At 42.4% G+C, this 288,358-nt stretch overlaps 5 protein-coding genes across 9 annotated transcripts; 4 read left to right on the forward strand and 1 right to left on the reverse strand.

Annotated features, from left to right (window-relative positions):
• Window positions 1–69,152: 69,152 nt before the first annotated feature.
• DEK (DEK proto-oncogene) lies at window positions 69,153–97,127 on the forward strand (the record flags this gene model as incomplete). Its single annotated transcript, XM_084259530.1, has 10 exons — window positions 69,153–69,263; window positions 69,578–69,736; window positions 72,974–73,075; window positions 73,288–73,397; window positions 74,360–74,454; window positions 75,245–75,365; window positions 82,630–82,818; window positions 94,005–94,140; window positions 94,451–94,599; window positions 97,032–97,127. The coding sequence occupies exons 2-10, from the start codon at window positions 69,586–69,588 to the stop codon at window positions 97,125–97,127; spliced, it is 1,149 nt and encodes a 382-aa protein (XP_084115656.1). The 5' UTR covers window positions 69,153–69,263; window positions 69,578–69,585.
• A 4,373-nt stretch (window positions 97,128–101,500) lies between these two features.
• On the reverse strand, window positions 101,501–154,910 carry KDM1B (lysine demethylase 1B; the record flags this gene model as incomplete). 4 transcript variants are annotated; one of them, XM_084228930.1, is made up of 20 exons in its annotated part: window positions 154,457–154,910; window positions 153,481–153,608; window positions 152,331–152,420; window positions 151,752–151,863; window positions 148,841–148,957; window positions 139,570–139,608; window positions 135,199–135,403; window positions 132,306–132,490; window positions 128,135–128,311; window positions 127,712–127,786; window positions 124,220–124,357; window positions 123,108–123,279; window positions 120,241–120,368; window positions 118,681–118,812; window positions 117,684–117,758; window positions 114,419–114,535; window positions 113,037–113,162; window positions 112,127–112,243; window positions 110,160–110,312; window positions 101,501–101,584 (listed from the first exon to the last, which is right to left on the reverse strand). In XM_084228930.1, exons 1-20 carry the CDS (start codon window positions 154,541–154,543, stop codon window positions 101,501–101,503), a joined length of 2,457 nt encoding a protein of 818 aa, XP_084085056.1. In that variant the 5' UTR covers window positions 154,544–154,910. The 4 variants fall into 4 exon arrangements, with proteins under 4 accessions (XP_084085056.1, XP_084085055.1, XP_084085054.1 ...); XM_084228929.1 differs by having other exon boundaries at window positions 112,127–112,246; XM_084228928.1 differs by having other exon boundaries at window positions 112,127–112,249.
• A 9,810-nt stretch (window positions 154,911–164,720) lies between these two features.
• Window positions 164,721–181,449, forward strand: TPMT (thiopurine S-methyltransferase; the record flags this gene model as incomplete). Of its 2 annotated transcripts, XM_084256917.1 has the most annotated exons (8): window positions 164,721–164,860; window positions 166,448–166,540; window positions 171,473–171,605; window positions 175,381–175,433; window positions 175,938–176,012; window positions 179,809–179,894; window positions 180,869–180,913; window positions 181,337–181,449. In XM_084256917.1, 8 exons carry the CDS (start codon window positions 164,721–164,723, stop codon window positions 181,447–181,449), a joined length of 738 nt encoding a protein of 245 aa, XP_084113043.1. The 2 variants fall into 2 exon arrangements, with proteins under 2 accessions (XP_084113043.1, XP_084113044.1); XM_084256918.1 differs by lacking the exon at window positions 180,869–180,913.
• Window positions 181,450–188,246: 6,797 nt separating this feature from the next.
• On the forward strand, window positions 188,247–189,848 carry NHLRC1 (NHL repeat containing E3 ubiquitin protein ligase 1; the record flags this gene model as incomplete). Its single annotated transcript, XM_084259531.1, has 1 exon — window positions 188,247–189,848. The coding sequence occupies one exon, from the start codon at window positions 188,247–188,249 to the stop codon at window positions 189,756–189,758; it is 1,512 nt and encodes a 503-aa protein (XP_084115657.1). The 3' UTR covers window positions 189,759–189,848.
• Window positions 189,849–214,690: 24,842 nt separating this feature from the next.
• LOC311167124 (cytochrome c oxidase assembly factor 5) lies at window positions 214,691–215,551 on the forward strand (the record flags this gene model as incomplete). The annotated part of the gene is made up of 1 exon (XM_084227940.1): window positions 214,691–215,551. The coding sequence occupies one exon, from the start codon at window positions 214,691–214,693 to the stop codon at window positions 214,913–214,915; it is 225 nt and encodes a 74-aa protein (XP_084084066.1). The 3' UTR covers window positions 214,916–215,551.
• Between the last annotated feature and the right edge of the window lie 72,807 nt (window positions 215,552–288,358).

Here is a 288,358-nt window from a genome sequence, read left to right on the forward strand (position 1 = left end):
CACAAACTCCTCTGGCTCTCCATTTGCCCAGGCCATACTTCCCCCACTTTTCTCATTTTACAAATAAATCCTAATTTCCCAAAATTTTAGTCAGGATATATCTTATCTTGACCTTCTTCCAACTTCTCCCCCATATGGTATCTGGCCTCCTTCAGTCTTCTTCCCTCAAGGTAACACTCTCACACCCTCTGACTGCACACCTTCATTCAGTAAAATATTTATTAAGGGCCTCCCCTGGTGGCACAGCGGTTGAGCGCTGGGCTGCGAAGCTGCCTGCAGCCTCTGCAGCACTGGTTCGATCCCCAGCCACCTGATGAAGGTCCCACATGGCACACAGACCTCTCCTGCCACCCGCTGCTCCCCTCAGCAGTGTGCTTAAGTCCTTCTGCCTGCTCTGCTCCCCGCTCTGGCTCTGGTGAATTCTCTCACCCTCCCGTGCTTCTGACTGTACCCAGTGCTTGTACAGATAAATAAATAAATCTTTTTAAAAATATTTATTAAGCTCTAATTATCTACCAGGCTTTTTATTGGGTTCTGGGAATACAGGAATAAATACAGCAAGAGGCAGAGGAAAAGACAGCATGTAAACCAGTCAGAGCAGTGCCATCTGCCACCTGGGAGCAGGAAGTCAGCTTCGTGAGCTTAGCCCCACAATTTTATGGCTAGAAGTGTGGGAAAGCAACAGGGAGAGACTGGCCTGAAGGAATTGCATGAAAAAATAGAGAGCTAGATCCCAGGTGAGCTTAGTAGAGGTCAGAAAAAATTTCTCCAGCCAACACATTTGATTTAAAAAAAAATTAATTACTTTACAAAACTTTTCAAGCTAGTATACTAAAGTAAAAATAATCATAGAAAACCATCTTTAAGTTTATTCCCAGTTTACACTGAGAGTTATCCTGGGTTTCCCAATTTAAGCCCAGCAAGTCTCATCAGTAATAAGTTAAAACTTTCAAATGTTTTTGAAAGGCAAAAGGGCTATCGTATGACTGTTCTAATAAATATTAGTGAACAAATAAAATAGTTCAGTCATGTGAGATATTAACATCGAAACTGAGAACTAGGAGGAGAAAACTCAATCATGTCCCCAAGAATGGAAGAGAACAAATCAAAACAAATGATAAAGACTTTGGTATCAAGTTAATAGACCATTCTCATGGGGTGAAGTGTCCCTTATCCAGCAGGTCTTCCTCTTTTTGACCTAATGCATAAACACAGCCTGAACACACCCCCTTCAATGATGATGTAATTATAAATCATATTCTCTTTTTTATTATTTATGCGTGGAAGAACTGGGGTGTAGGCAAGAAGTGCAGGGGGTGAGAGGATTCACCAGAGACAGAGTGGGGAACAGAACAGGCAGACTGACTGAAGTATACTGCTGAAGGGAACAGCTGGGAGACAGGAGAGGTCTGCTGCGCCATATGTGGGTTAGCTCCCTAGCCAGGATGGAACTCAGGCCATAGGGGTGATAGTTCTGAGACTTAATCCCTAGGCCTCCAGAGACACCCCCAAATCCTCTTTTGATAGAAGCAATCCATGAGCTCACCAACAGAGACAAAACTTTTCAGAGTGACCAGTGTTATTACATATTGTTTCTTAAATTCTAGGGGATAAAATGCCAATCTTTTCTACCTGCAATTTTTGCACATACTTTTACAGGACCTTGGACTCACATCAGTGTGAGTGCTTCTTACAGAAAGGAGGGTAACAATAAATGTCAAATGAGCAGGATGGAGGGTTGGTGTTCATGCACATCCCTGATCTACCTATGCATTATTTTATACAGCATTCAAAGAGCCAAATGGAGGTTGGAATGACAAGGCAGTGGACATGGTTATTGTTACCCCTTTTCTGAAAGGATTAAATAAAGAGCATTAAGCACAACACTGTAGATTTAGAGTAAGTAAATCTCAAATCAGATTATTCCTTCCTTGCTCATTATATACTATTTTTCTATAGTTGAAGGGTAGTTCTCACCTTTGAAAAGCACCAAACTTATGTTCTTGAAGCAAGGTCACCCCATCTTCATACTTTTGCAAACATCATCTATCTCATTGAATACTCACAACAGCCTTTCAGTTGAAATGTTGTCATTCCCATTTTACAGTTCAGGAAACTAAGCAGGAAATGCATGAGCTGACTTTCCTGGGGTCAAACCAGCAGTTACTAATACAACATGGACTAGGAACTAATAATTAAGTCAAGTACCTTTCTGCGAGAGCAAACTTGCTCCCTGAAATAAAGTCCTAGGTGAAATCAAGCTTTCCTTATTCTCTTATCAAGACCTTTTTTGGAGAGAGGACAAAATTAGAAGGTTGATGCAAAATATTTAATTCCATTTTTAAACATCTACTTAGGGCAAAAGGCCAGATGTTACACCAAAACAAATTAGAACATAGTTCTATCTTAGCAAAAGCCCAATTTGACCAAGAAGAGAAATATAAAACATGCACCAGGAAGAGAGTCCAGTGACTCTGAGTGCATTAATTCTTAGCCTTCTGAACGAAGGGGCAAGTTTCCTGGAAGAGTGAGCAGTCAAAGAGTATGACTCAATGACTATTTCAGTACAAAGTCTTGTTTCAACCTTGTTGTCCATCTGTTTGTTGAGAATGTAAAGTTGTCTGGGGCCATGTCAGAAAAAGGGATGAAATCATGTGCTAAAGACACACATGCGGGCCTCCCTGGTGGTGCAAGGGGTTAAGTGTCAGCACTATGAAGCAATCTGCAGCTACTGTAGCATGAGTTCCTTCCCCAGCCATGCAGCTGACCCACATGGCGCAGCAGACCTCTCCTGTCTTGCCCGCTGCTCCCCTCAGCATTGTATTTCAGTCAGTCTGCCTGTTCTGCTCCCCACTCTGTCTCTGGTGAATCCTCAAACCTCACCCCCTCACACTTCTGGACTGTACCCCAGTTCTTGTGTACATAAATAAATATATCTTTAAAAAAAATAAAGCCAAACATGCAATAGTCCCACAAAAGTTATGCTGTGGTCACACACCATCCCCGAGTAATTATAGGCCAGTGCACAGCTTCCCATTACCTGGCTGGACACCTGTTCAGTCATGATGCCTCATTCCAGGGAGGTGAGTTCAGGGATTTGGCTAAACCAATGGGGATATGCTGTCAAACTCATTATTACTCTACTATGATTTAATTCATGGGAAAGAACTCAAAGAATTCCATATCAGAAAAATTGGTTAATAACTATTTTACGTATAGACATTGACTAGTATCAGTATCTACTCAAAAATTGCAACCAAATCTTCTTTACTCCCTGTTCCTCCTCCCAATTTCCCATCTCTTCCCTATGGGAGTCACTAAGTACATCAAACTCACTACTTTTTTTTTTTTTTTTTAATAAATGAACTGGGGTGAAGGCCAGAGGTGAGGGGTGGGTGGGGTGAGATGATTCACCATAGACAGAGTGGAGAGCAGGAGGATCTAGATCTACTGAAATACACTGCTGAGGGTAGCAGCAAGGGAGACAGGAGAGGTCTGCTGCTGCCATGTGGGTAACTCCCTGGCCTAGGATTGAGCTCAGAGGTGATAATACCGTAGAGGTGATAATACCGAGACTTAACCCCTGGGCCACTGGGAGGCCCCAAACTCACTACTTTCTACTCTCCCTACTCTCCTCTTGGTTGCATCTAATATCCCCTCATCCTTCAGTACCTGGAGTCCATACCCATTATCCACCTCCACACCTCCCTGGTGTCTCCCAATTTCATCCTTTCTGGAGAGAAATGATGGAGTTTCCAGGGAATATGAAACTCTAGGGAAGTTAGGGGAACTCATTTTCAGGAAACTGATGAATTCAGAATTTTTGACGTGGAAGTGTTCAGACTCCAATTTTAAGGACAAGGAAAAATTTCAAGATCATAATTACCATTGCAGCTATGTTGTAGACCGAATGATCTTTTATAGTTTGGCTAGAAACCTCCACCATTACTGTTTCCATAGTAGAATGAATTCTGAATTCTAAACAACTAAACTGTGACCAAACTTTTGGAACACTTAATATTCCTAAATTGGGATCACCAACCAAAAAAATGTAACAAGTTTTTCCCCTTGAGTTTCATTCTCTTTACAGCTGCAGGAGAAAATAGAAAATGTGCATGTATATTACTGGGTGTTGAGATTTTACCTCCACCCTTCGAAGCTGCTTTAAATGAGAAAGAACTGCAGACCACATTTGTTCCTATGACACCTGTGAGAATTTATTCTTCCCACTATATTCAAGGAGAGTAACTGGACTCACTTCTGGACAAGTAGTGACTATTGGGAAAAAGAGTCTCAACATGATCATAAGGGCAGTGGGCTTGGGGAGAGTCTTTTTCATTCTGTATTGGCAGAGAGTCAGGAAGAGCTTTGCTACTAGAGCCCAAGTTAAAAGCAGATCAAAGGAGGCAGATGAGGTCTCCTCTGAGTGATAGTATAATTGTTATTGCAATGAGACAAAGAGAGAGAGAGAATAATTGAGCTATCAGAAACAAGACTGGGACATAGTGACGGCCAATTCAAAAGGGAAATATTGACAAGACAACATATTGACTGAATTCTGTCCTAGTTTTATTTTTGCTTCAAAGAACTACAATCGTGGGTCAAACCTGGAGGGGCATTATTAGACTTCTCATGAAACAACTAGAGGGGGGCCTCCCTGGTGGTGCAAGGGGTTAAGATGCAGCACTGTGAAGCTGCCTGCAGGGAGTTTGATCCCTGGTTGGGAGGTGACCCACAAGGGTCAGCAGACCTCTCCTGAACTCACCCACTGCTCCCCTCAGCAGTGTATTTAGGTCAATCTGCCTTTCTTGTTCCCCACTCTGTCTCTGGTGAATCCTCTCACCCCCCACACCTCTGGCCTGTACCCCAGTTCTTGTATGCATAAATGAATGAATCTTTTCAAAAAAATTTTTTAAAAAGGAAAAAGAAACAATTAGAGGGCTCAGAATAGGCTGTCATCAAAACAGATGAGGGAGCCTCCCTGGTGGCGCAGGGGTTGAGTGCTGGGTTGCGAAGCTGCCCGCGGCCTCTGCAGCACCAGTTCGATCCCTGGCTGCTCCCAGGCCACCAGAGGAGGGTCCCACATGGCGCGCAGACCTCTCCTGCCGCCCGCTGCTCCCCTCAGCAGTGTACTTCGGTCCTTCTGCCTGCTCTGCTCCCCGCTCTGGCTCTGGTGAATTCTCTCACCCTCCCGTGCCTCTGACTGTAGCCCAGTTCTTGTATAAATAAATAAATCTTTAAAAAAAATGCAGATAGTAACTGCCACATTGTGAAAATCAGAAAAACCTATTCAGAGCCCATGGCACACAGTAAGCATGAATTTATAGCAGAATAGTGGTGACAATAGGGCCTCCCTGATGGCGCAGTGTTAAGTTGCAGCCTATGAAGCTATCCACAACCACTGCAGCACAAATTTGAACCCCAGTCAGGGAGTAACTCACATGGCTCAGCAGACCTCTCCTGTCTCCCCCGCTGCTCCCCTCAGCAGTGTATTTCAGTCAGTCTGCCTGTTCTGCTCCCCGCTCTGTATCTGGTGAATCCTCTCACCCTCCGCACCTCTGGCCTGTACCCCAGTTTGTGTATGCATAAAAAAAAAAAACAACAGTGGTGCCAACAGAGTGGTATTGGAAATCCAATAGGGTCATCAGCTAAACCCAGAACTTATGATGCAGGAAGTTGATCTTAAATTCTTCCCCTTAGGAGATGATTCAAACCAGCTTTCTTTACTGAGTTACTCCAGCATATGCCAAATATAGCTTGATTTTTAAAATACTTTTCAATGTATTATCTCAGATTATTTCAGTATTTGTGAAAAAGTCCTAGGGAAATTCCAGTAGCAACTCTTAACCGCAAGATCACTTCTCTGTCGGTTCATTTTCCCCCTCCTGATGGAGGGGGGGATCTTATCCACCATACCAGTGGTTCTAATCATTGTGGATATCATAGACCCTTTTGAGAATACGATAAAATGATGAGCTCTCCCTTCAAAAGATCCAAAAAAGTCCTGAGAAATGTCCTGGAAAAGACCAATTCACCAGCTATTCAGTGACAGCCCCTTGGTGAGCTCACATTTGCCCAAGGTCGGCTCTCCACCTAACAGGTTCAGCAACACCTTCATCAATATCTTGAAATTAATCAAACTCATGAAAGTTGACTCACTGTGAGAAAATATCAGTGAGTATGAGATAGGAAAACAGAAAGCCACATTGTCAGTCAAACCCAACAGGCCGGTTTTGGAAGGGTGGGGTCTGAGAGTCTACACTTCCAACAAGTTCCCAGGTGATGCCCAAACTGCTGATCCATAGGCCTTGCTGTCATGAGCAAGGGTCTACACTGGCTGCCAAAGTCTCAAGTTTCTCAGTGAGCCAAATATGCGTTAGGTCACAGGAGAGACTGGCCACTTATGTTTCATGCCATCAGACTGGTTGCCAGATGCTCCCATTTCCCCAATAGCAATAAACCCAGTCCTGGCACTCAGGTTGCATTACCCTTGGCAGGTCACCCTTAGCTCTGGATTGGGTTGGCATGGATCTCACTGTCAGTGAGATCCAGAGACTCTTCTTATCTATGCTGCCACACACAATCTCCTCTCCTCCCACCCCCAGTGGGAGTAACAGATTCTTTATACATGCAAATCAAATGTCTCCATTAGCTTCTAAGTTAGTTTTGCTGACCTGGAGTCATTCCCTCCAAGTGGAACCCATAAATCTCCACACTGACCTAAGTGTATAAATTTCGTGCATGAGTCACCCAAAGAAATTATCCCCCTTTGGGCCTCCCCGGTGGCACAGCAGTTGAGCACTGGGCTGCAAAGCTGCCCGCAGCCTCTGCAGCGGCGGTTCAATCCCCAGCAGCCGGCGAGGGTCCCGCATGGCACGCAGACCTCTCCTGCCGTGCCCACTGCTCCCCTCAGCAGTGTATTTCGTCAGTCTGCCGGTTCTGTTCCCCGCTCTGGCTCTGGTGAATTCCCTCAACCCCCCCATGCTTCTGACTGCACCCAGTGCTTGTATAAATAAATAAATAAATCTTTAAAAAAAAAGAAAAGAAAAGAAATCCCCCTTAGTCTTACTGGAAAAGGGGAAACACTACATTTACATTGTTGCCACAGTAGAAAGTATTCTTATTCCTAAATATTATGGAGACCGCTGTGTGCTTTAACAGTTGGTGGACACTGGGGACACAGCAGTGAGTAAGCAAAACAGAGGCAACTCCAGCCCTCAGGCAAAGTGGCCATCTGAGAAAAGCAGCACACTTTGATTTTAGTACAACACAAAACATTTAATCTTATAAATGTCTACATTCTGCTTTTAGTGAAGCTCCACTTCATCAGACCCTTGGTTGCTGAGAACACAACAGCAGGAACTGCTGCACCTGTTTAAAAATCTTTTTAAAGATTCACTTTATTTATTTATGCATACAAGAGCTGGGGTGCACCCCATGGTGCAGCATTATTTACAATAGGTAGCTATGACAACAACTCAAATACCCAAAAATAGATGAGTGGATCAAGAAGATGTGGTACATATATACACAATGGAATATTACTCAGCAATCAAAAAGATAAACTCATGCCATTCTCAACAACATGGATGGAGCTGAAAGGGATCATGCTCAGTGAAACAAGCCAGAAAGAAAAAAAAATACCAGATGGTTTCAGTTATAGGAGGAATGTAGAGGATCCAAATAAGAGATTAGGGGGAAAAAAGTAATTATAATAAAGTGAAAATCAAAATCAACAAGCAACTATAAACCAGAGACATTCTGCAGGGGGCAGGGGAAAAAGGAGTAGGATCAAAACAGGGGTGGGAAGAGCACAAGCAAGTATGGTGATGGTACACGGGTGAATTGGTGGTGGGAATTTCACGGGGACTCTAACTGAGATAAGAAAGCATACATTGTAAAATATATATGTATAAATAATAATAATGAAGAGCTGAGTACAGGCCAGAGGTGGGAGGGGAGCGAGAGGATTTACCAGAGACAGAGTGGGGAGCAGAACAGGCAGATCTACTGAAATACACTGCTGAGGGGAGCAGTGGGCGAGACAGGAGAGGTCTGCTGCACCATGTAGGTCAGCTCCCTGGCCAGGGATCGAACTTGTGCCATGCTGCAGTGGCTGTGGATAGCTTCACAATGCTGCGTCTTAACCCCTTGCGCCACCAGGGAGGCCCCCAGTTGACAACATTTTATATCTTTCCCCTGATTCTATTACCGAATTATTACATTCATGCAGCCAAGCAAAACTCCAAAATAACTCCCAAAGTTCTACCAGATCAAATCACAGCATATTAAAATTCACACAAGTATCTCAAGACCCTTTACTAATCAAAGGAGAGGAATTAATGGATGTACCTACAGTATATATAAGTATGTTCTAACAGACTGTTTGGCAGGATAGAAAATTCCATTTCATTCATTCAGTTACTTCCATGCATACCTACTAAGAAAAAACTCTATTCAGTGGGTTGTTCTCAAGATCCAGTGTATAGAAGGATCATCTGGAAAGTCTGTTTAGAATGTACATGGCCAGAATCGCATTTCCTCTTCACCCCCATCCTTATCCCATCCTCCATTACCAGAGTTGGACTCAACAGATTGAGAACGAGGCTCATAAATCTGTATTTTGAACACGCCTCCTAAATGGTTCTAAGAAATACTGACTTAATTCTGATTCTCACTCTCTGTTTTAGAGATTTTCAATGCTGACTCACATTAAAAATGGGTGAAGATTTTGTGTCTGTACATCACATCAGAATGTGCAGTGCATGAGACCCCCCCATATCAGGATTTTTGTCAAGCTTCCCGGGCAAGTACATGTTTAGAGTTTCCAGGTGCTACTATTTTCTGGGTTGTTAGACATCACATTCCAGGGCCCTCCCTGAAGCTTCTGATTCAGTCCTCTACAGCCTCCAGAGTCTGCAAGTCTAATAAGCGCCCTGGGCAATTCTTAGGATGGGCTTTGAGAAAAGTGCTTGTCTTACTTGGCTGAGTCAGAAACTCTACCTCAGGCAAGGCTACACCAATGGACCTTTTGACCCCAGATCTGGAGCCACCATTGTAAGCATTCAGCTCCAAGCTGACATGGGTTTTCCCAAAAAAAGCCTCACTGCTGTACAGCCATGAAAGTCCATTGCTATACAAAGCAGTGATCTCCTGGGTCCTTCTTGGTGGCACAAGGGGTTAAGTCACAGCACTATGAAGCAATGCTCAGCCCCTGCAGCAGGAGTTCGATCCCAGGCCAGGGAGCTGACTCACATGGGCATAGCAGACCTCTCCTTTCTCGCCCGCTGCTCCCCGCAGCAGTGTATTTCAGTCAGTCTGCCTGTTCTGCTCCCTGCTCTATCGCTGGTGTATCCTCTCGCCACCCCCCACCTCTGGCCTACACCCCAGCTCTTATACGCATAAAGAAATCTTATAAAAAAACAAAGCAGTGATCTCTTGCAGTCCCACCTTTATTATCAATGCACCAGGAAATTTCTCCCACATATTCAGCATTTATCAGACACATGGTCTTATAAGCACCTAATACATGAATTCAATCTGCACAGCAATGTTATTAGTAGGAACTGTTCTTAGTACTAACTGTAGAAAACCGAAGTACAGAGGCTAAGTAAATTGCCAAAATCACCTAGCAGAGGAATTTGAACCCACAAGTAGGCAACCAAGGCCCACTCTTGCTCAGAAGGTTATAATGCTGTTCACCAAAGAGAAATTGAAGAGGCTGCCAACATATCACTTACTGCCAGCAGAAAACATAGAAAAGGTCAAGGGAACTAATGTTTATTGCCTCTCTACCACCAACTGCCAGGCTTAGGGCTTTATTTGACCTTACCCAAGAGTCAAATGTAAGTAATTCCTATTGTCGTGGACACATAGTTTTACTCAGTGATGGGAAGAGTTAACATTTTTAAAGCATTATGCAAAAATAATAATAATAATAACAATAATAATAATAATAATAATAAAGCAGTCAAAGAAACTGTCCAAGTAGATTTGGCAGGCTGGAAGCTGACAAAAAGAACCAGCTGTGGGGATGCGAGTTGGGGGAAGAGGAGGCTAAGCAGACAGAAGGGATCTCGGGGTGGAAGGATGCCCAAATGGGGTGGAGTCACAGAGATACTTGACTCAGAGGAAGGACAGGGCTCAGAAGGGATAAGATCTTCATTCAGACATGCTGGTGCACAGGGCAAATCTTAACAAGTTGGGGCAAATGGTGGCAGTTCAGTGACTTTGAGCAATAGCATGACATGACTCTTCCTTGACAAAAAAAAAAGCACTGGTGTCTCCAACTCAAGCAGAGAAACACAACAGCAATCCCTTCTGTCCTGCCTTTGGCTTTTCCCTAAGCAGTGGATATAAGAGGGTGACCAGAGTTGCAAATCCAATGCCTTCAACTCCAAGGATTTCCAGCAAGTGGCAAGAAAGACAGTGATTACTAAAGGCCACCATTTCCCTAGATCTGTCTGTTTTGAAATACCCACAAGGAATCTGCCTGGCCCCCACTGTTCCAGAGATCCAATGTTACTTGCCAGATCACAGGTATCAATTGAAGCCTTAGCAGTACTGGAACAATCTGGGGACTAGACACACAGATAAATTACAGAGAGGTTGAAAAGGCAAGGTGTCTAGGTGGGCCGCCCCAGCAGCAAAAACATTGAGGAGTTACTGCCCAGATCCTAGAATGTGAGCTCTTCAGTCTCCTGCTGTGAGCACTGGGTGGTTCTCACTAAAATCACCAACAAGAATTGAACAGTAAGTGATCTCTGCTTGTAAATCCCACTGAAAGGGAAGTAGGGATGGAGGGACCTCCCTGGAGGCCTAGGGGTTAAGTTTCAGTACCCTCACTGCTATGGCCTGGGTTTGATCCCCAGCCAGGGAGCTGAACCACATGGCGCAGCAGACCTCTCCTGTCTCACCCACTGCTCCCCTCAGCAGTGTATTTCAGTAGAGTCACCTGTTCTGCTCTCCACTCTGTTTCTGGTGAATCCTCTCAGCCCCCTCCCTGCACCTCTGGCCTACACCCCAGTTCTTCTACACACACACACACACACACACACACACACATTAAACTACGAATGGAAATGCTAGGATTTCTATGAGCGGTATGTTCCCATACAAGACCAAGAATAGGTGAGTTAGTTATGTGAGAGAGACATAATCAGCATAGATAAGTGAGAACAGATAGGTGTAATAAAATCTAAAATAAAGTCTAATAAACAAAAGAACACACACAATGGTTTTCCCTGAAGGCAATAAATAATATATATTTTAAATCATTCTGTGCCTTATTCTCTTTGTATTCAGCTCCTACCATGATTTATCAGCAAATTTGAAAAAAAATACATATATAGATATATATATAAATATCTCCATATACACATTTTATATATCATATATATGGAGATCTATATATACATATATATTACCTACCTACAAAAAGGAAAAAAAAACAAAGCTTGATTGAAGAGTTTATTATTTTTGAAATCTTCCCCACTATGTGGTATATTTCTCCTGGGTATTTAGGGCTGAGCAGACCATAAATATCAAGCAAGCCAGAATTAATGATTCAAGGATTTTCTTACTTCCTCTATCCTAGAAATAATAGCTGTCAGCATTTATAATTTAACATTGTTTCAAGGCAGACTGCCCTCATATTTCCTACTTTTAACATGTGGGAAAAAGCTACTGGGGATGAGACTGGTGCTAAGTTGAAGGAGCTGATGGATGTGAACCACCAATTCCCAAATTTGTTTAAAATTCAGACTTTCAATGGTGACAAATAAAAAGTCTTATTTGTGATGTTTTAATAAAAATAAAATAAAACCCATACCTACCGCTTTCCCTTTGTGCATTATAAGTCATCAACTCCTTCAGGTGCTGCTCTGATAAGGATCTCTCTGTTGGCAAACAAGGCAATACCTGCTCGCAACAGTTCTGGACCTTCAAAGTGAGACACCAGCAAATGTCTAGTATGTTCTCAGTTGTGCCACATGAAAAACAAACCTATTGTTCTTAATTATTTGATGTAGGTCCATAAGCAACAAACTGGGTAAATTCTCAAAATAGAAAATATTTTTGAAAACACCTACTGACTTAAGCTAAGTTGAGTTTTCCCAAATTAGATAAAACCCTGTAAGAGGGCCTTGCAGGTGGTGCATGGGGTTGAGCACAGCACTGTGAAGCGATCTGCAGCCAATGGAGATCTATCCCGGGCCAGCCAGGGAGCTACCCACATGGCACAGTAGACCTCTCCTGTCTCACCCAATGCTCCCCTCAGCAGTGTATTTCAGTAGATCTGCCTGTTCTGTTCTCTACTCTGTCTCTGGTGAATCCTCTCACCCCCTGCACCTCTGGCCTACACCCCAGTTTTTGTATGCACAAATAAATCTTTGGAAAAATAAAAACCTATGAGAGCAAGTAGCACTGGTATTTTAGAGATCTCTTTGTCCACATTTCTTATTTAATTGTAAACATACAGGAACATGGCTTTGTCCAGTGATTTTACTCAGTGTACTTAGTGGGCTACATGGTACAAATAAATATGCAATAAATGCTGATGAAAAGAATGGGAATTGCCTGGGGTCAGAATGAAACTTTTCTGAATTGTCTTTGGCTAACACCATAGACAAATAAAAGATAGGAATGTGATTAGGTCTCAAGTAAACACCTACATGTCTGTCTACATTTATATTCATCTGACATTTACACAACTTATTTACTTGAAGAGCAGGCACATAAGTGAACCATCTCACCTAATGACACACATCTACAAAATTCTGGAGGTGGTATTAGAATTCCGAGTAGTGCTGTGCCTTCACCTATTAGCCATTGTGTCCTAGGAAAGTTCTTGACCTTTCTGAGACTCATTTTTCTGATATGTATAATGGGGTGACTTTAAAAGCCTCCTATGAGAATGAAATATGAGGAGTATAGCCCAGTTTTATTGAACACATATTACCTGATAGAAACTGCATATTACCTGATAGAAACACGTATTATCTGATAGAATATGTGATATCTGATGCATTCTTTCAATGCATATATTTATTATTATTTATGTATTTGTTACAGGTTTCCCCCACTATCCAAAGGTAGGGCTTTCCAATGAAAGCTTTTGCAAGCCTAAATTGCATAAAGCAAAGAAGCTCAATGCTATTTCCCCTACTACAACCCTTTTTTTCTCTTTCTCCATGTCTCTCCCCACCTGACGACACCCTATATATTGTACTTATTTGTTTTATTATCTAGCGCCTCCACCCTTATAGTATCAGTTCCAAGAAGCCTGGATTTTGTCTCTCTATTCACTACAGATTTCCCAGCCCTAAGAAGAGCAGACCCTCATTTAGTTATTAAGTGCGTTAATTGACTGTGGCCTATGGAACCCTCCTAAATTGACAATTTTGAAAATCTTCAGTTTAAATATTTAGGACCTATTTAGGACCTCCCTTGTGGCATAGGGGTTAAGTCTCAGCACTATCATGCTATCACCACTGAGGCCTGAGTTTGATCCCCCCACCAGGGAGGTAACCCACATACAGTACAGCAGACCTATCCTGTCTCCCCCACTGCTCCCCTCAGTAGTGTATTTCAGTAGGTCTGCCTGTCCTACTCCCTTCTCTCTCCCTGATAAATCCTCTCAGCCACCCCCACCCCGCACCTCTGGCCTACACCCCAGTTGTTGCATGCATAAATAAATTAAAAAATAAATATTTAATATGTATCCTATTTATCTTACAAGGCCAGATTTAGGAAAGGTATCACAGATTTGTCCAAGGTATCACAATAAGTAAGTCTAAATTTACAAATTCACTCTTTAGGTTGCTCTTCCAAAAACCATTTCAACCGCAAATTATCTCCAGCAAAATACAATAATCCTGAGACATCACTCTGGAAAACTCAACAGAAACAAGCATTTATTTAACTTCAATGAAGAAGCATGACTAAGAGAAAAAAAAAAAATGAGTGCAACTATCTATAATAGCTAAGATACAGAAATGACCTAAATGCTCCAAAACAGACAAATGTATTGAGATACACAAAGGAATACTACTGAGTCATCAAAAAGGATAAACTCATACCCTTTGCAGCAACATGGATTGAAGTGGAAGGGATTATGCTCAGTGAAATAAGTCAGAAGGAAAAAGAAAAATATTGGATGGTCTCACTTATAGGGAAATATAGGGCAACTGAGCAAAGGGTCAGGAAAAAAACAAAATTTACAGGCAAACCATAGATGTGAGGCATCAAGCAGGAGATGGGCAGGAAGAGGGGTCAAAACAGGGAAGCGGGGGGACCTCTCTGGTGGTGCAAGGGTTTGGGATGCAATCTATGAAGCTCACCACAGCCACCACAGCACAAGTTCGATCCCCAACCAGGGAGGTGACCCACATGGCAGAGCAGACCTCTCCTGACTCGCCCACTGCTCCCCTCAGCAGTGTATTTCAGTCAACCTGCCTGTTCTGTTCCCTGCTCCCTCTGGTGAATCCTTTCACCCACCCCAAAACTCTGGCCTGTACCCCAGTTCTTGTATATATAAATAAATCTTTAAAAAAAAAGGGAAGGCAAGCACACAAGAGACTATGGTGATGGATCACAGGTTCAATGGTGGTGGGAGAATTATGGGCACTAAACCTGAGGGGAGAAATCAAATATAGCACAAAAATGAACAACAATGTAAAAAAAAAAGTAATTTTTTTAAATGAGAACAAAATTAAAATTCTCATTGCCATTTTTTCCCGTTAGTACAAGCTTAAATGACTTCTTCCTTTGGAATACTGAAAATACACAATATTCTAATGGTCAGTCAACTTCATTTAAAGGACATGGAGTGACCAAGATGCTCCAGTCATCTTACCCTTTTGATTTGTATTACAAATCAGAGCATGTGAGGACAGAGCAGGTCTCAGTGCCAACTCCTTCATTTCATAAAGAAACCGACACAAGAGCAAATTAATGGCTTTTTCTGGTCTCATATTTATTCATTAAAAAAAAATAGACACCAGCGTCTAAGTGTTTCATTTGATTGGAAGTTACTGAAGGAAAAAATAATTTTCTTTCTTAGCTCAAAGAAATTAAATATCCTGAATTAATGAGTTGAGTCAGTAACCCAGACTTCCTTCCTAGGGCCTTGTGTTGGCAGCTTCCAAAGCTCCTAAATATTTCAATTAGGATTTTTCATTTAAGGGAAAATAACAGTCTGTTTTTGCCTCTGAAGTTAAAAATCCTAAAACTCGTCATTTTAACCTATATGCAAATTATAATTGAATGGCTCTCTTAAAGTAGTCACTACACCCTCTATAGGTAAATGTCCGAGACTCATCCAAAATATTTTCTTACCTTTATTGTGACCATATATAAAATCATCCCTATACTTAAGAGGCAAACTTTGATGCTCTTTTGGAGAGAAGCTCCTGCCTCTAACCAAAGGCATCATCCTTTTAACCTTCTAATTATTCACTGGCCACCATCACATATACTGCAAGAGAAGCCAATAAATTCAAAGGGGGGTGATTTAAAAATAATAAAACAACCTACATGAAGCAATGATGAAATACTCACATGAATTATTCCCACGTGTTTGGGTACCATTTCAATTAACTCCAAGGAAAACCAGTGCTTTATATCAGTTATCTGGGCAGAAACTCACACTTAGGACGAGGCTTCAAAGGAGCTTAAAATGACCCTAAACATGACACTTATGCCCCCAATTAATAGCACTAATAAGCATTCTACTATTTTCCTTCCTAATCCAAATAAAAATCTTGCCAATTAGAATTATGATCTGTTTTTCAAATGAGAAAACTAAATCTTTAAAAAGGTCAGTCTTTGTCCAAGATCCCCACTTAACAGATTAAGGAGCCAGGATTTATACCCTGATCTTTCTAATTAATGCTGAAGCCAGAATTCTTTCTTTAGAAGTACCATGTGACTTTTCGCCTTTGGCCTGAAATTCACACCATTGTTTGGTCTCCTTAAATACCATGAGAAAAAGTCTTTGCTTTATCTGAAATATGACTCCCTCTCTGGTTAATGCATCTACACAGATGAGCTTATCTGACCAACAATCACGATTATTCCAGAACAGCAAGTAAATCCTGTAGAAGAGGTCAAAGGTCTGGGAGGTTTGGCCTGAACAGAACTGAGGAGGGCCAGGGAGGCTGGCTGACCTCTGGCAGTCTGACTTTCTCACTGAATGACCATCACCCCCTCACAAGTTTCTTTCAAATTTCAAGCTACTAGAATGAATTACAGAGAAGTTCTACCCAAATCATTCTATTGAAAGAGTTCTTCTGAAAATACATTTGAGGAAATTCACCAAGTCTGTCGTGCATATGAAGAGACTCCAAGAACTTGATTATGCTACTCCTTGAGAATACTTAAGAGAGTCCTCCCTGGTGGCACAAGGGGTTAAAGCACCACACTATGAAGCAATCTGCAGCCTCTGCAGCACAAGTTCGATCCCCGGCCGGCCAGGGAGCTACCCACATGGCGCAGCAGACCTCTCCTGTCTCCCCTGCTGCTCCCGTCAGCAGTGTACTTCGGTCAATCTACCTGTTCTGTTCCCCACTCTGTCTCTGGTGAATCCTCTCACCCCCCGCATCCTGACCTGTACCCCAACTCTTGCATGCATAAATAAATAAATTTTTTTAAAAAAAGAATACTTAAGGGACATTCACAAATTCTTGGTTGATTTTTAAGATTAAGTGAGGTGTCATGCATTGAACCAAAATATTCAAACACATATCTCCTGCCTGTTCCCAGGCCACATCAGGGCAACCAGAAATGCATTCATCTTCAGCCTCAATGGTTTATGGACAGTCTGTGGCAGGGAACTTTTTACTGTGTTGGCTCTAATTGAGTAACAAGCTGGCCTATGAGCTGAGAACTGTGAGAAGCAGTGTCTTTAGGGCAAGTGAAGAGCCATGAGCTTGGGACATAGTTGCTTTGGGTTGAAAGGAATATGCTTCTCTTAATCAGAGCAAGGAGTATTATAGGGCAAGAAAAGGGGCATCCCAGAACCCCCAAACCTGCCCATTCTAAATAGGTTCTGCCATCTGCCACATCAACACAAAACATACAAGATCTCTAATGGAAAGGAACTTTAATAAAATTAGAATGCAACAAAGAAAAGACAAAGAATACAGTTTCCAAATCAAGCACCCACAGTTACCCACCCCCTTGTGGGTAAACGCCCAGCCACACAGGGTTGGCCCAAAACAGGGCCTCTGAGGCTCAAAAGCCTGCCACGAGTCTAAGGCACCTCCTGGTGGGGACCCATAGAAAAGGGTCAGAAACAGCCAGAAAAGTCTAGAAGGGAGAGCAAAATCAAAATCAAGATACAAGCTGCCATTGTTAACCTCTCCACGGGTCTCTCATCCACGTCTGTTTCAACCAGTCCAGGACCAAGAAGCAAGTGCAGCTTCTTCACATGTCTCTCTGCTCCATGTGGCTCCTCCAGGTCTCCTTCTGGCTCCATCCTGCTTCCTTCCCTCCCAGTCTCCCCTCCAGCTTCTTCTCTTCCCTGCTCAGCCTCACCTTCCCTTGGGTGGGGAAGGAAATCTGGAACCCCCTCCCCCTTTCCTGGGGACCACCTTGTTACAGGAGGAGGGTAGGTAGGATAACACCTAATAATACTCTGCTGAGAACACAGGATCTCCCTTTATTAGCACTTCCTGCTTCTCTTTTAAAAGTAAAAAGGCAAAAAGGGCATATGGGGTATAAGCATGCTGAAAAGAAAGTAGATAAATTGTACGTTCAGAAACCATATATAAATGTTTTCCTGATTACACACAGGTTTCTCAAGAATATATCATTTTATCAAAGCAGGATATGCTTACTGGAGCAAGCATGGAGTACAAGGAAAGTTATCAGATGGGTCAAAGTTTACATGGAAAATTACCTCAGAAGCAAGACTACCCAGCAAATTTGACCTGCAGCAAATCAACTAACACCATCCTTCTCTATAAGACAAAACTATTTTAGTTATAATTTTAAAAAGAAAACAAATAGCTGGGCCTCCCCTGGTGGCGCAGCAGTTGAGCACTGTGCCGCGAAGCTGCCTGTAGCCTGTGCAGGGCCAGTTCGATCCCCAGCCACTGGTGAGGGTCCCACATGGCGCGCAGACCTCTCCTGCCACCTGCTGCTCCCCTCAGCAGTGTATTTCGCGAGTCTGCCTGTTCTGCTCTCTGCTCTGTCTCTGGTGAATCCTCTCACCCTCCCGTGCTTCTGACTGTACCCAGTGCTTGTGTAAATAAATAAATAAAACTTAAAAAAAAAAAAAAAAGAAAACAAATAGCTGCAATGGCCAGAAAAAGAAGTATAAGTAGGGGCGATTCTATTATAATGAACTCAACATATAAAACCATGCCAATAAAAAAATAAAAAATAAATTAAAATAAATAAATATTAGCATTCCAAGGGGTGGAGGGGAGAGATGGAGCAACACTGTTGATTACTTTAATGTATGTTGGAAATGCAGAGGCAAAACATACCTATATATTGGCCTCTCTTTATATATGAATAATGAATATGAATTAATCTATGTGTAATGGATAGTATTACACTAATGAGCTAATTTCAATGATAACAGAATCTCTGAAAAAAGCTATAATTTAAGTACTAAATATTACTGATTGATACTGTATTTTATTGTTCTTTTTTAGTTTGAAAACCAACAAGAATTTAAAAAAAATTTTAAATGTTATTCAAATTTGGGCCTCCGCGGTGGCGCAGCGGTTGAGCGCTGGGTTGCGAAGCTGCCGGCGACCTCTGTGGCGCCGGTTCGATCCCCAGCTGCTCCCCGGCCACCGGAGGAGGGTCCCGCATGGCGCGCAGACCTCTCCTGCCGCCCGCTGCTCCCCTCAGCAGTGTACTTCGGTCCTTCTGCCTGCTCTGCTCCCCGCTCTGGCTCTGGTGAATTCTCTCACCCTCCCGCGCTTCTGACTGTACCCAGTGCTTGTATAAACAAAACAAACAAACAAACAAACAAACAAATAAATAAATAAAAACATGCCTCTATAAATACAAAAAAAAAATAAAAAAAATGTTATTCAAATTTAATAAAATGACATGTGTTTACCAAAATTTTCCATTAGATATAAAATTGTACCCCTTGCAATTTGCACTCTTTCAATTTTTTTTTTTTTTGAGGTAAGATTGGTTTACCCCACTGTATCTGATATAGGAGGACAGGCTCACACCTCTTCAAATGTGTTACCACACCACACCCACCACCAAAGTCCTAAGAACCTTCTACCACATTTCATTGGTGCCCCACTACCTTTTATTCCCAACTGTTCCCTCTGGTAACCTCAGTTCTGCTGTGGTAGCACACAGGTTTCTTTTAGTTTTGCCTATTCATTTGCTTTGTTTCTTTATATTTCACATGAGGGAAATCATCCAGTATTTGTTTTTCTCCTTCTGACTTATTTCATTTAGAGTAATCCTCTCAAGTTCCATCCTTGCTGTCATAAATGGAAAGATTTTTTTTTAAATAACTGAGTATATCCCATTGTGTATATATACCTCATCTTTTTGTGTGTGTGTGTGTGTGTGTGTGTGTGTGTGTATATATATATATATATAATATATATATATTTTACATCATTCTTTTACAATGTATGCTTTCTTCTCTCAGGTGTGGTCCCCATGAAATTCCTACCACCATTTCACCCACCCATGTCCCATCACCATAGTCCCTGGTGCTCTTCCCATCCCTGTTTTGATCCTTCTCCCTCCTCTTCCCCTGCAGAATGTCTGATTTATAGCTGTTTGTTGATTTTATTTATTATAATTACTTTATTATAATTACTTCCTCCCTCCATCCCTTATTTGCTTACTTGACATTCCTCCTATAAGTGAAACCATCCAATATTTTTCTTTTTCTTTCTGGCTTATTTCGCTGAGCATAATCCCTTCCAGCTCCATCCATGTTGCTGTGAATGACATGAGTTTATCCTTTTTGATTGCTGAGTAATATTCCATTGTGTATATGTACCGCATCTTCTTGATCCAGTCATCTATTTGGGGGCACCTGGGTTGTTCCCATAGCTTACCTATTGTAAAATGTGCTGCAATAAACATAGGGGTGCAGGTGTCTTTTTTAATTAATGTTTTTGTGTCCTTTGGGTAGTTTCCTAGGAGTGGAATTGCTGGATCATATGGAAACTCCATTTTTAGTTGTTTGAGGAAACTCCACACACAGCTTTCCATAGTGGTTGGATTAGTTTGCATTCCCACCAGCAGTTACACCACATCTTTTTGATCCATTCAACTGTCAATGGACACTTAGGTTATTGCCAGCTCTTGACCTTTGTAATTACTGCTGCAATAAACACAAGTGTAAATATATCTTTTTGCATCAGTGTTTTCATGTTCTTAGAATAAATACTTACAAGTAGAATTGCTGGATTACATCACTGAGAGTTTTCTGAGGAACTTCCATACTGCTTTCCATAGAGGCTATGCTAATTTACATGCCCACCCACAGTAGATGAGGGTTCATTTTTCTCCACACCTTCACCAACATCTGTTGTTTCTAGTCTGTTTGATATAGGCATTTTCACAGGTGTGAGGTGATACCTCATCTTGGTTTTGATTTGCATCTCCCTAATAACTAATGTGGAGCATTTTTTCATGTTCCTATTAGCCAATTGGTAAAATGACTATTCAGTTCTTCTGCCCATTTTTTTTTATTGGTTTAATTGTTGAGTTACATGAATTCTTCACAAATCATGGATGTTAACCTCTTGTCAGATATATGATGTACAAATACTTTCTCCTTTCAGTAGGTTGCCTTTTCATTGTTTGTTGGAGTTTTTTTTGCTGTTTCAAACACAAATAAAATCTCCAAATGGGGCCTCCCTGGTGGCCTAGGGGTTAAGTCCCAGCACTATCACTGCTATGGCCTGAGGTCCATGCCCAGCCAAGGAGCTGACCCACAAATGGAGCAGCAGACCTCTCCTGTCCTGCCTGCTGCTCCCCCCTCCGCAGTGTATTTCATTCAGTCAATCCACCTGTTCTGCTCCCCACTCTGTCTCTGGTGAATTTTCTCACCACCACCCCTCCACCTCTGGCCTACACCCCAGTTCTTCTATGCATAAATAAATAAATCTAAAAAAAAATTTTTAAATGGTTAAACCATACATAGTTTTCATAGTTAAAGCTATAACTACTAGCGTTTTTTTTTTCTTGTGTAGAAGAACTAGGTTCACCCCAAAGAACAGCCGATCCTTTGTAAATTCTCAGAAACCTGACATCTGCTGGCAGCTGAATCACTACCCCACACTGTCTGGAATCACCATTGCAGTCCCATGTGGCATCAAATGTGATGTGTAAGCTGGTGCTCAGCCAAGATTAGGGTCCTGGAGTCAAAAAGAAGTCTGTCAACTGAGAGACACCTTGCAGACTTAGCCAGCAATTTTATGAGCCCCAAATATTTTCCATAGTCATGTTTTCTATACAGGTATTTGTGATTAAAATGCCTTCATTTCAACTCAAATAAGAGCTACCTCTGTCCGTCTGAGGTCTGGATAGTGGAATGCAGAAGAGGTGGGGAAAAGAAGTAAAACAATCCCTGTTGGTGGTGGGCCTCATGGTCCACATTGCCTCCAAGGAGTAAAAGCCCCTGAATCCTCACCCCAGGGAGGGCACAAGAGGAAAAGTCACCCCCAGCTGCTGAGGAGTCCTTCCTCCATTCATCCACACCCAAACACTCCTGAGCTGTCACAGTTCCCCCCGAGTCCCCAAGGAGAAAGAGAAGAGTTTAGGGAGCTCCACCTTATCGTGTATATCAATAAGATATATTGTATGCAGCCAAAAAAGGAAAAACAATCCGTTTCCAAGGTTCGCAAGTCAAAAGGGGAGACTACAGGGATCCTGAGATAGGGTAACAAAATAGTGGCTTTGGTGCAAAGGAAACACAGAGGTTAAGAATGATCACTACCTGGAGAAAGCTAGGTCCACCCCGAAATCACATACAGTGTTCCAAACCACTGTGACCTCAATATAAAAAATGGAATAAATAAAAATAAGCACTTAAAAAAATAAAACAAAAGGTATAAGTACAATTACAACTATTACTTTTTTCTGTTCTTGCACTGTAACATATATACACACACATACGTATATATGGCATCATTATGTAGGAGATCAATAAAAGAAAAGTTTTGCTCTCAAAAAAAGAAAGGTGCAAGGGATTAAGACACAATCTATGGGCCTCCCCGGTGGCGCAGAGGTTGAGCGCTGGGTTGCGAAGCTGCCTGCAGCCTCTGCAGCCGGTTCGATCCCCGGCTGCTCCCCAGCCACCGCAGGAGGGTCCCACATGGCGCGCAGACCTCTCCTGCCGCCCGCTGCTCCCCTCAGCAGTGTACTTCGGTCCTTCTGCCTGCTCTGCTCCCCGCTATGGCTCTGGTGAATTCTCTCACCCTCCCATGCTTCTGACTGTACCCAGTGCTTGTATAAACAAAACAAACAAATAATAAATAAATAAATAAATAAATAAGACATGCCTCTAGAAAATTTAAAAAAAAAAAAAAAAAGACACAATCTATGAAGCTATCTGCAGCCAAGGCAGCATGAGTTCAATCCCTGGCCAGGGAGTTACCCACATGGCACAGCAGACTTCTCCTGTCTCACCCACTGCTCCCCTCAGCAATGTGTTTCAGTAGACCCCCCGGTCCTGCTCCCTACTCTCTGTCTCTGGTGAATCCTTTCACCTCCCTGCACCTCTGGCCTACACCCCAGTCCTCCTTTGAAAAAAATAAAAACCTTCAAATTACCCTATCCATGAGTCCATTGAATAATGAAGACAATAACTATCTATCATATTTCAATCACAAATCTGTGAGGTCCATTTCTTTGTACACACATGACTGAATATTTATGGGTTACTTATTTACTGAAGACTCACCTTTGTTATGCTACATATTACAGTAAGTATGTTCTATATTATTCCCTAAATATCATAGATTATTATCTTTATGGATCACAGATTATTATCTTTATGGGTCAAAAGCCCTTAGATAAATCATGGTTATCTAGCTAGTCAGTGGCTATATCACATTATGGACCAGCTATATCTAAGGCCAATGGTTCTAGTCTTAATTCCACACCCAATTTCCTGTTTATAAATTATCTACGCATCAAAACCAATCCCTTGTTTCTCTATTTAGTATAAGTCTTCATGTTGACATAGTGATAGTCTCCATTTGTAATACTGTACAGCTAGATCTAAGTTTCCATTGCACACTTGCTTAACCCAGACGCCCCTTTCAGTATTTACCAAACCATAAACAAATGTCCGAGCAACACCGAGAAGCGGAAAGATGTTTGGTTTGCTGGACTTTGGGATACAGTGGAACTTTTGTGGCCAGAGATTCCCTGCTTCTGAAGTCCCTGATTTTCCAAGTAGCAAAAGGAAGAGAAACTGCAACTGAAATGACTCAAGAAGGAACTTGAGAAATGCTAATACTTGTGCTTTTTCTATCTTACTTAAGGTTCTTCTGGTAGATACAGTATGAAAACACAACAGAGCTAAATTGACCCAATGGAGTGAACCCGAAGAAAATGTCTTTCCAGAGCTCAGAGGACATCTATTTCCAAATTAAAAAAAAAAAAATTTGTAATAGCACATGGTGGTCCACTTAATTTCTCCCCATCATTAGAAACAGCCTCCAAACAACTCAATCTGGGACCTTAGAATGTCGCACAATTTTCTTGCTTTTTAATGAAATTATACCAAATTGTGGTTGGGGAAAAAACTGGCTAGGCATTCTTTTAAAAGTTCAGAACAGTCTAAATTATGGGTCTGGACACACAAGAAGAAAGTTTTGTTTGTCTTAATCTGATTTTAAAGTCAATCAGTCAAGGCTGCTACAAAGCTGAACTATGCAATTAGAGCAATCTCCTTGGTGAATACAGCTACACTAAAGGACTATTCAGTGTTAGGAGCAGAAGCCTACAAACCTTAGAAGCAGGAAAAGAAAACACAAATCTTAGAAGCAGGAAAAGAAAACACATAAATATTCCAGGGGCATATTTCATGGGCCAAAAATACCTCACGTGAAATAATTTTTAATTATACTTCTTACAAAATGTACATATGATTGTTTCTTGTCAAATAAATGTATCCTTTTTATGGAGGAAGATGAATTCTTCCTTAAAGACTTGCTAAACACACTGTTTATATTTAGCTTAGTTTGCACACACGTAAATCCATCAATCACTACTGGAGAAAAAGGAACTCCCATTCTCTGTTGGTGGGAATGAGATTTGGTGGAGCCTCTAGGAAAACAATATGGAGGTTTCTTGAAAAAATAAAAAGGGAAATCCCATATGCTCCAGCAATACCTGTGCTAGGTATTTTCCCAAAGAATATGAAAACTCTAATATGAAAAGACTTATGCACCCCCATGTTCATAGTAGCATTGACCCCAAATACCAAGTCACGGAACCACCCCCAGTGCCCAGCCATAGACAGCTAGATAAAAAACTGTAGAATAGGGCCTTCCTGGTGGCCGAAGGGGTTAAGACACAACCTATGAAGCTATCAGCAGCCACTGCAGCACGAGTTGGATCCCTAGCCAGTCAGGGAGCTACCCACATGGCACAGCAGACCTCTCCTGTCTGGCCTGCTGCTCCCCTCAGCAGTGTATTTCAGTCAGTCTGCCTGTTCTGCTCCCCACTCTGTCTCTGGTGAATCCTCTCACCCCCGCACCTCTTGTCTGTACCCCAGCTCTTGTCTGCATAAATAAATAATAAATCTTTTCAAAAAAAACTGCAGAACAGATACTCAGTGGAATACTACTCAGTCATTAAAAAAATTAATGAAATTAGTACCTTTTGGAACAAAATGGATGGATCTTTAGGTGATTATGCTAAGTGAAATAAGGAGAAAATAAGCGAGTGAAAGAGGTATTAGATGGTTTCACTTGTCTGTGAAATATAAATAACAAAAAAATATATACTGGCAAAAGACATCAAAAAGAAATCTTAGGCTTAGTGAAAAATGTCGTGGTTATCAGAGGAAAGGGTCAGGGCAGAGGAGGGGATTCAGGTAGGAGGGGACAGGACGTTGGCACAGAAGGTGTGGTGAAGGGTAAGTGAAGTGAAATGTACACATATGAAGAGGTAAAACCATAACCCCAAAGTTCTATGTAAAATTAAAAATAAGTAAATAAAATCATGCTCACAACATATGTAAAGGCAAAGGATGGATACTGCCATAAAAATCATTCCTTTTGGAATGCCCTGACTTTTCCAATGTTTTAGCAATAATGCCTTGCTTATTAACGTTTTGAAAAAGCCATGCTTAATAAAATTTCTACCCTCACTTAAATTTTAGGAGTGAAAAGAATCTCAAAGCTCACCAAAAAGCAGGGAGAGGTCACAAAAATCAAATTCATACAAGACAAAAGAGTCTTTTTATTATATCATTCCAGCAGAAATTGGGCATAATTGAGCAAGTTTTAGAAACAAACAAAAAACCGTGATGCCAGTAAGTTTCAACTCAAACTTAGAACATCTTTCGAGAGCTCAACCCTACATCAAAACAACACAAGTATTATAATTTCAAAATACCAAAAGAACATATATTCTTTAATGTGATTTGCTTTAATGTTTTCATTGAAATCGGACCCGAAAAGCAATGCCAGTCAACACACAGTGAACATAACCTTAGGAAACAAATAACTAACTTCTCCGACAAGAAACCAGTTTTCAGACTCAGTGAAAGAAGCCAGATGTAGTGACACATATTTAATCACTCAGAGAAGGTGATTAAAGTCAAAAGCCTCCATGGATACATTAAATATTAAAATGCAGCACCAAGAACACAGCTCCTTGAAAGCCTTGACAATAAATATGAACTTATTCCTTACACAAATTAGGTGTAAGACCTGGGTGGTTATAAAACCACAGCAGTGCTGCTCCTCAAATAATCAGCAGGCCGTACTGCTCCTGCTGGGTTAAAAGAGTGAGAACCAGCTCAAGAAGGGAATTTTCAAGTGCATATAAAATGTAGTAAAAGGAACTGAAAGGTGGGACATGGAAAAATTGAAAATATTGAAGGTAATTCACTTACCAGGAAATGATATAAAAATAATCAGCGCATTCAATGAAAACATAATACAGAATTAGGTCAATAAGACACACCTAGAAACCTCCTTCCTGTTTCCCGACTCTACACGTACTTCAGTCAAGGCAACTACCTTTTCACCAACCAATCCTCTGTCCATAAGCCAAGAAAGAACAACAATCAGGTGAAAGGCAGCCCCTCCTACTGCTGTCAAAGCCGCCAGCCTGCGCAGAAGCCTTTTCAGAGTCACAGCCACGGGAGCTCAGAACTGGACATGAACGTGTCAGTACAGTGAACAGAGCATAAACTGTCTCCACAAAGAGCTCCTGTTTTGCATTGCTTGACTCAGAGCCAGTCCTGGAAACTTCTTCCATGCCTCTATCACCGGAAAATCTGCAAAGGAGGAAGGGAAGGAGCTGCAAAATCCTGCTCTCCTCACCCCCTTACAGACTCTACTGCTTCACAGGACAGTGGGTGGAAGGACCAGGACCCATCTGGTCCTGGTTCCTCCTGGGAACCCTTGTTTGGGAACCCTTCAAAGACATCTGGCATTACCTCCTCAGTCAGGCTGGAACTCCTGGGGCTTCCATGGCACCGCTCAGGATAAATATTATGGTTGATTTCTATGTCAGCTTTATCATTAATCCTTAAAATGCTTGAGGGAAGAAACTTCCACATTCATTTCACACATCATAGCACCTGGCACAAACTATCTATAGATCTTCAGTACAGGACTGATGAATGGGTGGGTTGAGGTTTCTTGACACTGATTCCCTGTCACTTTGACTTGGGGTGACCTATAGACTTGACCTATAGACTGGCCCAAGTCCTCTGGAGCAAGACCATCAGGACCCCTGTCCTTTGGCTGAGATTCTACGACCTTCTCTCCCCTCCCCTTCCGTCTCTGCTTGTTACTCCCAAGACTCGGTTCAGACATTATGAGTCACGAAGAAAGTATCAAAAGATGAAAGTTCCCTTCAGGGTCTCTTTAATTTTGATTTCACCATCACAGATAGAGAATTATGAAGTGCGGAGAAACTTTCAAAAACAAAAACAAGTTCATCTTCCAGAAGTTACTAATTGTAGATGACTGTATGCTTAAAGCATGACACATAGAGACACACCTACAGACAGAAGACAGGCAAACACAGAGAGGGACATCCAAGATGTGCAAAAGATCGCTGAAAATCGTACAAGATTAGAGCTGTGCTAAGAATCACTCTTTTATGGGACAGTAGTTATACATCTCCCCCAACCTAATTATTTTCCTTTCAACAGAGATGAATGCTTCTAACATATCACTTCCCCATGCAAAAAGTTAGCCATTCAACATATTTATATAGAAGTAGAAATTAGTGAAAAACGTCAGAATAGGGTCTCCCGCGTGGCACAGCGGGTTGAGCGCTGCACTGTGAAGCTGTCCAAAGCGTCTGCAGCGCAGGTTCGATTCCCAGCCGACCAGGGAGAGACCCAAATGGCATGGTAGACCTCTCCTGTCTCGCCCCCTCCGTCCCTCAGCAGTGTGTTTCAGTCAATCTGTCTGTTCTGTTCCCCGCTCTATCTCTGGTGAGTCCTCTCACCTCGCACACCTCTGGCCTGTACCCCAGTTCTTGCATAAATAAATAAATCTTTAAAAAAAAAAAAAAAGAAAGAAATGGGCAGAAGAACTTAAAAGAGGAAATGCAAATGGCCAACAGGTATATGAAAAAATGTTCAACAGGGCCTCCCCAGTGGCACAGCGGTTGAACACTGGGCTGCGAAGCTGCCCGCAGCCTCTGCAGCGCCGGTTCGATCCCTGGCCGCTGGCGAGGGTCCCACATGATGCGCAGACTTCTCCTGCCGCGCCCGCTGCTCCCCTCAGCAGTGTATTTAGTCGATCTGCCTGTTCTGTTCCCCGCTCTGGCTTTGGTGAATTCTCTCACCCTCCTGTGCTTCTGACTGTACCCAGTGCTTGTATAAATAAATAAATGAATCTTTAAAAAAAAAAAAGTTCAACATCCCTTATCATCAGGGAAATACAAATTAAAACCACATTGAGATACAACCTTACACCAGTGAGAATGACACTTATAAACAAAACAAGCAACAACAAATGTTGGTGAGGATGTGGTGAAAAAGGAACTCTCCTGCATTGCTGGTGGAAGTGCAAACTGGTCCAACCACTATGGAAAGCTGAGTGGAGGTTCCTCAGTCTATTAAAAATGGAGCTACCATATGACCTGGCAATGCCACTCCTAGGGATCTACCCAAATGACACAAAAACATTGATTCAAAAGGCCACCTGTACCCCTATGTTTACTGCAGCACTATTTACAATAGGTAAAATCTGGAAACAACTCAAATGCCCAAAAACAGATGACTGGATCAAGAAGATGTGGTACAGGGCCTCCCCGGTGGCGCAGCGGTTGAGCACTGGGTTGCAAAGCTGCCCAAAGCCTCCACAGCACCGGTTCGATCCCCGGCTGCTCCCCGGCCGCCAGAGGAGGGTCCCACATGGCGCGCAGACCTCTCCTGCCGCCCGCTGTTCCCCTCAGCAGTGTACTTTGGTCCTTCTGCCTGCTCTGCTCCCTGCTCTGGTGAATTCTCTCACCCTCCCGCGCTTCTGACTGTACCCAGTGCTAGTATAAATAAATAAATAAATCTTTTTTTAAAAAAAAAAAGATGTGGTACATATACACAAAGGAATATTACTCAGCAATCAAAAAAAATGAACTCATGCCATTCACAGCAACGTGGATGGAGCTAGAAGGAATTATGCTCAGTGAAATAAGCCAGAAGGAAAAAGAAAAATATGGGATGGTTTCACTTATAACAGGAATATAGGGGAACCAAATAAGACATCAGCGTAAAAAAATAATAATAACAGTACAAAACAAAACAAAACAAAAACAATTATAAACCAGAGACATCCTGCAGGGGAGCAGGAGGGAGAGGGATCAGAGGCGGGGGTGGGGGGGGAGGGGCACAGGGGACTGAGGTGATGGTGCACGGGTGCCTTGGGGAAGGAAACTCTATGGGGACTACACCTGAGGGGGGGGAAGCAAATATTGTTTAAAAATGAACAATGATGTAAAAAATCAAAAAATTAATATAAAAAATAAAATAATCTGCTGTCCTATCAAAAAAAAAGGGGGGTGTTGGAGAAACTGGACAGCCATGTGCAAAATAGTACTAGACCAGTATCTGACACCAAACACAAAAATAAACTAAAAATGCATTAAAGATGTGAATATGAGATATGAAACCATAAAATACATGGAAGAAAACACGGGCTGCATACAAACTCCTCAACAATGGCCTTAGTGAAGTCTGTGGATTCAACCACAGCAACAAGGGAAATGAGAAAAAATAAGGGAATAAATCAAACTAAAAGGCTACTACTGCACAGCAAGAGAAGCCATCATCAAATCTAAAAAACAACCTCCTGGATGCAAAATATTCACAAGTTATTCATGTGACAGAGGGTTAATACCCAAATTATCTAAAACTCAACATACAATTCAACAACTCTAAAATATATATGTATAAATACCCAAAACATATAAAATTCATACAACCCAACAACAAAACAACCTGATTAAAAAAGAGGGCAGTGTGCCTCACTGGTGGTGCAAGGAGTTAAGTCTCAGCACTATGAAGCTATCAGCAGTCACTGCAGCACAAGTTTGATCCCAGCCATGGAGCTACCCACATGGTGTTGCAGACCTCTGCTGACTTGCCTGCTGCTCCCCTCAGCAGTGTATTTCAGTCACTCTGCCTGTTCTGCTCCCCACTCTGTCTCTGGTGAATCCTCTGACCCCCGAACCTCTGGCCTACATGCCAGTTCTTCTATGCAAAAATAAAATAAATAAATAAATTTAAGAAAAAACAAAACCCCAATTAGTAAAGGCAGACTGCAATTCAATCTTTATATAACCCGAAGACATTCCTGAAGATTAATTTCAACAACAAAAAATTCTTAAATAAAAACAGAATTATCATGGGCCTCCCCGGTGGCGCAGCGGTTGAGCGCTGGGTTATGAAGCTGCCCGCGGCCTCTGCGGTGCCGGTTCGATCCCCGGCTGCTCCCCGGCCACCAGAGGAGGGTCCCACATGGCGCGCAGACCTCTCCTGCCGCCCGCTGCTCCCCTCAGCAGTGTCCTTCGGTCCTTCTGCCTGCTCTGCTCCCCGCTCTGGCTCTGGTGAATTCTCTCACCCTCCCGCGCTTCTGACTGTACCCAGTGCATGTGTAAACAGAACAAACAAACAGAACAAATAAATAAATAAACATGCCTCTATAAAAAAAAAAAATTTTTAAAAATTAAAAAAAAAAAAAACAGAATTATCATGACTTCCAACATGGGGGAAGTAAAGGAAAACACCAACACATTTGTGGTGAAATTGTTCATCTTTATGGACTATCAAAACCATCTCATACGGATTTATCTAAGTGTTTTTAAAAAAACATTCATGAGGGCCTCCCCGGTGGCGCAGCGGTTGAGCTCTGGGTTGCGAAGCTCCCCGCGGCCTCTGCGGCGCCGGTTCGATCCCCGGCTGCTCCCCGGCCACCGGAGGAGGGTCCCACATGGCGCGCAGACCTCTCCTGCCGCCCGCTGCTCCCCTCAGCAGTGTACTTCGGTCCTTCTGCCTGCTCTGCTCCCCGCTCTGGCTCTGGTGAATTCTCTCACCCTCCCGCGCTTCTGACTGTACCCAGTGCTTGTATAAACAAACAAACAAACAAATAAACAAACAAATAAATAAATAATACATGCCTCTTTAAGAAATAAATAAATTAAAAAAAAAAATTCATGAGTGTAATGCATAAAATCAACCAAATGTACTGATACTGGGCCTCCCTGGTGGTACAGGCGGTTGAGTGCAGCATTGTGAAGCTGTCCACAACCTCTGCAGTGCCAGTTCAATCCCTGCTGGCCACAGAGATACCCACATGGCACGGCAGACCTCTCCTGTCTCACACGCTGCTCCCCTCAGCAGTGTATTTCATCAGTCTGCCTGTTCTGCTCCCCACTCTGTCTCTGGTGAATCCTATCACCCTCTGGCACATCTCGTCTGTACCCCCATTCTTATATAAATAAATAAATCTTTTAAAAAAACAAAACAAAACAAAACAAATGTACTGGTACTTCTCCCTGCATAATTAAAGCAGGATTCTTGATTACAGTCTAAAGCGCCCTCTAGGGCTTCTATGTGAAAATTTCTTTTAAGATGGTGACTTTTACATGTTAATAATGGCTTGAGTTCCTTTTTGGCTTGGACAGTCCTGGTTTAGGCCTATTATCCTGCTATCCTGTTTGATTCAACAGTGCTTGTATAAATATAAATCAATCTTTAAAAAAAAAAATTAGTAGATATCTTGAGAACTCTATACTGTAGTTTATCACAGGCAGCTGTAGAAGGTACTTACATAACAGTTAGATCCAGTGATTATTCTAAATTGACTTTGCCATATTTGTATTTCACGTTGTTTTATGTTTGAGTACAACAATTGAAGCAAAAGCTATGATCTAGCTGTGGTCATAAAAGCAGTATGTTATGAACAGTTCAATGTTTCCATTTTAAATCAGTATTACCAAGACATCACCCAGAAAGATCAATTAATTCTGATGATGGTTTTGTAACAGGGTGGTCCCCAGGAAAGGGGGAGGTTCCCTGCCCCACCCAAGAGAGGGTGGAGCTGAGCAGGAAGAGGAGAAGCTGCAGAAGAGACTGAGGAAGGAAGCAGGATGGAGCCAGGAGACCTGGAGGAGGCTCATGGAGCCTAGAGACACGTGAAGAAACTGCACTTGCCTTCTGGTCATGGACTGGGGGACACAGATGTGGGTGAGACCCATGGGGAGGTGACAATGGCAGCTTTTATCTTGATGTTGATTTTGCTCTTTTCCTTCCAGGCTTGTCTGGTTGTTTCTGGCCCTTTGCTGTGGGTCCCCACTGGAAGATGCTTTAGACTTGTGGCCGGCTTTGGGGCCTTGCTCTGGGCCAATCTGGCCGACCAGGGAGCAACCCACATGACGCAGCAGACCTCTCCTGTCTCGCCCACTGCTCCCCTCAGCAGTGTATTTCAGTCAGTCTGCCTGTTCTGTTCCCACTCTGTCTCTGGTGGATCCTCTCGTCCCCCCCAATATCCCCCCACCCCCACATCTCTGGCCTGTATCCCAGCTCTTGTATGCATAAATAAATAAATCTTTAAAAATAAAAAAATAAATACATAAATTTAAGATATGGACGTCCCAGGATACATGGTACCCCTCCCTCATCCTGTCTGCTAATAGTACTACCAAGCTGAGCTTTTTTATTTAGTTCAACATTAATTTTATAATAAAAATATTTTGATTATTTGGCATATTCAAAATTTGGAAATTTTGACAAATCAGCTTCTGTTTCAGTTGGTATAAAAATGTAACTTCTTTGGCTGAAATTGTGAATTCCATTTACTCTGTAGCCAATTCCAATTTTATCTGCTAGACTAGGGGCAGTTTCCCCTCAAAAATTTACAATGTGTTTATAATTGTTTACCCTGTGATCACAAGGCTGACTAGTTGCTGCCACCACATCAAGAAAGGGCATGGAGAAGTGCATAGCAAGAAAGGATAGGCTGGGCAAAGAGGAGAATTCAATGTCAGTTTCTACGAGTGTATATTGCTTTACCACCATCATAAAGTCCAAAACCCTCAATTCAAACAGTTATAAGTGAGGAACCATCTACCTTTACCAGGCAATTAACCAAATGTGCTACCAGATAGTGAAAATATGCAAAGTAGGTATTAAGTTGCTGTAACACAGTGGTCCCCAGTAAAAGGGGGTATTCCAGGTTCCCTGACTGGCAGGGATTCGAACCGGCGCTGCAGAGGCAGCTTCACAGTGCTGCGCTCAACCCTCTGCGCCACCAGGGAGGCCTGAAATGTTTTCCTTTTTAATGGAAAAAATTGAGGTTTTTTTTCATTTGGATTTTTGGTTGGCTGGTTGGTCATCTGCGTGCATGCATGTGTGTGTGTGGGGGGGGGGTATGGCAGAAGAGTGATAAGTGTCTGCTCATTTGGTTTTGATTGTGAAATACACTGAGGGGCCTCCCAGGTGGCGCAAGGGGTTAAGTCTTAGCACTATGAAGCTAGATGCAGCCACTACAGCATGAGTTCCATCCCCAGCCAGGGAGCTACCCACATGCCACAGTAGATCTCTCCTGTCTCACCCGCTGCTCCCCTCAGCATTGTATTTCAGTCAGTCTGCCTGTTCTTCTCCCCACTCTGACTCTGGTGAATCCTCTCACCCCCAGCACCTCTGGCCTACACCCCAGGTCTTGTATGCATAAATAAATACATCTTTTTTAAAAAGAACACACTGAGAATATTACTCAAAGGAGTATGGTTTCCTCTAGTTAGCAGATGACAAGCCTACAGTCCAGAGAAGAATTTCTCACCTAGTGTTCACCTCTGTAAATCACTCCCCAATTTTACATCCATCCCCACCTCCTTAAAAAAATGACAAGCATTCCCACTGTCACATCCTGGGTGGATCTCAAAGGGTATTGGAAATAGCGCGTGCAGCTGTTGGCTCCAAAAACAATATCCAAAGCACTTCAGTGCCCCGTCTGCAATGCAGGCAGTGAAAGACAAGAATAACCCTTTTTTTAACCAAAGAGTCTGCCTGCAAAAGGCAGGATCAGCCCAACTTACAAGTGGAGAAGAGTAGCTCCAATGTCAAGGGGAGGAAAAGGTTTCTGGGAAGTTTGTACAGCCTTAAGTAGATACTATTAACATGCTAGCTCTGGTTTTCTCTGGGTTCGAGCGAGTTTCAGTTTCTTCCTTACATATTTATTATTTCATTTTTTTTAAGATTTGTTTATTTATGCGTACAAGAGCTGAGGTGTAGGCCAGAGGTGCAGGGGCTTGAGAGGATTCACCAGACAAGAGTGAGGAGCAGAACAGGCAGATCTACAGAAATATACTGCTGAGGGGAGCAGCAGGCAAGACAGGATAGGTCTGCTGTGCCATGTGGGTTAACTCCATGGCCAGGGATCAAACTTGCGCTGCAGTGGCTGCCTATAGTTTCATAGTACTGACACTTAACCCCTTGCGCCACCAGGGAGACCCCACTTATTTAATTTTTTGACATGGATCTGTATTCTATAATCAGGGGGAAAAAATCATATAAGCTGTATTGATTTTTGAAAAACTGAGGGAAAGACAAAATAACTAGGAATAGAAAAGATAAAAGGGAAGAAAGAATGTGAACTCGGTGCTCACTTAGTCATTCAATCATTTAACAATTCTTTGGTCAGATACCATGCCAGGTACAATAATTAAATGGTGGTGGTTGTGGTAAGGAAACCAAGGCCTGCGACTGGGGCAAGCAAGCCTGTCCACAGCAATTCTTAAGCCAACCTCTTGCAGAATCAGTGCTAACCCTATGAAGAACTGTAAGGAAACAGCATATGCTAAAGCCCTGATGCAGGAAAGCCTTGTGACTGACTTCAAACTGACCTGTGTGAAGAAATGGAGGTGGGAGGTGGAGGTGAGAGCAGGAGGCAGATTTGAGAAAAGAGCAGAGCAAATTCTCTCAGGCACCTGAAAGCCAAGGGGGAAAAAATTTTAATCCCAATACAATGAAAGCCATTAAAGGATTTTAAGCAGGGGAGAGAAGTTAGCTGATTGACATTTTGCATTGATCTCTCTCACTACCTGGTGGCTTGGAGGGGGAGACAGGTAAGGCGAGTGTGGTTGTCACAGCAGCAGGAACACACCTACACTCTTCCTGCCTTGCCACCAAAATTGCTGCAGCCTCAGCCATCTGGCAACATTACCCCCAAAAGTCTGATAATCATGTTGGACTCACTCAGGCCTCCCTGGAGGTGCAGGGGTTAAAATCTCAGCACTATCAAGCTATCCCCAGCCACTGCAACATGAGTTTGATCCCTGGCCAGGGATCCCTGGCTAACTCACATGGAGCAACAGACCTCTCCTGTCTCACCTGCTACTCCCCTCAGAAGTGTGTATCAGTAGATCTACCTGTTCTGCTCCCCACTCTGTCTCTGGTGAATCCTCTCACCTCCTGCACCTCTGCCCTATACCCCATTTCTTGTATGCATAAATAAATAAAATAAATCTTTAAAAAATCATTGTTTGACTCAGCTCTAAGACATCCCTTGTAACCTTCACCCCAAACCTGTAAACATATCCAGCTCACACCCCCACTTTCTCAGGGCCCTGCCACCCAGACCCTTAGCTACTTCTTGCGCTATAGCTTCCATCTGCACTGGTCTATGACTCCCCCATAATCACTATAGGGGAGAAAGGAAATTTCTCCCTACTCCCCTGCTCTCTTCTCTGGTTGGTTGAGCAATCATGTTAATATCAGGCAAACTAACAGAGGGGAAAAAATGTAATTACAAATGTATTGTGTGGGGAAATTCACAGACATGATTTCAAAGTTAGCGAGGCAAAATAGGGGGTATATATCCTGAGCTAGGGAATGACATAGGGGTCAGGGCTTCGAGGCATGAGGAGGAGGACTCATAAGGGGAAGATCAGATGCTCTGTAATCAGATAGATGTTGGTCCTGCCATATAGCTATATGTTTCTCTAATGAATAGGTTATTTCCTGTAAAAACCATAATTAGGTAGTTAAAAGACTAGTAAAAAGTTCTCATGAGGGCCTCCCTGGTGGCGCAAGGGGTTAAGTGTCAGCACTATGAAGCTATCAGCAGCCACCAAAGCACGAGTTCGATCCCCGGCCAGGGAGATAATCCACATGGTACAGCGGACTTCTGTCTCGCCCGCTGCTCCCCTCAGCAGTATATTTCAGTAAATCTGCTTGTTCTGCTCCTCACACTGTTTCTGGTGAATCCTCTCGTTCTCTGTAGCTCTGGCCTGCACCTTAGCTCTTGAATGAATAAATAAAATAAATCTTCAAAAAAAATTTTTTTTAAAGTTCTCATGATCCTGCAGGATCTCAATTGATTTCAGCTTGAGATAATCCACAGTGGCATCTTTGGGGAAGCCTACATGAACATTTTGGGGAGCCCTGTCCATCATCACCCTTTTTCCTTTTCTCCTTACCTTCTATTTCAAACTTATGCCACCTCTGTGCTCCTAGTAACAGGTATCATAGTATTTCTTTGTAAATAGTTCTATTTCTTGGAATTGTAAAACACCTGGGTTTAAGACAACTTCAGAAAGATTCTGGATCAACTTGCAGATTTTTATGAAAAGGAAACAGACTTGGTATGGTTAGAGGACTTTTGCAAAGTCTTGAAGGTTAGGACTACTGGCTTCCTATTTAGAGTTCTTTACATGATTCCAAAACAACTTTTGCAAAGTGCTTCTTGTTACATAAAACATGTCTACACATACTACCTCATAGAATCACTGCAGCCCCCAAGTAATGGATATAAATGGAAGTGGAGAAAGTTGGAGTTCTGAGAGAGTGACTGAATCAAGCTTGGAGCCAGATCTTGTGGTTCTAAGCAGGAAAAAAATAAGAAAAAACATCCCAGTTGTTAGATGAAGTTAGTCCACAGGCATTGAAGTTAGAGGTTTCCTATTTCTACTCATTATTTTTGGTTAATATCACAATGCTTCTGTGTGTATTAACTTTACATTCCTTCTGAAGATCAAATTTTTTTACTGTGATGAAAAACGGACTTAGTCCAAGCTGGGTGTTCACTAGAAGGAGGGTGAAGCCTTTGGAAGGGAGAAAAAAATTAAAGCACAAAGAAAATAAAGACAAGAGTAACCAGTTTTACTGAATTGATGATCAGGCTTAGGGTCAGAAGTCATTATGGCAAATGCCATTGTCAGAAGACACTCTAAAACTGGTGTTCTTATTTTAGGCAAAAGTTAATTCAGCACAACTCCAAGCACACAAGAATGTGGATGGTGTGTACAGTTCATTACTAAAAGATTTGAGCTATATAAAAGTTGGATCATTTGAACTATGGGTTTTTTTTTTTTAGCACATTTCAGATTTAGAGTTTGAAATCCAGTGTCAGAATTATTCTAAGTGATGAAAAATATGTCCTTCATTCCATTGCAGGATGTGGAAGAGATTACTGTTTCAGCATAAATATATTTTGGGATGCATTGCATCTTGATGCTACAATTTGTTCTATTCTTGTTCTGCAAGTGGAAAGGGGTCAGGGGCCCCACATAACTGACACTCAGCAACAGCAGCTGATTGAAGCAAGGCACCCAACAACATTCACCCGGGAGAAGAGGCTGGATCCTCTGAGTCCAGCCGAGACAGGTTAACAGAACATATATGCGAGGATTATTGCTTCTTTGCAATTACCTTGCTTTTCCTTTAATGAGCTCAAACATTCTTTTCCCAAACATCAAACTTATTATTTTCAACATACCCTTAGGCTTTGCCAGGTACAGTTACTTAAGTGTGCAATAGAGCTTCCCAAGTGTGAATGAAATAAATCTGCACTTACCTCAAATGCTAAGTATTGTAAAAATATAGCTCATTCCCTGAGCAAAGAGAGATCTGAGTGTCTTAATTGAAAGACCAAAGGAATTATTAAGACTTTTTTTTAAGATTTTTTAAAACATTTATTTATTTATGTATGTAAGAACTGGGGTACAGGCCAGAGGTGTGGAGGGGGGTGAGAGGATTCACCAGAGACAGAGTGGGGAGCAGAACAGGCAGACTGACTGAAACACACTGCTGAGGGGAGTAGCGGAAGAGTCAGGAGAGTTCTGCTGCGCCATGTGGGTAGCTCCCTGGGCCGGGGATTGAACTAGTGCTACAGAGGCTGCATCTAGCTTCATAGTGCTGATGCTTAACCCCTTGCACCACCAGGGGGTCCTTTTTTAAAGATTTTATTTATTTATTTTTGCACAGAAGAACTGGGGTGGAGGACAGAGGGGGTAATGGTGAAGGATTCATCAGAGACAGAGTGGGGAACAGGACAGACAGGCGGAGCTGCTGAAATATACTGCTGAGGGGAGCAGTGGGTGAAGACAAGAGAGGTCTGCTGCGCCATGTATGGGTTTCCTCCTTAGTGGGGGATTGAACTCAGATAGTAGGGGTGATAGAGTTGAGAATTAACCCCTAGGCCATCAGGGAAGCCCAGAACTTTCTTAATATTATCCTTTAGACTTGGAGAAATGGCTGTGATAACAAAGCAAGCAAACAACACTGTTGGTTTTTAGAAGGCTAAGCAAGAATGTCTAAATCAGCAAGGGTTCTGCTGAAAATGATCATACAAAATGCACATATCAATCTGACCATATTTCAGGACATCTCCTATGTTACTGCATTCCGTTTAGTTCACACTCCTTCCCAGCTCAGCCACCCAAGTTGTAACAAGGGGGTTCTGGTTTAGCTCAGTGGAGCACTGCAAGTCTGGTGGCATAGAGGAGTCTGTAAAATACCTCACTCTGCATACTTCTCATACCTATCAAGAGACTCCGGGATTGTGGTTCACAAGTATACAGGAAGTTTGCAATGCATTACCTTGGCCTTGGGGGCTTATGCATTCCTCAGAGTCAACTGAAATCTGGAGGCACTAAATCACCTTTTCTAACACTGGAATCTCCTGTAACAAACCAGTGTTTAAGATCAGGTAGGCTGTCTAGTCAAAGATGACGAGATTATACCTTGAACATCAGTGTTTCCAGCTTTTTAAAGCACTGAATGCTGCTTCTGTACATAGAACCTAAATCTCAATAAGAATTCTTGCAACTAAGTACTGTTTGTATTCCTGCTATTTTTATTTCTTTGGGTAAATGCACTGAAACTGTCTTTCTATTTAAGATTCAGATGAAAGCAAAAAATGAAAATAATGTTTTAGGAACGCAAAATAGGGAACACTAGTCAAAATGTCACATCTCTGCTTTCTTAAAGATTGAACTTTACATAAACAGCATTTTATTTGCCACTGAATTTAAAAAAGCTAATGGGGACTTGGTGCAATTGAATAGGCTTCTATTTTCAGGCAGTTTCTGGTTCTTAGAAGTATATTTTATGAACAAGAATGAGTGTCATGAGCCTCCCTGGTGGAGCAAGGGGTTAAATGTCAGCACTGTGAAGCTATCCCCCGCCTCTATAGCACGAGTTCAATCCCCAGCCAGGGAGCTACCCACATGGCACAGCAGATCTCTCCCGACTCACCCGCTGCTCCCCTCAGCAGTGTATTTCAGTCAGTCTGCCTGTTCTGTTGCCCACTCTGTCTCTGGTGGGTCCTCTCACCCCCCACATCTCTGGCCTGTACACCAATTCTTGTATAAAAATAAATAAATCTTTAATAAATAAATAGATAAATCTTTTTAAAAATTTAGATGAGAAAATGTATATGAAATTTACTTAATGTGCATTAAGTATGCAAACATAAAGGTCACTGTATAGTAACTCTAAACAAATTTTTACTGGACTTCTCAAAAGGGACCAATCTGACTTTCCTTCACCCTCATTTTCTTGTCTCATCCCCATATGAAAAGGAAGAAGGAAAAAAACATCATGAAGGTATTTTTACTTTGTGACTAGGTTGATGTGTGATCATAATATCATATATGTGTTCCAACCTTAAAACTGAATATATGGGGCCTCCTTGGTGGTGCAGTGTTCAAATCTCTGTGCTATCAAGCTATTGCCAGCCACTGCAGCATGAGTTTGATCCCCGGCCAGGGAGCTGACCCACATAGCGCAGCAGACCTCTCCTGTCTCACCTGCTGCTCCCTTCAGCAGTGGATTTCAGTAGCTTCACCTGTTCTGCTGCCCACTCTGTCACTGGTGACTCTTCTTAATCCCCGCACCTCTGGCCTACACCCCAGTTCTTGTGTGCATAAATAAAAAATACCTTCCCAAAAAACCCCTGAATATATGCTATTTGTCTTTCATATATGCATTTCATTTTAGTAAATCACATACTGAGACGTTTTTATATCCCTCAAACTCCCAAACATACCTTAAAATTAGTAATGTGGGGCCTCCCTGGTGATGCAAGGAGTTAAGCACAGCACTATGAAGCTATCCTCAGCCTCTTCAGCACAAGTTTGATCCCCAGCCATCCAGGGAGCTACCCACGTGGTGAGGCAGACCTCTCCTGTCTCACCTGCTGCTCCCCTCAGCAGTGTTTCAGTCTGCCTGTTCTGCTCCCTGCTCTGTCTCTAATGAATCCTCTCACTGTCCACCTCACATCTCTAGCCTGCACTCCCATTCTTGTATGCATAAATAAATAAAAAACTCTTTTTAAAAAATCTTTAAAAAAAATTTTTTAAAAATCTTTTAAAAAAATTAGTAATGTGGAATTATGTTTAGATATTCATATTTGAGACTTCCTATTTTAAATGTTTCCAATAATTTGCAATGAAGAAAAATAAATAGCAAAGTTATGCTCTGTTCCTAAAATAGACAAACTTTAATATAGGGTGCTACTTCCCTATGTTTATAGCAGCACTATTTACAATAGCTAAGCTTTGGAAACAACCCAAATGCCCAAAAATAGATGACTGGATCAAGAAGATGTGGTACATGTACACCATGGAATATTACTCAGCAATCAAAAAAGATAAACACATGCAATTTGCAGCAACATGGATGGTGCTGGAAGGGATCATACTCAATGAAATAAGCCAGAAAGAAAAAGAAAAATACCGGATGGTCTCACTCATAGCAGGAATCTAGAAAACTTAAATAAGAGACCAGGAAAAATAATAACTATAAGAAAGTAAAAATCAAAATCAACAAATAACTATGAACCAGAGACCCTCTATGGGGGGTGGGGAGTGGGGAAAGGAGGAATTGGGGTCAAAATAAGGGGGTTGGAATTGTATGGGGAAAATAAAAATAAAATTTAAATTAAAAAAAAGAAGTGTAAAAAATATATATATATAGGGTGATACTTAAGCATGTCAGACCACTAATGATTACATGGAGAATACTGTAATGCAGAGATCGCTAATATATCTTTTTAAAGATTTATTTTATTTATTTATGCATACAAGAACTGGGGTGTAGGCCAGAGGTGCTGGGGGGACGGGGGTGAGAGGATTCACCAGAGACAGAGTGGGGAGCAGAACAGGCAGATCTACTGAAATACACTGTTGAGGGGAGCAGCAGGAGAGACAGGAGAGGTCTGCTGTGCCATATGTGGATTAGCTCCCTGGGAAACTCAGGCCGTAGCTGTGATAACGCTGAAACTAAACCCCTATGACACCAGAGAGGCCCCCCCTTTAATATATTTTAAGATTTGCCCTTTAGGTATGGCTGATTTGGGGAAGCCTCCTGAGATTCCTATATCACCTGAAATATAAAGTCATACATCTGCTTTTTAATTTAAAAGATAATGTATGTTCACAATAATTTTGCAAAATTCTTTAAATCTGAGTGTGCATGAAACTAAGGTTACAGTAATTACACTGCCAACAGAGGGTGTGGCCCTAGTTTCCACTGACACCACAACAGGGCTTGTTCAGGAACCTGGCGTTTCTGTTGTGTCTGAGTTGACACATATCCTAGCAATGAAGATCAGCAGCTGACCGGCTGTTACCTTAAACTGAGCTTGCCAGTCTGGCAACAGAACTAGCCTCCACAAGTTTCTTCTTTCCACCAATGAGTTTACAAATCCTGATTCTAGCATGCATCAAGTAACAAAATCTTACCTATTCATTTAGTCATTTAGTTGACTGGTCTGTTAGTAGTTTATATTTTTAGTTATGTTTCCAAAAGTTTTACCTATGTGCATTTGGGAAATTTTGATAATGCATGTTTTAAGTTTCTGAAGTACAGTATAGTAAGACTAAACTCCTATGTGAAAGTACTGAACAGCTAGATTATTCCACTAAATGTGTCACTTATATTCACTAAGAAATTGAGTTAACTTCTGCACTGTTGGTGGGAGTGCAAACTGGTCCAACCACTGTGGAAAGCTGTGTGGAGATTTCTGGACCTACTAAACATAGAGCTTCCATAGGATCCAGCAATTCCACTCCTAGGTATTTACCCAAAGGACACAGAAACATCAATTCCAAAGAACACCTGCACCCCTATGTTTATAGCAGCAGTATTTACAATAGCTAAGCTTTGGAAACAACCCAAATGCCCAAAAATAGATGACTGGATCAAGAAGATGTGGTACATATACACCATGGAATATTACTCAGCCTTCAAAAAAGATAAACACATGCAATTTGCAGCAACATGGATGGCGCTGGAAGGGATCATGCTCAGCGAAATAAGCCAGAAAGAAAAAGAAAAATACCGGATGGTCTCACTCATAGCAGGAATCTAGAAAACTTAAATAAGGGACCAGGAAAATGAATAACTATAAGAAAGTGAAAATCAAAATCAACAAAAAACTATGAACCAGAGACACTTTTAGGGGGGTGGGGGCGGGAGGGGAGGGATTGGGGTCAGAATGGGGGGGGCTGCAATTGTATGGGGAATATAACAATAAAATTTATTATCTAAAAAAAAAAAAGAAATTGAGTTAAGTAATAGTAATTCAACAGTTCAACCAAATTTAACAATGATTAGGGTCTCCCTGGTGGCTCAAGGAGTTAGGTCTCAGCACTATAAAGCTAATGCCAGCCTAATGCCACTGTAGCACAAATTCAATCCCCAGCCAGGGAGCTACCCACATGGCACAGCAGACCTCTCCTGTCTCGCCCACTGCTCCCCTCAGCAGTGTATTCCAATAGATCTGCCTATTCTGCTCCCCACTCTGTCTCGGGTGAATACCACCTCCCCCCATCCCAATCCCACACCTCTGGCATAGACCCCAGTTCTTGTATGCATAAATAAATAAAAATAAATCTTAAAAAAAAATTAAACAATGATTAAATAATTTGCTCACGGTTATTTATCAAGTCAGGGATAATGCCTAGGAATAAAGTTTAAAATCTAGAACTAAATTTACCAATAAATTACAATATCTAATTTTTAATGATTTTTTTTTTTAAGATTTATTTATGCAAGTACTGGGTACAGTCAGAAGCGCGGGAGGGTGAGAGAATTCACCAGAGACAGAGCGGGGAACAGAACAGGCAGACTGATGAAATACACTGCTGAGGGGAGCAGAGGGAAACTTACCCCATTCCACACCCTTCTCTGCTAACACATATAAACTCTGGATAAACACAACAAATTGTTTTTAAGGGCATAATTGTGCAGAAAGTGAGAAATCTCCCAGAAATAAAAAAAAATCAAAACCCACAATGGTGATTAGGAATTAAAGACCTTGAAGGAATACGAGGATAGGCGTGTGGGGTTTAAGGGGGAATTAAGCACCTGGCATAAAGTCAGGGGGGCAGAAAGGACTAGAAAAATTTCAGCCTGGCGGAAGGCAAGTAGTACACAAGGCCGTCACTGGCCTTGGACTAAAGATGGGAACAAAGTCACCCATGAGAAATTAGAGATTTAAGCCTGTCAAAGGCATACGGAAGCACTTCAAATGCACTCCACCTGCTCAGGTGGGAACCCACACCCCAAACTGAGGAAACACGCAGGTCTGGAAACAAATGAGGTACAGAACTGCCTCGCAGAAACTTCGCCACTCAGGATGCACGAAACCCCTATATTGAACTTACAAAGTTGATAAGGCACATAAACAAGGAAACCACCACGAAGAAGAAGGAATCCATTAATAAATGAAAAAGAATTTACTCCAACAAAAATAAAGATAATAGAGAGCTCTAAGAATTTTAATGTTTTTAAAATTTATGACAAGATAGAGGATAGACTAAAGAAATAAGTCATGAATAATTCATTCTGGGGGCCTCCCTGGCAGCTTAGAGGTTAAGTGTCAATGCTATCACCAGGAGGGTCCGAGTTCGATCCCCAGCCAGGGAGCTGACCCACATGGCGCAGCAGACCTCTCCTGTCTCGCCTGCTGCTCCCCTCAGCAGTGTATGTCAGTCAGTCTGCCTGTTCTGCTCCCCACTCTGTCTCTGGTGAATCCTCTCAACCCCCCCCCACCTCTGGCCTACACCCCAGTTCTTCTATGCAAAAGCTAAAAAAAGGAAATATTTAGATAAATAAATAATACAATATGTCATTAGTGGGAGAGAAAGGAGACCACTATAATATTTTGAACACTTCTTCAAATTTTTTCTCATCTTCCTCTGGGAGAGTTAGTTCCTTTTTTTTAGAGATTTATTTACTTATGCATACAAGAACTGCAGTACAGGCCAGGGGTCCAGGGGGTGGGAGGGTGAGAGGATTCACCAGAGACACAGCGGGGAGCAGAACAGGCAGATCTACTGAAATACACTGCTGAGGGGAGTAGCGGGCGAGACAGGAGAGGTCTGCTGCTCCATGTGGCTGGGGATCGAACTCATACAGGGGATGGAACTCATGCTACAGTGGCTGGTGATAGCTTGATAGTGCTGAGAATTGACCCCATGCACCACCAGGGAGGCCCAAATAGATATTTTTTATTTTCCTGGTAAACAAGACCGAAAAGGAAGCATCATAGTTTCCGGAGTTTGCTTGAGATAATGTAAAAGAAACATGTGTGGTCAGTCAGGAAAAAATAAAATAGTATTCTTAGAATTTTGCCTACCACAGAGAAAAGCAGTATTACAAGATATAATATGCCCCAGGTTACACCACATCTAACGTATTTGCTCTTACCAACTTAGCTGAGCTCTAGAGTAAACAGGGCACAGCCCCAGAATCCTAAGGTCACGAGCGGGATTTCCTCTGGGGCCATAGAAGACCTGACTCATGGCCCCATGCCAAGATATCACCTTTCCTACAACTTTTCAGGTCAATCTAATATCCTACCTCTGGGTCCAAAATTCCACTTCTGCAGCAGGCCCGAGGCACTCTGTCAATGTGACTATTTGACGTGTTATGTGTATTCTTCGAGCTGTCTTTTCAGCTTTTTTTTTTTGAGATTTACTTATTTATGCATACAAGAACTGGGGTGTAAGCCAGAGGTGTGAGGGGTGAGAAGATTCACCAGAGACAGTGGGGAGCAGAACAGGCCGATTGACTGAAATACACTGCTGAGGGGAGCAGTGGGCGAGGCAGGAGAGGTCTGCTGTGCCATGTGGGTAGCTCCCTGGCCAGCAGGGGATCCAACTCATGCTGCAGAGGCTGCGGACAGCTTCCTAAGTTGTGTCTTAACCCCTTGCGCCACCAGGAAAGCTCTCTTTTCAGCTTTTAGGAGCACATTGACAGAAACGTGATTTAGATTGCCCTCTTGTCATTCCTTTACCATTGATTGAAAAGATGGAAAATTCTGGGAAGACAATGTAAAGGCTAATAGTTTAAAGCCTTTTTAAAATTCCCAAAGGCTGAAAAGAGAAATCCATTAGATTCCTGTTTATTCTAGAGTTTATTGGCTTCTGGGCATTGTCTTTTATTGTTTTGCAGGAACATGTATTTTTTTTTAAATTGATCAATGACAGAATACAAATGGCAAATGATTCATCTTAGCTGTTTATTGCTTCTGTGAGTCTCTGGAAACAGAAGGGGGAAATGTCTTATGTGGTTATTACACAAAGACAATCTCTTAGATCATTTCCCCAGCTGTGAAACAGATTGTAAACTTCCTTTTAAAATTACCTAATGTATAGTTTAATTGATTAATTAAAATTCTCCTAGCATCATTTTAAGAAAGGAAAATAGTTATTTTGACATATCTGTGCATAAATTTAATGCCTATTATATCCACCTCTGTCCTACCCTTCTAGTCTCTTGTCAATTATGTGTCAATGAAAAATCCATAGATGCTTTTGTGTGTATGGTCCTTACAATAAATAAGCAATTGGGGGCCTCCCTGGTGGCACAAGGGGTTAAGCACCGCATTATGAAGCAATCTGCAGCCTCTGCAGCACAAGTTTGATCCCAGGCCGGCCAGGGAGCTACCCACATGGTGCAGCAGACCTCTCTTGTCTCACCGGCTGCTCCCCTCAGCAGTGTATTTTCAGTCAATCTGCCTGTTCTGCTCCCCACTCTGTCTCTGGTGAATCCTCTCCCCACGCACCCCGCCCTCTGGCCTGTACCCCAGCTGTTGTATGCATAAATAAATAAATCTTTAAAAAAAATAAGCAGCGCTCATGGGATATAATCAAAAAATTATGTTTCCCCCATTGCCTCAACTTTATTATATGGGGCTGGTTCTTCCGCGGTCCATGGATGAAATTCAGGATGATTGTCATGACTTTGTAGTCACTCTTAAATAATGAAGACACCAAGTCATACTAAACCCCAAAATCAATCAATCTGTGATTAATGCGTCTGGTCTAACAGAACACTCAAGCTCATACAACTTCCCCCAGAGTTATACTTTTCCCTTCCTGAAACTATAACTGAACGCTGGCCATGGGAACTGAAATAAGAGAACAGGGTAAGCTTCTGTCTTCAGCCAGACTTCTAATTTAGGCTACCCAACCTACTGATGGAAAAGTAGGGGTGACATAGGGGGAAGAAGTTCAGAGGTAGCCATCTCAAGTTGGTGATTTATGAATGTGGTGGACATTGAAAGCTTACTTTTTCTCTTGAACCAAGGCTATGAGGGTGGTGAGTGGCTGGAGTCGGAGGGGCAGGTTGCTTCCCTGCCAGCCCCATCACTGGGGGCCTTCCACCTCCAGATTACTTTCTGCTGATGCCTACTGATGGGCCCTTTCCTCACTTTACCCAGCTGGGGTTCAGGTTACACACATGATCTAAGATGACCCTGATTGGTTTGTTCTCCAGCATCATCTTCCTTCTGATTTGGGGGGCAATCCTAACACTGTAGTCTATCAAACTATGGGACAATGCAGCTATATCTCCTTTCTCCTGCCCTCAGAGAAGCCAGCCCACCGGGTTTAGATTTTCAAGCATGAATCTCTGACCCACTCTGCCTTTCAATCCTTCCATTAAACACTCCAAGTGGCCTGCATAAAACTTCTTTCTCTAGTTCAAGGGGTAAGTAATGCACATACCCCTCTCACTTGGTGGCCAGGAGGGGGCACTCAAGAGGTTAGAAATTCCTTTTTTTTTTTTCTGCATAGAAGAACTGAGGTGTAGGCCAGATGTGCAGGGGGTGAGAGGATTCACCAGAGACAGAGTGGGGAGCAGAACAGGGAGGTCCATTGAAATACACTGCTGAGGGGAGCAGTGGGCCAGACTGGAGAGGTCTGTGGGTCACCTCCCTGGCCAGGGATCAAACATGTGCTGCTGAGGCAGTGGATAGCTTCATAGTGCTGCGTCTTAACCCCCTCCCCACCAGGGAGGCCCTGTACACACACTTCTATCAACTGGTTCTCTGTAATTTTTTCTGTGTAATCTGTAGCATCACAAACTCCTACAAGAAGGGTTTAAAGCTCCAAGATTCCAGTAAATTGCAAAAAATGAGGTTTCGGCACCAACCAGTGGTGATGAACAACAATGGCTGAGGTGGGGTGTCCAGGTGAGGGAGGTCTAGGCAGAAGCACCTAAGAGCGGGAGTCAAAGACACAGCGTTCCCTGCCTCTCTGCCCCACTGCGCACTGGACCAAGCCCATCACCCTGTACTCCACCAGCCCCTCTCCTCCATGACAGCACCACGCTGCTCTGTCTCCCTGGAAGTTCTCTTAGATTCTTCCCTCTCTCTCACCTGCCATATCCAATCAGTCACCAAGTCCTATTAATGCTATTTATAAAACATTCCTCCTCTATAGTCTCACCTCCCATGACCTCTGCCACTGTTTTCACTTAGGTACTCATTACCTCTTACCTATATATATTTTTTAAGATAGGAGATTGGATCCACAGCTACCGTCGTGGCACAATTTCAAGCCTGGCCAGGGAGCTACCCACATGGCACAGCAGACCTCTCCTGTCTCACCTGCTGCTCCCCTCAGCAGTGTATTTCAGTCAGTCTGCCTGTTCTGTTCCCTACTCTGTCTCTGGTGAATCCTCTCACCCCCACACCTCTGGCCTGTACCCCAGTTGTTGTATGTGTAAATAAAGAAATCTTTTTTAAAAAAAGAAAAGAACAGAACAGAACAGCAATTTGTGAAGTTTCCATTATTAGCATTAGGAATGCATTCAACCAACCACCTTCAGAATCCAAAGGTCATGGCCCTTTGACCCTAAAGCAATTGTTTAAGGGAAAAAAGATAAAGGTGATGAAAATTGAAGCGCAAGTTTCAATTTTAATAATGTTTGGGCATTGTATAAAAAAGGAAATTTTGTAAAAAGCCGAAGTTCCTGTTTTTAATTCCATTTGTCTCTGGTTGTCTCCCTTCTGAGGTGGTGAAGTTAATCGCCTTCCATTTCAGCTTTTCCCTTCTCTCATAGGTCATGGAGCCAGCCAGAGGCCATACCATAGGTACAGGACCTGTCTCGACTCCTGATTCTAGACTAATAGAGATGACTTCTCCAGCTAAAGCAAGCATATATAATATATATAATACATATATTACATATGTGCACAAACACACACACACGTAAAATACAAGACAAATGAAAACACCATATTTCAAAAGGGCATTCTTCTCAGTAAAAATACCATAAAATGGTGTCTACTGAAATAAAGTATACAGTAGAAACTTTTATAGAGTTTCTATTTAGTGGATTTAGTAAGAACAAAAGGACATTATGGTTACAAAGTCACAGTGGATAATCAAAATGCAGAAAGGATCTGAAATTAAGAAAGGCAACTTCAATACCCAAAACATCAGTGCCAAATTAAAATTTACAATGGAGGTAGAGAAATGATGAAAATCTAATCAAATTAGTGATAAGCTTGAGAAATTCTGCCAATATTCAGAGAAAAGGCAAACCAAGATTAAAAGTATTAAATAAAAGATGAAATATATTAGATGAACACAGAAATGTGTGCATGATTCTAAAAATAAATATACAAAAGAAAAAAATCAGGAAAAAATAATACTGAATTATTTTTAAAAAGATTTAAGACTTCAAATCAGAACTGGACTTAAAGAGTACCAGGAAAAATTAATAAAGCAAATTATCACTGTGACATAGGGGAGTAAAATTTTTTTTTAGTATTAGAGAAAAGACTACAATGTTTTAAACATTCAGACAGAAAACAGATGACCTACAAAAGGACAGCAATCAGACCTCAGACTTCTCTTCCACAGCCGTAGTGGCTAGAATTCCTTGAAGCAATATCTAAAGAGCATTAGAGTAAAGACTGTAACCCAAGCATTTTACAAAAAGCAAAAAACATTCTTTCACTTATACAAGGTTTCCCAAAAACCAATTTCTTAAAGACAATCTCGTTATACATAGCATCCTATATATACTTATGAATAATTTATACTCGAAATCCTCTTACCTCTGTCTACTCACAAGGTTTCCCAGAAAACATTTAAATAGTAATAAAGTGGGGCCTCTCTGGTGGCACAGGGCTTAAAGACACAGAGCTATCAAGATATTGCCAGCCACTGTGGCATGAGTTCAATCCCCAGCAGGGAGCTGACCCACATGACACATCAGACCTCTCCTGTCTCACCTGCTGCTCCCCTCAGCAGTGTATTTCAGTCAGTCTGCCTGTTCTGTACCCCACTCTGTCTTTGGTGAATCCTCTCACTCCCCACAGCTCTGGCTTACACCCCAGTTCTTGTGTGCATAAGTAAATAAATCTTTAAAAAAAGACAGTTTAATATTAAGCAAAATGAGTAACAGAAGCCAGAGAAACTGGTTAAAATGTGTACGTTCATAAAACTACAGGTAAAACTTTTTAACTGCTAGACAAGTGAACATGTATAATACTCTTTAAGAAATATTCCTTATAGGGCAATGATTTTCAACCTTAGACTATGCCCATTTTCTAAACAAATACTTTGTAAGTTATCCCTTTATTATGTTGAATTGAAATTCATACAAGATATAGTCTAGTTACAGACACACTTTCAAAACCAAATAAATATAATATCCTAACTGCAATATGAAGGAGAAAGAAAAAAAAGTAATTTTAATAAAGTATATACATTCAAATTTCTAAGTGTACTGGCAGGACAATACTAGAAGATAGAATTTAAAAAAAAAGATTTATTTTATTTATGCATCCAGGTATTGAGGGGGAGGTGTGTGACAGGATTCAGAGACAGAGTGGGAAGCAGAACAGGTAGATCTACTGAAATACACTGCTGAGGGGAGCAGTGGGAGAGACAGGAGAGGTCTGCTGCTCCATGTGGTTTGCTTCCTGGCCAGCAGGGGATCCAACTCCTGTGCTCCAGTTAGCTTCATTGTGCTGAGACTTAACCCCTTGCTCCACCAGGGAGGCCACTAGAAGATAGAATTTCTTAAGTATTAAAGGACATGGTAGCATATAATAGAATGTCACTTGGTAGAGAAGAATAGGAGAGAAAGTGGCAAAATAGTCATTTTGTGGATGTCTTGTGAATCAACACACAATTTCATGAGATTACAATAAAGAAAATTTATTTTTAAAGGCATCCTCTTAAGAGGACCTGCCCAGTGGTGTATGGGCTAAGTCTCAGTGCTATCACCAGTGTGGCCTGAGTTCAATCCCTGCCCAGGGAACTAATCCACACAGGGAAGCAGACATCTCCCCCACTGCTCCCCTCAGCAGTGTATTTCAGTAGATCCACCTGTTCTGCTCCCCACTTATCTCTGGTGAATCCTCTCACCACCACCACCTCTACTGGGCCTACAGCCCAGTTTTTCTATGCATAAGTAAATAATCTTTAAAAAAAAAAAAAAAGACATCCTGTTGAGGATTAGTTGGAGGGTTCTGAAGGATCTGCTGACTTAGGTCATTTTGATAATGACTTATAACATTTTGTTCATTTGTCCCACCACCTTCTCTTCTCACCTTACACTCCTCTTCCTCCAAGTATTCCTTTTCAGTTAGTTGAAGTAGTCACCACCGGCTGGAATGAAAAAACTAGGCTAGTAGTTTAGCAGGACAGTTACAGCCTCTGTAAAAGACCTTCATTGCTCTTAATGTCACATTTTATGTTTCATTAGAAATCTACTTGAGATTTGCAACTGGCTTTACTGCCTTTCCTACATTATTGAACTCCAGTATAAATCCATTTCAAATGAGTAAAATCCTCATGACCACAAGAACTGAAAAGGATATAAAATGTAATGTCTATTGTCAAAGTTTGGATTATGGTTATGAGTACTGCAATATTCATCTGTAGAAAGAAATAATTAGAATCTAGATGACTTCTAAAGTGCTTTCCAATTTTAATACTCTATGACTATTATTTCTACATAGTTGAATCATTGGGAAATGAACATAGCATGATGAAATAAGGCAATGTATGATCTCTGCTACAATAAAGCTACTCTCTTTGCGGCTCAAGGTTTCTTAGAAGACTGAGCTAAAAATGTAACTGCATTCTGCAACCAATGCAAACTTGTTCTAATTGATGGGAGGAGAAAAATTCACTCCAGAGTGCCAGCAATTCCTCTGTGAGCTGGTGTGGCAGGGAGACTGTGGGGTCAGTGAAGCATCAAGTTACAGACCAAATTAAAGGTCTGGAGAGGAGTGGCAGGGTCTAATCATCCACTGCTGAGGCTGCCAGCATTGGCTCTACCAGCGTTATTCACTCACAAAAGACTTCTCCACAGAGGCAAAGCAGACAGACCCAGGGCTTCAAACATCTTTTATTTTAAAAGCCTTTAGTCCTAAATAGATCTTTATGGAATTATTTCCTTGAAGTTTTTAGTTCTGTCATATTAAAATTTCCATGAAAAAGTAATCAAAACCTAATGCTTACAGTGTTCTGCCACAAAGAAAAATATTGTGGGTTTGTGTTCCTATTAAAAACATGTGTTACACATATATACATAATTATGTAAGTCCCAAACTCAGTGTACACACACACACATTCACAAAAACCTTAGGAAAATAATCATAGTTTCACCTAACAACAAAATTCGTAACAAAATATTGTTCTCTGTCCATGAAGCCCTTCATTAAGCCAGTGCTTGAAAAGGTCGGTAAGTAATGACTATTTCTTCATAGCCTGCAAACACTAAATCTATAGGGATGAGTTAAGGTCACCTATATTTCACACACAGTACTTTCTGGACTTGGTTGGCTGAATCATGAGCATCTGCACTATTTTTCCTACAGAAAAGTTAATTTTAGAACACAGAAGAAGTTTGCCAGGAAAACAATCACATTGTCTCAATACCTAGACAGTGACTCTTTTCTTAAAAATTCAGAATGCTTTCCAGTCTCCTTCTTACCCTTTATATCCTTGAAAGCAGGTCCAAATAGCACCCCTATTTCATAAGGAGAATCTTATTACATAAAGCTTTGGTTCATTTAGTAGTATATCTTCTCTATGGTGTTTTAAAAAATCGGTCCTTCACCTCAATTTTCCAAAAGACAGACCATAAAAATCTTTATTTTCCCTGTTAGTAACACCCTGACAGTTTGTTAGAGTACTTAGAAGAGTTCAGGTGCATATGTAGACACAGAAGAAAAGCAGAAAATGTGCATCTGGAACAAAACGAAAGATGGAGAAATATCTGTGGTATTTGCGTACTTGTGCAAATTAAAATACAGTTGATTGTGTAAATTAAAATACTCTTAACCAACTCAGGGTGGACGAGCTTGGTTCAAATAATTAGGAGTGTAAACAGGATCTAAATTAATGTCTAGGATAATTTCTCCTTCTAGTTCCTAGAGATAATAGTCCATTTGGGTCTTTGGCCTTAAAGAGAACAAGTAGTAAAAACGCCAGTAGTCGCTGGCAGACAGTCAATCATTGCAGACACAGTGAAGGAAGATGTTCTGATTCCCTAGATAACAGGCCTCAGTTCTTTGTAAATCGCCAGAGGATCTGTGAAGGAATTCTTATATTTTAAAAATCGACATTTAAAAACTCTTTAAGATGGGCTTTTAAAAGTAGGGTACTTGTGTCCATTCTGTCTCAGCGGTGCCAATGAACCCTAATCCTTCCATCCCCAAATCGCCATCTCAGAGCCAATGACATGGCACCAAATTCATCAACTTGCTGGGAACCAGTTTTCACTCTGTTCAGTTTTCTTCTCTGTTCATATTAATATTTCCAGGTGCAGCTTCCTAACAGCCGGCTGCCCCCTCGCCCTCCTATGTGGATTTACCTTCAAACGATTATGCAAGAGAGGTTTCACTAGCACCTAGAGGGCTTTTTTTTTTTTTTAAAGATTTATTTATTTATGCATACAAAAACTGGGGTACAGGCCAGAGGTGTGGAGGGTGAGAGAATTCACCAGAGACAGAGTGGGGAGCAGAACAGGCAGACTGATGAAATACACTGCTGAGGGGAGCAGCGGGAGAGTTAGGAGAGGTCTGCCGCGCCATGTGGGTAGCTCCCTGACTGGGGGCTTGAACTCGTGCAGCAGTGGCTGCGGGATAGCGTCATAGGTTGCGTCCTAACCCCTTGAGCCACCAGGGAGGTCCTGGAGAGCTTTTTTATAAATAGGGAAGGGAAGCATGAGCGCAAACACACGCGCGCGTGCACACACACACACACACACACACACAGTGGACATCTGAATCAGGATCTGAGTCTCCGAGCAGGAGCCGTTGCTTTAAGCTGTAACAAAGTGCCAGCATCGTAGTCACCCAGAAAACCGTGTCAACTTATCACAGCGTTTCATTTTTGGTAAAAGGAAACCCCCCAAAACCTCAACCTCTGTTCTGCGGTGCAGATGCACAAGATTAAGTCGGCGCTGGCGCACCTCCCTTGCCCTCAGTCCATCTCCTATCCAAAGTTAGGACGGTGAGGCATGGCGGGGCCGGGGGCCGGCTGAGAAGGTATGTGTTGTGTTATTTCAGCCTGGAAATCATTGCGCTCTCCAGGGGGGAGCCGTGCGTCTGCCTTTGCGCCGCACACCTGGAGACAGTGGACGCCGTCCTGTCCACCCCCCCCCAAAAAAAAAACCCGGGGCGTGGAGTTTCGGGAGCTGCCCGGGGCGAGCAGAAAGTGCGGGCTGAGGATGGAAAGCAGACAGCCCCTGCGCTCGGCGTTGGAGAAGAGGGGATGGCGCAGGGTGGGAGCCCCAGGGGCCCGCCGGCGCGGGAGATCCGGGGTGGGTTCAGGGTGAGAGATGAAGGTGACAGCCTGAAGAGGACGAAGCGGCCCCCGCGCGCCTCCTTACCTGGACCCCGGGGTGGGAGTGGGGAGCCGGGGCTCCGGCCACTGCGTGCGCGCGCGCGGGGGCCGCGATCAGCTCCTCCTGGCAGCCGCTGCAGGGACAGAGGCAGGCGGGTCTCCTCGCTGGCTGCCCCTCGGCGCGTCCGGGCGCTCCTGCTCCGGCCCTAGCCCTGCAGCCTGCCTGCTCATCCCCTCCTGGGCCCTCTGCTGCGCTCCTGTTCTCCCCCTGCTGTTTACTCCGGAGAGCGGTGCCCCCTCTCCAAGCCTTCCCTGCCCCCGCGCGAGCACGCACACACCTCCCGGAGAAATGCGCTCTTCTTGCAAGCAGGCAGCGAGCGTGGTCCTTGAAATTCCGGGGCTGGGGGATCTCAGCAAGCCCTTTAAAAATCTGTGATCTGCCCCAGTGAGCTTGGGTCCTCAGCCACAACATCACTTAACACTTGATAGGCATGCAGATTGCGCCCTGAGACTCCTCTGCCAGTCAGTTTAATTTTTCCAAAAAGAACTCCTTCCATTTTATTGTTTTGGGAATGCAGACGTCCTCGCTATTTAAACTCAGATGGCCAGGACGTTAGATGGGCCTCAGAAGGATTTGTGCAGATGTGCAAGACGGGGCGAGTCTCTTTTGCCAGCTTTGTCAATACCTGCCACCTGTCAGGGTCCCAAGTCAGAGCAAGAGCAGTTAATTGCAGCTTGGGTTGGGGTGCTGGCATGCCCCAGGCTCGGTCCTCATGAAGGAGGGTGCAGCTCTGAAGGCAAAGGTTTGGGAAGGAGGAAGTGGACATAATTAAGGAGAGTTTTAAGAGCAAGGCAACTAGCAATGCGCAGGGCAAAAGGTAAGAACAAACGGGAAGGGTGCAGTGCAAACACTGCTTAACACTAACATGCTGTAGCTGGGAGTGACATAATCCTTGCAGGGAATGTAGAAAGTGAGTTGTTAGATGACACTCCATGTAGTGATTCCTTCCTTTACCCATCGATATAATAGATATTTATGTAGTGGGTTAGAGACAGTGTAGCATAATGCATCCTCTCATCAATTGAAAGATGCTTGGAATTAACTTGAGAAGCCACCAGTTTATAAAAGAGCCCTTGTACGTGCAAATTCTACTAAAGAGACTCCATATTCATCCCTATTTTTTTCTAAATTTGCCCACAACTTTCTAACCTGAGGGCTCAGGAAAAGAAAAATGAATACTTACTAGAATTGTCAGGGTTCTTTCCTGCGTAGGTGGGTCTAGAAAGATCAACTCATAAATAAGCTTTTGCATCTGAAAGGACCAGCTGGGTGACATAGGGAGATGCAGGTGGGGCGCGCATTCTTATTTGTTCACCCCTTAGGGGGAACTGCTGGGTAGTAGAATAAGAGTTAACAAGGTGAGTAACTTGCTGTTACTCACCAAGCTGAGCTGGGGGAATAAACAAGTAAACAGCGTGTTTGCAAACAGAGGGTGTAGGCAAGCCGAGAGGAAGTGGCTTTTAAACTGAAACCTGAAGAGCGAGTGTCCTTTGCTCAAGGACAGGACAGTAGGTGCAGAATGAGTTTTCGAGCTGGAGGGGAAATCATGGAGAGAAAGGCAGAGGTAAAAAAGAGCAGGATTTCGGAGAATTTAAAGCAACTCCTTACGACTTGGGAATCCTTCTTGGGGATGGCATTGGGAGTGGTTGCAGAAAAATTTGAGAAACAAGGTGAAAGAGGTAAGCAAAGGTCAGCTCATTTAGAATCTTCTGGGTCGTGTTGTAAAGAGCATATTCTATGCCCCAAAATGCTATGTATGATCAGGTCAGATTTTTGCTTTGATAGAAACTTGTAGTGTTAAGCAGAGAACAGAGGAGGTATGGAAGGTATGGATGAGAGGGAATAATAGAATCAGAGGCACATGGTCAGTGAATAGCAGCTTATAGATCCCCATGCCTTTGTGGAATCTAAGTTCAGTCCCATGACAAGTCCCTAGAGAGATAAACCTTCCCAGAAGGGAAGTGAGTCGGTGGTGATAAACAACCAAGAAACAAAAAAGGTAAACAGAAATTAGAGATGAAGAGAAAATGGTTGCTTTGGGGGTGTTCTTAAATATTCTCTACAAAATATTTTATACAGCACCTCTACTCCATATAATGCAATAAGAAAAAGATTGATTTGTAACCAAGTAAAGGAATAAATTAAAAGGAAATTTTAACTTACAGGGATCACTTTGATATATATTCCCAATTAATTACCATGTAACAGCAAACCAGCTTCCTCCCACCCTAGCCCCCCACTTCTTTTTTGAGTTATTCCATTCTTTTTTTTTAAAGATTTATTTATACATCTAAGAACTGGGGTACAGGCCAGAGGTGTGGGGGGTGAGAGGATCCACCTGAGACAGAGTGGGGAGCAGAGCAGGCAGAGCTACCGAAATATACTGCTGAGGGGAGCAGCGGGGAGACAGGAGAAGTCTGCTGAGCCATGTGGGTAGCTCCCTGGCCAGGGATCGAACTCGTGCTGCAGAGGCTGCAAATAGCTTTTTTAAGGTCATTTGCTGTCTTCTTCCTCCCTCCTTCCTTTCCTCTCTGTCTCTGTCTCTCTTGTTTTAGTAGTAGCCTCTTCAATTTTTTTCCATTTCTATTTCTGCTATCATTTTATTTTAACCATCTCTTTATGTTTAACCATCTCTTTAACCATCTCTTCCTTCCTTGATTCCTTTCACAAATATTTTTTTACTTAGTATGTATGTACTTAAATCTACACATTACTGTCTACTATGTTACTAGGGTAAATGCTGCCTATACAAAGATGATCAAAGCAGTGGCTATATCAGTTAAGACTCTATGGTTGCAAGTAAAAGAAATATAATTGAGGGGCTTCCTTGGTGGTGCAAGGGGTTAAGTCTCAGCACTATGAAGCTATCTGCAACTTTTGCAGATTGAGTTCAATCCTGGGCCAGGGAGCTACCCACATGGCACAGCAGACCTCTCCTGCCTCACCCGCTGCTCCCCTCAGCAGTGTATTTCAGTCAGTCTGCCTGTTCTGCTCCCCACTCTGTCTCCCCTCTCACCGCCCCGCCCCCTCGCAACTCTGGCCTAAACTCAAGCTCTTGTATGCATAAATAAATAAATTTTTTTTTAAAAGGAAATGCAGTCAAGATAACCTAAAAGGGAAAAATGGAAATTGTTTAGACAATGACAAGACTGACACCTGGAAACCAAAGGTTTGGATACAGTCTTCTTTGACAATCTGGGAACTGAATATAAACACGAATCTCTGTTCTTTCCTTATCCTCTCATTCACCTTCATTTTCTCTCTCAATTCCAGATTTCCTGGACAAGGATTATCTGGCCTCACTTGAGTTAGAAATGAGAACAGGGTGTCAGTTTCATGGTATAAGAATATGCCTACAAGTGTTCTTCATGTAGCCATGCGCATGGTGGCTCGCACGGACTGGGGGTGAGGATAGAAGGGCATTTGAGCAGGTAAAAGACAGCTCTTCAGAAAGGGTAGTCTGGGTAAATAATTCAGTCAGTGCTTACTATAAAAGCAGACGTGTAAATGAGTAATCATAATATCATTGCATAAATACTGTGATAAAGATAAAAGCAGATTCTAAGGGAACATGAGGCAGGGAGGAGGGGGGAGCAGTCTACTTCAGAGACATGAGGGATGCTTCCTAGAGAAGACAATGTTTTGAGTCTTAAAACCTTAATTTCTGTTTGCCAGAAAAACCAATCTGTAGGACTTGCACAATTATGTCTTGATTGGTGAACTAGTTTTTTGATAAGGAAAGGCTTAGGGGAGAGACCAGTAACTATTACAACAGTTAAGGAGAGAGTTGATATCATCAAAAAAAAAAAGGAGGGAGCAGAGTATGAGAGACATGTAGTGGTTCTAAATCTTTTATATAGGGGAATCCAAGGGAGATGAGGAGACAAAAATGTCTTCAAATACTCAAACTTGTGCAACAAGTTGGACAACAAAGAGATTTAAAAAGTCAGTAAAAAGGGGAGAGATTTGCTCAAATGAATGAGTTCTTCCTATTTATTTATTTTTAAGATTTAATTTATTTATGCATACAAGAGCTGGGGTACAGGCCAGAGGTGCAGGGGTGAGAGGATTCACCAGAGACAGAGTAGGGAACAGAACAGGCAGATTGACTGAAGTACACTGCTGAGGGGAGCAGCGGGTAAGACTGGAGAGGTCTGCTGCACCATGTGGGTAGCTCTCTGGCCAGCTGGGGATTGAATTCATGCTGCAGACGTTGTGGATAGCTTCATAGGTTGCATCTTAACCCCTTGTGCCACCAGGGAGACCCTGAGTTCCTTTTATTATGTTGAATTTCAGACATTGATAGGATGTGGAGTAAGAAATCTAAGAGGTCATTGATAACAGTAGGATGTTCAAGGAGGAAGTTACTAGCTAAATAAATTGATTTGGACTTTATTCATCTAGAGGTCATCAGTACCATGGGTGTGAAGATAATTTCCAGGAAATCATGTGTATGGAGAGAAGTAAGGGCCTGTGTGTTTCCCTGAATAACATCAGCATTTGACAGGTCAAAGGATGCAGGATAGCAGCAAAAGAGGAAAGCCAAGACAAAACAAAGTCACTCAAGAGAAAAACTGTTTGAAAGAAGTGCATGGTCAATAGTGCCAATTGCGGCAGAGAAACTAAGCAACAAGAAGTACTTAAAAGAAGCCTTTCTGGGCCTCTGTGGTGGCACAGGGGTTAAATCTCAGGCCTATCACCTCTGCAGCCTGAGATCCGAGGCCAGGGAGGTGACCAAATGGCCCAGCAGATCTCTCCAGTCTCACCCACTGTTCCCCTTAGCAGTGTGTTTCAGTCAGTCTTCCTGTTCTGCTCCCCACTCTGTCTCTGGTGAATCCTCTCATCCCCTGCACCTCTGGCCTACACCCCAGTTGTTCTATGCATAAATAAATCTGAAAAAAAAAGAAAGAAAAAGAAACCTTTCCATTGCCTATTTAGAAATCATCGGTAGTCTTTTATGAGAATAGTTTTAATGGAGTGCTAGGAAAAGGGAGCATATTGTATTACATGAGGGCTTGTGAATCTCAGCCCTATTGGTGTTTTGAACCAGGTAGTAATTCTTTGCTGTAGCAGCTGTCCTATGCGTTATAACTCATTCAGCAGCAGCCCCACCTTTACCCACTAGATGTCAGTAGTTTCTCTCCCAGTTGTGACATTGAAAAATGTCTCCAGACCTTGTCGACTGTCCACTGGGGGGCAAAATTCCCCCTCTCCACTTGAGAACAACTGATACTACTACTAAGATGTAGATGAGAGAAAGAACAAATATTTTTTTCCCAAAAATATAATTACTAAGGAGTAGTACTACCTTTTAAAAGTCTTTTTCTTTCCCTAATTTGCAGACATTTATTTACCTTAATTTTTTTTAAGATTTATTTATTTATGCATACAAGAACTAGGGTACAGGCCAGAGGTGTAGGGGGTGAGAGGATACACCAGAGACAGAGTGGGGAGCAGAACAGGCAGAGTGACTGAAATACACTGCTGAGGGGAGCAGCGGGCGAGGCAGGAATGGTCTGCTGCACCATGTGGTTTACCTCCCTGACAGGGGGTAGAACTCATGGTGCAATGGCCATGGACAGCCTCACCTTAACCCCTTGCTGCATCTTAACCCCTTGCACCACCAGGGAGGCCTCTAAATTTAATTTTTAAGCCCAAGCTACCTATGCGACAGAAACCCAATCAAATCTTCTCTAGTTCCTTAAATGAAGAATAAATTATTTTTAAAAATATATTATGTATAAAAGTCTAGATTCCAAGTAAGGTTTATAGGAATATTTCAACAAATCTCTTTTTGTCCTCCATACCAGTGGCAGAAAAGATATCAGCCAGTATCCAGAGGTGGAGATTGGAGAGATCAAATGGGCAGGAAATCAAAAAAGAGTACGAAAAACTCTTGGAGGTGATGGGTATATTCCTTATCTTAGTTGTGGTCATGGTTCTATGTTAAACATATATGTCAAAACTTATCAGGTGGTCTATTTTCATTATATGAGGTTTATTTCATGATAATTATAACTCAATAATTGAGGAAGGGGGAAGATGGAATATTTATGAATAGTAAGAAAGAGCAGGTGCTGAAGCTAAGCTAGGGCTCAGATTATCATCCAATTTGTTGCAGGTTTGATTTCTGTCCTGTGTATGTTAGGAGCCAATTGAGAATGAGAAGATGTGTATGATCAAGACATACCACTTTTTTATTTATTTTTTTAAAGATTTATTTATCTATGCATACAAGAGCTGGGGCACAGGCCAGCAGTGTGGAGGGATGAGAGGATTCACCAGAGACAGAGTAGGAAACAGAACAGGCAGACTGACTGAAATACACTGCTGAGGGGAGCAGCAGGCGAGGCAGGAGAGGTCTGCTGCGCCATGTGGGTAGCTCCCTGGCTGGCTGGGGATCGAACTCGTGCTGCAGAGGCTGCGGATTGCTTCATATTGTGGTGCTTAACTCCTTGCGCCACCAGGGAGGCCCCATACCACTTTAAAAAAAATACTTTTCTCTTGGGGTGGCCTAGGGGTTAAGTCTCAATGCTATCACCACTACAACCTGAGTATCATCCCGGCCAGGGAGCTAACCCATATATGGCACAGCAGACCTCTCCTGTTTCACCTGCTGCTCCCCTCAGCAGTGTATTTCAGTAGATCCACCTGTTCTGCTCCCCAATCTGTCTCTGGAGAATCCTTTCACCCCCACACCTCTGGCCTACACCCCAGCTCTTGTATGCATAAATAAATAAATCTTTAAAAAAAAAAAAAAAGCTTTGTGCTTATCTCTTTGGTTTTGTTCCATGGGACAATTGAAAACAACACGTTCCAAAAAAAAAAAAAAAAAAAAACTTGGTAAATTTAGAGCAAAATTAGGTACTATGGTCAAAATTTGGTAACCACTTCTCCTTTGTTCTCCAACTTTTACAAGTCTCACCACCGTTTCCCTCATCCTTTTCCTTCTGCTTAACTTGAATAGCCTTCCCTGGCCATTGTTAGGCCTAGAATATCTAGATTATCAGTCAGCCAGATATTGACGTATTCACATAATTTCAAACCTAATCTCAAATGACTAAACTGTGTACTTTGGCTAGCTCGACCAAAATAGAGTGTGGTGTCTTGTTTTTAGAAGAACTTAGTGTGTTACTATATTTATATTTATATTTATATTTATGACCAGGTTAAAATAGGAATCTACTCATCAGTTTATTCAAGCCATGCTAATCTCTTGAGTTGATATTGCTGGAAGATCTTTAAATAGCATCCTGACAACAGACTTTTGCCACTGTGTAAGAACCAAAAGGGGATGCATTTCAATTAAACAAATATTTCTTAAGTATTTAATGTGTGTTAGGCACTGTGCCAAATAGTAGGAGAGAATAATAAATAGCCTGGATATGGTCTCTGCCCATGCAGCTTACAGTCTGGGAGAGATAGATATGTCTGTGTTAGAGCTAGATATGTGCATGAGAAAGATAGAAATATGTGTGCAGTGTATATAAAAAGTCCTCAAGGCAAAGTGAAAAAAAAAAAATACAGGATTTTAGTATCTCCAAAATAGAACTACCAGATATTTTCAGGTATATCCCCTGTTCGTGGCAACTGCACCTTAACTGGTTGCTATTATCTTCTGTGCACAGATAGTGATGCTTGCCAATTCTTCCATATGGGAGCCCACATTGCTAGATTCTCCGCAGTTAGATGGGGGTCATATAACTGATGCAGCAATTGGCTTCTAAGCAGAGTCATGAAAAGCAGGCGTGAGTTTCTGTCTTGTTCTCTTCCCCCTACCTCCTTAATCACTGGAAGACTTGTGCTGAAATGGTGGAACTACAAGATTAAAATAGTCTAGAAGAACAAATAAACCAATAGAATGCAGGGGACTGCCTGGTGGAGCAAGGGGTTAAGCACAACATTGTGAAGCTATCCGCAGCCTCTGCAGCAAGCCCTGACCAGGCCAGGGAGCTGACCCACATGGCACAGGAGACCTCTCCTGTCTCACCAGCTGCTCCCCTCAGCAGTGTATTTCAGTCAATCTACCTGTTCTGCTCCCCACTCTGTCTCTGGTGAATCCTCTCACCCCCCTGCACCTCGGGCCTGTACCCCAGTTCTTGTGTGCATAAATAAAAAAAATCTTAAAAAAAAATAGAATGGAAACGCTAGGGAATTAATTATGTGAACTGACAGGGTGTTTTACAGAGTGAGAAATAAATGTTTGTATTTCAACAAAACTGTTTGAGTACTACTATATAAATGTTTGCTGAAATAACCTGTCCTATCCTAATATACCATCTCATCCCATTAAGCAAAAAATGTTCTGGATCTTTATGATAAGAGTTTGTTGGTTTGCATTTGTTCAGCAAATACTTATTAACCACCTATGATGTGTTAAGTGCTCCTTTAGGTGCTCACAATACCATGATGAACCAGAGTCCCTGAAGCCACAAGGTGCTTAATTTTTCAGTAGGGAAGACAGACAATAAACACATCCAATTTTCAGTAGTGGTAAATGCAACAAAGAGCAGCAGAGACTTTACTTCTTGATCCTGTCCAGTTTTCAGTAAGTCTCATCCCTCTCATTGCCTGACTGTCCACCTTCACCGACTCACATTCTATGCTCCATCATTATGTCCACGGTCCTGCCCATATTCTCAGCTCACTGGCCCTATCTTCCTTCCTTCATACTTGCCTGACAAAAACCCAACCTAGTTCAGTCCAATTATTTGCATCTTTGCACCTACTACCTGGTAGCTGAATATGGCTGGAGGCAAACCATAATCTCGACATTTCTCCATTTGACTTACTGGACACTAACTTTAAGGGGTGCTCTTTGATGCCCCATGGCAACCCTTTGATTTCCCCTAATTTATTTAGTACACATTCTCCTACATTTCTCTCCTGAAGTCTCCAAGAGTCCTCTCCCACACTCACCACCAATGATTTTGCTCCTGATTTCAATGAGAAAGGTGGTATTACTTCTAAAACTTACATGATAGGGCCTCCCCTGGTGGTGCAGGCGGTTGAGCGCCGCGCTGTGAAGCTGGCAGACCTCTCCTGTCGCGCACGCTGCTCCCCTCAGCAGTGTATTTCATCAGTCTGCCTGTTCTGTTCCCCGCTCTGTCTCTGGTGAATCCTCTCACCCTCCTGCGTATCTGGCCTGTACCCTGGTTCTTGCGTAAATGAATAAATAAATCTTTAAAAATAAAATAAAAATAAAACTTCCACTATATCTGCTAGCCCCATACCCTCTGTCACCTTTCTTGTTACTATATGGAAACTGACCACCCTCCTACCTGAAGACAACACCTCCACTTGTGACTACGCTTTTCCTCTCACCTCCTATGGGAGATGTGGAGATGTGCCACCCAGCACTCCTTTCAAGTAAGGCCCTGCTGCCCAGCTGCAGAGCCCATGATCAGTGGGCAGCCTTCATCTGGCAGCTCTTCAGAGTGTGCCACAACTGTGAAGTCACCTCACGGGGTCATGCCCTTCCTGGGGGCAGCCAGCCAGCAGGCCAGACAGGACACCTTGAAAAGCTGTACTCACTCCAGAGCTCCAGAGGGTTGGCTAAAGCTTTGCCAGGCCAGCTTCCAAGTTGATCTCTTCCTCAGCCCAACTTTACTTCTTCCCCCTTCATTTCAATACATATTGATCCCTAATAAATGTGTAGTACCCCATATCCTGCTTCAACATATGCCTCCAGAGAACCCAGTTGACATAATTTAGATTGCTTCTGGCTATTATCTCCTCTCTCTTTCATCATCAACTTCTCCTTCTCTATTAACTCACCCCCATCATCATATAAACACAAACTAGGATTGCCGTTCTTAAAAATCAAACTCATTTTGAGTTTCCGTTCCACTTATCCACTCTTCTACACAGCAGAGTGACTGCGAAGTGTCTGAATCCATTCCTTGCCTTTGTCTCTATATTCCCATTCCTGGCACCTTCAGACTCAAGCCCCAAACAGCTCTTGTTGGTGTCGCTGTTAACTCTGGGGTCAGGGTAAGTGACAACCACGGTTGTCAGGGTCATTTTTCTAACCAATGGTCAATTATTAGTTCTCCCCTCACCTGACCTTCTAGCACCTTCTGATCCAGTGGATCGCTCTCCCACTCGTAGATACTTACTCATTTAGCTTTTGGGACTCAACTTTCACTTAACTCTCCTCCCGCTTCTGCTGCCCTTCCTCATCCTACTTTGCTGGTTCTTCCTCTGCTGACCCTCTGACTACTGGAGAGCTCCAGGGTCCACTCTTGACCCTATCCTCATCTCTACCTATATTCACTCTGTTGATGATCTCATCCAGTCTTGAGGCTTTAAATACCAACTACATGTTGACAACAGCTAAATTTACATCTTGAGCTAGAGCTTCCTCCCCTGAATGCCAGACTCTCATATCCAACTGCCTGTTTTGATTCTCCATTTAGATACTAAGAAGAATCTCAAATCTAACATGTCTAAAACAAATCAACTGATTCCCTTCCTCAACTTTCCCCAAGACAAAGAAAAAAGTCCTGCTCTATCCCCAACTCCTGAGGTCTTCCTCATCTCCGTAAATGGTTATTCTGAACCAAAATGGTTATTTAACCAGAAATCCAAAGTCATTATTGAGTCCTTGTTGTGCTTATCCCCCACATTCATTACTTCAGTAAATCCTTTAGACTCTATCCTATGTGTCTCCACCGCTCTTATTTCCTTAAGGGTCCTTTCCAAATGTCATCTTATTAATACGATCTTCCTTAATCATCAAACGAGCACAATACAATCCCACCCACCCTACTAGTACTTCTGATCTCATTGTATTGCTATTTGTCATGCAATATATTTGCATCTTTATTTTTTCATTGTCTCAAAGGTAAACTTTGAGATGGCAGAGACTTAGTCCTGCTCTCTAGCTCCTAATGAGGGGCAGAGAGTAGGTGTTCAATAAACATTTTTGAAAGGATGTGAAAGAAAGTGTAGGTATTGAGGGAGAAGCACTTGGCTACAGAGCTAAAGGATGTGAAGGTGTAAATCATTCAAACGTTTTGAAGGAAGAACAGTCAGTCAGAATAAAAGAAAAGGAAAGGTCAAAGATAAGGAGCTTGGCTTTGTAGGGGAACATCAAAGAAGGCTGATATTTAAAAAGGAAAAAAAGGTTTTCTTGACTGCTGTGTGATCAGTAGGAGGTGGGGGTGGCATTGTGGAAAACATCTGACCTGTGAGAAGCTACTTGGAAATCCAAGGACAAGAGAAGACAGGATTTGAACAGCACTGGGAGAGTGGGAAATGGTATAAAAATTAGGGTAGCAATGACAGGATTTGCTTATTTTGGATAAGTGCACAAAACAAACACAGAATTTGACAAAAACGTTTCACTTTTGCTATGTAACCTGGAGTTCGTTGGGGCAAATCTACCTGGTCCTATATCCATTAAATCCGCTGAATAGGGGCTCCCTGGTGGCACAAGGGTTAAGCACCGCACTGTGAAGCAATCTGCAGCCTCTGCAGCAGGAGTTGGATCCCTGGCTGTCCAGGGAGCTACCCACATGGCACAGCAGACCTCTCCTGTCTCACCTGCTGCTCCCTCAGCAGTGTATTTCAGTCAGTCTGCCTGTTCTGTTCCCCACTCTGTCTCTGGTGAGTCCTCTCACTGCCCCCACACCTCTGGCCTGTACCCCAGCTCTTGTATGCATGAATAAATAAATCTTTAAAAAAAAAATTCCGGGGGGGTGCAGTTGTATGGGGAATATAACCAAAATGAAAATGCATACATTGTAAGAATTACATCATTTTTCATAAAATAAAATATTAATTTATTAGTTTCATAAAATTAATTTAATTTCATAAAATAAAATATTAATTTATAAACAAATAAATAAATAATTCCGCTGAATAACTGAGTAAAGTAAAGGGTTCCTTAGAGTAGCTAGTGCTTGAGTTGGGAGAAAAACAAAGGAGTCACAAACAGAAAGGGGAAGCATATGGGGGTGGGGAGAAGTGGGGGTACAGTGTTCCTTTTTGGAACTGCTGAATTGCAAAGCTATCTGCAGGGCTGGCCTAGGACTGGTGTGTGTGTGTGTGTGTGTGTGTGTGCATGCAGGCAAGAAGGCATTCCCTCTATATATCTCACACTCTCCCCTTGTGTGTGTGTGTCTGTGTGTGCAACAAGGCATTCCCTCTATTAAATCCCACAATCTCCCTGGGTGTGTGTGCGCAACAAGGCATTCCCTGTTATATCCCACAATCTCCCAGTGTGTGTGTGTGTGTGTGTGTGTGCAACAAGGCATTCCCTCTATTATATCCCACAATCTCCCCGTGTGTGTGTGCGCAACAAAGCATTCTCTCTATTATATACCACAATCTCCCCGTGTGTGTGTGTGCAACAAGGCACTCCCTCCATTATATCCCACAATCTCCCAGTGTGTGTGTGTGCAACAAGGCATTCCCTCTATTATATCCCACAATCTCCCCGTGTGTGTGTGTGTGCAACAAGGCATTCCCTCTATTATATCCCACAATCTCCCCGTGTGTGTGTGTGTGCACAACAAAGCATTCTCTCTATTATATACCACAATCTCCCCGTGTGTGTGTGTGTGTGTGCAACAAGGCACTCCCTCCATTATATCCCACAATCTCCCAGTGTGTGTGTGTGCAACAAGGCATTCCCTCTATTATATCCCACAATCTCCCCGTGTGTGTGTGTGTGTGCAACAAGGCATTCCCTGTTATATCCCACAATCTCCCAGTGTGTGTGTGTGTGTGTGTGCAACAAGGCATTCCCTCTATTATATCCCACAATCTCCCCGTGTGTGTGTGTGTGCGCAACAAAGCATTCTCTCTATTATATACCACAATCTCCCCGTGTGTGTGTGTGTGCAACAAGGCACTCCCTCCATTATATCCCACAATCTCCCAGTGTGTGTGTGTGCAACAAGGCATTCCCTCTATTATATCCCACAATCTCCCCGTGTGTGTGTGTGTGTGCAACAAGGCATTCCCTCTATTATATCCCACAATCTCCCCGTGTGTGTGTGCGCAACAAAGCATTCTCTCTATTATATACCACAATCTCCCCGTGTGTGTGTGTGCAACAAGGCACTCCCTCCATTATATCCCACAATCTCCCTGTGTGTGTGTGTGCAACAAGGCATTCCCTCTATTATATCCCACAATCTCCCTGTGTGTGTGTGTGTGCAACAAGGCATTCCCTCTATTATATCCCACAATCTCCCCGTGTGTGTGTGTGTGTGCGCAACAAAGCATTCTCTCTATTATATACCACAATCTCCCCGTGTGTGTGTGTGCAACAAGGCACTCCCTCCATTATATCCCACAATCTCCCAGTGTGTGTGTGTGCAACAAGGCATTCCCTCTATTATATCCCACAATCTCCCCGTGTGTGTGTGTGTGCAACAAGGCATTCCCTGTTATATCCCACAATCTCCCAGTGTGTGTGTGTGTGTGTGTGCAACAAGGCATTCCCTCTATTATATCCCACAATCTCCCCGTGTGTGTGTGTGTGCGCAACAAAGCATTCTCTCTATTATATACCACAATCTCCCCGTGTGTGTGTGTGTGCAACAAGGCACTCCCTCCATTATATCCCACAATCTCCCAGTGTGTGTGTGTGCAACAAGGCATTCCCTCTATTATATCCCACAATCTCCCCGTGTGTGTGTGTGTGTGCAACAAGGCATTCCCTTTATTATATCCCACAATCTCCCAGTGTGTGTGTGTGTGTGTGCAACAAGGCATTCCCTCTATTATATCCCACAATCTCCCCGTGTGTGTGTGTGCAACAAGGCATTCCCTCTTATATCCCACAATCTCCCCGTGTGTGTGTGTGTGTGTGTGTGTGCAACAAGGCATTCTCTCTATTATATACCACAATCTCCCCGTGTGTGTGTGTGTGCAACAAGGCACTCCCTCCATTATATCCCACAATCTCCCAGTGTGTGTGTGTGCAACAAGGCATTCCCTCTATTATATCCCACAATCTCCCCGTGTGTGTGTGTGTGTGTGCAACAAGGCATTCCCTTTATTATATCCCACAATCTCCCAGTGTGTGTGTGTGTGTGTGCAACAAGGCATTCCCTCTATTATATCCCACAATCTCCCCGTGTGTGTGTGTGCAACAAGGCATTCCCTCTTATATCCCACAATCTCCCCGTGTGTGTGTGTGTGTGTGTGCAACAAGGCATTCCCTCTCATATCCCACAATCTCCCCGTGTGTGTGTGTGTGTGCAACAAGGCATTCCCTCCATTATATCCCACAATCTCCCCGTGTGTGTGTGCAACAAGACATTCCCTCCATTATATCTCACAATCTCCCCGTGCGTGTGTATGTGTGTGTGTGTGTGCGCAACAAGGCATTCCCTCTCTTATATCCCACAATCTCCCCGTGTGTGTATGTGTGTGTGTGCAACAAGGCATTCCCTCCATTATATCCCACAATCTCCCCGTGTGTGTGTATGTGTGTGTGTGTGTGCGCAACAAGGCATTCCCTCTCTTATATCCCACAATCTCCCCGTGTGTGTATGTGCGTGCGCGCAACAAGGCATTCCCTCCATTATATCCCACAATCTCCCTTCACATTCACAGGCCGGGGAATCTGTTTATGTCTGGGCGCCAGCCCCTCGCACGCGGCAGGGTTCTCCTTTAGGGCGCCCCTGATCTGGGAGGGGCCCTCAAAAAACACGGCAGGCTCGGGAGTCGCAGCCGCCTGATCTCGGGGACCAAGACCCCCCCTGAGTCCCCCCCGCGCCTCCGGGGACGCCGTGCGCGGCGACTTCCCGGGACGCCAACTTCTGTCCCCCGCCCCCCCCGGGACGGCCCCCCCGCCAGTGACGGCCCCCCCGCCAGTGACGGCCCCCCTTTTCCGGCACCGCGTCGCGGAGACAATACCCGCGACGCCCCGCCCCCCCTCGCGCTTGGGGCGCCCCCTCGAGGCCCCGCCCCGGCTCCCCGCGGCGCTCGGGCCGCCCCGCCCCGCCCCCGGGCCTCGCGCGCGCCCCGCCGGCCCGCGGCGCTGATTGGCCGCGCCGTTCCCGCGCTCGCGCCCGACCGCCATTTTGAAATCTTGTTGACTCGGCGGCGGGCGCGGCGGCGTCACGGAGAGCGGCCCGCGCGCTTCTTCTCGCGGAGCTTCCTCGGGCCTCGCGCGCCAGGCCCGCGGCGGCCGCCCCCCGCGGTGAGGGCCGCGCCGGGCGAGGGGGGCCGACGGGGCGCCGCGGGGCGCGGCCGCGGCCCTTGGGGCGGCGGCGGGGGCGAGGACGGGGCGCGGGGCGCGGGCCGGTGGGAGGGGCGCCCGGCTTCCCGCCTCGGGCCTCCCCGACGGCGCGCGGAGCGGGGGGGCCCGGGCCGGGGCCGCCGGGAGGAGACGGGCGCGAGTGGGGTTCCCCGCCGGGCCCGGGGGTGTCGGCCGAGTCCCGGGGTGGGGGGGCGCCCCTCCCCGCCCGCCCGCCCGCCGCGAGGCCCGGACGGCTGACCGCCTCCCGCCCGCAGGCCCCAGCATGTCCGCCGCCGGCCCCGCGGCCGAGGCCGAGGGCGCCCCCGCGCAGCCCGCGGCCGAGAAGGAGCCCGAAATGCCGGACCCCAAAGAGGAAAGTGAGGACGACGACGAGGACGACGACGAGGAGGAGGACGATGAGGAGGAAGAAAAAGGTGGGGAGCAGCTCGTGCCCCCCCCGGGGGTGCATGGGCAGAACCCGGGCTCCCCGCTCCTGGAGCGCCCGGGCGCGTCGGGGTGATGTTGGGGCGCATTTAATCTGTTGTGTGTGAAGCAGCAGCAGCAGCAGGGAATTAAGTTGGGGTTGAGGTTTTTATTTTGGAAAACATACTGGGGAGCCCTGTGCCTGCGGTTTTTTGTTTTTTTTTGGGGGGGGGGGGTTGCAATTGATTTCTTGCCAGGCGACCAGCCTCCTGGCCTTGCAGCGTTCGTTGCACAGGAAGTTTGTGAGTTTCACATCTGTTTTTCAAGCCGTGTTTACCTCCCAAGGCGCCTCCGTTAGTATTTTCATCTTTTGCTCATTGCAGGGCACCTCTTTTTTTTTTTTTTTGCCTTTTGAAGTTATGGTCTTTCACGAAGCTGCACATTAAGTTATTAATAAGTTGGCTGAGCTTCAGCACAGGCAGGACCTTTTCTAAGGGGAAGAGTCTCCAGGGGAAACTTTCACCCGGGGAAAGCTGTTGCTGCTTGAGAAAGTAGCTGAATATGAAAGCAGTGAACTCAGAGGGAAAGTTAGAGATGAGCTCAGTCGTCTCGGTTTTGAAGTGGAGGCAGAGCAGTATTTTTTTTTTAAAGATTTGTTTATGCATACGAAAACTGGGGTACAGGCCAGAGGTGCAGGAGGGTGAGAGGATTCACCAGAGACAGAGTGGGGAGCACTACAGGCAGATTGACTGAAATAACGCGGCTGAGGGGAGCAGCTGGGAGACAGAAGAGGTCTGCTGCGCCATGGGGGTGGCCTGGGATCGAACTCTTGCTGCAGTGGCTGCGGACATCTTCATAGTGCTGTGCTTAATTAACCTCTTGCCCCACCAGAGAGGTCCTAGGGAGAGCAGTATTAACCACTGTTTGAATAAAAGCAGGAAACAACCTTACAGGTTTGTTGGAAGGTTTGGTACTGTTGGGATTCTCTGAGATACACAGTGCAGTGCCTCTGTAGTGTGCCAGCTTCCCACGATGTTTCTGACTACTTAAAAATCGGTGTCTCAGCATTCTTTGGTTAGTAGCCCAGTCTGAATGTATTTTATTTAATAGCTGCAACTCAGTTCAACTTGAGAAAGGGTTTGGAATTTGCTTTTCAGATCCAGGTTTGACTGTTGAGTTCTTGTAAACTTAAACCAATCCATGGTCATCACTTGATGAATATACTTGATCTTAGCCAAAAGGCCGCGAAGCGATCACTTTATGAATATAATCCAGGTTTAGATTAAACCATGTGCCTTTTGTTTAAAACGGTAGGTGCCCTCAGAAGGGAATTTGTCCACACTTAAGTCCAAAAACATTAGAATAGATTGTAAATTATTTATAATACAGTAACTGAAAATTGGCCGCATTTTGGCAGTACTAATCCAAGACTTCCTCAGCACTTTTTCCTCCCATGTTTTTTTTGTTTGTTTATTTTTGAATCTTTTAAGATAGGATTCGGATACCACAGAGGGGATAAATTTATGCGTGTTGGGGGGAAATTGTAGAAGTCATGTAAAAGTGCTGTCACCAACATAGTCATGCTTGGGAGACTGATACTAGTTCAAATTTAGCCTTTTTAAAAAAAGAAAATTTTACTTTTTTGAAAAAATTGCTCAAGCAGTTCTGTGTTTCTAATTCATTCTATTTCTTTTACTTGTGGTGTTTGTGGAACAATTAGCTAAGATTGTGAAATGTTTTAATTCTATTTAACTCTGAAACGTGAACTCTACTGAGGAGACAGCAGAAACAAGGAGCGACGTCCATGCCAGATAAAGAGTGACTTGAGGTTTGGCAGTGGGCGTAGAAATAGGATGACAGTGGCAAGAGAGAAGCCTATTAAAAGAAGACTCCTGGGTTTCTGTCCTTGGCAGCTGAGTGGGAAACATTACTTTCTGTAAAAAATAAAGCCGGATGAGCAAGTTGCAGATGACTGTATTTTGTCTGCACTGAGTTTGGTGCCTGTGAGACATGAAGTGGAGCTGTCCATTTGGCAGCCAGTTCAGTTGAACTGAAGGTTGGGAGAAAGCTCTGGACTGGACCTAGAACAGAGGTCATTAACTTAGAGGTGGTAATCAAAGGCAAGCATTATGATTTAAATTACTCAGGGAAAGTGGCGGGTTAACCAGCGTTTTCTCTTCATTCTATACACCATTATGAGAAAATACCTGCTGGAATCCCTTTTTCCTTATTTATTCTTTCCATACAAGTCTTTGCTACCCTTCTCCAAATCTTACCTACCCTTCAAAGCTGGGTCCATTGTTTTGGTTCTTTTCCTCTAAACCAAAAATATCCTTAATTCACAGAACTTCAGTTTGTATGTTAAATTTTTATTGTTTTTTATTTTGGAGTATAGTATTTATGTATCAATAACCCTAGTAAACATGTCTTTGAGAAGATATTCAGTGTCCTAATCACCTCTTCATCCCATTAGTATCTAGTGCAGCTTTGCACAGAACATGCCTTAAATTGAAAGAATGAAAGACCCACAACAATATGTAAAATCTTCCTAATATATGTGACTTTATCAATAGATATGACTTTAGATAAATCAGATTTTTGTTTAAGGTTAAAATATGTATTTTCTAGCTTTTTACTTTTTTAGCAGTCCAGGCTAAACAATTTAACTGTTAGAATGATTTAATATGATTCATTAAATTACAGAGTAATGGGGCTCCCACAGTTGATGACAGTTTAAATGTAATTTCATATTATCAATAATAACTCCAGGCTGCTCTGCTTTCAGGTCCCTGTTGGTCTTTTGTCAGTAACTAAATTGTTACTTTTTTGTTTATTTCTTGAAGTGCTCATAAATTTGATCTAAACTGTCTGATGTGTAGCAAACTGAATCCCAATTAATAGAAATATCTAATCAAAGAGTCGGCTTAATGATGAGGACCTTAGTGATCTTTCACAGATAGAGAAGTTTTCCATAACAGTAATATAGTTGGATAAAAGTTTGTTGCTTTTCTAACTGAATCCCCTGTGAAATTGTCAGGTAAGTAAAATGTCACTCTAAAAAATCTTCGGTGATACTATTTGTTTTATGAAGTGTTTTTTTAATCTTTGTTACATCATTTGTATCTCAGCATCATGCTTGGAAGAGTAGGGTATTAGGTTTCTGGGATTTTTTTTTTTACTACGTGTTTATCCAGTAAAGTTAATGCAGTCTAAGCTTGTTAGTAATGAGGTGTTATATTAATTTCTAGAAAAGAGTCTCATTGTGGAAGGCAAGAGGGAAAAGAAGAAAGTAGAAAGGTTGACAATGCAAGTCTCTTCTTTACAAAGAGAGCCATTTACAATTGCACAAGGTGAGTTTAGTCTTTTATTTTGGTGAGCAATGCTTAATTTTTAGTGTGTACTATGTAGTAAGATATTGTAAATTTTTATTTAATTTGTCGTGTTGAAAGCTGTATGTAAATTATGTGAAGATAATTCTTAACTCTTTACTTACAAAATATATTAACAAGTAGTGGGTGTTTATTACGGGTTTAATGTTTTTTGTTGTTTCTTTTTTGTCTAGGAAAGGGGCAAAAACTTTGTGAAATTGAAAGGATACATTTCTTTCTCAGTAAAAAGAAAACAGATGAACTTAGAAATCTGCATAAACTGCTTTACAACAGACCGGGCACAGTAAGACTGTCTTTATATCTTTAACTTGATAGCATATTTATATATTAGAATATTTCATAATAGAAACAGTTTTAGTCCTAGAAAGGACTCTAGTGATCAAGTAGTTTAATTTTCTTACCATACAGATTAACACACTACGACAAACATTTGTTAAATTACTTTACTATGGGAAACAGCCACAAAGATGCAACTGGGATTATAATACCCAGGATTATTTTTACTGTAGTTGTTTTTATGCCAAACACAGTTCAGATTATGATTATTTGGGTGATTTTTAGATGTATTAGAAGAAATTTATTTTGGGGCTATTTTGACCATTTAGAATAAATAATAATTTGATTTTCACTTTGAGCAAAGTTCTGATAAATCAAGTGTTAATTCTTTGCCGATGGATTTGTTAAAATAAGTGTTTCATTTACTGCTTTGGATTGAGTGTGAGCAAAGTAAGACATCAGAATGTCTGAAGCATTGTGTAATTTAACTTGTATCTTATTCAGTTCATACGCACATGAATTCACACAAGTCTTATTATTAGTTTATGGTATTAATTTTCCTGGGTGCTCTGTTCTTTTCAAAATAAAATTCATAACTTTTCTGATTTGGAAAAGAAATGTTTCTTGTAGCATATGTTACTTAGAAAGGGGGAGTCTTCTTATGTAGTAACTTTCCACATTTCCTGCTACTGTCAGGTAACATCTAATTGTGGTTTTATAATTACCAGTACAAAATTTCCAGAAGGAAACTCATTTAAATTAAAATTACTTTCAAAAATTAAGTTTGTAGACATTTTAAAATGTTAGTACCTTAGTAGTAACCAATTTAGTTTTCAGTTGTGAATTTAAAATGTTGAATAGCTAGTATTATAATTTGGAGGCATGAAAATAAAGGTGTTAGCTTTAATTTTTTTTTCTTGTGTACATTACTAGGTAGTGAATAGCATTAATAATAAGCAACATTTTCAGGTGTCCTCATTAAAGAAGAATGTGGGTCAGTTCAGTGGCTTTCCATTTGAAAAAGGAAGTATCCAGTATAAAAAGAAGGAAGAAATGTTGAAAAAGTAAGTATTTTGCTCAGTGTGCTTTAAATTATTTTTAAACATTTAAATGCAATCACTTGTGCATTTTCAGTAGGCTGTTCCTTGCTCTAAATGCCAAGACCTGCATGTCTTTACAGTTGTCAACTTGTGATGTTCATTACTTTCCAGTAAATACTATTTAAGATTATTGAAAACATAAAGACCTTCCTGTTTTTTAGAGGAATGACATAGGTACATCATTCAGAAGGTCTAAAGGGAACATAATGAAAAATCTACTCCTGTCCTGTCCAGCTGCTCTGTTCCCCTGTGTGTAGGCACCATTTAAACTGTTGTGGAGATGATCAGTTTGATAGAAACAGTATCCGTCACTATAATGTGAGCAAGATGGTATCTTTTTAGAGCTCCTGTTTATTAAATACCCTGTAGTTCAAGAACACCAAATAGTAAAGATGATTACTTCCTTCTTTGAAACATCATAGTAGGGGAAAATGTATTTGATTACTAGCCAGAAGAATTACCAAGTCCATGAATTTTGTAGTATTGACATTTTTAGATTATGTTCTAGTGATTAAACTTAGTTCTTTTACTCTTGTAAACTTAATTGGTAAAAGGCATTTTCAATTATTAATCATCTGGTTGTATTTTGTATTCCTAGTCAAAATTACGAGTATTACTTTTAAAATTCAGAGAAGCATTGGCTATTTTGTATGTTAGTAGCTTAGCCAGTTTGGTTAGTAAATTGCCTTTATGGTGTGGAGAAGGTGCGCTTTGCCTATGTAATCACCTAGGTATTCTCTCTTTTCTCTTCCAGATTTAGAAATGCCATGTTAAAGAGCATCTGCGAAGTTCTTGATTTGGAGCGATCAGGTGTAAATAGTGAATTGGTGAAGAGGATCTTGAATTTCTTAATGCATCCAAAGCCTTCTGGCAAAGTGAGGAACAGTTTTTACTATTACAGTTTTTACTGTTTTTTACTCTTTTTATTATTTATTCCTTCTCTTTAGTGTCTTTCTATGAACAATTTAGTTAGCAGTGTTGCTATCAACATTCAGTAATACCTTCTTTATTCAAAGGATGTGTCTGCCTTGGACATCTGCAGCATGGGGGGCACAGGAATGTGTTCCTCCATGTCAGATGTCAGGTTAAGGAAAATATAAGATGTAAGTTAAGGAAAATAATTATTAACTAAATTACATCAGGTAAGACAAAAAATGCAAACTGAGTATCCAGGGTTATGTATTTCAGAAAGCACTGGCAGAGAACAGAAACAGATAGAGTTGGGCCTCCCCTGGTGGCGCAGCGGTTGAGCTCTGGGCTGGAAAGCTGCCCGCAGCCTCTGGAGTGCCGGTGCGAGGGTCCCACATGGAGCGCAGACCTCTCCTGCCTCCCACTGCTCCCCTCAGCAGTGTATTTCGTCAGTCTGCCTGTTCTGTTCTCCGCTCTGGCTCTGGTGAATTCTCTCACCCTCCCATGCTTCTGACTGTATCCAGTGCTTGTATAAATAAATAAATCTTTAAAAAAAAAAAAAAAGAAACAGTTGAGAATGAAGTTTGGTATTGACAGGAGAGGGTATATAACTAGCAATCAGGTGAGGAAAGATGAGATTTTGGGTATTAGAACTGAGTGTTTTCTTTTTTCTTTAAAAAAAAAAAAGATTTATGTGTACAAGAACTGGGGTACAGGCTAGAGGTGTGCGGGATGAGAGGATTCACCAGAGACAGAGTGGGGAGCAGAACAGGCAGACTGACTGAAATACACTGCTGAGGGGAGCAGTGGGTAAGAAAGGTAAAGTCTCCTGCACTGTGTGGGTAGCTCCCTGGTCAGCAGGGGATTGAACTCTTTGCTGCAGAGGCTGTGAATAGTGTCACAGTGCTGTGCTTAACCCCTTGCACTACCAGGGATGCCCTGGATATTTTCTTGATCCTGGAATAAGGTTATGAAAAAATGACATTGAAAAAGCGGAGTCTTAGGGCCTCCCTGGTGGTACAGGGCTTAAAGACACAGCGCTATCAAGCTATCGCCAGCCGCTGCGGCATGAGTTAGATCCGCAGCCAGAGCGATAACCCACATGGTGCAGCCGAGCTCTCCTGTCTCACCTGCTGCTCCCCTCAGCAGTGTGTTTCAGTAGATCTGCCTGTTTTGCTCTCCACTTTGTCTCTGGTGGATCCTCTCACCCCCCACCCCTCTGGCCTACACCCCAGCTCCTGTATGCATAAATAAATAAATCTTAAAAAAAAAAAAAACCAAAGAAATGCTGAATCTTAGAAGTCTCTTGGTTTGGGTTTCCAGAATTCTCAGCAGATTCCAGGAGTTGACCAGGAAAGTAAAATGGCCTCTGGTTTCTCTCATTCCTCCTAAACTCTAGATTAGGTCTGTCCTAATTATTAACTGACAGGTGACATCACTGACTTAAAATATCCATTGAAGTGTTGGTTCTGTGACCTTGCATTTTTGGTTTAAGTCTGCCTGCAAATAGTTTCATATTTATAGGAAAAAGACGGAAGGGATCTGGAGAGTCTAGAAGGTTGGGTGAACCTGCTTGGTGAAAGGAGAGGACATACAGATAAGAACCAGAGATGAACTGGGTCCCTGCTTATTGTTACCTATACCAGGACAGATGAAGGGTATTTTTGTCATGTAGGTACAAACCTAAAGGGTACAGTGATTTTTTTTTTTTTTTTTGCTTCACACTGGCTTAAAGATGAGAGATTTGTCTTTTTATATTTTAAACTTTTTTAGTATTTCATGTGACAGTTTGATCACTATTTCCTCAGAAGCAATTACTGAATTGCTGGGGATATTTTTATATTCGTCTTTTCCTTAGTGATTTTCAAATGTATTGGCTTCAGGACGCTATTTTTTTTTTTTTTTTAAGATTTTTTTATTTATGCATATAGGAACTAGGGTGCAGGCCAGAGTTGTAGGGGGTGAGGGGAGTCACCAGAGACAGAGCGGGTAGCAGAATGGTGGCTCTACTGAAATCCACTGCTGAGGGGAGGAGAATGCGAGACAGGAGAGGTCTGCTCTGCCATGTGGGTTGACTCCCCGGCTGGGCATTGAACTCCTGCCACAGTGGCTGGCGATAGCTTTGTAACAATTTAATGAAGACCAAAGAATCTTCTATTTATAAGGGTTATTTTTATAATTTCTCATGTAAAATGCTTTCATTAATGGTTGGTAGGCACTTACTTAAATTGTTTTTCAGATTTAATTTAGAATACAGTAAATACACTTCCTGAAAAATTAGTGATAAAAGTGGCATTGTTTTTGCAAATCTATTCATGTTAACTTAAGAGAAGACAGCCTGTTCTCATTTGCTTCTGCATTTCAGTTTGTAGCAATGTACTGTTTTGCTTTAAGTATTGAAGAAAATCCAGCATCTCACAGGTATGTCAATAAGAAAAGGAGACATATTTTGAAAACTCTCCTTTGCTACAGTACCAAAACTCCAAGGAAGTAGTTTCTTTTTTTTTTTTAAGTCAGTTTTTGTCACCTTTTTTTTTTTTTTTTTTTGAGATTTATTTATGCATACAAGAGCTCCGGTGCAAGCCAGAGATTGGGGGGGGGGGGGTCACAAGGATTCAAGGATTCACCAGAGACAGCAGAGACAGAGCGGGGAGCAGAACAGACAGCTCTACTGAAATACATTGCCAAGGGGAGAGTGGGCAAGATAGGACAGGTCTGCTGCGCCATGTGGGTCACCTCCATGGCCAGGGGTTGAACTCCTGCTGCAGTGGCTGCAGATAGCTTCATAGTACTACATCTTAACCCCTTGGGCCACCAGGGAGGCTCCAAGTGGGTAGTTTCTTATTAAAGGTTAGTTGTGGTGTGAAATCTGAAACCATATTAATAAACCTGGAATTTTTTTACCTGTGCATGATTTTTTAAATATATTGATCAGATGGAAATACTGGTTTCCTAAATTATGCAGGTTTTTCCAAAGGTTGGCACATTTAATTAAACACTGTCCAGAAGTCACATTACTTCATATAACCATCTCATCAGAAAAATCTTTAGGTATTAGGGGACTTTCAAGTTGATGGTAATCAGTATGAGATTTCCAAAATTGTAATTTTCACTTGATTTATGATTAACAATACATCCTGTCATTTGTCTTCTTTGAAGTAACAAGACCTTATTCTTTGAGAATATGTCTATCACATACCTAAGTCTGAAGTTTTTCCAGTCTTTTAAAAATGGTGTCCCATGAAAACAGTAATTTGTTATACAAGTACTTTCTCTTTATTTTTCCCCAAAGATTTATTTTATTTGTGCGTACTAGAACTGGGGTGTAGGTCAGATATGCAGGGGGTGAGAGGATTCCCCAGAGATAGTAGGGAGCAGAACAGGCAGATGTACTGAAATACACTGCTGAGGGGAGCAGCAGGTAAGACACAGAGGTGTGCTGCGCCATGTGGGTCAGCTCCCTGGCCAGGAATCTAACTTAAGCCGCAGTGGCTGGCCGTAGCTGTGTAGTGCCGAGACTTAGCCTCTGTGCCACTAGGGGTGCCCACAAACAGTTTTTCTTGATAAAATCTTTGAATTATATTATGCAGCCGTAGTGCTGTGTATGCACTTCATTTTGTTATATGGCACTCAAAGGGTGATTACTGTTAGTATTTACTGCTTCATCAAGGACATGATGTTAAGTGGAACACCTTTTGTCCCTCGGCTAGTGTGGGATCATGAGGCATATGATGCAGTGTTGTAGCAGCTTACTGCCTCTGCCTTGATTCGTACTAAGTTAATAGCACTTTTACCCATGTTTGCTTTTGCACAATCAGTATTAAGAAAGTAGTTTGAATTTTGACTCCTGAAAGGTGTCAGGAAAGCACAGGTTTCACGAGCCATGCTTTTGAGAATTGGTGTTTTCTATCCTTTCGTGTGGAGTGTGACTCTTACATCTGTTTTCATATCTGACTCCGCTTATGATTACGTATTAATGTAATGATTTCTCAAGCTATTTTCTGTGTTTTCATCATTTAAGAAAAATGCTGTCAATTCACTAGTGCTCATTTTTTCTCTATGATAATCTTAAATTGTTGAGTTAATATTGTTTTACTAGCCTCCTTTCGTACTGCTGTCTGAGTTATTTGTTAATCAGATTTTTTTCCCAAAGAGAGATGAGACCATTGACATTAAAGATTTTATTTATTTATTTATTTATACAAGCACTGGGTACAGGCAGAAGCACAGGAGGGTGAGAGAATTCACCAGAGCCAGAGCGGGGAGCAGAACAGGCAGACTGATGAAACACACTGCTGAGGGGAACAGCGGGTGAGACAGGAGAGGTCTGCTGTGCCATGTGGGACCCTTGCCGGACGGCTGGGGATCGAACTGGCGCTGTGGAGGTTGCGGGCAGTTCCGCAGCCCAGCACTCAACCGCTGCGCTACCGGGGAGGCCCGAGACCATTGACATTAGATTCTGATTAATAGATTCAAGTATTTTTTAGCCCTAAGGCATTTATATATATATATATATGTATATATATATATTTTTAAATAAATGATCTTCTCTATTTTTTTTTTTTTTAAGATTTATTTATTTATACAAGCACTGGGTACAGTCAGAAGCACGGGAGGGTGAGAGGATTCGCCAGAGCAGGGAACAGAACAGGCAGACTGACAAAATACACTGTTGAGGGGAGCAGCAGACACTGCAGGAGAGGTCTGCTCTCCATGTGGGACCCTCGCTGGCGGCCAGAGATCGAACCGGCACTGCAGAGGCTGCGGGCAGCTTCGCAGCCCAGTGCTCAACTGCTGCGCCACCAGGGGAGGCCCTATATATATATATATTTTTTTTTTTAAAGATTTATTTGTTTGTTTGTTTTTATTTATTTATTTATGCAAGCACTGGGTACAGTCAGAAGCGCGGGAGGGTGAGAAAATTCACCAGAGCCAGAGTGGGGAGCAGAGCAGGCAGAAGGACCGAACTACGCTGCTGAGGGGAACAGCGGGCGGCAGGAGAGGTCTGTGGGCTACGTGGGACCCTCATCCGGTGGCCAGGGAGCAGCCGGGGATTGAATTGGCGCTGCAGAGGCTGCGGGCAGTTTCGCAACCCATCGCTCAACCTCTGCGCCACCCGGGAGGCCATATATATATTATTATTTTTTAAAGTAAAAGTAATTGACTCATTTTTGGAAATTGCATAGCATAAATGGGTACTTGAATGATTTAATGTCCTTTCACTTTGTGGTGTAGATTTGTCCAGTTCCCCATTCTAGTTTCTTTGTCACTAATTTTATAAACAAATTATATTTTCACCTGCCTCCTGAACTGAAGTGGTGAGGGGATACCACCTTTGCCTAACACATTTGAATTCTGCTTTTCATATAGTGAGTAGTGAGAGTTTAGGTGGCAAGTTATCTTTTCTCCAAAGTGATGTTAAAAAATTTACTCAAATGGATTTTGTTCTGGCAATAGGTGGTTACAATGTGGTTCACACAACGGTATCTGTATATGTTCAAGGAATCTCATAGGTTTGGAACTTGTCAGCAAAATATCTGTGATTGATCCCATTAAAGGCTTTTGGGAATGACCTGGAGAGGCTATTTCCTTAGAACAGTAGGTTGCTGGGCACGGTTGAAGCTGTCTTGTAGGTTGAGAACATTATATTAAAAAAAGCATCTGCTTTTAACATGTTTTTGTGCAGATCACAGTGACCGCCCCCCACCCCCCCCCACACCTCCACCCCTTGAGACCACAGTTCCTGAGAGAGAAAGAACCTGTAGTTCATGAAAGATACTACCACTTTTATACATTTTTATAATTTAATAACAGACATAAATGAAAAGCTGCCCATACTTTCAGAAATAAATGTTGATTCCTTGGTGTATATTTTTCTAGATCCTTATGCAAGGTTATTTTATGGTTTTCAATTCGAAAAGTGAGGAAATACTACCCTATGGAAGCATTTAAAAATTAAATTTGTTGGGCCTCCTTAGTGGCTCAGCGGTTAAAGTCTCAGCACTATGAAGCGCTCACCAGCCACTGCGACATGAGTTTGATCCCCGGCCGGGGAGCTAACGTATGTGGCGCAGCAGACCTCTCCTGTCTCGCCCGCTACTCCCCTCAGCTGTGTATTTCAGTAGATTCGCTTGTTCTGCTCCCCACTCTGACTCTGGTCACCCCTGCCTCACCCCAGTCTTTGTATGCATAAATAAATCTATTTTTTTAAAGATTATTTATGCATATAAGAGCTAGGGTACGGGCCAGAGGTGGGGGTGGTGGTGAGAGGATTCACCAGAGACAGAGTGGGCAACAGAACAGGCGGATGGAGTGAAGTACACTGATGAGGGGAGCAGCGTGCGAGTCAGGAGAGGTCTGCTGCACCATAAATAAATAAATATATTTTTTAAAGATTTATTTATTTATTTTATTTTATACAAGCACTGGGTACAGTCAGAAGCGCGGGATTGTGAGAGAATTCACCAGAGCCAGAGCGGGGAGCAGAGCAGGCAGAAGGACCGAAGTACACTGCTGAGGGGAGCAGCGGGCGGCAGGAGAGGTCTGCGCGCCATGTGGGACCCTCCTCTGGTGGCCGGGGAGCAGCCGGGGATCGAACCAGCACTGTAGAGGCTGCGGGTAGCTTCGCAACCCAGCGCTCAACCACTGCGCCACCGGGGAGGCCCAAAATAAATAAATATTTTTAAAAAATAAATAAAAATTAAATTTGTTGGTGAATATAATCAAATGATTTTCCTTACATGAGCTATGCTTTTTTAGATAAGTATGATTTAATTGAATATCATAGTAATAGCAATCAACTGGATTTTGAGGTTCTTTAATTAGTTTGATAATTAGCACTGCATATTTAAAATTATCAATGAGAATATAATCCTGGCATTATTGAAAGTATATGAATGTTAGCTATATAATTCATAAATTTGGGATGTGTAAAACAAGGTTTTTATTGCCTTTATAGACTGTGTCTTCCAATCCTGTGATTAGAGGGTCCCCTAAAGCAAGGAGTTCCTCCTCTGTGTGGAATGAAATATTACATATTTCTCTTGATATTTCTGAGGAGTGTTTAGAACACAAAAGGATATTGATAGTGAAGGCAAAATTTAGGTTATCATTGAGTTAAGGATGTGTCAGTCTTTAGAGAGACTAAAGCTTCTTGAGACAGGAACAAGGCGAATTCATAGTTGGTTAACTTAGCAATGTAATACTTTATTGGTGTTATCTTTTGCACAGCCATTACCAAAATCTAAAAAAACTTCTAGCAAAAGCAACAAAAAGGAACGGAACAGTTCTGGAATGGCAAGGAAAACTAAACGAACCAAATGTCCTGAAATTCTGTCAGATGAATCTAGCAGTGATGAAGATGAAGAGAAAACCAAGGAAGAGTCTTCAGATGATGAAGATAAAGAAAGTGAAGAGGAGGTAAGAGAATTTTTTTCCCCCTAATTTCTTTCCGTGGGACAAGTTAAATGTTTCTGTTAAATTGTAGGTATAATCTGGACACAGATTCTAGCACTATAAGAGTACCATATTGTTGGGCCTCCCTGGTGGCGCAGCAGTTGAGCTCTGGGCTGCGAAGCTGCCTGCAGCCTCTGCAGCGTTGGTTTGATCCCCAGCCTCCGAGTGAGGGTCCCACATGGTGCACAGACCTATCCTGCTGCCCGCTGCTCCCCTCAGCAGTGTATTTCAGTCTGCCTGCCTGTTCTGTTCCCCGCTGTAGCTCTGGTGAATCCTCTCACCCCCCTGCATCTCTGTCCTGTACCCCAGTTCTTGTATGCATAAGTAAATAAATCTTAAAAGAAACCACCACCACAGTGCTCTGATTACCCATCTTCCTTCATACCAAAAATATACTAAGGTATTTATGAAACACCTACTGGATTTGTCTAAATTCTTTTTAAATTGTAAAGCATTTCACATGTAGCTTTATAGAAGTCTTTATTACATTAAAATAAGCATGAACTTTAATATTTCAAGACAAATACACACGACATAGACACACACAAATATAAAATCAAAGTTCACTACATCTGTATTCCCTCTCATCCAGTATTTATGAAGAGGAGGTGATTTGTCTCCTGAGAGGACATTTGGCAACATGGAGGCATTTTTGTTTTCACAACTGGGGTGTACTACTAAGATCTGGTTAGGAAATAGTCTACAATGCACAAGACAGACTTCCACATGAACAATTCTCTGGCCTAAACTGTCTAGCCACATGAGTCAATCCCTAAATAAGACAAGGGAGATTATCCAATTTACAGGGCACGCTCTGATCACAAAGGGGCATCGAAACAAAGGTAAAACAGAGTCTAATGAAGCACTATTAACAACAGGAACTCAAATCCTTGTTAACGCTCTCCCTCAGCTACCTGCTGGAAGATACACATGGAAGCGACGATAAAGTCAAGCCTCTAACTTGTTCAGCAGCTCTTTACTTCTTGAGGTTGACTTTGAAAACTAAATACTGTCAACATTTTACAAATACTGCCAAGTAAAAGAAAATGCCAGACATTCCTAAGTGATACAAAACTTGCCCACCATATAAACTTCAAAATGCTACTACTCTTATTAAAAATCCCCTATTTGCTTAGTACTTAACCCCCTTACTTTTTGCATGAAACAAAATTAAGTTGTCAAGTCAACCATAAAATATCAGTGTACTATGAAAGATTTCTCAAATGATTTGCTCCGTTATTTAGGATATAATCTTGCTTCACCCCAGCCCTCCCTACACTTCCCTTCCCATTTACCTTTCCTAGTCTTCAGGGTCCAGCTCAAAGCCCAGTTCAAATCCAGTCCATACCAACCTTATCCTTTTCAGCTCCTATACTCTGGGCATGGCAATAAAGCTTAGCTCCTTAAGAGAAAAATAACATGTACTGAACTATTTCTTTGTCTTCAAAATTAAAAACCAACAATGTGGTACTCTTTTTTTTTTTTTTTTTTTTTAAAGATTTGTTTATACAAGCACTGGGTACAGTCAGAAGCGCAGGAGGGTGAGAGGATTCACTAGAGCCAGAGCGGGGAGCAGAGCAGGCAGACTGATGAAGTATACTGCTGAGGGGAGCAGTGGGTGCAACAGGAGAGGTCTGCCTCGCCATGTGGGTTGCTCCCCGGCCGGCCAGGGGCCAGGGATGGAACTCGTGCTGCAGAGGCTACGGAGTACGGTGCTTAATCCCTTCCGCCACCAGGGAGGCCCTGGTTCTGTTTTTTAATTTCATTTACTTTTGAATAGAACAGGGGTATGGGTGAGAGGAATCATCAGAGACAGAGTGTGGAGCAGAATAGGCAGATTTGCTGAATACCGCTGAGGGGAGCAGTGAGCGAGATAGGAGAGCTCTGCTGCTCCATATATGTGGGTTAGCTCCCTGGCTGGGATCCAACTCAGGCCTTAGAGGTGATAACACTGAGATCCAACTCAGGCCTTAGAGGTGATAACGCTGAGATTTAACCCTTAGGCCACCAGGGAGGCCACAGCACTAAGGTTTTTATGAAATAGATTTTAAGGACATCTGGAAGGAAAACATGTTTGTTTACATATGAATATGTGCATAGTGGTAATTTTATAGTGACAGTATTCCTAATTCAACTACTTCTTAGTTTTTTAAATCCAGTCTTCCTGTCATTACCAAGGGACAGGTTCAAAAGTGAAGATATTTTATATTGTCTCACTGTTCTAAGTAGGATTAGTTGCCATCTGAATGTAGATGACCCCCGATTTATAACTGTTGGTTCCTGGATAATGATCACAAGGGGAATTGCCCCACTGGAAATCAAAAAGCCTTTCTACAGTGCCACAAACAAGCATCTTTTGCTAGAAACCCAGGTCAAATGATGAAAATCCACAGAGAAAAGAAAGAAAACACAAAGAAGCTTTAACAGACATTAAATATATAAAGTCTCACAGTATAAAAGATGTATCATGATGTTCTGTTTTCTACTTGGGCTGGTACTGACTGGCTACATAAAATAAGCCTGTGAAATCTGGAGTGAGAAGTCTTTCTTTTTCCTGATAGATCTCCCAGTAAATGTAGGTATTCTTCATTGCTTTAAAGACTTTTAGATTTAGGGCTAGCCTCAAAAACTTTTTAGTGCTGTTCAGTTTCTATGAAAGGCCCTGATTGCTTTTGAAAGGTAAGTGCTGGCAGGAGGAACAGTGTTTTTATGGTAGCATTGGTTTTCCTTATTCCATTTCTTGAGGACTCAGTAAATTGGCAGCTTTGTTACACATGTCATAAATGAATTTAGTTGTGGTCTTTACTATATGAAAAGAACTCTTCTAAGAGGTAAAATTGCAGATTGATTGGAAAAATTGTGAAAAATGGAATTTTTTTCACAGGAAATTACTAAGTGAGTATTACTTAATCCTGTTTATTTCCTGAAATGAATTTTTCTCTAAAGACTCCACCCTGTTAAGATCAGCTTCTTGTTCTGTTTCAGATTCTTAAATATGAGGCTGGATAGTTTGGTTTTACCTTCATGTGTTTCTGAGACCTTGGGTTATATAACCTATATCATATTTGCTGAATTTAGAGATTGTACAGAGCAGGCAGAAATCCAGCCCAGATTTTAGTTGTCCATTGAGGTTGGATGTTACTCATCTACATGCCAATATTCATATTTAACTTTATTTGTGTGGAAGAGTAGGATACTTAATTTATGAGTAAGTTTGTTTTTTAAATTAGGATTTTAATTACAGAAAACTGCCAACTTTTAAATAGAATTGGCATTTTAAGTCTTTTTAAAGAAAATTCATTATTTTTAGCATGTTAGCCAACAGTTGCAAAGACATTTTCTTTGATGTTCTTTGTTACTGTTCCTATGATTGCAGCGAATATTTCACTATTTTTAATCCTCCTTTTCCTTGTGAAGAATTCCTTTATGAAAGAGTCATTTTAAGTTACTTTATCATTTTAGCTCTTGGACATTTGCTTATTTGAGCAATAGAAGGAGAGCAGTTTGGAACCAGGAATAAAAGGGTAAATGAAGTTTCTTTAAAATACAATAGTTACCTGACCATCTCTGGCTGTGGGCAACTGTGAGATCAGGTGCTGATTTTTCCTGCCTCTGTTGGCCAAATAAGGAAAAGCTTCATTGTAATTTTTTGGGAGGGTGACTGCGAAAGTTATGTTTCAAAAAATAAAAATTGCTCCATCACTTGATCAGAGGAAATACAAACCCACATATGAAACCTTTTGTTGGAAGGCAAAGTTGAGTGATCACCACAGTAAGATCTATTTAGACTTAAACTTGAATTCATAATCTTTTGTTAACACCCTGCAAGCTTGCACATTCTTTACTCTTGGCGTTCATGGGTTTTCTCAGCCAAGTTGTTAAAAGAATAGTGTATTGTAAGCTAATTTTTATTTTGTTCATCTGTTCACCCAGTACAACCTTTCTGCTGTGAGGACAGGATTCTGGCTCTGTGACAGGCGTCTTTTTTGGAGACCCTCCTTCAAGAGCCCTGCTGCCTATAAAAGATAGGTAAGCCTTTTCTCCGAAGGTATTTTTTTGTTTTTTTTGTGTGGCTTTTTTTTTGTTTTTTTGGTTGTTTTTTTTTTTGCCTTCCTTCAAAAAGTATTGGGTCATTCCTCTGACTATACCTTCATGGTATCAAAGACATGGGAAATTCCCTTCAAATTTTAAAATTTTATAGTAATCTTTAAAGAATTTAGATTGCAGTACACCCGTTTTATTTTTTTGCTTTCTTTTAGCATGTCAAAAATACTTATATTACTGAATGGTTCTTATTGAACCACTCACAGCATATTCAAAATAGGAAACCAGAACCTTAAAAAGAAAAACTACAACAATTTCAAAACGAGTTGTTTCTTTTTTTTTTTTTAACTTAGTTACCTTATTTTTTTCTATACATTTTGCTAAAGAACCCAAGTCTTAACTTCTATTTGATTACATAACAAAGGTATTAGCTGTTGTGAATACCTCCAATATTTTTCTTTTATAACAGCAAAGACTGTGTTTAATATAATCATGAAAATTTTCAGAATATTTCATTTTTTAATTTTTTAAAAGATTTATTTTATTTAGGCATACAAGAACTGGGGTGCAGGCCAGAGGTGCAGGGGGTGAGAGGATTCACCAGAGACAGAGTGGGGGGCAGAACAGGCAGATCTGAAATACACTGCTGAGGGGAGCAGCGGATGAGACAGGAAAGGTCTGCTGAGCCACGTGGGTAGTTCACTGGTTGGGGTTTGAACTCATGCCACAGTGGCTGCTGCTAGCTTGATTGTGCTGAGACTTACTAACCTCTTGTGCCACGAGGGAGGCCCTTCAGAGTATTTTAAAGGAGATTCAAAATAGGGGACCAGTATTTGTTATCCAATGTAATCTCATTTTGATTGTACATTTCCAATCATCATTCTCCCTGCCTGTTGATGAAGGCAGACTTTGGTGAGAAATGGAAGAAGTATCAGTTGAAGTTGACCATAAGAGTGGAAAGGAAGGTTGAACATAAAAACAAAGATGGGGGTACCTTTGAAAGACATACTTGTTTGTAGTTATGTCCAGAGTAAAGCCATGAGATGGTGCTAGAACAAGATAGATGGAAACCATCCTGGAGAGTCCAGGAAGTTGGGCATTGTGGCTATCCACCTTTGGGGATAGACTCATCATTCTCATTCAGAATGATTGTACTTTTCTACTGGAGCTTTTACTAAACATATGGCCTCTGCCTTTCAGGAACTAAGTCTACCTGGGGAGACGTACTCTCAGGGAGCATTTACTGGTCCATTCAAGGAACAAACTATTGAGAGTCTTTGACGTGCAGTGTGCTTTTACAGCTTGCATCTCATTTAGTCTTGACTTAATGTGAGGAGATGATACATCCTCGTCTTGTAATCTGTATATTTTGTAGTCTAGAGTTTCTAGTCTATATATTTCTGTTTTCAGAGTTCTCTATATAGAACTACTGATTTAGATCCAAATCTGATTTTATTTGTCTTACCTGGTTCCTGTCTTTTCCCTGTATCTCCAGTAATTCAAACTCTAGACCAGGAGTTGGCAATCTCTGATGACCTGTGCAAATACAGCCTATGGCATGGTTTTTATACAGCTTAGAAGCTAAGAATGATTTTTCTCTTTTTATTTTTTATTTTTTTTTAAAGATTTATTTATTTATTTATATAAGCACTGGGTACAGTCAGAAGCGCAGGAGGGTGAGAGAATTCACCAGAGCCAGAGCTGGGAGCAGAGCAGGCAGAAGGACCGAAGTACACTGCTGAAGGGAGCAGCGGGCGGCAGGAGAGGTCTGCGCGCCATGTGGGACCCTCCTCCGGTGGCGGGGGAGCAGCCAGGAATCGAACCGGCGCTGCAGAGGCTGCGGGCAGCTTCGCAGCCCAGTGCTCGCTCAACTGCTGTGCCACCAGGGAGGCCCGATTTTTCTCTTTTTAAAGTAGTCATACAAAAATGAAGAAAATAAAGACCTATACTACAAATTCATGTTTCGTATGATTTATAGCTAGGTTACTCACAGGAAAGTTTTAAATATCTGTATAGGTGTCCTGGTCCCACCATTAGTGATTTGTGATACTGCTCTTTTTTCTCTTCAGTGTAGAACCTATAAGGAAAGTTATCAGAAGACCAGCTAAACTACTAAAAATCAAAATGTTTGGTTAGGACCTTGCTGGTGGCCTAGGGGTTAAGTCTTAGCGCTGTCACCTCCGCAATCTGAATTCAATCCTGGCCAGGGAGCTAACCCACTAACCCACATATGGCGTAGCAGACCTCTCCTGTCTTGCCCTCTGATCCCCTTGGCAGTATATTTCTGTAAATCCACCCTGTTCTGCTCCCCATTCTGTCTCTAGTGAATCCTCTTCCCGCACCTTTGGCCTACACCCTGGTTCTTCTCCACAACAACACACAAAGTGTTTGTCATTGCAGAATGAGGCTAATTAAATAGAACCTAAGGGTTGGAATAGATCTTTCAGGATTATCTACTGCACAGGTCTTTTTCCCATCTCCGTTCCTCAAATAATTATATAGCACCTACTCAGTACTAGTTGTTTTTTTTTTGTTTTTGTTTTTGTTTTTGTTTTTGTTTTTAAAGATTTATTTATTTATACAAGCACTGGGTACAGTCAGAAGCGCAGGAGGGTGAGAGAATTCACCAGAGCCAGAGCGGGGAACAGAACAGGCAGACTGACGAAATACACTGCTGAGGGGAGCAGCGGGCAGCAGGAGAGGTTTGTGCAGCTTGTGGGACCCTCATCGGTGGCCGGGGATCGAACCGGTGCTGCAGAGGCTGCAGGCAGCCTCACAGCCCAGCGCTCAACCTGCTGCACCACCAGGGGAGGCTCTCAGTACTAGTTTTAAACTCTTAAGTTCTATACTGGAGATCATGGGACAAATGACCAGCAGTTCAGTTTAATTGATAGGAGACGAGAGGCCAAAGATTAGAAGATGACAAGTATTTAGACTAGTATAAGAGCAAAAAATGGAAAAGATAATGTGGAAACTCAGAAGATGGTGTGTACCTCTTTCTCAGGTACATGGGGAGCGAAAACCCACACTGAAACTTCCCAAGTAGTTAATAAATGAGAAATTAGCATAGCAAAACCTTGTATACAAAATTGGATTACACCAAGGGCCATCTTAAAGAAAAAAAAATCTAAAGGACAGACCCTTGAACTCGCACAGAATTTGGTATGTGAAGTCCACAGACAGTTCCAATAAACTTTGGTTGTCCCTTGTTGCCATTCTGTATTTTCTGTCAACATGCTTTTGTTCCTGTCATCATTAATAGCATTTGTATGTAGTGGAAGAAGTTACATTTCACAATGTGTTTATGGTATCACTAACTTATTACTATAATTCAGTTCAGCAGTTCAACTCTGGCTTAAGGAAACAGAGTCCTATCTTAATCATTTCCATAAGCTGCAGATATGGTGGTCACACTGTACTTAAAGGTTCTTACTAATTGCTGACTCATTTAATGGCTCACTTACAGATTCCTTATGTGTAATAGGACAATTTTGTTTAACTTTTTTTCAGCTCCAGTGAGATAAATAAATTTCACAAAGTAAATAGAGGTTAATTGCAGTCCATTCTGTGGGACTTGAATTCGTCAGATTGGTAGTATTGTGAAAGACTTCGAGGAGTGATTATTAAGTTGGGTTTAGAATGAGGAATGAATTTTTCCTAAGTAGGGAAAGGGGCGTGAATGTAAGATATAAAAGTTCATGTAAAATTCAAATGGATATGGTGTAGCTTTCCTTCTTAATTCTCCCTGGGCTTCTTCCCATTTCTCTCAAATGACCAGATTATGCACATTTGCCTTAAGTGCCAAAAATTGGCCGCTGAGATCTGTCCTTTGAGATGTCCCAATTTCCAATTTTTACTATTCCTTTAATACCTAGTGATTTCAGAGTAGTTACCTTCAGGGTAGTGATTCTTAGTACCTGCAAGACTGAAACACACAATGTGAGTGACAGTTACCTCATTGCCTCTCTGCTCAAGATGAAATCCAGAGGTATGAATTTCTGCAGATTATATTTTATGAGGCAGCTCTTTATTTCCCCACATTTACATTTATCATTCTAAAAGCTACTTTACTGAATTCCTGCCTTAAGTTTGTCGTGGAATACTTTGTAACTGGTTGGTAAAGAAAGTGAAATCCAGTATAAATAATGTAACTGTTATTGTGGGGATTCAGATGTTGATGGACCCCTGCCTGTGTAGCATAATGGATCATGGCTAATTAACACAGGTGTCATTGAAGTTGATTTTATTACTTTTATTAAATGTGTCTGTTTTGATTTGAAAGAAAGCTTTTTATAAACTTCAAATTACTGGAGAAAATTAAATTTACAAAGTTAATTTATTTCTACAAGGAAGCACCTGTAATAGTAATAATTGCTAATATGCATTGCTTCCTAGGTGCCTGTCATTATTAAAGGTAACTTTAGTTTATTAATATATTTATTCTCCATAAAACCATAAATACTATTATTTCTTTCACTTTGTTAAGTGAAGAAACTAGGGCCCCAAGATGGACAGGGGCTAGAATTTGAAATCAGGCATCTTGCCTCAAGAGCTCACACTTTTAGTCTGTGTCTTCTGTAATTCTATGACAGATGGTATGTTTGCAGTCTTGTGCTAGAGAATAGGCTACTTTACAAAACTATGGAACACTATACCTTCTAGAAGATGATGTTACATATAGACAGAAGTATAGTTTCAAATCTTTATGTGCAATAGTGACATACGGTAAATGGTTTGATTATCCTGTATTTATTACTGCAAACTTTTTTAAATTTAATTTTGTATATGTTTACATCAGTTTTCACTTTTGCACAATGTATGCATTTTCATCTTGGTTATATTCCCCATACAATTCCCACCCCCCTGTAACTGCAAACTTATATACTTAAAAGTTATCTACTCCCAATTGATTAAAAATGGTGCCATGTTGTGTGTGCCTTCTAAAACTTTAATGACAGCCTTATTCCCTGGCCTTAAGTTTCAACGATTTAACATTTTTTTTAAGGTTTATTTATTTATGCATACAAGAGCTGGGGTTCAGGCCAGAGGTGTGGGGGTTGAGAGGATTCACCAGAGACAGAGTGGCGAACAGAACACTGGATTGACTGAAATACACACTGCTGAGGGGAGCAGTGGGCGAGTCAGGAGAGGTCTACTTTGCCATATGGGTCACCTCCCTGACCGGGGATTGAACTCATGCTGCAGTGGCTGCTGATAGCTGCGTAGTGCTGGTGCTTAACCCCTTGCGCCACCAGGGAGGCCCCTAACTGGTTTTAATGACCTAATGTGAAGGAGCATTAAGAATTAATGCTAAATGTGTTGTTATTCTTTCCTATCTTCCCAACTTTTTCTGTAATAACTTAGTTTCTTGTAGAATATTTGAATGACCTACATGTCCAGATTTTGTGGACTAGAAAGTGATACATTATACTTACTATCTTGTGTATTAAATGTACCAGTGGAAATTATGAATTTTTAGTACTCTCCCTTTCAAAGACTAGTAATGTTTCATAAGAATTAGGTGGAATTTTAATAAACTGAAAACTTAGTCACAGAAAATTGACGAGTCATTGTTGTGTTTTCAGCAACCCCCCATCCCCTCCCCCCCCAGAGTACTTTTGAAAATTAGGAAGTAAAAATGGCCACTGAATAGCAAAACTCCAGGTAAAGCTCTACACTTAACTATTAGACACATGTCAGTCCTTTGACACCTCTTACATGCATTATTGATAGCAGTTAAACTAGGTGTGGTTAACTAGGTCCCAGCCAACAGTGTATTATTAAGATAGTGCAAAATGATACTAGGCTTGTATAAATACATGTAGTGATAATGTTGTAACAAGAGGAACGATAAACACTGAAATGCAGTAAACTGCTCTGAGAAATAGCCTGAGTCCAAATAACTTGTACAGATTTGTACACTTTAATTTTTTTTCTTTTGAAGATTTATACAACAACTGGGGTACAGGCAAGGTGTGTGGGAGGGTGAAGAGGATTCACCAGAGACAGAGCGGGGAACAGAACAAGCAGAAGGACAGAAATACACTGTTGAGGATGGCAGTGGGCGAGGCAGGAGAGGTCTGCTGAGCCATGGGTGACCCTCGCCGGCTGTCTGGTATTGAACAGTCGCTGCAGAGGCTATGGACAGCTTCACAGCGTGGCGCTCAACCTCCTGCGCCACCAGGGGAGGCCCACATTTGAGAATCTTAATTAAATTTCAGATTAATGCTTCCTAATTTCATAGGTAGGTTGAGGTAAAGTAACTATAATTTTGTCATCTTTTCATTTATATATATTTGCTGCCTTTTTTTTTTTTAAAAGATTTATTTATACAAGCACTGGGTACAGTCAGAAGCGCGGGAGGGTGAGAGAATTCACCAGAGCCAGAGCAGGGAGCAGAGCAGGCAGAAGGACGGAAGTGCACTGCGGAGGGGAGCAGCAGGCGTCAGGAGAGGTCTGTGCGCCATGTGGGACCCTCCTCCGGTGGCCGGGGAGCAGCCGGGAATCGAACCGGCACCTCAGAGGCTGCGGGCAGCTTCGCAACCCAGCGCTCAACCGCTGTGCCACTGGGGAGGCCCCTATACTTGCTTTATTTTTATCAGCTGTGAGTTAGCATTTGAGAAACTAGGTTTTGGAGTCAGATCAGTTTGAATCTCACATCTTTAATTTTAGTGGGTTATATGAGTGTGGACATAGAACCTCATCTATTTACAAAGAGTTATTGAGCAACTACTGTACACCCTGCATTTATTTAGGAATTATGGATACATCAGTAAACACAAAGGTCAAAAATCTGTCATCGTGGAACAAACTTAAGACTGACGATAATGAACAATAACAATCCCTAGATTTCAGAGTTCTTTTTTCAAGATTACAGTAGTACATATAGTGGTATAGTACAAATAACTGGTATTTGTTATTTTTAGTGATTGATTTTTGAGCTTCCACAGTAACTAGGCTTGATAAAATTGTTGAGTATTTTTTCGTCTCAAAAAATGGTAAGGTAATTTTTCACTGGTGATATTGAATACATTGTTTTTTCTGATATTGAGAATTATAATGAGGGATGACATTCAGTGTATGTGTTCTGCTTTCATTTTCAACAGCCACCAAAAAAGACATCTAAAAAGGAGACACCTAAACAGAAAGCCACTCCGAAAAGTAAAAAATCTGTAAAAAGTGCTAATGTAAAGAAGGCGGATAGCAGCACCACCAAGAAGAATCAAAACAGTTCCAAAAAAGGTATGCTAGAAATGACACATTTTCAGCAAATATAAAGATATAGCTTATAGTTTTTCAGTGTGTGAAAAATGGGTAAACTGCCAAGAATACTGCAGGGAAACGTAGTATACCAGTTTGTTATAGTTACAGTTTTTCAAAATTGAGAAGCTTTTCAGTGCATGTTTTATGGGTGGCTTGTAGAGAAGTGATTTTTCAATTTTTTTTCCTATTATCCCTTTTAATGCTTACAGATTATTTTCCAGTCTGTCTTAAATGTTTGTTTTTCTTTGTAAGAAATTTTTTTTCATGTGTAATAACATCTTACTTTTAGAAAGTGAATCTGAGGATAGTTCAGATGATGAGCCTTTAATTAAAAAATTGAAGAAACCTCCTACAGATGAAGAGTTGAAAGAAACAGTAAAGAAATTACTGGCCAATGCTAACTTGGAGGAAGTCACAATGAAGCAGATTTGCAAAGAGGTAATTGGACAAATGCTTAGAATATTTTGCTTTTTTTTGAAAAATACTTTCACACATTCCTTAATTCAAAACAAGATTCTTATTGCATACATTTATTGAACAATTTTTTTTAACTACAGTGTACCAAGCATTTTTACAGAGTCCTAAATACCATACTAAGTCTCCAGAGCTATTTCATAAGTAATATTATAATGTATACAGTGAAAATTAAAGTGCTGCATTCTATCCTGCATAGGAATCTTACCTTTCTTGATAGGAAATGGTTTTTATTGATGTATCTTTAGAAATTGTAAGTTTCAAATAAAGCAGAATTCATGGACCACCTTATTTTCATCATTGCCATAGTAAATGAGATGTCACAGATTAGATTCTTAGCACAAAATTTCTGTGAAGTGCTAATGCTTCTCAGGAAATATGATGATCTAGTTTTTCTGTTTTTCTTTTTAATGATTGAGTTTTTAAAATTTATTTATCCATTTAAGAACTGGGGTGTAGGCCAGAGGTGCAGGGAGGTGGGGGGTGGTGAGAGGATTCACCAGAGAATGGGAAGCCGAAGAGGCAGATCTACTGAAATACGCTGCTGAGGGGAGCAGCAGGCGAGACAGGAGAGGTCTGCTGTGCCTTGTGGGTCAGCTCCCTGGCCAGGGATCTAGCAGTGGGCTGGCTGTAGCTTGAAAGTGCCGAGACTTTAACCCCTGTGCCATCAGGAGGCCCCAATGATCTAGTTTGGAATGTGAGTCCATAGGAGTGGCATACACAAACTTGGCACATTTTAGAGTCTACAAATTTCAACGCAATTGAAATTTGAAATGTACCAAAGATGAAATAGCCTATACTTTCTAAGACATTGATTGCTTATTGATTCAGCATTTACTGAGCTTCTGCTCCAGCCACTTAAATAGATGTAAGCGGCAGAGCTCGTGGGCCTCCCTGGTGACTTAAGGGGTTAAGTCTCAGCACTATGAAGCTATCGGCAGCCACTGCAGCACAAGTTCGATCCCCAGCCAGGGAGCTAACCCACATGGCACAGCAGACCTATCCTGTCTTGCCCGCTGCTCCCCTCAGCAATGTATTTCAGTAGATGCATCTTTTCTGCTCCCCACTTTCCTGGTAAATCCTCTCATCCTCTGCACCTCTGGCCTGCACCCCAGCTCTTGTATGCATAAATAAATAATTTTTTTTTTTTAAAGGAAATAGTTTAGGTGCAGATAGGGAATACAAGTGACTAAGAAAATTTCCTAAGGTCAGGGAGAGAGAACATGTGTATGGCTAAGGAACAGTGCTGTGGAAGGAGGGAGAAGTTAAAGATACAGAATGGGTCCCTGCAGAGGTAAAGGAAATTGATTAATCCAGACAGAACTAAACTGGAGGGTGAGAGGTATGTCAGAACAGTGAAGGAATTCATCATAATGGTTTTATTGCCTGAGAGGAGAGTTTAGGACACTTGAGTAAGGGGATGAAGTTGCCATTGATAGTAATGAAAAGAGGGCCTGGTTTGCGACACTGGGCATTGCTGGGGGGCCTTTGATGTTGAAAACCATGAATTCCATGCACATAAAATGGAACCAGCCTTCAAAGTTACTATATTTTCCTGCAGCAGTCTGTAGTCTCAACTTAACCACAGAGTTGGAGTTTTTCAGGGAAGAACAAAGGTCAGACAATTCTAGTACTTTATACGATTGACTCTCTTTGCAAGGGTTGGCAAACTCAGCCTGTGGGCTTAATCCATTTTTCCAGGTGTTACTGTACCACAGCTACACCTGTTCATTTAAGTATTGTCTGTGACCACTTTCACGCTACAGTGGTATAGTTGAGTAGTTGTGATTGAAACTGTCGCTGGAAAAGCTGAAACCATTTAACTCTAGCTTTGTACAGAAAAAGTTTGCTAACTTCCAGCTATCCTGTGGACATGAAGCTGGCAGGGTGCGTACAGTTTGGAAGTGTGTGAAAAGTCAGGACTATGTCATTATGAAGTCAAGCAGCAGGTATAAAATTCACAGGAGAGGGGAATTTAGAGAACAAAATTCTAGGAGTAGGACTTCTGAAGCCACCTGGATCACAGTGATACAACTTTGGGAAGAAACTGAGCAGTGGTGTTCAAGTTGAGGAGTCATAAACAGTACTGGGATGATAGAACAGAGAAGGATTTCTCCAAAATACCTGACAACCTGCCAGTATAAAGAACTTCGTCCATTTAAGATCTACAGTTCTATTAACTGGAACTTCTGTTTACTAAACACCAAATGCCTGCATGCTGGTTTATTTTCTGCTTTCTGTTTACACCATGAAAAATACCCACCTGCAGTAGAATTCTGTGGCCAACCAGAGTCCTGTTAGAAACTAGTTGCAGATTTGTACATACCATGCATTTCTTCTTTATCTAGACATTGGATTTTTAAATCTACCCTGTATTTTTTTCCTTTTCACTATAGGTTTATGAAAATTATCCTGCCTATGATTTAACTGAAAGAAAAGATTTCATAAAAACAACTGTTAAAGAGGTAACTAGCCACCTTTGCTTACCTTGATCGCTTTGGGCAAGAGATTAGGTATCTCAAATACAAGCATATTTCAATGATTTTCATGTTACTGACCCTCAGATTTCTTCAAAATAGATAGGGAAATAAATTTCATTTGCATTTTAGAGTTTAAGAATAAAATCTAAACCTGACCTCAGATCAAGATGCTTGGCTCACAACCAAGCAAAGGCAGGAGCAGCGCACAGTAGTTAATCTCAGCTGATGGAGGTCACCTTGGCCTCAGCTAAGGTCACACTGATCTCAGCTGATTGCCTGAGGTCACATTAGTGAAGTAACAGTTTAAAAGTAGGGTTTTACAGTTTATGTGTGCTTAACATTACATATTTGGTATGGGAAATAACGTATGTCTTTTGTTACAGCTAATTTCTTGAGAGAGAGGACAGATGACTTGTTCCATGGATTTAAGGATCTGATTTATACCATTATACCAGCAGAGAGAATGTATTTCCTTTTTTTAAATCTTTGCAAGCATTGTGTTGGTCTAGCTTACTGCGGACTTTTTATCTTGAGTGTTATGTAAATTTGAGTTTGCCTTTTAAAATTGCGTATCTATGCAGTTTTTAGTTTAAAATTTTGCATGGCAGTAATTGTTCCTTGCTTTTATAGTCATATTTTGTACATTTCGGATTTCTTTATATAAGGTCATAGATTATTGAATTGTTGTAGTTTTTAGTGCACTTAATATTAGCTAAAGACATACTTTTAATCAAGTAGTACACAAACTATTGTAACTTGGCATTTATACATGCAGAGATTATCGCAGTATTTAGTATATGAAATATTTTGAATACACATCTCTGTCAGTGTAAAACTCAATGGCGGTGTGTTCATCATGTTTAAAATAGCCAGGCTTCAGCTGCCCAGATGACTAAATCGGAAGTTTTCTCCTGCATGTGTATATATGTCAAATTGTCAGCATGTCAAAAGTGACAGATGTTATTTTTGTATTTTTAAAAACAAATCTGTTGTATATAAAGTTTTTTAATTTCTTTTGTGCAGATCAATTTTTAAACTCACAGCTAGGATACCTTTACAGTTATAAACCATGACATATCAGTGTTCAGCCGGAAGGTGTGACAGACAGAGCAGCGAAAGTCAGGATTCAGTGAAGGAAACACTGACAGAACAGTTCTCTGCTTTGCTTGGAAAGTGTCAATCTATAGTTTTAGTGATTAACTCTGCAACAGTGTCTGTAGATGACATTTTGTATTTAAGGTAGACCAAAATCAACACATCAAAAAGTACATGTTTTTGGAGTGGGATTAAATATAAGCACATTTGGCTTATGAGAAGTGAATTGATCTTTATTAACTGCTTTTGCCCGTGTAAAATGCTGATGTTTATAGAAAACTTGGCCACCTTTGTAATGATAAAAGTAGCCAGTGTAATTGCAGAAGATATGTGGGCGATAATGGGTATCTCTGACAAAATATTTCTCAAAAATGATAATATACTTGTAACATTGAAGAAATTTAATGTGTTTCTGGAATTGGGGCTGTTGGGGTTTAAATTACGGCCAATCAGGACTCTAGGTGATCAGCATACGGACCACTCCTTCCTGAGCGTAATTCTGTCTTTTACATTGTCTTAATCAGTTTATTAAATAATCTGAATTTTAAAATAAAACATGCAGCTTATGAGAATATTAGGCTTTTGATAAACCAGTTGGGTGCTTAAAATATCTTTGCATCATAGAACAGAAATACAAAAATGAGGTAAATGTTGACTGTTAGAAATTTTCACAGGTTTGACTTGTTTCTTGATTTCAGGTTAAGACCTTAGAGTTATATTACAGACTAAGCAACTAAGAAAGAACTAGGAATTGGCCTATGATTTTAAATACATAATTTGTTCCTATAAACCTTGTCAATAAAAGTAATAAATCAATGATCTAGTCTCGTGTTATGCTTTTTTTTTAAAGAAAAGGGATTCATTTATAAAAGAAGCTGGGGGGATTCGCCAGGGGCAACCCAGATCGACGGGCAGATGGACCGGGGGTGCGCCGCTGCGTGTGGGCATCTCGCTGGCCTGCCCAGGATTCGAGCACCGGTGTGCCGCTGCGTGTGGGCATCTCGCCTGGCCGGCCCGGGGCCTGCAGTGCTGGCCGAGTTGGAATTCGGGCTCGCGCCGCGGAGGTTGTGGGCTGCTTCGCAGCACTCACCCCGTTGCGCTACCGGGGAGGTCCCCTCTTAGGCTGCGCTTTCTATACCATTTCAGCTGCCTGCCTTGTGAGGTTTTCAGAGCAGGGACTTAGCTCTCCCACAGCTTAGGTTATTGGAAGTGCTTTTCAGTGCTTTTCACTTCACGTGAAGTCACTCCAGAGGATTGTTAGGGACAACCTGGAGCAAGCTCACGAAGCTATCAAGTTGATTAAGGTTAACAGTTCTTAACTGGAAATGGCCGGCCGGGAATCGAACCCGCTGGCTGGCAATCGAACACAGTAATGGCGTAGACCTGCAGGTCAGAAGAGGGTTTGCAGATGAGGGGATTTACTTGACCAGGGAGTTCTCGGTGAAGATGTACCTGTACCATCACCACAGCACACAGTATTTGAAAAACAAGTCCAGTTTTTATTAAGCAGTTTTACACAAACAGCTGACACGATCTGTAGTTTAAAACGTGTATTCACTGCCACTCAATTACAAAATCTTCAGACAACGGTGAAGAACATTCAAAGTAATCCAAGAATAAAAGAAAGTACCGTGGTGCCTTGACCAAAAACAGCAAATGATGTGTGCCGCCGGAGAGAGGAAGTGAAGATCTTCCCAAAAATACACATTATGTAGATGTTTACCTAGGTTGCTTATAGCACAGTACAAGTTTTAAGTGCCCAGGATTAATAACTTACTGTGGCCATTTCAAACTTAAAATTTTTGCATTTATCGCTTAACACATGCTATTCTTGAACATCTTAGTACATAGCACTTTAAAACAGACTACTTCCCAGTCAGTACCAATGAGGCATCAGATAACCTAAAGATCACCGTTTTTCTGCATTAACTTTGAAGCTAAGAGTCACTGTTTTCTTTTGTTTGTATCATACTTGGATGGGGAGTGAGGTGTGCCTGAGCTCTGTAAAGTTCACCATACATTCTTTACATAAAACACGGTTTCTGCTTACCAGCTGACTTCGGTTAAGTTTTTTTTAAAATACTTAATATTTTGAAAAGTGACCTTAAAGTCCTTCTGAGTGTCCCTTTTAATAAGCAGACCAAAATCATTGAATTAAGACTTTTTAAAACAAAAGCACTTAAGTTACCCCTATTTCTAACCTATATACTAAAGTTTGTTGGCAAGATAAGCATCCTGAAGACCCTGAAATCGATGGTTTTTTTTTTTTAAATGACTTTTTATTAGTGAAAAAGAAAAGTAACTATTTGCCATGTTCTCAGGCTAAGATATGGCTTATACAGTGTAATATTTACCAGGATGTCACATTTTTCTGCAGTTTTCCAGTGGACCTGCCTATGGAATACTGAAAACAATTCTGTAAAAAATATTCCTGGAGCCTGCACCCAAGAGGCATTTGGGAGAGGCTTTTATTAAATTACCTGACAAGATCGTTTTGTCAGTGATTGCCAAAATTAAGGCTATTTTATGGGTGCCATCCACTAAACTTGGCTCTAGGAAAACAGCCATATTCTAAGTCAAAAGTATGAAGCCCACACCATCTACCCCTTCTTGATAGAACATCTGTATGTGTAAGGAATTGAAAATTTTGCTCTTTTGCCAATGAGTGAACAAATTTATCATAAAAGACACCTGAATTTAGATTTCCTTTTGAACACCCAATGGAAGAAATATAAAATGATCTAGATGCTTCATTTACCTCTGAAGAGTTTGTGGTGTATCCAAAAAGGAAAGATTCCTATCTAAATTGTAAGTAAAAACTCGATTTTGGAGCTATATAAAAATCTTAAGGCTCATTGGTAAAGATGCTGATACATTGTCATAGGAGAAAATACATGGCTTTATCTGTTTTAAGTGGTTCCTGCTTGATTGACTTAGTTTCTCAATGTATGAAAATTGAGCAACCAAATAAAATGTCAAATTTGAAGGGAATCTTTCAATCATGGAAAAATCATACCCCAAATCTTAAGGTTATATTCTGCCATATTCGGAAATCCAGATGACACAGCACTAGTCAGATCCCTGGAAAATTAAGTGCTCACAAAAGGATTCTCGCGGCTAGTGCTTTCAGAATGCTGAAATGGCTTCCATTACCACACCACCTCAGGGACATTTCAATTTTTGCTATCCAGAGGGGATTTTTTTTTTTTGTTTGATTTTATAAAAGTGAGGTTTGATGTGTTTCAAATTTTCCCCTTTGGGGTACCCACGTGGCTGGATCAAAATTCTTTTCAAAATGCTGCTATCTTGCTTGCTTCTCGAACGCCACTCAAGTATGCCCCTGTAACAGTCTGCGGGAAATGCCTGTTTGTTGCCTGTAAAATAAAGAATTGCATCATTTGAGACCACGTGTAAGGGTTTTAAATGATAATCAAAAGATAATACAAGCGTCTATCCCTTCATGTTCTTCCTAAATTGGCTGATACTATACTGCGCCTATGTGACTTGTGTTAACGCTACTCATCCAGGGCCTCCCTGGTGGCGCAGGGGTTAAAGTCTCAGCACTATCAAGCTATCACCAGCCACTGCAGCACCAGGTCGATCCCTGGCTAGGGAGCTGGCCTACATGGCATAGCAGACCTCTCCAGTCTCGCCCACTGCTCCCCTCAGCAGTGTATTTCAGTCAGTCCACCTGCTCTGCTCCCCACTCTGTCTCTGCTGAATCCTCTCACCACCCTCTCCCGGTACCTCTGGCCTACTGTAGGGTAAAGAAAATGTCAGGCTTTTCTGCCCTTCCGCCATCAGGATAGATGATGGATCCTTGTCCTGAATGCATGCCTGATGGCGGGCACCTGGAATGGGGTGTGGGCATAGGTAGATGGGATTCAGCTGAGCTAAGACTGTGCTTTTAAGGGCGGCGTCACGGGGACGCCAGCAGCAGCAGCAGCAGCCGAAGCCGAAGCCAAAGCCAAAAGAGAAGCCGAGAAGCAGCAGAACGAACTCCAGAGAGCTCAGATAGAGTGAAGACTTGCTGGGGGCTGGGAGGCTGGCAGGCCCCCGAGCCAGCACCCCTGCCTTGCACATACCCGCTAAACCCCAATAAAAGACCTGCAAAACCACTGAGGACTCTGACTCCTCCTTTACCCGGTCTGCATGGGATCAGAGAACCTGCATTGTGCCCGTTCCTGCCTTTACAATTGGCGTAAGTCGGCAGGATCCATGCAGACGGGTATTGGAGCCCTCCGAAGACCTGGAGGGACTAAGGAGAACAGGCTGCTTGCCTGTGACGACGCTGGAGGCGCCATGGCGGCACAGAAGGTGGATACGGTCCGGAGCTGTGGGACGAGACCTCGCATGGAGGAGATGCCCGAGAGGACCAGGCAACGACACCAGAAAGGACCAGCCAATGACCCCTGAGGCAGCAGGCTGTTGCTGAAGCAGGAAGAGGCCAGTGGACTTGAACTGATGGACTGATGGACTGACAATCCCGCCAGAAGGCAGAGGTCCTTGCAGGTTGATATGTTTTGGGACCCTGGGGGTGGAACAGTTTTGTTTGTAAACCCCAGGAGATGGGAATCTGGGGGTGGCCAGTGGGCCTAGATGGCCAAAAGCAGCCTGTTATGCCCAGCAGCCAGGTGGAGGAGAAAAGCCAACTAAGAAGGCAAAAGCTGGTGCTGATGGTAAGTTGAGAAGCCCTGAGCGGCTGTTAAGCAGCCTGGGTATGCTGAAGCCCTGGGAGTCTCGTCAAATCACCTGTGGGTGATGCCCTGCTCATGCTTGAGTGAGGGTGAGGAGCTGAGGAACCCGTCCTTGGGGGAAGGGTGGGGAACGTGGCTTGGGGTGGAGCCCAAGCCGAATGCAGAGTTTGGATCCCCGACCCATGTACTTGTGCAGTGAGTTAGCTTGAATGCAGGGGTCTGCGAGTCGCATGGGTGGCCATGAAGGCCGAGTGTTGGAGCGACCGCAGACAGAAACCCTGAGGGCTGGCGATTACCCCCAACAGAATAAAATTGCCAATCCCAGAGCGAGTGCATCCTGGGGGTGGATGCTGTGTGTGGCTTGGACAGCCAGAGAAGGCCAGGAAGCCCGACGGCTCCTGGCGTGTTGCCATAGATGTTGTGAGTGATTCCCCTCCCTCGTATGAGCAGTGCCTTCGGCAGCAGATTTGGTGGCTCATCTGCTGGTACCAATAATTGTCTTTTGCACTAGGTTGGTGCCCTGCCTGGACTTATTTGTGTTCTGTTGTATTTTGTTATACTGTGATGTATTTGCTTTTGTGGGCCATGGCTGCATTGCTTGTTTGCTAAATTGTATATATGTAGATTATATGGCAGAAAACCCTGAGGGGGTGGACTGTAGGGTAAAGAAAATGTCAGGCTTTTCTGCCCTTCCGCCATCAGGATAGATGATGGATCTTGTCCTGAATGCATGCCTGATGGCGGGCACCTGGAAAGGGTGTGGGCCTAGGTAGATGGGATTCACCTGGGCTAAGACTGTGCTTTTAAGGGCGGCGTCACGGGGACGCCAGCAGCAGCAGAAGCAGTAGCAGCCGAAGCTGAAGCCGAAAGAGAAGCCAAGAAGCAGCAGAACGAACTCCAGAGAGCTCAGATAGAGTGAAGCCAGCACCCCTGCCTTGCACGTACCCGCTGAACCCCACTGAGGACTCTGCAAAACCACTGAGGACTCTGACTTCTCCTTTACCTGGTCTGCATGGGATCAGAAAACCTGCACTGTGGTCCATTCCTGCCTTTACACCTACACACCAGTTCTTATATGCATAAATAAAAATAAATCTTTGAAAAAAAGAATAGGACACAGCCCCTCTCATCAGACAAGTAGGTACTCTAGGATAGACTATTTCAAGGGGAAGGAAGATATTAAAAGGTGAGGGCCATTTAATTGGGAGGACGTAGTAAGACAGTTGATGGGAGAAGCTCACTTCCAAGGAGAAGCAGCAAACGGGGGCAGGAGTGTAGGAGGCTTCAATCAGTGACTGTTGTGAAGTAATGACAAGGTCAGAAATGTGATTTCAGGGGTCTCCCCTGGTGGTGCAGCGGTTGAGCGCTGGGCTGCGAAGCTGCCCGCAGCCTCTGCAGCGCCGGTTCGACCCCCGGCCGCCAGGCAAGGGTCCCACATGGCGCGCAGACCTCTCCTGCCGCCTGCTGCTCCCCTCAGCAGTGTATTTCATCAGTCTGCCTGTTCTACTCTCTGCTCTGGCTCTGGTGAATTCTCTCGCCCTCCCGTGCTTGTACAAATAAATAAATCTTTAAAAAAAAAAAAAAAAAAAGACACGAGCCCCATAGCTGCCCAAGCTAGGGTTGGGGCCACCTCCGGAAGGGAAGTGGACACTTGGGGTCTGAAGGCACACAGCCTAAGCAGCCATCTCTTGGAAGCAGCTGACAGCTGTGCAAGGCATGCAGCCAGTAGCCTCTGTTCCTGCAGAGCTGGCTCTTCACAGGCCAAGGATTAACTGAAGATAGCTTGGGCTTCATGACATTCTTTTGTAATCACTCAAAAATGAAGAGAAAAAAATTAAAACACTAGATGAAACTAGTGTAATCCCAAACTATAAAACACAAAGTGTGAAAGTGAGTGGATGAAGAGTTCTGAGAATTCATTTTATTCTGCTTAGTTTGGGGGCTGGGTAGAGTGGGGTGGGGTGATAACAAAAGCAAGCCAGTTCACACCAAAGAATCATTTTAAAACCTCAGCTGTTGGAGGCATCAGGGACTGTGGCAGCAGAGGTTTGTCATAAGTGAAAACAGCACTGATTTATAGGCTACAAAGAACAATTTGGTCAGTCACCAGGTTCCCCACTCCTACCTGCTCCATAACCCCAAGAGATAGGGGGTGCAGTGCAGGGGTGAGGTACCAAACAAAAGGGGATTAAGTAAAGTCTTCATAAATAAGAGTAAGGCTCCAGTTCCCAGAATGCCAGAGCTGAGCTTCAACCCCACAAACAAGAGAAACTACATGTTCCCAGACAAAAGAACTCAGATACTAATTCTTGGGGGTCTAACCACTAGATGAAAAAATTGCTGGAACTTTTAACTGATTTTTTAAGAAATGTCTCATACAAATTTGAACTGTCAGGGATTAGACATTTGGACATGTAGGAGGCAAAGGAGTCACAAACGAAGGTGCAAACTAAGAAATAAGGTATGAAGCAAGAAAAGGATGCTAGCAAAAAAGGACAGAATGAGGATAAGAAAGTGCACATAAAGTAAAAGGGTCAAATTTTTAAGTCAATTCAAGGGTTGGAAGATAAATTTCCCCACCCCAAAAGTAGAATAAAAAGATGGATAATAGTAAAGAAAACTATGCAATCAAATCCAAGAGTTCTAATATATATAATAGATGTAGAAATAAGAGAAAAAAGCTGTGGGAAGAAAATGATCAGAAGTAAAAATTGAAGACGTGAAAACCAAAGACTGAAGAATAAGAGCTTCTCAATTCTAAGGAATCAATAAAAGGCCTAGCAACCAGGAGCAGAAATCAGAAGAGCAAAACATTTCTCAACAGACGTAAACCAAGAAAGAAGAAAGGCCATTTCACACACATTAGTGTGGCTAGTATCAAAAAACAAAATAAGTGTTGGTGAGGATGAAAAGAAGCCAGAATCCTTGTACAATGTCGGAGGGAATTTAAAAACAGTGGTAGCTCCTCAACAAAATAAAAATAGATTTAACATTATGATCCAGCAATGACATTCCAGATAGATAACCCAATAAGCTGAAGGGTACAAGTATCTGTACGCTCATTCTAGTGGTATTCACAATGGTCAAAAGGTAGAAGTGACTCAGTGTCCACTGATGAATAAACAAATTGTGGTCTATACATATAATGGAATATTACTCGGTCTTAAAAAGGAAAGAGATTCTGATGTGCAGAACATAGATAAACCTTCAGGACACTATGCTGAGGGACATAAGTCAGTGACAACAGGACAAATACTGTGATTCCACTTAATGTGAGGTACCTAGAATAGTCAAATTCATATACGCAGTATAACCGTGGTTGCCGGAGACAGACAATGCACACGTATTTAACGCCACTGAAATGACACTTAAAAATGGTTAAGATGGGGCCTCCCCTGATGGCGCAGCGGTTGAGCACCAGGCTGCGAAGTTACCCACAGCCTCTGCAGTGCCGGTTCGATCCCCGGCCACTGGCGAGGGTCCCATATGGCACGGCAGACCTCTCCTGCCACCCGCTACTCCCCTCAGCAGTGTACTTCGTCAGTCTGCCTGTTCTGTTTCCTGCTCTGGCTCTGGTGAATTCTCTCACCCTCCCGCGCTTCTGACTGTACCCAGTGCTTGTATAAATAAATAAATAAATCTTTTAAAAACATGGTTAAGATGGCAAATGTTATGTGTAGCTTACCATAATTTAGAAAAATTAGAAAGAAAATGAGAGGGATCTAGGGATGAAAACTCCAAGCCTGGGAAGCAGGAAGGAGTCCCAGGGATCAATCTAAGCAGAGAGCGGAGGGCCCTAGGAAGAGGGGTTTCAAAGATGGAACTAAGAGGAAAGTTCCCAGGAATTCCATTGTGAATTAGAGATGATGGGACACTGGGGAGGTTTAAGGAGTGGTAGAAAATAAAAGTTAGTTAAGGGAAAAGGGACGCAGTGACTGTTCAGAAAACAGACAGCTGTGTTCAGAGGAATCCAGAAACACCCTCTTGGCTTGGCCTCGAGCATTTACAGCCACATCATCTAACACTGTCACCTGGTTAACCCAAACTGACAGGCCACGTTGAAGGAATGTGCAGAGAGACCACACAGGTTAATCATTAATCTACAGGAAGTCAGCAGATTCTATCTAATAATATTATCTTAGGTTATAAAGTAGATTCCAAAAGAAACAGGGGTGAAAAATGGCTACTCTGGGAGTTTGAGGAAGACACTGATATGTCATCTGTTCTTTCTAGTTTTAAGAATTTTGACATACAAATGAATTCTACCAAACATTCAGAGACGAATTAGTGCCTATCCTTCACAAACTCTTCCAAAAAATTGAGAAGGAAGGGACAATACCAAACACGTTTTATGAAGCCAACATTACACTAATACCAAAACCGAACAAGGACAACCCAAAAAAGGAAAACTACAGGCCAATCTCCTTAATGAACACTGATGCAAAAATCCTCAATAAAATTTTAGCTATCAGAATCCAACAATGTATCCATAAGATACTTCACCACGACCAAGTAGGATTCATGCCAGGGATACAAGGATGGTTTAACATCCGAAAATCAATCAACGTTATCCAACACATCAACAAAAAGAAATATAAAAACCATATGATAATATCAATAGATGCTGAGAAAGTTTTCGACAAAGTGCAACACCCATTCATGATAAAAGCCCTTGAAATTCTTGGGATACAAGGAACATACCTCAACATCATAAAGGCCATCTATGAGAAGCCAACAGCCAGTATCATTCTCAATGGTGAAAAGCTGAAAGCAATTCCATTAAGATCTGGAACAAGACAAGGATGTCCACTCTCACCACTGCTTTTCAATATAATACTGGAAGTCCTAGCCAGGGCAATAAGACAAGAGAAAGACATCCAAGGAATCCAAATAGGAAAAGAAGAAGTCAAACTATCACTATTTGCAGACGATATGATATTATACATAGAGAACCCCAAAAACTCCACAGAAAAGCTAATTCAACTCATCAATCAGTTCAGTAAAGTGGCAGGATACAAAATCAACACACAAAAGTCAGTAGCCTTCCTATACACAAACAATAAATCTGAAGAAGAAGAAATCAAAAAGACCATCCCTTTTGTTATTGAAACACAAAAAATCAAATATTTGGGAATAAATCTAACAAAAGAGGTAAAGGACCTATACAAAGAAAACTATAACACTGTTAAAAGAAATAGAAGAAGACACAAAGAAAGGGAAAGACATCCCCTGCTCATGGATTGGAAGAATAAACATTATTAAAATGGCCATCCTTCCAAAAGCAATATACAGATTCAATGCTATTCCAATCAAAATTTCAATGTCATTCTTCAAAGAAATAGAACAATTATTGATGAAATTCATATGGAATCACAAAAAACCCCAAATAGCCAAAGCTCTCCTGAAAAAAAAAGAAGGGAATGGAGGCATCACACTCCCAGACTTCAAACTCTACTACAAAGCCATAATCATCAAAACTGCACGGTATTGGAACAAGAACAGACATACAGACCAATGGAATCGAATAGAAAATCCAGAAATAAACCCACAGATTTATGGTCAACTAATCTTTGACAAAGGAGCAAAGAATATGCATTGGAGCAAAGAAAGTCTGTTCAATAAATGGTGCTGGGAAAACTGGGTCGCTACATGCAAAAGAATGAAGCTTGACCACTACCTCACACCATACACAAAAATCAACTCAAAATGGATTAAAGAACTAGACATAAGACCTGAAACCATAAAATATATAGAAGGAAATATAGGCGAAACACTACGTGATTTGCACATCAAAGACATCTTTACAGACACATCACCCAAAGCAGTGATAGTGAAGGCAAAGATAAACAGCTGGGACTACATCAAATTAAAGAGCTTCTGCACAGCAAAAGAGACAATAACAAAAACAAAGAGAAACCCCACCAACTGGGAGAACATTTTTGCACCCAACACTAATGATAAAGGACTGATCACACAAATCTGCAAAGAGCTGATGAGACTCAACAACAACAAAGAAAATAATCCAGTCAAAAAATGGGCAGAAGAGCTTAAAAGAAACTTCTCTGAAGAGGAAATGCAAATGGCCAACAGGCATATGAAAAAATGTTCAACATCACTTGTCATCAGGGAAATGCAAATCAAAACTACCATGAGATACCATCTTACACCAGTGAGAATGGCACATATTAAAAAAACTAGCAACAACAAATGTTGGCGAGGGTGTGGAGAAAAAGGAACTCTCTGCACTGTTGGTGGGAGTGCAAACTGGTCCAACCTCTGTGGAGAGCTGTGTGGAGATTTCTGGACCTACTAAACATAGAGCTTCCATAGGATCCAGCAATTCCACTCCTAGGTATTTACCCAAAGGACACAGAAACATCAATTCCAAAGAGCACCTGCACCCCTATGTTTATAGCAGCACTGTTTACAATAGCTAAGCTTTGGAAACAACCCAAATGCCCAAAAATAGATGACTGGATCAAGAAGATGTGGTACATATATACCATGGAATATTACTCAGCATTCAAAAAAGATAAACACATGAAATTTGCAGCAACATGGATGGCGCTGGAAGGGATCATGCTCAGCGAAATAAGCCAAAAAGAAAAAGAAAAATACCAGATGGTCTCACTCATAGCAGGAATCTAGAAAACTTAAATAAGGGACCAGGAAAATGAATATAAGAAAGTGAAAATCAAAATCAACAAAAAACTATGAACCAGAGACACTTTTAGGGGGGCGGGGGCGGGAGGGGAGGGATTGGGGTCAGAATGGGGGGGCTGCAATTGTATGGGGAATATAACAATAAAATTTATAAAAAAAAAAAAAGAGTAAAAAAGGAGAGTAAAAAAAAAAAAAAAAAGAATTTTGACAGTATTTGACTTTGACTTTGCTTTTAAAGTCTGAACACATAGGGGCCTTGCTGGTGGCCAGGAGTTAAGTCTCAGGGCTGTCACTGCTACAGCCTGAGTCTGATCCCCAGCCAGGGAGCTACCCACATGGCACAGCAGACCTCTCCTGTCTCGCCCGCTGCTCCCCTCAGCAGTGTATTTCAGTCAGTCTGCCTGTTCTGTTCCCCACTCTGTCTCTGGTGAATCCTCTCACCACCCTCTCCCCGCACCTCTGGCCTACACCCCAATCCTTCTGCACACAATATAAATAAAGTAAAAAAAAAAAGTCTGACCATGTATCACTTTAACTTTTAAAAAGTCATCAAAGTAAAAATTAAGGGGTTCACAATCATGACACGCACCTCGCCCGCAAAAAAGATGGTTCCCTGTATTTCTTCAGCGATGATATCATAGGCCTCCCCACTCCCGCCTGTCTTCACGAAGCTGTATGCCATCTGGATCCAGGGGTCTGCGCTCCACCGCGTGACGAAATACTTTGTGGGATCTGGGACTTCCTGTGTCGAGTCAAGGGAATTGTGAGAGGATTAGGAAGGGGCTTAAAAATGACACGCCCCCAACGATTAATATACAACCTCCCTTTCTTTTTTAGAAACTGCATTATTGTGGCAGCACTGTGAAACAGTAATTTCCAGAGTGTTCCTCTTCCCGTGCAGCTCCACCCAGGCCCTGGATCTGGGCAACTTCCTCATCTCCTGGCCCAACAGTGTGGACCCCCTGACTGCACACACACACACACACACACACACACACACACACCCTCCTCACTTGTACACTTTATCCTTTTCGTAGACACACACCTCCCTACCCCAAATGCCAGGGAGCATCATCAATGGCTAAGAGTTGGGACTTTCCATTTTCTGTGGCTCTACAGAGAGCTAGAGTAGGTTGAAAGGAGTTTCTGGGCAGCGTAGAGTTTAGGACATCCAATTGAAATTCTCAGCAAACAGCTAAGGAAGGATTGTCTCATTCTGAGTTTTAAATAATTTTTCTGGCTGCCCTGACAAGCACCGTCATGAGAAATATTTCTGTGGAAACTGTGTGAAGTTCCAAACAACTAATTTGGAAACAAAGTTTTGGACAAAAGCCCCAAGTTAGAAACCACTGTGAGAGCCATAATCACATCATGTAAAATGTGCACTAGCCCTTGGGTGTCTCAATCTCTGATTCATGTAACTCCTGAATCCTTTCTACTTTCGTCCTTCTACTTCTGCTCCTTTGTTTGAAAAAGACACAAGCCACAGCCTTTCTGATTCTCTAGAGATGGTGAGGTTTAGTGAACCGGCAAAATCCTGGGCTCCTAGGAGAAAAGATAGAAAAGGGACTATATGTGCATGTGGAGTATGAGGAAATTCTGGAAAACGTCCCTTTATTTTTTTATTTTTATTTTTTAAAGATTTATTTATTTATTTTATTTATTTATACAAGCACTGGGTACAGTCAGAAGCGCGGGAGGGTGAGAAAATTCACCAGAGCCAGAGCGGGGAGCAGAGCAGGCAGAAGTACCGAAGTACACTGCTGAGGGGAGCAGCGGGCAGCAGGAGAGGTCTGCGCGCCATGTAGGACCCTCCTCTGGTGGCCGGGGAGCAGCCGGGGATCGAACCGGTGCTGCAGAGGCTGCGAGCAGCTTCGCAACCCAGCGCTCAACCGCTGCGCCACCGGGGAGGCCCAAAACGTCCCTTTAAAAGGGAAGTTGTTGTTGGGCCTCCCTGGTGGCGCAAGGGGTTAAGATGCAACCTATGAAGCTGTCCACAGTCTCCACAGCACAAGTTCCATCCCCGGCCAGGGAGCTACCCACATGGCGCAGCAGACCTCTCCTGTCTCGCCCGCTGCTCCCCTCAGCAGTGTCTTTCAGTAGATTGGCCTGTTCTGTTCCCCACTCTGTCTCTGGTGAATCCTCTCACCCCTCACACCTATCTTGTATGCATAAATAAATAAAATAAATCTTTAAAAAAAATAAAGACAACACAAATAACAAAGACAACGCAGACAACACAGAGGGGAGGCCCAGGGAAGACACAGGGCGAAGACGCCATTTGTAGGCCAAGGAGCAAGGCCTCAGGAGACACCAACACCTGTATCTGCCCATGCCTCAGATCAGTTCCAGCCTCTAGAACTGTGAGGAAATATATTCCCTTGTTTAAACCACCTGGTCTGTGGTATTTTGTCATGCCCACCTGAGCTTACTGCTCTAGGTATGTCAGGAAAGTGGGGCACTGCAAGGAAGAATGACGTGACCTACTGCCTTGATTCCCCTCACTCCCGGGGCACACTCAGTCGAGGCAAGCATGCCTTTCTCCTTGCCACTAACCTGCTCCTTGAACAGCTCCCGGAGTGTGGTCATGCACTGCTGCAGCACCTGCTTGTCGTCCAGGCTCCTCACCGAGGCCACCGCCTCCCCAGTGATCACGGACATCAACACGCTGTGCTTCTTCTGGAGACACAAGAAGGCGAGGCAGCTTATCACACTTACTATGCAAAGTCTTCAAGTGCACACTTCCAAGCAGATAGGCACCTCATGCTCACAAATTAAATTTTATTATTCCCTGCCGTCCCTTGTCCTCATTTCCATCACTAATTCATTTCTCTCACAAACACTTTATTTTTCCTGCTGGAAAAAAAAACTCAGAACGTAGTGTCAATCTCAAGCCCAGGGGTTAACCTTTGAAAGAATTTGTGGAGAAGGGAAGTTTGCAAACAAAATAATGGGTGAAGCCTTCTCACATGCTACAGAAATGGTGTCCTTAACTCTCTTGTGAAGCCTGTTCAGGTAAAGTTTCTTGAACAGAGACAGGAAACAACTGGGATTCTTGTGCAAGACAGTAATACCACTAGAGCTTCCAGGTCGGGGTGTGCCTCTTCCTTCCCCACCAATCACACCAGTACTCACTGGACGACCTCTGGAGAGTAGTTTCAAGGGCCAACGGTTACCATGTTGACGCCAATTCTAGGGAGAATTTCCCTATCAGCCTGGAGAAACAGTGTCCACAAATGACTAATTCATTTCCCAACATACAGTATTGGCACTGCGAGAAATATGGTGCATGCCAGGAACCCCTCCCTTCAGGAAAATGTGTCAAGCATCCTTCCAGAACGTAAACATACACCCAGAGTTCCCACACCGTGTTCATTAGCCCCTGAGTCTGACACACGTGTAATTACCTCCTCAAGTTCTAAAGTGTAGGAAGCGAAATCCAACCACATTTCACCCGTGACCTTACCTGGGGATCCATGTCATAGAACACAGCGAAAAGCCCTCGCTTGCTGGCATTAGGAGGGACATGGCCGAAAAAGTCAGCCCCTTGGACTTTACTATCCCAAAATCTGTAAGGAAACTGCAAGGCAATCTGCAAAGAGCAAAAGAAAGGTGGTGAGGATTTCTTGAATCAATCTCAAAGAAGCAACCTATAGTTCCTAATTAAACTGCTCAACAAAAATACCTAAATACCCTCTTTCTATTCTCTTTACTTCTTTTGTTCTTTTTGTAAGCACCTTGATTTTTATTTTTATTTTTTTTTTAAAACATTTTTTTTTTTAAAGATTTATTTTATTTATTTATACAAGCACTGGGTACAGTCAGAAGCGCGGGAGGGTGAGAGAATTCACCAGAGCCAGAGCATGGAGCAGAGCAGGCAGAAGGACCGAAGTACACTGCTGAGGGGAGCAGCGGGCGGCAGGAGAGGTCTGCGCGCCATGTGGGACCCTCCTCCGGTGGCCGGGGAGCAGCCGGGGATCGAACTGGCGCTGCAGAGGCAGCGGGCAGCTTCGCAACCCAGCGTTCAACCGCTGCGCCACCGGGGAGGCCCGATTTTTATTTTTTGTAAAGATTTATTTTTATTTATTTATGCATATAAGAACAGGGGTGTAGGCCAGAGGTTCCAGGGGGTGAGAGGATTCACCAGAGACAGAGTGGGGAGCAGAACAGGAGGACTGACCAAAATACACTGCTGAGGGGAGCAGCGGTGGGCGAGACAGGAGAGGTCTGCTGCACTGAGTGGGTCAGCTCCTTGCAATGGCTGGCGATAGCTTGATAGTGCTGTGACTTAACCCCTGCACCACCAAGGAGGTCCCTGCATCTTGCTTTTTATAGAAATAGTGCTGTGCACCCAAGCACCTCAGGGTACCTATTAGCCCCTAGGCTAATCTGAAGACAAAAAGCTTTGCTGAGACTGAATCTTGAAGCTTATGCCTGTAAGACAAATTCTGACTACTCAGAGGTCTGCCAATCTAATGTAGCATGGGTCGAATCTTCTCAAGGAAATGTTATAGACAGAGGAAGCAAAACAGTCTCCTTACTGGGTCAATTCATGGAGGGAAGGAAAGAAAAGCAGACCTCGAACCCCCCAAAAGAGAATGGCTTCTTAATACAAATTTAGAATCTGAATAACAAGATTCATTCTCCTAAAGTGAAAATTGACCTGAGCCAACTCTCTTTTTATTTTGATAATACCTTTCTGTATTCTTCATGGCCAATTATTCAAATGAAACATGTTTGAATTTTATCCTGAATCAAAAATTATCTACTCTCCAATAGCGGAAGTTAAGAAACTCCTGCCATCTGACATTAATCTCTTTACTTCTGAGGTTTAAGAAATTTAGTTACCTTTTCAATGATGCCTGCGCCTAAGCTGTTGATGGCCTTCATCTTCTTGTCTGACAAAGGTGGATTAAACTGAATGGCACCTTTCTGCAGTAAAGCCAGTGGTACGGTAACCAACACCTGTGGGAAATAATGAACAGTTAACATGCAGTCAGCAAACTAACAGTGCAATTATCAGTGGGTTCATTTCTAGGAAAATCTCAATACCTAAAGAACACTCCTCTCTCATCAGTCATGGAATGCTACCAACATCCCAGGTTGTTATACTGGTAAGAACAAGGGCTGTCATGTACAGTTGTGCAGGTTGTTCACTGCACAAGGGTGAGCTGAGAGGAAGTGGCATTCACATGGAAGAATCTGCACAAAGGTCTTGACTGTTAACAATAACTCTGGATAAGACAAGTCAGTAGATTCCCATCCTGAAAAGCAGTGCTGTAAGAGGGAATGACCCTAAACATAGTCAGGAGAATTACATTTGTGTATCACTCCTGACACTTTCTAACATGTGGCCAACGTAATAACTGCCCTATTAACCACAAAGGATTGGGGTACTGCTTACAACTAAAATTCTTATATATCCATAGGCTTCATAAATGGCAAAACACATCACTCAAGGATATAATAAAGATAATTGTATAAAGCCATATGACACTTGTTTGTATGTGGGGGAGGAAAGTATTTATTGCAGGGCCTCATATGGCTTATAGAATCATTTACGAAGGTCAAAGAAATAAATGCTGAGAACCTTCAAGAATGACTCCCAAGACCAGGCCATCAAAGAGAATTGCACTCTCTCCATACAACTTGGACCACCAGGCAATCGGGAGCCATTACCACCGCTCCCAGCAACAGAGTCATGCCAGATACAGAACCACCTGCATCCACAAATGGATGCCCTATCCCTGCCTCTTGACTCCCTGCTAGTTAGTGAGGGCACTCTGGACCTCTATTTTCCCCACTACAGGAGAACCCCCACCTCCACCACCGCGTTTGTCAGCAGAGGTGAAGCAAAGCCACAGTCTACCTTTAACTTCCATTCAAGTACACATGACTGGTCAGACCTAATTCACATTTAGAACCTCAGCTGCAAGAGACTCTGCGGAGTGTGTGGGTGTTTCCAGGGTAACACAGCAGGATGAGCGTGGAATGGAGCTAAGGCCAAGCACCATATCTACCTAGTCCCCATCAAAGATTTAGAGTATCTGGTTTGAGTCCCAATTCTAGGATCACAGGGAGTTCAGAATTCTTCCTGTGATTTGTCCCTTTCTGCCGTGTGGAGAAAATGGAAAATATTGCACATGCTCTCTCCTCAATCTGGTTAGAGATAACAGCTCCAAGCAACCAAAAAAGGTAACAAAGACCCTCTTGGAGATATAAAAACTGCACAGAAATAAGATCTAGATGTTATCTTCATGGCCAAAAAAAGGGAAAAAAGGCTTTCAAAAGCACATGAACTTAGATAAATAAATTAGACAAAAGATAAAAAAGATTAAAAAAAATTAAAAGCTAGATCTCAGCAGAGGCAGCCTAGATAGAATTACAGACAGTCAAATGTTTATTGGTATATCAAGCTGAGTTGGAAATCTTTCACTTATAATCTGGGGAAATTTCCAATTCAAGCAGCATGATGTATGCTATCAAAAAAAAAAATAATAAAAATGTTTGCTTTGAACACTCCAGAGCAGACTTTGAAACACAGTCTGAAGCTGTGTCCTAATTTCTCTGGGAGCCAAGAGACAGGAGTGAAAATCCAGCCCCAGGGCGGGCTGAGGATAAGCAGGGGAGGAGGGAGAGGCCCGATTTCCTGGATGCCAAGGGCCAGAGCCACAGAATACCAGAGGCTGAGCTGGCTGCTGATCCGCAATTTAAAAAATGGGTATTTAAAATAAATTTTACCCTCAACAGACCTTTAGATATTGATTTTAGCAATTCTTATCTTGGGTTCACAAATAAGGACACGGTTGCCCAATGGGTGGGAACCCTGCCTGCCAGCTGGAATCACTGGGGAAGTTTCTCCAACAGGACCAGACCAGTTCACGAGACTGTCTCTGGGGGTGGAGCTTTGTGACTGTTCTCTTCTAGGTGATTCTATTGTGCAACCAGAATCTCTAGTCCAAAGTCTACACTATTACAACTACTAATTTCCCAGAAAGCTAAAGGTAGACAGGTGATGAGTACCCACCCACCTACACTCATACACCTGTCTTCCTACCCCAAAATGTGCAATCCTTACTGCCATAGGAATATCAAAGACTGTGAAATACTTTTAGACAACTGCAAAGGGTACAAATACCTAGTGTAGGAGCTAGCGACAGTCCATTGATACTTTCTGGTCATTACTTCAGAAATATTTAAATTTACAATAAATTTATAGGGCTTGTAAAACCCCCTGCACCCCAAGAAAGCACCCTTGTTCTTCAAAACTATAGAAATAGCATGATTTTACCTATGACAGTTTTCTCTGTCCCCCTAGCAAAACACTTTACCAAAAATTCAGATTATGTAAGAGTACTTCTGCCAGTTTCAAGATGAAAAGACTGTTTTCGTGATGTGAAAGGTTTCTGTGATTAAAAAAAGCAAAAAATCGGGCAGCAGTCCTCCTGCCCACCTATGCCTATGCAGGTGTGTCTCTGCCAACTTTCTCCCTTTGCAAAGCAGCAGAGGCATCTCTCCTTCCTGGGCTGCCCACCTGTGACCACACAGGCCTCTCTTTTGGCAAACCTGTCCCTTTGGGGGCAGTTCTTTCTGCCCACTTGTGTCTATGCAAGTGTCCTTTATTTTTTCTCCCTTTTTATAATAAACCTTTATAATAAAGACCTTTTGGATATTAAAAAAAAAAGTAAAAAAATAAAAAATCATCAACTTGTAAAACAAAATATATATATTTTTTTGCTTTTTACTTTTATGCAGTACATCTCAGAGCCTTTAGTATGCTCCTATGTAACCCCATAAGTAGACTGTGGTTATCTAATACTTCCCAAACTTATTTAGCCAGAGAATTTCTTATTGTTCAACTCTCAGTATTACTGTACCATAGAGTCACTTTGAGGGACACTATTTAGGATGCCATCTGCAGAGACAGTAGTAACTTAATAGTATTAGGTTAATGAAAGTAGATTTGCACATCCACACACAAAAAAGTAGAGATACATAACTCCTGAGAAATCAAACGGCTCCAAGCAGATCACCCAAGGAAAAGAGTTCTGTGGAAGAGGTGGGAGGCTGACCCCCAGGCCCTGGGCAGCACCTTGCAGATTCCAGCACTCACCTTTTGGGTGGTGAACAATGTCCCTTCTGTGGTGGTGACCTGCACTTCCTCACCAGAATAATCAATACTTTGCACCTGCTCGAGAAAAACAACTGTGAAAAAAACATGACGGAGGACAGACCTATGTGATCCAGGATCCTTTCCAAATCTATTATGTGAGCTGACATCTCCAAGGCTACAGGGAAGCATTTCCTGGCATTCGGAGATGTAAACAACAGTTATAGCTTATTTCAGGGAAATATCAGTCATTAAAATTTACAATACAATGGTGGAATTTGGAAGTTCTTTATAATAAAGTATATGTGTGTACATGTGTGTATATGTAAGTACATATTATATACTTCATTATAAAGTATATAATATGTATATATTATGTGTGCATATACATTTGTAAAATTGCCTCTAGATTAGAACAATGCAGGAAATAATTGTGGGGGAAAAGATTTAAAGGGGAAAATTTATTTATTTTTTGTGTAGAAGAACTGGGATGTAGGCCAGAGGTGTGGGGGGTGAGAGGATTCACCAGAGACAAAGCGGGGAACAGAACAGCAGACTGACTGAAATCCACTGCTGAAGGGAGCAGTAGGCGAGACAGGAGAGGTCTGCTGAGCCATGTGGGTAGCTCCCTGGTGGGGGATGGAACTCAGGCTGTAGTTGTGATAGCACTGAGACTTAACCCCTAAGTCACTAGGGGGACCCTGAAGGGAAAATTTTAAAGTGTAGCTGCATTGGGTCGGGGTGTCTGGGAGCAACTTGGACACTTTATTATTGATGACAATGCATCTCAGGCACTACTGTTTTGAATCAGCAGCAGTTATGTAACCTCAGTGACATGGGTCACGCTATGGCCATAGGCTCCATGTACCACAGAAGCGCATGGAGACCCTGGCTGAGGTCAAAGCAAGCTGGGGTCTCCTAAGTAATCCACATGCCCCAAACGTCTCATCCTCGCCAAAAGAAGGCTGAGCCAGCGCCTCCCACTGTCTCCGATACTTACCGGAGATTTGAGCCGTATGTCCAGTCCTTCGGCCAGTTTCTCAACAATCGCAGAGTACCCGGGGGTCAGGAGTGTGTGGTCACCAGCAAACTGGGCAAAGAATTCATTGTGGTCCCAGGAGCGAGCAGACACCTGGGGACATCAGGAGAGGTTGGATACACCAGAGGTGGTGGAAAGGCTTGAAGCTGCACCTGCGGGACAGTAAGGCACCCAAGGCAGGAAAAGCCACCCACAGGGAGGGCAGGGCAGCTGAGCAAGGGGTGCAGCATGAAGGAAGGAGAGGACAAACAGACTAGCCCAGGTGGACATGCTACTATGGAAGGCAATTCTTTTCTTTTTTTAAAGATTAATTTATTTATGCATATAAGAACTGGGGTGTAGGTCAGAGGTGTGAGGGGTGAGAGGATTCACCAGAGACAGAGTGGGGAGCAGAACAGGTGGATTGACTGAAATACACTGCTGAGGGGAGCAGTGGGCGAGACAGGAGAGGTCTGCTGGGCCATGTGGATCAGCTCCCTGGTTGGGGATCAAACAGGTGTCTTAAACCCCTGCATCACCAGGGAGGCCCAGGGAAGGCAATTCTGCACGGGAAGGCTTATCTTAAAATAAAAGCTGGGTATGACGTGGGCTTGGTCACGACTCCTTGGTCAATATTATATATATTAAAATTGTTTTATGTATCAACAACCCTGGGAAGGGAGAGTTCTGTAAAGACTAACACTGCGTTTGATCACCTCCCTGTAGATGGATGCCAACTATCTGTCTTCAACAAGAAAATTTTAAAAGGCTGGCATGCAGCATGATTTTGGAAAACAGGACTATTGCTAGTCACAGCCAAGAACTGAACAGGGAAGAGGAGGTTCCAAAGTGGACAATTAGTCATCAAGGAGCCTCTCTTCAAAATACAGCACATCTGAGATTCAAGGTCATAGTTGGTGAAATGAATCAGGCAAATTTAAATTTATTTCTCAGGGAAAACAGACCATAACTGCAAGGGCGCTTTGTTCTGGCAGTGTCTTCAAACCAGGATTCCACAGATGCGCCTCTAGGGTCTCCCTGGAGTGCTCGAGAAGGCGGGGAAGACAGGAACACGCACACCCTGGCCCAGCCCTGATGCAGCCCAAGAGCCCTCTGGTATTTGGTTTTACACACATCGCTTCCTCGCCAGCATTATTTAAAGGTGTTTCTTGCTTTAAATTTTTTTTTTTTCAAAAGCACTGTGCGGTCAGTACGCTCTGAATTTGTGGTTTTCAGGTTTTCAAGCAGCAAAACCACTGTTTCCTGTTTACCCCAAACACTTAAGAGTTCAACAGTGAGACAGAGGGTGAGCCCACGCTGAACGTCTTCAATAGGCTCTTGGAAACGACAACTTTAAATGAAATGATATCGAACGAAACCAGGTCTTCGAATAATGTCCTCTTGTTCAACCTTCAGCAGGATTTGTCTCCCTCATCAATGTCATAACGAAATGACCCCGAACGGAAGGACGTTATCCGAGCATCTGCCGTTTAAAATACACACACATACAGAAAAACAAGCATTTTCCAAGCCCATTCACACCTGATGGAGGTTGCTGCCACAGGCATATTCCAGGTTACTGAGGTGGAACTGAAGCACCTGTTCTTCCAGCTCACTGAACTGGATACCAGACTCCTTAATAAAAGCTTTGTAGATCTCCTCTATCTTTTCTGCAATGGGAATGGATGAAAGCAGAAAAACAGCTTTAGCTTTAGCGTTATTCCGTCATTCCTTACCCTTTGCTCTCAACCGCTTTCACCCCACAAAACCCCAAACTTCCAAAGTTCTGTCCCAAGTCAAGGGAAAAAGGCGCCATGCTAAGGTTGGTGTCTTGCAGAAAGATAGAGCTTCACTGGAAACAAAACTATGTGGGTTCTTTATCTTCAAAAAAAAAGTTTCATTTCTGCTTAGCTAAGCAACTGTCTCTTCTTTTGCTCAAGGTCAAGAAAGCGCCCCCCGCTTTCCGTGCATATAGAAACACGCACACACAAAGGATTCCAGTTCCCTCTATGGTCCTGCTGACATCACCTTAAAGTCAAGTTCTTGTAACCGCTCACCTCAACTACCAGACCTACCGCAGAGGGCCCCTGCTCTATCCTCAACCCAACAAGATGGTTCCCTGGTGGACCTTCATCTCAAAAGTCCCCTGTCCTGTTGCCTTTAATTACTGGTTCCCCATCATTGTGGAATCTATTCCAACCCGCAGTCAGCCAGCCTCAGCACTGCTTTCGTTTCCCAGACAGCGACCGATTTAGAGGCTCTGCTGTGATGCCTACCACACCCCTCCCTGGCAGGTCTCAGTGCTGCAAGGTGTGCTACCTCCACGCCCCTCACTGAGACGCCCCTGCTTACAGCCTAGCATCACTTGGCCACTGCAGCCATCAGGGTCGCCCTCTCAGAACCCCCTTTCAACTTGAACTATCAGACACAGCCCTGTGATACCACTGCAGGGACTATCTTAGAGCCCTTTCATGGAGGGTGAGGGAGGGAGGCACCTGTCTGACAAAGGCTAAGAATCTTAGCCCACATTACTTCCATATAACCCCCCAAGGATGACAACTACTGAGCACATTGCAGACTAGAAGCTTCTATAACATGCTGTGCATTTGCTTGACTCAAAACAGAACTGAGTACCATTTAACATTTTTTCCTTGACAACTCAAGGTGGTCATTAAAAGAGTCAGTTATTGCACTAGTTACATGGAGATGTCCAGGGGGCTCTGTGGGCCAGGCTTTTGCCCCCAGACTGCTGGGCTTTTCAGTCACTTTCAGTCCCTCCTGTGGCAGTATCATTCCTGCCTCTGCTATGTAGCTTTTATCTTCCTTTAAGTTTTGTCGTGGTTTGGAAGAAACACCGTGATGGTTAGAACAAGATCTAAAATGAAGTCTAAACACATCAAGAGACGGCTTAGTGTGGTTTCTGTAATAGTACATAATAATGTGATGTTTTTAAAAAGTGTACAAATTCATAATATTTTTCATAATAATGTGATTTTTAAGTATTATTTAAAGCTTTAAGCTATCAATAAATGCTTGAGAACAGAGGCTTGGTAGAATTAACTACAACTTCTTAGTACTTCTATTTGTTATTGTTTTGTTGTTGTTTTTTTTTTTTTTTAATTCAGCCAATAGTGAGATCCCAGGGAGCTGAGATACTGCTGGGCAGGCTGTAGCTGTGACCTTATATAGAGATGTGTGCACCATTATTAAAGCTTTCTAAAAATATATATTGATGAGATGAAACAACTGCTTACTCACTAGGTATTGCTGATCCTCCCTTAATAACTTTTTTAAAGTAAGGTCAAGACAAAGCAATGTTAACTTTTTTGTTGGGTGACCCTGATCGAGGTGTAAAGGAATCATCACCCAGCAACTTCCACACACGTGCAAGACACTAAGCAGGTTCTGAGATTGTGAAGGCACCTTCATAACTCAATTCCAGAAAATTCAGCTCACCACTTGGTCTGCACACTACCACACTGGATGAAAAGACCCCAGGGGGTGACCACCATAATTTTCTGAAAATGTCCTGTTATGTTTGTCAGTCGATTGTGGGGTGGGTCTCAGCACCACTGGGGTAGGCTGAGGGGAAGCTAAAGCAGGGAGACAGAAAGTGTACCCCAACAGTTTCAGTGCATACAAGGGTGAAGAACTGACAGTCCCTTTACAGAACCATATAGCTGAAGCAAAGTAATGCCTTGCAAATTGAGTTCAAATGTTCACACTTAAAAAACTCTGACATGCCTCCAAGAATTTCAGTGAATGTATTTGGGTCATAAAATTGTAGGTCAAATAAATATTAATATCAATGTATCAATATCAATGTAAATAAATATTAAAATTGCAGCTGGCCCCCCATGGAAGTCAGTCATTCTAGACATTCCACTTGTTGTAAGGGGTGGCGCCCATTTGAATATCAAAGTCAAAAGATTCTGGCATAAAAAATTCTTAAATTGTACTATATATTCTTTCATTAAACAAAATACACTGCAAAAACCTTATCCTACTGCCAAATAAAGAACTGAAATGAAATCCTGGCATACAGAAACTCTTACTAGAAAAGGTATTATGTGGTGACTGTTCACACATGTCTTATCACAGGTTCCTTGCAAGTGAGCTCCTCTGGGTGTTTGAAAATTAAACATTGAAGTCATTTTTTAAAATACCAGCTATTATGTAAAGATTTGTGTATGTGAGTGTGTGTTTGCACACAAGCCTATAAGGGTCCCTGAGCAAGCTCAGCATCTCTCTGTAGAAAATTCTGGAGAACTCGTAGCCCAAAAGGAACACTTATAAGGACTATCCCCCCTGCATACACCCAACCTCAGGGCTGGATGATGTCACTATTCATCAGCCTTAGGGTACAGTGAGACTCGGATGGAACCACCAGAACACCATTCTCCCCATACCTCCTAAAGGGACATCTTGCAGCTGAGTCTTATCCTTCCTCCACTCAGAGACAACATCCAAGAGAGCATTAAAATGAAAGTCCATGCGCTTGTCAATAGTGGGGTCAGTTATTCTTCCACCTTCCTGAATTAAGTCACATCTTTCTCCAAATTTATGCATGCTGATGCCAAGCTTCAAAATAATAAGAATAAGAAGGTGAACATTTTCCCTGGAAAAAATATTTACAGGTTCTCAGCTGAAGTTAGACAGAGCTCTCATGGAGAAAATGTATCTCTCAAAAATAAAGCTCAATAGGCTTGACGGTGAATGGCAGCAAAGTAAAGCAGTGAAAACACAGCATGAAACGTATGAGACCTTATTTGATGAGAATGTGAGGGTGGCAGCGATTGCTTCTTTCTAAGCCATGCACTCTAGCTTTGCAGCCAATACTGGTTAATGCTTCAGATGCTTTAGCTGTGCAACTGCCTCTCCTCGCCCTTGACCTTCGACCTCCTCCGTGGACTCGCAGGTAATGAGCACACAAACACGCAAACACTCACAGCAGAAGTGGACACTGAATTTACTGCTAATAAGTGTTTCAGAAAAAAAGACTTGGGCTAGAAGGTCTTCGAAGAAACTAGATAGGGTTACCCGATGGAAGACAGGATTGTCCAGCTAAATTTGACTCTCAGATAAACAATGAGTAATTTTTAAAATATACCTATGTCCCAAATAGTGCATGCAAAATATCACACGGAACATTTGGGACATACTTCCACAAAAAAAAAAAAAAAAAAAACACCAACTTTTATTTATCTGCAAATTAAATTTAACTGGGCATCTTGTACTTTATTCGCTAAATCTGGCCACCCTAAAATTATGAGCTCATCAAGTGGCCTAGAAATAACACATAACTTCGCTAATGATCTTACGAAAACAAAAACATCCTTTAAGTCATTTAGCGCCACCTTCTCCGAAAGGGAAAAATGAAATCTTTGTATTTACTTTTTAGAAGGAATGAGGGAGCAGGAAACCATTTAGGGAGATGATATAGTATCTGGTCGCTTATCAATACTATACACAAACAGAGACTTTTCTCTTTATCTACAATACAAATCTTAAAGAAACCCACTTGTTCACACATGAGCGCTACTGGGTTGTTGACACAGCCATTGACAATCTGCGCTCCTCTGCCCACAGTGACTCCTTTGAAGGATTTATCATCCCAGACTCGGCCTCCAATTCTGTCTTTGGCTTCTAGGATAGTCACCTAAAAAGGACAATGAGGGAATGCTGAACTGGATCAAATTGTCTTACCGTCAGCAGTATTACACCTATAGGATGACACAGATAAATAGGCTTCATATTTAATTAACATGTCATGTTACTAGAAAAACAACTTGACAAAGCAGGCAGTGTGAACAGGATGTGGAAACAGATGTTAAAAACAATCAATGTAGGGCCTCCCTGCTGGCCTAGGGGTTAATTCTCAGCACTATCACTGCTACTGCCTGGCCTGAGTTTGATCCCCAGGCAAGGAGGTGACCCACATGGCACAGCAGACCTCTCCTGACTCACCGGCTGCTCCCCTCAGCAGTGTATTTCAGTAGATCTGCCTGTTCTGCTCCCTACTCTGTCTCTGCGGAATCCTCTCACCCTCTGTACCTCTGGCCTGCACCCCAGTTATTCCACACAAATACAAAAGTAAGTAAGTGAGTAAATAAATAATCAATCCATGTAGGCCCAGTACGGAGTAACTGAGCTTCTAGCTGGAGAAATCCCTCAAACTGTTTCCTCTGAAATCCCTAATAAGGGTTGATGAACTAACACATAAAATGTCCGTTGAAAGCTTTCACTAAATAGTACCCTATAAATTAAAAATGCACTACTAAAAACTAGGGTAAGGAGGTGAGTTTGTCCATGAAATATCTTTGTATGTCACAAAATTCCATTAGCACTGCAAATAGGTCTTCACTTTCCTAAGATATAACTGTCAGTTTTTAAAAATCCCTAAGATGTAGTATATCATTCCCGAAGATTAATTCCCTAAAATATAACTGTTTTCTTAAATTCCTAAGATTTATTATTTCCTGAGATAATTATTTTTTTAAATTCCTAAGGTAATACATTATTCCCTAAGCGATAACTATTATTTTTAAATCCCAAAGGTAATATAATATTCCTAAGATAACTATTATTTTTAACCTCTAAAATATTATATTATTCTGTAAGATATAACTATTTTTTTAAATACCCAAGATATTATATAATTCCCTAAGATATAACTTTTTTTTTAAATCCCTAAGATATTATATTATTCCCTAAGGTATAACTATTATTTTTTCTTAAATCCTATGCCAGCCTGTCTAAAACAGACCTCATGGGCTTGGTCTGACAAGCTGGTCTTCCACTGGACTCTTATTTATTTATTTTTAAAAAAGATTTATTTATTTATGCATACAAGAAGTGGGGTGTAGCCAGAGGTGTGGGGGGTGAGAGGATTCACCACAGACAGAGTGGGGAGCAGAACAGGTAGATCTACTGAAATACACTGCTGAGGGGAACAGTGGGCGAGACAGGAGAGGTCTGTTGTGCCATGTGGGTAGCTCCCTGGCCAGCCGGGACTCGAACTCGTGCTGCAATGGCTGCTGATAGCCTCACAGTGCTGTGACTTATTAACCCCTTTCGCCACCAGGGAGGCACTTCCATTAGACTCTTTTACCAAGTCCCTCGTGCTGGCAGAAGAAGAGCTGCTGTCACTAGCCAGGCTGGGGACCTGGGGTCTCTGCACTGCCCTGGGCAACATTAACTGGTTACAGGAGCCCTGTTCTGTGCACAGCTGGTCATTTCCTCTCTGGAGCGCTGAAAGCTCTCCTTCCCACTGCTCAACAGGTTCTCTCAGGTACTCAGAAAAATCTATGTCACGACCACCAGAGGAGTGAGGGTTCTGGGGGGGTCTCCCTTGTCACTCAGAAAGAATAAGGGAAGAACAATAAGGGGCCTGTGGATATTTTCCTTCCGTAGACCTATATTCTTCAGAATCTCCAACCAGGAAGGCTACTTGTGGTTATATCCTCCCATTTTCTTTCTCTGCCTTCACATGAACAGAACCGTCCATTTCTAGATTGTTTTTAGTGTAAGAGGAAGGGTACCATTCCCCCTAGGCTCTGGATATTAATCATCTCCTCTTAAAATGATCTGTTGGTTTGCCAAGTAAAAAACAAGACACCTTAACCCTAATTTCTAATACAGAAATAACTAAATGATTGATTGAAATACCCCATAGCTTAATGTTACGAAGAAGGTTAAATATTTATTTATTTATTTATACAAGCACTGGGTACAGTCAGAAGCATGGGAGGGTGAGAGAACTCGCCAGAGCCAGAGCGGGGAGCAGAGCAGGCAGAAGGACCGAAGTACACTGCTGAGGGGAGCAGCGGGCGGCAGGAGAGGTCTGCGCGCCATGCGGGACCCTCCTCTGGTGGCTGGGGAGCAGCCGGGGATCGAACCGGCGCCGCAGAGGCTGCGGACAGCCTCGCAACCCAGCGCTCAACCGCTGCGCCACAGGGGAGGCCCACGAAGAAGGTATTTCACAATATAAACAAACTTCCTGGATCCAACTCAGAGTCTTCCATTTGGTCAGCAATATAATGTAATCCAAGACTTAGGTCTTCCATGCAATCCAGATAAAAACCTCTCAAATACCAACGTTTCTCATCTCTGAACTCTTCCAGCAGAGAAAAGATCATGAATAAGAGTTGTCATTTCTTTTAGCCAGATAGAAAATAGTGAAAAGACTAACTCAAGTCTATCAAATTGATTTACATGTTTGGTTTAACTGAAAATCAATTCTCTACAAAATAAGTTTTTCAAGTGGAGAAATATTTCAGACCTAGGAAATCACAAACCACCTAGTGGATGATTAGTATGAGTCTAACATAAGTGAGATACTGAATCGCAACATTTTGGGGGGATCACAGTATCTAATCAGCTAATTTTGAACAAGGGGAATAAGGCAACATACTAGATAAGGAAAAAAAATGCTTCCTTGGAGAAGCAGGCTATCTGAAACAGGTAGTTTACCTAATAGTCATCTAATAATGTCTCAACCAATGATTAGCTAATTTGAGCTTGTTTCCAAAAGCAAAGCTATTTGTTTTCCAGAGTAAGATTCCAAGCAAGTCTTTGATATGAAAATTTGAAATAGGATTTCAAAACATGAGAATTTAACTGGGTATTTCAGAAATTTTTGTGCGACAAATATGGTGGATTTCCAAGCTGCGATTTATTGTCTCAAACAATTGCAGCTTCAAGGGCTCTTGCCCCTTCTGTTGTGCCAGTGACAACCTGTCAAGAATTTCTGCTTGAATACCAAGAATCTGCTCTGACTTCTCACTCAAATTAGAAACTCTCTCCAAAGCTATGGGAATATTCCATTTTCCACTACTTTCTTTAACTAAGCCAATTTCGAATTTTGTGTCTTTTCTAGGATTGACTACCAAGACATAGAGACATAATTTATTTAGCATTCTTCACTAAAATCAGGATTCTTTAAGTCTTATAATATTTGGAACAATGGAGCAGTTCACCATCTGTTTCCGTGTCCATGTCCCAAAAATCTTACCTTAATTCCAAAGTTATGCAGTTGTCTAGCAGCTGCTAATCCTGCTGGACCAGCCCCAATAATGATGACCGATTTCTAAACAAACAAACAAACAAAAAATCTAATTAGAGCCATGAAATCAATGTTCTCTTTCAGTTGTTCTGGAAGCTTCTAACTTCCCATAATGCTAACTCATCAACGTTTGCTTAATGTCCATAGAAAGTTATTCTCCTACAGAATGGGAACGTACCTAGATTAAGTAAACTCTCAATAGTTGGGATAACAGTATTTGAGTCTTTTCCCCAGAGAAACACATACTCTGCAAAAAGTCTTGCTTTATAATTTCCATGGTGATAATGTGGCTCTCACTAGTGTTATTAATGTGATGGACTAGCATTTATCACAACCATGGGCAGTGGTCTCGCCGGAGCTGCAGGCACCTACATTGTGATAATCTTTAGGAAGAAGGCGCTGGTCGGCACCCACGTTGAGAACCCCTGTGTTGATGAGACCTTTTCTCGTCATAAAATAAAGTATCCTCTCCACCTCCTGCACACACCGGATGCGCACGAGACCCCGGACAATGATGTGAGGAATACATTTCTGAGGCGTGAGGGCTTCCTGTGGTTGGAAAGAAAACCACACTGTTAAAACAAACAAACCAAACAATTCCTTTCCTGGAAAAGCTAAACAGAATCACCAGATGAGCGAGCGATTCCATTCCTAGGGACACACCCAAAAGAACTGGAAACGTGTCCAAACAAAACATTCTCAGCAGCTCTCCTCCAATAGCCAAGTAGTGGAAACTGTCCACGTGTCCATCCGTGGGCAAACAGACACGCCAATCGTGGATACAGGGAACATGATTCGCCCATAAAAAGAGGGGAAGTCCTGATCCATGCCACAACATGGACAACCTTGACAAGCAGAGTGAAGAAGCTGGTCACAAGCGTCCACACGTTGTATAATCCCACTTCCATGAAATGCCAGTAACAGATGAGTCAACAGAGAAAGCCAATTAGAAGTTTCGAGAACATTCGGTGAGGAAAGGAAAAGGGAGTCACTGCTTACTGGGTGTGGGGTTTCCTTTTGGGGTAATGAAGATGTTCTGGAACTAGATAGCTGGATGGTTATACGACGTTGCATATATATTTAATGCCTCTGACTTGCACATTCCCAATGGTTAAAATGATAAAAATTTACTCAGTTGAAGTGAATATTTTACTACCAAAAAAAAAACCTCTCAGGGTAATTCCAATCTATCATTTATCACTAACATATAAAAGGGAAGTTTGCCTGGTGAAGGAAAAAAAAGAAGAAAGCGTCAACAGGAGAATACACCACTTTGTATTTTATCATGTATGTTTCTCCTGGTCCACACTGACTGCTATGTGGGGCAAATCATTGCCTGGGCCCAGTGCTGTGAAGTCAGAACAGGTAGGGGAGGGGTCCCCACTCTAGGCCCCTCATCTACTTGTCATCAACCCCCAGTTCCACAAGATCCTGATCAAACACAGGACGATGAAGATCAACTCGAGGTATTCAACAAACAACACATACATTGTGGACTTGGATTGCTGCAGGTCAAAAATTTGTATTGGTGAAGTTTAAGAAAAACCATTTCATAGATCTAGAATAAGATCCAGCCATTTCACTCCTACCCAAAGAATGCAAAAACACTAAACTGAAGGTACATACACACACACACACACACACACATATTCTGTAAACAGTGCTGCAATGAACAAAGTTTATGGACATCTACATATATTGAAGGGCTACACACAATGGCCAAGTTATGGAAACAACCTAAGTGCTCAAAGACAGATGAATGGATGAAGATGTGGTCTATACAGAATGCAATACTACTTAGCTGGAAAAAGAGATGACCTCTCGCCATTTCTGATTACATGGGTAGAACTGGAAAGGATAATGGAAGTAAAATAAATCAGAAGGAGAAAGACAAAATACTGGATGTTGTCACTTGCATGTGCAATATATAAAAATAAACCAAACATTAGACAAAACTAAACCAATAGCAAACCCTAGAAGTCTGACTGTAGAATTGAGGCTACCAGAGCAGGATGGGGAGCACGGAGAGCCAAGTGGGGAGGGGACATAATGGGTTATGGTGGAGAATTGTGGGCGCCTTGGTGGTGGGTGTGGTGTGGTGACTAAACCTCTACATCACAGTGTTGCAAACCAATGTTACCTCAATTAGAAGGAAATCTTTCAAAGTCTTTGACTCTTTGAAAGCAAATATTTTTGTGTTTTCTACTAGAATATTATAAATGTTATGTATATATATGTATATATATTATATGTATTATTTTCTTACTAAAATTAAAATAGGTCCAGGCTGACAAATTGGAGATTTTAAAAATAAGATTCTTGGCCAGAATTTTCAAAATCCAATAAAAAGAATTGTGAGAAAAATCCCTCTGAGGCTGATTCAGTAAGGAGTATCTTTACAGCTTATTGGAAATTCTGACCACACTTTTGCTGAGCTCAGCAAATGCTTACTGAGCATCAACCCTCAGGTCTTTTAGGGAAGACTTAAACACGTATTCTACCTTACCCAACCTAATCACCTGGGTATAATTCATATAAACCGCATTAATAGTTACAATTTGTTCAAGTCATCTCATCCTGGTATTTCCGGTGAAATACCAAGATGAAACTAAAATTCCTTTTTCTTTCCTTCCTTCCTTCCCTTTTATTTATTTTTTAAAGAATATATTGAATAAAGATTATTTTGGCACACTTATAAAATATTCTGCACTTGACAGTCATTGAAATAATTGAAGACATTGAAAAATCAGAAAAATATTAAGATCAGGTGGCCTCTGTTTAAATAGAAGCTCATGTTCCCATCTTTACCCCCAATTTATCTTTATTCCTTTCAAAGTGGGTACTGTGCAAGGTCCTTAACATTTATTTGTTCCAACAGAGAATAAAGTCTTGTTTTTAGTTGTGTAGTGCAGAATAGGAATCCCTTTCCTCAAGGGGTTTACGGTCCATTCTTTAGTACTTTTAGTTTTGCTCCTGGCATTGCCATTAGAACTCTTGAAACCAAACTTTCTACCTTACACTCAGCAGAGAGCCAAGAATTCTGATCATATACGGTCGATAGTGGAAGTGCTCAGCAAGGAGTATCTGGACATTTTGGTTGTCACAATGGGAGGTGCTACTGGCAACCAGGGGGTGGAAGCCAGGGATGCCACAAAACATGCTAACATACACAACACAGTGCCCACCTTAAGAATAAACCCCCCAAATTTCAGTGGTGCTGAGGTGGAGAACCCTGGTCTGAAGATTCCATCCACAGTAAAAAGCTCCTCTTTCAGACAAGCCTCTGTCCATGACTGGTCCTAACACACCGTCATTGACTTCATGTCCACTGGTGTTCTTGTTCTTGAACCAACTGAAACAGGGGTGTGGGCAGGGCTGCTCATGCCTACAAGCAACCCAGAAGGGTGTCCAAGAACTGAACTCTATTCTGACACCACTGACCCAGACAGAGCACCAGAGTCTCTTGGTCAAGGGCTCAGTCCCTGGAGTCCACCTTCTACCTCAAGTCCAGGCTGCCTGCACCCAGGCTTCTGACCAACTGGCTACAGCTGGGAGGTTCTGACCCTCTTCTCAGACACCCATGCTGTCCTCACCCCAGATAATCTGTGTCATAAATCAGAGATTCCCAAGACACCCTCCTCAAGTTCAATTAATTTGCTAGGACAGCACATGATAGCACGTTTACTCACAAGACCTCCGATTTATTACAAAGGATACGAAAGCTATGAATTAACCACCAATTAGAAAAGACACATAGAGCAAGGCATGGAGGAAAGGTGCGGCACAGTTATGCCCTGTCCAGACTTGAGATCCTCTCCAAATTTCCATATTCACCAACCCCCCAAACCTCTGCAGCCCCCTCCTCTTGGGTGTTTACAGAGGTTACATTTCTTTCTTTTTTTTTTATAATTATTTTTTAAATTTATTTTTTATTTATACAAGCACTGGGTACAGTCAGAAGCGCGGGAGAGTGAGAAAATTCACCAGAGCCAGAGCGGGGAGCAGAACAGGCAGACTGACGAAATACACTGCTGAGGGAGCAGCAGGCGGCAGGAGAGGTCTGCGCACCATATGGGACCCTTGCCCGGCAGCTGGGATCGAACAGGCGCTGCAGAGGCTGTGGGCAGCTTTGCAACCCAGTGCTCAACCGCTGCACCACCTGGGAAGGCCCTACAGAGGTTACATTTCATAGGTATGATGGATTAAGTCATCAGCAGCTGGCAACTAAGTCAGCCTCCAGCCCCTGGCTCCTCCCTGAAAGTCAAAGGGGCGGGATGAAAAGTTATATCCTCTATGCAAGCTGGTTTCCAAGGCAACCTGCTCTCATCCACAAAGGTATTTCCAAAAGAGACTTTCAGTAACACAGCAATGAAAGACAACTTTAACACTTTCTATACTTAGAGGTTCCCAGGCTTGGGAGCTGTGAGCCAGACTGTGGATGCAGATCAAATGGATGAGAAATACTTATGTTGGCCATGCAGATGGTCCCCGTAACAAGATGACCAAGTATATGATTTCCGATAAACCCCAAGATCACACTTACTTTGCAGTTCGTATGCCACAAGGCCAGGATGAGGTTCCTCAAAGCTAGGTACATGGTGGGGTCCCGTGAATACTCGGGGAACTCATAGAGCTCATCCAGCTCCATCACGTCTGGCCTCACACACAGGGCTTTGCCACACTCATTGGGCTGGTAGAAAGGCTGGAAGTAGCGGTTCATGCCTGGAACTGACAAAGAGACATGAACAGGGAATGCTACCAGCTGGAACTTTCAAACCCAAGAGAAGTCAAGAAAAGAACAAGCCAAGAGGGAGTGTAAACAAACTCCACAGTTGATCCTACATAAATCCTTCTGCATCCTCCAACCAGTATGACAAAATGTGCATGAATCAAACCAATACATCCCCCATTCTTTCCTCACAAATGTAATTTTTCTGGTACGGAGTATCTTTTCAACTTTCATTGTGGTTTAAAAAAAACACACATACCCTGACATTTACAGTCTTAACCATGTTTAAGTGGATGGTTCAGTTGGTTCTGTATATTCACACTGTTCTGTAACAGATTTGCGACTTGTACATATTCCAGACTTTCTCCCTCTTCCAAGACTGCAACTCTACACTCACTGAACCCCAAATCCACATGGAAATGTATTTTAAAAGCAATTTTTTTAAAGATTTATTTATTTATGCATACAAGAAGCGGGGTACAGGCCAGAGGTTTGGTGGGTGAGAGGATTCACCAGAGACAGAGTGGGGAACAGAAATACACTGCTGAGAGGAGCAACGGGCACGACAGGAAAGGTCTGCTGCACCATGTAGGTAGCTTCCTCGCTGGCCGGGGATAGAACTCATGCTGCAGAGGCTACGGATTGCTTCATAGTGCAGTGCTTAACCCTTTGAGCCACCAGGGAGGCCCCCTTAAATGAAATTTTTTTTTTTAAGATTTATTTATTTATGTATACAAGAGCTGGGGTACAGGCCAGAGATGCGGGGGGGGGGTGTGTGAGAGGACTCACCAGAGACAGAGTGGGGAACAGAGCAGGCAGACTGATGAAATACACTGCTGAGGGGAGCAGTGGGTGAGACAGGAGAGGTCTGCTGCACCATGTGGGTAGCTCCCTGGCCAGGGATCAAACTCATGCTGCAGTGGCTGTGGAGAGCTTCGTAGGTTGCATCTTAACCCCTTGCGCCACCAGGGAGGCCCAAAAGAAATTTTTATTGGAAATTTTCTTGCTATAAAATGAATAGGTTCACCCCTGGTAATCCTTGAGTAGTGGGGAAACGTGTAGAGACACGGTCCAGCCTTAGTTCTGTTTTTATGAATAGAGGCTATTAATATAATAGACATTTGTTTTTATAAGGCCAGAAAAATGTTATAAAAATGCTTTTTTCTAACTTGCTTTTTAATATTTCCAAGAATAAAAACAATAATATTCAGTGTCCCATGTCATGAAATAGGGTTTCAGTGAACTCATAATAATTTATTACTTATTTAGCCATTCCCCTATAGCTGGGCATTTAAATTTCATCAAATCACTTCACTAATGCAAATAATGATACATAAATTTCTTTGCACATTATTCTTTATACTTACTTTTGATAATTTACTTTGGTCATTTATTTAGGATAAATTTCTAAGGTCAAAGGGTTATCTCTGTTAAAGTTTTGATTCACCAAATTGTCCTTCATAAATATGCATGCCTGCTACTAGTACTCAAGTGCCTATTTTATTCCACTTTCAACAACACTAGGATTTATCACCTCAGTATTGATTTCTACAACATCTATATTTTTAGTGGACGCAGTGTTATTAATTAAAAAACTTAACGGGGCCATAATATCAAAATCTGTACCATCAAAAGTAAATTTTGTGGACACTGGTGGCACTGGGATTAAAGACACAACGCTATCAAGGCATTGCCAGCCACTGTAGCATGAGTTCGATTCCTCCCTGGCTGTCCACATATGGCACAGCAGACCTCTCCTGTCTCGCCCGCTGCTCCCCTCAGCAGTGCATTTCAGTTGATCTGTCTGTTCTGCTCCCCACTCTCTCTGGTGAATCCTCTCACTCCCCACACCTATGGCTTACATCCCAGTTCTTACATGCATAAATAAATCTTTTTTTTTAAAAAGTAAATTTTGTGAGTGTGCAGGAAGGAGAAAATCTAGAATTCTTGCTTCTACACCAAAAATTATGATGTCGAATTTTTAGGATTCCTTTAAAACAAAAAGACAACAGCGTGCCTGTTGGGACTTGAAGTTTAATTTTGCTTTTCAAGGGTAGCCATTTTCCTGAGATGATCAGTGGCATAATCAGAAGCAGAAAGACTCAGGGAGGAAAACATAGGACTGTATAAAGAGTCAAAATTTACAGCAGCATCATATGATGTAGCCCTTTCAAATAAGCACCCACAGGGGCCTCCCTGGTGGCGCAAGGGGTTAAGACGCAGTACTGTGAAGCTACCTGTAGCCAGTACAACACGAGTTGAATCCCCTGGCAGGATAGAAACCCCCTGCAACAGTTGAAAATTGCATGTAATTGTTGACTCCCCCCAAATTCAACTACAATCGCCTCTTGTTGACCAGAAACCTTATAAATAACATAAATGGTCAATTAACATACTTTGTATGTTCTATGTATTAAGTACCGTATTATTACAGTTAAGTGTGCCACAGAAAAGAAAATCATAGGGAAAAGAAAATTTACTGCACTGTGTTTATCGAGACCACAAGTTTAGGAGAAAATCCACATCTACATGGACCCGTGCAGTTCAAACCTGTCTTGTTTAAGGTCAATGGTAAAACCAAATCCATGAAATAATGAGGTGCTCTATATCATGCTGCACATATTGAAAAAATATGCCGCCCCCCCAGACTCAATGCATTTCCACAGTGGCGGGGAGAGGGAAGCGGGTCATTGGGGATCGCTCTTACCCAACACGGAGGGGACTGCCTTGGAGTGGTCCAGCTTCCCGGGGCTGGTGGTGCTGGCGGCGCGGTGCGTGCTAGTGCAGGAGGGGCTCATACCAACGCAGTCGGGATAGTAGGCACACAGCAGGGGTGCTGCCACGCTGTCTTTCAGCAAAGGAGGTAGGATGAGCATGGAGTGCCACCAGTGGTTGGAAACTTCTGACACTCTCTGAAACGGGACAGAGCAAGACCACAAGTGTAGTTGCAGATGCTGCTGATCCCTTCACGTCATTCATCCTTGGCGCTTCTGCTCTGCCTTCTTGCACCCTGTAAACCTTTATCAGGGTGCTGCACGCTCAGAACAAAAGCAGCTGGTGATACCTGGAGGGGTATCTGGTGGGCTTCTTATGCAGACAGAAGGCCCCCCTCCTAAATCCCAGGCCACCAGCTAAGTCTTATGCAGCAGCCAATGACTATATTGCAAGCTTCTGTTTAAGTCTGACGTGAGAAACTTCATTCTGCCCAGTAATCTTTTCCCATCCACTCCCACATACATACTTTTTTTTAAAACCTAGGATCTAAAGCATAAAGCACAAACCCTAAGCATAAAGCATAATTCCCCCTAAGTAGCAGTCAAGTGTTCATGCTTTCTGCCAGTGGTTACCTAAAAAACTTCCAGAGGAAAAATGACAACGATCAAAATAAGATGCTAAATGTGGTAACTGAACAAAAACACTGTTTTCAATCTTAAAATATATGATCAGGGCCTCCCCGGTGGCACAATGGGTTGAACACAGTGCTGTGAAGCTGTCTGCAGCCTCTGCAGTGCGGGTTCGATCCTGGCCGGCTGAGGAGATACCCACAAGGCATGGCATACCTCTCCTGTCTCGGCCGCTGCTCCCCTCTGCAGTGTATTTCAGTCAGTCTGCCTGTTCTGTTCCCCACTCTGTCTCTGGTGAATCCTCTCACCCTCCCACACAACTAGCCTGTACCCCGGTTCTTGTATGCATGAATAAATAAATCTTTAAAAAAAAATAAAATATGTGACCATATTCCAGAGGTCATTTAGCACAGGGACTCACTGGATCAGTCTCCCCGGGATGACTATCACAATAAAAATAAAATTGACTTGGCTTCTAAAGCAACACTGATCAAATGCTTTGTTAGACAGCCTTTCGAAACATAATCCTGAACATACACTCCAAGAATTCTCGGAATCTGATAGAGCAGAACCTTGAGACCTGGTGTTACTTCTCCAGGCTCTATGCAAATGCCACTTGCCATCAGCAGAGGTTTGTGAACTCCAGATCTACAGGGCAAATCCAATTTGGAACTGCATTTTTTTTTTTTTTTAGTTTCTTTTTTTTTAAGATTTATATATTTTATTTTACTTATACAAGTACCGGGGTACAGACCAGATGCGCAGGAGGGTGAGAGGAATCACCAGAGACAAAGTGGAAAGCAGAACAGGCAGACTGATGAAATACACTGCTGAGGGGCGCAGCGGGCGAGACAGGAGAGGTCTGCCATGCCATGTGGGACCCCTCGCCGGCCGGCCGGGATCGAACCAGCATTTCAGAGGCTGCAGACAGCTTCACAGTGCTGCACTCAACTGCTGCGCTGCCAGGGCAGGCCCTGGAGCTGTATTTGATCCAACTCTGGAGCCTGCATTTTTCATCTTACTACAAGCCCCAGCACCCCTTATAGGGTACTCCCAGCTGCTATACACATTCATGTCTTTGCTGGCCCCTGGGCAGTCAGCAAATCTTTGTTCTCAAGACTTTTTGGGGGTTTGGCTCCCTTGCCCAGCCTGAGCTGTACCAAAAAGGAACATCTCAGTCCCTTCCTGGGCACCCCCAGACTGCCCCCTAGGACTCCCTAATTCAGCCAACAAGGAAAGAAAAAATTGAGTGCCCAGATGCTGACCCAAATGGGTCATATAGAGGTCAGATCTAGGTGTTTTAAAAAGCTTGAACCCCAGCTCTTCCCATTCATTCTCTTCAACCTCTTGGGTCACACAGTGGTACTGTAAGTTGAGTCAGGATCCAAGACAGCCCGGCCCTCCACTCCTGCTGTATCTGCCACTGGCATGAAGATGAGGAGCTTGAAGGATGGCTAGTGAACTAGCACTTCTCTGGTACATGAGCACTCTCACTCTTTCTGGCTATCACCCTCACTTACCTGGCTATCATTCTGTCCATATGCCCCCCAAATCCCACTCTCCCCTTTGACTTATCACTGAAGAAATCATACCTGATCCAGTCAATCTGTCGCCTTATGTAATGAAATACCCACTCCACTAGGTTCTGTGGCATCTCCCCAAATGTGACCTCATTTGGAAGAATGAGGTATTGTCTTTGCAGATGTTAATTTGTTTTCTTGTTTTTGTTTCACATTTTAAAAGGAAGAGTTTGTTAGGATGAGAAAGAAAAAGAGAGACACCTGTATAGTCACAGGACAGGGGAGCTGGGGAGCTGCCTGCAGATATAATTTGCTAAGACGAGGTCACACCGGAGTAGAGAATGCCCTCAATTCACTATTATTGGGGTCCTTTTAAGAAGAGTGGTAGAAGGGCCTCCCTGGTAGCACAAGGGGTTAAGCGTCAGCACTATGAAGCAATCCCCCCAAAAAATAAAGATCATTTTTTTAAACAGCTATTGCAGTACGAGTTCGATCCCCTGCCAGGGAGGTGGCCCACATGGCGCAGCAGACCTCTCCTGTTGTGTACGCTGCTCCCCTCAGCAGTGTGCTTCAGTACATCTTCCTGTTCTGCTCCACACTCTGGCTCTGGTGAATCTTCTCACCGCCCACACCTCTGGCCTACACTCCTGCTCTTGTATGCATAAATAAATCTTAAAAAAAAAAAAAGAGTGGTAGAGGGCCTCCCTGGTGGCACAAGGGGTTAAGCACAGCACTATGAAGCTATCCACAGCCTCTAAAGCATGAGTTAGATCCCCAGCCGCCAAGGAGCTACCTACATGGTGCAGCAGACCTCTCCTGTCTCGCCCGCTGTTCCCCTCAGCAGTGTATATCAGTAGATCTGCCTGTTCTGCTCCCCACTCTGTCTCTAGGATCAAACTGCAGATAGTTTCATAGGTTGTGTCTTAACCCCTTGCACCACCAGGGAGGACCCTCTGAGGCTTTCTTAACTGAATGTAAAAGGCAGCACCTGGCAGATGAACACTCAGGGACTCTTCATGGTCTGAATAATAGGGGACTGATTCATGAGGTATTGTAACTATATTCATAATTATTGTTTCTTTTCTATCCTAGATTCAAAAATTATTTGGGCCACTGCTTTACTATGGAAATATTTGAGGGGACAAATGATATTTTTAAATATGCATACATGTAAGCAAGTGTGGGTGTGTGCATCTCACACCTCCCTTTATATAACAGAATTTAAAGTAGATTTGTTAGTTGTCAATTCTCCATTTGCCTAAAAATCAACCCCAGGGCCTCCCCGGTGGCGCAGCGGTTGAGCGCTGGGTTGCGAAGCTGCTCGCGGCCTCTGCGGCGCAGGTTCGATCCCCGGCTGCTCCCCGGCCACCGGAGGAGGGTCCCACATGGCGCGCAGACCTCTCCTGCCGCCCGCTGCTCCCCTCAGCAGTGTCCTTCTGTCCTTCTGCCTGCTCTGCTCCCCGCTCTGGCTCTGGTGAATTCTCTCACCTTCCCGCGCTTCTGACTGTACCCAGTGCATGTGTAAACAAAACAAACGAACAAACAAACAAATAAATAAATAAAAAAACATGCCTCTATTTAAAAAAAAAAAAAATCAACCCCAGCGCTTGAGTTTCAGACATCTAGATAAATTGCAAATGAAAAATCTTGAGTCATGGAAATTGAGAATGACTCCAAATCTTAGAATTTTAGAGATGCAGCAATTGAGAATGAAAATAAAGATCATTTTTTTAAACAGCCATTGGTTAGCTGCCACAAGGAGTTTGCCAGCTCAGGTTGTGAAGTTTCATAAAGACAAATCAAACAAGATGATTTGTCTGGTGGAGATCTGCTGCCCTGGGGTATGTGGGCCAGGACTGGCTGCTGCAGTGACAACAAGATCAGAACACCCAAGAATCTGGCCCAAGACCATCAACATAGGGGCCTCTTGTTCTTGTCTTGGAAAGACTGAGTGGAGACAGGGTCACAAAATCATCTATGAGAAACAAGTATAATGAGTCCGACCCTTCTAGAGAGGATAATAGCAGTTTCTTCCTTTTTATTTCCTTTTAATGTAAAGCAACATAACTGTACCATTTTTGTCATGTTATCATTTTAAAGTCTTCAACCAGCAACCAAATAAAAAGAGAAAATCATGAAATGGTTACATTTACTTATAGTATTTATCATTTGAAGGCACTAAGCGTCTAGCCTAGAACATGCAGAAATACTCACCAGGTCCTCGGGTAGGGAACAGTGATCTGAGGTCTCAGGCTGTGACAGAAAATCAGGTGTTAATTAGGTTTATGCATCAAATATGGCCTTAGGTGTCAATTTACCTTCATTAAGATACCCCTTTCACCTATTAGACTGGCAAAGGAAAAAAGTGTGATAAAACACTGAGGGTGTGGGGAAGACACATTAGGGTGCCCCAGGTGAAAAATCTAAAGGAATATAATGATTCTGGAGAGCAACTGAACAAAATGTGAAAAATTTAAATGCACAGTAACTTGGCACCGCCTTGTATAACTGAAGACGTACATAGCATGTCCCTGCACTTCTAAGTTTGCTATATATTCCAGAGATGCTTGCACATGTGCATCAACAGAAGCATTAACATATATTCCAAGGAGCATTGCTTAAAATAAAAAAGGTTAAGAACAACCAAGAAGTCCAAGTAGGATGGAGAAATAAACCACATTACAATCCACGGCTCGTAACACAGCAAGGAGAATAAACAAACTCCCAGTACCCACTACAACATGAATGCACTCACAGACATAATGGGGGATTAAAGCAGCCAGACCCAAAAGAATACATACAGTTGATTCCACTTAGGTCAAGTTCAATTGCTTGCTTTTGCTCATCTACAGTAGAGGTGCTGATGGAAAGGGATAGAAGGAGGCTTCTGAAGGGCTGGTAAGAGTTCGATTTCTTTAATGGGAGCTGACCTAAATGGGGTCTTGGTGAAAATTCATCAACCTATGCATTTTGACTTGTGTGTGCACTTTCTGTTTGTATATTTCAATTAAAAACTTACCTAAATAGGGCCTCCCTGGTGGCGCAAGGGTTAGGCAGAGCACTATGAAGCTATTGCAACCTCTGCAGCATGACTTTGATCCCCCTCTGGCCAGGGAGCTACCCACATGGTGCAGCAGACCTCTCCTGTCTCGCCCGCTGCTCCCCTCAGCAGTGTATTTCAGTCAGTCTGCCTGTTCTGCTCCCCACTCTGTCTCTGGTGAATCCTCTTATCCTCCTGCACCTCTGGTTTGCATGCCAGTTCTTGTATGCAAAAATAAATAAATCTTTTTTTAAAAAACTTACCTAAATAAACCAAAGATTGGCATACCATATGAACTGGTAATTCTAGCCCTTGAATTAGATTCCAGAGAAACTCTTGCATGTGTGCACTAGGTCAGGTGTGCAAGAACGCTCAGAGGGAAAGACATATAATAGTCTAACACTAGAATCACCCCTTCTGAGTTCTTCTAGCAGGAGGGCAGAGCAACACTATCAGCAGCACAAACTAAGGAGCCAGAACTTTCAGCGAGGATGCCTCTGGAAAACCTTACAGGTGAGTGAAAAGAGCAAGCAGCAGAGGAATGCAAATGATATATTTTAAACCAGTATAAAAACATGCAAAATATTAAGTGCTAAAAATTTTAGGGTTTCATACTTCTCCTATGACATTTATGATATTTATAGTATTTCCTCTATAACAAAAAGCAGATGAAAAAAATTCAGAATACAGTCTGCCCCCCAGGAGAGGGAGAGAAAGAGCTCTACTGAGGGGCACCCCAGGAGTTACAGAAACACTGGAAACATTCTGCTTCTCAAACCAGGAGATAGTTATATATGTGTTTGCTATCACTCTTTATTCCGTACCAATTACACATCCTCTTTTGTGTTTTTCAATTATTTCATATTAAAAACAACTGTGTAGGCTCTTTGGCAGTGAAATTTCATTTCTAGGAATTGATCTGACAAACATACTGAAAAATGGTAGTGATGCAAAGCTTATTACTGTAGCAGTGTAACTAACGATAAATGTGTGAAGTCCCACAAGTGCCCTTCAATCATGATAAATTGATCACAATACTTCCAGTCTATGGACTCTATTGTACAGTCTTGAACAAGAAAGGGATCGTCACGTGCTTGACATGGAAGCATTTTTAAGACACAGCAAATGACAAGAGCAAGCAATGCATCACTGGCTGCCATTCCCTTTAAAATATTACAAGTAAATCCTTCCAGACTTTGTTTTAGGCAAAAGGGCAAGTTAAAAACGAAAATGACTTGGGTCAAGAGACGTTACTGAAAAAAATATTTCAAGAGTTCAGGATCTGGATGGTAACCAATTCCGACTAGAGGAGTAAGGTCTTAAGGGAGGATTTCTGGGGGAGTAGAGATTTAAAAGATGTAACACCGCCCTGAGCAGCTGGAATTCAAGAAGACCATAAAACTTTCCACTTTTGAAGGAAAGGAGAGAAGAGCAATTAAGTTTTCTGAAACTCAAGGAATCTGACACCTTGATACTTCCTGGAAAAGTGTACAAACATGAAAACACATCCAAACTGGTGATAAATCAAAGTAAAGAACATGGAAGAGAAGGAACTGGGGTGAGAAAAACTGGGGGAACAGTAAGCTCATGTCAGCATTGAAGCAGAAGTAAAGGGAGGAAACATGTTATAGAAAGAAATGACACTGGGCCTTTCTGGTGGCCTAGGGTTTGAGTCTCAGCCGTATCACCCCTTATCAGCCTTATCAGCCCTATCACCTGGATGAGGACTTAGAATCTCATCTAGGGAGGTGACCCACATAGCACAGCAGCAACAGCAGTGTATTTCAGTAGATGCACCTGTTCTGATCCCCACTCTGTCTCTGGTAAGTCCACTCACCTCCTGCGCCTCGGGCCTACACCCCAGTTCTTCTACGCAAATAAAATAAAAAGAAATGATACAATCTCTGACAGAGTAAATGAAACTAAAACAACAACACAACAAAACACCAGCAAAGATTAGGAGCGCTAAAAAGGGGGAGAGGGTTGAAGTGTGATTTTGTTAAAAATTAGAGTGATTCCAACTTCTGAACATTCTTATCATGTATTGTCTGAATATTTAAGGAGGTTTTTAGGAACTATTTCTTGAGATGAAGAAATAATTACCCCTATGTTCCACAATTTCACTTAGACTTTTTTTTTTCATTTCTAGATTATGTTGTATTAAATACATCTTCCATAAAACCAGCCAGTAGAGTAATGACATTTAATGTGAAGCTATTTATTTCAGTCAGGATTTCTTGTGCACACGTGAAATGTTCTTGAAGGAATCTCATTTAATGACAGTCACTTCATGATGATAACTACATAATTTTTATTTTTCTATCATTTCTGTTCTTTTCTATATGACTTGAATTTTCTAATGATAACCATGTATCATTTTTCCAAGACAAAATCATTCTTAAGAAAACCTTAGATTTTTTTTCAAAAACTACTTAAATTGAAGAATTCGAAAAGGTAGATAACACCTGAGGAAGAGTCAAGTGAACTAAAAAGGAAAAAAATAATAACAGTACAAAACACAACAAAGCAAAACAAAAACAGACAATTATAAACCAGAGACATCCTGTAGGGGAGCAGGAGGGAGAGGCATCAGAGGGAGGGAGAGAGGAGCACAGGGGACTGAGGTGATGCTGCACGGGTGCATTGGTGAGGGAAACTCTAAGGGGACTACACCTGGTGGGGGGAAGCAACCATTGTTTAAAAATGAACAATGATGTAAAATACATATAAATTAAAAAATACATAAAAATAAAATAAATTTTGCTACAAAATCATACCTAGTATTCAGCAACATACTCATATAAACCATCCAAAATATATTTTTAATTGCTAGAACAATGGTTGAGGAACTTTGCAGAAATAGGTTGAGTGTGAATGGCCCAAAGGCTAGTATCTATTAAAATAGGCTGCTATTTTTGACTGCTCCTTGGCTGAACTCTGCTTTAAATATTATAGGGATATGTCACTGAGTCTTTTCACTTGAGAAGCAATCTGGGTCACAGGTGCTAGTAGTGTTCGAGCAGTTTCTGCTGGCTGAGTGAGCTTCCACTTCCCCATCGACTGTCATGGCATCTTCACTCCTTAAACCTCACTTTCTCGGGCCTCCCCTGATGGCGCAGCGGTTGAGTGCCAGGCTGCAAAGCTGCCCCCAGCCTCTGCAGCGCCGATTCGATTCCCTGCCGCCCGCTGCTCCCCTCAGCAGTGTATTTCGTCACTTTGCCTGTTCTGCTCCCCACTCTGTCTCTGGTGAATTCTCTCACCCTCCAGCGCTTCTGACTGTACCCAGTGCTTGTATAAATAAATAAATAAATCTTTAAAAAAACAAAAACAAAACAAAAAAACCTCACCTTCTCTCTGTGCACCAATCTGCCTGGACAATGAACTCCCCACATTTATTTTTTCTCTTCTACCACTCTGAGAGAACTTGTACTCTGGCAGTTGAGTTTGAGAATCAAATAAGGATAAATGGAAAGGTTGGAACCTCCTTGGTGGTGCAGGGGTTGAAGTCTTAGTGCTATCAAGCTATTGACAGCCACTGTAGCACGAGTTTGAGCCCCCGGCAGGGAGCTACCCACTTGGCGCAGCAGAGCACTCCTGACTCACCCGCTGCTCCTCTCAGCAGTGTATTTCAGTCAGTCTGCCTGTTCTGCTCCCTGCTCTGTCTCTGGTGAATCCTCTCACACCCCTCACCTCTGGCCTGTACCCCAGTTCTTATATGGATAAATAAAAATAAATCTTAAAAAAAAAAAAAGGATAAACGGAAATTTTTTTGAATAAGACTTGTTAATTCCTGGACCCCAGTCCCTGGCTTAGATCTGTGTTTTCTATCCTCTCTCCCAAATGACCAACATGAAAAATAAAAGCAGGAGACCAGCATACATCCCACAGACATTAAAAAGAAACTAAAAAATAATGCAAACAACTTTTCAGTTAACGGATTTGACACCAAGGACAAAATAAACAGATTTCTTGAAAAACAGAACTTTGCAAAACTGAAAGAAAAATCTACCTGAGTAGCCGTGTATCTGCTGAAGAAAGGGAATTTGTAATTTCAAAACTTCTCACAAAGAAACCAGCCCAAATGGCTTCACTAATGAGTGATACCAATTGGTAAAGAAGAAATATCAAACTTGCACAAACTCTTGAACAAGACAGAGGATATACTTCTCCCTCCTTTTTAATTTTAATTTTTTTTTTAAATAGGAGGCGATCCCTCTCAAGAAAGTCTATGGAATCAGCATATAAGTTCTTGTAACAGAACCTGACAAAGATACTACAAGAAAAGGAGAGTATCTATTATGAACACAGATGCAAAAATCCTTAACAAAATATTACAAAACTGAATCCAACAATCCATTAAAAGGATGATGTATAAAGGATAAGTGGGATTTTTTCCCAAGAATGCAAGATTGTTTCAACATCTCAAAATGGTATAATTTACCACATTAACAGAGTGAAAGAGGAAAACCACATGATCATCATAAAAGATGCAGAAAAAGTTTTTGATAAGACCCAACATCAATTCAAAATAAAAGTTTTCAGCAAACAAGAAATAAGAACATTCTTAGTCTTATGACTGGTATCTGTGCAAAGCCACAACCAACATTCTAATGATAAAACACTGAACCCATTCTGTCTAAGGTCAGAAACAAGACAAAGATACCTGTACGCCCATGTTTATTCAACACTGTCTGAGTAGTCAAAATCAGCAAAATAAGGCAAAAGAAAGACTTGAGTCTCTTTTAAAAAGGCAAAACAGTCTTTACTCAGAGTTGACATAATTGTGGAAAGCCCTGAGGAATCTATAAAAAGATCTAAGGAGTATAATGAGTGTGGGCAAAAGTCAATACACAAAAAAATAAATTGTATTTCTATATAATTGCGACAAATGACTTAAAAATTAAGTTAAAATAAATTTCACTTACAATCACAGGAAAAAGAAAATATTTAGACATAAATTTAACAAAACTTGGAGAAATTAAAAGATTGTGAAGAGATGGGAGAGATAGGCTGTGTTCATGGGTGTGAACAGGTGTCAGGGAATATTTTCTGTAAAGGGCCAGTCAGTAATATGACCACACAGTTTCTGTTGCAACCACCCTGCCACTGTAGCATGAAGACTCAGCTACAAACATTGGCTGTGTTCCAATAAAACTTTATTTATAAAAACAGGCGGGGGGCCAGAATTGGCCCAGGCAATATGCTGACACCTAGATTAGAAGACAGAAAATGTAAAGCAATCAGTTTACCCTCAAATAATCGACAGGCTCAGTGTATTCCAATCAAAATCTCAGAGGCATATGATAAGCTGATTATAATATGTTATGGGGAAGTGTAAAGGAACTAGAACAGCCAAAACAATCTTGAAAAAGAAAAATTTGGAGGAAATTACACTACCTGATTTTAAGGCTTACTATAAAGATACAATAATAAAGACAGCAGAGTAGTGAGGTGAAAATAAAAAAAAAAATTCATGGATGAGTCCAGAAGTAGACCTACCTTTATGACCAAGTGATTCTAATAATGATGCCAACATAATGCCATGGTAAACAAAAAACAAAAAACACAGTTTTGTCAACAAATAGTACTGTACAGTTAAGTATTTATGTGACATAAACCCCTGAATCTTGGACTATACAGCACATCAAAACCAAAAATTAACTTGACATACATTAGTGACCTAAATGTAAAGGTTTAAATGATTAAACTCCTTAAAAAAAAAAATAGGAGGCTATCTTCAAGTTGAGAGGCAGTCAACGATGTCTCAGAAAAGATACAAAAAGTTTTCAGCATTAAAAAAATGGATAAATGAGGCTTCACAATATAAATCTGTTCATCAAAAGACCTATTAGCAAAAGGAAATGTTAAGGCAAAGATTCAAGACACATATCCCATATCCAGATTACTTAAGGAACTCCTCCTACAAGATATGACAAAACCAATTTTTAAAAAAGACTCGGACAGATATTTTCCCAAAGGCAAACTATGAAAGACTAATATGCATCCGAAAAGAACCTCAACAACACTAGCCATCAGGGAAATGAAAATGAAAATCACAATGACACACCAGTAAAGAACACTAACAAATGGTGTAATATGGTACAACTGCAGAAAACCATCTGGCAATTTCTTAAACAAAAAGAAATTAATTATATGACTCATCAATTCCACTCCTATACATTTACTCTTTGAAAATGAAAACACAGGTCCTCAAAAACACTTGCACAGAATGTTCGCTACAGTTTGATTCATAATAGCCGAAAATTTTAAACACAAACATCCTTACACGGGAGAACAGTTAAACCAGTGTGGTAAATTCATACAAGGGAACACTTCCCCACAATAAAAAGACAAAAACTAACAATGCATGCAAGGTGGATGAATCTCAAAAACAATTTGAAGGAGTGAAAGAATCGAAACACAAAGGGGTGTATGTTGGCTGATTTCATTTTTAGAAGGTCAAGAGCAAACAAAACTCTGGATGGAGCATGGAAATCAAAATAGTGGTTGCTTTTGCAGAGCAGGAGGGAAATAACTGGAATTTTTTAGGGTGAGAGACTGTGAGAGATTGGGGTTCTGGCTAGGGTAGACGTTTTCTAAAACTCAGTGGAAGTCATTGAAATCTATGCATGTGACTACAGTATGTAATTATACCTCAATTAATAAAACCATGATGCAATTTTCTATCTACTAAAAATAACGGCGTTCAGTGCAGGTAAGTTTTGATAAAATGACTCTGATCTACAGGTCTTTAAATCTTTAAAAAATCTGTTCAGATATTTATATCGAGAGCCTTAAAAAAAATGTGCCTGCTAGAAACCTGTAATAAAATGCACTTAAAAAGTTCTAGTAGGGGGCCTCCCCGGTGGCGCAGTGGTTGAGCGCTGGGTTGCGAAGCTGCCCGCGGCCTCTGCGGCGCCGGTTCTATCCCCGGCTGCTCCCTGGCCACCGGAGGAGGGTCCCACATGGCGCGCAGACCTCTCCTGCCGCCCGCTGCTCCCCTCAGCAGTGTACTTCGGTCCTTCTGCCTGTTCTGCTCCCCGCTCTGGCTCTGGTGAATTCTCTCACCCTCCTGCGCTTCTGACTGTACCCAGTGCTTGTATAAACAAAACAAACAAACAGACCAGCAAAACAAAATAAATAAAGCATGCCTCTATAAAAAAAAAAAAAAAAAAAAAAGTTCTAGTAGGATGAATGAATCATTAAGAGTGATAACATATCAGTATGGGAAGGAAGAGAGAGTTAGAGGATTTTTACTTTCTATTTGTTGATTTTATGTGTGTGTGTGTATATATATATATTTACATATACATATACATACAATTTGCTTTTTTAAAGTTCTGAAATTATATTCATGTAATACCTACATGAAATCCAAAGCAATAAAAAATATTCCTAAATGTTCATTCCCTTTTTCTCACCATTTCACTCTGCAAAATCATTCAAATATGTTTATAGTAATTATGAGTTGCTTTACTATTTATATCTTAAACTTCACAAAGTTTTCAATCATTCTTTAAACGGGAAATACTTCAACTAAGAAAACACTTCACAGTGATAAGTGCACATTTTTGTGACTATACCACAAAGCACTGAATTTTAAACTTGAAAAGGATGAATTTCCTGGGATGTATATTGTAATTCAATATTAATAAAAGAAAGTACTTCATTTCTTAGAGCATGATGAATCCTAATCTTCTTTAATGTACTGAAAGAACCAGAGACATCTGTGTAGATTAATGCTAGATTAATGTAGATTAAAGCATTAATCACTAAGTAGCTGCCAAATTTTAACATTCTTAAATACCAAGTGACTACCAAATTTCACAAAGGGCACATTCCATCAACCACAGATTGCTAATTGCCCAAACATATCCATTCATCCCTTGTTCCTTATTAACAGGCTATTTGTTTGATATTGCAACATGCTCAGTTGTAAAGTCTTTTCTTCCTTGGTCTGCAGTCGCTCGGAGTAGCTACCTGGTCCTGTTCTGGCCAGTGAGCTATAAATAGAAACCAACTCAGAACTTCCAGGAAAGCTCCTGTTTTCCCACTAAAACTGGGAGAGAGTCAGCTGGCACAGCACTCTTGCCCTTTGCCTACCCCCCTTTTTTTGCTTATAATTTGGACACAATGTCTGATGGTGTGGCAGCCATCTTGTGACAGAACCACCTTGTGACAGAACCATCTTGTGACAGAACTGGAAACTAAGAGACTTCCTCAGGCAACCACACCAACCTAACCAGCCTCCTTCCAATTTGCTTATAATGAGAGAAAAATAAAATCCTTTATTGGTAAAGTGATTGTAGGTGGGGTTCAGCTATAGGTGAACCAATACAATCCAGATAGAGTGATCAATACAATAAATGAAAAATAGCATTGCCATTTACTGACATCTAAATGAACTTATCAATTAATTCAAAAGGAAGACCACACACGTCATACCTTAGCAGTAGCATTAGGTTTCATACCACACCGGTAGGTCTTTGCTATCTGTGAAGTAAGCTGGATTTCCTTGGTAAGTTGCCTCCATTTTCCACACTCTGGCTTTGTACACTGAACCTAGGTAGGAAGCCAATGCAGAGTTGGTTAGTCTGTCCTTTGCCACTCATGTTGTCATTTTCTTCACAAGAGTTACTGAATCTTTTACATTTCTAAGAACTTTTCTCCCTCTTGTATCACCCCACCACCCACATAATCCACTTTTGCCCCATCAGGATAAATTCTGATTCAATGCTAGCTCAAAGGAACAGGAGAGTTCAAAGGTGATCTGCGCACTGCTGTCTGAAATGTTTTCCAGCACTAACCTATAAAAATAATCAGAGTTGCGTTTAGTTAGTCAAAAAGTCTGCACACTGAAAGCAGTATGGTAACCTGGATTGGATCTTGGAATAGTAAAAATACACTAGCACAAAAACCAATGAAACCCAAAGAAAGTCTGTCCTGGTGATTTTAATTTGCATTTCTATGGTAACTAATGAAATCGAGCATTTTTAAATATTTTTAAAATCAGCTTGTATGGAAACTTTTTATAATTATTACTTTTCCCAGAAATTAGCTGAAAATCACTGATAAGTAAAAAGCCGTTAATTATTTTCTTCAAGGTTACCTGTTGGGGAATCAATAATAATTTTTGTTTTGTTTATCAGGGAAGAAATAAAAGATCTAGATCTCATATCTATTTGAATGCATAATCTAAATTTATTATTAGCCAAAATTTAATGTCTTTTAGTAATTATTAAAGATTATATAACTTTTTTGCATCTTTTTTTGTTTGTTTTTAATATCAATGGAGAAATCAATTCTAACTTTCAAAGTTAGGTAGGTCTTTAGCAATGTTATTGTGTTTGACTTTTAAGTAGTGGCAATACAGACTGTAATTACAATAATTTACTTCAAAATCAATTCTTGAACTTGATATATGTTATCATTAAATTTTAAAACGAGAAATTTGGAATGTCAAAGGATGTCGTAACATGTCCAACAATAATTATGGGATATAATTATCCAATAATAAAAATCACTTTATCCTTTAAAAAAAAAAAAAGGAAAGTCTTTCCTGTAGTTATTAATCCTATATCGATGCTAATTCCTTAGTTTGACAAATAATCAGGGGTGTTAGATAACATTAGGAAAAAGTAGGTGAAAGATATTTGGAAACTCTCTGTATTATCTTTGCAAATTTTCTGTAAATGTAAAAAACAATTCTAAAATGAAAGTATTCTTTTAAGAGTACCGACAATGAAGTTGGATTCCTACTTCGCTTGCATACAAAAACTAACTTGAAATAAACCAAGAAGAGTTAAAATGATAAAATTATTAGAAGATAACATAAGGGGAACATTTATGACCTCAGATTTAACAATGGATTCTTAGATCTAAGATGCCAGAAGCATAAACAAATGAACAAAAAAATAAGTTCAACTTCACAAAAATTGAAGTTGTATGCATCAAAGGATGCTATTAAGACAGTAAAAATACAGTGTATTGGAGAAAATATTTGCAGATCATATATCTGCTAAGGGTCTTCTAACCAGAATATACTATATACACAACCCTGACAACTCAATAACAGAATGACAATTTAAAATGGATAAAGACTTGAAAATTTCTTCAAGGAAGGTATAGCAATAGCCAAAAAGTATATGAAAAGGATGCAAATCAAAGAGAAAAGCAAATCATAACCATGAGATACCACTTCATACCCACTAGGATAGCTAGAATCACAAAAATAGAAAACAGGAATTGGTGAGGATGTGGGAAAATTTAAACTCTTCTACATTGCTAGTGGGAATAAAAAGGTGATCCAGCACCTAGCTATGGAAAAGAATTGGTGGTTCCTCAAAAAGTTAATCATAGAATAACCCATGACCCTCAATTTCATTCCTAGGTATACACTTAAAAGAATGAAGATAAGCATGCAAATAAACATCTGTACACAACTATTCACAGCAACACTATCTGCAGTAAAAGGTGGAAATGAACCCAACGTCCATCAACACATGAATGGGTAAATAAAAGCAGTATATCATTCAATGGAATATTATTCACCCACAAAAAAATGAGGTACTAACATCTGCTACAACATGGATGAACCTAAAAAACATGTTAAGTGAAGGAAGTATGACATGAAAGGTCACATACTACATGGTTCCTTTACATGACCTCTCCTGAGGTCATGTCCAGCTATTTAAATGTCCAGCTATCTAAAAAAAAAAATTAAAACTCTCCAAAAATTATATGCAAAGTATGACTGAAAATCTTAATTAGGATTTATATATGAATCATGGAATTGTGGAACATGCAACATGTTCATCTGTGTTTATGCACATACATAAAATTATGAACACACGAAAAGGCTGGAGTGATACTTACTACAGCAATGGCTGTGACCAGCTGATGGTCAGTCTTAATTTTTTTCTATTACATTGATTAATCTAAGTGAAAAATGTGATTTGCTTGAATTGACACAGAAAAAACAATAAATGTAATGAAAAAATGATTTTCTAAAAGTGGGTATTTCCAACCTTTTCCTCCTGCTTTCTGCTCCTTTTTTTTTTTTTAAGATTTATTCATTTATGCATACAAGAACGGGGTACAGGCCAGAGGTGCAGGGGTAAGAGGACTCACCAGAGACAGAGTGGGGAGCAGAACAGGCAGATCGACTGAAATACACTGCTGAGGGGAGCAGCAGGTGAGACAAGAGAGGTCTGCTGCGCCATATGGGTAGCTTTCTGGCAGGCCAGGGATCAAACTCGCGCTGTGCATAGCTTCACAGCGCTGTGCTTAACACCACCAGGGAAGCCCTGCTCCACCCATGTTTTAGAGAACAATAAAACAAGCCTTATCCTTTTACCCAGTAGGGGAGTTGCTGGTCCGCCATGAAAGCTTTGGGACTTGGTTCCGTTTTTCCATTGCTAGTCCATATTTTTTTCCATGTAGTGTATTTGTCATATCCATCCTTATGGCTGGAACAGAAGAAAAATAATACATCAAGCTGTAAATTAACCAGGTTTTCAAAGTAGGAGGCAGACTAACAAATGTTCTTTAAAGGATTTCATTAGGCATATTCTAGAGGGGAGACCTTAGGATTGTGCAGCACCCTCTAGTCACTAGCATTCTCCCCCAAATCTATGCACCCCATCTCCTATGCACTGTCACCGAAAAGCAATCTGCTCCTAGATTTTTTAGAACTTGCAGACTAAAAAGAATACTTGTCTGATGGTGACTATTTTTCAAGCCCTGAGTGTGCACACACATAAGCACACACACAGGCAAACTACAGTGTCAATGTTCTGAGACAGCTGTGGTCACACAGGCGTGGCTGAAACAGTGGGATAATTCAGTAAGCCCGGGGCTTCATCTCAACTGGCTGGCTCCCTCCCTCCCCCCCCACCCCCTTTACCCACCAACCTCCAGCAATCAGCAAACAAACCTTCTGTAGTAATGGTCAAAGCACTCGTTACAGAAATGCTCCCCACAGGAGAGGTGGTACCATCGAGATGTGTAGCCATTTTTGGCACATCTGAAAAGAGCAGAAACAGGGAGCTGTGGTCAGGAAGAAACCGGTCTTCTCTCTTTTTTGTTTTTAACAAATGTTGAAAGCATCTCCTATGAGGCCAGTTTATATTATCTCCACTTAGAATAGGAACGACCTATTGAACAGCAGAATAGCAACAAAGGGGAAATGGAACAGGTGATGGGTTTGTAATAACACATGGTGAAGACACAGGCACTGAACCGGTGGTCCCTGGCTCAGCTGGATGCACATCAGGAGGCCGGGGCTGAGGGGTTTCATCAGGACTCTCTCAAGCACTGGCAGGGTGTTGGGACATGAAACTAGGGGAGCCAGTGACTGCTGCCAGCTGCATGAACATGAAAGAGAGAAGCTTGGTTTCTAGTCATAACATCCGGCCTGGACCATTACTGAAAAGTGAACGCATCTGGCCAGCTGGAATCTGACCGGCAAGGGCACAACCTGGCAGGTGTAACCAGTGCAACGGCCAATAATGCAGTCAAAGAACGAAACAGGATGCCACGCTGGACACCAACACCACCCCTCTTTGTGCTTAAAGACAAACAGGATTTGTTCCGGAGGTTGCATGGAGGCTTCGGACAGAACTGAAGATTTTTCTCTGGAAGTAAAAAGTTATGCTTGGTCATCCCAATAAAAATGGCAAGTGTGCAATTAGCTACCTTGTTTCAATGAGACCTGGAATGTCTCCTGGAGAGGAGTGATGTTACATGAGGGAGAAAACAAACACTGGGAAAGTAAATACCTGTGGCTGTCTAGGAGCTCAAGGGTCTCTCTTTGCAGCCACTCCTTACTGGCCCTCCTGCACTCCATCCCAAGGAGGCTGGCTACTAGATCTGAGGACAGGGCGCTGTGCAGCGCTGATATGCCACATGGAACAGGGAGAGGCAGGAGGGCTCAGTGTGCACAGAAAGTTAAGGATAATGTTCTGTAGCTGGATGACTTACAATATTTATATCTTTAGGAAAACTATTTTCAAGAAGGAAGGTGCTCCTACAAAGAACAGGTCCACAGGCAGGAATGTGAGCCCAACCATGCCAGCTAAACAGACCTTTCAGAAGCGCTGGCAAAGCACACGGGACAGGCTGCTGTGCAGCCCGCCTTTTCACATTTTCTGTACTTCTTCTCTGAACCGCCATCTTCATCCTCATCGGTTGTCTCCGTTGCTTTTTTCTTCGCCTGGGGAAGAAGCAGCTGAGGTTAAGATCTCACCAGAATGGCCTAGGGCAAAGATGGTGGAAGGTTTGCTACTGAAACACCTTCCATGTTAGGGGGATTCTAAAAGTGAAGGTCAACAATGCCCTGTCAGGGGGTGGGGGCTGATGATATAGCAATTTCCTTTAAACTTAGTGTGCAAAGAATATACTACCTTGCTCGAAATCAAGGACTATAGCTCTCTAAGTAGAGAAGTGATATGCATGTGAGCCTTTCTTAGGAAAAAGCAATATTAGTGAAAAGAAAATCCACTCTCAAATTATTTTTCCTTAGAGCAGGTATGTGCAGATTAAAAAAAAAAAAAACAGAAAAGTTCTAGGAAATGAATTATATCATTTAATATTTTTCTTTAAAAATGTTCTACAAAAAAAATGGCAGCAAGAAACCTGCTAACAGCAGCCAACCAACTATAACGTGACATCTAGAGTCCTATGAATGATACCAAGCCAGGCATGATCCTGCCTCAGCTCACATTCTAGAAGCTGGCACACAGCTGTGATTCTTTGATTCACGTACTATTACTGATTCATATTTTATTCCCCTTGCTTTGTGATAACATATGCCAGACAATTTTTTTCTATATTCCATTACTCTATTACACTATAGTGTGACTGACTATCCAGGCCTGAATGCCTGAACTAGGCTACACGCCTCTTCCATCATTTTATCACACTATAGTGTGACTGACTAGCCAGGCTTGATCATCTGCACTAGGCTGCAGCCTCTTCAGGGCTAGAACAGGATCTTTTTGTCCCACTCATCATCAGTCTGTGTGTTCCAAAAAGTTGTGTTGAATAAATAAAGGAATATACCTGCCTACCGGAGCTCCTCAAAGGAAGGCTATCAGGAGAATGATCAAACAATGCTTTTTTCTTTGTCCTTCCCCGTGGGGTTGCCATTGTTTTGAAAGATCTGCGGAAAAAAAGGGGAAAAAAAAAATCAAACCATTAAATATTAGCAATACTGTCAACACGCTGCAGCAAAGTCATGTAATTTATTTTTTTATTTTTTAATTTTTTTTAAACCTATCCTGCCCTTTACCATTTTATTTATTTATTTTTTTAATAGAGGCATGTTTTTATTTGTTTGTTTGTTTGTTTTTGTTTATACATGCACTGGGTACAGTCAGAGGCGCAGGAGGGTGAGAGAATTCACCAGAGCCAGAGCAGGGAGCAGAGCAGGCAGAAGGACCGAAGGACACTGCTGAGGGGAGCAGCGGGCGGCAGGAGAGGTCTGCGCGCCATGTGGGACCCTCCTCCGGTGGCCGGGGAGCAGCCGGGGATCGAACCAGCGCCGCAGAGGCTGCGGGCAACCTCGCAACCCAGCGCTCAACCACTGCGCCACCGGGGAGGCCCAAAGTCATGTAATTTAGAAGGTGAAAGTGTATGTTCTGCAGTTAGACAGCCTGAGAGGAAAGCCATGACTTTCAAGTGACTTCTCTCAGCCTCAGCGTTCTCATCTACAAAGTAGGCACAGCAAAATGGGCAAAGAACAATGATGTGAGGAATGAAATCACCAGGCTTGGCAGATTATAAGTACTCCAGAAAAGTTATCCATTAGAAGCACGGACATTTCAAAAAACAAAAATAAGAAACACATCACAGGAATGACCAATAATAAATTACACTAGTGTGTGTAAAATTCAACGAGCAAAACACCTAGTCTTTGTCAACGTTTCTCTCCATCTTAGTGCATCTTCTTAGCAGTCCCTGAGTTTTAGCTCTTGACAAATTTTAAAAAGAAAAATCCATTCATTTCTTCTTATTAAAACCCACCAATGAACTTCAGGCACACTATCTACTCACCATCAAATATAGGAATCTTGGGTTGGTTTTCTACAAGAAAAATTTTATGAATTCTCAGACTAGCCTAACAACAGTATGCTTAAATAAACATTAAGAATCAAAAGTCCTGTTTTCTAAAGGAAAGTGAATATTTATTTATTCACTTATAACATATTGCCCAGATTATTCTTAAAATAAACTATAAATGTGGCTCATTTTATACAGGGGTGCTAAATACATATGTAAACATGTATAGATTGCATGTAAAAGTATGCAGGCACTGCAGCAAAATATTTTAATCCAATGTAGAATACAGGGACATAAATCAACCCAGATTCATGTAACATTTGACATGCAAGCATTCCGAAAAGAAAGCATAATCTCTAAAAATTTCACCGAACACTTTAATCCAACTGTACGCTGCTAAATCTTTCCTTAATGCTATAAAGAATAATAGAGAAATGGTTAAAGACGAGAGCAAAAACATTAGCTATAAAAGCCATCATTAAATGACTTTTACTAACAGACAAAACCGATGGAAGGTTTTGAAGTAGTGCATTTTACTTTTTAATTATACAATTAACAGTTATGCAATCTCATCCATTTTTGGCACTTATCATAATGCCTATGTTTTCACTTTTGCTGTGTTCTTGGGTCCTAAAATATAGAGAAAAATTTGAAATAACACTGGAAGGACTACCCTTCTTTAGCTTTTAAATATAATCTTAGAAATATTGATCAAAGCGTCATTAAAGCAAATTAGCATACTGCAAGTTTTTCCATCTGATTCTTCAAATTAAAAAACACACCTGACTTTGAATACAATCAACTTATTTCATGTTCAATACAATTTCATAAGCTATTTCTTCCTAATTTTAAATCAGAACTTTGGTTGTCTCTTCATGTGACAAAAGGAGGCTCTGTGGAGGGGACTATGTATGTAAGTGGATATAGGGGTGTCTAGATTAGTTTTGATAATTGTCAGGATTTTTTAAGTGGCTTATTCAAAAAAACTTTAAAGAAAATTCACAGAATTAATTCAAATGTTAATGAAAAGAACTCCCAGTGAGAATGAAAATATAAAACGGAATCAGCGTAATATCTAAACTACTGGAAACTTCTTCAGGAATCTCCCCTTCGAGCACCTTATGACTCCCATAAGGGTCAAATTTCCCCAAATATGGATCCAGCCCCGTCGCCTGAATGTCTACTGTGGACTTTCTCAGCCTCCAAATCAATTAATTATTGATGGTAATTTTCTCTGAACCTCCTAAAGCAGCCTCCCACCCTTCCACCAAAATCGATTTCTTAAAAAACCAAGCAAACGCAGTCGTGTCTGCACGGGTGGAGGAGGAGGGGATCCCCCCAAGTGGAGCAGAACAGGGGAACACTGGGCCTCTGCTTGGCAACGTTCCAGATCAGTGCACCCCCAACTTTCTACAGCTGGGCCTGCGCTTCCTTTCACACCTGCCAGCTGCCAGGCTGTTGACTAACAGCTCCGGTAATGGGCTCCCCTTCTCCGCACCCCAACCCCCCGGGGCGCAGTCCGGGGGGGGGGGGTCACCCCAGCAACCCTGCTGCGCCGCCGCTCGCGCCCCAAGGCTCGGGGCTGAGTGTGGCCCCAATACCTGCAGGCGGGGGCCGGCGCCTCCCAGGGTGGGGCGCACCCGCCAGGGCGCTCCTGCTCCCCGACTGTGGGTCTCCCCGGCCGGCAGCCACCCCGGGGTGGCCGAGCCGACACCCCCGGGAGGGAGCCCCCGTGCCCGGGGCCAGCTGCGGCCGCTGGGCTCTCCCCGCAGCTTCTTTCTCGTTTCCCCCGAAGTCGGGGCGCAGAGCCCCGGAGCTCACCTCTGCGCCGGGAAGGTGCACGGATCTCGGGGGGAAGGCGCCGCTGTGCAGAAAGGGAAAAACACAGGAGGGGGTCAGGGGACCCCGAAACTCCGCGACGAATCGGTGAACCCCGCGACCGCAACACCCCCGCCGAGGAGCGCCCCTCCGCGGAGGGGGACCCCGCCGCCCCCGCCGCCCCCAGAGGGTCCTCGCGCCCCGGCACCGCCGCCGCCCACCCCGGAGGGCGCGCCCCGCCAGGCGGCTTTGTGCGGCGCTGTCACCCCGGATCCGCCGCCGCCCCCGCGCCGCCCCCGGGCCGAGCCCCCACCTCCGAGCGCCCGCGCGGCGGTGCGCGCCGCCCCCGGCCGCCCCGGCCGCCTCCGAGCCCCGCGCGGCGCTCAGGACGGCAGCCCGCGCCGACCCCCGGCGCTTCCGCCCCTGTCACGGCGTGACCCGCGTGGGCGGGGCCGCGCGGGGGGGGGAGGGCGGGCCCCGCCTTCGTCGGCGCCGCGGCGCTCGCCCCGCCCCGGCCATTTCCGCCGCTGCGCGTGCCGGGAGCCCGAGGAGACGGGGCGCGGGGCGGGAGCCCGAGGGGGCGGGGCGGGGCGGGGGGCGGGGCGCGGGCGCGGAAAGCAGGCGGCGCGCGGGGACGGGTCAGGAACGGGGAGGGGCCGGTTCAGGGAAGGGGCGGGGCTTGTGGAGGGGCGGGCTTGGGCGGAGGTGGTGCGCGGGAAGAAGGCGGGGCGAGGGGGGCCGTCTAGGTACGGGGAGGGGCTAACTAGGAGTAGGGGCGGGGCTTGTGGAGGGGTGGGGCCTGGGGCGGAGGCGGGGCCTGGGAATAAGGCGGGGCGCGGGGGCCGTCTAGGTACGGGAGGACCAGCTCGGGGTAGGGGCGGGGCTTGTGGAGGGGTGGGGCCCCGGGCGGAGGCGGGGCCTGGGAATCAGGCGGGGCGCGGGGAGGGGCCATCTCGGGAAGGGGCGGGTCTTGTGGAGGGGTGGGGCTGGGGCGGAGGCGGGGCCTGGGAATAAGGCGGGGCACGGGGCGGGGCCAGCTCGGGAAGGGGCGGGACTTGCGGAGGGGTGGGGCTTGGGGCGGAGGCGGGGCCTGGGAATCAGGCGGGGCGCGGGGAGGGGCTGCGGAGGCGGGGCGCGGGGCGGAGGCGGGGCGCCTGGTCCCGGCCCGGGTAATCCGGGGCGGCCCCAGAACCTGCGGCGTGCAGCGCTCCAGGTAGGCCGTCCCGCGCGCAGAGAGGGGTGCGCGTGAGAAGCATCACGATTTGCCAGGTAGGAGCTTGCAACAGGGAGCTGGAATGGGGCGCCCTGCAAGCTTGGGCAGCCCAGCGATCCGCGCCCTGGAACGAAAGGGAACTGGGAGTAATGTGGCCGGCAGTGAGTGACCTTTCTGAGTTTGTGATTAAAATGACTCCAAAGCAGTGTTGTGCATTAGTGATTTTTTTAAAGATTTATTTATTTCTGCATGCAAGAACTGGGGTACAGGCCAGAGATGCGGGGGGTGAGAGGATTCACCAGAGACAGAGTGGGGAGCAGAATAGGCAGTAGAAGTGATTAACTTCAATTAGCAATGTTGCTTTATTTCATGTGTGTGTGAGAGGGAGAGACCTGTACAATTCCAGGTTGCCCTGCCTCTATGACAAAATTATGCTTCCCTTTTGTTTCAAGTAGAGAATTGCTTTATGCAGGTTCATGTTCAGGTTCCAAGGTTTTCAGGATGAAAATGTAGATGGGAAAACTGCAAATCTCTTGCTTTTCTGTATCCAACATAAATCTTGCAAAATACATTTCTTTTTTTTTAAAGATTTTTTTTTTATTTTTTATTTATACAAGAGCTGGGGTACAGGCCAGAGGCACAGGAGGGTGACAGGATCCACCAGAGACAGAGCAGGGAGCAGAACTCGACCAACTGAAATACACTGATGAGGGAGCAGCGGGTGAGACAGGAGAGGTCTGTTGCGCCATGTGGGTAGCTCCCTGGCTGGTGGAGAATTGAACCAGCACTGCAGAGGCTGTGGTCAGCTTCACAGCGCTGTGGTCAACCTGCCGCGCCACGGGGGAGGCCCCACAAAATACATTTCTTAACAAATGTGTGCTGAGAAGGGAATTTATGTTCCTAATTCTGAGAGAGATGTCTTCTTAAATCCTAAGCATACTGAAGCCCAAATTTTGATCTGAAGGGAGCTTTTCCTGACATATCTGCTTCTATGTGATGTGTGCTATTCTCACAGATAAATCATTAAATTTGACCCACCAAATCATTAGTTTCACTAATGATTCAAAGAGAATGTTAAAATTATTGTTGTGTTATATTGTCCTGAATATTGCAAAGTTGACACTGAAAAATAGCATTTTCCTCACACTTTCAGATGGGTTTGAGTTACTTTTACATCCTTCATTATAGTATATATATGTAATATAAGGCATCTGAAATATAATTATATAGCTATGATTATAGTTACAGTTACATCCCTTTTCTTCAATTCAATGTGTGCATTTTCCCATGCAAAAACAAATCTGTAAGAGTAGCATTTGAAAATCCGAACTTGTGAAGTAGAGCTACGATATTGAATCTATGCATCTCCTTTTTGTGCTCCCTCTGGAAATCCCACCAAAACAAGAAAAGCAGAGTTTTTTAAAAAGTCATAAACCACTTGGGTAAGGAGAGGATAGTAGACGAGAGCAATAATATTTTGAAATCTAGAAAGGAGGTGCTTAAGTGGGAATTGATTTTGTAGACTGAAGAAAGCTAAATTCTAAGCTGGCAATGTGGAAATGTAATGAACAATTCTCTTTGCATCTAGAATCCTCCAACACTCAAAATAACAGCACCAGTACCTCCAAGTGGTAGAAGGGTGTGGTTAAAACTAGGAGGATTGGGCCTCCCTGGTGTCACAAAGGGTTGATCGCAGTGCTGTGAAGCTGTCCACAGCCTCTGCCATGTGAGTTTAATCCCTGGCCAGGGAGATACCCACATGGCACAGCAGACCTCTCCTGTCTCACCCGCTGCTCCCCTCAGCAGTGTATTTCAGTAGATCTGCCTGTTTTTTTTTTTTTAAATAGAGGCATGCTTTATTTATTTATTTGTTTGTTTGTTTGTTTATACATGCACTGGGTACAGTCAGAAGCGTGGGAGGGTGAGAGAATTCACCAGAGCCAGAGCGGGGAGCAGAGCAGGCAGAAGGACCGAAGTACACTGCTGAGGGGAGCAGCGGGCGGTAGGAGAGGTCTGCGCGCCATGTGGGACCCTCCTCCGGTGGCTGGGGAGCAGCCGGGGATCGAACCGGCGCCGCAGAGGCTGCGGGCAGCTTCGCAACCCAGCGCTCAACCGCTGCGCCACTGGGGAGGCCCAGATCTGCCTGTTTTGTTCCCCACTCTGTCTCTGGTGAATCCTCTCACCCTCCCGCGAATATGGCCTGTACCCCAGCTCTTGTAATATAATTAAATAAATCTTAAACAACAAACAAACAAACTAGGAAGTATCTGCCCTCATCACAGCAGTAGACTCTAAGGGTTTATATATCAGGGAAGGTAGAGCAAAGAATCTCTGAACTGGAGGGTAGGGTGGTGGTAGTATCTTACTGAGAATATGGGGATTCATTGAACTCAGGAAATGTGGGACTCGCTCCTTTAATTTTTGCAGTTTAATATAGGAATGTTTATGTATAACCAAGTTTATCTTGGAAAACTGCCCTGTGCAAAGAAAACAGAGATAACATCTAAGTTTCCACATGAAGCCTGCTTCGATCCCATAGTGAAGGGTGTAAGTCCAAAAGTCCCACTTGAACCATGACAGCTTTTGATACCCCTCTAAATGAGAATAGATAAGAGTTGCTAAACATTTGAGGAAAGTCACTAGTTTGAAAGGTTGAGAACAGGATAAACTAACAGAAAAAACTTGTCATAGATGACGCAGGTAAATAAAAGAATATAGCCATTCTGTCCATGAAATAAGAACAAAATAATATAAAAAGAACACCAGAGAACAAAAAAGAACTCTTGAAAATTAAAGACTAAATATCAGAGAAGAAAAAATAGCAATTGCAAAGAGAGAGAGATAAAAATGAAGGCAGCCCCATAGAATATATGGCAAAAAAATTTAAAGAGATGGAAAATGGAAGAAATATGAGAAGTATACAATACCAGACAAAAGGCTCTACAGCCAAATAAAAGGAGCCCCAGCAAGAGAAGCAGAACAAAAAGAGAAGCACCAATTATCATCTGAATAATTCAAAAATTTTTCCAGAATTAAAGGATAGTAAAGATGGGGGAATAATTTTTGCAGTTTAATATAGGAATGTTTGTATAAACAAATACTTCTTTAAGATGGAATGTTTGATCAGTTTAGTGTCCAATTTAATGACGAAAGCATTTGATGTAAACTTCATGTGCTGGAGGTGTCAAACATAATGTCATCTGTCCACCAAACCTTTTTCTTTTTCCCACTGAGCAATCAGATAAACCACGTTTCCCAGTCTCCCCTGCAGTTAAGTTGGAATATGTGATTTAGCCCTGGCAGATGGAATATGGACAGGCCTAGTAGGCCTACCTGGCCCCTAAACCTCCCATAAGATCCCATCCCTCTCTGTGTCTTTTAGTTGGATGCTGAGAATCTAAGAAAAGACTCCAGTTGAGCTTCTAGTTTAAAAGAACTCAGCCAAATGCATGAAAATAGATGACAACTACGGCAAAGAATTATGAAGTTTCAAAAACTAGGGTCAAAGAATAGCTTTAAGAAGAGAGAGAAATATCAGTCACGTAGAAAATATCAAGATTGGAGTGTGTATGAACTTAAACAGTAACTCTGAAAGCTAGAAGGCGGTGGAATGATTCCTTCTAAATTGTGAAAGAAAATGTTTTCTTTTTTTTTTTTAAAGATTTATTTATTTATTATTTATACAGGCACTGGGTACAGTAAGAAGCGCAGGAGGGTGAGAGAATTCACTAGAGCCAGAGCGGGGAGCAGAGCAGGCAGAAGGACCGAAGTACACTGCTGAGGGGAGCAGCGGGCGGCAGGAGAGGTCTGCGCACCATGTAGGACCCTTCCCCGGTGGCCGGGGATTGAACCAGCGCTGCAGAGGCTGCGGGCAGCTTCGCAACCCAGCACTCAACCGCTGCGCCACCAGGGAGGCCCGAAAGAAAATGTTTTCTAATCAAGAATTCTGTAGCTAACAAATGTATACATCAAGGATGGGGAATAGTGTAAAGACATTATGTACATGCAAAGTGCCAAAATTTTTTTGTCAGAAAGCTGCTGGAAGTTATGCTCAGTGGGGGAGTGGATATGGATGGTAACCACAAAAAATTAATATGAGAGATTCATCAAAAGTCAAGAGGGAAATCTCCAGGATGATGATCTAGAGACACTCCAGAATGCTGACTGTCTAGCAGGCATGAGGGCATCCAGGTCAGAGGCTCCAGACAGTCTTTCCTGCATGGTGATGTCCAGAAAATCCTAACAACTAGAGGGGGCCTCCCCCATGGCCCTGGGGTTAAAGACACAGCGCTCTCCAGCTGTCACCAACCACTGCAGCACCGAGTTCGATCCCTACACTGCTCCCCTCAGCAGTGTATTTCAGTAGATCTGCTGTTCTGCTCCCCACTCTGTCTCTGGTGAATTCTCTCACAACCCAGTTCTTTTTTTTTTAAATTACTCTTTTTTTTAAAGATTTATTTATTTATTTATTTATACAAGCACTGGGTACAGTCAGAAGCGCGGGAGGGTGAGAGAATTCACCAGAGCCAGAGCGGGGAGCAGAACAGGCAGACTGACGAAATACACTGCTGAGGGGAGCAGCGGGCGGCAGGAGGTGTCTGCGCGCCATTTGGGACCCTCCCCCGGTGCCCAGGGATAGAACCAGTGCTGCAGAGGCTGCGGGCAGCTTCGCAACCCAACGCTCAACCGCTTCGCCATCAGGGGAGGCCCTACACCCCAGTTCTTGTATGCGTAAATAAATAAATCTTTAAAAACAAAAAAGAATCCTATCAAAAAGAAAGACTAAGAATTTATTTATAGGAGAGTAGGACAATTGTCAGAGTTTACAGTTTAACAGGCACATAGAAATTTTATATATCTAAAAATGAACATTATTAACTGCAAAGTACAAAAATTGTACAGAAAAGGAAAAGTAATCATAGAAAACTGTGTGGCTATCTGTGAATAGCATTTACCTAATCATGTCCCCCCAAATATTTAATCAAAAATGTGCTATGGGGCCTCCCTGGTGGCACAGGCAGTTAGTTGAGTGCCGTACTGTGAAGCTGTCCGCAGCCTCTGAAGTGCCGGTTCGATCCCCGCCGGCCTCAGAGCAGCCAACATGGCACAGCAGACCTCTCCTGCCATGCCCGCTGCTCCCCTCAGCAGTGTATTTCATCAGTCTGGCTGTCCTGTTCCCCGCTCTGTCTCTGGTGAGTCCTCTCACCCTCCCACGCATCTGGCCTGTACCCTGGTTCTTGTATTAAAAAAAATAAATATTTAAAAAAAGTGCTATGACTAGATTGGAAACATAGGAAAAATGAGAATGTGTGTGTGTGTGTGTGTGTGTGTCTACGTGTCTGTGTGTGATTGTGGTGTATGTGTTGGGAAGCTGAAAGAGAGCTAAACACTTTTTTTCCTCTAGATGTACCTAACAATGAATAATCAAGAAGACGCAAAACAAGGCTGCCATTGGTAGATAAGAGTCAAATTTCAAGATTCAGATCGGAAATCGGGACTGCTATTTTCGTAACTGTCGAACTCTTTAAATCGTGTGCACCGTAACATTGATTCTAAAAAGAAGTAAATTTTAAAAGAAGTTTTAAAAATTAGAGTGAGGTGCTAGAAAAAATTCTAAGCTTACAAAAGTTACAATATGGGAAATATTTATTTTTTGTCCTCTCCTTTTTGAAAAACTGAAACCCTACTACTATAAAGTTAAGATATAATTCAGTTTATTTATTGATCTTTCCTAATGTGGAATATGAGGTATGACTCTACCACCAGACTCAATGAAAGTTATTTTTTTAAAGATTTATTTATTTGTGCAAGAACAGGGGTACAGGCCAGATGCGCAGGAGGGCGAGAGGATCCACCAGAGACAGAGTGGGGAGCAGAACAGGCAGACTGACTGAAATACACTGTTGAGGGGAGCAGCGGGCGAGACAGGAGAGGTCTACTGCGCCATGTGGGTTGCTCCCTGGCTGGGAATTGAACTCATGCTGCGGTGGCTGCTGTTAGCTTCATAGGTTGCGTCTAAACCCCTTGAGCCACCAGGGAGGCCCTGAAAGGTATTTTTTTTAATACAGCTTTTACTTGGATGTTGAAATATTTTTTAATAACCATACAGCTAAGGATACTAGGTCTTCATTTCCTTCATCAATGCGATCCCAATGCCTTTAATGACAACATTGCAAATATTTTCTGTTTAGGTATTGAAGAGATCTACTTGTAGGCAAAGTTGTCTCTGAAACTATGGCTGATGCAAAAACTTTACTTGATATTCAAGAGTACCCTGACAATGAGGTGCAGAAACATCAAGCGCTAACTCTGGAAGAATGGCAACAAAAGTGGGTGAACCGCAACATTGCATTTCATCAAGAACAAGGAAATCAGTAAGAAATATTTGATCTATAACAGAGATATGCTCTCTCATTATCTGACTGATTTTAAGATGCGTGTTTTCAGTTGCTCACATGTTAGCACCTCTGGCACAGAGTTGTGGCCTATAACAGTTCAGCTGGCAGTGTCATTTCTTCCCCTGGAGTACACATCATGATGTGACTTACAGCTGGTGCCATCTAAGATTTATGAAATGTGTCTTAAAAAAAAAATCCCCTGTAGCACCTGTATATTGGTTACATATGCTTATACATCCAGCAGGTACTTGGTAATATTGTTCCTCACACCTCCAAAGTGAAAAAAGATATTCTTCTTTTTTTTTTTTTTAAGATTTATTTATTTATGTAAGAACCAGGGTACAAGCCAGATGCGTGGGAGGGTGAGAGGATTCACCAGAGACAGAGTGGGGAACAGAACAGGCAGACAATGAAATACACTGCTGAGGGGAGCAGTGGGCGAGACAGGAGAGGTCTGCTGCACCATGTGGGACCCTCGCCGGCGGCCGAAGATTGAACCAGCACTGCAAAGGCTGTGGACAGCTTTACAATGCAGCGCTCAACCGCCTGTGCCACCAGGGAGGCCCAAAAAGGGATATTATTCTGACTTGGCTTTGCAATAGCAGGTGTATTGTCTATTGGGGGGCAGGAGAGAAGTTGAGAGAAATTCATGAATGAGCTAGGATAATGAGCAGTGGATTAGAAGTAGCAGACTTGATGAAGCAACAATAAATCAGGGCCTGTGCTAGGCAGTGTGGTCATGACACATGATCCTTGTTCCAGGCAGCTAGTCCCACTTCCCATGGGACATTAACATTATTGAATTTGTACACTGAGTGGGAGTGAGCCATCATCCCGGAGCCTTTGCGTGGGATTTCTCTGTCAGGTAGATGGCCTTAGAAGGGGTTAAGTCTTACTGTGGCACGAGTTCAATACCTGGCCAGGGAGGTGACCCACATGGCACAGCAGACCTCTCCTGTCTTGACCGCTGCTCCCCTCAGCAGTGTATTTCAGTCAGTCTGCCTGTTCTGTTCCCCACTCTCTCTGGTGAATCCCACACTTCTGACCTACACCCCAGCTCTTCTATGCAAAAAGAAATAAATAAAATCTATATATAAAAAAAAAAGAATTTAACTTTTAAGAGCCACTTGTGAGACCTGGAACTCATCTAGAGAACACAGCATCAAATGAATGTTGAATAATTCACCAGGTCCAGTCCAGAGGTTTCCCTACATTGCACATGTGTGTGTACACACATGTGCACACATACACAGAACATTTAGAAAATTAACAAAGAATTTTTAAAACATAGCAGCCAAAGGGAAAAAAATCTAATTTTTTGGCTTTACTTACTACTCAAGAAAGCCCCTGGTTTAAGTCAGATTAGCCTCTCACTGCTTCTCTGACCGAGCAAGTTACTTAACCTTATTGTGTCTTCGTATGTAAAGGGATTATAATAATATTTCATAAAGTTGTTGCAATATTAAGTGACATAATGCATGAAAAGTACTAAGCATCATACAAGGGTAGTCCTTCCTCTATGCATTGGACTCATTAAAATCAACATTTTTTTTTTCTCCCCAGGCTATTAAAGAAGTATTTGGATACTTTTCTTGAAGGCAAGAATGGACTGAGGATATTTTTTCCTCTTTGTGGAAAAGCAGTTGAGATGAAATGGTATGAGCAGATAAGCATTAACATACTTTCTTTTCTTGATGATAAATACTCTGGGTGGTGAATATTTATTTTTAAATATTTATTTTAATTAATTTATGCATACAAGAACTGGGGTACAGGCCAGAGGTGTGGAGGTGAGAGGATTCACCAGAGACAGTGGGGAGCAGAACAGACAGATCTACTGAAATACACTGCTGAGGGGAGCAGCGGGTGAGACAGGAGAGGTCTGCTGCGCCATGTGGGTAGCTCCCTGGCCAGGGATTGAACTCATGCCACAGTGGCTGGCGATAGCTTGATAGAGCTGAGACTTAACCCCTTGCACCACCTGGGAGGCCCCAGTGAATGTTTAACGAATCAGAGGTTAAAAAATTCTATCACCCAGAGATGCACAAGGATGCTTTATTTTTAATAGACTATTATTGATGGGTACATAATTAAAGACAGTTATGAACAGAAACAGGGAAGTGACCTAATCTTTCTATTTTGAGCTTCAAAGAAAAAGAATTGGTTTAGAACCAAAGTGTGATTGGGAGGGCAAGGGAGCCAACCTTAACCTGTTTCAACTAGAGCCTTGTGCAAGGTTTAGTTTTTGAAGGTGGTTTAGAAATTTAGCTAAAGTAGGGCCTCCCCGGTGGCGCAGTGGTTGAGCGCTGGGTTGCGAAGCTGCCTGCGGCCTCTGCAGCCCCGGTTCGATCCCCTGCTGCTCCCCGGCCACCGGAGAGGGTCCCACATGGCGCGCAGACCTCTCCTGCCGCCCGCTGCTCCCCTCAGCAGTGTACTTCGGTCCTTCTGCCTGTTCTTCTCCCCGCTCTGGCTCTGGTGAATTCTCTCACCCTCCTGCGCTTCTGACTGTACCCAGTGCTTGAATGAATGAATGAATGAATGAATGAATGAATGAATAAATCTTTAAAAAAAAAGAAATTTAGCTAAAGTAATTTTTAGATATTTGGAATAGAGGTGGACAGAAAAATTCAACATAGCATAACTTTTAGCAAGACAATGTATATAGTCTTCAGTTCAGCTCAACTTCCCTCTCCATACACAGAAGAGATTTTATCATAAGTCATTGTTATAAAACCAGTGATGAAGAAAGTATTTCTTATAAATAATTCTGTGAAAAGAATTCACTTTAATTAACAGACTACCATATATGGATTGCAGTAGGTCATAAACCTAGCAATCATTTTCTCTGCAGAACTCTGTGGTTATTGTCATACATACCAAAGTTAATTTATAAACTTGTATATTGAGAAGTTTCATCATTAAGCTGGAAGAAAGGTTAGTAAACAAAAATTGGAGTAGCTTAAAAATGCTCTGTCCCCTGGGCCTCCCCGATGGCGCATCGGTTGAGCGCTGGGTTGCGAAACTGCCCGCGGCCTCTGCAGCGCCGGTTCGATCCCCGGCTGCTCCCCGGCCACCGGAGGAGGGTCCCACATGGCATCCAGGCCTCTCCTGCCGCCCGCTGCTCCCCTCAGCAGTGTACTTCGGTCCTTCTGCCTGCTCTGCTACCTGTTCTGGCTCTGGTGAATTCTCTCACCGCACTGTACCTAGTGCTTGTATAAATAAATCTTTAAAAAAAAATGCTCTGTCCCCTATATATACTAAATAAAAGTCGCTGACCTATAGAACATGTATGAATTTGGGTTGATTTTCAAGTAGAGATAGTGACATTTTTTTCAGCCAGCCCACGTATTCTGCTCATCTTACAGCTGAGCGCACTGGTGAAATGACTGCTATAGTTTCAAATTCCAGTATGGCCATGAAAGTGAGACTCTTTAAACTATATTATTAAACCTCAACCTTACCCAATTCACTGAACCAGAAGAGAGAGCTATTTTAACCTGCCAGGAAATTGTTTTATCTCTAGAGACAGAGTGTCTTATCGCCATGTTACAAGCAAGAACAATCTAGTGCAGTTTTTGAGATAAGATTAGAAAATGGTATGATGAAAACAGCCAGTTAAATGTGATCGTTGAATATTTTGGGTCTCGAGTCATTTGTAATAAAAATACCAAAAGTATGCAAGAATTGCACATAAATTATCATAGGTGAGGATTTTTCATTTCTGTAATTAATCTGCATATTGAGATCTATAGAGATACCACATGTGAATCCATAAACTAGCAGCCCCAAAGCATTGAGGATAAGTGTTTAAGACATTTTCTTAGGTTTGTTTTTTTTTCTAACAGCAACATTTTAATATAATCCAGCCTGTGCTGTCTATAGTAAACTATGCTTCATTTTCTTTTCTTTCTTTATGCTTAATTTTCTATATGGTGAGTGTGTCGTAGGGGAGAATTGGGAATATTCCAGAGGCACAGGAGTGAAAGAATTCACCAGAGACAGAGTGGTGAGCAGAACAGGTGGATTTTTTGAAATATACTCCTGAGGGGCAGCAGGTGGGACAGGAGGGGTCTACAGAGGGTGGGCAGGAGGGTCCTGCTTCACAGAAGATGAGGGTCCCTTAGGGTGACTTGTCTTGGGTGTGTCCTGACTGATGATCTGAATTAGTATAAAGGATCATCAGCTGTTTGGGTCAGCTAATGTCCAAGTTTCATTCCTTTTATCCATTCAAGCTGCCCAAATTTGCCAGCTGGGCAACGAATGGAGGCTTAGTTTTTAAATTTAATAATGATAACACAAGAGAATGCAATAAAAATCCTTGTAATTCAGACAACATTTCTGTTTATATTTCATAACTTGAAAAAATGCATGGAGAATTTTCAAATTTTCCCCATATGTCAGTTTACAAACTTCCCTAGGAAATACAAAAGACAATTTACTCATGTTTCATTTTAAAACTATACACAGTTGATGTTCTGGCCACAGAAAGTATATGGTCTCACACAGGTGAGAGGTCCAGTCAGCTGTGCTATATGTCTGGTGTTGAAATATGAGTGCTCTTTACACTCCGTCCATAGGTCACAGAACAATTTGAGCGCGACTTGAATTTCACATTTGCTGATGTGGGATTTCACCTGCAGGAGCATGCAGTGAAAGCTAAACTCTGTCAGGTCAACCAAGCTGTGCCTGAGTAGACAGAACACAACGCACACACCTCAGCCATGATCCGCAGTACCTCAATTCACCCTGATTGCTGCAAGCCACTCCCATCCACACAGCTAGTGCTAGAACTTTCCATTTGAATCCCATCACTTCACAATGCTTCCCAGATGCCACCCTTCCAATGCCCCTGATGGAGTTTGGTGCAAGGGGTTGTTGGGTCCTTCTGAGAAAGAATTCAGTGACATTCCTGCGCAACAACATACAGTTAGTTTATTGGAGAAAGGAGAACAAGGAAATAGAGATGCCTGCATAGACACAGGCGGGCGGTCTTAAAAGATAAAAGCTGCATTTTGCCAGGACAAAGCGTATTCTTTTATAGTGTACTTTGATGGAATTATTGTGGAAAGTATCCCTTTGGGTTGGTCTTCGAAGAACAATAATCCTCTCTGCCCCCACCTCTGGCTGATAATCTTTTCTATATTTTTTTAAAGATTTATTTATGTGTACATACAAGAACTGGGGTACAGGCCAGAGGTGCGGGGGGTGAGAGGATTCACCAGACACAGAGTGGGGAACAGAAGAGGCAGACTGGGTGAAATACACTGCTGAGGGGAGCAGCGGGCAAGACAAGTTAAGTCTGCTGCGCCAGGTGGGTCACCTCCCTGGCTGGGGCTCCAACACGTTCTGCAGTGGCTGCGGATAGCTTCACAGTGCGTCTTAACCCGCTGTGCCACCAGGGAGGTGGTCTTTTCTGACCACCCCTTAGGTTCCTGGAACCTTCCATGGCCAGGTTTAGGGCAAGATTCATTGATCATCCCTACCCCCACCTCTGGTGTCTGTCCTTGTGAGACCTCCCATCCTAAACTTTTCTTTTTCTTTTTCTACTTTTTTTTTGCATTTTATTTTTTTTAATTTATTTTATTTTTATTTTTTTACTTTAACATTTATCATTTAAAAAATTTTTTTAGATAATATCTGTTTCCCCATCCTAAACTTTTCTAAGATTCCATCACCCCCACATGGCAGTTTTTAGACATTTCATAACTCATAAGACTGTGCCACCCATTCTAAAGTTCCTGTCTTTTTCCTTTGTGATGTGATAAAAAGTTTTAATGTTGGGCCCCATCCCATTTTCCCCACAAGCTTCATGATTTTTTTTTTTTTGCATGATTTTTAGGAAGGTATACGGTACATGGTAGCAGAACTGACTATGTGTTTATTTAATTTCACATAAAATCATTATTGTGCCTAGAGTACTTTTTTCTCTGGAATCCAGGATGTCTAGACAGTGAATTCCATAATTATAAAGCTTACCAGGGAAAGACTGTTTGCATATGGTAATAAAAGAAATTTCTGTGTGGTGTTTCTTATCAGCAAACGACAGTGATAAGATTATTATAGAACTGATACTAATATTCTAGAGTGTTCTCTAGTACAGTAGCTGTGAGTCACATCTGCTAGCTAAATCCAAACTAAGTCACACTTGCCATGTCTCAAGACCTCAACAGCCAATGTGGTTTGTGGCTGTTGTATTGGAAAACACAGACATAGAGGTTTTCATCATTACAGCAAGTTTTAAATGGACAGAGCCAATTCTGAGAACTTGAAAATAATTTCTAATCCATAACATGCTTTTAAATGGGAAATTCTTCTAATCAAGCCTATTTGTAGTAAATCAATATCTTAAGTTATAATTTTCTAAATTTTAAATTTTTCCTAGTCACATAAATCAGTTTTTCCAAATTCCATATAACATAAATAGTGAGAATATACAGATGTACTTCTTACATGTTTTATGAAATCCTTTGAACCTGAATTCCTATAGAGCTCCTAAAATTAAGGAAAATGTGGGTTTGTTGAAGTACTCTTTTGTCTAGTACAATATTTGATGTAATATTTTAAGTGTAAATATATGATTTTATGCAGGTTTGCAGATCAAGGACACAGTGTCGTTGGTGTAGAAATCAGTGAACTTGGAATACGGGAATTTTTTACAGAGCAGAATCTTACTTACTCGGAAGAGCCAGTCATGGAAATTCCTGGAGCCAAACTATTCAAGGTTTGTTGTGTTTTTGGTAAATAGTTATTTCCATACCTCCACAGTAGCAGTTTTTCTCAGTGTGAGTAAGTGAGGATACTATACAAGCGTGAGATGATTTGCAAATCTGATCTATCACCAGATTCACATAATGGATGTTACAGACACATGTGAGGAGGTAGGGCTTAAAGATAGAGGCTAACTGGCTGCCTGGGTGGTGAGGGATAAATGCATATAAAAGCTGAGGTCAAAGCCTGTCTATACTCATGTTTCTGGTTTTGGTTTGTTTGGTTTCTACTTCCAAAAGGCATTTCTGAGAACCTGTCTTTTGCCCCACCCTGCATAAGGCATGGAAGATACAAAAACAATTCCCATTCTAAAGAATCTCCCAGCTCAGGAGCAAAGAGAAACAGCAAATGCAGTTGGTCATACACATATCTAATGTAATGACATGGGGTATTAAGGGAACAGAAAGGAGAGTTACCTAACCCAGCCTGGAGGTGCTTTCTGAAGCACAGTGACGGATGGGGCTGGAAGAGACAGGAGTCAAGTCCATGTTCTCAGGCACTGCAGCCTGCTCTCCAGTAGGGTTTTAAGTGGAAGCATGACATGGTCAGATTTTATTTTATTTAAAAAATTTTTTTTAATTTACTTTTGTGTAGAAGAACTGGGGTACGTGCCAGAGGGGTGGGGGTGGGGGTGGGTGAAGAAGATTCACCAGAGCCAGAGTGGGGAGCAGAACAGGTGGATCTACTGAAACACACTGCTGAGAGGAGCAGCGGGCAAGACAGGAGAGGTCTGCTGCTCCCTGTGGGTCAGGTCCCTGGCCGGGGATTGAACCCAGGCGATAGCAGTAATAGTGCTGGGACTTACGCCTGGGGACTTAAGCTTAGGAAGGCCCAGATTTTCTTTTGAGAAAAACCATCCCTGTGACCTGAGAGGAGGAAAATTTGAAGGGAAGTAGCCTGCAGGCAGGAAGACCAGAGAGGAGGCTATGAACAGTGGTCCAGGAAAGCCATCTTGAAGTTCTAGAAAAGTGATGTGGCCTTTAGTGGAACGGGTAACTTAAAGCAATGCTTAGGGCCTCCCCTGGTGGCGCAGCGGTTGAGCGCTGGGCTGTGAAGCTGCCTGCAGCCTCTGCAGTGCCGGTTCGATCCCCGGCTGCTCCCCGGCCACCGGAGGAGGGTCCCACATGGCGCGCAGACCTCTCCTGCCGCCCGCTGCTCCCCTCAGCAGTGTACTTCGGTCCTTCTGCCTGCTCTGCTCCCCGCTCTGGCTCTGGTGAATTCTCTCACCCTCCCGCGCTTCTGACTGTACCCAGTGCTTGTATAAATAAATAAATAAAATAAAAAATTAAAAAAAAAAAGCAATGCTTAGATGTCAAGTTGGCAGGATTTAGCAGTTAACTGAGTGGGGATGCTAGAGAATAAAAGAGAAGCAAGTTGAAACACAGAGACGTTGAGTTTTATCCAGAAGAGGATGTGTTTGAGAGACCAGGGGAATGACAAGGAGAGCTGGTTTTATGTTTCCGAGGCACAGGATGGGGTTTGGGCTGGAGATGAGAGCTTTGGGAGTTTCCTTCATTTTCTGACCAGAATGATCGCACAGAACTGCTTCACAAACTTGGGGTAAAATGTGGAAATCAAGACCACCCCAATGAGGGCCTCCCTGGTGGCATTGGGGTTAAAGAAGACAGTGCTGTTGGGCTGTCGCCAGCCACTGCAGCAGGAGTCCAATCCCCAGCCAGGGAGCTACCCACATGGCGCAGCAGACCTCTCCTGACTCGCCCGCTGCTCCCCTCAGCAGTGTATTTCAGTGGATCTGCCTGTTCTGTTCCCTACTCTGTCTCTGGTGGATCCTCTCACCCCTCACACCTCTTGCTTACTCCCTGGTTTTTGTATGCATAGATAAATAAATCTTTTAAAAAATTAAAAAAAAAAGACCTCCCCAATGAGAATAAGCGGAAAACATTTACTCAGAGGGAACCAGCCACTTCCATTAAGCAGTGGAGTGAAGCTGGCCAGGGCAGTGGAAAACTTTGTCACGAAAAGCAGGCAGGTTTCAGGTGTGCCTGGACTGGGCAGCTGGAGGTGCACTGGCTGGGAGTGGGGCGTCTTATGGGATTGCTTTGAGAAGAAGATTTGGCTTTTCTGCTTGATCCTGAGTAGGGGATGGGAGGGTGACTCTGGGGGTTGCAGGGTCTGGGTCCTCTTGACACAGAGGCTGTGGTCATTGTCCACTTGTCTCATCCGTCTCTACCACAGTGCTCCATCTTCTAAATATTGCAATTAATTGCTCATCAGCAAGAGTCCGGGTAGCACTTTATTTTGAAGCATTCCAAATGCATTCTCCAACGCATTCTCAAATCACCTGCAAGACTGGAGTTTAAATCACCTCTCAGACAGAGGCCAGTCCTGCTTCCAGATTGCTTAATGGAGCACTGGTACCTCACTTGAAATCATCTGTGGATCTTTTAAAATTTCCAGGGCTGAGGCTCACCCTTCACCAGGTAACTAAAATTCTCCAGAGTGGCTTTAAAGCTCCCCATTGATTCTCCTCTGCAGCGTGTGCCCAGAACAGGCAGCCGAATTCACTGGCTTTTCTTCCTACACTGCCCACCCCTTCACAGCACTTCCAGGCTGGTCCTCGAAGATCCTCCCTCCTCTCTCTATATCCCTCTGTCGCCTCATTTCAGAATAAAGTCCAACAGTTTCATGTCCTGACCTATCTTCCAACCTTGCCCTTCACCCCTGTTCCCACAGGCAGATGTCCCCCCACAGTCTCTGGACATGACAGAGTCCACATCATGTAACCCCCAGACTGCGTCCCTGCTGTCCCCCTGCGATGCCTCCGATGCCCTTTCTTGTTTGGTCTTTCCTGATGCTCCCGGGAAGCTCCTGCAGATTCTCAATGTACCCACAGTTCTGGGGCGCGTGACCAGAGCAGTCAGTAGACACCATTCCGGGGCCCCACACCTCTCTGCTCCACCTGACTCCTCACTGTGTCGAGTTCATGTGCATTGTGTAGAGGCAGGCACAGTCCTGTCTCCAGGCTCTCAGGAAATGAATGTCCATTAGTAAATGGATGCGGCTCACTGCACTTCTCTCAAATAACCTTCAACCCTCTGTGCCCTCTCCATCAGCCTGCCTGGTAACTGGTTGACCTGTGAAATTATCTTCAGCAAAGTCATAATGGAGGTGTCTGCTGAAGTAATCACGCTAAAATTCAATAAGCTCTGAAATGAATAATAGCTACTGATCTTCAGGGTTACCCTCTCTTTGATTTACCTCTTTGTGTTGATCCAAAAGAACCCATAGAGGTTAAAAAATAACAAGGTATGGGGCATCCCCGGTGGCGCAGCGGGTTGAGCGCTGTGCTGTGAAGCTGTCCGCAGCCTCTGCAGCGCGGGTTCGATTCCCGCCCAGCCAGGGAGATTCCCACATGGCACGGCAGACCTCTCCTGTCTCGTCTACTGCTCCCCTCAGCAGTGTATTTCAGTCAGTCTGCCTGTTCTGCTCCCCACTCTGTCTCTGGTGAATCCTCTCACCCTCCCATGCCTCTGGCCTGTACCCCAGCTCTTGTCTAAAATAAATAAATAACTCTTTAAAAAAAATAAAATTTGAAAAAAAAATAACAAGGTGCCATTAAAGTGCATAAAATTATGTTCTTCATGTTAAACCACACCTTGTCTCCACCACGTTATCTTTGCTCTGTCTTCCTCCCACCTCCCACCTTTTTCCCCCGTGACTGTTCCTGAAGCTCCTAACAAAGTATTTTTTTTTTCTTAAAATTACAGAGTTCTTCAGGGAACATTTCGTTGTACTGTTGCAGCCTGTTTGATCTTCCCAGGTAGGACTGAATACTATTCTGCACTTTGGCAATGCTGGGCTTGGGGGTGAAGATCTTTGCACCACTCCACTCCCATCCATCTGCAGCACCCATGAACCATTGATTGGGGTCTCAGTTCTGCAGTTATTTGACTTATCACTGCAGCTGGTATGTCTGCACACTTGATAACACACTTGTCCTTGGAGAGATTCCAACTGGGAAATATTATGATGACCTTGGACAGGTATGAAAAGGGAGGGAGAACAAGGCAGAACTTCTTACCTGGCTCAGTAACAGAAATGGATTTCTAGATGTGCAGGGAAGTGAGCGCTTATCTCCTGGAAGTCCTTGGGTAGCTCCCACATCTACCTGTCCTTACTGACCCCAAGGAAGAGCCGAAATGTGTCCCCTTTGTTTGCAGGTGCTGAAGGGCCAGCGTGCACTGTGGGGAACACTTTGTTTTGACAAAGACTTAATATTCCTTGCATAAAGTGTTTTGCTTTGTTCCCTTTCTCTCTCTGGTAGAGCAAATATTGGCAAGTTTGACAGGATTTGGGATAGAGCAGCATTAGTCGCTATCAACCCAGGAGATCACCAACGGTTAGTAATTTGGTTTCTTTAATTTATGTTGACTTTTTAAACCGTCTGATTGTCCTTTTCCTGGGCCCCAGAAAATTAGCTAAACTTTTCCAAGTTGGCAGTAGCTTGTTATTTGTGGACTTAGAAGAACCAAATCCAATACCATCTTTGTCACAGAAGCATAGGATTTGGACCTGGTTGAAAAGCTTGTGGCTCCATCACTTGTAGGCTGTGTTGCCCTCATCAAAGTACAGACTTCCCCAAGTCTGAGTTTATCTCAGCAAAATTGTGATATCTCTGTTTATTTCGCCATCACCACATCCAAAATATTACCAGATAACACCTCCCAGGCACTTGTCATGTGCTAAGCATTGTTTGAAATACTTTATGTGAATCAACACATTTAATCCACAAAACAACCCCGTGAGGTATAAAGAGTCATTATCCCCATTATACAGCTGAGAAACTTAAGGTCAAAGAGATTAGGTGTCTCATCCAAAGGTAAGCAGCCAGTGTGTGATAGATTAGACTTCCAAGACCACAGAGTTTGGCTGCAAAGTCCATACTGGTGAATCCCGTATTGGACTATTTCACAGTGTCCTCGGGGGAAATAGGGGGAATAATATGTGTGGAAAGTGCCCATTAACCCTAGATCGCTGTTAGGATAGTAGCTCTTATTATTAATTTTATTATTGACCTTTTGGTGATCATTCTTATTGTATTTAATCTCATTAGAAAATAAAATGAAAATATGAGCCCATCCTGTGTAAAATGACACCCTCCTATCTTTCCAATTCAGATTCACATCCTTGGATATAGCACATGAGAGTGAATTACTGAGCTGGTTGGAGACAGCTAAACACATTGCAAAAAAAAAAAAAAAAAAAGGCTGGACTACACATCTATGAAATAACATTTTTGCTTTAAAATTGTTTTTTGAATAAGGCTTATTTCTAATCTCTTTGTTAGACCTTGCCTTATCTTTTTAATACACTTTCCTTTGGTGATAATTCATGCTCCTGTTTTCCTTTCTCTTTCTGTTCACCACTCCTGCATCTCTTTTCTAGAACCTTCCTGAAATGCCTGAAAGTCCATCTTTGCTTTTCTCTCTTACATTTGTTCCTTGAATGGTCATTTCAGTTCTCTTGTTACTTTTCTTCAGTTATCCAGCAAATATGAGTTAAGCTCCTACTATGTTCTAAATATATACTATACCAGATGTTGGGGGAAAAACTGAACAAATCATCCATGGTATTTGGCATGATCATTTTTTATATTCCATCATTTGGCATGATCATATTTTATATTCTCCCAAATATCCATATCACATTTCCATTGTTTGCTTTGCATTTCTCGTGACATGAGTATTCTTTATCAATTGATTTGTCTCCATTAAACATCGCATTTGTGTAGTAAGACTCAATTCCGCTAAATATCTGACATCATGGGTGTTTCCCAAGTCTTTGAGATGCTACTCTTCTTTGAGGTTAGTTCTCTGGGGGATTTTGGTTTGCATGGATAGAATCCACAGTAGGTAGCAAGCTGGAAGTTCAGAAACTAGCATTCAGACAGACCACATATAGGTTATTTCTCCACCATATGGCATATTAGATATTCAGCGCATAGTAGGAACTTAAAAAATATTTGTTGAATAAATGAATGACAGCAAAGTGGACTCAAAGCAAAGGAAATATATTGTTTGTTTCCAGCCAGCCGCCACCACCTCCTCTGTTCTAGATATAAAGCCCATTCAGGTGGTCTCCAAACTGCTTAATTCATGATTGACAAAGACTAGTGAAGCCCCTTCCAGATCTCTGACTTAGGGAATCCAATTCCAGCTTAGCCACAGACTCTATGCCCTCCATAGTGCCCCAAACTTATTCTTTCCTCTGCTCCCAATCATGGGGCAGTTCACCACCCCAAGCAACCCTGATAACATGTTGGTCTTTGTTATTTATTGAGTGCTTAGTCAATGCTTTATCTGTACTTGTCAGTACTGGGCGTCTCTCAATTGCTCACCAGCTTCTGTGACTATTGTATCTCGCGTCTAACATAAGCCAGTGCCACATACAGTTGTCTTACTGAATTTTTGGAAACCGATTGAAAGTTGGCATTCCAAGAAGAATAAAGGTCACCAGTCTGGAAAGCCCTACCAAACCAGTCTGAGAAGGACAGCAAGTTCCTTCTACTTCTTGAGAAAAAGAAGCAGAAAGTTTTCAAAATAAAAATTTCTACTCAAAACTTTGCTTTCAAGAAAGAGCGATCCACTCAAGCCAGCTCTAGTTAGGGAGGTTTATGTCAAGGAGGCTGAAAGAATCACAGTAGCTAATTCTGAGTGCTTGCCAGGTACCAGGCATTTTACCTGTGTTAATTCACTGGATCCTCCCAGCAGCCTGTGAAATGATTACTAGTCTTCACCCCACTTTACAGATGAGGAAACTAAGGCATGCAGAGGCTTAGTGTTTGTCCAGCCCATGTAGCCAGTAAGTGGAGGAGCTGGCATTTGCGCTCAGGTGCTGGGCAGAGCTCACATTCCTAATCCCCATTTTGGACAGCCTCCCCAATTTCTCACTGAGTTCCTAACAGGGCACAGGACAGAAGACCCTGGAGAAACTGGTGTGCCTAGAAACCAGACTCCTCCCTCAAAGCTGGGCAGACTGTCCATCTGTCTGTATCTCATGGTCTCTACCTCCCTGTATATGCCTCTATCCTCCCGTCCACACCACTCAGTTTCCTCCATTACTCGATTTCTGCTCCCCACTAGCTGACCTGCTCAGGGCACTCCTTAGCTCCACCCTCCCACAGCAGGACAGAGCAGTAGCCACAGTTCCCAACAGCTACTAACTAGCAAGCCCTTTGGGGGGCGGGAGGTCTCTTAACTCAGTGGAGATAAGAGACTTGGGAAACTTCTGGCTCTACAGGGGCCCAGCCCTGGCTCTTCCTGGAAGACTGATGGTCCCAGACTTGACTGGGAAGCCAAGTCACCTGCTTGCCAAGGTCTCTGGAGTAAGGATTGTTCCTAGGGCATTCGCGGCCTGCAGCAGGCTTGGCAGACATTCGTTCCGCCTTGAGCTTTTGCCTGTTCGTTAGTCTTGTCTCTCCAGCTTCATAGGGAAAAGGATTGTGTGTTCCTGGGGAGTCTCAGCCACCCCAGATGTTTCTTAACTGCAGCATCCTACTGAGTCTGGCTGGAGCTCCAGCCTCTCGTCTTGCAGCAGGTGCCAGGCAATGTTGATACCTTGCCTGATCTGGGCCACCAGTGCGGAGGGGCCTGGGTTCACAGTGGTCTTCGTCTTCCAGTTGGGTGGGCTCTGGAAGTCTCATTTTGATCCCCAACTTCACTTCTTCCCAGCTTAGGCTGGAAACTCCCCATCCCTTTTCTGGTTTTTAGGGTGAGAATTAACATCCTACCATTCTTAGAATCAAGCTCAATAATGAATTGACAGTGAGTCCTGGTTTGCCACCCTGCTCCTCCCCTTGCAGTCTTTATCTTTTATTTAAGGATTTATTTATGTATACAAAAATTGGGGTACAGGCCAGAGGTGCAGGGGCGGGAGGGTAAGAGGATTTACTAGAGACAGAGTGGGGAGCAGAACAGGCAGATCTACTGAAATACACTACTGAGAGGAACAGCAGGTGAGAGAGGAGAGGTCTGCTGCACCGTGTGGGTAGCTCCCTGGCCAGTGATCAAACTCATGCTGCAGTGGCTGCCGATTGCTTCATATTGCTGAGACTTAACCCCTTGCACCACCAGGAAGGCTCCTGCAGGCTTTACTTTTGCAGAGAAACATAACCGTTTTTTTTGCGTTCTTTTTAGCTACACAGATATCATGCTGTCCCTCATGGAGAAAGGGGCTCGCTACCTATTGTCTGTTCTTTCTTATGACCCAACGAAATATGCAGGTAAAGTGGTTTTTTTTTTTTCCTAGTTGTCTCGTGTACTGACTTAATTCTGGACATCGGTAACATTAGTTTCTCGTAATTTATCTCATTACATTGCTTCTATACATCATGATAAGTTTGTTTTTGTTTGTTTGAGGTATTTTTGCTAGTGGAAACTAAAGTGTCTTTTTCTCCTCCTCTGGATTTGTTTTCTCCTGTCCCATTCCCATTCACAGTTCAAGCTGTCGAAGAGGGAGAAAAATGGATAATGTGGATATAAGAGGAATTTCATAAACCCTGGATTAGGAGGAACATCTCCTGGATTAGGGGGCAGGAGATTTGGTTTCCTTGCTATGTTATAGCATATCTGTGTGTTGGGCAGGTGCCTCCTATTTTAGCATTAGAGTATGGGGTGAGAAATGAGCCAGGGCAGGAAGGTGGAGTGAAGGAAATCTCTAAACTCCTGCTGTTTTTTAATTTCTGAATTCTGTGCTTCATTTGTTACATTCTTTTATAACTCTCTTTGTTTTGAATTTGTAAAGGTGATGATTCTTCTGGACACATTTTAATGTGCTTGAACATTAAAGCTCAACCTTTTTCATGATTGAACTTTTATTTTCCAGAAGAAAACCAAACACACAAACTTTATATTGGTGAAAATACTCTTTTTGATTTTCAATGGATGTTTTTTAAAAGTGCCTTGTTTTATACTCATTCACTTTTTAAAAAAAATTTTTTTTTATCTGTTGGAGTACATCAGATCTTAAACACTTGTTACAAGATTAGTCTACAACTAAGTCTGGGACAGTCAGTTGAAAACAGAAATCAGTGGAGCTTGAAGGAGACTCAGGGCAGCCTTCACCCATTTGGATAATTTAGTTATATACCTAGGTCATTGGAAATAAGGTCAGGGTGAACCCTGAGAATTTATTTCTTTAGAGATTTAGAATTCGATCTATAGAAAGAATGCTTGACCATATTTCTCTCTCATGCAGGGCCACCATTTTATATTCCAGACGCTGAAATTCAGAGATTGTTTGGTAAGTTATGGACGAGTGTTGGAAGTTAAAGTCAACCTCACAGTTAGGAGCTGTTAGCAAAATCTGTTAGTATCTGGATATGGGTGAAGTTTAAAAGTCAGAAACCATTTCATTGACGACTAGTTTATCCTTGAAAAAAAAAAAGTGACCCATTTCTGAAATACACCTTTTGAGGTAGTGATGGGCTCATGTTAAAGACCTTTGAATTCTACTTAGAGAATTCAAAGAAGTTTAACTTTTAGGAAATATAGTGATAACAATAATTTAGAATTTAGATATGTTGCCCTTAGCACATGCCCATTTTCATTAAGAAGAGAAGGAAAATATTCTGTACACTGTTTTTAAGTCTTTTGATGTGTTTTTAGAATGCCTGATTGTATTCTTCACAAAAGTTAAATCCATTACCCTTTCTTCCCATTTCAGGCTCAATGTGCAATATTCGTTGTCTGGAAAAGGTTGATATATTTGAAGAAAAATATAAAAGATGGGGGATTGATTACCTTTTTGAAAATTTATATCTACTTACAGAAAAGTGAGATAAAAGCAAGAAATAGCAACATGTTTTTGAGCAACTAAAATGTATTAAAGAATGAAAATATAATGGATGTCTTTTGGAAAAATTGTTCACAAATTTTTCACCGCAGATCTTTGCTCAAAAATGCATAATTTTAGAAAAAAATCACATATAAATGATAAAGTTAGCTTTGGAAATGAGAGGGGATGGGAGATTTTACCTGTGTGATTTATTACAGATTGCAAGAATCCTTCAGTGTCAGCTGAAGGATTACTTATATAATTAAAAATTACTTGTATTACTCATATAATTAAAAAACAAAAGTATAATGTGTATAATAAAAAAATATAACAGATGTAAAAACATTGGCATTCTCTCTGAAATTTGGATCCATTAAGGAAATAGAACATTTTAACAATGATCAAGATAAAATAAAGTGGCCCAAGAAATTATATAAAATACTAGCTTTGCTCATATACCCTATTCTCAAATCCTCTCTTCACATTTTGCCTCCTTGTGTAATTATATATGGAATAGAATCAAGAAACAAATGTAAAGATTAAATCAACAAAGTAATCTTTGTAGAACCAAAAATGTTTTTCCCAAACGCTGTAAAAATAAATTTTTAAAAGTTTTTAAATCTGAGTTTGGCAAGTTTTTGTTGTTCCTAATTGAATCTTGTTTATTTTTTAATTTTTTTAAAGATTCAATTATTTATGCACACAAGAACTGGGATGTAGGCCAGAGGTGTGGGGAGGTGAGAGGATTCACCAGAGACAGAGTAGGGGACAGAACAGGCAGACTGACTGAAACACACTGCTGAGGGGAGCAGCGGGCGAGTCAGGAGGGTCTGCTGCGCCATGTGGGTAGCTCCCTGGCCCAGGATCTAACTCAGGCCATAGTGAGACTTAACAACCCTTGGCCACCAGGGAGGACTGAAAACAAGATGCTTTAACAACTAGCTACATAATTTTCTAGTATATGGCAGTACACAAGTATTTAATCTTCCTGCTGTTATTAGAGACCTGCAGCAAATATAAATATTCTTGAAAGTGCTAGAGGAGTCAGATTCACTGATGCCAGAAGTCAGAGTCCTATGCCAAGAAATCTCAGATTCTCGTGGCAGTATCATGTGATAAGGCTGTTATTCCAGGTCCTAACTCTGCACGCTAGGAAAGAATTCCCCAGCGAATACTAAGTGTAGTTGAATCAGACAAGGCTTTACTAGAGACCCATGCATGAGGAGGCCCTAGTGCTGGGGAGGATCGTTAGCCTCCTGGCTCCTGGAAAGGAGTTAGAAGGAGATATTTAAAGGGAAGTGCATGAGGTGGGGAGGGAGAGAGCAGTGTCATAGCTTGTTCTGGGCTGGGTTATGCCCAGGCATGTGCAGATGGGATCCATTGCAATTGCACATACCGGTTCTTGGCCTTCTCCCTCCCGGCAATTATGAGATGATTGTTAAGTCCAGATCTGATGCTTTTTGTCCATCAAGGCACCTTATGGTCAGTGTGGTGGACAGAATTATCTGGCAGGGCTCACCAGTCCATGATTTAGTCCACCTGCTCAAACAGGACTTGGGACAACTCTTCTAGCTCACAATTTATTTGACCCAGGCTCTCTCAGCCGCACTGGGAGTACACGCAGGCAGATGTCAGTGAATAAGTAGTCACTTAAGCCCTGAATCTGTAAGGAAGACAGTCCTGGGGACAGCATGTGGGAGGAGAGGAGAAAAATACCATTTGGATGGTGCCTTGAGAAACACTCAAAATTTCTAAATTTGAGAAACATTAAATCTCCAGATTCTCATTTCCAGCATGTATCTCCAGCTTGTTTTGATGTCGGTGCACAAAACATTCAAGCTTGAACAGCTATCCCGCTTCGTCCCCACCCAATTCTGCACTTTCTTGGGAAGCCAAGTCTCGGGGGTGTGAGTCATGAAATTAGGTAATGGTCAGAATGCTGGCTGGGAAGATGAAAGCTGGGGACCTTGCCAGAATCCTGGTCAGAGCATGAGGAATCACGCAGGTAATGGGGACCTGCTTGTGGGGAGGCACCCTGAGATTAGCCTGAAACTCAAAACTGACCAACCCAGCAGAAGAGGTTGGCAAAAGTACCACGTTTTTGCTCTTTTAGGCTCACAAGCCAGTGCTGACGTATCTACAGTCTTTGCTCCTCTTTAAAAGGTTGTGCCTCAGACGTCCCTGGTGGCACAAGGGGTTAAGATGCAGCACTATGAAGCTGTCGGCAGCCATTGCAGCATGAGTTCGATCCCCTGGCTAGGGAGCGACCCACATGGCACAGCAGACCTCTCCTGTCTCGCCCGCTGCTCCCCTCAGCAGTGTATTTCAGTCAGTCTGCCTGTTCTGCTCCCCACTCTGTCTCTGGTGAATGTGTGAAGGACTAGTGTGAAGGGAGGGTTGTTCTTTGGAGAGGCAGCAAACAACAGAGAACATGATGGCAAAGTCCAGCTAGAATGCGGGGGTCCTCAGTAAAGGCACAAATTTTTTAGTTCTGAAGATTTTGTGCAATTGAGAAAAACGAGTCCCCATCAAAAGCCACACAGCTTTATGTTCATAGTTTACATGCATTGATTAGTGTGTGGCAGCAAATCATTAGGGTAGACTGTGCACGTGGACAATGCTTTCCAGAACCACACAGTGCTGTCTACCTACCAAGTCCCAGTACATCAGGGGGGACACTCTTAAATGTGTGGGGTTGGTAGCAGCCCAGCCTGGCTCACTTCCCTATGCACCTGCGGCCTCTTGGTGCAGTTCTACTGGTCGCCCCATGGGGGCAGCAAAAGACCAAGACGACAGAGGCTGGACCATAGGGAGCCAACAAGATGCTGAGCCCTCCTGAGTCAGAGACAGCCTGACTGTAACACTGGGGCCTGTCCAATCTCCGCCACAGTTTCCAGTGAGTTGGGCTTTTTGGATCCATTTTGAAGCAATATTGGAGCAGAGAGAGGTTAAAAGCTAGTCAAGGGTCAATGAACTGTCTGGAAAGCATGTGCAGAAGGCACTATTGCACAGCAGAGAATCCGTCTAAATTTGGGCTGTTAAAGGTCACAGCCACCATTCACAAGTGGTTAATGAGCTCTTGAAATGGGATCAGTCTGGATAGGGATGTGTTGTAAGTGTAAAATACACTGGAGGGGCCGCCCCTGGTGGCGCAGCAGTTGAGCGCTGGGCTGCGAAGCTGCCCGCAGCCTCTGCAGTGCCAGTTTGATCCCTGGCCGCCGGCGAGGGTCCCACATGGCACACAGACCTCTCCTGCCGCACCCGCTGCTCCCCTCAGCAGTGTATTTCATCAGTCTGCCTGTTCTGCTCCCCTCTCTGGCTCTGGTGAATTTTCTCACCCTCCCGCGCTTCTGACTGTACCCAGTGCTTCTATAAATAAATAAATAAATCTTTAAAAAAAATGAAACAGTTTAAAAAATAAAATAAAATACACTGGATTTTACTTAGTACCAAAAAAAGTCTAAAATATATCAATAATTTTATAGTGACATCAAAATGATAATATTTGGGGGTAAAAAAAGTATGAAAGTAAATGAATTGCACTAGCTTTTACTTTTTAAAATGTGGTGACAAGAAAATTTAACATATATGTGGGTCTCCTATTTCTGTTAGACAATACAAGTTCTAAAAATATTCCATTTTTGGTGTCCTGAATGTGTTTCTTGATTAAAGATTACTTCAGATAGTAATTTCTACTTGATGTGACTCTAGTTGGCTATTATTTTGGACAAGAAATGTATTGTAGTCTGAAATTGTAATGTTGGCTTGGCTACTGTGTCCCAATATACAGATAATCTTTGAATCATGTAACACTTGATAAGAAAATGTTCTTTCTTGCTTTATATTAAAGCTCCCTCTGGGGGTTTTAATAAGACAAAAAAAAAAAAAGCCCCACCCTGTGTTCTCAGAAGTCTAGCAAATAAGAGGTAGCAAATTAGAGACTGATAACAATCCCTAATCAAAGAAAAAATTATCTGAGATGTGTCTTTGGCCAGAGGCGATACTCCTGTAAGACAATGAGGGAGAAGACCCTGAAAAAGAGACTGTGGAACCACAGTGGATTCCTCAGAGAGATTATGCTATCTCCTGTTTGAAGATTTTTGATCATATAGTGCACATCTCGGTGCACTCGGCCTTGACTGAGGTTGGAAGGATTTAACCTGCTGCCATTTGAAAGGATTATGGTGCCACAGTTCTCAAACTTAGCTGCGCCTTCTCATCACTTAGGAGATTTAAAACAAATACCTCAGCTACCCAGACCACAGCAGAGAGCCACGGACTGTGAAACGCCTGGGGATGAGACCCAGGCATTCCCCATGTGCAAGCAAGTTTGAAAACCACTGGGACAGTGTGTGCTCCCCCTGGCTTCAATTCCAGCCCCTGTGACCCGGGGCAGGTGTAACGCAACCAACCCAGACCAGGTAGGATCTTTACCGGTTCTAGCAGCCATGCTGTCTTCATGCTCTCTGCTGTTCGTCCTCGCGTACTCCCTCGCACTCCATTCTCCGCTGCACTCCACCGTCCTCTGCACCGCACCACCACACTGCACACCGCTGCGCCACCCTTATAAGCCCCAGCCTTGGCCCAGGTGAATCCCATCTACCTATGCCCACACCCTACTCCAGGTGCCCGCCATCAGGCATGCATTCAGGACCGCAAGGATCCATCATCTCTCCTGATGGCGGGAGGGCAGAAAAGCCTGATACCTTTTCACTTACCCTACAGCAGGATACTTAACCTATATGAACTCTGTTGTAGAAAAAGGATGATGAAAACCGCATACCCTTATATAATTGTGTAACGGGCTGGAATGGGCACAGTGCAGGTTAGGGTTAGGGTTAAGGTGGGCTTCTTCTCTGCTTTTCCTCTTCCCGGCTTCTGCTGGCGTCCCCGTGACGCCGCCCTTAAAAGCCCAGTCTTAGCCCAGGTGAATCCCATCTACCTATGCCCACACCCTACTCCAGGTGCCCGCCATCAGGCATGCATTGGGGACTGCAGGGTTCTGTCATCTATCCTAATGGTGGGAGGCCAGAAAAGCCTGATACTTTTTACCTTACCCTACAAATTGCCATAAGATTTAAATAAAATAATCTATAGGCAGGGGCTCCCTGGTGGCACATGGCGTTAAGCACCGCACTATGAAGCAATCCGTCAGCCTCTGCAGCATGAGTTCGATCCCGGGATGGCCAGAGAGCACCCCACATGGTGAAGCAGACCTCTCCTGTCTCGCCCGCTGCTCCCCTCAGCAGTGTATTTCGTCAGTCTGCCTGTTCTATTCCCCACCCTGTCTCTGGTGAATCGTCTCATGCCCCTGCATTTCTGGCCTGTACCCCAGATCTTGTATGCATAAATAAATAAATATTTAAACAAAATAAAATAAAATAATATATAGGAATGACTCAGAAAAGGGCTGGCATGGAGTAAATTCTATAGCAATTATTAATAACTAGCAGCTTTACTTCATAACAATTGTGCTTGAAGGGATTCTCATCCTCAATCCCCACTTCTGACACCCACACTCAGTGCATGTCTCAGGCTATCTTGCAACATGCCCCCCTCATACATGAATTTGTTTTACAAGTGACCCGTAAGCATGTTTTCTACAGCTGGCGTGATAGGAGATACAAAGGAAATACACATACCTGGGCCTCCCTGCTGGCACAAGGGGTTAAAGCACAACACTATGAGGCAATCCATGGCCTCGGCACCGTGAGTTCGATGCCTGGCCGGCCAGGGAGCAACCCACATGGTGAGGCAGACCTCTCGTGTCTCACCCGCTGCTCCCCTCAGGAGTGTGTTTCAGTCAGTCTGCCTGTTCTGTTCCCCGCTCTGTCTCCGTGAACCTCTCTTAACCTCTATGAACTCTATTGTAGAAAAATGATAATGAAACCCCGCATACCCTTATATAATTGTCATGAGGTTTAATCCCCTCACCATTCCCCCCCCCGTATCTCTGGCCTGCACCCCAGCTCTTGTATGCATAAATAAAGTAAATCTTTAAAAAAAAAAACAGAGAAATACACACCTGCCTCACCCTTTGAAGTTTAACATCTCGCTTTTGCGGGTGTTTTCCATCAGCTCAAAATTATGAGCAATGAGGGCCTCCCTGGTGGCGCAGGGGTTAAGACACAACCTATGAAGCAATGCGCAGCCACTGCAGCACGAGTTCGATTCCCGTCTGGCCAGGGAGCTACCCACACGGTGGGACAGACCTCTCCTGTCTCTCCCACTGCTCCCCTCAGCAGTGTATTTCCTCAGTCTGCCTGTTCTGTTCCCCACACTGTCTCTGGTGAATCCTCTCACCCCCCACACCTCTGGCCTGCACCCCAGTTCTTGTACAAAAAATAAATAAAAATTATGAGTGTAGGGGCAAGGAACAGGACACAGTGCAGGTTTCCTGATCCCATGCAGACCGGGTAAAGGAGGAGTCAGAGTCCTCAGTGGCTTTTTGCAGGTCTTTTATTGGGGTTCACCAGGCATATGGCAGGCAGGGGTGCTGGGGGGTCAGGAGGCTGGCAGGCCTCCCAGCCCCCAGCAAATCCTCACTCTCTCTGGGCTCTCTGGTGATCTCGGCTTCTCTTCGGCTTCTGCTGCTGCTTTCTTGGCTTCTTGCGTCCCTGTGACGCCACCCTTAAAAGCACAGTCTTAGCGCAGGTGTACCCACTCCAGGTGCCCGCCATCAGGCATGCATTCAGGATCACAGGGTTCCCTCATCTATCCTGATGGCAGGAGGGCAGAAAAGCCTGATTTTTTACCTTACCCTACAATGAGCAATGAGACCAGGGCCTAAGTCCTGTGGATGAGAAGCGTCAGGGCAGCGGCATTAAAAGACTGGGTTCTAGTTCTTGCTTTGACACAGGTTATTGAAGAGCGAGCTACCTGCGCGTCCCCGACAGGTGCGCCCCCTGGCGTGCAGAGTGGAGACACCCACCCTACCCCTGCAGGAAGAAGCCAGGTGGGCAGCAGTACCTCGCGCGGCCACCAGGCGGCGCTGGCCGCAGCGCTGGCCGCCAGCCTCAGACCCCGCCCCGTGACCGTGGCCGTGACCGTGACCGCCCGCTGGGCCGGGCCTGCGTCCGGCCGGGCTGCTGCGCTGCGCCCCGGGATGGCCCAGGGCTGCGCGCCGGGCGCCGAGGCCTCGGGGAGCGGCCCGGCGCTGCGGGCGCTCGTGCGGGAGGCGGAGACCAGCCTGCTCGAGTGCAAGGTGTGCTTCGAGAGGTTCGGCCACCTGCAGCAGCGGCGCCCGCGCAACCTGCCCTGCGGCCACGTGGTCTGCCTGGCCTGCGCGGCCGCCCTGGCGCACCCGCGCACGCTGGCCCTCGAGTGCCCCTTCTGCCGGCGAGCCTGCCCGGCCGGCGACACCAGCGACTGCCTGCCGGTGCTGCACCTGCTGGAGCTCCTGGGCTCGGCGCTGCGCCCGGCCCCGGGCGCCCCCCGCGCTGCGCCCTGCATCCCCGGGAACCTCACCTGCCACCAAGCCTTCGGCGGCTGGGGGACGCTGGTGAACCCCACGGGGCTGGCGCAGTGTCCCCAGACGGGGCGGGTCGTGGTGGTGCACGACGGCCGGAGGCGGGTCAGGATCTTTGACTGCGGGGGAGCGTGTGCGCAGCAGTTTGGGGAGAAGGGAGGTGCCGCCCAGGACATTAGGTACCCGCTGGATGTCACCGTCACCCACGACTGCCATGTGGTTGTCACCGACGCCGGCGACCGGTCCATCAAGGTGTTTGATTTCCTCGGCCAGGTGAAGCTGGTCATCGCAGGGCGGTTCTCTCTGCCTTGGGGTGTGGACACCACCCCTCAGAATGGGGTCGTGGTAACTGATGCCGAAGCGGGTTCGCTGCACCTCCTGGAAGTCGACTGTCCGGAAGGGGTGCTGCGCAGAGCCGAGAGGCTGCGAGCTCACCTGTGCAGCCCCCGAGGCGTGGCCGTGTCCTGGCTCACCGGGGCCATCGCGGTCCTCGAGCGCCCCCTGGCGCTGGGGGCGGGCGCCTGCAGCACCACCATCAAGGTGTTCAGCCCCGGGATGCAGCTCCTCCGCCAGGTGGACACCTTTGGGCTGAGCCTCTTCTTCCCCTCCAAAATAATCGCCTCCGCCGTGACCTTTGATCAGCAGGGTAACGTGATTATTGCGGATACTTCCAGCCAGGCCGTCCTAAGCTTAGGGAAGCCCGAGGAGTTTCCAGTTCTGAAGCCCATCATCACATGTGGTCTTTCCCATCCCGTGGCCCTGACCTTCACCAAGGAGAGCTCTCTTCTTGTGCTGGACAGTGCGTCCCATTCTGTAAAGGTCTATGAGGTTGACGAGGGCTGATGGGGTGCGCTCCTGAACCCCGAGTCTGGAGTCAGAAGCTCTGGAGCGGCGTTGATGAATGAACTAGTTAGCCCTGGATAATCCACTAAAGTTCATTTCTCCAATAGGGAGAATTATAACTGCCTGACAGGCTTGTGAAAGTTGAGGCAGGTATTAAAGAAGAAGAATAAATTTGCCATTTATTGGGTATGTACTCCCTGTGCTAAGAAATAGATGAATATTTGCTTATTTAATCCTTGCAAATACCCAGTGTGGTGGTGTCTGCTACTCCCGTTTTAGAAGTTAGGAAGGTCACATTTGTGACTCCCAGGTCACATTTATTTAATGTGACGATCACAGTTGAACTTGATTCTGACGCAAAACCCCTTGCTCTTAAGTGAGTTCACTTCAGAGGTGGGAGAAATGTGGTTGTATGTTGCCGCTGTGTGTATTGTACTTGCAAGTTGCTATTTCTTTCCTCGACTACACCAAGATAGGAGACTTTATAGATTTCAGGAGAAAATGGATATGGGCGGCCATTGGTTTACTGCAATTTGCAGCTCCTCCACAGGCCCAGGAGATGGAGTTCCTGTGGATCCGGAGCTAATAAGAGAGACAATTGAACTGCTATTCAGAAGGTAATCGTGTCTTTTCATACCTGTGCCCCTTCACACACGCAGGTAGACACTCAGGAAATACCGCTCGGTTAATTGATTAATGCCTGTGTGGGTGACAGTCCTGAATTACCGAGGTTACTAGCTAGAGGGCTGGATGATATTCCTGTTACACCTTTAAGTTAATAAAGAGCTAAATCCCATTGCAACTGGCTCCTGGCTGAAGTGGGTTTACTTGTCTTTTTATCATGAGCCGTGACCTTAAGTGCTTTTGTAAAGGGGATTTTCTCTGTGCAAATTAAATTTGGACCGTGTGTTGCAACCACTGTGTTCTTGGTAAACATTTCCTTGGCACTTAAGAGCATTTAGGCCTCTGGTAAACACTTAAATACTTCTTGAATTTGAAGTATAGCCTTGACTGAGGTAACACCTACTTAATGTTGCTGCTGACGTGATGCCCGAGAGTTACCTAACCAAATCCTGTCCTGTTTCGGTTGGGGGAGAGCAGGTGCTTTAAAAAAATTGTCCCAGGTGACTCTGTGTGCAGCCAGTTTAGGTCACACGGCTCATCAGACTAGTCCCAGCGGTCCCTTTGTGGTGTCTTCTCCCCCACATCTTCATCCCAACTTGTGTCAGCACTAGTGAGACACTGCGAATTTCTAGGAAATACACTGTGGTCATTCAGATGACCAAAAAGCAGATTTCTCACCCATTTGGCCTTCATTCACAGTTCCTGGCTCACAGCTCCAAAAGCCTTGGAATTTCCTATACATGCAGGGTGACACTGGTGTCTCATCATATTCCTGAGGTGATGCTCAGGGAATCACTAAGATTGGGAACTGTTGTCTGGAGAACCAAGCAAGTGGTAAAAAGGTTGGAATTTGGGCCTCCCTGGTGGTACAAGGGGTTAAGATGCAACCTATGAAGGTGTCGGCAACCTCTGCAGCACGAGTTCGATCCCCGGTCAGGGAGATACCCACATGGCACGGCAGACCTCTCCTGTCTCAGCTGCTGCTCCCCTCAGCAGTGTATTTTGGTCAATCTGCCTGTTCTGTTCCCCACTCTGTCTCTGGTGAATCCTCTCACCCCCCCGCACCTCTGGCCTGTACTTGTGTTGCATGCATAAGTAAATATTTTTTTTTTTTAAAAGGTTAGAACTTCCACTCTTTCCAAACGGGGACACCCAATGGCCTCTTCAACATCTCCTTCCTGTTTGGTGCCCTTCTCTTGGGGGTGTATCTGTCATCACTATCTGCCATCACCGCCCCGGGTCCCTGGATTGCACAAGTAACATATGTTCATTGTAGTACTGGAAAATGTAGATGAGCATAAAGATATTTAATCACTTTTAATTAGAGAAAACTGTTTCCAATTGTGAATTGAATTGACTCATCACTGTGGTGTTCCTAGAAATCACTCCATAATCCAAATTTGTAAAACACTGACTATAGCACATAAATTACAAGCTGTTATACAAAGTGAAGTGAAGTTCAATTTTGGAGCTCCCAAACATAAGAGGTCTCTGTGATGGGGAGAAAGAGAGAGGCAGAGAAGAGAGAGACAGACAGAGAGAGGGATTTCACCAAATGTTCCCTCTGCTCCCTGCAGTTCAGCAGTACCGTGACTGGGTCTTGCTGTGAGTAGAATCCAGACAAAGCAGGACACGGGTAAATGTTAGAGACAAGGTATAAGTCTCAAGTTTTATAATGAAAGCTTTAGAATTTACAGAGACAAACTGTCAGATTTTGTACAGTGCAATTTATTTATGCATACAAAAACTGGGGTGTATGCCAGAGATGTGGTATGCGTGTGTGTGTGTGTGTGTGAGAGAGAGAGAGAAAAGATTCACCAGAGACAGAGTGGGTGCAGAACAGGCAGATCTACTGAAATACACTGCTGAAGGGAGCAGCGGGTAAGATAGGAGAGGTCTGCCCCACCTTGTGGGTTAGCTCCCTGGCCGGGGATCGAACTCATGTCTCAGTGGCTGGCGAGAGCTTGATAGTGCTGAGACTTAACCTCAGCACCACCAGGAAGATCCTATATAGCACAATTTAACTGGCCCCTAATTCAGCTCTTCGTCTTTTTAATCATATGAAAGTTGGCACTATAACCAGGAAAGTTTAGTTTAGTGTATATTTTCAGGATTTTTTTGGTCTTTAAGCTAACCAGGAGGGACGTCTGCCCTGGCTGCTATTCAAAGGCAGAACTCCTGTAAGCTGCTTGGTGTGCTGGGTGGTCAAAGGTGACATCTAGTAGAATCAGATAAACCAGGGTCTTGCTCCAATTTCCTCACGTCAGCTCTTTCTGTCCTCTATCCAGTCTACATTCTGATGAGCAAGGTGTTCCGAAATAGACTCTAGCATCACAGCCTTTTTTCTCAGACAATCTATTTTCAAACCACGGATCTATCAGCTTGATCTAGCTGGACTGGCTGTGACACTGATGATACGGGAGACTAACATACAAATTTCAAAATTCATCATTTGAAGTTAGTAAGAAGTAGTGTATGTGGATTTGCTAAATTTGGTAGCTGCAAGCTGTGCAAGTGAAGCAAATGAGGCTATCAAATGCTTTTGATTAGTTGATTTTGGTAATGTCTTTGTTAGGTTTTGGCATTAGGGTGGTGCTGGACTTGCATGCTGAATTGGGAAATAAAAGAATTTGTGTGGCTTTAATCTTATTTCTTATTCTTTTGGTAGATTTGGCCAGTGAATTCCTGTGGCTGGGGAAGTTTCTTGGGTGTGTGTTTGTGTGTGTGTGTGTGTCCAAGAGTTTATAATTGTTTTCTGTAGAAATATTGGCCAAGTGGAGCTCACTCAACTACACTTCAACAGGAAGTTAAGCAATTTAAAATATAAAAAGATTTTGGCAAGCATTTATTCAATAAATATTTCCTCTATGCTCACACAATGTTAAGCAACGTGAAAAGCAATAGGAATAGAAAGATGCTCTTAAGGTGCTGATGATCTGGTGTGGAGATGAACGTGAAAATCAAAGAATGCAGCAAGGAATGATAAGTATTATGCAAAGGTAACTCACCGCCCTATGGCCTCAACTGAGAAGCCATATTGGAAGACATAATGTCACCCTGGAATTCCAGGCTGTTTTCTTTCCTAATACTGGTTGCTTCATCTAAAGCAAATGAAAAGTGAAATTATATTCAAGTTTGCATTCATTCAACCAATACCAGGATCAACTTCTCAGTAGCTGAAGCCAATCAGGATTCTGGGACCTTCTCATGAAGACACACTGACAGAGCAGTGAGAATATTTTACAGATAATATCTCTCGAAACACACAGTAGTAATTTGGTTAATATCTGACCAGGTCAAAAGTACCCTTTTTGAACAAAGTCTGTTGAAGTCAGTATTTCCCACGGTAAAATATTTTATTTATTAATATAATTTATTTATTTAAATGTATTTTACATCATTGTTCATTTGTATATATCCACCATGAAATATTTTATAATATCCCATCACCACAGCAACCACAGATTTTATGGGAGGAGACATCAAATTGGCATAATAAATATTTCCCTAATTCAGAGATGTCGTTGGAGGTGTCCCGTCTCCTTCTGTGCGAGGGACACCTCTGAATGCTCTGCACCCACCACAGGCCCAGGGAGCCAGTCTTCACTGGATGCCTTGGCACTGAGTACTACTGGGCCCTCAAATTCCCCATCTTCAGCACCCCAGCTGGCTTGGCTCCTGCACACTCGCCAAGGGACCAGAGACAAAACATTCAAGGTAAATGTCGAGTAAATGAATCAATCAGGATTTTTACACCAGTAGCCTCTGAGGCTATCACCTGCGGTCTTGATTGTGCTGATGCTGAAGGCTCTTGGGAGCATGGGTGCTGGGCACGCGTGCCTGATTGTGGATGCCTAGAACATGGGTGTGCATGTATGTGCAAGAGTGCACACCTGAGCCTAGAGGCTGGTTAAAGGCAGTGGCAGCTATGAGAGGACAAGCCTGCGACTGCAGAAGAGGTGAGACCATGAAGCAACGTGGGAGAGAGAACGTCAAAGAGCCCAGAGAAAGAGTGCAGAGATACGTGGAGGGCTAGGATGCTTGGTTGCCTCTTGCATCCCAGCTCCCCCACCCGGCCTGTGCCTGCCTTCTTGCATGCCAGCCTCCCTGCCTGGTGTGTCTGTGTACCTGGTTCCCCGAGAGAGCATTAAAGCCTGAAAAATCCACCCAGGGCTCTGGGACTCTCTTTATACTTCTGTCCAAATCGATAGTGAACCTATCCTATGCCTGCTGGGCAGAGACCAAGAGAGACGGCAAGATTTTTACATGGTAGCTCGGTGTCATTGATTGGAAACTGCATGGTAACAGAAGTCAGCAACACCGACCTCGTATAACCTCATAGAACAATGTAGGATGGGCCTCCCTGATGGAGCAAGGGGTTAAGTCTCAGCACAATGAAGCTATTGGCAGCCACTGCAGCCACACAGCACTATCAAGCTATTGCCAGTCATTGCAGCACAAGTTCGATCCCCGGCCAGGAAGCTACCCACATGGCACAGCAGGCCTCTCCTGTCTCGCCCGCTGCTCCCCTCAGCAGTGGATTTCAGCAGATCTGCCTGTTCTGCTCCCCGCTTTCTCCGGTGAATGCTCTCAGTGTCTCCCTTCCCCCCACCTCTGGCTGATACCCCAATTCTTGGATGCATAAAGTTAAAAATAAATCTTTTTTAATAAAAGATTTATATTTATTTATGCATCCAAGAAAGGGTGTAGGCCAGAGGTGTGGGTTGTGAGAGGATTCACCAGAGACAGAGTGGGGAACAGAACAGGCAGACTGACTGAAATACACTGCTGAGGGGAGCAGTGGGCGAGACAGGAGAGTCTGCTGCGCCGTGTGGGTCACCTCCCTGTCTGGGGATGAAACTCTTGCTGCAGTGGCTTGTGGCGAGCTCCATAGGTTGCATCTTAACCCCTTGCACCACCAGGGAGGCCCTAAAAATAAATCTTAAAAAAAAAAAAGAATAGTGCAAGAGAAATAGGGAACCTGAACAATTTGAACTCCAGGCACCAAGTACATGGTCAAAATATCTAGGATTATTTCTCTATTTCAGTGGAGACCCCTCTCGATAATGTGATTTGACAGGTATTTCACAACCTGTCAGAATTAAGTATTTTTGTGGGGAGAGGCAGGGCATAAGTGGTCTATGAGGACTTATTTTTGTTGCGAAACTTACCAAATAATTTATGAGTAATATTCAGCAGCATCTCTTCATGTGACCACTGTCAATGAAAGGCGTCCTGTGAGGATATGACCTTCACCAGCTTCCATGCTCTCTTCCAGCCAAGCTAACTCATTACCATCTCCCTCATGAGGAGATTGGGCTCCCCCCTGCAGCTCTCCTGCTGGCACTCTTGGAAGTTGGCTCCTGCCCCAGCAGGAGCAGTAAGAGAAGCTTCTAGCTAAAGGTTTCTCTCGTGGAGCCTGGGGTCTTCCATCCAGGGCAGAGCCTCATTACTGACTCCCAGGTAGGCTAAATGGGTTGACTTTGTGCCCTCAGTTTTGTTGCCCCCACGTAGGTACTATGTGTTGGTCCCTAGCTCTGTAGCTTTGGACTTCCTTGCCTCTGTCCAGTGCTGTGCTCCACTGAGACACGTTCTAACTTAAGGAAAACTGCTAGAGACCAGGCCTGTCAGAATTGGGATTTTTAAAAAAGATTTACGCATACAAGAACTGGGGTGTAGGCCAGAGGTATGGGGGGTGAGAGGATTCACCAGAGACAGAATGGGGAGCAGAACAGGCAGACTGACTGAAATACACTGCTGAGGGGAACAGTGGGCGAGACAGGAGAGTCTGCTGCGCCGTGTGGGTCACCTCCCTGTCCGGGGATCAAACTCGTGCCGCAGTGGCTGGGGATAGCTTGATAGGGCTGAGACTTTTACCCCTGCACCACCAGGGAGGCCCACACACTCTGATTTTGCTTTACCTCTTATGTCAAGGCAACAGAAAAATGGTTTACAGTGTGTGTTCAGATGTCCAAGTGGAAGAAAATAATTTGGTCCCCTCAAGTGCTGAGTTTGAGTCAATGTCATTTGACTTTTTTGACAGGTAGGAAGAGAATCACCTGGTACCATTTGAAAGGATTATTTTGGGTTATCAGAACTCTTGGATACATAAGGTTTTAAAGTTTGCCAGGAGCACAAAGACATTGATGTCTAAGTCCCTTATTCCATAAATGAGTAAACTGAAGTCTGAAAAGGTTAAGTAACTTGGACAAGTAATTAATCTTCTTAGCAAAAAGCCCCAGAATTCTAAGCCTCACTGCCATTTGAATTCTCTCTGATTTTGGATTTTCAGCAATCTAAGTTGCACATAGCGATTTTTTCTTCATAGATCTGCAGAATTGGAACGCGTCAGCCTCTGATGTCAGCTCTCCTGACACCTAACCTAGTTTGGCTTTTTCCTGCCTTCATGCTTCCTCCTATATGGAAATGCTTTTCTTGTGGCCAGTAGATTCCCTTGCTGCATAGAGCAGCATATGATAAATGTATTGTGTAGAACTCAGCCCTTCAGGATGTTGCTAGAATGGGGTTGCAGTGTGTGGAAGAAAAGGGTCTTTTTAGAGATAAATTTATGAATTCAATGGGCTTCTTTATTGCACCATTTCTCAAGAGTTTCTTATTAAGGTATTTTACATGATAAATTACAAAACATGTTAGTTAGCTATAGGATACAGTGGGGTTCCCCCCCCCAAATTTATCTGACCACAAATCTCATGGTCTGGGAAATGCTGCATCAGATGCATGAATTTTCATATTTTGCCCAAGGCTATGTGGCCAGCTTTCTCCTCAGTTCATTTCTGCCCTTTTCTTTGGTCTTCTTTCTCCATGTTTTATTTTTTTTTAAGATTTATTTATTCATGCATAAAACAACCAGGGTACAGGACAGAGGTTTTAGTGGGTGAGAGGATTCGCCAGAGACAGAGTGGGGAACAGAACAGGCAGACTGACTGAAATACACTGCTGAGGGAGCAGCGGGGTAAGACAGGAGAAGTATGCTCTGCTTCTGAGGTTGGCTCCCTGCCTGGGGGTCAAACTCAGCTGGTAGCTTCATAGTCCTGTGCCTTAACCCCTTGGGGGATGGCCAGGGAGGCCCTTATTTGCAAGGTTCTTCATAGAATGAATGGCAGCATCCTTGGCTCCACCGTGTGGCTTCTGTGGGTAAAACTGTTAGGACCAATAGTAAAACTGATACAAATAAATGAACACTGTGCATTTTCTCTTTACCCTTCCACCCCAAAATTTCTCACATTCATTCTGAAACTGTGATGCATTTTGTGTAAATCTCTCTTTTGAGGAATTTTGGGATTACCAACACAGACCTTGACTTCACTAGAGGCCACAATTCCACAGTCCGGGTGTGAATAATTGATGGATGGAAATGTGAACAAACTTTATACTTGCCAGTTTTCCTTTCAGATTGTGAGGCTATCTACAGATACATCAGAAAATAGTTTATGAAAAGTTGGTGGTAAGTATGCTTTTAATATCTTCTACTTCGAGGGCTTCCTTGGACACATACTTTTGGGGGAAGAGTAGGTCTTGAATGAAATCCACCTACTAATGTTTTATGGACTCCACCACCATCTCCACCCCAAAGATAACCCAGGCACCTAGGATTACAGCTCCCATCATGCCATGAATCTGCCATGACTCTTAACTTCCTGAAGGGGTGTTGCTGGGATCTAAGGGTAGAGATAAGCAGTGATGCTTGGTGTAAAATTGAGCACATGGGCCTCTCTGGTGGCGCAGGCAGTTCAGCGCAGCGCTGTGAAGCTGTCGGCAGCCTCTGCAGTGCCGGTTCGATCCCGGCCGACCTCGGAGCAACCAACATGGCGAGCAGACCTCTCCTGTCTCGCCCGCTGCTCCCCTCAGCAGTGTCTTTCATCAGTCTGCCTGTTCTGCTCCCAGCTCTGTCTCTGGTGAATCCTCTCACCCTCCCATGCATCTGGCCTGTACTCGGCTCTTGTATAAATAAAAAAATAAATAAATCTTAAAAAATTAAAATAAAATAAAACAAAACAAAATAAAATTGAGCATATTTGGGCCTGCAGGAGGCTTGGTGTTTGCCTACCTTCAGCATGCACCTGGGGTGACAGCATTAGTGGTAGGACATATTGACCAATTAATAGCTCTCTCTCTCTCTCTCTTTCTCTCTCTTTCTCTCTCTCTCTCTCTCGCCTCTTCTCATTAACCTTGTAAGTAATTTTTTTTTACTCACCTTTCCCTGTGTGCCTGACCTTAAGGCTTGTCTTGAGTTCTTAAACTTGCAGGTGAGGATTCATATCCAGGTCACTCCATTTCCCTTTGGGGTTGCCCTGTAACAACATTTACACTTTTCAAGCTTTATGTGGAACTGGACCTTCCCGGGGTTGGTTCTAGTAACACAGTGCTGTTAGTGAGCAGCTGATTATTTGTCGTTTGTAAACATTTTGGTATAGCTTAGGATTTGTCAGTCTTGAACATACATTTTAATTGGCATATGGCAGAAAATTGTGACCAGTCCACAGAGAATCCCATGTACCCCTCACTCAGCTGTGCCTTTGGGCTCGCTCAATATTGACAGCCACTGCCTCCCCGCAGGCCGCTCTCAAAGGTGGAAGGAAACTTCCAGAAGTGATGGCTGATCTGATAACAACCAGTCCAGAAAAGAAGGTAAAGTTTACTCCTCCTATAAACCTGAGAATCATGGAACCTGATAAGTACGGTCTCACTGGCCATTAGTTTAAATAAGTTACTTGTTTGGGCTCAGGTATCACACCAGGGTATTCAATTAAATCTCTAAGGATTTCTGTGGTTTGGAGTCAGAATGTTCTCATGAATACAACTTTCTCTCGTCATGTTGCATCCAAACTTTATAACTGACCCAGATTTAAGGACTTGGCCTTGACCAGAGGTCATGTTAAGGCAGTGAGAGGATTTAAGTTCAAAATGGCTCCAGTTCTCATCTGACTATTAATTGCTCAGCTACTACCAAGTTTTCCTGACTTTTTGTCTCATTGGGGTCTTCCTGAAGTCTAAAAATTTTGGACAATGAGCTTCACACTTTTACTATGAGAATCCAGATTTAAGTCTCTTCAAGATAATGTCTCTTTTCCTTCCCTCTATCGTAACAGATTCTCCCCAAGGATAGCTCTAGGCTTTCCTAAAATTCCTAGCACATAGTAAGTGTAATGTTGGGATACTTTCAGTAGCAAGTAACAGACCACCCAACTCAAAGCAGCTTGAATGGGAAGGACATTTATTATCTTCAGTAGAATCACAGAAGTAGGCAAGCTCCAAGGTGGGTCAAGGAAACATTATCAGCTACCCAGGTTTTTTAATAGTTTCTGGCTCTGTCTCTACCCAGGTCACCCTCAAGCTAGTGCTTCTCATAGTTGTAAGAGGACATACTTAGTGGAATAGAAACCCTTCCATTTCATGGCCTACTCTGTCCCGTGTTTTGTTTTAGGAAACAGTAACTCTTTTCTAGAAGCCATCATATCACATTGACTAGCTACAAGAAATATGACCAATCCCAACCCAAGAAGAATGGTATTACTGTGGTTGATGTAGAAAAGTGGTTCATACGCCTGGCAGCCTATTTGAATATTAATATCCGGGGTTAAGTAAGAAACTTCCAAAAACACCAATGCCCAGGACCACCTCGAGACATTTTGATTTAATTGGTCTAGGAAGGTGATCCAGGCATGGTTCTGTTTAGAAGCTATCCCCGGTGACTCTAATGTGCAGCCAACATTGAGAACCATTGACTTAGATTAACCAGAACTTATTGATGAGTCACATTGGGGAGAAATAAATTCAGAGGTCAGCCAGGAGGATGGTTATTGGATAGAACAGTCACAGACAACCAAAAAGCTTTCGTTGAAATTCTCCAAAGAAGATATAAAATGGTCACCAAGCACGTGAAAAGATGTTCAACATCACTAATCACTAAGAAAATGCTGAGACATGACACAATGAGATGTGACCTCACACACCATCAAACAAAAACAAAGTAGAAAATTACCAGTGTCAGAATAGGGAGAAACTGGGACATTTGTGCACTGCTGGTGGGAATGTAATATGTTGCAGCCCTAGTAAAAAAAACAATAGGGAAATGCCTCCAAAAATTAAAAGCAGAATTCTCATATGATTCAGAAATTCCACTTCAGTGTTGAGAACCCTAAAATTGAAAGCAGGGTCTTGAAGAGTTATTTGTCTATAGCAACATTATCCACAATAACCCAAAGATGGAAGCGACACAAGTGTCTGCTGAAGGATGTCCGGATAAACAAATGTGGTCTACACACACAAGGAAATGCAATTCAGCATCAACAAAGAAGGAAATTCTGACATTTGCTGCAGCATGACCGAACCTTGAGGACAACACGCTGAAGGAAATAAGCCAGTCATATGAAGACAAATGCAGAACAATTCCATTGGAGTTTCACGTACCTAGAAGGTTCACGTCCATGGAGACAGACAATAGAATGGGGGTGCCAGAAGCTGGGAGATAGGATGGTGGGGAGTTGTTGAGTAGGTACAGACATTCAGTTTTGCAAGATGAAGAAAGTTCTGGAACCAGATTGCACAGCAATGAATATACTTAATATGCCTGTGCAAGTACACTAAAAAATGGCAATTTCATATTATGTGTGTTTTACCACAATAAAAAAAAATGCTGAATAGATGCAGAGAGGTGATGGCAGGACAAAAGTGAGGAAGCTACAGAGTGCCAGCACCCTAAAGCAACAGATTTCATTTCAAAAGGCCTGATTCCCAAACTATAGATCTGAGGCATACAGCAGGGGAGGGGGAGAGAGATGGGTCAAAATAGGGGTGGGGAGAGCATAAGGGACTATGGTAATGGTTGATGGGTGATTGGTGGTGGGAGATTTATGGGGACCACACCTGAGCAGAGAAAGCAAATAAAAAAGTTTAATAAAAAAAAAAAAATCAGAGCCTGTGATTCCAAATTCCAATGATGCTTAAGAAGAGGGGGAGGGTGGATAAGAAGAATTGGGAGAGGTTCCAGGAATAGAGCATACCTAGTTATCAGCCTTTTGGAGAGCCCCTGTGGGAATTCTTTGGCAAACTGCCCTCGGAGTGCCTGGAAAGGGGAGTCAAGCTAAGGCCCCATTTACTGCAACTCTCAGTGGGGATTTTGCAAAAGGTTGGTCAACAGATATGTACTTGTTACAGGATGTTCCTCAGGGAAAGGGGAGGTTCCAGGCTCCCTGCCCTGGGGCTGAGAAAGGAGGAGAAGCTGCAGAGGTGACTGAGGAAGGAAGGAAGCAGGATGGAGCCAGAAGGAGACCTGGAGGAGGCACATGGAGCCTAGAGACACGTGAGGAAACTGCGCTTGCCTTTTGGTCGTAGATGGGGTGACACAGATGTGGGTGAGACCCATGGGGAGGTGACACTGGCAGCTTTTATCTTGATTTTGATTTTGCTCCTTCTGTCCCAGATATGCTGGGCCCCTTGGCCCCTTTCTTATGTGCCCCCCGCCCCCTGCCAGGAGGTGCCTCAGATTTGTGGCAGGCTTTCAGGCCTCAGTGGCCCTGCTTTGGGCCAACCCTGTTTGGCTGGATGTTTACCCACAAGTAGAGGGATAGCTTCGAGCACTTGATTTGAAAACTATATATTTTCCCTTCTCTTTGTTGCACGCTAATTTCATTAAAGTTCCTTTCCATTAAAGATCTTAAGCACTAGAGTATGTTCTGCCTTGCTGCAGTGGATGGCAGAACCTAGTTAGAGCAGGTAGGTTTGGGGGTTCTGGGGTGCCCCACTCTCTGCCCTGTAACAGCACAGCTATTAAAAATGAACTTTCTTAGTGAAGGAAAAGATAAACAGATAGGATTACATCAATCTATAACGTTTTCGTATGGCAAAAGAAACATTAACCAAAACCAAGAGACCTTGCTGATTGGGAGAAATTTTTGCTCTCCATACAACTGATAAGGTACTGATCACAAAGATCTACAAAGAACTCACAAGACTTAACAAAAACAGAGTAAACAATCCAATCAAAAAGTAGGCAGAAGAGCTAAAAAATACACTTCTTCAAAGAGGAAATGCAAATGGCCAACAGGTACTTGAAAAAATGTTAAACATCACTTATAATCAAGGAAATGCAAATTAAAAACACGAGATACCATCTGACACCAGTGAGAATGGTACATATTACAAAAACTAGCAACAGCAAATGTTGGCGAGGATGTGGAGAAAAAGGAAATCTCCTGCACTGCTGGTGGGAGTGCAAACTGGCCCAAACACTATGGAAAGCTGTCTGAGTTTCCTCAAACTACTAAAAATGGAGCTACCATATGACCCAGCAATTCTACTCCTATGAATCTACCCAAAGGACACAAAAACTTTAATTCCAAAGGGTACCTTTACCCTTATGTTTATTGCAGTACTATTTACAATAGGTAAGAAACAACACAAATACCCAAAAATACACGACTGGATCAAGAAGATGTGGTACATGTACACAGTGGAATATTACTCAGCAATCAAAAAGATAAACTCATGCCATTTGCAGAAACATAGATGGAGCTGGAAGGGATAATGCTCAGTGAAATAAGCCAGAGGGAAAAAGAAAAATATTGGATGGTTTCACTTATAGCAGGAATATAGGGGAATCAAATAAGGGATCAGGAAATATAATAATAATAGTAAATTAAAAAAACAAAACTAGCAGGCAACTATAAATCAGTCATTCTGCAAGAGAGGGAGAGGCAGAGGGATCAAAACGGGAGGGAAGAGCACAAGGGACTGTGGTGATGGATCACGGGTGAATTGGTGGTGGGAATTTTATGGGGACTACACTGGAGAGGAGAAAGCATACATTGTAGAAAAATGAACAATGATGTTAAATATATATAAGTAAATACATTATTAAACAAACCTATATTTTAGATACCTAAATAGTTGTTAAGTATTTCCTTATAGAAATACCCTAGTTAAATGAAGTGGGAGCGATAAAATTTTAATATTTTAACACAACAGTTAAGTCATGAATGTAGGCAGTACTCATTAATGACTGTTAACATCATTAAAAAACAGTGAATTTGGCCCTCCCTGGTGGTGCAAGGGGTTAAGATGCAACCTATGAAGCTATTTGCAGTCTCTGCAGCACAAGTTCAATCCCTGGCCATGGAGCTACCCACATGGCACAGCAGACCTCTCTTGTCCCCCGCTGCTCCCCTCAGCAGTGCATTTCAGTACCTCTGCCTGTTCTATTCCCCACTGTCTCTGGTGAATCCTCACACCCCACACCTCTGACCTGTACCCCAGATCTTGTATGCGTAAATAAATAAATCTTTAAAAAAGCACAGTGAATTTATATTATATGCAAAAAAAATTAACAAAATGAATTTTCATAGTGGTAACCCAGACCCACTGTATCATCATCCCTGGGATAGGGCCATGAAGCTGCCTTATAATGGGGATCTTGGTTGATTCTTAAACCACTGGAAATCTTGCAAGAGATTAGCTTCCACATGAAGGATCTCAAGCTAAGCAAGTAGGGAAGCAAAGGAAGAAACACACATTGATGATCTCCTTTTAGGTGCCTTGAATACAGATGAAGTTTTAAACTTCACAGCAATACTATAAAACAGTATATTATAATCTCTCTATTGCTCAATGGCAAACTAAAGTTAAGGGACTGGTCTAAGAATTTGAATCTAGTTCTAACTGAAAGCCATTGCTAAGTCGGCTTCCAGAATGTGTCCACTTTTGCATCTCTCAATAAAACCTAAAGGCTGAACTGATGAAAGTCAGAGCGATTGTCTTACATCTATCCCATGGTCACTTAAGTTCATTATCCCGAGATACTATTATGTCTACAATTTAAGTCCTTAACTCAAAAGATTGGAGACTCAGGTGGCTATATCTTTTCCTCATTTACAATGGAAGCAAATAACCCCTTCTTCTGGGGTGTAACAGCTGACAAAAGGGACTGACACACCCTCAAATAAGAACTAGCTCAGCCCAAGGGTGGGTCTGCTAACAAATGTTCCCTTTCAAATCACACTTGGGCTTTGACCAGCTGCTATTTTCACTCACCAGGAAGTGGTCTTCTTTGTGCAGTCAATGCCTCTTCCTGTGCATCCTCCCTTGGAGAGGCTAAAGGGTCATATTTCTTGATAAGGAGATCCTGTGTTTGGTGAGGCAGTGAGTCAGTCAGATAGTCATTCTTCAGAGGTTCAGTAGGAACTGGCAACTGTGTGCAAAGGTTAGAGATGGAAAACGGTGTCACACTGGCTCTCAACAAGCTTACAATCCAGTGGGAGATGTAGGTCACTAGACAGGCTACTGTAATAGTGTAGACTTCTGTGCAATGTGTCTGGGAAGCACTATGGAGCAATGATTAAACACTGTGGCCCAATCCAAGACCAGCCAGTGGGAGAAACCAAGGAAGTCTTCCTGGAGGAAATTCTGTCTACACAGAGGCACAGAGGGGTGCCTGGTAGGCATGACCACCAGGGGCTGGCAGAGGACACAGCAAAGGCACAGAAGGAAGAAATAATAGTGTGCAGACCAAAAGAATAAAGTTGCATCTACAGGAGATGCCATCAACCCTTCCCATGTAACTAAATCTACATGTTGTTTTTCAGCAGATTTTTTCCCCTGTTTCCCTCAAGGTCTTTTGGCTGTTGGTGTTTGTGCTTTTCCTGACCAGCAAGTTAATGCTACAATTAGTAGAAACCTAAGGCCCAATGGAAATTAGGCTGGACTCCTAAGAAATCAAGTGGTGGGAAAATGACTGCAACAAGACTTGTAAATAACACCTGAGCCACTGAAATGATCTCTTTTACAGGCAAGTAATATAACCTAGGGCCTCGGGTATACATGGCAAGATCGATACACCCACTTGGAATATGCCTGCTGGTAAGTTGGACTTCCTGAATCTCACTTTCCTCATCTGCAGCCTGCAGCATAAATCCTGATTTTAAATTCATGAGAGTACACTTGTGGGAGATGACTGGCATGTATTCAACACTCAAAAAATGGTAATTGTTATTCTGATACACACCATTTGCATTATCATTAAATCATGGCACAACAAGATCAAGTGTGAATGAAACGGAATTCATTTCATCCAACAACTGACTCACTACCTAGAACAAAACCTGGAATCTGGGGTCTCCCCAGTGGCGCAGCGGGTTGAGCGCAGTGTTATGGAGCTATCCACAGCCCCTGCAGTGTGGTTTCGATTCCCGGCCAGCCAAGGAGATACCCACACGGGGCAGCAGACCTCTCCTGTCGCGCCTGCTGCTCCCTTCAGCAGTGTATGTCAGTCCTTCTGCCTGTTCTGCTCCTCGCTCTGTCTCTGGTGAGTCCTCTCACCCTCCCGAGCCTCTGACCTGTACCTTTGCTCTTGTATATATAAATAAATCTTTAAAAAAACCTGAAATCTTAAAAACCAGGGGTCCTCTGGCCCACTTTTTCCTCCAATGCAGAAATCTTAATTTTTCCTTTTCAGAGAGTTCAAATTCCATTTCCCACCTGCATTCAATAATTTCTGATATTTAGACATTCTTTGGGGGGTGGGTTTCTTAGTTGAAAAGACTGATCTTACTGTGGAGTAAGAGAAAAGGAGCGAAGATGTGTTGATGTTATATCTGGAAAGTAGAAAGCTTACTTGAGGAGGGGTGTTGACTGTCTGAAAGAGGGGATTCCCTGTCCATTCACAGCATAGCCCCTGGGGACGTGAAATGCTTTGGTTTAACCCACTAACAGCTCATGAGAAGAATTCCCTCTTTTTGCCCAAGTCTAGATTTTAACAACAGATATTCTCTCAGGGCAGTCTCAGCTCCACAGAAACACTCTCACATTTCTTTTAATCACTTCCTCATGAGAACAGATTTTCATGGGTTGAGAGTATATTAATACAAATATGATGAGAAACTGAAGAATTGGAGCCAACTGACTATTCCCACTTGAAATGCTTCCACATGTCTAAGTATTGATTGAAAGGGCTGAGAGAAGTGTTAAGAAGTCAGGGAAATTTTTCTACAGGGAAATCAAAGTCTATGGAATTGCAATAATGAACCTGGGTCTGGCATAGCACTCACGGTAACACATTCCAACAATAATAACCTTTCTTTAGAACTTTAAGGCATAATCATTGAGCTATGTGATAACCAGTAAAAATATAGCACAAAATCAAGTGAGACTCCTGACCAAAGAGTAAAACTCAGTTCTGAATTCTCCATCATGCATTGGCCAAGAAAAACCCAATAGGTGTGAAGAATCCCATTTCTAATATAAGTGCGAGACCACCATCTTTGGTTGGGTTCACGACTAAGTTCGTAATTTTTGGGATCCAGTAAAAAATGAAAATATGGGGCTCTTTGTTCAAAAACTGTTAATAATTGCAGCAGAACATTAAGATAGTTACAAGGTCCTTCCGAGGTCACACATCCATGAAGCTGGTCTTAATTGGGTTCTTCCTGTTGAGACTCTGAGACTACAGTTTATTTGGGAGGTATTTCCAGGAAGTGTCTGTAAGAGGAGTGGGGAAGTGAAACAGAGAAAGGTCGGAAGTCAGTTTAGGTGCATTAATAAACAGATTACCGATGTGTTCAGCTATGGTTTAATCCCATTGGGGAATTCTGGAAGACAGTGTAGAATCTGTTTCAGAGTTGTCCCATCTGAAGAAGCTGGGTATGGCTGCTCAAAGATGTTAGTTTCCAGGCTTATTAGTTCCCCTCAACACCTCAAATAGGGAATTGCGGGTAGGCAACCATGAGGACCAATGGACAGGGCACCAAAACTGTCTGCCACAACCACATCAAAAACTGGTATTAGCTTATTCCTAGGATTACAAATGACTCATGGTTGAAGAAACTGGGGAAGTGGGGTATCTTGGAGAAATGTCAAGTGTACAGCAAATTTCCAGATTGCCCTTCAATTGGGAAGACACAGAGGTTTTTACCTATACTGTAAGCTAAGTGAGAATGGGCGTTCAAAAGGAGAAGTCAAAGACCTTGACAAGTTTCCCTGGAGGTAGGGAAAACACAGGATCAGGATTCTAACACATACCCGAGAAAGCCAAAGGCAAGAGTCTGGCTGATGCTGGCAGAACCAGGAGGATCCTGTACTGGTAGTGGGTTGTACTTCCAACGTTCACTACAGGGTAAAGATGCAAATTCCTCAGAGACTGTATGGGGACCTGCAGAAGGGAGGCAGCTTGAGCTTTGCATAATGAATCTCACCAAGAGGTCACTTGGAAGGGCAAGGAGCCTGCAATGGAGATATGAGGGAGGGAGCATATGAGGAGAATCTAGAATCTCAGGGTCTGGGCTGGGAGACATAAGGAGCCATGTAAAGATTTTTTTTTAAGATTTATTTATTTATGCATACAAGAGCCAGGGTACAGGCCAGAGGTGCAGGGGTGAGAGGATTCACCAGACAGGGAGGGGAACAGAACAGGCAGATTGACTGAAATCCACTGCTGAGAGGAGCAGTGGGCGAGACAGGAGAGGTCTGCTGCACCATGTGGGTAGCTCCCTGCCGGGGATTGAACTCATGCTGCAGTGGCTGTGGATAGCTTCACAGTGTTGTGCTTAACCCCTTGTGCCACCAGGGAGGCCCAGCAGGCACAACTTCTGCCTTAAGCAGGCATCACCCAGGCAAAATGTAGCCAGCAAACCAAGACTGACACATCTTCCACTAATGTCCTTCCCCCTGGATTTGGGCTTGATTTTGAGGGGTGAGAGAGAAGAGAGATGCAGGCAGGTTCAGAAACATCATCTCTTTATTAAGAGAAAAAGTAAATGTGGTTACTAGTGTAGTCAACCACACCTCTTCATATCACATTTTAGTCCTCTGAGCCAAGGAAGCCTGGGCGGAGAATGGGAGAAGTTGTAACATTAGATAATATTTGGACATTATACCATGCTAGACGGGAGTAGCAGGATTAGATTGGATTGGATTCTTGGCCAGGGACTTGCAAACTATTTATTATTCAGAGAAAAATGTTGTATCATTTGCCGGAAATTTAATTAAGTATGGGTAGGATTGTTTGACAGGCAACATTTAATGAAGTGGAATTTAAAAAGCAATAAAGTTCCTTTCTACTTAGATCCACCTAATAATACATTCATTTATTTACTGTATGCATAATATGTGCCAGACACAATGCAGCAATAAATAAGACATAATTCCTGCCCTCAAGTTGCTTATAGCCTCAAGAAGGAGGCAAGAAAGCAGGCTATCATAATACAAGAGTAATCACAAAGTGGTTGGTAACACAAAGGAGGGACACCTAGGGTGGAGCAATGGGCTATTTGAAGAATAGGTAGAAGATATCCAAATAAAGAGGAGTTGGGGAGTTGGAGAGGTACCATGTTCCAAAACACTGATCTGCACCAAGGCCCTTAGGTAATCCAGCAAGATTGAGAAAAACGGGGAAGGAAATAAAGAACAACCAGTGCTTTCCAGAAAATGAAATAGAAAAATGTAGCTAGAACTCCTGAATAGGGCTAGGAGACAAAAAAATGATGCTTAGTAGGTAATCAAGGCCAGAGCATGCTAGTTAACATATGGAATAAGAACAAGGGAAGCCACAAAAATGTTTAAGCAGGAATTTAATTTAAAATCACATATCATCACTTAGAGCTTGAAATTCCAGCAACATGTCTTGCATAAATATATGCTACTTAAGGAGATGGGATTTCTCCTTAGTTCCAATCTTTGTAGTATCCAGCAGGTTGTGTTACAGGGCAGGGAGGGGGCAGCCAGACCCCACAAACCTGCCTGCTCTAAATGGGTTCTGCCATCCGCAGCATCAACAGAAAACGTATGAGACTTTAATGGGAAGGAACTTTAATTACAATTAGGAAACAATACAGAAAAGACAAAGAATATAGTTTCTAAATCAAGCACCCAAAGTGACCCGTCCCCTCATGGGTAAAATTCCACCCAAAGAGACTTGGCCCAGAGCAAGGCCCCAAAGTCTGCCACAGTCTAAAGCACCTTCCAGTGGGGACCCACAGAAAAGGAGCAGAAACAACCAGACAAGTCTGGAAGGAAAAGAACAAAATCAAGACAAAAACCACCATTGTCACCTCCCCACAGGTCTCACCCACATCTGTGTCACCCAGTCCACGACCAAAAGGCAAGCGCAGTTTCTTCATGTGTCTCTCGGCTCCATGTGCCTCCTCCAGGTCTCCTGGCTCCATCCTGCTTCCTTCCTGCCTCAGTCTCCTCTGCAGCTTCTTCTCTCTTTGCTCAGCTCCATCCTCCCTTGGGTGGGGGAGGGAACCTGGAAACTCCCCCTTTCCTGGGGACCACCCTGCTACAATCCCCCCTTTTAATTTTTATTCCACCATATCTATGGTGGCACAGATCTCAGGGTGTAGTCTTAGGAGACAGTCTTTTTTCAGGGTTACAGTGTATGTAAGAGAAGCAACAATTAGCAGCAGCATTGTCCATGAATGTCCAATATGACAGTTTTCATTACTGGAAAATAGACCATTATCCAAAACAAAAGAAAAAAAAATATCTGGGAGCATTAGCCAAAGCAAGACAGCAAATATATCAAAATCACAGGGGGAAATATCTTAAAATTGGTTGAACTTATGTAAAAAAAAAATAAAAAACAAGTTCGCAAACTGAATCTACCTTTAAACCATATTACCTATTTTTGCATACAATCACAGGGCAAAATAACTAAACAGCAATTTGAGCTGGCTTTGTTGGAACACTCCATATAGAATCAGAGTAAACTCTTGGCATACTGTCCACGTAGGCTTTAAGAACAAAGTTGGTCTCACCAGACTCCACCTGGACTTTCTATTCTTAAGGGTACGAGGGCTTTTTCTTTTTCTGGTTGTCCAGTCCTGCCAATGGAGGCAGCTTCCTCACCTTCTTTGGAGGTCTCTGGAACCCTACAAACAAAGCATCGGGTTCTCCTCTTCTTGGTTCTGCTCTATTTCAACTTCCTGGAAGAACTCCATTCAAAGCCACACAATGAAACTCATCTCCAATTGTTTTTGTTTTAAGCAGACAAAATCCCTATGGAAGTTATGCAAAAATAGACACTGACATGAGTAGTAAAAATTACTACCACTGTTTTCATGCTGTGTTAGTATCAAGGGGAAAGAAAATGCAAACACAAGTTAGCTCTGCTGAAAAAAGAAAAAAAAAAATTAACAGTGCTGCAGGTCCCTGGTCAGTCAAAACAAGAAAACTTCTGGTGAATCAGAACAAAATGCAACAAAATTTCCAGTATTATGTCAAAACTTATTAAAAATCAGGTGTATCTCCAACAGTCTGTTCAGTCCTTTGTAGGATTTTTTTTTCTCTTTAAAGATTTATTTATTTATTTATTTATTTATTTATATACAAGCACTGGGTACAGTCAGAAACATGGGAGGGAGAAAGAATCCACCAGAGCCAGAGCGGGGAGCAGAACAGGCAGACTGACGAAGTACACTGCTGAAGGGAGCAGTGGACATGGCAGGAGAGATCTGTCGCCCCATGTGGGACCCTTGCCAGTGGCTGGGGATCGAACCGGTGCTGCAGAGGCTGCTGGCAGCTTCGCAGCCCAGCACTCAACCGCTGAGCCACTGGGGAGGCCCCTTTGTAGGAATTTTTTTAACCCATCAAAACTTCCATCAATGGGAATCTGTTAAGGCATTTTCCCCGTATTTTTTTTTCAGAAACAATTCCTGTAGATATCAAACAATTAAAGTATACAATATTACTAGGCGACAATCACCACTGACAATTTACATATACCAGGTACTGAGAGGTTTTAGAAAACCAATGTTAACTTTTCTGTACATGTCAAAGTTTTACCATTTTCCCAAGTGACAATGCTTCCTTTCTAGTTTTACCTTTACTAGGAAAGCCAAATAGGACAAATTCATCTAATGTCTTTCTAGGAGGAAAGGGAGAAACTTTGTGGCATGTCTCAGGAGCTCTACTGAGGTTCCATATAATTTCCGTAGGTCAATCTGTTATAGGGCAGCTCCAATACAAAACGGGGTGCCCAACTGTGGGTCCTCACCTGCGAGTTTAAAAGGACTTATCAGAGGGGGCGGAGCAACATGGCGGCGAGGAGACGCTGCGAGTAAGATCTCCCATTAAAAAAAGTTAATAGGGAGGAAAAGCGGCAGGTCCCAGTGAGAACTGGGACACGGAAGATAAACGGACGACTCCAGCAAACTGCCCGAAGAAGAAAGTGGCCATAAAAGAGGACCAGAAGGGAGGGAAGCGCAGAACCCTGCTCCCCTCCCCCGCCCACAGAGGCGGCACTCTCCGACCGGCAGAGAGGAGGAAAACAACAAACCAAAACGGCCAACAAGAACTAACGATGCAGCAAGCGGGACTGTGAGCGGAAAGGAACTATTTCAGCCACCACACCCCTTGAACGGGAGCTGAGGCGAACCCTGCAGGATCCGCCGCGGAGGTGAGCGAACGGCTCCGGGCGCCATTAGAGAAGAACAAAGACCCCGGGAGACGCGCACACAGCCCGGGCTGCCGGTAAGCTTGCACGGAAAAACGGCGCGCTGGGCACGCTTGAAAAGCAAGTTCAGACCGGGATCGCGGCTGCCCAGGTCCCCGCGCCTGCGACCTAGGCTTGGGAGACGACCTAGGCTTGCGGGGAGACGTGGAGGTCCTCACTGAGGTGAAGGTCCCTCCCTGAGTGAGCAGGAACCAGGCGCCCAGGCACGGGAGCGGGGTGCAAAAGGCGCCATTCCCGCGCCCCTGAACTGGGCTACAGCCCGAGTCCTGGACCTGAGGGCTTTGAACTGAGACCCGGGGCACGAAAATTCGGGGCGTGGGTTCTCCACGACGGTGGGGCACAAGGCAGACACAGCACCCCAAAGCCGTTGAGGTGTACCCTACCATTCCCGCTCTATTCCCTGTCCCACGGGATGGGGGGAGGCGAAAAACAGCCCCCCAAGGACAATAGGAAAGATCTCTGGTGCCACCTAGCAACCAGGAAAAAAAAAGTCACTAACACCCCATAGAACAGGAAATTTCTTAAGACTGCTTGAAAAGGGCAGAAGACTTCTGGAGGACCCAGTGGCCAGCCGGGAAGTTAGCCCACGCCAGGCCCCTTCCGACCAGCAGTCGGAGCCCACAGAGGGAGCAGGCACCCACGTCCGGGGCAGACCGGGTGCGCAGAAGAGTGTGCCTGAAACCGGAGGCACAGGGACAGCATCCCGCTTCGCCATTTTAGAACAGGGACATTTCTTCAGTAAAAACTGCCTAAAACCAGCAGAAAGCTCCCCCAGAAGCCAGAGATGGCTCCTGGAGGAGCCAGAGGGGAGCGGAGAAGTTCACCCAAGATGCCAGCCAGTCCGAGCAACACAGTGTCCCAATGCATACGACAAATTAGAAAACAGACAGTAGGGAGTAGAAGAACCACACGCAACCTAACAACTCCTCAGGAAAGAAGCACACCACAAATAGAAAACCACTCCCCAGATTGCAACGACAGCAACTTGGAAGAACTTCTGAGCCTTCCAGAAAGAGAATTTAAAATTGCCCTGATTAAAAAAGTGATAGATCAGAAGAAGGAAATTGAGTCCCTAAAGAGGGAAAACAATGGTCAGAAGAATGAAATTGAGTCCCTAAAGAGGGAAGTAAAAGAAATGCAGGAGATCAAAGAATTAATGGAGGAACTAAAGAACTCAGGGAAAAGCAATGAAAGCAGAATAGATGAAATGGAAGAACGAATAAGTACTCTTGAAGACACAGAAATAAAAAGAACCAAAACAGAAAAGGAAAGAGAAGTACGAAGGAAAAAGAATGAAGAAAGACTTCGGGAACTATCTGACTCCATGAGGAAAGGAAATATAAGAGTTATAGGAATTCCAGAAGGAGAGGAGAGAGATGTAGGAACAGAGAAAATATTCAAGGAGATAATTGAAGAGAACTTCCCAAATGTGAAGAAGGAGCTGAAAATTGATATACAAGAAGCAAGAAGAACACCAAACTTCCACGACGAAAGGAAAAACACAGCAAGACACATAATAGTAAAGCTCCCAAGAATCCAGGACAAGGAAAACATAATGAAGCTGACAAGAGGGAAGAAACAGATAACATTCAAAGGAAAACCAATCAGGCTGACATCAGACTTCTCCGAAGAAATACTACGGGCAAGGAGAGAGTGGAGGGACATAGTCAACAGACTCCAAGAAAACAGATGCCAACCAAGAATACTCTATCCCGCAAAGCTCTCTTTCCTCCATGAAGAAAGAATATGGACCTTCCCAGACAAAGAGAAACTCCGGAATTTCATTACGACTAAACCCCCACTCCAAAAAATACTACAAGGAATCCTAAAGCCAGAACCTCAGAGGAATGAATAACAACGAAAGAAGACCAAAAAAAAAAAGTTATTAAAAGAATAAATAAATAAAATCAAAGGAAAGACAAACACAATGGCAAATACAGATGCTAACATATCAATATTAACTCTAAATGTAAATGGACTAAACTCTTCAATAAAAAGACACAGAGTTGCAGCCTGGATTAAGAAACAAAACCCAGCCTTTTGTTGTCTCCAGGAAACATATTTAGCTACAAAAGATAAAAATAGGCTCAAAGTCAAAGGATGGAAAACAATCCTACAAGCAAATGGGCCAAAAAAGAAAGCAGGAACAGCTATACTTATATCAGATAAAACAGACTTCAAACTCAAAAAAATAAAAAGAGACCCCAATGGTCACTACATTATGATTAAGGGGACAATACTTCAAGAAGAAATAACACTCATTAACATATACTCACCAAACGAAAGAGCACCAAAATATATCAGACAACTGTTTTCCTCTCTGAAAACAGACATCAGAGAAAACACATACGTAGTGGGAGACTTCAACACACCACTATCAACAATGGATAGATCAACAAGACAAAAAATAAGTAAAGAAACTAAAGCTCTAAATAAAGACCTAGAGCATTTGGGCTTAACAGACATCTATAGAACACTAAACCCACAAAAAAAACGGAGTACACATTTTTCTCAAGCGCACATGGATCATTCTCCAGGTTCGATCACATACTGGGGCACAAGACAAACATCAACAGATACACCAAGATTGAAATCATACCAACCATCTTTTCTGACCACGAAGGCATCAAACAAGAAATAAACCATAAAAAGAAGGCAAGGAACTATCCTACCTCATGGAGATTAAAAACCACACTACTGGAAGACCACTGGACTAACGAGGAGATCAAAGAAGAAATTAAAAAATTCTTTGAATTGGGTCTGTGCAGCGGTCGTGTTCTCCCAGCTGGGTCGCCGCGCTTGCGGGGAGAGCGGGTTGGGGACGCCCGCCCGGGGAGGCGAAGTCATGCCCCGGTATTACGAGGACAAGCCAGAGGAAGGCGCGTGTGCGGGCGTGAAGGAGGACCTGGGTGCATGTCTGCTGCAGTCGGACTGTGTACTCCAGGAAGGAAAATCCCCTCGGCAGTGCTTAAAGGAAGGAAACTGCAAAGCTTTGAAATACTCTTTTTTTGAATGTAAAAGATCAATGTTGGATGCCAGGTCAAGATTCAGAGGACGAAAAGGATATTGATACTACTATGTTGAAGCAAGATGAGATCAACAAATATCTTTTCCATGGTTGTTAAAACAGAGAACCCAAATAGGAAACATTTGCTGTATCTGTTTTTTCCCCCTCCATGGAATACTGGAAAAAAATGGATGAGCTTTGTTTCTGAACATGTATGATGATTCTCTTGCTTTAGGTTATTTTTAGAAGAAAACTTTATTTATGGGCTGGGAGCATAATAAATGTGTTTAGAGAATTGTTCTAAAGCACAAACTATTATTAAACTTAACTCAAAAATGAAAAAAAAAATTCTTTGAATTGAATGACAAGGAGGACACCAATATCCTAAATGTATGGGATGCAGCAAAAGAAGTAATAAGAGGAAAATATATAGCAATAGAAGCTCACATCAAAAAACAAGAAAGAACTCAAAGAAACAACCTAATCTCGAAGCTCAAAGATCTAGAAAAGGAACAACAAAAAAACCCCAAAACCAGTAGAAGAAAAGAAATAATAAAAACCAAAGCAGAAATAAATGAAATTGAAACTAAAAAAACAATCCAAAAGATCAATGAAACCAAGAGCTGGTTCTTTGAAAAAATAAATAAAATAGACAAACCCCTAGCCAGGCTCACAAAGGAAAAAAGGGAGAAGGCACAAATAAACAGGATCATAAATGAAAGAGGAGAAATCACAACGGACACAGCAGAAATCAAAAGAATAATCAGTAACTACTATGAACAGTTATATGGAAACAAGTTCAACAATCTAGAGGAGATGGACAAATTCCTACAACTCTACAATCACCCAAAGCTAGATAAAGAAGAAAGAGAACACCTAAACAGACCAATTACAAGCAGCGAAATTGAAATGGTAATCAAAAACCTCCCCAAAAACAAAAGCCCAGGACCTGATGGATTTACAAATGAATTCTACCAAACATTCAGAGACGAATTAGTGCCTATCCTTCACAAACTCTTCCAAAAAATTGAGAAGGAAGGGACAATACCAAACACGTTCTATGAAGGCAATATTACACTAATACCAAAACCGAATAAGGACAACACAAAAAAGGAAAACTACAGGCCAATCTCCCTAATGAACACTGATGCAAAAATCCTCAATAAAATTTTAGCTATCAGAATCCAACAATGTATATCCATAAGATAATTCACCACGACCAAGTTGGATTCATTCCAGGGACACAAGGATGGTTTAACATCCGAAAATCAATCAACGTTATCCAACACATCAACAAAAAGAAATATAAAAACCATATGATAATATCAATAGATGCTGAGAAAGCTTTCGACAAAGTGCAACACCCATTCATGATAAAAGCCCTTGAAATTCTTGGGATACAAGGAACATACCTCAACATCATAAAGGCCATCTATGACAAGCCAACAGCCAGTATCATTCTCAATGGTGAAAAGCTGAAAGCAATTCCATTAAGATCTGGAACAAGACAAGGATGTCCACTCTCACCACTGCTTTTCAATATAATACTGGAAGTCCTAGCCAGAGCAATAAGACAAGAGAAAGACATCCAAGGAATCCAAATAGGAAAAAAAGAAGTCAAACTATCACTATTTGCAGATGATATGATAATATACATAGAGAACCCCAAAAACTCCACAGAAAAGCTAATTCAACTCATCAATCAATTCAGTAAAGTGGCAGGATACAAAATCAACACGCAAAAGTCAGTAGCCTTCCTATACACAAACAATAAATCTGAAGAAGAAGAAATCAAAAATACCATCCCTTTTATTATCGAAACAAAAAAAATCAAATATTTGGGAATAAATCTAACAAAAGAGGTAAAGGACCTATACAAAGAAAACTATAAAACACTGTTAAAAGAAATAGAAGAAGACACAAAGAAATGGAAAGACATCCCCTGCTCATGGATTGGAAGAATAAACATTATTAAAATGGCCATCCTACCAAAAGCAATATACAGATTCAGTGCTATTCCAATCAAAATTTCAATGTCATTCTTCAAAGAAATAGAACAATTATTGATGAAATTCATATGGAATCACCAAAAACCCCGAATAGCCAAAGCTCTCCTGAAAAAAAAAGAAGGGAATGGAGGCATCACACTCCCAGACTTCAAACTATACTACAAAGCCATAATCATCAAAACTGCACGGTATTGGAACAAGAACAGACATACAGCCCAATGGAATCAAATAGAAAATCCAGAAATAAACCCACAGATTTATGGTCAACTAATCTTTGACAAAGGAGCAAAGACTAAGCATTGGAGCAAAGAAAGTTTGTTCAATAAATGGTGCTGGGAAAACTGGGTCGCTACATGCAAAAGAATGAAGCTTGACCACTACCTCACACCATACACAAAAATCAACTCTAAATGGATTAAAGAACTAGACATAAGACTTGATACCATAAAATACATAGAAGGAAATATAGGCGAAACACTACGGGATTTGCACATCAAAGACATCTTTACAGACACATCACCCAAAGCAGTGATAGTGAAGGCAAAGATAAACAGCTGGGACTACATCAAATTAAAGAGCTTCTGCACAGCAAAAGAGACAATAACAAAAACAAAGAGAAACCCCACCAACTGGGAAAACATTTTTGCACCCAACACTAATGATAAAGGACTGATCACAAAAATCTGCAAAGAGCTGATGAGATTCAGCAACAACAAAGAAAATAACCCAGTCAAAAAATGGGCAGAAGAGCTAAAAAGAAACTTCTCTGAAGAGCAAATGCAAATGGCCAACAGGCATATGAAAAAATGTTCAACATCACTTGTCATCAGGGAAATGCAAATCAAAACTACCATGAGATACCATCTCACACCAGTGAGAATGGCACATATTAAAAAAACTAGCAACAACAAATGTTGGCGAGGGTGTGGAGAAAAAGGAACTCTTCTGCACTGTTGGTGGGAGTGCAAACTGGTCCAACCACTATGGAGAGCTGTGTGTAGATTTCTGGACCTACTAAACATAGAGCTTCCATATGATCCAGCAATTCCACTCCTAGGTATTTACCCAAAGGACACAGAAACATCCATTCCAAAGAACACCTGCACCCCTATGTTTATAGCAGCACTGTTTACAATAGCTAAGCTTTGTAAACAACCCAAATGCCCAAAAATAGATGACTGGATCAAGAAGATGTGGTACATATATACCATGGAATATTACTCAGCATTCAAAAAAGATAAACACATGAAATTTGCAGCAACATGGATGGCGCTGGAAGGGATCATGCTCAGCGAAATAAGCCAAAAAGAAAAAGAAAAATACCAGATGGTCTCACTCATAGCAGGAATCTAGAAAACTCAAATAAGGGACCAGGAAAATGAATATAAGAAAGTGAAAATCAAAATCAACAAAAAACTATGAACCAGAGACACTTTTTGGGGGGTGGGGGCGGGAGGGGAAGGATTGGGGTCAGAATGGGGCGTTTGCAATTGTATGGGGGAATATAAAAATAAAATTTATTATTTAAAATAAATAAATAAATATGCAATATCATGAATCAAAAAAAAATAAAATAAAAGGACTTATCAATGCTCTACTGCAGGCACACAGGAAAGGTTAATAAAAGGTTTATTTACAAGGGAAGGGCAAGTGAAGAAATGTACAGTTCAGGGAGAAAAATGGGAGACAAAGTTTTAAATGTGTCCTACCCGATCCGCTGATCTGGAATCCCAAATGGCGCTCTGAGAGCTGGCCGCGAGCCAGGAGCCGTGAAGCCAGGAGGCGAGCGACACAGCGAGCCCCCAAAGGCCCACGTGTTTGGTTTTTATACCCAACCTGGCTGCTTAATCCACCCTCATGTCCCAGCCACCTTCCCTTTGGTGGTGACAGGATTTGTCTTTCCCAATGTCCTGATGGCTTTGGTCTGGAGTGGGGGTGGAGTCCACAAAGCCTGTATGGGATTAGTGCAGGACAGCCTTTCCCCCTAACAATCCTACAAAAATGAGTTGTCATCCTACAAACCTAAGCCTTTGGAAATAGAAATAGTTTTATTAATCACAAGAGTTACATGACCTTGTTTATCACTTTAGGGTTTTTAGTGTTCAAGCTTTTTTATTAGAAGCCAATCCTGGGGTATCCTACACAGCAGGTGAAAGAGCAAAAGCAACAGTTATCTTTTAAGCTAAAGGAGTCATCTCTTGTTAGCCACCAAGCAGGCAATTACAAACAAATTGCACACAGATAATCTTGACAAAGCCCAAGCCAGTTTTTCAACAGCAAATCTACATGTGAAACAAACTCTAGAGAAACCAAAAATCACATCTGCGCTTATGGTAGCCAGTGCCATAGGGAAGCCCAATTTCCCCATGGGGCTGACTAACCACGGATGGCTCTGCCCTAAATCACATTGGGCGCCAAATCTGTTACAGGGCAGGGAGAGGGACAGCCCAGACCCCACAAACCTGCCAGCTCTAAATAGATCTGCCATCCACCGCATCAACACAAAACATATGAGACTTTAATGGGAAGGAACTTTAATACCATTAGGAAACAATACAGAAAAGACAAAGAATCTAGTTTCTAAATCAAAGCACCCAAGTGACCCTTCCCCTCGTGGGTAAAAGTCCACCCAAGCAGGACTAGCCCAGAGCAAGACCCCAAAGCCTGTCACAAATCTAAAGCAACTTCCTGTGGGGACACACAGAAATGGATCAGGAATAACCAGAAAAATCTGGAAGGAAAAGAGCAAAATCAAAATCAAGACAAAACCCGCCATTGTCACCTCCCCACGGGTCTCACCCACATCTGTGTCACTCAGTCCACGACCAAAAGGCAAGCGTAGCTTCTTCACGTGTCTCTTGGCTCCATGTACCTCCCCCAGGTCTCCTTCTGGCTCCATCCTGCTTCCTTCCTACCTCAATCTCCTCTGCAGCTTCTTCTCTCTCTGCTCAGCTCCACCCTCCTTTTGGATGGGGCAGGAAACCTAGAACATCCCCTTTCCTGGGGGCTACCCTGTTAAAGTTGGAGTGGATTTCCTGGATATAATGACACAGGGTTTTGTCAGAGAACAGCTCCTCAAACTTGGGTAGGTACGTGGTAAGGGACAAAATCAAAGGTCTGTCATGGGGCCAGCGGCAGACTGACAGAGGTTGGATGGACAAAGCAGATACCTCAATGGATTATCCAAGAAGCAAGAGGGTGCTAAAGAAACTGTTGACCTGATACCTCAGGACTGATACCTCAGGACTCTACCATTTGTGGATCATCAGGTGAGTACCTAGCCATGCCTAGGTACATTTCTCTAAGTCAATGTTCCTAAGGTATATACTTGGCAATGAAGAAAAGTGTTTGGCCATGTAAGCGGCTATAGAGAATGCTGTACAAGCATTCCTTTTCCTGGAGAAATTTTGTTATGGAATCTTGTGAAAGGGAGAGGAGCATCTCAGCAGGGAGGTTGTTCCATTCACCTTGCTGCCCCACTTACATGCAGCTGCCTTGGATTGGATTACATGAACTGGATTTCCTGAATAGGGGGTAGCTGGGAAGGAGCAAGGTGGATATATAAATTGAGGTAGAATGAAGGGGAGACACTTGGAAAAGAGATTCATGGGTGAGATATACATGGGGAGTCTGCTCCTGGCCCTGAGCTCCTTAGCAGAGACAATGGCAGCTATTATCTTGACCACCTGGTGGATTATTTGCTACATTTTCAATTCTGGGTCTCTCTTTCTGTCCCAGCTCTCTGAGACCTGGCTAACCCCTTTCTTTTAGTTCCCTCCCAGAAGGTCCCTTAGACTTGTGGTGATCTTTTAGGCCTCAGCTACCTTGCTTTGGGCCAAGCCTATTTGGATGGGCATTTACCCAGGGGATGTGTAAGTTTCAGAGTTTATGCTGTTATTCGAAATCCTTTATCCTTTTCACTCTCTCTCCACCCCAGTTAATTTTTCACACTAAGAGTCCACTTTCTTTGCCTTTGTGCATGTGGATGGCTGGATCTTTTTAGAACTTGCACTCCTTAACAGTTTGGGGCTTGTGGGCCCCCTTGGGCATGCTGTTACTTGACCAGCATACCTGAGCTTGCTAAAGGCTCTGACAAGTCCTGCAGGAAAGACAAGTCCTTAACTTTGCTTAACTTGGCATCTTTCAATCTTTCTGACTATTTTTCCTTGGTTATGTCTGGTCATAATCCATGGATATCATGCCGAAAACACTGATGTAGGCTTTAGACCTAGAAGGCTCTGGACTAGGTGGAGAGAGGCCTGATCCTCTGGAAACCAGAAGCCTTCTCCATACTCAAGGAGATAAATTCCCTTAGCAGCTGTTGAGTGTGATCAGGGAATCAGTGCTGTCAGAATTCTCCGTTGGGCTTCATCCCTGGGGTAGGCATCATTTCTATTCAAGTAGAAGATATCTAAGCTCTTTACTGGGAAACTCTTATCTTTGGTGATCCATATATCCTCTGGGATAGAGGCAGGTTCCTGCCAGCAGGACCTCCCTTCCTTTTTTCCATAAATACTTAGTCATTTTATTGAATAAGCTGAACTTGGCAGGGCATAAGCATAAAATAACTTTATTCTTTCTTCCCCTGTCCCTTCAAACCACTCCATGGTCTAATTTTTCCTTGCCTGAGGATGGACTCATAGCCATGGCCCATGGCTTTCCCAGTCATTCTTAGAAAATAAATGAAAAGCTCCTTGTTTTGGCATTAAAATAAATCTTTTTAACAATCCTATAATTCTTATCTAGTGTAGTTAAAAATCAGAACTTTAGTCTTGTACCAATTAAGACATTTTCCCTTCTCTAACTTGGACCTGGCCCAAGCTGGGAGGCAAGACTGAGAGGATAGTTTCTTTTCTTCTTTCCCTCTTCCTCTGCTTCCTCACGTATCAACTGTTGTTTGTCACCTAGGCAGGGCTGGGTCCTAGGAGAGGGAATTCAGGACAAGGACACAGACTCACTCAGCTGTACAGCTCTCATCCTCAGTGGTCCCTCTGGACAGCCAACGCTTCCTGTCACGATGAGCTTGTGGCATCCTCAGATCTACACACCTACTGTGTGATGACGACAGTAGGGTTTCACATGCCTGGGTCATATTGCCCTTCCAGGAAGGCCTCTTGGGAAAAATGACTTTCAAGGAAACCCCAGCCAGTTACCTTCAATTCCAGTTCCTAGAAAAGTGCAGTAGAACTGTGGCTCACTCTCAAAGTGCCTTGTCTGGACTCTCGTACAAGATGGAGGCACTTCTGGCCAAGCTCTGTCACCCTTAGATGTCTGTTGGCAAGAGTCAGACAATAGCCCATGAGTCCCAAACCCCAAGCTCTGTTCCCTTCAAACTCCCTTTCTTTGACTGGAAGTCTGTCTTTTTCCTGCTTGTGGGGATGGGGTACCAGGCTCACTGAAAATTCTCACCCCCCCAAAAAAAAATTCGCCTGGGCCTCCCTGGTGGCCAAGGGGTTAAGTACAGCATGGTGAAACTATCTGCAGCCTCTGCAACACAAGTTCGATCCCAGATGGCTAGGGAGCTACCCACATGTCCCAGCAGACCTCTCCTGTCTCGCCTGCTGCTCCCCTCAGCAGTGTATTTCAGTGAGTCTGCCTGTTCTGCTCCCCACTCTGTCTCTGGTGAATCCTCTCACCCCTTGCACCACTGGCCTGTACCCCAGTCCTTGTATACATAAATAAATAAATCTTGGGCCTACCTGGTGGCACAAGGCATTAAGAAGCAACCTATGAAGCCGTTCGCAGCCTCTGCAACACAAGTTCGGCCCTTGGCCAGAGAGGTGACCCACATGGAGCAGCAGACCTCTCCTGACTCACCACTGCTCCCCTCCGCAGTGTATTTCAGTCAATCTGCCTGTTCTGTTCCCCACTCTGTCTCTGGTGAATCCTCTCACCCCCACACCTCTGGCCTGTACCCCAGTTCTTGTATGCATAAATAAATCTTTAAAAAAATGATAAATCTGAGAAAAGACTGCTTGAAAACGGCAGAAGGCTCCCGGAGGAGCCAGTGGTGAGTTGGAAAGTTCACCCACGCCAGGCCCCTTCTGACCAGCAGTCCAAGCCCAGAGGGGGAGCGGGCACCCACGGATTGGGCAGACCAGGTGCACAGAAGAGTGTGCCCGAGACCGGGCGCGCGGGGAGTGCATCCTGCATCGCCATTTTAGAACAGGGATATTTCTCCAGTAAAGACTGCCTGAAATCAGTAGAAGGCTCCTGGAGGAGCCAAAGGGGAACAGGGTATTTTGCCCACGCCAGGCCCCTTCTGGCCTGCAGTCCGAGCCCAGAGGGGGAGTGGGAACCCACCGCCGGGGCAGACCAGGCATGCAGGGGAGTGTGTCCTGCATTGCCATTTTAGAACAGGGACCTTTCTTCAGTAAAGACTGCTTGAAATCGACAGATGGCTCCCGGAGGAGCTAGAGGGGAGTGGAGAAGTTCACCCAAGATGCCGGCCAGCCACAGCAACACAGTGTCCCAATGCATATGACAAATTAGAAAACAGACAGTAGGGAGTAGAAGAACCACACGCAACCTAGCAACTCCTCAGGAAAAAAGCACACCAAAAAAAGAAAACCACCCCCCAGATTGCAACGACAGTAACTTGGAAGAACTTCTGCGTCTTCCAGAAAGAGAACTTCAAATTGCCATGATTAAAAAAATGAAAGAACTCTTAAAGGAAAACAATGATAACAGAAAAATAATCAACGATCAGAAGAATGAAATTGAGTCCCTAAAGAAGGAAGTAAAAGAAATGCAGGAGATCAAAGAATTAATGGAGGCACTAAAGAACTCTGGGAAAAGCAATGAAAGCAGAATCGATGAAATGGAAGAACGAATAAGTACTCTTGAAGACACAGAAATAAAAAGAACCAAAACAGAAAAGGAAGGAGAAGTACGAAGGAAAAAGACTAAGAACAACTTCAGGAATTATCTGACTCCATGAGGAAAGGAAATATAAGAGTTATAGGAATCCCAGAAGGAGAAGAGAGAGATGTAGGAACAGAGAAAATATTCAAGTAGATAATTGAAGAGACCTTCCCAAACGTGAATAAGGAGCTGAAAATTGATATACAAGAAGCAAGAAGAACACCAAACTTCCATGAAGAAAGGAAAAAAACAGCAAGACACATAATAGTAAAGCTCCCAAGTATCCAGGACAAGGAAAAAATAATGAAGCTGACAACAGGGAAGAAACAGATAACATTCAAAGGAAAACCAATCAGGCTGACATCAGACTTCTCCGAAGAAACTCTACGGGCAAGGAGAGAGTGGAGGGACATAGTCAACAGACTCCAAGAAAACAGATGCCAACCAAGAATGCTCTATCCCGCAAAGCTCTCCTTCCTCTATGAAGAAAGAATTAGGACCTTCCCAGACAAACAGAAACTCTGGAATTTCATTACAACTAAACCCCCACTCCAAAAAATGCTACAAGGAGTCCTAAAGCCAGAACCTCAGAGGGACGAATAACAACGAAAGAAGGCCAAAAAAAAAGTTATTAAAAGAATAAATAAATAAAATCAAAGCAAAGACAAACACAATGGCAAATACAGATGCTAACATATCAATATTGACCCTAAATGTAAATGGACTAAACTCTTCAATAAAAAGACACAGAGTCGCAGACTGGATTAAGAAACAAAACCCAACCTTTTGCTGTCTCCAGGAAACATATTTAGCTACAAAAGATAAAAATAGATTCAAAGTTAAAGGATGGAAAACAATCCTACAAGCAAATGGACCAAAAAAGAAAGAAGGAACAGCTATACTTATATCAGATAAAACAGATTTCAAACTCAAAAAGGTAAAAAGAGACCCCCAACGGTCACTACATTATGATCAAGGGGACAATACTTCAAGAAGAAATAACACTCATTAACATATATTCACCCAACGAAGGAGCACCAAAATATATCAGACATCTGTTGTCATCTCTGAAAACAGACGTCAGAGAAAACGCATACGTAGTGGGAGACTTCAACACACCACTAACAGCAATGGATAGATCAACGAAACAAAAAATAAGTAAAGACACTAAAGCTCTAAGTAAGGAACCAGAGAGCTTGGGCTTAACAGACATCTATAGAACACTAAACCCAAAAAAAAACAGAGTACACATTTTTCTCAAGCGCACACAGATCATTCTCCAGGATCGATCACATACTGGGGCACAAGACAAACATCAACAGATACACCAAGAGTGAAATCATACCAACCATCTTTTCTGACCATGAAGACATCAAACTAGAAATAAACCATAAAAAGAAGATAAGGAACTCTCCTACCTCATGGAGATTGAAAACCACACTACTAGAAGACCACTGGACTAACGAGGAGATCAAAGAAGAAATTAAAAAATTCTTTGAATTGAATGACAAGGAGGACACCAAATTCCTAAATGTATGGGATGCAGCAAAAGCAGTAATAAGAGGAAAATATATAGCAATAGAAGCTCACATCAAGAAACAAGAAAGAACTCAAAGAAACAACCTAATCTCAAAGCTCAAAGATCTAGAAAAAGAACAACAAAAAAAACCCAAAACCAGTAGAAGAAAGGAAATAATAAAAACCAAAGTAGAAATAAATGAAATCGAAACTAAAAAAAACAATCCAAAAGATCAATGAAACCAAGAGCTGGTTCTTTGAAAAAATAAATAAAATAGACAAACCCCTAGCCAGGCTCACAAAGGAAAAAAGGGAGAAAGCACAAATAAACAGGATCATAAATGAAAGAGGAGAAATCACAATGGACACAGCAGAAATCAAAAGAATAATCAGTAACTACTATGAACAGTTATATGGAAACAAGTTCAACAATCTAGAGGAGATGGACAAATTCCTACAACTCTACAATCACCCAAAGCTAGATAAAGAAGAAACAGAACACCTAAACAGACCAATTACAATTAGCGAAATTGAAATGGTAATCAAAAACCTCCCCAAAAACAAAAGCCCAGGACCTGATGGATTTACAAATGAATTCTACCAAACATTCAGAGACGAATTAATGCCTGTCCTTCACAAACTCTTCCAAAAAATTGAGAAGGAAGGGATAATACCAAACACGTTCTATGAAGCCAACATTACACTAATACCAAAACCGAACAAGGGCAACACAAAAAAAGAAAACTACAGGCCAATCTCCCTAATGAACACTGATGCAAAAATCCTCAATAACATTTTAACTATCAGAATCCAGCAATGTAGCCATAAGATAATTCACCACGACCAATAGGATTCATTCCAGGGACACAAGGATGGTTCAACATCCGAAAATCAATCAACGTTATCCAACACATCAACAAAAAGAAATATAAAAAACATGATAATATCAATAGATGCTGAGAAAGCTTTTGACAAAGCGCAACACCCATTCATGATAAAAGCCCTTGAAATTCTTGGGAAGCAAGGAACATACCTCAACATCATAAAGGCCATATACGACAAGCCAACAGCCAGTATCATTCTCAATGGTGAAAAGCTAAAAGCAATTCCATGAAGATCTGGAACAAGACAAGGATGTCCACTCTCACCACTGCTTTTCAATATAATACTGGAAGTCCTAGCCAGAGCAATAAGACAAGAGAAAGACATACAAGGAATCCAAATAGGAAAAGAAGAAGTCAAACTATCACTATTTGCAGATGATATGATAATCTATATAGAGAACCCAAAAAACTCCACAGAAAAACTAATTCAACTCATCAATCAGTTCAGTAAAGTGGCAGGATACAAAATCAGCAAAAGTCGGCAAAAGTCAGTAGCCTTCCTATACACAAACAATAAGTCTGAAGAAGAAGAAATTAAAAAAAACATCCCTTTTATTATCGAAACAAAAAAAATCAAATACTTGGGAATAAATCTAACAAAAGAGGTAAAGGACCTATACAAAGAAAACTATAAAACACTGTTAAAAGAAATAGAAGAAGACACAAAGAAAGGGAAAGGCATCCCCTGCTCATGGATTGGAAGAATAAACATTATTAAAATGGCCATCCTCCCAAAAGCAATATACCGATTCAATGCTATTCCAATCAAAATTTCAATGTCATTCTTCAAAGAAACAGAACAATTATTGATGAAATTCATATGGAATCACCAAAAACCCCGAATAGCCAAAGCTCTCCTGAAAAAAAAAGAAGGGAATGGAGGCATCACACTCCCAGATTTCAAACTCTACTACAAAGCCATAATCATCAAAACTGCATGGTATTGGAACAAGAACAGACACACAGACCAATGGAATTGAATAGAAAATCCAGAAATAAACCCACAGATTTATGGTCAACTAATCTTTGACAAAGGAGCAAAGACTATGCATTGGAGCAAAGAAAGTTTGTTCAATAAATGGTGCTGGGAAAACTGGGTCACTACATGCAAAAGAATGAAGCTTAACCACTACCTTACACCATCCACAAAAACCAACTCAAAATGGATTAAAGAACTAGACATAAGACCAGAAACCATAAAATACATAGAAGGAAATATAGGCGAAACACTGCGTGATTTGCACATCAAAGACATCTTTACAGACACATCACCCAAAGCAGTGATAGTGAAGGCAAAGATAAACAGCTGGGACTACATCAAATTAAAGAGCTTCTGCACAGCAAAAGAGACAATAACAAAAACAAAGAGAAACCCTACCGACTGGGAGAACATTTTTGCACACAACACTAATGATAAAGGACTGATCACAAAAATCTGCAAAGAGCTGATGAGACTCAACACAAACAAAGAAAATAATCCAGTCAAAAATGGGCAGAAGAGCTAAAAAGAAACTTCTCTGAAGAGCAAATGCAAATGGCCAACAAGCATATGAAAAAATGTTCAACATCACTTGTAATCAGGGAAATGCAAATTTAAACTACCATGAGATACCATCTCACACCAGTGAGAATGGCACGTATTTAAAAAACTAACAACAACAAATGTTGGTGAGGATGTGGAGAAAAAAGAACTCTCCTGCACTGCTGGTGGGAGTGCAAACTGGTCCAACCACTATGGAGAGCTGTGTGGAGATTTCTGGACCTACTAAACATAGAGCTTCCATATGATCCAGCAATTCCACTCCTAGGTATCTACCCAAAGGACACAGAAATGTCAATTCCAAAGAGCACCTGCACCCCTATGTTTATAGCAGCACTGTTTACAATAGCTAAGCTTTGGAAACAGCCCAAATGCCCAAAAATAGATGACTGGATCAAGAAGAGGTGGTACATATACACCATGGAATATTACTCAGCATTCAAAAAAGATAAACACATGCAATTTGCAGCAACATGGATGGTGCTGGAAGGGATCATGCTCAGCAAAATAAGCCAGAAAGAAAAAGAAAAATACTGGATGGTCTCACTCATAGCAGGAATCTAGAATACTTAAATAAGAGACCAGGAAAAAGAATAACTATAAGAAAGTGAAAATCAAAATCAACAAACAACTATGAACCAGAGACACTCTATGGGTGGTGGGGGGTGGGGAGGGGAGGGTTGGGGTCAAAATAAGGGGATTGCAATTGTCTGGGGAATATAAAAATAAAATTTATTTAGAAAATAATTTAAAAATAAATAAAATGCAAAAAAAAATAAATCTTTTAAAAAAAACCCTCTTATTAGGGCCTTCCTGGTGGTACAAGGGTTTAAGTCCCTTCATTATGAAGCTATCAGTAAACCCTGCAGCACAAGTTTGATCCCCAGCCAGGGAGCTGACCCACATGGTGTAGCAGACCTCTCCTGTCTCGCCTGCTGCTCCCCTCAGCAGTGTATTTCAGTCAATCTACCTGTTCTGCTCTGCACTCTGTCTCTGGTGAATCCTTTCAACCCCTGCACCTCTGGCTTATACCCCAGCTCTTGTATGCATAAATAAATTAAAAATGATCCTTTTTTAAAATCCTCCTATTAGCCTAGATTATTCATATTCAGTCTTGATAAAGTTATGTTTGTTATTGCTGCCAAAACTGGCTTCCCATTGTCTTAACATACCCTCCACGGGTTGCCCAGAGCCCTCTGTAATTCTCCAGGGATGAGTGGTACTCTAGTATTGCTCTCAAGTTTGGGGAGCTCAACTGAAACCAACCCAGCAAGAGTGTCATTTTCCCATATGGTTATTTCAACTAATAACTTTCTTCCCCTGCAAGTTTTAGACTCAAGTTTGAAAGTTTTCAGTATCACTGCCTTTTGCTAGAGGCTAAAGGCATCAACGGCGTGCCAGATACTATAGAGATAACTGTACCCCTGAACTTTGATAGAAACTCCTAAAGTTATAACCTCTAGCGTTCTCACATTTCTTAATTCAAAATTATTTCTCTGAATTCAAAAGATGACATTTCCATGTTATTGCCCTGCACCATTTAATATGAATAAGTCTTAGTTGTTATTAATTAAATTATAATTAATTATAATTTTTGTTATAATTTGTGTTTAAACATCTTTTAATTTTGATGGATGAAACATGTAGTTTCCTATTTCTGTACAAAATACTATCCAATTTAGTGGCTTAAAACGATATTTATTACCTCCCCCAAACTCTGTGACCCAGAAATTCTGGAGCAGCTGAGAGACTCTGGCGTGATACTCTCTTGAGTACAGAGAGTTACCCAAGTTGTTGGCTGGCCATATGCTCTCATCCAAAGATGAGGAGGCTGTATCTAGACTCTCTCACATTTTTTTGGAAAGATTTATTTTCTTATGCATATAAGAACTGGGGTACAGGACAGAGGTATGGAGGGTGAGAGGATTCACTAGAGACAGAATGGGGAGCAGAATGGCAGATGTACTGAAATACACTGCGGAGGGGAGCAGTGGATAACACAGGAAAGGTCTGGTGTGCTATGTGGGTATCTCCCTGGCCTGCTGGGGATCAAACTTTTGCTGCAGAGGCTGTGGATAACAGCACAGTGTTGTGCTTAACCCCTTGCCACCAGGGAGGCCCTGTATTTTATTCTTTAACAAGCAAGTCAATAAGTCAATCTCCATAACAGGGGAAGGAATTATACTAGGTGTGAACCAGGAAGCAGAAATCACTGGGAGATCATTTAGAGGCTTTGTATTGCAACTTCATAAAAGTAAATGAATAAGGTGGGAAGATGCTACTATTATCTCAGAACCATCCAATCTTTTTTTTTTTAAGATTTATTTATTTATACAAGAACTGGGGTACAGACCAGAGGCGTGGGAAGTTGAGAGGATTCACCAGAGACAGAATGGGGAACAGAACAGGCAGACGAACCAAAGACACTGCTGAGGGGAGCAGCAGGCGAGACACGTGGGTATCTCCCTGGCCTGCCAGGAATCGAACCCACTCTGCAGAGGATGTGGACAGCTTCACAGCACAGCGATCAACACACTGCACCACCCAGGAGGCCCAAGAACCCTCCAATCTTAATATACACTCCTGACGTCAGAGAAAATTCCAACTAACACAAGACTATCCTGAAACTTCCAAATTAGAAACTCACATAACTCTATAAAGACTGAAATATGGTAGCTACATGCTACATAAACCTGGACAGTTTAAACAAACAGTAATTAAAGTTACAGCTCCTTCAAAAGCTGTAGTAATGTTGGATACACTATTTGCCACTCTTTAGTGAAAAAATACCTGTTGTTGGGCCTCCCCTGGTGGTGCAGCGGTTGAGCGCTGGGTTGCAAAGCTGTCTGCACTCTCTGCAGCACCAGTTCGATCCCCAGCTGCTGGTGAGGGTCCCACATGGTGCGCAGACCTCTCCTGCTGCCCTCTGCTCCCCTCAAGAGTGTCTTTTGTCGGTCTGCCTGTTCTGTTCCCCACTCTGGCTCTGGTGAATTCTCTCATCCTCCCACGATTCTGACTGTACCCAGTGCTTGTATAAATAAAAAAATGAATCTTTAAAAAAAAAAAAAGAAAAGAAAAGAAAAACCTGTTGTCACCTGTCCAAAAAAAAAAATCACTAAATTATTTATTTTTAAAGATTTATTTATGCATAGAAGCACCGAGATGTAGGCCACAGGTGTGTGTGGGGGAGTAAGAGGACTCACCAGAGACAGAGTGGGGTGCAGAACAGGTGAATTTACTGAAATACACTGCTGAGGGGAGCAGCAGGTGAGATAGGAGAGGTCTGCTGTGCCATATGTGCGTCAGCTCCCTGGCCAGGGATCAAATTCAGGCCGTAGTAGTGATAGTGCCGAAACTTAAACCCTAGGCCACTAGGGAGGCCCCACTAAATTATTTTTAAAATGAAATAAGAATTGGGGGATTTTAAATAATGTACTTATCTATATTTCATTATAATCCAAAACTGCACATGATCTCCTTTTGTTAAATAATCATATATTGACTTTCTTCAGTTGTGTGCAGGCCCTACTCACCTATTTCAAATGAAATTTGTGGATGTTAGAATCATGCAAAGTAAAGCTTTGTATTACTTCATAGTTTATATCATTATATTCTTCACAAATGATCCTAAATTCATTTTCCCCATGATCCTTATAACACATCTCTGATAAAGACAATTGTTATCTCCACTTTAGAAATAAGAAAAAGGATTCAGAAAGTTTCTTCCAATCATACAGCTTCCACAGAGAAGAATTAATTAATACCCACTCTGGGGTATTACCTACTACTCAATCTGAGTCCCTTTCATGCCAATTTCTTTAAGCACAGAGATCATTCTTCCTGTGCATTAATTACAAGCCACTCACCAACTACCCACACAGTCTTTGTCCCTGTTTAAATCATCTCCTCTAACAAACTGAGTATATATCACATAGAACAGTCACTTGGCAAAAGCAATCCTCTAAGAACTTGTTTAAACAAGTTTCTTCTCTTTTAATAAACAAGGAGAAGCAAACTTACCCTGATATTAAAAAACATCAGTTGGCTTTTGTCCTGAAACCTGACAGCTTCTGGGTAAACACCTACTTTCTCTCGTTAGACCTTAAAGACTCCCATTTGGGATTGACTTCCTGAAAAAAAAAGATCCTAAGTCTCATTTTAGGATTCACTTCTCTAAAATACTTCCATATTCCTAGAGGAAAAATTAAAAGGGTTTAAGATGCCTTTATTCATGGATAAGTATTCATTTTAAGAAGGAAAGAAACCCAACAGTTTCACTGTGACTTGATTAAAATGAAGTTTAGAAATTAGAAAGACCAAAGAACTTAGCAACTAACCAAAAATATTCAGGAGATAGAATTAAACTGGCCCTTTTAGAGTTTTATGATTTATTGGACACTAAAGGAAATACAAGTATAAAAGGTTTGTTTTTATCATCAAGTAAATTTTTATCTTGTGGAAAAGCCTGAAAGGTGATTTATAATGTCTCACTTTATAGACAATAAAATTGAGGGTCAAAGAGATCCAGTTACTTGATCCGGGTCACAGAGCTGTGACAGAGCCAAGATTCCAGTTTCAGTTCTGTCCTGGAGTCATTTGCTTACCCACAAATCTCTTCATACATATGTAAATAAACTAAAAGACATGGTGGGGAGGCCTCCCTGGTGGCACAAGGGGTTAAGAGCACTATGAAGCTGTCCGCAGCCACTGCAGTACAAGTTCGATCCCTGGCCAGGGAGCTACCCATACGGCGCAGCAGACCTCGCCTGTCTCGCCCGCTGCTCCCCTCAGCAGTGTATTTCATCAGTCTGCCTCTTCTGCTCCCCACTCTGTCTCTGGTGAATCTTCTCACCCCCCCTCCTGCACCTCTGGCCTGTACCCCAGTTCTTGTATTCATAAATAAATAAATCTTAAAAAAAGAAAAAGAGGAGAGAGAGGGAGAGAAGACAGGGAAAAAACAAGCAAACAAGCAAGCAGGTTGTGCATGATGTACTGAGTAAAAGGAATTTCTGCACATAGGCCATCCATGCATGGAGATGAGGTTTGGTGGGAGCCTATGACTTGGCTGCTGTCTTTCAGGGAGACTTCCAGTGAGTCCTTTTGTCTTTCGGTGAGTCTGTGTCACTGGACTGTGAACGTCACACACGCTTGTCAGCTGTGTTTCAGCTGTGTCTAGGTGGAGAAGGGAGATTAGAGAGGGCTGGAGTTGACTGATGGTATTTCTCTTCTCCCACAGGGAAGTTTAAAGCTAGTTGTGGGTATTTCACTTCCTCCACCAGGCTACATTCAAGCTGACTGGAGTTGATTAACAGCAAGTTAACTCTGGTTAGTAGTTTCCCCCGAGGGCAGATCTTATTAAGAAGAACAGAACGTTCTTTTTTATTTGAAAATACTTCCTTTGCCCCTCTCTCTGAGAGAGCATAAGGGATTTATTCTCTGGTATTCATTGTGCTAACATGGTAGCGCTTCTAGAAGCAAAACTCATAGCAATGTGTGGCCCTTCTCCCCCAGTGACTGGGTCCTTCTGGAGTTTTTACCTGTTAGTCTCATCTGTGGAGGCTTTAGCAACTTTTCAATTATAGTTCAGGGAACCTGTGCCAGCACCAGTTCCTGTGGAGGTTTCTGCTTCAATAAGTTGTGATTCTCTCTATTTTCCTGTCCATCTCCACAATTCTGGGGGCAACAGTTTTTTTTTTCTTGTGACTTTATGTCCTTTACAGATTTTTTAAAAAAAGATTTATTTATACACATAAGAACTGGGGTACAGACCAGAGGTGCAGGGGATTAGAGGATTCAGAGAGAGAGAGTGGGGAGCAGAATAGGCAGATCTACTGAAATACACTGCCGGGCTGCTGCTAAATGAGTTATAATGCATGCAACAGTTGCCACAACAAAGAATTATTGCCTGGTTCAAAACACCAATAGGGCTGAGATTGACAATGTGCTCTGTTTTCCTAGCACTCCATTAAAGCTATTCTCATAAAGATCCCTAAATAGACAATAGAAAGGTTCTTTTCTTTTCTTTTTTTTTTTTGATTTATTTATTTATACATAAAACAACTGGGGTGTAGGCCAGAGGTGCAGGGGGTGAGAGGATTCACCAGAGTGGGGAGCAGAACAGGCAGAATGACTGAAATACACTGCTGAGGGGAGCAGTGGGTGAAGACAGGAGAGGTCTGCTGAGCCATGTGGGTTGCTCCTGGTTGGCTGGGAATCGAACTCGTGCTGCAGAAGCTGCTGATAGCTTCACAGTTCTGTGCTTAACACCTTGAACCACCAGGGAGGCCCATGTCCCTTACAGATTTAAAGGAGTTGATTTTCAGGTTCTTTTCCATTTTTAACTTGTTAAGAGAGTAGACATTTCCAAACTACTTAATATGGTATGCCAGAAAAGAGGTCTTATTAGATTCTATACTAGTATTTTTATTGCTGCATAACATGACCGCAAATACCATAAAATTACCACAAATTTAGCACTCATAACACATTTTATTATATCACAGTTCTCTAAGTCTGAAGTCCAGACACCACATGACTGAGTTCTCTGCTTAGGTTTTCATGAGGCAGAAGTGGTGGTGTTAGCTGGGAAGAGTTCTCATTTGGAGACTTGACTGTATGAAAAATAAGATTTTCAGCTCATTCAGGTTGTTGCCAGAATCTGTTCCTTGAAGTTCCAGGACTGAAGTCTCTGTCTTCTTGGCTGTTCCCTATGGCCCTTCCATTGTCAAAGCCAGCAACAGAAAACTTTCCTTTCATGCTTGTTGATTGAGAAAAACAGCATGAGAAATAAATAAAACAATGCTGTTCATGTGGGGGTTTAGATTTTCAAATTGGAGCACACAACTTTACCATTTGGGGTCTTTGTTCAAGGGTTTTTTAAAGAACAAAGAAGGGGATGGGATAAGAGATAGGCTTGAAAAAACTGTTTACCAAGAATTAGGACTAGTTATAGGTTCTATTCCTTAGAGTTCACTGACTTTTAGTCAAAGTGGCCTTGGTTACCATGGAGAGAAGAAAAAGGAAAAGTTTACTTTGCACAGTTCTCAGGGAAGGCCATGTGTAGCTGGAAACTTTTTTTTTTTTCCCGACCAGGCAGCGGTTTGTTTGTTTGTTTTTAAAGTAGAAAGTTCTATAAGATATACTCTCAAACAGAGGAAAACATTAGTTCAGTCAGCCTGATCCCTTTTCACATGCTTCACATACCTCCAGGAGAGACCTAATACTATTTTTTTAATTCAAATTTTATTGATTTACCATTCATTTATGTAACTATACAATTTGGGGAGCACAACTTTACTTGCTAACAAGTGCATATGATTCACTCACCAAAGTCTAGAATCTTTTAAGTGGGCCTCCCTGGTGGCACAAGGGGTTAAGCACAGCACTGTGAAGCTGTCCACAGCCTCTACAGAACAAGTTCAGTCCCTGGCCAGGGAGCTACCCACATGGCACAGCAGACCTCTCCTGTCTCACCCGCTGCTCCCCTCAGCAGTGTGTTTCAGTCATTCTGCCTGTTCTGTTCCCCACTCTGTCTCTGGTGAATCCTTTCACTCCCCACCCACATCTCTGGCTTGTACCCCAGTTCTTGTATGCACAAATAAATAAATCTTTAAAAAAATTTAGAATCTTTTAAGGGCTCACATAATTCAGTCAGGTTCATCCAGATAATCTTCTTAAAGTCAGCTGTGCTATAAACATATCCCAATCCTCAGAGTGACTATCACATATTCACAAATCTTGACAATGATACATAATGATGCCTGGGGGGCAAGAATCTTAGGGGCTACCTTTATTCTACCTACCACAGACCCCAAGTCCCTTGAGAGCAGGGATTGCAGAAAGAAGCTTCAGAACTAGCACTGTGGGAACTTAACAAATGCTGTGGAGATAGAGAAGCATATTCCTCACCCTTGCATTCATTAGCCCCTCATTTTTGCCACTCCCTGCACTTGCCCACTTTATCCTTCTGGTAGTTATCACCACTTGACATTATCCATGTATGTATTTACATATTTACAGATTATTAGTTCGTTTTCTGTCTTCCCACTATTTGAATGAAAGCTCCATGGAGACTTCATTACTCTACTTACTCTACTTGCTCACCACAGTGTCTTCACTGCTTAAAAAAGGCATTAATAAAGTTTGGTGGGCCTCCCTGGTGGTGCAAGGGGTTAAGACGCAGAACCATGAAGCTATCCGCAGCCACAGAAGCACAAGTTTGATACACAGCCAGGGAGCTACCCACATGGCGCAGCAGACCTCTCCTGTCTCACCCGCTGCTCCCCTCAGCAGTGTATTTCAGTCAGTCTGCCTGTTCTGCTCCCCACTCTCTCTCTGATGAATCCTTTCATCCCCACATCTCTGGCCTACACCCCAGCTCTTGTATGCATAAATAAATCAATCTTTAAAATAAAATAAAATAAAATTTGGTAAATCAAGGAATGGCTGAATGTCTTCAGCCTGTCCATACATTATAGAAGGTGCCCCTTCAGGGCCATCGAGCCATGGGGGTAAATTTCCAAATTTCAATTCAGGGATAACTTGCTGGTATTGAGAAGTCACCAAAATCAAAACATTCATGGAATTCAATTTATGCATCCGACAGGGTGCTAGCTGTCTTATACTAAACAACACAGATTGCAGCAGAGAAAGAAAGTGAAGACCTAAATCAGATCATGTCCCCCTTCTGCTCAAAAGCCTCCAAGGGTTCCCACCTCAATACGGAAAAAGTAAAACTCATCCTAATGGACTACGAGACCCACAAGATCTGACCCCTCCACAGCTACCCTCATGTCTTCCCAGCTTCCCTCTCTCTCTTCTCCAACTTCCCTGATTCTTTGACAGACCTCAGACCTGGCTCACATTCAGGTGGGGGCCTCTGCCTCACTGTTTCTTCTACTGGGCCTGCTCATTCCCTTAGGCACTGGCGTGGTCTGTTCTCCCATCTCTCAGTCTTTCCTCATTTCCCATCATGTAAGGAAAGCCTTCCACTGTCACTTTATTTCAAAATTGCAGCCATTGATCATACATGTCTTTTTTTAAAGATTTATTTATTTATACATACAAGAACTGGGGTACAGGCCAGAGGTGTGGGGGGTGAGAGGGCTCACCAGAAACAGTGGGGAGCAGAACAAGTAGAATGACTGAAACACACTGCTGAGGAGAGCAGTGAGCGAGTCAAGAGGGGTCTGCTGCACCATGTGGGTGGCTCCCGGTCTGGCCGGGGATCAAACTCATGCTGCAGTGGCTGTGGACAGCTCCATAGTTGCATTTTAACTCCCTGTGTTGTAGAGCAACCCCGATACAATACGGGGTGCCTGACTGTGGGTCCTCACCAGCGCACTTAAAAGGACTTATCAATGCTCTACTGCAGGCACACGCGAAAGGTTAATAAAAGGTTTATTGACAAGGGAAGGGGAAAGGAGGAAATGTACAGCTCAGGGAGAAAAGTGGGAGACAAAGTTTTAAATGAGTCCTACCCGATCCGCCGATCAGGAATCCCCAAAATGGCACTCTGAGAGCTGCCGCCAGCCAGGAGCTGTGAAGCCAGGAGGCAAGGAGAGAGCGACCCCCAAGGCCCACGTGTTTGGTTTTTATACCACACCTGGCTGCTTAACTCCACTCTCAGGTCCCAGCCACCTTCCCTTTGGTGGTGACAGGATTTGTCTTTCCCAATGTCCTGATGGCTTTGGTCTGGAGTGGGGGTGGAGTCCACAAAGCCTGTATGGGATTAGCTCAGGACATCCTTTCCCCCTAACAATACATGTTATTTTCATTGCTATAGCCCTAGCTCTTAGCACGATGCCTAGCACATAGTAGGTCCTTGATATATATTTGTTGCATTCTTAGGAACAGACGAGGCCACAACAGTAACTCAAATCCTGAATTACTATTTTCAAGCAAAGCAAACTTCCAGAACTTCTTCATTAGCCTTCTTCTCCACCTCCTACCCTTTGAGCAATTTATAAAATCACAGCATAAAAAGTTTTGGTGTATTCTAAGAAACCTAGTCTTCTTATTCTTTTGAATAACAATGAGCTCAGCAACTCCTAGTAACATCTGAGCTGTCTGTTGCCTTTGTAGTTGGCAGGGAGAAGTAGGTTAATGTAACTGAGCTTTTTTTTTTTTTAATTTATTTATTTATGCATACAAGAACCTGGGTACAGGCCAGAGGTGTGTGTGTATGGGTTGGGGGGGGTGGTGGTTTGAGAGGATTCACCAGAGACAGAGTGGGGAGCAGAACAAGCTGATGTACTGAAATACACTGCTGAGGGGAGCAGTGGGTGAGAGGAGCAAGGTCTGCTGTGCCATGTGGTAGCTCCCTGTCTGGCTGAGACTAAACTGGTGCTGCAGAGGGCACAGATAGCTTCACAGTGCTGTGCTTAACCCCTTGCACCACCAGGCAGACCGGTAACTGAACTTTTATCTGAGTTAATGAAAGTACTTCCTGTCATTATTGGTCATGAATTGGCCCCTCCTTAGAATAGTTAAGCAAAAATACAAACAAGGTATCAAGGAAATTCAAAGAGAATGTAAACAAAGGCTCAAAGATAAAACTGGAAGGTAGGAAACTTTAGTTCTTACAATGCCTAGGCCACCTTCCAGAAGGTTTGGGCTGTGCAGCTATATTTAAAATACAATATTGGTGGGCCTCCCCGGTGGCGCAGCGGTTGAGCGCTGGGTTGCGAAGCTGCCCGCAGCCTCTGCAGCGCCGGGTCAATCCCCGGCTGCTCCCCGGCCACCGGAGGAGGGTCCCACATGGTGCGCAGACCTCTCCTGCCGCCCGCTGCTCCCCTCAGCAGTGTACTTCGTCAGTCTGCCTGTTCTGCTCCCCGCTCTGTCTCTGGTGAATTCTTTCACCCTCCTGTGCTTCTGACTGTACCCGGTGCTTGTATAAATAAATAAATAAATCCTTTAAAATAAATAAATAAATAAAATACAATATTGGCAATTGGCATTGGCTCTCACCCTCTGACTGATGCCGGCGTGTGTAACAACTGCTGCCACTTTACCACAGTTTTTGTCTCGCGAAACCGTAGAAAGGAATTCACAGACTTTTGGAGTAAGTAAGCAGAGAGAGACAAATCTTGTCTTTGAAAGAGAAGTTTATCTAGGAAGAAAAGAGACAAAGAAGAAAGACTCCCAGGTATAAAGTACCTGGGAGGGGCCAGGATGAGCCGGTATGGGATATTACATTGGCAGTATATACTTTTTTCTCTCATTATGTTAAAAGTTCAGTCTCTCTTCCTGATTGGCTAGCTCTCAGGGGCTACTGAGGAATTTCACATTCCTTATTTTAACAGTATTTTCTTTTCCCATTTGTTATGTTTATCGCTTTACCTTTATGGTCTAGCCCTCCCGGTGAGCATCTTTACACTTTATCTTATCGTCTAAAAAAAAAACCAGGACCATCCTTAACAAGATTATCTGTGGTGCTAGGATGTTTGTTTTTCCCCTAGTGTTAACAATGGTGCTAGGAAGTTTGTTTTTCCCAGTGAAATTGGTTTCATTTCCTTGGTTGTCCTTATCTCTGAAGCCCCCCTAAATTCTTCAGAGGTCCCCTCCTGCACTGTCCCTAAAACTGCCTAATAACCCTAGCTTGCCCTGTCTCATGACCAGCCCCTATTTCCACTTTATTCACTTTGCAATAATGCAACCTCACATTTCACAAAATTCAAGTTTTTGAACCTCACTCACAGCATGACTTTATTCTAACAAGCTAACAAAATAGAGTGGTTTATAATTAATTCTAAGCAATTGCTGAACATGATTCTAATTTTAGTTTCTCGGTAGAGTGAAAAAGCCCCACAACATTCCTCAGTCCTCTTGAGTCTCTGTGTAGTAGAGATGTCCAACAGAAATCAGCATATACTCACAAGTCTAGATGACTGCAGTGATGGAGGACAAGAATAGAAAAGCTGGAAAGAAGGCCTCACAAGACTAAAACCTGACTCACACAAGGAGGTGGGGATCGAGGGGAATAACATGACCATTAATCCAGCTGTAGAGGTCAGGATCAGATGCTACAGGCCTGAGGGTAAAGATATGGAGATTGGGCCCACCCTGAAATCTTTGGTCCCTTCCTGGTTTTGCCTAGTTACCCCAAATCAGCAACAAATGGGCCGCTCCACAGAGGAGTGACCCCTTCCAAACAGAAGAGGACTATATCAGTGCAGTCTCTGCACAGGCTGGGGCAGCTCTCCCACTGCCCACCTGTGACTATGCAGGTGCTTCTTTTCACCAGCTCTCTCCTGCAGGGCAGCAGCCTCCTGCCTGCCCGTGACCTGTCTCTTCGCTGACCTCCCTCAACGGAGGCAGCTCTCCTCAAGGCCGCCCACCTGCAACCATGTAGGCCTCTCTTAGCAAAACCTGTCTCTTTCCCTTTCCCTAATAAACCTGCTCTTTAAACATGACTAACGTCTCTGTCTCATGGAGAAACCTGCCTGGGAATCTCACTGTGTGCCGCTGCAATGGGAGCTCTGGTGAAACCTTTCTCAGAATGAACCCAAGAACCCCGCACTCTACAAAACCCCTTCTGGAGGACTACACACATATGCTGGTGTTTTCTCAAGAACTAACCCTCACAGAGCCTGCTCCGGTTAGTGTGGCTCTAGAAACTATCCTCTACATAAGGATCAGCCAAGAATTTCTCATTTAATAACTCATTGGTGTTCTAAGAGGTGAGGTCTTTGGGTAGACCAGGATCTTAACAAACCAGTTAATTTGCTTTTGTGTCCTGGATGAGACAGGAAGAAAAGGGGAAAAGACAAAGGGATGGTATGTTCTTTGTAAATCCATTTAATAGAAATATAGGTCCCCACTTCCATGACATGTCTGAAACAGGAAAAACTATAGTGATGGAGAACAGATCAGAGGTTGCCTGGGATAGAGAGGTGAGAGCAGGAAAGGGCTGCAGACAGATACAAGGAAGCTTCTTGGCGTGACAGTGTTGCCAGTGTGTGTAACAACTGCTGCCGCTTTATCACGAGTTCTTGTCTCCCGAAACCATAGAAAGGAATTCACAGACTTTTTTTTTTTTTTTTAATAGAGGCATGCTTTATTTGTTTGCTGGTTTGTTTGTTTGTTTTGTTTATACAAGCACTGGGTACAGTCAGAAGTGCGGGAGGGTGAGAGAATTCACCAGAGCCAGAGCGGGGAGCAGAGCAGGCAGAAGGACCGAAGTACACTGCTGAGGAGAGCAGCAGGCGGCAGGAGAGGTCTGCGCGCCATATGGGACCCTCCTCCGGTGGCCGGGGAGCAGCCGGGGATCGAACCGGCGCCGCAAAGGCCGCGCGCAGTTTCGCAACCCAGCGCTCAACCGCTGCTTGGAGTAAGTAAGCAGAGAGAGACAAATCTTGTCTTTGAAAGAAAAGTTTATTTAGGAAGAAAAGAGATAAAGAAGAAAGACTCCCAGTTATAAAGTACCTGGGAGGGGCCAAGATGAGCCGGTGTGGGATATTAAGTTGGCAATATATACTTTCTCTCCCTCACTATGTTTTTTTTTTTTTTTAAGTTTTTTTTCTTTTATAGAGGCATGTTTTATTTATTTACTTGTTGTTCATGTTTCGTTTATACATGCACTGGGTACAGTCAGAAGTGCGGGAGGGTGAGAGAATTCACCAGAGCCAGAGTGGGGAGCAGAGCAGGCAGAAGGACCGAAGTACACTGCTGAGGGGAGCAGCGGGCGGCAGGAGAGGTCTGCGCGCCATGTGGGACCCTCCCCTGGTGGCCGGGGAGCAGCCAGAAATCGAACCAGCGCCGCAGAGGCTGCGGGCAGCTTCACAACCCAGCGCTCAACCACTGCGCCACCGGGGAGGCCCTCCCTCACTATGTTTAAATTTTACTCTTTCTCTCCCTGACTGGTTAACTCCCAGAGGGTACTAAGCAAGGAATTTCACATTCCTTAACAGTATTTTCTTTCCTCATCTGTTATGCTTATCGCTTTACCTTTATGGTCTAGCCCTCCCGGTGAGCATCTTTACACTTCATCTTATCATCTGAAGAAAACCAGGACCATCCTTAACAAGATTACCTGTGGTGCTAGGATGTTTGTTTTCCCCTAGTGTTTAACAATGGTATTTGTTTTTCCCAGTGGAATTGGTTGCATTTCCTTGGTTATCCTTATCTCTGAAGCCTTCCTGATTTCTTCAGAGGTCCCCTCCTGCACTGTCCCTAAAACTGTCTAATAACCCTAGCTTGCCCTGTCTCAACAGCATGAGTTCTAAGACTAGGTTCTGGTGAGTGTGGCATAGCAGTACAAATTTGCTAAAACTCATCAAACTGCACACTCAGAAGATTGAATATTTAAAATTCCTTTTACTATAGCATAAAAAAGAATAAAATACTGGGACCTCCCCTGGTGGTGCAGCGGTTGAGCACTGGGCTGCGAAGTTGCCCACAGCCTCTGCAGCGCCTGTTCGATTTCCGGGCACCAGTGAGGGTCAAGACAGACCTCTCCTGCCATACCCGCTGCTCCCCTCAGCAGTATATTTCACCAGTCTGCCTGTTCTGTTCCCCGCTCTGGCTCTGGTGAATTCTCTCACCCTCCTGCGCTTCTGACTGTGCCCGGTGCTTGTATAAATAAATAAATAAATAAATCTTTTTTTTAAAAAAAAAGAATAAAATATTAATAAATTTAACTAGGGAGGTATAAAACATGTACTCTTGAGTCCATGGATTAGAAGACTTAATAATATTAAGATGTCAATACTCCCCAAATCTCAAAGTCAATGATCCCCAAGTTTCAGAGTCCATGCAACCGCTATCAAAATGACAATCACCATTTTTTTCCCCAGAAGTGCAAAAACCCAGTCCTCAAATTCATTTGGAAGTGAAAGGGATCTCAAGTAGCCAAAACAATATTGAAAAAGAATAAAGTTGGAACTCACACTTCTTGATTTCAAAATTCACTACAAAAATACATTATTCAGTGCAGTCTGGTACTGGCATAAGGATAGAGACATAGATCGTGAAATTGCAGATGAGAATCCAAAAATAAAACCATAACTCGATGGCCAATTTCATCTACCACAGGGATACCAAAACCATTCAATTAAAATGGTACTGGAACAACTAGATATCCACACGTGAAAGGATAGAATTGGATGCCTATCTCACACCATATGTAAAAATTAATCCAAAATTGGTGAATGACTAAATATAAGAGCTAAAACTATAAAGCCCTTCATAGAGTGATAAATCTTCATTACTTAAAATTTGGCTATGTGTTCTTAGATACACACAAAAGCAGAAGCAATAAAAGAAAAAATAGATAAGTTGGATTTCATAAAAGCGAAACCCTTTATGCATGAAAGGATATTACCAAGAAAGTGAAAAAAAAACCAGCATATATAAGAATATATTTACAAATCATTTATCTGTTAAGTGCCTTATATTCAGAACAAATAAAGAATCTTACTATTCAACAACAGAACCCCCAATTTTAAAATGGAAAAATACACAAATGAAAAGACAGTTCTCCTTGTACAAAGTACATGAATATGTTCAACATCACTAACCATTAAGGAAATAGAATTTACAACCACAATGGATACCACTCCACACCCAGCACCCAGCAGGTGGCTAAAATAATTAACATTATTTTTAAAAAACAGAAAATAACAAGCATTGGTGAGGATGTGGAGAAATTAGGACCCTTATGCGTTATGGTAAGAATGTAAAATGGCACCTCCTATGTGAAAAGCAGGTTGGTGGTTCCTCAAAAAACAAAAGACAAAATTGCCATGAGACTCAGCAATTTCACTCCTAGGTTCATACCCAAAAGAATCAACAACAAGGACTCAAGTAGATACTGTTGATGGACATATACATACAATGGGATATTGTTCTAGCCATAGAAAGAAGTTCGGATACATACTACTGGGACAAACCTTAAGAACATTATGCTAAGTGAAATAAGTCAGACACAAAAGGACAAATACAGTACAATTCCACTTATATGAAACATCTAGACTATACAAATTCATAGAGAAAGGAAGTAGGTTAGAGGCTGTTAGGGGCTGAGAAAATGAGGGCCTGGGAAGTTACTACTTAACAGCTACAGAGCTTCTGCTTGGCATTCTGAAAAAACTGGGATGGATAGTAGTGACAGTCACAGCATTGCAAATATAATTAATATTACAGAATTTGATATTTGTTAAAACAGCAAATTTGATGTTATATATATATATTTTGTCATAATTAAAAAACCCACCAAGTCACCCTGGTGAAGTTAAGAAATACTGATTTCAAAAATAATAATAAAACCTCATACTATATATAAAGACTATTTTTTTAAATCACCCTTGAAAAACCCAGACCTGTATCATATGGAATTTGATATACAGTGGGCACTCATTAGAGGCTGACAAGCCTTAAAACAATGGAGTAATAGAAAAACAATTATGGGGGGGGGGGCTAGCCCTTAGCTATAGGATCATATGAATATTTCGGGGTGGTATTGATGGAGAGCAATTTTCCAAGCAGTATAATGTGTCTGCTGAGTGCGAAGAGAGATTTTTCTCTATTGAAACAGTCACTGGCCTGGTAAGCTGCCAACCCCCCGGAAATTATGAAGATGGAAGATGTTGGAATTTTCCATGGACATGAATAATGGGAATTGTAAATAAAGGGCACCAATTAAAGCATTTTCTCTACTTGTTAAAAGGAAACATGCCCTAGAATACTGCCAATAATTTTCAGATGTCAGCCAACAAATGACACAATCACCAGCTCTCTGCTAGAGTTTATTTTTCACTCATATTCTTGCCAACCCCAGCGATTAAAACCTACATCTGCCATGTTGGCTGGAGAGCATGACTTACTTCCGTGCTGGAGATGGACCTCAGTGCTGCCGATGGAGGGTCACCTGCGCTGCTCAGGAGGCCACTGACAGGAAGAATTTTATTTGTTTCTTGTCATTTTCTGCTTTCTTTATTACACTTATGATGCTATGCCCTTGTGTAGATTTTATAGTTGAAACAGTTTTCATATTTGAAGCGTCTCAAATTTGCAATGGAGCATTTCAAGTTTTTGTATGAATTATTTATTACTTCCATAATTGCATTTATTTATTTTTGTAATTGGGTTTAAGGAGTCAGCTGGAGCAGGAAGATGGGAGTTACTGGTCATTGTGAGTACCTGCCTGGTTTTGTCTGCTGTTAGATTAACCTGGTATCTGAGAAGCAGATGAGTGTTACAGGCTGAATTACAACCCCCCCCCCCATTCATATGCTGAAGTCCTAACCCTTAGTTCCTCAAATGTGACTTTGAAAGGTTTTTATTTTTTTTTTAAGATTTATTTATTTATGCATACAAGAGTTGGGGTGTAGGCTAGATGTATGTGGGTGTGGTGGAGGTGGGGGAAGGGTGAGAGGATTTACTAGAGACAAAGTGGGAAGCAGAACAGGTGGGTTGACTGAAATACACTGCTGAGGGGAGCAGGGGGCTGAGATTTAACCCCTTGCACCACTGGGGAGGCCCCAATTTTGAAAGGTTTTGAAGAGGTCATTAATACAGGGTCAAATAACTTCAAATAATACAGATAACTAAAAATAACTGGAGTCTTCATATAAAAAGTTTAGAACACAAACACACACAGAGGGAAGATGTTCTGTTCAAAAGTCAAGGAGAGAGGCCTCAGGAGGAACCAACACTGCCGACATCTTGATCATGGAAGGCAAGCCTCTGGGTCTGTGAGACAATAAATTTCTATTGTTTAAGCAGCTTCATCCATAGTATTTGTTATGACATCCTAATGCAATGAGTGAGAGACTTACTGAGGAAAGAAGGGGACAGAAAAACATTAATTCAAAAGGACACCTGCACCCCTATGTTTATAGCAGCACTATTTACAATAGACAAACTATGGAAACAACCTAAATGCCCAAAAATAGATGACTGGATCAAGAAGATGTGGTACATATACATAGTGGAATATTATTCCGCAATCAAAAAAGATAAACTCATCCCATTCGCAGCAACATGGACGGAGCTGGAAGGGATTTTGCTCAGTGAAATAAACCAGAAGGAAAAAGAAAAATAATGGATGGTTTCACTTGTAGAAGGAATATAGGGGAACCAAATAAGGGATCAGGAAAATAATAATAATAATAACAAGAAATAAAAAACCAAAATTAACAGGCAACTATGAATCAGAGACATTCTGCAGGGGAGGCAGAGGGATCAAAACAGGGGAGGGAAGAGCACAAGGGACTATGGTGATGGTGCACGGGTGAACTGGTGGTGGGAGTTCTATGGGGACTGCACCTGAGAGTGGAAAGCATGCATTGTACAAAAAGAAAGAATGATGTAAAAAATATATAAATAAATAAAAGATAAAAAAGGGGGGGGGCAGAGAACAGAAGGTAGAGAGATCGTCAGACTGCAGTGAAGGTTTTACCTCTAAGGAGAAAAAAGAAAGGAGAATTAGGTAGGAAGAGCCTCAAACTGTGGCAACTGAATGGGGGAGTCACCAGCAATTGCAGCCTGCTAGAGAAGCCCCATGTCCTCTGGCTCTAGCACCCCACCTCCATCCCTAGGCTCAGTTTTGGACCCCAAGTAGCCCAGGAGAGTGTGCAGCCTGGGGAGACAAAGCTGCCAGATTCCCCAACTCCCCACAACATGTTCTCTGAAAGTAGACCTGCAGGGGGCACCTCCATGGTTGCCACATGGGTGACAGACTGTGGGGCTGTCTCTGGCCATTCCCTTCCAGAAGTCCCCCCTCATCCCATGCCCTGTCTTACTAGCACATCTGTAGGAATTTATGAAAAATAACAGAAAACAAGAATTGACTGGAGGTGTCACACTCAACAAGGGGAGAAATGCCAACCTTCTGGAAAAATAAGGAGGGAAAAACTTCAATTTTCCTTAGTTTCAAGAGTCAGAACTTTAATAATCTGAGAAACCCTTTCCAAGGCTAGTGACCTCCCTTGTGATTTCTCTTCAGAATCCTTTATCTTCCACCCCCAAAGAAAGAATTATGAATGTCCCACATATATATATACTCACATATATTTTTACATACATATTCTACCCAAAAAATGGTATATGTACATTTAAAAAACACAAAATTCAAAATGATGACATAAACAAAATTTCTGAAATTTGCTCCACATGCCACTTTATTTATTTATTTATTTAAAGATTAATTTATTTATTTATACAGCACTGGATACAGTCAGAAGTGCGGGGTGGTAAGAGAATTCACCAGAGCCAGAGCGGGGAACAGAACAGGCAGACTGACGAAGTACACTGCTGAGGGGAGTAGCGGGCGGCAGGAGAGGTCTGCATGCCATGTGGGACCCTCACCCAGAAGCCGGGGATCGAACCAGCGCTGCAGAGGCTGCGAGCAGCTTTGCAACCCAGCGCTCAACCGCTGTGCCACTGGGGAGGCCCCATATGACACTTTAGACAGCAATTCCTTATTGCAGAAAAGTCTACCATACTGAATACAGCACAAAAGCCTTCAGATTCCAAGCTCTTTCCTCTCTGTGTCTCTTTCCTGTCTCTGCACACAGTCTCTTCATTCTGAAATGTCTCATTTTCCTGGTTACATCTCAATAATTTTAGGACAATAGTGACCCCATTCAGGGTCTTTCATGGGGGACTGCCATTAAGGATATGGTTAAAGGTCTCCCTTATCAGTACTTATAGCATCACACCTCCTGGATGGAACTCTTCAGAACACTACTTCCATATACTGTAAAGCTGTGTCTCTCTACTCAATTCTGAGGGCACAATTGTCACCAAACAATGATCATATAAACAGCATGCTTGACACTCAATAAGCATTCAATCACTCTGACTAACTAGTATGTTGTGGGCTACACTTTTATAAGGTCCCTTGACATTTCTAGCATGGAGGTTGCCCTGTAAACAATTAAAGTGTATTGCTATCTGCTAGATTTTATATATAGAATCTTTGTCAGAGAATATGCACATTGAGAAAATTTTCTAGCAGAGGTTATATGTTTTCTAAATCTGTGCATTTAGATTGATCAGTGGATTGACAAAATCTGCTGGGAGCTTGACCTTGTATTTCCTAACCTTCAGAACTGTGAAATATAAATGATTGTTGTATAAGCCACCCACTTTGTTATAATAGTTCAAAGAGACTCCAAAAAAAGAACAGAATGAACTGGTCTCAGGAGCCCCTTTCTCTAAACAATTGAACTAACTGGCATAAGGCAAAAACTCTCACTCAATAGAACAAGGAAATTAAAGAATCAATAATGCTCTTCTCAATCAAATTGCCATTGTGGAGACTCTGTGCTCTCGACTTCTGTCATTAGTAATAGAACTATCCAGCTGGGTCAACCTTATCTCCATCATTTCCCCATAACATACTGCTTCTTTATTCAAAATATTAAATATTATTTTTAAAAGATTTACTTATTTATGCATACAAGAACTGGGGAACAGGCCAGAGGGGCAGGGGGTAAGAGGATTCACCAGAGACAGAGTGGGGAACAGAACAGGCAGACTGACTGAAATACACTGCTGAGGGGAGCAGCGGGCAAGTCAGGAGAGATCTGCTATGCCATGTGGGTAGCTCTCTGGTCAAACCCTTGCCACAGTGGCTGGCGATAGCTTCATAGTGCTGAGACTTAATCCCTTGCACCACCAGGGAGGCCCATAATAGTTGTTATGGACTGAATGTTTGTGTCCTTCCAAAGTTCAGGTGTTGAAATCTAATCCCTAATGTGATGGTGTTTGGAGGTGAGGTTTTTGGACAGTGATTAGATCATGACCGTGGAGCTTATGGGATTAGTGTTCATGTAAGAGACCAAGCTCACTATTTTATAAGAAAGTAAGCTCACTATTTTTCTGCCATGTGAAGATGCAATAAGTCATCAGCCTGCATCCCAGAGGAAAGTCCCCACCAGAACCAAACCATGATGACACCCTAATCCCAGACCTCTGGCTTCCAGACCTGTGAGAAATAAATTTCTGTTGTTAAAAGTCACTACAGTGTAGGGCCTCCCCGGTGGCACAGTGGTTGAGTGCTGGGTTGCGAAGCTGTTCGCAGCCTCTGCAGCAACAATTCGATCCCCGGCCGCTGGACGAGGGTCCCACATGGCACGCTGACCTCTCCTGCGGCCCGCTGCTCCCCTCAGCTGTGTATCTCGTCAGTCTGCCTGTTCTGTTCCCCGCTCTGGCTCTGGTGAATTCTCTCACCCTCCCACGCTTCTGACTGTACACAGTACTTGTATAAATAAATAAATAAATTTTTTTTAAAAAATTAAAAAAAAGTCACTACAATGTATTGTTATAATTCCTTAGTCTGAATGGACTAAAACAATAGTGAAAATACAATATATCAAAACTTTTGACATTCAAATAAAACTATGATTAGAGGGAAATTTATGGCTTAAAAGCATATAATAGTGAAGAAGAAAATCTTAAAGCAAATGATCAAATCAGAGCCTAGAGAAATCAAAGCAAATGAAATCCAAAGAACATAGAAGGAATGACATAATATAGATGAGAGCAGAAATTAAGGAAATAGAAAACAAATACATGATAAATAAATAAAGTTAAAACTTGGTTCTTTGAAAAAAAACTTAAGCCAACTCTTAGCAGAACTGATTGAAAATAAAAACACAAATTACCTATACCCGAATCAAAAAGAGACTGTTATCTTGAAGACCATGACTTATCAAGGGGGAAATAAGAAGAAATTGAAGTTCAAGATAATTAAAAACATTCCCATAAAGTAAACTCCATATAGTATCACCAATAATTTTTCAAATAATAAATAATAAGCAATCTTCTAGACATTTATGCAGCCAACATGACCTTACCACTATTTTTTGAGGGCAGAATAGCTTCATAACAAAATTTCATAACAAATTTATAGGTCAATTCCTTCCATGAGCATAGATGCCAAAAATATATAAATACACACACACACACAGTATTATGCATTAAGGCTAAGTGATATAATTCTGAGAACATAAGGTTGGTGTAGCAATTGAAAATTAATCATTTTAATTTTCTATAGCAATAGAGCCAAGGAGAAACTCTGATCATCCTAATAAATACAGACATAGCTTGTGACTGAATTTACTCATTAATGATAAAAACACTTATCAACATAAAATGAAATTCCTATGGGTTGGAGTAGCTATAAAAAGACTGCATCAATTAATATAATTAATGTGAAGCAACGAAAGCATTTCAGCTGAAGTTGGGAACAAGATGTGGATGGCCTGTAATCACTATCACCACTCCTATATTCAACAATTTATTGGAGTTTCCAGCAGTGTTCAAAGCAAGATAAGATATAAAAAGCATAGGGATTAGTAAAAAACAAAACAAAACAAAACAAAAAAAAACAAAGCTCTCACATACACAGGTGACATGATTATAGATATAAATATTAAAAGAATCTTCTAATAAACTATTAGAAATAATCAGTAATAAACAAGATTTCTAAATATAGATCCTATATGTAAAGAGTAAAATTGGGTTCTTCTTTATACCAAACAGTAACAATTGGCAAGTTTCTTGATCTAATGTGTTCACTTGGAGAAGTTCACTAAAACATACACTTATGATTTGTGGACTTTCCTATGTGTAAGTTCTACTTCACTTAAAAAATAGACCGAAATATGCTAGCACAGATGGTTTAGAATTCAGTAAATACAACATCTCCTCTTACCTTTACTTGTCTTTTGTAATGTACTTGCAAATACTCACAAATTTTCCTTTGCGGCAATTCTGTTTTGACTTTGCAGATTCTTAGCCAAGCTGAGATTGGTAAACTAGGGTCTAAATGTTACTTTGCAAGTGGAAAAATCTCTTTATGGGAACACCAGATCATCTACGGGCTTTCACTGTTCCAGTATTGACAGAGCAGCACAAAATGCAGTGTCTATTCCAGAATCAAGGACTGGTGCACAAATGCTAACAAAGTCAGCCAGAATTGAATTGCATGCAAGTTTAATTTTTTTTGCTCTCTGGCACCATAATTAAAAACCCCATTAACCCAGACAAGGAGCTCATTCAAAACCGAAACTTTGGAATCCAGTGGGCCCCTGTTGTGCAAAAGCCCAGATGCCTGAGCATTTTCTCCCAGAGTGCATGACTGGCTGTTCCATCCATGTGTCAAAGAAGACCTGCAACATTCTCTCTGAGTGTATGTTCTACCTGTCCAAATAGATTTCAGTCCCCCAAACATCCCATTTGTAGTCCTACAAACCAGCAGAGACATTTTAGAAATCCCTGATGTTAACAGTGAGAAAGAAGAGTAGGAAGAGAAAAAGGGTAGACAGGGAGGCCCTCCCTGGGGCACAGGTGGTTAAGACACAGCCTGTGAAGCTGTCCTCAGCCACTGCAGCATGAGTTTGATCCCCTGCCCGGGAGCTACCCACATGGCCCAGCAGACCTCTCCTGTCTCGCCCGCTGCTCCCCTCAGCAGTGTATTTCATCAGTCTGCCTGTTCTGCTCCCTACTCAGTCTCTGGTGAATCCTCTCACCCACCCTGCACCTCTGGTCTGTACCCTAGTTCTTGTGTGCATAAATAAATAAATCTTTAGGAAAAAAAATAAAAGTTTGCACAATCAAAAGAAAAAAAAAGAAGACAGAGAAAGAGGTAGACTTGACCGAGACCAGGTTGTGAACTATGCACTTGTGGCCCAGAGGGCATAGGAAGAAGGAGCGACTTCCCACTGCAGGTAGGATTAAATCCACATTCCCTAGGGTGGAGGACGGTGACTCACTGGCTGGCACCACTACTCTGGTATCATTTCCTCTCACTGTCCGGCATCCTCTCTGACCTCCTGCCCTCATCTCTCCTCACCTTCTCAGAGAAACCTTGCCTGACCTTGTGTTTTAAAGTACACCTCCTCCAGTCCTGTCACTCTGCCTAATGTCCTGGCTATATTCTCCATAGCATTCATTGCGCCCTGAAATTCTCTTTTTGTGTGTTATTATCATCATTTCCTCCCAGTGGCACAGAGGCTCCAGGAGAAGTGGCTTTTGTCAGGATCCAATGCCAGGTACAGAGAAGTCTCGATAACTCTTCATTGTGAAGTGAGTGTTCTAGACTCTGTTTTACAGATCAGAAAACAAAGCTGGGCCTCCCCTGGTGGCACAGTGGTTGAGCGCTGGGCTGCGAAGCTGCCCACAGCCTCTGCAGCACCGGTTCAATCCCCAGCTGCCGGGCGAGGGTCCCACATGGTGCGCAGACCTCTCCTGCCGCCCGCTGCTCCCCTCAGCAGTGTACTTCGGTCCTTCTGCCTTCTCTGCTCCCCACTCTGGCTCTGGTGAATTCTCTCACCCTCCCGTGCTTCTGACTATACCCAGTGCTTGTATAAATAAGTAATTACATCTTTAAAGAAAAAAAAAAAAAGAATTACTCTTAAAAAAAAAAAACAAAGCTAACAAAGGGACAGTAATTTAACTGAGGTCCTATAGTTTGCAGTTGGTGGGACTAGATCTATTTAACTCTCGAGCCTGACCTTAACCACATCACTAAACCTGCATTGCACCAGTTGATGCTGACAAGTAAGTTGAGTGTATGGGATGGGGGAGGCTCCTGCAAGCAGTGATGCTGTTTGAGTCTCTTTGTTTGTTAAAGTACCTGAGGAAACTTCTCACCCTGACAATGTGAGTTCTGGAAACAGACGAAGTAATAAGGCCTGTTCTATTTTTTTTTAAAGATTTATTTATTTACACATGCAAGAACTGGGGTAGAGGCCACAGGCACGGGAGGTGAGAGGATTCACGAGAGAGAGTGGGGAGTAGAACAGGCGGATCCACTGAAACACACTGCTGTGGGGAGCAGTGGGAGAGTCAGGAGAGGTCTGCCACACAATGTGGGTAGCTCCCTGGCCGGGGATCGAACTTGGGCTACAGAGGTGGTGGATAGCTTCACAGTGCTGTGCTTAACCCTTTGCCCCACCAGGGAGGCCCCTATAAGGCTTACTTTAAATGGTGCTCTTTATTTTTTTTAAATAAATTTTATTTTTATATTCCCCAGACAATTGCAATCCCCTTATTTTAACACCAACCCTCCCCTCCCCGCCCCCTACCCCCCATAGTGTCTCTGGTTCATAGTTTTTTGTTGATTTTGATTTTCACTTTCTTATAGTTATTCATTTTCCTGGTCCCTTATTTAAGTTTTCTAGATTCCTGCTATGAGTGAGACCATCCGGTATTTTTCTTTTACTTTCTGGCTTATTTCGCTGAGCATGATCCCTTCCAGCACCATCCATGTTGCTGCAACTTGCATGTGTTTATCTTTTTTGAATGCTGAGTAATATTCCATGGTGTATATGCACCACATCTTCTTGATCCGATCATCTAGTTTTGGGCATTTGGGTTGTTTCCAAAGCTTAGCTATTGTAAACAGTGCTGCTATAAACATAGGGGTGCAGGTGCTCTTTGGAATGGATGTTTCTGTGTCCTTTGGGTAAATACCTAGGAGTGGGATTGCTGGATCATATGGAAGCTCTATATTTATTAGGTCCAGAAATCTCCACACAGCTCTCCATAGTGGTTGGACCAGTTTGCACTCCCACCAACAGTGCAGGAGAGTTCCTTTTTCTCCACATCCTCGCCAACATTTGTTGTTGCTAGTTTTTTTAATATGTGCCATTCTCACTGGTGTGAGATGGTATCTCGTGGTAGTTTTGATTTGCATTTCCCTGATGACAAGTGATGTTGAACATTTTTTCATATGCCTGTTGGCCATTTGCATTTCCTCTTCAGAGGAAGAAGTTTCTTCAGAGAAAGTTTCTTCAGAGAAGTTTCGTTTTAGCTCTTCTGCCCATTTTTTGACTGGATTATTTTCTTTGTTGTTGTTGAGTCTCATCAGCTCTTTGCAGATTTTTGTGATCAGTCCTTTATCATTAGTGTTGGGTGCAAAAATGTTCTCCCAGTTGGTGGGGTTTCTCTTTGTTTTTGTTATTGTCTCTTTTGCTGTGCAGAAGCTCTTTAATTTGATGTAGTCCCAGCTGTTTATCTTTGCCTTCACTATCACTGCTTTGGGTGATGTGTCTGTAAAGATGTCTTTGATGTGCAAATCACGTAGTGTTTCGCCTATATTTCCTTCTATGTATTTTATGATTTCAGGTCTTATGTCTAGTTCTTTAATCCATGTTGAGTTGATTTTTGTGTATGGTGTGAGGTAGTGGTCAAGCTTCATTCTTTTGCATGTAGCAACCCAGTTTTCCCAGCACCATTTATTGAACAAACTTTCTTTGCTCCAATGCATAGTCTTTGCTCCTTTGTCAAAGATTAGTTGACCATAAATCTGTGGGTTTATTTCTGGATTTTCTATTCGATTCCATTGGTCTGTATGTCTGTTCTTGTTCCAATACCATGCAGTTTTGATGATTATGGCTTTGTAGTATAGTTAGAAGTCTGGGAGTGTGATGCCTCCATTCCCTTCTTTCTTTTTCAGGAGAGCTTTGGCTATTCAGGGTTTTTGGTGATTCCATATGAATTTCATCAATAATTGTTCTATTTATTTGAAGAATGACATTGAAATTTTGATTGGAATAGCATTGAATCTGTATATTGCTTTTGGTAGGATGGCCATTTTAATAATGTTTATTCTTCCAATCCATGAGCAGGGGATGTCTTTCCCTTTCTTTGTGTCTTCTTCTATTTCTTTTAACAGTGTTTTATAGTTTTCTTTGTATAGGTCCTTTACCTCTTTTGTTAGATTTATTCCCAAGTATTTGATTTTTTTTGTTTCGATAATAAAAGGGATGTTTTTTTTTTAATTTCTTCTTCTTCAGATTTATTGTTTGTGTATAGGAAGGCTACTGACTTTTGCGTGTTGATTTTGTATCCTGCCACTTTACTGAACTGATTGATGAGTTGAATTAGTTTTTCTGTGGAGTTTTTGGGGTTCTCTATGTATATTATCATATCATCTGCAAATAGTGATAGTTTGACTTCTTCTTTTCCTATTTGGATTCCTTGTATGTCTTTCTCTTGTCTTATTGCCCTGGCTAGGACTTCCAGTATTATATTGAAAAGCAGTGGTGAGAGTGGACATCCTTGTCTTGTTCCAGATCTTAATGGAATTGCTTTCAGCTTTTCACCTAAATGGTGCTCTTTAATTTGAGCAAATCTCAGAATCATCTGACAAGTTTGTTTAAAAAAAAAAAATCCACACTGTGGTCTTCCTCTACCCTCCAGGCCTCCCTCTCGATTTTGGTTTTAGTAGCTGTAAGGTGGGAATCAATAATTTACATTTCTTTTTTTTTTAATTATTTATTTAATTATACAAGCACTGGGTACAGTCAGAAGTGCGGGAGGGGGAGAGAATTCACCAGAGCCAGAGCGGGGAGCAGAGCAGGCAGAGGGACGGAGGTACACTGCTAAGGGGGAGCAGCAGGCGGCAGGAGAGGTCTGCGCGCCATGCGGGACCCTCCTCCAGTGGCTGGGGAGCAGCCGGGGATCGAACTAGCGCTGCAGAGGTTGCAGGCAGCTTTGCAACCCTGTGCTCAACCGCTGCGCCACCGGGGAGGCCCCAATAATTTATATTTCTAACTCAGAATAGGTTTCGAGGAAAAAAAATTAATTAAGGATGAATAAATAGGTTAAAAGAAGACTTAAAGGGAGGCCTTCTGTGTCTCCCCACTTGACAGGCTGCCTCATCTCTACAGTGCCAGTCAATCCACTGAGACACAATGGTGAAGGTCCTAGTAAATTGATTAGGTCATATCGGACACCTGGTTACCAGGACTGCTTTTAATGCTGGCAAAGTGGATATTGTTGCCATCAGTGACCTATTCCTTAACTTCAACAAAACGGTCTCCATGGCACAGTGGCGTCTGAGAGCAGGGAGCTCATCAGCAATAGAAGATCCACCTCTATCTCCCTCCCAACAGCAAATGCAGTGATTCTGGTGCGGAATATGATGTGGAGTCCACAGGTGTCTTTACTTCTTGCAAAAGGCCAGCGCTCACTTGAACGGTGAAAACAAAATGGCCTCTGCCCCTCCTATGATACCTCCAGGTTTGTGAAGATGGTGGGTCAGATGTGTCACAACTCTGAGATTGATAGGAATGCTTCCTGTATCACCAACTACTTGGTTTCCCTGGCCAATGTCATCCATGGCAACTTTGGCATCATAGAGGGATTCACGACCGAAGTCTGCCATCACTGCCACCCAGAAAACCAGGGATCGTTCTTCTGGGAAGCTGTGTTGAAGACTACCTGGAGCATGATGCCTGCTTCTGTTGGCACTTCAAAGACTATGGACAAGTCATCCATGAGCTCATGTGAAGCCCACTGGCATGGCCTTCCGTGTTCTCTCTCCTAACATGTCATGCATCTTACCTGCAGTTTGGAGAAAGCTGCCAAATATGATACCCTGGAGAAGGGGGCAAGACAAGCATCAGAAGGCACCCTAAAGAGTAACCTTGGATACTCTGGGGACCAGGTTGTCCCTTGCAATTTTATAGTGATGCTCTTCAATGCTGGGACTGGCATTGTCCTCGACTACTTTGTCAAGCTCATTTCTGGTATAACAATGAATTTGGCTGCAGCAACAGGGTGATGGTCCACATGGCCTCCAAGGAGTAAGAACTTGCTGGCATAGCAGCGTGAGAAGACAGAAGCCCTCAGCTGCTGGGGAGTTCTGTCCTCAATTCAATCCCCTAACACACTGAGAATCCCCCAAATATGATGCAGTTTCCAGTTCAGATCCCTAAAGAAAGAGACCTACCTTGTCATGGACACTGGATAAAATACATTATCCAGCAAAAAGAAAAAAAGAAAAAAAATTAACAATGGATGGATAGTTGTGTTTAAGCAAATAGATTAAAATATTAATAGTAGAATCTTGGACACAGTATATGGAGATTTAGGACAATAATCCTTCATTTTGCCAATGCATTTAAAATTTTTCAAAATAAAATGTTGGGAATAGGTCTTACTTAAAGATTGGGATTCACGATGGAATATACATTGCAAGTTAGCAGGAATCACGTTAACTACAGTGTCAAAGCAACCTGCAAGGTAATGCGAAAATTAATTACACATACGAACTAATGAGTCTGTGTACACATCTCCATCATCTATACATAATTGAGTGCTTATCTAACATGACCTTTGCTTTAATTCCTGACAGGAAATGATTAAAGAGTGTGCCAACAGAAAAACATCAATCAATTGCTATTTAGTGCAGGTTAAATCCTGTACAATAAAGACAAAGGTTTGCATTACAATTTTCCCCCCAAAACCCAGGATGAGTGCTCACAGAAAAAAAGATTTGGATTATTAACAATTGGCAAGTAGTCAATAATCTTAGATTGCAAGATCTTTCTGCAGTCAATCATTTAATTAATTGAATAACTATATACTGGAAGTCAGCTATGTGCTAGCACCATACAAGGTGCCAAGGATTTAAAAAAAAAAAAGAATAAAAGGTCCCCCCTGATGGTAGAGGGGTTAAAGTTTCAGCTGTATCAAGATATTGCCAGCCACGGCAGCATGGGTTTGAACCCCAGGCAGGGAACTGACCCACAAGGCCCAGCAGACCTCTCCTGACTCTCCCGCTGCTCCCCTCAGCAGTGGATTTCAGTAGATCTGCCTGTTCTGCTCCCCACTCTGTCTCTGGTGACTCCTCTCACCCCCACCTCACACCTCTGGCATGTACCCCAGTTCTTGGATGCATAAATAAATAAATCTTTAAAATAAAATTTTAAAAAATTGAAATGTAAGATAATACCAGTCCTCATGGACTTTATGAATATTCCAGTGAAGATGTAGCAGGGTGGTCCCCCAGGAAGGGGAGGTTCTAGTTTCCCTACCCTACCCAAGCAAGGGAGGAGCTGCAGGGAAAGGAGAAGCTGCAGAGGAGACTGAGGAAGGAAGGAAGCAGGATGGAGCCAGAGGGAGCCCTGGGGGAGGCCCATAGAGCCGAGAGACACGTGAAGAAACTGCGCTTGCCTTTTGGTCATGGACGGGGTGACACAGATGTGGGTGAGACCCGTGGGGAGGGGACAATGTCAGCGTTTATCTTGATTTTGATTTTGCTATTTTCCCTCCAGACTTGTCTGGCACCTTCTTCCCTTTTTCTATGGGTACCCACCAGGAGGTACCTTAAACTGTAGCAGACTTTTGGGCCTCAGTGGCCCCGCTTTGGACCAACCCTGCTTAGCTGGGCATTTACTGACCAGGGGATGGGTGACTTTGGGTGCTTCATTTGGAAACTATGTTAACTATGTTCTTTCTCTTCTCTTTACTGCACACAAATTGTATTAAGGTTATTTTCTATTGAAGGTCTTGTGCACTAGGAGTATATCTGTCTTTATGTGGCAGATGGCACAGCCTATTTAAAACAGGCAGGTTTGGGGTTTCTGGGGTGTCCTTCACTACACTGTAACACTAATAGGCATAGGAAATTAAAAGCATAGCACTTGGTCATCAACTCTACAGTTATTCTGGACAGTGCAGCTTCCTTGAAGTTTTTCATTTTTTCAATTTCTAAACTGATTTTTAATTTTTTTTAAGATTTATTTTATTTATACAAGAACCAGGGTACAGGCCAGATGCGTGGGAGAGTGAGAGGACTCACCAGAGACAGAGTGGGGAGCAGAACAGACAGATTGACTGAAATACACAGCTGAGGGGAGCAGTGGACAAGTCAGGAGAGGTCTGCCGTGCCATGTGGGTTGCTCTGAGGCTGGCGGGGTCGAACCGGCACTGTAGAGGCTGCAGACAGCTTCACAGCACTGCACTCAACCACCTGCACCACCAGGGAGACCCATAATTTTTAATTTGTAATTGTGGTAAAAAAAAAACAGTATTTACGATCATAGCCATTTTAAATGTACTGTATGGTAATACTAAATACATTCACATTGTATTTGTGCAACAAATTTGTGTAACACAGTTCCATAAATGTTTAGCCTACAAAACCAAAACTCTATTCCCAATAAAGAACTACTCCCATTACTGCCGCCAACCCAACCACCATTCAATTCCTTCTGCCTCCACAAATTTACTATTCCAGGGGTCTGATAAGTGGAATCATACAGTTTGTCTTTTTTGCAACTGGTTTATTTCACTTAACATTATGTCCTTGAGATTCCTCCAGGTTGTTGCACATGACAGAATTCCGCTCCTTTGTTAGGGTAAATTATATACTATTGTGGGGGCCTCCCTGGTGGCACAAGGAGTTAAGTCTCAGCACTGTGAAGCAATTCCCAGCCACTGCAGCACAAGTTTGATCCTGGGCCAGGGAGCTACCCACATGGTGCAGCAGACCTCTCCTGACTCGCCTGCTGCTTCCCTCAGCAGTATATTTCAATCAATCTGCCTGTTTTGCTCCCCACTCTGTCTCTGATCAATCCTCTTACTCCATGCACCTCTGGCCTACACCCCAGCTCTTGATGCATAAATAAAGAAATCTTTTTAAAAAAATAATATACCATTGTGTGTATATACCAGGCATTTTTTTTAATCCAGTCATCCATCAGCAGACACTTGGCTTCCTTCCACCTTTTGGATACTTAGGAATAATATTGCTATGAACATGAATGTGTAAATACGTCTTTGAGATCCTATTTTTAAATCTTTTGGATATATGCCCACAAATGGCATTGTTGGATCATCTGGTAATTCTATTTTCATTTATTTGAGGAACCACCATACTGTTTCCGTGGCAGCTGCTCCATTTTAGAGTCTCAGCAACAATGCTCAGGGGTTCCAGTTTTTCCACATCCTCACCATCCTCACCAACACTTTTCTGGTGTTCTTTTGTTTGTTTGTTTGTTTGTTTGTTTTTATGCTGGCCATCCTACAGGGTGTGAGGTGTTCAGTTTTGAATTGTGGTAATGTTCTCCAATTCTCTTTACTCCTCATTTTAACAATCTCATTTTAACAATGAGATTTCAACAATTTCATTTTAACAATCCTAATTGCTTAACCAAGTAGAAATCCACTAATCTCTCCTGTTTCTACTTTTCTGGAACACACAGGAGTCCAAGCTGGAAAATCTGGGAGTGGCTGAAGTCCTTCTGCCCGCTCCACCCTCCCCTGCTCGATTCCTTTTACTTGCCAGTTCATTTCATGGGAACTGAAGATAAACTTTGCTTCTTTGCTAGGTCCTGTGAACATACTGTCATCTTAGCACTGTATATATCTTTTTAAAAAAACTTAAGACTTTATATATTTTTTAATATTTATTTATTTGTGCATACAAGAGCTGGGGTATAGGCCAGAGATGCGGGGGTGGGGGTGGGGTGAGAGGATCCACCAGAGACAGAGTAGGGAGCAGAACAGACAGACTGACTGAAATATACTTCTGAGGGGAGCAGCAGGAGAGACAGGAGAGGTCTGCTGCACCGTGTGGGTAGCTCCCGGGCCGGCCGGGCATCGAACTCGTGCTGCAGAGGCTGCGGACCGCCTCATAGTGCGGTGCTCAACCCTTTGCACCACCAAGGAGGCCCAGCACTATATATATATTTTTTTAAGATTTATTTATTTATGCACACAAGAGCTGGGGTACAGGCCAGAGATGTGGGGGTTGAGAGGATTCACCAGAGACAGAGTGGGAAACAGAACAGGCAGATCGACTGAAACACACTGCTGAGGGGAGCAGCGGGTGAGACAGGAGAGGTCTGCTGCACCGTGTGGGTAGCTCCCTGGCTGGCCGGGCATCGAACTCGTGCTGTAGAGGCTGCGGATTGCTTCATAGAGCGATGCTTAACCCCTTGTGCCACCAGGGAGGCCCTTTGCACTATGTTTTCATCAGATTTAGCTACAAACACTTCAGAAATCCAAGAAAGGCATTTTATTTGTAGTTCCCTTAAAAGTGAAAGTGCAGTGACCTCTGGATCCAAAGTTAGCAGCCTGGCCAGAATGCTTTTTGGCCCCTATAATGATCCATACTTCCACTGTGTCTCATTTTTATTGTTTGACTGTTAAGATGCGTGTCTCCAATTGATTAGATAAGGAGGACTGGACTAGGGTGGAGGAGGAAGATGATAACATTAAAGACTTTCCCTAAAGTTCCTGCTCCCTGAAGCTAGCCTTCACCCTCCAAATTCCCCTCAAGGAGATCCACTTAGTAACCATCTCCTTGGCAAGTGTTGACTCTTGTTTGAAAGTTTTCTGCTTTGAATAAAAAGTCTTTGATTTTTTTCCCCCTTCTGACTTTTTTTTAAGTGCTGTTGTTAAGTGCCCTGGGCCAAATTCTTCCCTTAGTTACTATTTCTATGGCGTTTGTGTTGTACACATAAGCAAACCTTGAGGTTGGTTCTGTTACAAACTTGTAATAATAACAAATTATGTCTGTATATTATTTTCTATTGTAGAAAGTATTTGTATGGACATTCACTCATTTGATTCACAAACACACAAAAACTGCACAATAGATAAAGTTGAGCCATAGTTAGTGTTATTTTACAAGCAAAGTGGTTGAGATTCAGAGAGGTTAAGCAGCTGGCCCAGGTCAAACAGGCAAAGGATGTGACTCAAACTCAGGTTTTCTGATTTTTATTTTTTTTTATAGATTTTTTTAAAGATTTATTTATTTATTTATACAAGCACTGGGTACAGTCAGAAGTGCGGGAGGGTGAGAGGATTCACCAGAGCCAGAGCGGGGAACAGAACAGGCAGATGGACGAAGTGCACTGCTGAGGCGAGCAGCGGGCGGCAGGAGAGGTCTGTGCGCCATGTGGGACCCTCCTCTGGTGGCCAGGGAGCAGCCGGGGATCGAACCGGTGCTGCAGAGGCTGTGGGCAGCTTCACAACCCAGCACTCAACCGCTGCGCCACCAGGGGAGGCCCAGGTTTTCTGATTTTTAAATCTGTACTAAGGAGTTTTTTTTTTAGGATTATGGAATTATAAGTATACATACAAAGACACATTATATTATTTTCCTAACATGCATCATGCTTCCAAAGGATAGGAAAATTAGGGAATAAGCAAAATCAAGAGAAAGTAGCCAAATTTATGAAATGCAGGACACAGGTAAGAAGTCTGCAGGAACTTTGTGGAAGGGGCGTGATAGATTGCAAAGTATTAAAGGGCAAAGGCTAAGGTTTATTTATTTCACATTTTGGATAGTCCCCAACACAGCATCTTGCACTTCATGAGTGAGGAAGGAAGGACAGAAGAAAGAAAAAACATAATTACCTAGGGTCCTGGATGAAATCTACAAGAGTTCCTTATGACTAGAAGAACTTAAAAAAAGTTAAATGAAAAAAGGAATTCCATAAAAAGCTTAATGAGACTTTCAATTACTTCTCCCAGGAAAAAAAGGCTCACTGGCTACCTGCAGCCTCTCTGTGCACCCCGAGGACAGGAAGAGAGGAGAAACAAGATAAAGAGCTGGCTCTGAGTTGCTGTGACTCTCATTCCAAACACCTGTGGATCACGTCATTGATAATAGTACAAAATTGAATAAACAAGTTGTACTGAATTTTCTAATCTTTCATCATTGTTTTGATGTACATAATGATATTAATGACCCACCAATTGATCTGAATGTCTGAGGTCACTTGGAGAAGTGCCTGGCACACAGCAGGTGCTCCATAACTGCTATGGAAAGAATAAATGAATGTGAGGGGTCAACAGGAGCAGACCAGAGCAGCCTGACAGGCAGGGAGGTCCTGCAGAAGGAGCCTTCCTATGCACTCCCTTTCCAAATTGCTACTTTTAAAGGTTTATTTATTTATGCATACAAGAACTGGGGTACAGGCCAGAGGTGTGGGGGCTGAGAGGATTCACCAGAGACAGAGTGGGGAGCAGAACAGGCAGACTGACTGAAATACACTGCTGAGGGGAACAGTGGGCGAGACAGGAGAGGTCTGCTGCACCATGTGTGTAGCTCCCTGGCTGGGGATCGAACTCGTGCTGCAGTGGCTGCGGATAGCTTCACAGTGCTGAGACTTAACTCCTTGCACCACCATGGAGACCCAGTAATGCCATATTTGAATGTTGGTAAAACATATCACAGTGATTTTAGTTGGCATCAATTAGAAGTTGATTTTGAAACAATTCAGTTTCAAAACACACTAACCCCCTCAGCGGAGTGTTAAAGGAGATCCACCTCTTCTGCTTCCTACTCTGTCTCTGGTGAATCCTCTCACCCCCGCACCTCTGGCCTACACCCCAGTTCTTATATGCATGAATAAACAAAAAAAAATCTTTAAAAAAATAATACGGCATTACCGAGGAACTAAAGTACACTCAAAACTTTAAAAAAAGTGGACGTTCTGTTTGGGATGGTAGCACCCCTCTCTCAGGTCCTCCTTCAGACTTTGGAAGGGAAGTACCACCAGTCACAAGACAGACCCCTTGGTGAGAATGCCTTAGGGGGCTGTGTGCTGGTCACATCACCAGTGACATCACGGGTGCTTCTGGAGTTCACTTCTGAAAGCATTTATAGGGTTTTTGATGATTTATTTCATAATTCCACTTCTGAAAAGGTAAACTGAAAACGTCTAAGTGGATTCAAGACTTCAGTGTTTAAGAGAAACCTCACCAACTGGGAGAACATTTTTGCACACAACACTAATGATAAAGGACTGATCACAAAAATCTGCAAAGAGCTGATGAGACTCAACAACAACAAAGAAAATAATCCAGTCAAAACATGGGCAGAAGAGCTAAAACGAAACTTCTCTGAAGAGGAAATGCAAATGGCCAACAGGCATATGAAAAAATGTTCAACATCACTTGTCATCAGGGAAATGCAAATCAAAACTACCATGTGATACCATCTTACACCAGTGAGAATGGCACATATTAAAAAAACTAGCAACAACAAATGTTGGCGAGGGTGTGGAGAAAAAGGAACTCTCCTGCACTGCTGGTGGGAGTGCAAACTGGTCCAACCACTGTGGAAAGCTGTGTGGAGATTTCTGGACCTACTAAACATAGACCTTCCATATGATCCAGCAATTCCACTCCTAGGTATTTACCCAAAGGACACAGAAACATCCATTCCAAAGAGCACCTGCACCCCTATGTTTATAGCAGCACTGTTTACAATAGCTAAGCTTTGGAAACAGCCCAAATGCCCAAAAATAGATGACTGGATCAAGAAGATGTGGTACATATACACCATGGAATATTACTCAGCATTCAAAAAAGATAAACACATGCCATTTGCAGCAACATGGATGACGCTGGAAGGGATCATGCTCAGCGAAATAAGCCAGAAAGAAAAAGAAAAATACCGGATGGTCTCACTCATAGCAGGAATCTAGAAAACTTAAATAAGGGACCAGGAAAATGAATAACTATAAGAAAGTGCAAATCATAATCAACAAAAACTATGAACCAGAGACACTCTATGAGGGGTGGGGGGCAGGGAGGGGAGGGATTGGGGTCAAAATAAGGGGGTTGCAATTGTATGGGGAATATAAAAATAAAATTTATTAAAAAAAAAGACTTCAGTGTTTAAAGGAAATCTGTACAAATTACTAGGTAGACTAAAGAATAGACAAACCTCAGTAAATTGAAGAAATCTTTTGTATATTGAATAATGTACCAATACCAGTTAGCTTCCTAAGTTTGGTTTTTCATATTTCTGATTTTGTGTGAAGTAAGATGAATCTATATTTTGTAGATATCAATTAGTTGACTGATGGTGCTGTTCACTTCACTGTGTCCTCACTGATTTTCTGCCTGCTGGGTCTATTCATTACTGATAGATGAGCATTGAAGCCTCCAATTATAATGGTTTCATCAACTCCTTGTCTTTGTTGCTATTTCAGTTTTTGCCTCATGTATTTTGACTTTCTGTTGTTAGGTACATAAACATTCAGGATAGCTAAGCTTTCTTGGAAGTGGTTCCTTTATAGTTATGGAAAGTCTCTCTATACCCAGGTTAATTTTCTTTATCCTGAAGCCTAAAATTAGTATGCAATTTTCAAAAGAAAACTGGAATAAAACTACCGTTTCTTCCATTTTTAACGTATCACTGTCTTAAAGTGGGTGTTTCTTATAGACAACATATAGCGTGGTCTTTTTTTTTATTCTGACAGTCTTTTTTTTTTTAAAGATTTATTTATTTATTTATTTATTTATACAAGCACTGGGTACAGTCAGAAATGCTGGAGGGTCAGAGAATTCACCAGAGTGAGATTGGGGAGGAGAACAGGTAGACTGATGAAGTACACTGCTGAAGGAAGCAGCGGGCGCAGCAGGAGAGGTCTGCATGCCATGTGGGACTCTCGCCCAGCGGCCGCGGATTGCACCAGCGCTGCAGAGGCTGTAGGCAGCTTCACATCCCAGCGCTCAACCGCTGCACCACAAGGGAGGCCCTCACAGACTCTGTTTTTTAACTGTTATTATTTATACCATTCACATAAAAAGTCATCATAGGCAATAGTTGGGTCAGTATCTATACCATGTTTGCAACTGTTCTGTTTATTTATTTTTTAAAAAAAGATTTGTTTATTTATGCATACAAGAACTGGGGTATAAGCCAGAGGTGTGGAGGTGGTAAGAGAATTCACCAGAGAGAGAGTGGGGAGCAAAACAGGTGGATCTACTGAAATACACTACTGAGGGGAGCAGCGGGCAAGACAGGAGAGGTCTGCTGCGCTATGTGGGTCAGCTCCCTGGCAGGGTTCGAACTTCTGTTGCAGTGGCTGCTCACAGCACTGTTTTTAACCATTGTGCTACCAGGGAGGCCCTGTTCTTTTTATTGTACTAGTTCTTTGTTGTTGTTGTTTTAAATCTTATCCTTTTTCTACCTTCTCTGCTTATAATTGAGCATTTTGCGTAATTCCAGTTTCTCTACTCTCAGCATACCAATCATATTTCCTTTTTTGTCCTAGAATTTGGAACTAATCTAAGTCCACTTTTTTTTAAAGATTTATTTATTTATTTATTTATTTATTTATACAAGCACTGGGTACAGTCAGAAGCGCAGGAGGGTGAGAGGATTCACCAGAGCTAGAGCAGGGAACAGAACAGGCAGACTGACAAAATACACTGCTGAGGGGAGCAGTGGGCAGCAGGAGAGGTCTGTGCGCCATGTGGGACCCTCGCCAGTGGCTGGGGATGGAACCGGCGCTGCAGAGGCTGCGGGCAGCTTCGCAGCCCAGCGTTCAACCGATGCACCACCGGGGAGGCCCCAATCTAAGTCCACTTTTAAAGAACACTATGCAGCTTGTGAACCGTGCAAGTAGCTTTTCAGAGTGGATTCCTGAATCATTCCTCTCATCTCTTATAACATTGCTGTTGCTGATTTTACTTATCTATATACTATAATCATCCAGTATGGTTATTTTTATTACTTTGAACAGTTAACTCTTAGATAACTCAAGATTAAGAAAAATTAAAGATTTTCCCCCTTCATTTGTTCCTGTCCATCATTCTTCCTTTCTTTCTGCAGTAAGTTTCTGATCTTTATAATTTTCCTTTTCTCTGAAAAAGTTCTTTCAACAACATCTCTTATAGGCAGATCTGTTCTGGATGAATGCCCTCATTTTTGTTTGTCTGAATAGCCTGTGTTTTTCTTCATTTTTTTTTTAGATTTATTTATTTATGCATACAAGAACTGGGGTGTAGGCCAGAGGTGCAGGGGGTGAGAGGATTCCCCAGAGACAGAGCGGGGAACAGAACAGGCAGATTGACTGAAATACACTGCTGAGGGGAGCAGCAGGCGAGACAGGAGAGGTCTGCTGCGCTATCTGGGTAGCTCCCTGGCCAGCCAGGGATCGAAGTTGTGCTGCAAAGGCTGTGGATTGCTTCATAGTGTGGTACTTAACCCCTTGCACCACCAGGGAGGCCCCTTCTTCACTTTTGAAGGGTAATTTAATTGGCTATATAATGGGTCTGTGGGATTCTTCTTTTAGCACTTTAAATATTTCACTTTAATTCCCTCTTGTTTGCATGGTTTCTAATGAAGAGTCAGATATTCCTATATTTGCTCTGCTTTAAAGTGTTTTTCCTATTCTGACTCCTTTCATGATTTTTTCTTTATCTTTGATTTTCTGTAGATGGAATATAATATCTTCAATTATACTTTTTTTTTTAAAGATATTGTTTATTTATTTATACAAGCACTGGGTACAGTCAGAAGTGCGGAAGGGTGAGAGAATTCAGCAGAGCCAGAGGGGAGAACAGAACAGGCAGACCAATGAAATACACTGCTGAGGGGAGCAGCGGGCAGCAGGAGAGGTCTGCGCGCCATGTGGGACCCTTGCCGGTGGCCGGGAATCGAACCAGTGCTACAGAGGTTGCGGGCAGCTTCTCAACCCAGCGCTCAACCACTGCGCCAGCAGGGGAGGCCCTAAGTATACTTTCTTTTAGTACTTTCCTGCTTGGTAGTCGCTGAGCTTCCTGTATTTGTGGTTTCATATTTCGTTATTTGGGGAAATTCTCAGTCATTATTACTTTGAATTATTACTGTCCTTTCTTTCTCCTTCTGGCATTCCAGATACACATTTTACGTGTGTGTGTGTGTGTGTTTGTGTGTGTGTGATTTTCCAATATGTTTTGCATAGTCTGTTCCTTTTTTAAAAAAATCTTCTTTCTTTACATTTCAGCTTGGGAAGTTTTCATTTTTTTATTTTTATTTTTATTTATATATTTCTTACATCATTTTTCATTTTTGCACAATGTATGCATTTTCATCTGGGTTATATTCCCCATACAATTGCACCCCCCTTATTTTGACCCCAATCCCTCCTCTCCCCATCCCCCTTGGGAAGTTTTTATTGACATATCTTCACTGATTCTTTCCTTGGTTGTATCCAGTCTACTTACTTCAAACATCTCTTCATTTCTTCTAACTTCCAGCAATTCCTTTTAATTTTTTTAGGGTTCCCTGCTCTCTCTTTCCATTGCCCATCTGTTCTTACATGTTGTCTACATTTTTCGTTAAAGCTATTAACATTTCCAGTGGCCTTCCAAATAATTTCAAAATCTGCATCACATCTGAGTCTGGTCCTGATGTTTAGTTTGTCTCTTCAGATTGTGTTTTTCTTTGTCCTTTGGAATGTCCTGTCATATTTTTTAAGTGGGACATGATGTTTTGGGTAATAAGAACTTCAGTAAACCAGACTTGCTGTGGGAATTTATGTTAATCTGGCTAGAAATGATATTAAATGGCTATATCTAATGTTTTCTGTAGTTGTAGATGCCAGAGGCTTCAGTTTTCTCTAGTGTCTTGTATTTTTGTACTTTTCCTATTTTCTTTATTTCCTTAAGAACATTTCAATAGAATCTGCGTCTTGCATGTTCTCTAGTTGTAGCCTGTTGTCATTATGGTGGAGCACGGCTGGTTTGATGGTAAGGTCGGTGGGGAGAGGGCTATAATCTTATATAATCAGTCATTTAGTGGGCCTGGGTCCCTGGACTTCAGCCATCAGAAAAGTTTTTATCCTTTTTTGTTTGTTTGTTTGTTTCCCTTAAGAGAAACAGACGACTGGAGGGGACTGAAATTGTGTAACTGCTCTTCTCCCCACCTTAGATAAAGCTTTACTCCAGGTAAATTGATCTCAATTTTCTGTATTCACATTTCTCACCAGATCCTAAGGTAGTAACTTGTCCTTTGACCTCAGTTCTCTGATAAGTCTAAGAAAATTCATTGACCTTCAAATTACTCAGCTTTTTTCTTATTGTAAAAGCAGGAGGGATGACTTCCAAGCATTTTGCATGTTAGAATGAAAACTAGATTTCCCCTACATCTTAGAAGACCTCCACTAACCTATCCTCCCTTCGTTCTTGTCGAGGATGAAAAAGCTAAGACAGTAAATTACTGGGGAAGGTAGACAAGTATTGGAACTCAAACACCATCCTTCTTAGTTCCTAACTCTTTATGCTATAAACTGTGTGCTTGTCAGATGCATTCCTCCTTAGCAAAGACATTTGAACAAACTTCTCTACTCTGCCAAGGATTTCATTTAAACATGAACAAACAAGTTGCATAAAACAACAGCTTCAAAGTCTACAAGCAGAAGATGCAATTGCATGGTGAAAGTGAGCTTTTCATAGAATAAATATGATCAGAGACAAGGGAGGTGCAGTCACTTGGCCAGATCTCAACACCTGACTAAATCCACTTCAGTTGATGAGGCCCCAATGTTTTCAGACAGAAAAAAGTGCTACTGAGCAATTCTCTGGTGACCAATCAGCCTTGAGCCCAGAGGCACAAGGTTTGGGGCAGGGGACTATTCGGGGAGGGAGAGGAGAGGACATGGAACAGAAGAAGAAGTTGATGGAGGATTTTATCTTTGGTGCCTCACACTTTTCTGGCATTCAAGCTGCCTTTCCCCCCTATGCAGGGCACTATGTCTCTTCTGCCTCCCCCCAATATTCAGTTTTCAATTTCTGCAAGTCTAAGTTTCAGCGAGTGGTCAGTTATAACAATCATGACCTTTTTCTCCCTTCACTAAGATATTTCAGAACTTGCAAAAGGTCTGAACTTCCAAGAAAGTATTTAAATGTTGACAAGTGGTCACTGAGAATGGAGATGCCTCTAAGATAGTAAACTAAGATGTAAAGAGTGTATATTTCAGACAGAGGAGTCTATGCATGCCTCCCTTAATTGTTGCCAATCCCCCCTTTTCATAAAACTCGCCCTTAACACCTTTCGTTAGGGGGCAGGGGAAGCGATCAATATTAATCTCCTTAGAAGAAACAAGCAATTTTGGGGATATAGGTACAGTGCCAAAGGAGTATATCTCTAGGCAGAAAACTCTGAAATACAATCCATGGGCAACACATTTCTCCTTAAGAGGACTGCCAAATACAATTACTCAGAAAATAAAATTTTTCGTGTTTAAACTGGTAGAGAATTTCTCAGGGAAATAGGAAACGTGTGAAAGAATTTTTAAAAGTCAATGTAGACTAACTAGTTTTACCTTTTTTATTTCTATATTTCATTTTTTTTATTTTTTTTAAAGATTTATTTATTTATTTGTACAAGCACTGGGTACAGTCAGAAGCATGGGAGGGAGAGAGCATTCACCAGAGCCAGAGCAGGGAGCAGAACAGGCAGACTGACGAAGTACACTGCTGAGGGGAGTAGCAGGTGAGACAGGAGAGGGCTGCGCACCATGTGGAACCCTCGCCGGTGGCCTGGGATCAAACCGGCGCTGCAGAGGCTGTGGGCAGCTTCGCAGCCTAGCGTTCAACCACTGCGCCACCAGGGGAGGCCCTATATTTCATTTTTAAAGCAAAATTTGTCTACATTTGGAGAATATTAGAATCCAGCTTCATTTTCTCAATAAGGACTTTGTTCTTGTCCCTGCTAACATGACTTTGAAGTGGAACATTTGAATGTCAATCCTAGACAAAAGCTCATATTGTAAAGAAAAAAAGAAATCTTTTTTTTTTTTAAGATTTATTTATTTATTTATACAGGCACTGGGTACAGTCAGAAGCACGGGAGGGTGAGAGAATTCACCAGAGCCAGAGTGGGGAACAGAACAGGCAGACTGACGAAATACACTGCTGAGGGGAGCAGCGGGAGGCAGGAAAGGTCTGTGCGCCATGTAGGACCCTCGCCAGTGGCCAGGGACCACTGTGCCACCAGGGGAGGCCCAAGAAATCTTTATTTTTAACTAGAGAATGCATTCCAAGAATTTCTCATCACTGAGTGTGGAAGAACTCTAAGATACTTGCCACCCATACACCTAGAAGCCAAAACCTATTATGGTGTGTTTAAGCCCAGGCATTTCTTTTTGAGAAGCTGTGGAAAACAAGGGTACCCAGTTTTGTGTATTTTGCTATTGAAACCTGAATAGACTTAAACATAAATCTTTTACTGTGGGCCGCAGCATACACTCACAACCTGGGGAGGATGAAATGGATCACCACAAATATTCATATTTGGAGGAAGACCTTTTCATGTGAGAAATAAGGAGAATTGGAGTTCTCTTTCTTTGCCTGTGTTTTCTCTGGAAAAATAAGAATGGCCTAGAGGGAAAAGGTGAGGTAGGGTTAAGATGATGACTTGGAAAAGATACTCCATGGAGTTTTGCAGTGCACAATCTACACACTCGTATATGGTGGGCATGCTGGTCCAAGCTCTTCATAGTAAGGTGGGATAACCATGAATTCTACCCTGTATGCATAAATAAATCTTAAAAAGAAAGAAAGAAAGAAAGAAACTTCCAATTCCAGTGTTTTTCCTTACTTGCTGTTGGGTTGAAAATTAATTTACGGCCTCCCTGGTGGCGCAGGCGGTTGAGCGCTGCACTGTGAAGATGTCCGCAGCCTCTGCAGCACGGGTTCGATCCCAACAGGCCGGTGAGATACCCACATGGCACAGCAGACCTCTCCTGTCTCACCTCCTGCTCCCCTCAGCAGTGCATTTCAGTCAGTCTGCCTGTTCTGCTCCCCACTCTGTCTCTGGTGAATCCTCTCACCCTCCCGCGCATCTGGCCTGTACCCCGGTTCTGGTATAAATAAATAAATCTTTAAAAAGAAAAATCAAAAACTTTTGGTCCTCAATTTCTTTATCAAACAAAGGTTTAAAGTATAACTTGTTCACAGGGCTTTGGAAAGACATAAAAGCATTTTCTCCAGTGGCAAACAGCACTGCTATCCATTCTGTTGCCCAAGCTAGAAACTTAAGAATATTCCTAATATCTCCTGCTCTCTCATGCCCCACATTTAATCCAAAACAAATCTAGTAGGTTCAGTCTTCAACATATATCTCAGATTTTCTGACTCATCTCCATGGCTATAGCTTTACCACAGTGTAGACATCATCATCGGTAATGCGAGTCCCCTCCACAGTGCTCCCACTTTGACCCTGGGTTTCCCCACCCATCCCCAAATCACTCTCCACATAACAGTATGTTTTTAAAAGTGTAAAGTACGCCAAGCTCCTGCTTAATCCTTCTTGATGGCTTCCCGCTGTATTTTTAATATGACATCTTTATGAAGATACAATTCACATACCATACGATTCTCTCTTTTTAAAAGTATACAAGTTCTGGGCCTCCCCTGGTGGCGCAGGTGGATGAGCGCCACGCCATGAAGCTGTCTGCAGCCTCTGCAGCGCTGGTTCGATCCCCACCAGCCAGGGAGGGTCCCACATGGCGAGCAAATCTCTCCTGTCCTGCCTGCTGCTCCCCTCAGCAGTGTATGTTGTCAGTCTGGCTATTCTGTTCCTTGCTCTGTCTCTGGTGAATCCTCTCACCCTCCCACGCATCTGGCCTGTACCCCAGCTCTTGTATGCATAAAGAAATAAATCTTTAAAAAAAATTAAAAAAATAAAAAAATACGCATTCAATGGACAGCTGTGTGGACATCTGTTAAAACGCTAAAAAATGGATTTACCATATGATCCAGCAATTCCACTCCTAGGAGTCTACCACATAACACAAAAACACTAATTTGAAAGGAAACCTGTCCTCCTATGTTTATTACAGCACTCTTTACAATAATTAGCATATGGAAACAACCCAAATGCCCTCAAACAGACAAATGAATGCAGAAGATGCAGCATGTATACACAATGGAATACTACTCAGCAATAAAAAAGATAACCTCATGCCATTTGCAGCAACATGGATGGAGCCGGAAGGGATTCTGCTAAGTGAAATAAGTCAGAAGGAAAAAGAAAAAATATTGGATGGCAACAGGGAAAAATATGTATCATTAGCAGTGATGGCAGAGAGTATACAGGCTATTTTATTAAAAATAAAAATATACATATTAAATGTATAATGTTGTTTTTAGCAGATTCACAATGTTGTTCAAACATCACCACTAGCTAATTCCAGAACATTTTCTCATCCTAACGAGAAAACCAATATCTAATAGCAGTAATTTCTTATTCCCTCCCCTCCCAGTCCTTGGCAACCACAACCTACTCTCTGTCTCTATGGATTTTCCTATTTTGGACGTATACTACAAATGGAATCATGTCATACCTGACTTTTTATGCCTGGCTTCTTTCTGTTAGTATAATGTTCTTAAAGTTCATCCAATTTGTTGTAGCGTGTATAGGTACTTTTTTTTTTTTGATTGCCCAATAGTATTCATTTGCATGCAATATTTTGTTTATCTCTCCATCAGTTGATAAGCATTTGTGTTGTTTTCATTTTGGAGCTATTATAAATGATGCACTATGGGAATTCATGTACAAATCTTAGTGAGGACTTATGTCTTCAGTTCTCTCAGGTAATACCTAGGAATAAAATTGCTAAGTTATATGGTAACTCAATGTTTAACTTTTCAAGGAACTGCCAAACTATTTTCCAAAGCAGCGGTACCATTCTACAATCATATCAGCATGATCCAATTTCTGCACATCTTCACCAGCACATGCTGTTATCTGTCTTTTTTATTATAGCCTTGAAAGAACTGGAATTTCATTGTGGTTTTGATTTGTATTTCTCTACTGGCTAATTATGCTGACCATCTTTTCATGTATTTATAATATTTCTATATTTCATTAAAGGAATTCTGTTCAAACACTTAGTCCTTCTTACAAATTGGGTTCTCTTTCTTTTTACTATTGAATTACAGGTCTTCTTATCAAGTCTAGCTATCAGATAAGTGTCTTATTGGATATATAATAATCCTATTATCCTTTATTCAGTGGGTTATTTCACTTTTTAATGTGTCTTTCAAAATACAAGTTTTTAAATTAATCAAATCCAACTTAGTTTTTTTTGGTCACTTGTGCCATTTTAAGAAAGCATTGCCTAATCCAAGGTCATAAGAATACGCTCCTACTTTATACAAAGCTTTTGTAGTTTTAGTTCATGCATTTAATTCTATGATCCATTTTGAGTTAATTTTTGCATATGGTTTGAGATAGAGGCCCAATTTTACTCTTTTGCATATGGATATCCAGTTGGTTGTTCACTTCCTTTTGATAAAAATGCCCACTTCCCCCTACCCCACTGAATCACCTTGGCGCATTTGTCAAAAATCAATTGATCATACATGTCAAGATTTATTTCTGGATTCCCAATTAATCTCATTCAGTGGTCTGTCCTTTTGCCGGTACTACACTGTCAGGATTACTGTAACTTTGTAGTAAAGTGTGAAATAACGAAATAAGTGTGAGTCCCCTGACTTTGTTCTTTTTCGAGATTGTTTTAACTACTCTAGGTCTTTTGCATTTCCATATGAATTTTAGAAACTGCTTGTCAATTTAAAAAGTTGTTTTTTTTTTTTTTTACAAAAGCAACTGTGATTTTGATAAGAATAACATTGACTCAGTAGATGGACATAAATATTGCATATTGCCTTCTTAAAAATATTATCTTCCAAGCCATGAACATAGGATGTCTTTGTATTTATTTAGGTCTTTCTTTTCCAATGATGTTTTGTAGTTTTCAGCGTACAGGTTTTGTTTGTCCTGCTTTTGTTAAATTTCTTCCTATTTTATTCTTTTTGACACTATTAAAAGGGGGATAGTTTTTAATTTATATTTTTGATTACTCAGTTTTACAGAAATAAATGAGATTTTTGTATGAAATCAACTTTGCAAAACATGCTTATTAATCTTTGTGTGTGTGTGTGTGTGTGTGTGTGAATCAGTAGGGTTTTCTTTATATAAAAATATATATGTTTGTGAATAAAGATAGTTTTGTTTCTTTTTTTTCCAATCTGGATGCATTTTGGTTTATTTCCTTGGATAAAGCTTCCACCAAGATACTGAATAGAAGTGGTGAAGTATCCTTTTCTTGTTCCTGCTTTAAGGGGGGAAACATGCAGTATTTTACCACTAAGTATAACATCAGCTGTGAGTTTTTTCATAGAAGAACTTTATCAGGTTGAGGAAATTCCCTTCCATTCCAAGTTTATTGAGAGTTTTTATCGTGAAAAAGTGTTGGATACTCTCAAATTATTTTTCTGTATCAAGCTAATCACATATTTTGGTCTTTTTTACTAATGATATCATGTAGAATGAACTGATTTTCATGTGTTAAACTGACCTGCTGTTACTGAGATAAATCTTACTTGGTCATGGTGTGTAATTATTGTTATAAATTGCTGTATTGGGTTCGGTAGCATTTTTTTGAAGATTTTTATATCTATTTAATAAGGGATATTGGTCTAGGTTTTGCTTTTTTGTTGTCATGCCTTTGTTGGGTTTTGTATCAGGGTAATACTATTCTTAAATAATTAGTTAAGAAGTAAGTATTTCCACCTCTACCACTTTTTGAAAAAGTTTGTAAAGGATTGATGTTAATTAAAATGTAAATACTTGGTAGACTTTATAGTAATATCACTTGGGCTTTTGCTTTTATTTTGGCAAGGCACTTTGTTTTGGTTTTTTTACTAAATCTTTTATCTATTATACATCTGTTCAGATTTTCTATGTCTTATTGAGTCGATTTTGGTAGTGTGTATTTTTCTAGAAATTTGTCTATTTCATTCATGTTATCTAATTTGTAGTCGTATAATTATTTATAGTATTTCCATGTGACTTTTGATTTTTGTAAGTCGGTAGTAAGGTAACTGATTTCACTTCTGACTTTATAATTTGAGTCTTTTCTCTCTCTCTGCTGTCAGTTTTGTTAATCATTTATCCACTGAATTTTGCATAAAATGCAAAGTCTTCTTGTCCTCTTAGATCCCACATAAGGGCCCCTGATCTATCAATTTGTGTCTGTCATCTCTTGGTCCACTTAACCACACTGGCCTTCTTTCAGTTCTGGAATACATCGGTCTCTTTGCCAGCTTGAAATTTTTGGATAAGTTGCTTCATCTGCCTGGAAAATTCTTTTCCCTATGTCTTGCTTGACTGGCTCTTCCTCACCCGGCAAAGCTCAAGTGTAATAAGCCACATTCCAAGTTTGGAGCACAAATGTATTGTTGGCATCCTATTCTATTAATTCCTTATATTCTCTTCACTGTATACCTAATACTTAACAAAATGTCTAGCTCAGAATAGTAGTTCAAGCAATTTACATGGTACAGAATTAAACGGGAGGATAAAACCAGAACTCTGAAATTCATAAAATACTATAAAAACACAAAATAGCATTGTGATCCTTTTAATTGTACAATATTATTTGTGGATTTGCTTGTTACTAGAAATTAGATAAAATTCATTCTTTCAGAAACCTAAAGGTAGAAAGAAACCTTTAGACAAAAGTGGGTCCTCTCTAATTTTTATTTGACTGTAGTTTAATTTTTAAATATTTTGGTGTATTCTGGAACATCTTCAGAATTCAAAGAAATGAATTTTCAAGAGGTACTTAGTTTTGATCTTGTGCTTTGTACACAGGTGAGCTCATGATAAAAAGTAAATCTTTAATGGCCCTCCTTGGTGGCGCAAGGGGTTAAGTCTCAGCACTATGAAGCTATCAGCAGCCACTGCAGCACAAGTTCGATCCCTGGCCAGGGAGCTGACCCACATGGTGCAGCAGACCTCTCCTGTCTCGCCTGCTGCTCCCCTTAGCAGTGTATTTCAGTCGATCTGCGTGTTTGGCTTCCCACTCTGTCTCTAGTGAATCCTCTTTAACACACACACCCTACACCTCTGGCCTGCACCCCAGCTCTTGCATGCAAAAATAAATAAATTTTTTTTAAAAAAGAAAATCTTTAAAATGTATTCATTCATGTATTAATTGACATTTATTAGGTACCAAATATGTACCACACTCTTGTGAAGCACTTAGGGGTCAGAGACTAATACAAAAACTGTTGACTTCTGAGTAGAGAGAAGGCACAAGGGCTCCTAGTTGACAACAGTGAGGACAGGGACAGAGGAATACGGGTGATGCTAGGAGAGCAACAGCAGGACAGAGAAAAGATGACAATGGTCTACACCAGAGTGGCAAGCTCAATGCTTCAGGGGCCAGGCAGGCTTGTGAGAAATGAAAAGTGATGGCATCTGTATCCTGGGGAGATGGCATGCTCTACTTGAATTTATGTACATGCCAATTAAAAACAAAAACACAGCGACAACCAAACAGAATACTTCTTCACCCTTCTGCACTGGCCAGCAGTCTGAGCCTAAGCAAAGCTGGAGGGCAGAGGAGAGTCAGCCAGTTCTGCTGAGCTGGAGTGGGCTAGTACTTGCTTAAGAGAGTTGGCTGCGCCATTGCTTCCCAGCTCCGTGTTCTCTGAGGTCAAGTTGGCAGCTTGAAATGAGTCATGGTGAAGGGAGTATTTACCCACGGAAATCAGCAAATGCCACACATCAGGGCTTTCTGCCAAGCTCCTTTGGCATAGAAGAAAGTGAGCAGGAGAGACTGGAGTCGAGACTCACTCCCAGAAGTTGATATATATTTTGGTTTATCCCGCTTACTCACATTCTTGTTGACATCCCTAACTCTTAGAAACATTAAAAAAAAAAAAATGAACTGGCTATAATTCCTTTGTTAGGTCTTTGGTAGCTAACACTAAATGTAGTAGTAATAATAATAATAATAATAATTAAAAAACTGGGCCTCCCTGGTGGTGCCAGCGGTTAAAACTCAACCTATGAAGATATCCACAGCCACTGCCGCATGAGTTCGATGCCCAGCCAGGGAGATACCCACATGGCACAGCAGACCTCTCCTGACTCACCCACTGTTTCCCTCAGAAGTGTATTTCAGTCAGTCTGCCTGTTCAGTTCCCCACTCTGTCTCTGGTGAATCCTCTTAATCCCCGCATCTCTGCCTGTACCCCAGTTGTTGTATGCATAAATAAATAAATCTTAAAAAAAAAACCAAACTCATCTGAAGTCTGTTTTTGGAGATGATCGGGACCAAATATCTTCTTTAATTAGAGGAAATTAACTGTTACTTTTATTTTTGGCATTTGATTGCTATTTACACTCTGACTATGAGAAATTTCTCTTGTTCAACTCAAATCTCCCAATCATGGGAGCAAACTCACTTTATTTCAAGTAAAGTACTACTTGTGGGTCTTTAACTTAATCATATTTTTTCTAATTCCACTTCCCACCTGGAGAATGTGATGATGTAATTTATAATCAGATTTTTAGGACTGGGAAAAACCTTGGAAATTATTGTATCCAGGGCAACAGATGGATTTCAACTCTTCCAAATTCCCTCATTGATGGTAGTGATTGGAGTCTGTTCCAACTCAGCAAGGAAAGTGAGTCCATTACATTCTCAACATCTGCTTTTAATATTGGAGGTGAAGAAGACATCACTCATCCACCCTAGCTAGCTCTGAGCTGGTCCAGTCTCTTTATTATACATATTAAATATTGAAGCTATAATAGATGAAGAACTTCCCTGAAAATCAATGGCATAGATAGGTTTATTTCTCCTTTCCAATTCCACTAATCTTGCCTGTTTGTTAAGGGTCCTTTATTTGTCTTCTACCCTTAATAACTCCATTTCCACTTCAGGCCATTCTCCTAGGCCTGCAACATTGCCAGAAATAAGTTCTCAAACACAAATATGAAAATGTCATTCAGCGTTTAAACACTTTGGTGATTGGGCCTCCCCTGGTGGCGCAGCGGTTCAGCGCTGGGTTGCGAAGCTGCCCACAGCCTCGGCAGCACCGGTTCGATTCCTGGCCGCCAGCGAGGGTCTCACATGGCGCACTGACCTCTCCTGCTGCCTGCTGCTCCCCTCAGCAGTGCACTTTGTCAGTCTGCCTGTTCTGTTCCCCACTCTGGCTCTGGTGAATCCTCTCACCCTCCTGCACTTCTGACTGTACCAGTGCTTGTATAAATAAATAAAATTAAAAATTAAAAAATATATAAACACTTTGTTGATTCCAACACTTTCTGATAGTGTACTTGTCTTTGTTTATTCCCTGTAGCTCACTTCCCATCTGCAAAACCCTACTCATTCTTTGGACCAGTTAAAATGTTGCCTCTTCCAGGAAGCTTTCCAAAATTCTTCCCTATTACCTGAACTAATCAATCCATAAGAGCAAGATTTCGGGGTTTAGTCCAGTGGGGGCTCTCTACATATCAATGATTTTTATTTGTGAGTGATAAGTCAACTTGGAACTAGATTCACCTTCGTGGCAGGAGCCAGGATACTACACCACCATAGAAATTCCATACACAAGTTTTTGTTACTTCCTCTTCTACTCTTTAAAAATTTGCAACTGAAGGGCCTCCCTGGTGGCCTAGGGGTTAAGTCCCAGTGCTATCACCATGACAGCCTACCATGGCATCCTGAGTTTTATCCCTAGGCAGGGAGCTAACCCACAAAAGGCACAGCAGACCTCTCCTGTCTTGCCTATTGCACCCCTTTGCTTTGTATTTCAGCAAATCTGCCTGCTCTGCTTCCTACTCTGTCTTTAGTGAATCCTCTTACCCCACCCCCTGCACCTCTGGCCTACTCCCCAATTCTTCTACACAAAAATAAATAAAATGTTTAAAAAACAGATAAATGTGCCTGGAAATGATACCTAAATAAATCACCTAAAATGCAGGTACTAAAACTTTAAATATACTTTCTTTATCTAAGCATTGTTTCTATCAGTGAAAAACAAAATACAAAAGGCTCAACCATTATAGATATGGATCTATAGCCTTCAGTATACGATGAAGTGTGATGCAGTCATTTAAAATCATGTTCAATTTTTGCAGCAGGGACCTTTCTTTGGTGGAGACTGTGTAAAACCAGCAGAAGGCTCCCTGAGGAGCCAGAGGTGCTTTGGGAGGCTTGCCCACGCCAGGCCCCTTCTGACCTGCAGTCCCAGCCCAGAGGGGAGCAGTACCCACCGCTGGGGCAGACCGGGCGTGCCGGGGAGCGCGTCCCCCACATCAGCATTTTAGAACAGGGACCTTTCTTCAGTAGAGACTGCTTGAAACTGGCAGAAGTCTCCCAGAGGAGCCAGAGGTGAGCTGGGAAGTTCGCCCAAGATGCCAGCCAGTACCAGCAACACAGTGTCCCAAGGAATACAGCAAATTAGAAAAAAGGCAGTAGGGAACAGAAAAACCACATGCAAAAAAGCAACTCCTCAGGAAAAAAGCACACCACAAAAAGAAAACCATCTACCAGATTGCAACAACAGTAACTTGGAAGAACTTCTGAGCCTTCCAGAAAGAGAATTTAAAATTGCCGTGATTAAAAAACTGACAGAAGTCATAAAGAAAAACAATGATAAGGGAAAAATAATTATTGATCAGAAGAATGAAATTAAGTCCCTAAAGAGGGAAGTAAAAGAAATGCAGGAGATCAAAGAATTAATGGAGGTGCTAAAGAACTCTGGGAAAAGTAATGAAAGCAGAATAGATGAAATGGAAGAACGAATAAGTTCTCTTGAAGACACAGAAATAAAAAGAACTAAAACAGAAAAGGAAGGAGAAGTACGAAGGAAAAAGACCGAAGAAAGATTTCGGGAATTATCTGACTCCATGAGGAAAGAATATATAAAAGTTATAGGAATCCCAGAAGGAGAGGAGAGAGATGTAGGAACAGAGAAAATATTCAAGGAGATAATTGAAGAGAACTTCCCAAACGTGAAGAAGGAGATGAAAATTGATATACAAGAAGCAAGAAGAACACCAAACTTCCATGACAAAAGGAAAAATACACCAAGACACATAATAGTAAAGCTCCCGAGAATCCAAGACAAGGGAAAAATAATGAAACTGACAAGAGGGAAGAAACAGATAACCTTCAAAAGAAAACCAATCAGACTGACATCAGACTTCTCCGAAGAAACACTATGGGCAAGGAGAGAGTGGAGGGACATAGTCAACAGACTCCAAGAAAACAGATGCCAACCAAGAATACTCTATCCTGCAAAGCTCTCCTTCCTCTATGAAGAAAGAATAAGGACATTCCCAGACAAACAGAAACTCTGGAATTTCATTACGACAAAACACCCACTCCAACAAATACTACAATGAGTCTTAAAGCCAGAACCTCAGAGGGACGAATAACAACAAAAGAAAGCCAAAAAAAAAGATATTAAAAGAATAAATAAATAAAATCAAAGGAAAGACAAACACAATGGCAAATACAGATGCTAACATATCAATACTAACTCTCAATGTAAATGGACTAAACTCTTCAATAAAAAGACACAGAGTCGCAGGCTGGATTAAGAAACAAAACTCAACCTTTTGCTGTCTCCAGGAAACACATTTAGCTGCAAAAGATAAAAATGGACTCAAAGTTAAAGGATGAAAAACAATCCTACAGGCAAATGGACCAAAAAAGAAGGCAGGAAGAGCTATACTCATATCAAATAAAACAGATTTCAAACTCAAAAAGATAAAGAAACCCCCAACGGGGGTTATGCATTATGATCAAGGGGACAATACTTCAAGAAGAAATAACACTCATTAACATATATTCACCAAATGAAGGAGCACCAAAATATATCAGACAACTATTGTCATCTCTGAAAACAGACATCAGAGAAAACACATATGTAGTGGGAGACTTCAACACACCACTATCAATAATGGATAGCTCAACGAGACAAAAAATAAGACACTAAAGCTCTAAATAAGGATCTAGAGAGCTTGGGCTTAACAGACATCTATAGAACACTAAACCCAAAAAAATCTGAGTACACATTTTTCTCAAGCGCACACAGATCATTCTCCAGGATCGATCACATACTGGGACACAAGACAAACATCAACAAATACACCAGGATTGAAATCATACCAACCATCTTTTCTGACCATGAAGGCATCAAACTAGAAATAAACCATAAAAAGAAGGCAAGGAACTCTCCTACCTCATGGAGATTGAAACCCACACTACTGGAAGACCACTGGACTAATGAGGAGATCAAAGAAGAAATTAAAAAATTCTTTGAATTGAATGACAAGGAGGACACCAATTTCCTAAATGTATGGGATGCAGCAAAATCAGTAATAAGAGGAAAATATATAGCAATAGGGGCTCACATCAAGAAACAAAAAAGAACTCAAAGATACAACCTAATCATGAAGCTCAAAGATCTAGAAAAAGAACAACAAAAAAAAAAAACCCAAAACCAGTAGAAGAAAAGAAATAATAAAAACCAAAGCAGAAATAAATGAAATCAAAATTAAAATAACAATCCAAAAGATCAATGAAACCAAGAACTGGTTCTTCGAGAAAAATCAATAAAATAGACAAACCCCTAGCCAGGCTCACAAAGGAAAAAAGGGAGAAAGCACAAATAAACAAGATCATAAATGAAAGAGGAGAAATCACAACAGACACAGCAGAAATCAAAAGAATAATCAGAAACTACTATGAACAGTTATATGGAAACAAGTTCAACAATCTAGAGGAGATAGACAAATTCCTACAATTCTACAATCACCCAAAGCTAGATAAAGAAGAAACAGAACACCTAAACAGACTAATTACAAGCAGCGAAATTGAAATGGTAATCAAAAACCTCCCCAAAAACAAAAGCCCAGGACCTGATGGATTTACAAATGAATTCTACCAAACATTCAGAGACGAATTAGTGCCTATCCTTCACAAACTCTTCCCAAAAATTGAGAAGGGACAATACCAAACATGTTCTATGAAGCCAACATTACACTAATACCAAAACCGAACAAGGATAACACAAAAAAGGAAAACTACGGGCCAATCTCCCTAATGAACACTGATGCAAAAATCCTCAATAACATTTTAGCTATCAGAATATAACAAAATATCCATAAGATAATTCACCACGACCAAGTAGGATTCATTCCAGGGACACAAGGATGGTTCAACATCCGAAAATCAATCAACGTTATCCAACACATCAACAAAAAGAAATATAAAAACCATATGATAATATCAATAGATGCCGAGAAAGCTTTCGACAAAGTGCAACACCCATTCATGATAAAAGCCCTTGAAATTCTTGGGAAGCAAGGAACATACCTCAACATCATAAAGGCCATATACGACAGGGCCTCCCTGGTGGCGCAGCGGTTGAGCGCTGGGTTGAGGAGCTGCCTGCAGCCTCTGCAGTGCCGGTTCGATCCCCGGCTGCTCCCCGGCCACCGGAGGAGGGTCCCACATGGCGCGCAGACCTCTCCTGCCGCCCACTGCTCACCTCAGCAGTGTACTTCGGTCCTTCTGCCTGCTCTGCTCCCCGCTCTGGCTCTGGTGAATTCTCTCACCCTCCCGCGCTTCTGACTGTGCCCAGTGCATGTATAAACAAAAACAAACGAACAAGCAAATAAATAAATAAATAAAACATGCCTCTATTTCAAAAAAAAAAAAAGGCCATATACGACAAGCCAACAGCCAGTATCATTCTCAATGGTGAAAGGCTGAAAGCATTTCCATTAAGATCTGAAACAAGACAAGGATGTCCACTCTCACCACTGCTTTTCAATATAATACTGGAAGTCCTAGCCAGAGCAATAAGACAAGAGAAAGACATCCAAGGAATCTAAATAGGAAAAGAAGAAGTCAAACTATCACTATTTGCAGATGATATGATAATCCACATAGAGAACCCCAAAAACTCCACAGAAAAACTAATTAAACTCATCAATTAGTTCAGCAAAGTGGCAGGATACAAAATCAACCTGCAAAAGTCAGTAGCCTTCCTATACACAAACAATAAATCTGAAGAAGAAGAAATAAAAAAAATCCCTTTTATTATCAAAACAAAAAAAAATCAAATACTTGGGAATAAATCTAACAAAAGAGGTAAAGGACCTATACAAAGAAAACTATAAAACACTGTTAAAAGAAATAGAAGAAGACACAAAGAAAGGGAAAGACATCCCCTGCTCATGGATTGGAAGAATAAACATTATTAAAATGGCCATCCTACCAAAAGCAAATACAGATTCAATGCTATTCCAATCAAAATTTCAATGTCATTCTTCAAATAAATAGAACAATTATTGATGAAATTCATATGGAATCACCAAAAATCCCGAATAGCCAAAGCTCTCCTGAAAAAAAAAAAAAAAAAGGGAATGGAGGCATCACACGCCCAGACTTCAAACTATACTACAAAGCCATAATCATCAAAACTGCATGTATTGGAACAAGAACAGACACACAGACCAATGGAATCGAATAGAAAATCCAGAAATAAACCCACAGATTTATGGTTAACTAATATTTGACAAAGGAGCAAAGAATATGCACTGGGGGGCCTCCCCGGTGGCGCAGCGGCTGAGCGCTGGGTTGCGAAGCTGCCCGCAGTCTCTGCAGCACCAGTTCGATCCCCGGCTACTCCCCGGCCACCGGAGGAGGGTCCCACATGGCGCGCAGACCTCTCCTGCTGCCCGCTGCTCCCCTCAGAAGTGTACTTCGGTCCTTCTGCCTGCTCTGCTCCCTGCTCTGGCTCTGGTGAATTCTCTCACCTTCCTGCGCTTCTGACTGTACCCAGTGCTTGTATGTATAAATAAATCTCTAAAAAAAAAAAAAAGACTATGCATTGGCGCAAAGAAAGTTTGTTCAATAAATGGTGCTGGGAAAACTGGGTCGCTACATGCAAAAGAATGAAGCTTGACCACTACCTCACACCATACACAAAAACCAACTCAAAATGGATTAAAGAACTAGACATAGGACCTGAAACCATAAAATACATAGAAGGAAATGTAGGCGAAACACTACGTGATACTCACATCAAAGACATCTTTACAGACACATCACCCAAAGCAGTGATAGTGAAGGCAAAGATAAACAGCTGGGACTACATCAAGTTAAAGAGCTTCTGCACAGAAAAAAGAGACAATAGCGAAAACTAAGAAACCCCACCAACTGGAAGAACATTTTTGCACACAACACTGATGATAAAGGACTGATCACAAAAATCTGCAGAGCTGATGAGACTCAACACAAACAAAGAAAATAATCCAGTCAAAACATGGGCAGAAGAGCTAAAAAGAAACTTCTCTGAAGAGCAAATGCAAATGGCCAACAGGCATATGAAAAAATGTTCAACATCACTTGTCATCAGGGAAATGCAAATCAAAACTACCATGAGATACCATCTCACACCAGTGAGAATGGCACATATTAAAAAAACTAGCAACAACAAATGTTGGCGAGGGTGTAGAGAAAAAGGAACTCTTCTGCACTGTTGGTGGGAGTGCAAACTGGTCCAACCACTATGGAGAGCTGTGTGGAGATTTCTGGACCTACTAAACATAGAGCTTCCATATGATCCAGCAATTCCACTCCTAGGTATTTACCCAAAGGACACAGAAACATCAATTCCAAAGAGCACCTGCACCCCTATGTTTATAGCAGCACTGTTTACAATAGCTAAGCTTTGGAAACAGCCCAAATGCCCAAAAATAGATGACTGGATCAAGAAGATGTGGTCCATATACACCATGGAATATTACTCAGCATTCAAAAAAGATAAACACATGCCATTTGCAGCAACATGGATGACGCTGGAAGGGATCATGCTCAGTGAAATAAGCCAGAAAGAAAAAGAAAAATACCGGATGGCCTCGCTCATAGCAGGAATCTAGAAAACTTAAATAAGGGACCAGGAAAATGAATAATTATAAGAAAGTGTAAATCATAATCAACAAAAACTATGAACCAGAGACACTCTATGAGGGATGGGGGGCAGGGAGGGAAGGGATTGGGGTCAAAATAAGGGTGTCACAGTTGTATGGGGAATATAAAAATAAAATAAAAAAAACAACAAAGTTATCTATCATGTCAGCATTAGAGCCATAGGTTGCAAAAAATAAAAAATAATAATAAATAAATAAAATAAAATCTTGTTCATGAGAAGTTTTCATGTCATGACAAAGATGTTATGATGTGATAATAAGAGCAGAAAAAGAAAAGTGAAATATGTATTACAATACTACTTCATGTGCTGAAACAAGACTAGGGAAAGTGAAGCAGACTGCCTCTGAATGATTGGATTATGGGCTATAGTTTTTTTGTACTTTCAATTTTTGTGAAGATCACTTATTCTTATACTAGGACTTTACTGAGATATCATTATATTGAGTAAATGCATATATTTTAAGGTTAGTTTTTCAAATATAAAAATTAATGAATATACATGTAGTTATACTCCATAAGATTACCTATCAGATCAAGATTGGGCACATTTCCATCACCCCAGACACTTCCGTCCTGTCTCCAATTAATACTCAATCACCTTTATTCTGACTTTGATCACCATAGATTAGTTATTCTTGTTCTTGAACTTTATATAAGAGGAATCATGCAGTGCACATATTCTTTAGTGCATATCCTTTAGTGTGTCTGACTTCTTTCACTCAACCTAATATTTCTGAAAGTCATCTATTTTGTTACTTATCTCAGTGGTTTGTTATTATTTACTACTGAGTGGTATTCGGTTGTGTTATTTTACCACAATTTGTTTTTCTATTCTCCTACTGATGGTAATTTTTGGTTACTACCAATTTGGTGCTATCATAGATAAGACTACTGTGGACATTCACATACAAATCTTTTTGTGTACATATGCACTATTCATGGTTATATACCCAAAGGGCTGAGCTATAGGCAGATATGTTTGGGTTTATTAGAAACTATCATAGAACTTCCCAGTTATATTCCCATCATTAATGTATGAAAGATCCATTCTCTGCCATCCTTGCCATCATATGTTCTTGTCCATCTTTTGAGTTTTATTCATTCATTCAGGTCTGTAATGTTATCTGACTGTGGTTGTAACTTGACAATTATTTTGAGGACCTTTTAATATGCCTTATAGCCTTTTGATTCTCTCCTTTTGTGAAGTGCCAATTTTAGGCTTTAGTTTATTACTTGTATTTTTAAATGGAATTTTATTTTATTTAATTTTTATTGGTGTGTTGGAGCTTTCATATATATGTATATGCAGATATATATATATATTCTGGATAGAATATATATATACTATATACACACAAATATTTTCTTCAAGTCTGCATCTTTTCACTTTCTTAATTTGGATAAAGTCTAATTTTCAATTTTTTCTTTATGCCTTTTGTGTCTTATAAAAGAAATCATTGTCCACTGAAAAATCATGAACATGGGCCTCCCCTGGTGGTGCAGCAGTTGAGCGCTGGGCTGCAAAGCTGCCCGCAGCCTCTGCAGCGCTGGTTTGATCCCAGGCCACCAGCGAGGGTCCCACATGGCGCAGCAGACCTCTCTTGCCGCCCGCTGCTCCCCTCAGCAGTGCATTTCGTCAGTCTGCCTGTTCTGTTCCCCGCTCTGGCTCTGGCGAATTCTCTCACCCTCCGGCGCTTCTGACTGTACCCAGTATTTGTATGTATGTATGTATGTATAAATAACTAATTAAATAAATAAATAAACTTTTTTTAAAAAGATCATGAACATATTTATCTAGAATATAAATATTCTAGGTATTTTTCTAGAAGCTTTAGAATTTTATCTTTTCATATTCAAATATGAATATGGGGCCTCCCCGGTGGCGCAGCGGTTGAGCGCTGGGTTGTGAAGCTCCCCGCGGCCTCTGCGGCGCCGGTTCGATCCCCGGCTGCTCCCCGGCCACCAGAGGAGGGTCCCACATGGCGCGCAGACCTCTCCTGCCGCCCGCTGCTCCCCTCAGCAGTGTACTTCGGTCCTTCTGCCTGCTCTGCTCCCCGCTCTGGCTCTGGTGAATCCTCTCACCCTCCCGCGCTTCTGACTGTACCCAGTGCTTGTATAAACAAACAAACAAATAAATAAATAAAAAATACGTGCCTCTTAAAAAAAAATATGAATATGAATATAGGGTTTTTTTTTTTCAGTCATTGGGCTGAAAACAACTTAAACTTAACCAAAGAAGTACAAAATGGCAGGCTGCTAGTGAGTTTATCCATTATTTAAGTTGAGAAATACTGAAATGTTGGCACCTGGGGGGAAGAACAAGAACTATGAGCCTGTAGTACATTCTGATCCTGATGATAACTCCACAGATGAGTAGATGAGCAGTATTTGGGTCTTCTTGTAAAGATTTGGGGGAAGACGTAAGGAATTTGTGTGTGCTGGTGGGGGGTGATTGAGAATCAACAGAACTATATAACCCCTAGGATCCAAATGACCCCCTCTCTGGGGCTTAGAATCAAACCTGCTCTTAGACTTTTCTTCAATCAGTGTAAATTCTGGTAAAAGCCAAGTTCAGACCTTGACACCCTGTCACACAGACACCTCCAGAGCCAGGAGGCATGGGGGAGAGGCAGGGTAGAACAAGCAAAGGAGAAACATATCTTTACTTCTGATGAGCTGGCATGAAATAGATGTTACTCATTTCTCCAATGTAGAAAAATATTGAGAAAGATGACCAGAATTCAGGGCTCCAAATTCTTAAAAAGTTGTTAATGAAAAAAACTGTCACCTGGGCCTCCCCTGGTGGCGCAGTGGTTGAGCGCTGGGCTGCGAAGCTGCCCACAGCCTCTGCAGCACCAGTTCGATCCCTGGCGACCGGCGAGGGTCCCACATGGTGTGCAGACCTCTCCTGCTGCCCGCTGCTCCCCTCAGCAGTGTATTTCATCAGTCTGCCTGTTCTGTTCCCCGCTCTGGCTCTGATGAATTCTCTCACCCTCCCACGCTTCTGACTGTACCCAGTACTTGTATCAATCAATCAATCAATCAATATTTTAAAAAAAAGAAAAAGAAAAAAACTGTCACCTCATGTGAGTTTTTCAAGAGAGAGATATACACAGTAGATAAGACACAGTAATAATTTATGTCAATAATGGCTTTGGGTCTTCAGTATTGTCCTTTTAAGCTAGACTTGACCTGGTTTTTGCATGGTCTTAACTTGCTCCTTTGGCTTAAGGGTCATACTGTAGACAACAGAGTAACTTCTTTGGCTTTCTTCACTAGCCATGAAAGATAAATATCTTTCATATGACCACTCTCATTTTTAAAAAAATTTATTTATTTATGCATACAAGAACTGGGGTGCAGGCCAGAGGTTCAGGGTGTGAGAGGATTCGCCA

Source organism: Talpa europaea, assembly GCF_964194135.1.
Source record: "Talpa europaea genome assembly, chromosome: 2".
Classification (NCBI taxonomy): domain Eukaryota; kingdom Metazoa; phylum Chordata; class Mammalia; order Eulipotyphla; family Talpidae; genus Talpa; species Talpa europaea.